Raw genomic sequence first — 288,358 nt, forward strand, 5'->3', positions numbered from 1 at the left:
CTCAACACTGTCCTATCCCCCCTAGTCCAGGAACTCCCCACATATGTTTGAGACACCACCCACGCCCTCCACCTCCTCCAAGATTTCCGTTTCGCCGGCCTCCAATGCCTCATCTTCACCATGGATATCCAATCCATCTACACCTCCATCCGCCATGACCAGGGCCTCCAAGCCCTCTGTTTTTCCCTCTCCAGACATCCCCAAAAGTACCCTTCCACCGACACTCTCATTCGTCTGGCCGAACTGGTCCTCACCCTTAACAATTTCTCCTTTGAATCCTCCCTCTTCCTCCAGACCAAAGGGGTAGCCATGGGCACACGTATGGGCCCCAGCTATGCCTGTCTCTTTGTTGGCTACGTAAAACAGTTGATCTTCCGTAATTACACCGGCACCACTCCCCACCTCTTCCTCTGCTACATTGATGACTGCATTGGCGCCATCTCGTGCTCCTGCAAGGAGGTTGAGCAATTCATCAACTTCACCAACACATTCCACCCTGATCTTAAATTTACCTGGACCATCTCTGACACCTCCCTCCCCTTCCTGGACCTCTCCATCTCCATTAATGATGACCGACTTGACACTGACAATTTTTACAAACCCACCGACTCCCACAGCTACCTGGATTACACCTCTTCCCACCCTATCTCTTTCAAAAATGCCATCCCGTATTCCCAATTCCTCTGCCTCCGCCATATCTGCTCCCAGGAGGACCAGTTCCACCATAGAACACACCAGATGGCCTCCTTCTTCAGAGACCGCAATTTCCCTTCCCACATGGTTAAAGATGCCCTCCAATGCATCTTGTCCACATCCCGCACCTCCGCCCTCAGACCCCACCCCTCCAACCGTAACAAGGACAGAACGCCCCTGGTGCTCACCTTCCACCCTACAAACCTTCGCATAAACCAAATCATCCAACGACATTTCCACCACCTCCAAAAAGACCCCAACCAGGGATATATTTCCCTCCCCACCCCTTTCAGCCTTCCTCAAAGACCGTTCCCTCCATGACTACCTGGTCAGGTCCACGCCTCCCTACAACCCACCCTCCCATCCTGGCACTTTCCCCTGCCACCGCAGGAACTGTAAAACCTGTGCCCACACCTCCTCCCTCACCTCTATCCAAGGCCCTGAAGGAGCCTTCCACATCCACCAAAGTTTTACCTGCACATTCACTAATATCATTTATTGTATCTATTGCCCCCGATGCGGTCTCCTCTACATTGGGGAGACTGGGCGCCTCCTAGCAGAGCGCTTTAGGGAACATCTCCGAGACACCTGCACCAATCAACCACACCACCCCGTGGCCCAACATTTCAACTCCCCCTCCCACTCTGTCGAGGACGTGGAGGTCCTGGGACTCCTTCACCGCCGCTCCCTCACCACCAGACGCCTGGAGGAAGAACGCCTCATCTTCCGCCTCAGAACACTTCAACCCCAGGCCATCAATGTGGACTTCAACAGTTTCCTCATTTCCCCTTCCTGCATCTCACCCTAGTTCCAAACTTCCAGCTCAGCACTGTTCCCATGACTTGTCCGGACTTGTCCGACCTGCCTATATCCTTTTTCACCTATCCACTCCATCCTCTCCTCCCTGACCTATCACCTTCATCCCCTCCCCCACTCATCCATTGTACTCTATGCTACTTTCTCACCATCCCCACCCTCCTCTCAGTCATCTCTCCACCCTTCAGGCACTCTGCCTGTATTCCTGATGAAGGGCTTTTGCCCGAAACGTTGATTTTCCTGCTCCACGGATGCTGCCTGAACTGCTGTGCTCTTCCAGCACCACTAATCCAGAATCTGGTTTCCAGCATCTGCAGCCATTGTTTTTACCCCATATCCCTCAAAACTCTTCCTATTCATATACCATCTAGATGACTTTTTAATGTGTAATTGTACTGCCTCCTGTGGCAATTTGTTCCATATATGCACCATATACGCAGCTGTATTCCTGATGAAGGGTTTTTGCCCGAAACGTAGATTTTACTGCTCCTCGGATGCTGCCTGAACTGCTGTGCTTTTACAGCACCTCTAATCTAGAATCTGGTTTCCAGCATCTGCAGTCATTGTTTTTACCATATACACACCAACCTTTGCACGAAACAGTTACCACTCAGGTCCTTTTCAAATCTGTCTTCTCTCACCTTAAACCTATACCCTCTCATTTTGGACTCCCCCTACCTGAGGGAAAAGACTTTGGGGATTCACTTTATCTCTGCCCCTAATGTTTTGTAGAGATTTACGTCAATAAGATAGCCTCTCAGCTCCAGGTAAAAAGCCCCAGGCTATTTTAGCCTTTCTCTCTGTAACTCAAACCCTTTGGTCAAAGCCACATTGTTTGAAATCTTTTCTGCATCCTCTCAAAGTTTAACAAAATCCACTATAGAATCCAGAAAAATAAAGTCTTCTTAAGCTTCTGAAACTACATGTCATCATGTTTGCATTCTCCTACTCACAACTGGGTGACACTATTTGTATCAATCATCAGCTGGAGTTTCCCATTTGTTGTGATTGATATGGAGGACTTTCAAGCCTGCACCCTTGCTTTGGGTGGACTGCTGACCTCTTGTCATGGGATTCTTCACCAAAAAGAATATTTTTGAAGATGTGACAATTTTCCATCCTGTATGTGTGTCCAAGCCAGTGATGTCTTGCTTGATTAATATTATGTTACTGCATAATTTCCAAACCAGACAGAGTGTTTACCTTTAAGGCAACAGTGATCTTCGAGTATAAAGTCAGGGATGTGAGTGTTGCTGCTGTCATGTTACGAGGCTGCAACATCAGCAAACATAGAACCTAAACTATGTGCATATGGTATCTATCTTCTAGCACTGTAAATCGTTAGTGTTGTTAATAAACATTAAAAAATCTCTTAACAAAAGCTCAGACTTTGTGGTATATATTACGTGGGCTATCATACAGGAAAGCACTAAGGTTGTGTCATGCTGGCAGTGAGGTCTGACCCAAAAAAAACACATTAATTAATGCTAACATATTGGCAAGGACTGTTTTATTGGTGATATGTCAATGATATTTCAGAGGCACCAGAAATGGAAGTGATTGAGTCTTTGTTCTTGGTAGCTACAAATTGTCTATGCATTGTTTCTGTACAGCGATGTGTTGAAGATACAGGTCTTGTAGATAAACATTTTGGTGTTATGAGTCAGTTTTTTTCTTGTCAGTCTCATGACATGAAAGTTTGGACAAGACACTTTTTAATCACTAATATCCCAGTAGTGCAGCTTACAGTGCTAATTTAAGATAGATTTACAAATAATTTTAGTCTCTTTCATCAATTGCTTTTCCCTGAAAAATTATACTTTAATTTTCTTCAGGGAAGGGATCTTGAAATCTATAATATGAAGATTGATTCCAAAGTTACTTCTCGATTTGCTCACAACGTGGTAATCAGCCGGGTAGTGAATCGAGCAAATAAGTCAAAAGAAGCTTTCTTTGAAATGGATCTACCCAAGACAGCCTTCATTACCAATTTCAGCATGTGAGTATCAGCTGCAGTATTAAGCAAATTAGTACAAATGAATTGTTTGCATCTTTGATTATTTTCTTGTATAAACCTGGTAAATTTGTGGAGACTGTAGTTTGAAAATGTCTGTATTCAATATTGATTCCTTGCTGATGGATTTAGAATGTTGCCATTAAAGGGTGTAAACAACACAAACACTAAACTAACATCTTGTTAAACTTGATTTTAAAAAACTCAAGCAAATGGAAGAGATATAAAAAAGGGCAGAAATCCTATGTGGGTACATTCTTTGTTTCCTTGTAGCTTAGGGTTTAATGGAAGATTGTACAAATATTGCACAATAAGCAAACGTAGTCAACCTCTGTGCCGTTTTGTTACAGATTACAGTGCTGCAAACTAATAAATGAAGAATACAGCTTTAAAGCTGAATATTATACAGCAGTATAACCAGTAGATGGAGAGCATAACATTACTGTAGCTCCCAACATCTAGTTCTTTTCTACTGTTTTAATACACAATGTTCAAGATCACTTGCCAATTGAAGTGTAAGAAATTTGAGTAATAGAAAAATACAAAATAAGAAATAAGAATAGGTCTACCAATCCATTGTTCTATTTACACCATCACAGATCCTACTTGTGATGAGGCAGCTCATTCTGGTAAAGTTAGATATTCTTTGATTTTTTTTTCAGTGAGGTAGTAAACAGCCCAGACTCTGAAAGGTCTGAGAGTTTGGATAGATTTTAGGATCCATTTGTTTACAAATAGCAGATACTGCCTCAAGGAGAAGGCTTTCAAGCTTAAAAAAAAAGCTTGTATAATGAAAGAGGAGTGGCCAGTCCTAGCAGCTGAGTTTTTGATTCAGTTCAGTAGCAATTTGTGTGAAGCAAAGCTGCTGAGGGCAAGTTCAGGCTGGACCCTCCCTCCTTCTAACCTCACGCCTGTGAGCCCTTGTTATATTTTGGCTTTTGTGTCAAAGGGTTTTGAATTTGATTTTGGAACAGCATCAGTAAATTGGGATAGCCTATTGTGTTCGGATATGATAAGTTATTTTGGTATTCTATTTTCTGTTCTTTGTGTTTCATTCACTTATATTGTAAATATCTTCTGTTTTTGTTTAAAACTAAGTAGTCTGACCAGTTAATTCTTTCCGGGAATAGCCACTTATACTTGTTTAAATCAAATAGCAAAGTTAGGGTCTGGGCTATCTTCTTAAAATGTTTTGAGGGGTCTGGACTGATCCATAACATACCATACTTACTTAGAAGTTCAGTTTTATCTAAATTTTCAACAGAAAGAAGGCAGGTTGGGAGTTAAAACATGATAGGTTAGTTGCTTCCTTTGACCTTGCCACATTGTTGTCCCTTATAGTCTTAACCTGCAAGGATCTTCAAGCAACTAAGGCACCAGCCTAAAGCAGGCAGAAAAGTTTCATTCATGTATGCAAATTGGAACCAACTACTGACGTAGATTGTAATGGTTCTGAAAGAGTAATGTTGGAGACTGCTTCAACTTCCACCCAAACTGAACGTTATTAGGATTTGGATGGGAAAAGGGTGAACAACTTAGAATCTTCGAAAGTGAGAATTAGGTTCTTAGGTCTCCTCATACTTGTAGCAACTTACAAATGTATCTTGTACCTGCTTTTCACCATGTAAGAAACTACATCTTCATCATACTCATTTGGTCCACTCACAAGTGTAATCATAGAATCTCTACAGTGTGAAAGCAAGCCATTCAACACATCAAGTTCACACTGAGCGCAAATCACCCAGATCCACCCCCACCCCCACCCCTATTTCCCATGGATATTTCACCTAACTTATACATCCCTGAACACTAAAGGTCAACTTAGCACATCCATAGACTGTGGGAGGAAACTCATGCAGACATGGGGAGAATGTGCAAACTCCACACAGACAGTTACCTGAGGGTGGAATCGAACGTGGATTCTTGGCATTGTGAGGCAGCAGTGCTAACCACTGAGCCTCTGTGCCATCCCATCTTGTTGAAGACAATAGCAACTTCCTGTTAAGAAACATTGTTGGTTTACCTCTACCACTGTTGTTCAAGTAAGGCTTTAGTCATAGTCGAGGGAAGAGGATTGTGGCAGTGTTCATACTGGGAGTAGGTAACATCGTAAGGCTTCTTACTTCAAATCTGGTGAAACAAGCACAGAAGTATGAGTTAGTAGACCTGGAGGAGCAATACTGATTAGACAGTCATCAAGAAATAAAACAGGCAAAGACCCACCATACCTTCCCCCTCACCTCCACCCAAGGCTCCAAGAGCCTTCCACATCGATCAGAGATTTACTGCGCTTCCACACATGTCATTTACTGTATCCATTAACCTCAATGTGGTCTCCTCTACATTGGGGAGATAGAACGCCTACTTACAAAACGCTTCAGAGAACATCTCTGGGACACACGCGTGATGCAATCTCACTGCCCCATGGTTGAACACTTTAACTCCCCCTCCCACTGCCAAGGACATGCAGGTGCTGGGCCTCCTCCATTGCCAAACCCAAACCGCCTGACGCCTGGAGGCGTCTTGGGTCCCTCCAAACACACAGGATCAATATGGAATTCACCAGTTTCCTCATTTCCCTTCCCCCCACCTTATCCCAGATTGAACCTTCCAACTCGGCACCTGTCCTACCTGTCCATCTTCCTTCCCACCTATCCGCTCCACCCTCCTCTCCAACCTAAAACCATTACCCCCACCTCCATCCATCTATTGCACTTTCAGCTACTTTCCCCCCAGCTCCACTCCCTCACATTTATCTCCCCCGCCACCCCCCCCCCCCCCCCACCCCCCGAGGCTCCCAACCTCATTTCTGATGAAGGACTTTTGCCAGAAACGTCAATTTTCCTGGTCCTTGGATTCTGCCTGACCTGCTGTGCCTTTCCAGCACCACTCAAACTTGGCTCTGATCTCCAGCATCTGCAGGACTCACTTTCTCCAAAGAACCCCATGAGTATAGGCCAAAATCCCTGTTGGGCAAAGGGGAGGAAACTTTAAATTAATGGCGCAGAATGGGTTGACTGAGCCAGAAGTTAAAAAGGAGTGCTTACTTACCACTTACAATGAGTATTGTGTTGAAGCAAGTTGGTAACATGAGGCATGGCTACGAAAGGGAAAACAGGAACCTTAGAAGGAATTGAAACTGACATTTCTAAGCTGGAGAATGAGACAAGGCCAGAAATATAGTGACAAATAGGCAATTTAACATCCTAAACTGACTGAAGAAAATGATAGAAAGACTTTTGAAGCTGTGATAAAAATGGGAGATATGCCAGCGCACTCAGAGGAAACCCACGCAGACACAGGGAGAATGTGCGAACTTCACACAGACAGTCACCCGAGGCTGGAATCGAATCTGGAACCGTGAGGTGCCACTGAGCCACCATGCCACCCTTTGGCTTTGATATTTGAGTCATCATTGTCTACAGGTTTAGTACCAGAGGACTGGAAGCTTGCATATGTTGTGCCCTTGTTCAAGAAGGGCAGTAGAGATAACCCAGGTAATTATAGACCAGTGAGCCTTACTTCTGTTATAGAAAAGGTTTTGGAAAGGATTGTAAGAGATAAGATTTATAATCATCTAGCAAGCAACAATTTGATTTCAGATAGTCAAATGGTTTCGTCAAGGGCAGGTCATGTCTCACAAACCTCATTGAGTTTTTTGAGTAGGTGACCAATCATGTAGATGAGGGTAGAACAGTTGACGTGGTATACATGGACTTCAGTAAAGCCTTTGATAAGGTTCCACATGGTAGGCTGCTAGAGAAAATGCAGAGCCATGGGAGTGAGGGTGATTTAGCAGTTTGGATTAGAAACTGCCTTTCCGAAAGAAGACAGTGAGTGGTGGTTGTTGGAAAATATTCAGTCTGGAGTCTGGTTACTAGTGTTGTGCCACAAGGATCTGTTTTGGGACCACTTCTGTTTGTCATTTTTATAAATGACTTAGACGCAGGCATAGGTGGATGGATTAGTAAATTTGCAGATGGCACTAAAGTTGTGGAGTAGTGGACAGTTTGGAAGAATGTTTCATGTTGTAGGGGGACTTGGATAAACTGCAGTATTGGGTTGAGAGGTGGCAAATGGAGTTCAATACAGCTAAATATGAGGTGATGCACTTCGGGAAGAATAACTGGGTCAATGGAAAGATTCTTGGTAGTGTGGATGTGCAGAGGGATCTTGGAGTCCATGTACATAGATCACTGAAAGTTGCCACCCAGGTTGATAGTGCTGTTAAGAAAGCATACGGTGTGTTAGGTTTCATTTCATGCTGCAACTATACAAAATGCTAATGCAGCCACACTTGGAATATTGTGTACAGTTCTAGTCACCATATTTTGGGAAGGATGTGGAAACATTGGAAAAGGTGCAGAGGAGATTTACCAGGACGTTGCCTGGTCTGGAGGGAAGATTTTATGAGGAAAGGCTGAGAGTTAGGTCTTTTCTCATTGGAAAGAAGAAGGCTAAGAGGAGATTTGATAGAGACCTACAAGATGATCAGAGGATTAGGTAGGGTGGACAGTGGAAGTAATTTTCTTAGGATGGTGACTTTGGCTTGTATGAGGGGGCATAGCTGCAAATTGAGGGGTGATAGATTTAAGACAGATGTCAGAAGCATGTTCTTTACTCAGAGAGTGGTAAGGGCATGGAATGCCCTACCTGCTAATTTAGTTAACTCAGCTACATTTGGGAGATTTAAACAATCCTTAGATAAGCACATGGATGATGATGAGATAGTGTAGGGGGACGAGCTGAGAATAGTTCACAGGTCGGCGCAACATCAAGGGCCGAAGGGCCTGTCTGCGCTGTATTGTTATATGTTCTATAACTTAAACCAAGGTTCAAGTGGAATAAATTTATTAAGGTCATAGGCACCATGCTATGTTTGGGTAAGTTATGGGAGAGTCTGGCATTGTTGGTAGAGCTGTGAAATATAGGAAACCATCCACTTTATCCATGAAGCAGGAACCATCAACCTTGTCTACAGAAAGGAGAACCTCTATTTTGCTCACAGAAAGTGGGAACCCTGCATTTTGACCACAGAAAGTGGGAACATTTATTTTAACTATAAAGACTTGGGTAATATCTCAATAGCAGTACAGAGGTACACTATAGCTAAATTACAGGGTTTAAAAAGTCTTACAATGCATACAACTACATGTGAGCCAACACTGAGGTGTGATGACTGATGTCCACAGATTTAGGACGCAGTCAAGATGAAACTATGTGGCACAGAGATTCAGATTATTGCAAAAGAGAAAATATTTGTTTCAACAGAGCAACCATCTTCCATGAAGGAAATTCATGAGTTTAAAAAAAACCCCAGATAATGTTATGAGGCAAATTCCGCTGCAAACAAAATCCAGGAAATTAAAAATCCTCCATATAAGACAATGGGCTGACCACCTGTTTTACCATGAATGTCAACCTCGGTGAAGGACATCCAAGGTGTAATAGATCCTTCATGTACAGAAACTTTACAGACCATGCAGAGTCAAGAACCAAATCAAAGTCAACAATCCTCAAAAATATATCAATCTTCCTAGTCCAAAGAGGATGTCTTCCAGAAGAATTGTGAAATCTCCAGACTGCCTGAATTTGGGAAGTATTGAGGCAAGTTGGAGTAGCAGCAAATGAAATTATATACATGAATGTATAAATGTTAAATACAAGAAAAAAGCTGGATTGAAATGTTATACAAGTTAATGATTCCAAAAAGATTCATATTGGAGTCTGTATCAAGGTCTGCCCATCTGTTGATGTCACAAAGACTTGGGTGGGGAAAGACAGAACATCTTAGGATCTTATAGGGTGCAGACGTATACCCTGGGTCTTCTCACTGTTTTGTTATGATGGTTTCATTTTTCATAATTTTTGTGGACTTCAGTTTGCAGAGTTGTGGGGTTACCTAGACTTTTTTTTTAACAGATCAATGAAGAGTCACACTGGAACTTCTTTTAACAAGATATTTCTTGGAAACCATCTGGTTCCAGACAATTTCTGGTCCTGCTAAATTGAACTTACTTCATGCAAAGTAACTAAATTTTTTTTATGGCTTTGTGCTGTGGCTATTCTGTTTGAACAGTGCTTTGCATACTTGGCAATGATTTTGAATTCCAGTTGTGGAAGCCAACCAGAAGGAAGGAACTGCTTAGCTTGAGACATCTGTTTTAAGGCATCGTTGTAGTGAACTCAATGTTAGATCTGATCGCTTTCTTGAAGAGTAACTGGAAGAATCTTAATATTGTGTTTCCTGAGCATGGTATGCCTGCCAGAGATATCTGCCTACGTTAGTCACAACAGTTTTCACATGCCAGAATGCTAGACTGACAGCCATCTGAACATACTGCACCTATCTTTCTTTACTTCAAAAATTAAAGTTATTGACCAAAGTGAAACTCTGCACAGAGAGATCATTTTCTTCCTCTGTTCCTTGTGTAACTGGTTGTGTGTTTGTATGCGTTTTGGGTTATTTAGAGGAGTAAATATTGACATTTATGCATTACAATCTTAAGCAATTCTGTGTCTTGGTGAAATACTTTTTAAAATGTGTTTATTAATGAAAACTGATTGATGAATCTTTAAATTCTATGTCCAATATAGTGAGAGCATGTTCTTACCAAATTGGAAACTGGGTAGAACAAAGTTTAGATTTCCAAATGAATCTTCCAAAACATACAGGAGAAAATGAATTGCTCAATATCTGATGCAATTCAGGCTTTGTTCAAAGCCAGGAAGTTGATTTCCAAATGCAAAACCCATGTGTTATTAATCGACTGGGCACAGTCCATGTTGGTTATAGTTAAGCTTTTTATTACACTGGACACAAGCCAAACTTCCACTTGGAATTCCAGGAAATATATAAAACACTCCAATTCTCTGAATTCAATGTGCTTGGAGCATTCAGTTCAGAGTCAAAAAATTACTAGACTATTTACAAGTAATTTCAATAAATGGGTATAAATTGCAGATAATAAATAGCTTGAGGTGAACTACAAATGAATGGTTCATAAACCATCAAACCCTTTGTACTACATTCCAATTCTTTTTGCATTTCTAATTAATTCCATTTATTTCAGTATTCAGAATCAACACTTGATCATTTGTTGGAATCTGGAAAAGAACAGTTGATTCAATTCACTTCAATCTGAAATATATTTTTTCCTATCTCTCTTTTTTTTCTGTAGATTTGCAATCTATGAGGACTACTGAAAATTCAATGTTCATAGGACTGTCTCTCTGTGGTTATGATTTCTGTCTACTTTATGCCTTCTCTCAGTCCCAGCCTTCAGGATTCTCCAATCCAGTGTCTGACATCCTTTTCCTTGTCTTTTTCTCCCAGAGAAAGGGTTATCCTTATTGCTGTTTCCAAGACAATCATTTGCTCATTTTTCTGCACCCATGTCCATCTGAAGTTGAAGTGGCATTTTAAACTCAGACTGCTAGGTGTACACCAGTGTTTAAGTCTGGTACAGACCTAGATACATACTAAAAATGTGTGTGTTCTTTCTGAACAGCTTACAAGGAATGAAAGGATTTGATTTAAATCTGTTCATTTTGGTTCTTGTAGCAAAAATAGAAAAGCTTTCCAAGATGCCTATGTTAATACAAATTGAATATATTCATTAATAATGGTGCAAAATAGTTTCCCCTGACCTCTATCCAGGCTCTCCAGTCAAAACAGGCATAAATATTTAATCAACACATGTCCTGGCAATTAAAAGATATGTCAAATGCAATGTAATAATTATAAATCTTACTGTGTTTTACAAGAAGACATTTTTTTACCAAAATAAAGAAAATGTGGAAGACTTATGGAGCATATATGAAACAAAATTAAGCAGTCAGGCTCCTGTTATACTGTCCATGTATTTTTTCTCTCTCTCTCTCTCTCTCTCTGCAGGACTCTAGATGGAGTGACTTATGTGGGAGCCGTAAAAGAGAAAGAAGTTGCTCAGCACCAGTACCAACAAGCAGTTTCACAGGGAAAGACTGCAGGACTTGTGAAGTGAGAGTAATTTTATTTCGCTTCAATGATAACTTTGATTTTTCAATAGTTTATTTCCTTTACTATCTGATGAGTGAAAAGCAGTAATAACAGCAAAGAAATGAGAATAAATACATGAAACTTCAGTAAGCAGGGTTCACCATCCCATCCAAAACAGATAAGCCATTGTCCATTTGTCATCACCTCTGGCCAAGCAAGTTTTCAACCCAAATGGCTAAAGTAATCTTAAATCTATGCTCGCTCAAAATTTCAAAATGTGCCAGTGTGATTTGGTGATTCTACTGTTCTGAGCACTCAATAGGAATATAGCTGAGAAGGAGTTATTCTGTGAAAGCTTCATCTCTTGCTTGTTACCTGCATCTGGGAATTCCCTGCCAGTTATGGAACATCACAGAAAAACTAATTTGTATTATATAAACTGAAAAGATTCCATCCAATCTAAAGATGTAACTTGAGCAAACCTAATTGGCAAAGTGGGCTGTTAACCATAATCCATTTCTGATAAAGGGAAAGCATTCACTTAGTCACTCATTCAGCAATTTAGTGACAGCACATCCTGCTCTCCAATGTTTAACATTCTGACATGCAAGAGACAAGGTTGGGGGGGTCATGAAAGCACTCTGAGTAGAGAAAAATAATTTGTAAATTTGTAGGTAGCACCAATAATGCATAAATTAAATAATTAATTTTTGCTGTAGTTCAAATTCAAATATTTCATTGAGAAACTTCAAATAACTAACTGATACCTCATGATGTAATTCTTATGATGGATACAATTGATATGATTGAGCTCAGATTTTATATAGGTCAAAGGAGTAATCATGTGTTTCTGATCAACTCAAGTAATTTAAATGCATTAAAGTAATGCTTGAAATTATGTTCTTCTTTACATCTAAGTTAATTCTATCAAATAACATTTTGTATGGATTATCTAATTATTTTCATTGCTATTTGGTGGGCCTGTTTGTACGCAAATTGACTATCACGTTTCCATATATTAAAATAGTGACTACAATTCAAAAGTAATTTGTCACTGAGATGCATTTTTTAAGATATTCTGAATTTGTTGAAGGCACTTTTAACAAACCATCAATCTTTATGCCACCCTTGTTATTTTTCATATCAACTTTACATTGGCATAACAACTTAATGAGAACTTGCTCCTTACAATATCCATCATCTTACATGTACAAGACTTTAACTGCAGCTTTTTGCTTTCTAATAAACAAAGAGCATCTGGCAGAAAAATGGAGAAGTTTAAAGTGTCAGTAAATATTGGAGCAACCAAAAAAGTCACATTTGAACTAACATATGAAGAATTATTAAAACGTAACTTGGGGAAATATAAGATGAACATCAAAGTAAAACCCCAACAGTTTGTCAAAGAATTCCAGGTACGTTTCTACTACTAGTCAGTAATTACTAACATATTTTAGATGTGGCTGTTCTGATTTTCCGATTTGATAACTAAACATTCTTGCATTTTTATATGCTGTTTCCAGATTGATGTACATATCTTTGAACCACAAGGCATTTCCTTTCTGAATGTTGATGCAAAGTTCTTAAAAAATAATCTGACTTCACTTGTGAAAAAGACACTTACTGCAACAAGGGTAAGTGGCTATGTACATTTTGTTAGGTTAAACAAATTAATAACTATATAAATTAACATTGGGTTACTGTTTCATTCAGGGCCATATTTCTTTCAAACCAACTCTTGAACAACAGCGCAAATGTCCTGATTGTCATGAGACAATTCTGAATGGAGACTTCATCATAGTATATGATGTCAATAGAGACCTGTCTGCTGGTAGTGTTCAGGTAATTGAACATTATATTTAAAATGGAAGTTCCATAGGATTTTTTTATTCTGATTATTTTATTTTATATTTTATATTCTTTAGATTGTAAATGGATATTTTGTGCATCATTTTGCACCTGCTGATTTACCCAGGATCCCTAAAAACGTCATTTTTGTAATAGACCACAGTGGATCTATGAGGGGTACAAAAATGCGTCAGGTAAGGGAAGTTTTTTTGGTGGAGGAGGGAAAATGAAAATTACTTGTTTCTCGCTCTCTTTCCTACCCCGATGTTTGTGTGTCAACAACCATTCCACACATTCACCACCATGAAAAAGATGATACCAACTTAAAAATTGTTTTGTAGCCAGTGAAGTTTCTGTAGAATAGTTGTTGTTTAAACACATTAGTTTTAGAGGTCCTTGATTGCAGTTACTAATATAGACACTTGACTGTCTGTAAGCAATTTTGTACATTAGCTCGCTGAACTTGAAGCTAACTTACAGACTTATCATCAACCTGAGCTAGAAATCCTCTCAAAAATTTAACCTAGTTTATTGAGTTGATAAGAAACAGCAGTTCAGATATATGCATTATTTAATGAAATGAAAAAGATGGGAAATATGTGACTCATGACAGATGAGAATGCTTGACTTATCCCAAAGCCATTCTGGAGAAGAGAGGATTGGGAATACAGACCGCTATAGGTTTGGAATGGTTGAGTGTTTGTCCTTGATATTTTACTGTTCATGGTGGTAGTCTTCGGTGGTAAGAGTCCTCGTTCTTCCTTCTGATTGATTTTAGGGAACTCCTTGATTCCGTTGATAAACCTTATTTTGGGGACTGGCAATCTATGCGGCATCAATCCCCATCTGAACCATCTTGGCCAATGACCATTTGGCAGTTATACATGTCCCTTTGCTCACCTCTATTTGAAATTTAGTTGTCATTCCTTCTCAGACCAAAACATCATTGTCTCCATAACAACAAACTGATAATAAGAAAGTTTAAACCGAATAAATACTTGACATCAATACAATGGAACATCATGACTTTGGTGATTTTGATGACCTTTTCTTTGTTTCCATATGCTCGAGATTTGTTTTATGCTTGGAGAAGGTGTGTTCATACTGCTAAATGAGGTAACATGCTGCACAGGAAATACTAAATATAAGGGTGACCTTATAGAGGTTTACAAAATTATGAGGGGCATGGATAGGATAAATAGGCAAAGTCTTTTCCCTGGGGTTGGGGAGTCCAGAACTAGAGGACATAGGTTTAGGGTGAGGAGGGAAAGATATAAAAGAGACCTATGGGGCAACTTTTTCACACAGAGGGTGGTGCGTGTATGGTGTGAGCTGCCAGAGGAAGTGGTGGAGGCTGATACAATTACAACATTTAAGAGGCATTTGGATGGGTATATGAATGGAAAGGGTTTGGAGGGATATGGGCTGGGTGCTGGCAGGTGGAACTAGATTGGGTGGGGATAGCTGGTCAGCTTGGACAAGTTGGACCGAAGGGTCTGTTTCCATGCTGTACATCTCTATGACTCTATGAGTCTATGACATAGGAACAGAAATTAGGCCATTTAGCCCATCAAGTCTGCCCTGCCATTCAATCATGGCTGATAACCCCATTCTCCCCTTTTCTCCCTTAACCATTGATCCCCTTGATAATCAAGAACCTACTTATCGCAAATATACTCAATGATATGGCCTCCACAGCCTTCTCTGGCAGTGAATTTCATAGGTTCACCACACACTGGCTAAAGAAGTTTCTCCTTATCTGCATTCTAAAAGGTCTTCCCTTTACTCTGAGTCTGTGCCCTCAGGTCCTAGTCTCTCCTACCAATGGAAATATCTTCTGAACATCCACTCTGTTCAGGCCAATCAGTATTCTGTAAGTTTCAATTAGATCCCCCTTTATCCTTCTAAACTCCAATGAGTATTTACCTAGAATCCTCAACCATTTCTCATATGTTAAGCTTTTCATTCCTGAGACCATCTTCATAAGCCTCGTCTGAACCAACTCCAGGGCCAGTACACCCTTCTGGAGATATGGAGCCCAAAACTGTGCACATAAAGTGGTCTGACCAGAGTCTTATAGATCCTGAGAAGTACATCTCTGCTTTTATATTCAAGTCCTCTCAAAATAATTTACCTTCCTAACTACAGACTTAACCTGCAAGTTTACCTTGAGAGAATCCTGGAGTAGAGCCACTTTTCACTTCAGAGTTCTGAATTTTCTCCCCTTTTAGAAAATAATCCATGCTTCTATTCTTACCAAAGTGCATGCCCTCATACTTTCCCTCATTATACTCCATCTGCCACTTCTTTGCCCACTCTCCTAATCTGTCAAAATCCTTCTGCAGTCTCCTGCCTCCTCAATGCTACCTATCCCTCTACCCTTTGTGGGTGGCACGGTGGCACAGTGGTTAGCACTGCTGTCTCACAGCGCCTGAGACCCGGGTTCAATTCCCAACTCAGGCGACTGACTGTGTGGAGTTTGCACGTTCTCCCCATGTCTGCGAGGGTTTCCTCCGGGTGCTCCGGTTTCCTCCCACAGTCCAAAGATATGCAGGTCAGGTGAATTAGCCATGCTAAATTGCTAAAGCAATTTAGGCAACGGCTAAATTGCCCGTAGTGTTAGGTAAGGGGTAAATGTAGGGGTATGGGTGGGTTGCGCTTTGGCGGGTTGGTGTGGACTTGTTGGGCCGAAGGGCCTGTTTCCACACTGTAAGTAATCTAATCTAATCTATTTTTGTATAATCTATAAACTTAGCTGGAATACTTTTATTCCCACTCTTTGCTCTCTGCAGACAGCCAAGCTTCTATCCATGCTAGCACCTTGCCTCTAACACCATGGACCCTTATCTTACTCAGCAGCCTCCTGTGCGGCACTTTGTCAAAGCTCTTCTTGGTAATCTCCATTGACTCTCCTTGGTCTAACCTGTTTGTTACTTCCTCAAAGAATTCTAGCAGCTTTGTCAGGCATGACTTTCCTTGATGAAACCATGCTGACTTTGCCTAGTTTACTATGCACTTCCAAGTATTCAGAAATCCTTCACAATGGACTCCAAAATCTTGCCCATGACTGAGGTTAGACTAAACAGCCTATAATTTTCTGTCTTTTGCCATACACATTTAGCAAACTCCCAGCCCTGAAATAATTCAGTTTTAAAGGGGTCCCCAACTTCCAACAACGCAAATACACAAACAGTCAAGCGATAATAACCAGGTAATCTCCTCTTTTTCTTTGAAGTGGGATGCTGTGGGATGTTTTGCAACTGCCTGAGAGAGACAAGTGGGACTTTATTTTAACATTTCATCTGGAAGGTGGTACTCTCTCAGTATAGCACTGAAGTGTCAATGTAGAGTTTTGTACTTCACTCTCCACTGAAGCAAAGGCAAATGTTTTGACATTGAGCCAGATGGCACCAAAAGGTGTTGAATTGATCAATAAGAAGTATATGGTTGAGGTCCAGTGAAAAGTATCCCTCTGATTATTTCCTGCTTTTATTGTGCTGCACCTTCATCCAATGCTTTGATAGAGCAGCTGATAGAGATGGGTTGAGTTTGTGTGATCACCTCATTGGAATTTAGCTTTGGTGGTTCATGGTACTTGCCCAGCAGTCAGGAAATATTACGCTGTGAAGCATATCCTCAAGTGATCAATGATCAATTAATGCCAGAAACGCTGATTATTTTGGTTCAGTATTTGAGTTTCACTGAATCAAAATGCACAGATGTAGCCTCACATTGGATCAATAAAGAATAATTGATGCATATTCACTTTAATTTAAGAAAGAAGACAATAAAAAGTAAACAGACTACTAGATTAAATCCACACTAGAATATGTTGACACTCTACTTCCTTAATATTGTTAATATTTCAATACTTAATTTATATATTTATTCCACTTCAAATTATTTCATCAAAATTCTCTGTCAGTTCAGCTCTGATTCCCAGGTACCATCGTCACAGGATAGCAACTTGACATGAAAAATGGCATCAAAGCCTGTTATGTACAACAGATAATCTTCTCGATGAAGTTGATGCTCTAAAGTTCAATTTTTAAACTGATGTTTTGTCCCCTCCAGACAAATGAAGCTCTTATAAAAATTTTAGATGATATGGACTCAAAGGATCACTTTGGAATTATTATCTTTGATCATTCTTTTGCAACTTGGAAAAATGCAATTTTTCAAGCAACTCCAAACAACGTGACTGAAGCTAAACGTTTTGTGAAAACAATTTCAGCCAAAGGAGGTAAAGATTACTGTTTATCTCAATTGGAGATGAGACTTTGTTGTACTAAGCTCTTCAAAATTCATGTTCAGAAAACGTAAATACAGGGGAGTACTAATTCTTCAAAGCAAATCCCTAACTTGTCTCTGCAAGAGAATTAGACTCTGAATTAATTCTTTGTATCATCTATAAACTTAGCTGGAATACCCTCAATTCCTTCATCCAGATCATTAATGTCTAAAATGAAAAGTTGCACAACACCACTTGTCACCGACTGCCATCCTGAGAAAAACCCTTTAAAATGTCAATATCTTACAATAGATTGAATCAAGTTCAAACTTTAATACTACATTTTACATTCTCAGGGTATACAAGGCACTTTTCAGCCAATGAATTACTTATGAAGTGTTTATAGTCACTAGTATTATGCCAGTAGACACAGTAAGTAATTTGCTCACAGTAAGATCCCACAAACAGCAATTGGATTAATCATCAGTCACTAGTTTCTAGTGTTGTTGGTTAAAGGTAAATGTTGAGCACTACTCCTCTTCAAAAGGTGTCATGGAATCTGTTACTTGTAGCAAAACAAGAAGATTGTGCTTCAGTTTAGTTGCCATCTGAAAGCTGGCACATCTGCCAATGAAAAACTACTGCACTGAAACATCACCCAAAATTATGCATTCAAACTCTTGCGTAGAATTTGAACATTCTAACTGAGGTAAGGTTACTACTATTAAGCCAGGCTGACAAGATACTGGAAAGCCTTGTCCATGTATTTTAACTAAGACCAGAAACATGATAATGCTGTTTCCATATTACAGGTGCAATAAAGACACCAAATATCCAGTATTGTGCACAGCTTGCAGTTATTTATTATGCACTGGAAGATTGCAGTAGTTGCAAGTGATCTTTCTTAGAATAATTTCTGCCCCAGAATCCTTTTCCAATCCATCAAAACCACCAGTGCTGCACCAAAGGATTTCTTTACTTTCTTTGGAGTTTGGACTGCCTCTTGCAGAATGGGCTTTTGGTCAATTCACTCTTTGCTGATGGACAATGGCAGGGCAACACAACCAGACTGAGTGTAGTCTACAGTTTTCAATGTGGATACACTTATGACCCATTTTGCTGGAATTATATCCCAGAAAGCAGTTTTCAATTCTTAAACATTGGCGGTCATCTACAACTTAGCAGCCAAAAAATGTTTTGGTGGCATCACACAATCAGATTGCAACATTTTAAAATATAATACTGCCTTTTGTTGCAGGAACAAATATAAATGACCCTATGCTAGAAGCAGTGAAACATCTGGATAAGGCCTATCAAGATAAGCTTCTGCCTGAAAGAAGTGTCTCCATGATTATTTTGTTAACTGATGGTGATCCAAATGAAGGTTAGTGAAAATAATTGCCTTCTATATAGGTCTTGTGAGAGTCTAGCTAACAGATCTAAAGCTTAAAACTGAACAGGGTAATGGAATACCTGAGACCAACAATTATAGAATCCTTAAAGTTGCAAGCAGGCCATTCAGTCAACTGAGTCCACACTAACCCTCTGAAGAGCATCCCACCTCGACCCACCCTATCCATACACCATCTCATCCACCCAGTCTGCACATCCCTGGACACGATGGGCAATTTATTATAACCAATCCCCCTAACCTGCACATCTTTTAGAAAGTGGAAGAAAACTAGAGCACCCAGAGGAAACCCATGCTGACATAGAGAGAATGTGCAAACTCCACACACACAGCTGCCCAAGGATAGAATCAAACCAAAGTCCCTGGCAATGTGAGGCAGTAGTGCTAACCATTGAGTCACCATGCCACCCCACCACTGACCCTTGTGTTCTGATGCTTGCTATGCAATTATTTTTAATGTTTAGCTTCTTTGGTAATGGAGAAAATTCAACCATCTATTTCTTAGAAGCTGATTCCACAAGCAGTGGAACCATATATGATGGCTATATACTTTTTTTTATATATGATCAAGACATCGGTAAAAACTATTTTTCTTCAAAATAATGCCATGGAATCTTTTATATCCATTTGATAGTGTTTGATTTCTTGATGAAAATGGCACCTCCAGTAGTGCAGTGTTCCCTCAATACTTCACTGTGGGTCTAAATTCCATGTTCAAGTCTCGAGTGGAACATGATCCACACAACCTTATGGCTGAGAAGTGACGGAGCTGTTCAAGACACAATGTGCCCCTTCCATTTCTCCATACGCAGGTCAAAGAATGCAGGGTGATATTTGAATCACAAGTTGCTTTTTAATATTAGAGATAAAACATACAGAATAATGATTGAGAGTGGATTGATAATATTTCTTCAATAAACATTTATGTAGTATAAAATAGATCAACTGTTTATGGGAAGCTAAGTTATTACTAAAGTATTTGTTGCATGCAATGTAAGGTACATGTAAAGTTGCTATATTCTTACTAGATATCAGGGCTGCTCTCACATTAGGGAGATATGGAATTTAACCAGAAGTTCACCATGCCTCAGGTGAGGGGAGTGGTTGAGAAGGTGAATCCTTCATAGTAGTCTCAGCAGGTGTGGGAATTGATTGATCAATGATTAAAGTATTGTTGGTAGTCATTCTAATTATGGGGCTTCAACTATTAACACAGTGTCAAGTCAATCTACCATTCCTAACAGAGCCCCTTAACAAGTCTGTAAAAACGAATTGTGTTCATTAAATGATTGATACCAAAGTAAATTGTATGTTTACTTTTATTACAGGAGAATCAAACCCAGTAAAAATTCAGCAAAATGTTAAAAAAGCTGTCAATGGCAAATACAATGTGTATTGCCTTGGGTTTGGTTATGATGTTAAATACAGTTTTCTAGAGAAAATGGCACTTGAAAATAATGGTATAGCACGGAGGATTTATGAGGATTCAGATGCTCCCTTACAGCTCCAGGTAAAATGATTATTAAGTATTTGGCTGATTAACTATAGCCCTGAGTTTTCTCAGAGTCGATGCCAAAACCCTATCTGCACTCGTGAATGAAAATACATCCACTCTTCCAGTAAATTTAAACCTTTGCTGTTGGAGCATCTCTCTGGGTAATTGCATGCATTGAACTAAGCTCTGTTTTTTATGTACTTTGTGATATTAAATGGCATGATGGCAGAGAAATTATACCTTGCAAGTATGCTCCTGACCTGCAGTTAAACAATCAGAAACACTACATAGTTAATTCGGTCTTAGTTTCACTTGAAGTGTGGCATGTAAACCAATAAAGAATTTCTATCTGACTGGGAACAACCCATGATGAGTATTTTTTTTACAGATAAAATGAAAGAGCAGTTAAATGCTGAATTTGCTGAGATGGTAGTGAACCAATGACTCATGAAAATGGCTATCACAAAAATGCAATATTATAGGTTTGAGACCTGAAAGGTAAATGTTGAAAATATAGTCCAGAAAGATTGTTGGTGATCATCACTCCTAGGAACTTGATGCTCTTGGTCATCTCTACCTCAGCTCCACTGATGTAGATAGGGGCATGACCTCCTCCTTGCTTCCTGAAGTTGATGATCAGCTCTTCAGTTTTGCTGCAGTTGAGGGAGAGATTGTTATCTTTACACCATGCTGCTAAGCACTGTATCTCCTTCCTGTATCCTATCTCATCATTGTTTGATATCCGGACTACAACAGTGGTGTTGTCAGCAAACTTGTAGATGGAGTTCAGATGAAATATGGCCACATAGTCATGAGTGTACAGGAAATACAGTATGGAGGAGAGTACACATTCCTGTGGGGGACCGGTGTTGATGATTGTCTTGGAGACAATGTTGTTGTTACACAATGCATACATGGTAGAAGTCAGGTACAAGTTACATTGGTGTGATAGACATTAATACGTTGAGAAAGACCTATAAAGTAGGTCCATCTCCTTAGAGAGCCAAAGTAGTTCTCCACCCAAGTCCACATAACATTGAAATATTGAGAAATGCGTACCTTAGCGTTATTATATTTTCAGAGCCAATAGCATAGTAATAATTTGTACATATTCATATATATAATTACATTTACCAATACTGTATCTCTCCCAGGAATCTGACTTCACAAATTTAGGCAATCTGGTAATTTTACTATTCCACCAGAAAATGTTCACTTTGAATATGGAATATTGGTAGGTCTTTAGTTGAACTTGATTCTGTTATTGACAGCATGAATTCTGTAAAGTCCATTAACCTAGAGGACAATTTATCTTTTGAATATCCTTTTTATTTCCTGCTAAAAAGACAACTGCTCTTACACCTCATCTGGTGAACCTTTATGCCAATGAATTTCCTTCACAGACTACAATTTTCCTGCTGAACCAAGCATTTGTTACACTACATGATCTGGAAGACATTTAATCTCATGAATTTTCTTCATAGAAGTTGGTTGTACTTTAGTAACAGGCACTTCTTTTTTGCAGAATCCAAAATTTTTAAAATAAGTGCCTTTCTCTTTTCAAAATAACATGAGCTGAGCAATTTCTTCTTCACCACGTGATGAATCCATGGAGATTTGTCATTTCATCTCAGTAGGGTCTACCATGGAATTATATGCAAACAATCTTCAACCTGTGTGAGCAAATGTTTGTTCATAAATGGCTGACAAAGATGTGCTATATATATAGACTCTGTACTTCAACTTGTTGATTAGTTTGCATGGTTACATTGGCCCACATGGTTGTTTGTCTGGTGAAACGAATATGCTCACTACTGGACGATTGTTCCTTATGAAGCATGATTTCTATCTTATTGACAGTTGTCTTGTGCCAACATAGCTATGATTTTGGTCAAGGCTGGCAATGGAGTAGGACGCTCCAGCCAGAGCTTGTCTGCTCCACCCATTCTTCTTCTTTTCTTCACTTCTTTTCCTCTTAGTGTTTCCTCCTTGTTCTCTCCTGGCGTTTGGTGGCGACCCTGACCTTCAGTGATGACTCCCAGCCTCTGATGACTGGCAACTTCCCAGCCTGGTGTGGTGGCCTCTCAGTGTTGTGTGGCAACCTACCATCCTGGCATTGTGGCCTCCCTGCCTATTGTAGCAGTTTCCCAGCATGGTATTCTCTCGGCCCAGCATGGTCACCTCTCAGTCAAGCATGGCTTTATTGGCAGTCTGAAACGATCTACCAACCTCATGATCTTAAAGGAAAAGCCTGGCGCGATCTGGAGGCTAGGTGCCAATGTGTTCTGGGTTTGAAGACTGTTCTTCTGAATCTTTATTTCTGAAATGCTGGACATTCCATTTCTTTATTTTCTCAGATCTTGTGACTAAAGGAGTTGAACCTAGGTACCTTTGTATCTAAGTGGTGCTGTAAGTGGGGATATATAAACTTTTCACTATACTCATTGAGTATATACAACAATAAAGGCTAGTTCAAATTCTAAAATTCCATTCTCAAGGGCTTCTATATTATTAGGCTCCACAATGATCCTAAGAAGCCTGATGAATTTTTTACCTGTTTGTCCCTTGACTGTCCATTACCTGGCATTTCCTTCACTTGACTGACTGTTCCTTGAAAAGTTCTAACTTGACTGGCTGTTTCTTGGCAGTTATCTATTGTTTAACTAATTCAGTTCCTTTTATAATGTGAAAGACCGAAGGCCAACGCAGGCATTCAAGAATATCTCTTTTTCAAAGTCAGTTCATCTTTGGACTAATAATTCTCTCAAATACTCAGAAGTACTTCCAACAAGAATTCAGTCTTTTATGAAATCTGACTCCAAAGATCCATGGTTACATTTGTCCACTAATTTCTGGAGATTATTATCTATTGGCTCAATTACATTTTCTTTCTTTATTCTTCCTGGATCCTGTTTGTCAATGGAAAGGCAAGTTCACCCATTTTCTCTTGAACTGAGTGATTGACTAGACCACTTCAGGGGACAGTTAAGTGTCAATCACATTGCTATGGGTCTTAAGTCATACTTGGACCAAACCAGATAAGGACGGCATGCATCTTTCCTTAAAAGAAATCTGTGAATCAGATGGATTTTTACAGCAATTGATGACAGTGTCTTGACTATCATTAATGAGATCTGTTTTCAATTGTAGATTTGTAATTTGTTTGCAATTCCACCAACCATCATGGTGAGATTTAAAGACATATTTCACAGACCATTAGCCTGGTCCTCTGTGTTACTAATTCAATGACATTGATGCTGAACTCGCCAATTTAGATTTCTCTTTTCAGATGTTTGTTTGTCCTATGATTACAGTATTGCTCAAAATCTTGCATAAATTTATCAGAAGTATCTATTGCATCTTTTGTGCCTTGTTGAGCTACATCATGATGTGCTATAGTCACAATTGAATGTAAAATTACATTTAACTGATGAGTTTCTGATTTAGTATCTAATTTGAAATTAATTCTTAATCTTGAGAAGTGTTTTCTCCAAGATGTCCCACTCTGTGAACTATTTGGCTCATTTCTGAAATTAACTTTTCTTGGCAATATTAGTTCACTGTCATATCTACTTTATGTAATTATTTATTCACCTTAGTTTAAAGGAGTTTGATTCTGCAGTATCTCATAGAATCATACAGTACAGAAGATACCTTTCATCATATCAAGTCTGTACTACCAAAATATACCACTACCTACACTAGTCCCACTTCCAGCACTTGCTTGTTATGACACTTGCTTGTTATGACACTTCAACTGCTCATCCAAGTGCTTTCGAAAGGTCATGAGGTTTCTCGCTTCATTTCCCTCCCAGGTAGTGTATTCCAGACCCAAGCTACCCACTGGGTGAAAAAGCATTTCCTCAAATCTCCCCTAAACTTCTTACCTTTCATTTTAAACTTATGTACCTTGTTGTTGTGGTTCTGTTCGCCGAGCTGGGAATTTATGTTGCAGACGTTTCGTCCCCTGTCTTGGTGACATCCTCAGTGCTTGGAAGCCTCCTGTGAATCACTTCTGTGATGTTTCCTCTGGCATTTGTAGTGATTTGAATCTGCTGCTTCCGGTTGTCAGTTCCAGCTGTCCGTTGCAGTGGTCGGTATATTGGGTCCAGATCGATGTGCTTATTGATTAAATCTGTGGATGAGTGCCATGCCTCTAGGAATTCCCTGGCTGTTCTCTGTTTGGCTTGTCCTATAATAGTAGTGTTGTCCCAGTCGAATTCATGTTGCTTGTCATCTGTGTGTGTGGCTACTAAGGATAGCTGGTCATGTCGTTTCGTGGCTAGTTGGTGTTCATGGATGCGGATCGTTAGCTGTCTTCCTGTTTATCCTATGTAGTGTTTTGTGCAGTCCTTACATGGGATTTTGTACACTACATTGGTTTTGCTCATGCTGGGTATCGAGTCCTTCGTTCTGGTGAGTTGTTGTCTGAGACTGGCTGTTGGTTTGTGTGCTGTTATGAGTCCTAGTGTTCGCAGTAGTCTGGCTGTCAGTTCGGAAATGCTCTTGATGTATGGTAGTGTGGCTAGTCCTTTGGGTTGCAACATGTCTTTGTTCCATTGACTTTCCCTTAGGCATCTGTTGATGAAATTGCGCAGGTATCCGTTTTTGGCGAATACATTATATAGGTGTTCTCCTTCTTTTTGCAGTTCTGGTGTACTGCAGTGTGTTGTGGCTCTTTTGAATAGTGTCTTGATGCAACTTCTTTTGTGTGTGTTGGGGTGGTTGTCTTATCACAAATTTAACCCAAACTCTGGGTCAGATATGTGGATGACACCTTTGTAATCATTAAAAACACAGAAATAGAGAACACACACCGGATCATCAACGCCACACTCACAGGAATCCGATTCACGAGAGAGGAAGAAAAGGACAACCAACTCCCATTCCTAGACATAATGGTACAGAGAACACCTAACAGAGAATTCACCACAAAGGTATACAGGAAAGCCACACACACAGACCAAGTCCTGAGCTACGAAAGCAACCACCCCAACACACACAAAAGAAGTTGCATCAAGACACTATTCAAAAGGGCCACAACACACTGCAGCATACCAGAACTGCAAAAAGAGGAAGAAGAACACCTATACAATGTATTCGCCAAAAAAGATACGCACGCAATTTCATCAACAGATGCCTAAGGGAAAGACAACAGAATGAGGAAATGCCGCAACCCAAAGGACTAGCCACACTACCATACATCAAGAGCATTTCCGAACTGACAGCCAGACTACTGCGACCACTAGGACTCATAACAGCACACAAACCAACAGCCACTCTCAGACAACAACTCACCAGAATGAAGGACCCAATATCCAGTATAAGCAAAACCAATGTAGTGTACAAAATCCCATGCAAGGAATGCACAAAACACTACATAGGACAAACAGAAAGACAGCTAATGATCCGCATCCATGAACACCAACCAGCCACGAAACGACACGACCAGCTATCCTTAGTAGCCACACACACAGATGACAAGCAACATGAATTCGACTGGGACAACACTACTATTATAGGACATCCAAACAGAGAACAGCCAGGGGATTCCTAGAGGCATGGCACTCATCCACAGATTTAATCAATAAGCACATCGACCTAGACCCAATATACTGACCACTGGAACTGACAACCAGAAGCAGCAGATTCAAACCATTACAAATGCCAGAGGAAAGGTCACAGAAATGCTTCACAGGAGGCTCCCAAGCACTGAGGATGTCACCTAGACAGGGGACGAAATATCTGCAACACAAATTCCCAGCTCGGCGAACAGAATCCACAACATCGAGCACCCGAGCTACAAATCTTCTCCCAAACTTATGTACCTTGTTCTTAACCCTTCAACTAAAGTGAACAGATGCTTTCTATTCCCCCTGGCCATGCCACTCATAATCCCATAGGAGAAAGTGAGAACTGCAGATGCTGGAGATCAGACCTGAAAATGGGTTGCTGGAAAAGCGCAGCAGGTCAGGCAACATCCAAGGAGCAGGAGAATCGACATTTCAGACATGAGCCCTTCTTATTCCTGAAGAAGGGCTCATGCCCGAAACGTCGATTCTCCTGCTCTTTGGATGCTACCTGACCTGCTGCGCTTTTCCAGCAACACATTTTCAACTCATAATCCCATAGACCACTCAACTTTCTTAGCTCCAAAGTAAACAATCTAAGCTTATTCAGCCTCACTTCATAGCTGAAATGCTTTATCCCTGACAACATCCTGGCAAATATCCTTTGCACATCTCCAGCAAAATCACACCCTTTCTATGCTGCAGTGATCAGAACTGTACACAATACTCTGAATGTGGCCTAAGCAAAGTTCTGTACAGCTCCAACATGTTGCCCCCTTCCATCCCCTTATAATGCATGCCTGAGTAAGTATCCCTTTTGCCTTCTTAACTAACTATTAACAGGTCCTGCCGCCTTCGGGGACCCGTGCATATGCACCCCTAAATCCCTCTGTTCCTGAGAACATCCTAGTATCTTGCCATACATTGAGGACTTCCTTATCTTCAGCATCAATCCATTCCAAGTCTTGCACTTTGTGTACAGATAAAAATAAAATACTGCAGAGGGTGGAAATCTGAAACAAGCATGGGGAAAAATGCTGGAGAAACTCAGCAACTGTGGAGAGAGAAATAGAGTTAATATTTCAAATCTGTGTAATTTCTACCCATGGTTCTGCACTACAAAAGAAAAGTCAGAATAGAAACATTTCTGCATTTCTGAAGGCACCCTAAAAAAGTGAGGAGCTGTCGATTTTCATAAAGCAGGAGTTGAGTGGCAAACTCCATGAGATTGTCACTCTTTGTAAAATGCAGTCTATAGTTTCAAGTCAGGATAATGTCAGGGTATTTCACTGTCCTTGTTTGTTACTTTCTGTTTGGTGGTGTGAACAATTATTATTCCTTTGCTGTGAAATTGACAAAAATACTGAAGCCAATCAGTCTGCAGGCTCTCCTCCAAATTGGAATTTTCCCTATTGAATAATACCATTTGAGCTTTACAACTGTCTGAAAAGAGAGATAGAAGAATAGAACACTCAGTGTGGAAACAAGCCATTTGACCCAACAAGCCCATACCAACCCAGACCAATTACATCTTTGTAACCCTGCATTTCTTATGACTAATGCACCTAACCTATATATCCCTGAACACTATGGGTAATTTAGCATGGCCAATCCACCTAGCTTGCACATCTCTGGAGTGTGAGAGGAAACTAGAGCACCCAATGGAAACCCATGCATACACAGGGAGATTAGGCAGTCACCCAAGGCTGGAAATGGACCTTGTTCCCTGGCGCTGTGAGGCAGCATGCTGCCCTTAGCTTCAATTTTACGTCTTATCTGATAGCTGATCCTCCACAAACCTGTCCGACCTGTGAAACGTCAGAGACTGTCCATGTTGCCTGAAGTGTCACTGTGATATGATGCACAAGTCAAGGATGAGCTTGAACAATGACACCGGATTCAAAGGCAGAAATGCGATCTGATATTTGGCCATTGAATTGTGGGAGGGTGGAGAGACTGTTACACATCTCCTTCTGGAATGTGCCTTTGCAAAGGAAGTCTGGAGAAAGACCTAATGGTTTTTGTCAAGGTTCGTCCTAAGCAGCTCCGTGATGCAGGACACACACCAAGACAAACATCAACTGTGTCTGGAGGACTATCACCTTGGAGGAAGATGCTCTTTGATCTGCCTGAAAGTTGTTTGTCTTCCAGAGTAAGGAGTTGACCCCAACTTTTGCAGACTGGCACATTTCAAGGTCCAGGGCTAGGTGCTGAGGAATGCACTAAAGCTTGGGGCAGCTGCCAACGAGGCACGGTGGAGGAAGGCCATTGTCTGAGATCTTTCTGCTGAAGTTAAATGAGGCTCTGTTCAGCTATTGGACTCTCCCACTGTCTCATTATAGATGTAAATATAATATTGTACAAGTAAGAAATGCCTTTGGTTTTGTTTGTTGGATAGAGTCAAACTTCAATGTTTGTTTGTTTTCTTCATCCGCTACTGTACAGAATCAAACTGCTTTAGTGACAATGAATGTACATATATTTTTTATGAATAAAGTACAAGTTTGAAATAAAACAATTTGGCCATTGTAGTACTTCTAAAATGAGGTGTTGTGGTACAAAGTGAGCCAGAGGCTGGAAGTTTAAGGTCCCACTCCGCGACTTCATGCTATGAAATCCAAGTTCATAGCTCAGACAAATAAGTTGATTATCAAATTGTAAATCCTTACAATGTATTTTGGCCACTGATAAGAGTGGGAATGTCTCTTGGTCTGCCATGGGATAGGACCTTTCAAGCCTCTAGTGACAGGCCACCAAACTGTTTCAGGACAAATTAGCTATGGAAACAGACACAACCATGCCTCTGCCTCGTGCATACTATGTGTGGGAAGATAAAAGAAAAATAAATAGTACTTTAAATAATCATCTGGCAAACCAACTATAGTGAGAATTAAAACTAGCTGGAAAATCTTATATGTACCTAATATCAGGAGTAAATCATCCTCCAAATGCATTCTGACCTCAGTTTGTGCTTTGCTATGAATTTCCAAGCTAAAATCAAAAATATTACAATTGTTTTAAAAGTATGCTCAATCTTTAAATTTTTCTTTTTCACAGGGCTTTTATGATGAAGTGGCAAATCCCTTGCTTTTGGATATTGAATTGCAATATCCAGAGAATGCCATTTCAGAGTTAACTCAGGCCAATTTTAGGCAGTATTACGATGGGTCGGAAATTGTAGTGGCTGGCAAGATTTCAGATAATAACCTGGAGTCACTCATTACAGAGGTCTTTGCACAAGCTGTAAGTACTCTCTCAAACCTACTCCAAATCATTTATTTACATTTTAGATTAATTATAGAATACAACATTGTAGCACAGTGGCAAATCATTTAACCCATTTTATCCATGCCTACTATTTGAAATAAAGATCGTAAAATTTCCTAATACTCTTACAAAACAAAAACCCCAAAAATCATAGAGATACATTTGAGAAAGCCATTACGTTTGATAGAGCTAAATAATTGGCCTTACTTCCTTACATTTTCCTTGTAGCCCAGAAGCGTTTTTCTTTATGGTATTTATCGAACTGTCTTTTTAAAATTTATTATCAAATCTGCTTTCATAACTTTTTCAGGCAGTGCATTCTACATCATAATAATTCATTGTGTTAAAAATGTCTCCCATGTGGCTGCATCCATTTGTTTTTCAACAGTTCTCATCACCAGCCCTTTTGCCCCAGCACCAATTTTTCTTTATGTACTCTACCAAAATCCTTCGACATTTAGAGCAAATTTGCTTTGAATATTCAGTGGTATGAAAACAACTTTTGTGTTTCTAAATGATTTAAGTCTTTCTTCCATATTCATGAAGCTCCTGTACATTCTTCCTAACGCCTGAACATCCACCCTGAAATATGGTATCCAGTATGTCCACAACACTCCAGCCCCAGGAACCAAAAAGTTCTATAAAGTTTCGATATACCTTAGTTGTTTTTGTATTCTATGGCTCTACTTATAAAACTAAGAATGGCTTTTTAAATACCCTTGTTACTTGTTCTGTCCCCTCCACAAGTTTGCATACCTACACACCCTGTTTTCTCTATCTAACACAGGCTTTAAAATTTCATTCATACCAGTGGAGAGCCAGACTTCCATTAGTTTGTTTAAATAGATGCCCACATAGGAACTGTTACTTGTTTGACATTATACTTTTCTCTGACCACTTTTTGACTCAATGTTTATTTACACAAGATGAAGTGGTGTCAAGTGCCTATAGTTTCTGCAATTTTTACTTTAATTATCTGATCACAAAATACAGTTATAGCAGCAGTTTTGTTTTTGTTAAAGAAAGCCATGAATGGTTGTTTTAAAATCTTTTTCACATGTACAATTATCACAATTTGGTTCTATATATTGTGTATACAGGGTGTGTGTGCAAGGAAGTGCCATGATTGGCATGGAATATTTGATGAACCACTGGGGCTGGATGGAGGAGCAGAAACTGAATAAGAAATTATGAGAGAACCCTTGGAGGTGACTTGCATGACAAGGCATTCTCTTGGACATGCATGGTCACTTCATCCTACCTTATTCATTTAAATCCTCTCCTTCAGTACTGGTTGCCAGTCTAAGAAAGATTTGCACACAGTTTCATTCATTTGAAGTTCACATATTTGATTACTTAAAATGTAATCATAAAGAAAGAACTTGCAAGTAAAATCTTTCATACACTTCTGAAGTTTAGTCAATGTTACTATGTAGACAGCCAATTTGCACACAGCAAGACACAAAAGCAGACTTTGAGTTCCCCGACTAGTTAGTCTGTTGTCCAACAAATGTTGGCCAAACAGTTGGAAACTTCAAATCAATGCAAAACAATAATAAGATATTGAGGGCTAAAAGTTACATGCCCTACTGGTCTGTGTTTCTGGTGTTAGGCTGTATAAAATAGGGCAGGTGTCCAACCCTCAACCTTCTCACTCAATCTCACCCTATCGTACGTAGGGTAAATGGGTGCCAAAATTGGCAACATGTGTATTCACATAAATAAGATGCAATTGAGCTTAATGAAACCATAGTTTAACCCAATGTTATGCTACTCATGCTGTATAAATAAGCCGGTATTTAAAGAGATTTTAAAGGATGATAAGTAAGTGGACATTATCTTGAGAAGGTGCCATTTGTGCATTCAGGTACCCATCTAGAAGATATAACCTATTCTTTTCTCTCTGCATGGTCATTAAACCCAGCCTCTGTTCAAGTAGGCCAAATCCAGACTAGACGATGGTCCTGACTTATCTGGGTCTGGGCTTCCATCAGGCCTTCCTGGTGGGCCTTCAGTCAGATTGGCCATCAACTCAAAACAGCAAGAATTCCTTCCACTGAGGAGCTGGGGTACCATAACACTGCCCACAACACATTGTTGCTGAGGAGCACGTTTCTTTCAGATTTGTTAGCTGATTTCTGAATTTTCTTCTGGGAGTGGGGTGGGAGAAGCCATACATTTCTGCCCTATCTGCTCACATCATATATATCAAGAATCCTATCAGTTTTTAGTTTTCAGTTGATAGAAATAGTTGTGTCTAACATGTAATAATAATAATATAACAAATTATTGCAATCGTGTAATTAGCTGTAAATTGTGAATTATGTCATATAACAAAGATCAAAATGTAATGTACATTCCCAAGCATTTTACTATCAGGTTCAACCTAACACTTTAATTCTCCAACAGGCTAATGAAAACTTAGCTCTAAAAGCGGAAGTGCAGGTATCAGAAGTTGAAAATGTTACTCAGCAGCAGCAATACATTTTTGGTGACTTCACTGAGCGACTGTGGGCTTATTTGACCATACAACAGCTTTTAGAGAAACGGTAAAATAACAAAAGCTTTTTGTCTCTGAGATGGAAATTTTAAATTTGTAGTTTATGTACAAACAGCAGTTGGTAAATATCATGATTAATATCAAAGATATGTTAATGTTTTGGTTATCAATGCCATGCTATCCTTCCCAGCAGGAGCTGTCACTGTTGCAAAGCAGCTCGTAATCATTATAGTTTAATCTTCCATTTAGATTACATAAGGACAAAAATCACATAAACCATTAAAATGATTGACAGAACATTTGTATAAATGGCAGCAGAAGTATTTACTGAACTGGATTGCAATATGTATTAAAATTATTTAATACAGGATATTAATTGTTTCATTCAGGGTTTCTGCAGAACCAAATGAAAAGGGAAACCTAACCAACAGAATCCTGGAACTGTCACTCAAATACAGCTTTGTAACACCACTAACGTCAATGGTGGTCACAAAACCAGAGAAAAATAAGAATGGCACATTTGTTGCTGACAAACCAACAGAAGATGATGATGGTTGGATAAAATTAACATTGATTTTATCTTGATTTTGCAATTGACATGCACCATATATATTAGTCAGCTATGTGTATGAGCTCAATTTTTTAAAAAACTACATGTTCTGTTTCCATGTATGTCCTTGATTTAATGTTTCATTCAAAATAGAGCAACCTTTGACAGCACCGAATACCCTCAGTACTGCGGTGCAGTGGAAACCAATCATAGAATCCCAACAGTGTGAGAGCAGGCTATTCAGTCCATCAAGTCCACACTGGCCCTCCAAAGAACATCCCACTCAATCCCCATAACCTTGCATTTCCCATGGCTAATCCAAATTACCTGCACATCTTTTGACTAAGGGAGGAAACTGGAGTACCTGGAAGAAACTCACACAGACTCAGGGAGAATGTACAAACTCCACATAGACAGTTGTCTGAGTCTAGAAATGAACCCAGATCCCTAGCATTGAGCCACCATGCCACATGAGATTTCTATTCTCAAATCTTTAGAATGAGATGTGGATCTGTGAACTTTCAAACAGATGAGTCACAATTGACACAATTTTTACTGTACATAGAATGTAGAACATAGAACTTTATTGTGTAGTACAGGCCCCTCGGCCCTCAATGTTGTGCCGACCTGCAAAGTTAATCTGATGCCCATCTAACCTGCATGATTCCATCATTATCCATATGTCTGTCCAATGCCCGATTAAATGCCCTGAATGTCAGCGAGTCTATTACTGTTGCAGGCAATCATTCCATGCCCCTACTACTCTCTGTGTAAAGAAACTACCCCTAATATTTCTCTTAAATCTATAATTCCTCAATTTAAAGCAATGTCCCTTCATGTTAGCCTTCACCATTGGAGGAAAAAGGCTCTCAATGTCCACCCCATCCAACCCTCTGATTATCTTATACAGCTCAATTAAGTCACCTCTCAACCTTCTTCCCTTCAATGAAAACAGCCTGGATTTCCCTCAGACTTTCCTTGTCAGACTTTCCCTCTCTGTTCATCCATGCTACCAAGAATTTTACCATTAGCCTAATACTCTGCATTCCTATTACTTCTGAAGTGAATTACCTCACACTTTTTTGCATTAAACTCCATTTGCCACTTCTTAGCCCAGCTCTGTATCTTATCTATGTCCCTCTGTAACCCATAACATTCTTCAACACTATCCATAACTCTGCCTTCCTTAGTGTCATCTACAAATTTACTAACACATGCTTCTATGCCCACCTCCAGATCATTTATAAAAATGACAACCAGCAGTGGCCCCAAAACAGATCCTTGCAGCACATTGTTTTTACCCAATTTAACTACTGCTAACCTAATGCCCAGCAAAGCATCACCTTTTCCCATTGTTCAATATGGGAATGTCACATGCTGGAAAAACTTCCAACAGCTAAAGATATTCACTTTCATCCAACAGCAGCAAATGCAAAGAGAAGCTGCATTTGCTTCTGGTATCAGCTTTTGGTCAACAACAAATTTATGAATGATTACTACACCCAACTCACATATATTGGAATCCAGTTGTCAATTAAGTCCTCTCTAGTTAGTTGTCAGCATGGGTGAGTTGGATCAAAGGATCTGTTTCCATGCTGTACATCTATATGACTTTATGCTGTTTTGTGCTGAGCAATATTGAGCTCCCTCACAGTCAGAGATTGCCAGGTACCTGCTTTAATTTCCAAGTCAAGAATTCATGACATCTAGCTTGTTTGGTGCATTTAGTAAGAAAGAAAGCTCAATATTAATGAGATGAGTAAGAGCATTATTAAGACATTTAACAAGCTATAATCTCCCTTTAGTTGGCAACTTACCAATGATTAGTGAGAAAGTCACCTTGCCGCTTGGTCAGTTCCTAGAAAATCTAATGAGTTACTCCAGATGTTATAATATGCTATAGCCATGTTTCTCAGGCCAATATAGGGTTCAATCCTTGTTTATATTTCATTTCAGATAATGAGAAGCCATTATCATTTAGAACTCAAACTGCTGGAAGATCTAATAAACGTAAGATATTTTAAATATTTTTACGATTAAAATATTTTTTAATCTTATTTAGCGAAGTTTGTGTGAGATGTGGTAAACTGATATAACAGTGTAGGAGATATTGTGTCACATACAAATACATGAAGAAAGTTATGATTTTAAGCAATTTCCACCTAATTTATCAAATACAGAAAGGATTGCAATTAGAAGTGCTATTAACAGGAGATAAAATAGTTGCCAAAACCACAATGGCTGAGGAATAATGTATGCCAATGAAACAAAATGAGAAGCCCAGCAGAAGCATGGTGGAATGTGAAAAAGAAATGTAAAGCATATCTGCACATTCACAGAAGGTTTTATTGTGTAATGGGAATTGTAATTGATTTCATGAAAGACGGTGAATCATTTGGGATTGGCATTTTATTTTAGGAATGATGAAGAATAAATTGCTCTCGAGCAAATAATTCACCTCCTGACTCCCCTAAGCTTGTCCACCATCCACACAGCACAATTCAGGAGGATGAAGGAATATTTCCCACTAACCTGAATGGGTGCAGCTTCAAAAACCACTCAAGAAGCTTGACACCATCCAGGACAAAGCAACCTTTTGATTGGCACTGCAACCACAAATATTCACTCCCTGTACTGCTGCCATTCAGTAGCAGCAGTGCATCTAAGAAAAAAAAGCTCATCTCTAAACTCAGTGCCCCTCTGTAACAGGATCCTCAACTTGCTGACCTATATACCATAACCAGTAAGAATAGGCAACAACAGCTCTTCCACCATAAACCTCAACATCAGAGCCCCAATTATACTTTTTATACACTTAGGACTATGTGGCCAATTTTCTGCCCCTGCTCCACTTACAAGTTAGCTGACGACACCACAGTTGTAGGTCAGATCTCAAACAATGATGAGAATGCAGAATACAGGAAAGAGATTGAGTGTCTCGCAGCATGGTGTAAAGACGTCTTCATCAATGTCAACAAAACTAAGGAGCTGGTCATTAACTTCAGGAAGCAGAGTAGAGGACACACCCCTGACGGCATCAATGATGCTGAGGTGTAGGTCCTGGTCCACCCACATCGATGTGCTGGTCAAGAAGGCACAACGATGTCTCATCTTTCTCTGGATGCTAAGGAAATTTGGCATGTCCACAAAAACTCTTACAGTTTTTACCATTCCAGCTGGTTGCATTACAGCATGGTATGGCAACTGCTCTTCCCAAGGCCACAAGAAACTACACAGTCATGAGCACAGCTCAGTCCATTATGCAAACCAGCCTTCCATCCATTGACTCCATTTATACTTGCCGACACCTCAGGAAAGCAACCAACATAAGCAAAGACCCCTCTTTGTTATATTGTCTTCCACCCTTTTCTGTCAACATTTGAGTACATGTACAAACAGATTCGAGAACAGCTCTTCCCCGTTGTTATCAGACTTTTGAATGGACCTCTCAAATGTTAATCTTGATCTGTTGGTGCATGTGACAACAATAAATCAAACCAACAAATCTACAAGATGTACTGAAGAAATTCACCAAAGTTCCTTACACAGCATCTTCCAACCCAAGACCGCTTCTATCTAGAAGGATAAGGTTAGCAGATACATGGGAGTGCTATCAGCTACAAGCTCCTCCAAGTTACTCACCATCCTGACTTGGAAATACATAGCCTTTCTTTGAGTGTTGCTGGGTCAAGGGAAATGTGTCCTCCACCACCTTCTCCAGAGTAATTAGGAATGGTCAATCAATGCTTGTCAAGCAGCGATGTCCACATCCTATGAATGAATAAAAGAAATTTGGGAAAGTAGTTTGAAGACAAAGGAAATGTATCATAGCGTCAAAGGAAGAGTGCAAGGTATTATTTGTAGACAAGTTGTTAACATTTTGTAATTATTTTTAATTAATTGTGTAATAGTTTTCCAATATTTTTGTTATAAATTGAATTGTTGGCTATATGTAGTACAGAGAAGCCATTAAAATAAATGATAACTGAGAAAATTTGGCAAGTTGATCAATACATTTTCTGTATCTGCTGCTTATGGATAATTGCATGAGGAGGAAATGATTCCTTAAGATTTCTGCTTTTTACACATTTTGCTATAGTCATTCACCATTACGGAAAGATATAGGAGCAATAGGGTGGTAGTGATAGATTTTAATTTCCCAACATTGACTGGCATTCATTTAGTGTTAGAGTCTAGATGGAGTAGAATTTGTAAGGAGCATCAAGGAGGATTTGAGAGAGCAGTATGTAATTACTGCTTGGGAAGGGGGTCATATTAGACTTGTGTTAGGGAATGAGCCCGGCCAGGTGGTTGAAGTTTCAGGAGGGGATTACTTTAGGAATAGTGATCACAATTCCATAAGTTTTAGAAGACTCATGGACAAAGATGAGAGTGGTCCTAAAGGAAGAGAGCTAAATTGGGAGAAGGCTAACTATACCAAATTTCAGCAGGAGCTGGGGAATGGGGATTGGGAGCAGCTGTTTGAAGGTAAATTCACATTTTATATGTGGGAGACTTTTAAAGAGAGTTTGATTAGAGTGCAGGACAGATATGTCACTGTGAAAATGAAGGATAGAAATGGCAAGAGGGAAATGTGAATGACAGGTGAAATTGTGATACCAGTTAAGAGGAAAAAGGAAGCATACATAAGCTCTAGATGACTGAAGACAGACGAAGCTTTGAAAAAATATCAGGAACGTAGACCCAATCTGAAATGAAGAATTAAGAGATCATAAAGTATCGTTAGCAAACAGGGTTAAGGAAGATTTCAAAGCCTTTTGTCCATATATAATGAGTAAAAGGGTAACTTGAGAAAGAGTTTGCTCACTCAAGGACAAAGGAGGAAAGTTATGCATGGAGTCAGAGAAAATGGGTGAGATTCTTAATGAGTACTTTGCATTGGTATTCGCTGAGGAGAGGGACATGACAGATGTTGAGATTAGGAATGGATGTTTGATTACTCTAGGTCAAGTTGGCATAAGGTGGGATGAAATGTTGGGTATTCTAAAAGGCATTAAGGTGGGCAAGTTCTCAGGTCCAGATGGGATCTATCCCAGGTTACTGAGAGAAATGAGAGAGGTTATAGTTGGGCCATAGCAGATATCTTTGTAGTATCCTGATCCTGGAGAACTGGTGAATTGCTAATTTTTTTTAGATTAGACTTACAGTGTGGAAACAGGCCCTTCGGCCCAACAAGTCCACACCGACCCGCCGAAGCGCAACCCACCCTTACCCCTACATTTACCCCTTACCTAACACTACGGGCAATTTAGCTTGGCCAATTCACCTGACCCGCACATCTTTGGACTGTGGGAGGAAACCGGAGCACCCGGAGGAAACCCACGCAGACACGGGGAGAACGTGCAAACTCCACACAGTCAGTCGCCTGAGTCGGGAATTGAACCCGGGTCTACAGGTGCTGTGAGGCAGCAGTGCTAACCACTGTGCCACCGTGCCGCCCACAATGTTATCCCTTTATTTAGGAAGGGCAACAGGGATAACCCAGGTAATTATAGACTAGTTAGCCTGACGTCAGTGATACAGAAGCTGCTGAAGAAGATTGTGAGGGATAGGATCTATTCCCGTTTGGAAGAAAATGAGCTATTTAGTAATAGGCAGCATGGTTTTGTGCCAGGAAGGCCATGTCTTCTTTGAAGAAGTGGCAAATTGTTTGATGAGGGAAGGGCTTATATGCCTTATACATGACTTCAGTAAGGCATTTGATAAGGTTCCCCATGGTAGGCTGACAGAGAAAGTGAAGTCACATGGGATCCATGGTGTTCCAGCTCAATGGATAAAGAACTGACTGGGCAACAGGAGACTTAGTGAAAGGGAGTTTCTCAAAATGGAGAATTGTGACCAGTGGTGTTCCACAGGGATCTATGCTAGGGCTACTGATGTTTGTGATATACATAAGTGATCTGGAGAAAGGTATAGATGGTCTGATTAGCAAGTTTGCAGATTGGTGGAGTAGCAGATAGTGAAGAGGATTGTCAGATAATACAGCAGAATATAGATGGATTGGAGAGTTGGGTGGAGAAATGGTAGAGGGAGTTCAATCCGGGCAAATGAGTGGTAATGTATTTTGAAAGATCCAATTCAAGAGCAAACTGTACAGTAAATGGAAAAGCCCTGGGTAAAATTGATGTACAGAGAGATCTGGGTGTTCGGGCTCATTGTAGCCTGAAGGTGGCAATGCAGGTCAATAGAGTGGTCAAGAAAGCATATGGCATGCTTTCCTTCATTGGACAGGATATTGAGTACAAGAGTTGGCAGGTCACGTTACAGTTGTACAAGTCTTTGGTCTGGCCATATTTTGAATACTCCAAACAGTTCTGGTTACTATATTATCAAAAGGATGTGGATGCTTTGGTGAGGGTGCAGAGGAGATTCACCAGGATGTTGCCTGGTATGGAGGGCACTAACTATGAAGAGAGGTTGAGTAAATTAGGACTATTTTCATTAGAAAGACAGAGGTTGAGGGGGGACCTGATTGAGGCCCACAAAATCATGAGAAGTATAGACAGTGTGTATAGCAAGAAGTTTTGTTCCCCAGGGTGAGGGATTCAATTACTAAGGGTCATGAGTTCAAGGTGAGAATGGAAAAGTTTAAAGGAGATATGCATGGAAAGTTCTTTATACAGAAGGTGGTGGGTGCCTGGAACGTGTTGCCAGCAGAGGTGTTAGAGGCAAGCATGATAGCATCATTTAAGATGTATCTAGACAGATACATGAATGGGCAGAGAGCAAAGGGATACAGATCCTTAGAAAAGAGATGACAGGTTTAGATATAGAATCTGGATCAGCGCAGGCTTGGAGGCCAAAGGGCCTGTTCATGTGCTGTAATTTTCTTTGTTCTTTGAACCATTTAAATTCATTTACATTTAATCAGGTAGATGTTTGATTGGTTTAATTAGCCATGCCCTTAAGTTGTTCATCAACATGACCTTTTCCACCCCAGACAGATATCACAACCTGAATATATCACACATGTCACCCTTATCCCGAGAGGTATGACAAAATCAATCAAAATGCTCAAATTATTTTTTCAGTTTTTTCCCCCACCTACTGAGCCATATTTAGTTGTGGCATAGTGGAAATGTCTCTGCCTCTGAGCCAGAATTTTCAGGTTCAAATCCCACTTTGCAACTTGGTCCATGAAATCTGCATTTAAAGTAGGACTATGTTTGTTGATTGTGAATTCTTCCAGTACATCTTTAGCAAGTAGTGAAAATGGGAGAATGTTCTAGTCAACTGTGCTTGATGCAGAGTGGCACCCCTCAAGATAGACTCTGATAGCTGACTGGTGACCTTTTGCAGGAAAAAAGTAGCCATGGAAACAAACATAACTACTTGCTTTGTATGCCTCATGTTTCACTAAGAAGCAAGGAATTATATGCATCTAATAATTAAATTTTAAATTTAATAGATAAGTTTACATATCACATAATCCTTTAGAAACGCTGCTAAGTTGATTCCAGCTATCAATGCCTACTAGAACAAAAGAACAGAAGAGAAATTCAGCACAGGAACAGGCCATTCGGCCCTCCAAGCCCTACTAGATACAGATTTTTGGACATAATGGAAATACCACAAAGACTTTATGGGGCTGTGATATATAAAGCAATAAGTGCTTTTAAACCTTTTAAATGAGATGAATCATAATTTGACATGTTTTTGAGAGATTGTTCAGCTTTTATACAAATGAGTCAAATAATTGTTGAGGTGCGCTTCAAGTTTTGACCTGACATGATAGAAGAGCTGAACCTTTGCTGTAGAGCTGGGAGTGACTTGGAGACTTCCCCATTAACATGCAGCATCTCCCAGAAATGTAACATGTGTTTTGGCAGGCAAATTTTTGAATATGTTAGTTAGTCATTGTGAAGCTTAGTGTTTTCTTTAGTTTGATGCAACAGAGGCTTGATAATTGATGTTTGATCTTTAAGGGTTTTGCAAAGGTCTATAGCTTGGGCTGTGGTTAACTTACCAAGCTGCTGGGTTATCATGCAGGCAGTTCATTACCATGCTGGGTAACATCATCAGTATGACTTCTATGAAGCACTGTTGTTCTGTCTCGTTTGGTTTTTATGTGTGTCTGGTCTGTTGGGGTGAGTGTCACCTCCATGTCCTCTCTGCAGCAGTTTGTACACTGGGTCTATCTCAATGTGTTTGTGGATGGCTTTTTTTTTGTTGAAAACCAGACTTCCAAGAACTTTCTAGTATGTATCTGGTTGGCTTGTCCTAGAATGGTTACTTTTTCATGGTCGAATTGGTGGTCCTCTTAGTCTGTGTGTATGTAGATGAGGAAGGGTAGATCATGTCATTTAATTGCCAATTGGTGTTTGTGAAGTCGGTTGACTAGTTTTCTTCCTGTTTGTCTGATATAATGCTTGCTTCCGTTGTTTTGCAAGGAATTTTGTATAGCATATTGGTCCTACATGGGTATTGGGTCCTTTGTCCTAATAAGTAGTTGGTGTAGTGTGGCTATTGTTTGGTGTGTTACCATAATACATCGTGGTTGTAACAGCCTAGTAGTTAAGTCTGACATGTTTTTCACACAGGACAAGGTGGCCAGCAGATTGGTAGATACTGTATCTTTTTGGCATTGCCTGTTGAGCAGGTATTGGTTGAATAAGTTGATGGGGTATCTGTTGTTAGCACAGACTTTGTGTAAGCGTTCTTCCTCTTCCTTGCACAGTTCTGATGTTTTGCAGTGTGTCAAAGCTCTTTTGAATAGTGTCCTGACACAGCTCTGTTTGTGGACATTGGGGTGGTTACTATTGTGGTTGAGGATCTGGTCTGTGGAGTGGGTTTCTTGTATATTTTGGTTGTAAATTCCAACCATTGGTCAACTGTTCTACCATGACATCTGGGAATGGGAGTTGGTGGTTGTTCTCTTCCTCCCTGGTGAACTTGATGCCAGTGAGTATACTGTTAATGCGATGGTGTCTTTCCTTGAGCCTTATACATTTGATGATGATAAATGTGTCATCCACGTAATACATCCATAGTTTTGGTTGGATTGAGGGAAATCTGTGTTTTCAAGTCTTTGCATGATTGCTTCTGCTATTAGTCCTGAGATCAGAGAACCTGTCATTGCACCATTACTGGTATAGGGTAAAAAATGAGGTCTGCAGATGCTGGAGATCACAGCTGCAAATGTGTTGCTGGTCAAAGCACAGCAGGCCAGGCAGCATCTCAGGAATAGGGAATTCGACGTTTTGAGCATAAGCCCTTCATCAGGAATGAGAGAGAGTAGCCAAGCAGGCTAAGATAAAAGGTAGGGAGGAGGGACTTGGGGAGGGGCGATGGAGGTGGGATAGGTGGAAGGAGGTCAAGGTGAGGGTGATAGGCCGGAGTGGGGTGGGGGCGGAGAGGTCAGGAAGGAGATTGCAGGTTAGGAGAGCGGTGCTGAGTTGAGGGAACCGACTGAGACAAGATGGGGGGAGGGGAAATGAGGAAACTGGAGAAATCTGAATTCATACCTTGTGGTTGGAGGGTTCCCAGGCGGAAGATGAGGCGCTCCTCCTCCAGCCGTCGTGTTGTTATGTTCTGCCGGTGGAGGAGTCCAAGGACCTGCATGGCCTCGGTGGAGTGGGAGGGAGAGTTAAAGTGTTGAGCCACGGGGTGGTTGGGTTGGTTGGTCCGGGCGGCCCAGAGGTGTTCTCTGAAGCGTTCCGCAAGTAAGCGGCCTGTCTCCCCAATATATATGTCTGGTTGTTCAAGACAAAGTGTGTGGAGAGAGATAAGTCTAGTAGCTTGAGCATGTTGGCTGTGCTGATGGTATTGCTAGGAGTCATTATCACTGGATCCTCTAGCAGTAAGGCAATTGTTTCCTTGGCTAGTGGTATGTCAATGGAGATGAATAGGGCCATGATATCAAATGAAATCACGATTTCATCCTCATCAATTTTAGCATTCATGAGGCTGTCAATGAGTTCTAGGGCCGGCACTTTGGCAACTTACCTCGCTGGCATCCTACTTACCACAAACCACACCCACCTGGCATCTTATTCTCCCTCGCACCCTTACTTCACACTTAATGTACTTACAGCAACTGTCAAAGTTACTGTCAGGACTTTAACATATCAAAACACTGTTGAAAGGAGCTATGGTTTGTCTTCCCCTGTCACTTCTGCACTACAACAGAACTGTCAGTGTGGAATTTCCACTTCACATTTCTGAAGGAACCCTGTGTGGAACCTCCTGTCAGAAATGGAGAGTTCCTTTCTTTTGTTCATAAAAAGGGCAGAATGGCAAGCTGCATGAAAAAATCCAGAACGATAAATCCAAAGGAAGCATAAACCATTTTGTGAGCAGGAATGGAGAGATGCACATTGTTTACCCATTCTTAGAAGGCCGATTTGTCTGATACCTCATCGGTATTGCAATTACTTACATGACAGAAGGAGTTTTATCCGTGAGTAGTCTGTCACTTAACTTAAGGTAGATGAAGAGGTGGTTTGGATGGGCAGAAATGGTTAGTATTGGGAAGAAGTTGCCTTGGAAACTATAGGAGTGCCATATTATCAATGAAATGGGAAGGAAAGCTTTTGGAGACAGTTTGTGTAAGTTTAGTTACTCTTCTAAAGAATTTTATAATTCTAATGTATCTTCTGATATGGAGTCAATTATCACAGATGTCTAGATAGGTGGTTTGCAATGCAGTGTGACACCAAGAGTGTGGATTCACCATGAAGATCCTGCCTTCTCACACTTTCTTCTTGCCTGAGGTGTGGTGACCCTCAGGTTAAACTCACCACCAGTCGTCACTCTGTAATGAGACAGCAATCTATAGTCCTCTGGTGGTACATGACGACTGCTACTATTCAGTTATATATTAAATTGCTAGCTGTATATATTTTTTTCCCGACCTAATTAAGAAAATAGCTTAGAAATTTGATCAGTCCATTTTGTGATATTTCCTGGTTATGAATACGAAAGGATAAATGCTGCTTGTTCATTTTTACTATTTGTGACTCATCATGAGAACCATCTCAGTTCATTAACAGCTAATCAATCAGATACTTGGTTTAAAAGTCAGCATCTCCACTAAGTTGAAACCACATTTGTTTTTTCTCATCCCATATAAATACTAAGCTTATAGTATTTATGACACTTATAAGTGGAATGTCCTTCAACCAAAACTTACTGAAAAACCGATGAATCAAACTTTCTCATTCCAACTCACTGAACTACACACAGCTAATAATTCAATTTTGAATATAATGTTTACCAATCATGTAATTCCTTTAAAATGTCGCAATGTCCTAGCAATACCATCAGCACTTTTTGACAAAGTAATATAAATTGGTGTATGTTTATATTTCTTTTTTCAGATTCACAAATATATCTAAAACGTCCTGCACTCCGTCCTTCCAATCGTCGGGGCATGCCCGGTTTTCCTGGCCTTTCTCATTCATCATTTCGTGGACTGAGTAAGATTTTTAAAACAAATCTTAATCGTATGCTTTCAAAGCTCCTTTACAAATTTAAGGAACTCTCCGTCAACTTATAAAGATGTGACAACAGCCATGATTTCAGAGACTGCCACTATATTTGGTCTAAGGGATTAGGTGAATTGAATTGAATTGAATTCATTGTCACGCATACCGAGGCACAGTGAAAATCTTTGTCTTGTGGGCAATACAGGCAGATCACAGAGTTAAGTCGCATAGATAAGTAAATAATAGGTAAGCAGCAGCAAAAGCAAAAACACAGGTACAGGCAAATGTTAAGAGTTTGTGAGTCCATTCAGTATTCTAACAACAGTAGGGTGGAAACTGTTACGAAACCGTCCAATGCATGTGTTCAGGCTTCTGTACCTTTTCCCCATGGTAGAGGTTGAAGAAAAGCATTGGCAGGGTGGGATGGATCTTTCCTTGATAGAGGGCCTGGTAGATGGATTCTATAGATGGGAAGTTGGCCTTTGTGATTGTCTGGGCTGAGTTCACCACTCTCTGTAACTGTCTCCGATCTTGAATGGTACAGTTGCCATACCAGATAATGGTACGTCCAAAGAGGATGCTCTTGATGACGCACCTATAAAGGTTGGCAAGGGTATTCGCTGTCATGCCAAATTTCCTCAGCTGCCTGAGGAAGAAGAGACGTTGTTGGGCCTTTGTAACCAGTGCATCCACATGAAGAGTCCAAGAAAGCTTGTTAGGGATGACCACTCCCAGGAGTTGACATTCTCCACTCATCCCACTTCTGTGCTGTTAATGTGTATGGGGGGTATGAGTAACATCCTGCTGAAAGTCAATAATAAGTTCCTTGGTTTTGCCGGCATTGAAAGCTAGCTTGTTCTCAGTGCACCATTTTCCCAGGTCTTCCACCTCCTGTCTGTAGTCTGGTTTGTCGCCATTTGAGATTCAACCGACTATAGTGGTGTCATCAGTGAACTTGTAAATAGCATTAGTCTGGTATTTGATGACACATGCACGGGTATACAGTGAGTACAGTAGGGGGCTGAGTGCGCATCCCTGGGAGGCTCCAGTGTTGAGTGTTAGTGAGGATGAAATATTGTCCCCGATCTTCATCAATGTGGCCTGTGGGTCAGGAGACTGAGGATCCAGTTGCAGAGAGTGGGGCTTAGTCTGAGATCTCTAAGTTTAGTAATCAGTCTCGAGGGGATAATATTGTTGAAGGTTCAACTGTAGTCCATCTGTAGGATTCTTACGTAGCTGTTCTTGGTGTCAAGATGTTCTAGGGAGGAGCGAAGGGCAAGTGATATGGCATCTGACGCGGATCTGTTGGTCCGATAGGCAAATTGGAGTGGGCCAAACGTAGTGGGAAGGCTGGAGTTGATTAATGCCGATGTTAGGGCCACTGGGCAGTAGAGATTGAGACCTGCTGCATGAACCTTCTTAGGTGCAGGGATTATGTTGGCCGTCTTGAAATAGGAGGGTCAGTGGCCAGCTGCAGGGAGAGGTTGAAGATGTCCAAGAAGACCTCTGCCAGTTGATCTGCGCATGTTCTGAGTGCACGGCCTAGTCGTCCGTATGGTCCCATCACTTTCCTGGATTCACATGAAGGAAAACTGATCTGACCTCTGATGCAGTGACTGTTGGGATAGGTGTTAGCTCTCCGGCAAAATTCTATGCAAAGCAAGCATAGAAGGCATTGAGACTATCTGGGAGGGATGTGTCATTGTCTGCTATCTTGCACTGTCTCTTTTTAGAACCTGTGATGTCATTCAGTCCTTGCCATAGTCACTGGGTGTCTGTCTGGATCTCTAGTTTGGATCGGTATTGGTCATTGGCTGTCTTAATGGTTCTGCGAAGGTCATACTTGGATTCCTTATATTTGAGTGGGTTTCCTGATCTAAAGGCCTCACGTCTGGTTTTTAGCAGATTCTGTATATCCTGATTCATCCAGGGTTTCCTGTTGGGGAACACCCGGATTGACTTCTTCAGTGCAGTCCTCCACACACTTGCTGGTAAAGTCTGTGACAGTGGCGGCGGACTTGTCCAAGGTCCTGCGGACTGTTTGGACTTGGCCCAATCAGCCAATTCCAGACAGCACTGGAGTAGATCCTCTGCCTCTTCCAACCAGCACTGGGCCTGTATCTGCGAGGGGGTCTCCTGCTTGAGCTTTTGCCTGTAAGCTGGGAGAAGAAACACGGCATCATGGTCGAAGTTCCGGCGGGGGATGGAGCAGTAGGCATCTTTCACAGTGATGTAGCAGTAGTCGAAAATGTTCGGGCCCCTGGTGGGGCAGGTAATGTTCTGGTGGTACTTGGGCAACACCTTCCTTCATTAGTATAGTAGCTTCATTAACAGGAGATGCAGAAGGAATGCATTCCTGAGCCAGAAAGTTCGAGAAAAAAAATTATGTCAGTGGACTGATATGGAATTGAGAATTCCGGTGGAAGATTAAAGTCTAATTTGAGCAGGAGATGGAGGAAGGTGCATCATTTACAGATTTACCCAAGCCCGAGTTACAGGGTGATGACTTTTCGGAATTGTAATTGGTTGCATGATTGAAGGAGTTTTCAGTATGGGTAATTTATTCTTTCGCAGAGATGGAGGATAAGTTGAATGGATAGAAATTACCAGTACTGGAAGGAGCTTGAAATTGAATGTGGAATGGTGTTGGTGAAAGAGGGGAAGAAAGTACAAGATGGCCAAGATGATGATATTGTGCTAAAATAATTGGTTCTGAAAACAGAATGGGAACAGATATTGAGGAAAATGCTGGCAAAATCTCAGAGGGTGTGAATGAAGTGAACTATGGTGAGGAATTTGCGAGTATTGGATGGGGGCAGGAATCATTCGATGTCAGGAGTATCCTGGTCCATCTTCTATGCTTTTGACAAGTAGCGCAATAAGCTCCTTGCCTGGCAGCAACAAGTTGCCAGTTCACTGGATTATTACTTGTTGAATGCCTTGTTCACAGATCAACTCACCTCATTACTTTTCAGCTTCCAATCTTAGAAAATAGGCTAGATGTCAAGAATTCTCAATATGGAAGTTATGTACCTGGCAAATCCAGCTGGTTGCTTACTTGAAAGGACCTCCATGTTGGATACAAGACACCAACAACTCAGGCAATGCACCATGGATGCCATCCTCTAAGAACACTCATGGCACATCTCCAAAGCACTTACACGACACTGACAGCCATCATTGTAATGTTGCAGCAAGGACACTATGCACTCAGAGACACACACTCAGCTTATGGACTGGAGCAGACTACATCTTAGGGCATTTCACTTGCTGCTGTAGCAATCACTCACTATGAGAATGCTCACAGAATCCATGCCTTGTCTTGCCTTTGGGTGCTTTGCCCCTTTTGTCAGATATTCAAGGATATTACTTGTGCCTTGCCTTCATGATTAGCATAGACACCAAGGAAGGAAAAGTCAAAAAGTGTAGCACTGGAAAAGCACAGCAGGTCAGCCAGCATCTGAAGAACAGGAGAGTTGATGTTTTGGGCATAAGCCCTTCATCAGAAATGTGAAGTGGGAAGGGGTTGAGAGATGAATGGGTGTGTGGAGTTGGGAGAAGGTAGCTGGGAAGGTGATAGGTAGATTTGGTGTGGGTTAATTGTGATAAGTGAGAAGGAAGATGGACAGGTAGGACAGGCCAAGAGGGTGGTGCCAAATTTGACCTGGAATGAGGTGGGGGTGGGGAAGGTTTGAAAACTGGTGAAGTTAATGTTGATGCTGTGTGGTTGTAGGGTCACAAAGGGGAAGGCGAGGCGTTCTTCATCTAGTTGCCGGGTAGCTTTGATTTGGTGATAGAGGAGGCCCAGGATTTGTATGTTCTTGGGGGAGTGGGAGGGAGAGTTGAAGTGGTTGGCCTCAGGGCGGTGGGGTTGTTTGGTGTATGTGTCCCAGAGATTTTCCCTGAACTGCTCTGTGAATTGATGTCCCATCTCCCCAATGTAAAGGAGACCACATTGAGAGCGACAGACCCGGCAGATGAGACCATAAGACATAGGAGTGGATGTAAGGCCATTCGGCCCATCAAGTCCACTCCTCCATTTAATAATGGCTGTTGGGCATTTCAACTCCACCTACCTTCACTCTCTCCGTAGCCCTTAATTCCTTGCAAGGTCAAAAATTTACCAATGTCTGCCTTGAAGACATTTAATATCCCGGCCTCCACTGCACTCCATGGCAATTAATTCCATGGGCCCATCACTCTCTGGATGAAGAAATGTCTCCTTATTTCCATTCTAAAGTGACCCCCTTTAATTCTAAGGCTGTGTCTGCGGGTCCTCGTCTCATCGTCTAATGGAAACAACTTCCTAGCGACCACCCTTTCTAAGCCATGCATTATCTTGTAAGCTTTTATTAAATCTCCCCTCAACCTTCTAAATTCTAATGAATACAATCCCAGGATTCTCAGCCGTTCATCGTATGTTAGGCCTATCATTCTAGGAATCATCCGTGTGAATTGTCGCTGGACATGCATCAGCGCCAGTATGTCCTTCCTGAGGTGTGGAGCCCAAAATTGGACACAGTAATCTAAATGGGGCCTAACTAGAGCTTTATAATGTCTCAGAAGCACATCGCTGCTTTTATATTCCACTCTTGAGGTAAATGACAACATTACATTCACTTTCTTAATCACTGACTCAACCTGCAAGTTAACTTTTAGACAATCCCGGACTAGCATCCCAGATCCCTTTGTACTTCGGCTTGATGAATTTTCTCACCATTTAGAAAATAGTCCATGCCTATATTCTTTTTTACCAAAGTGCAAGACCTGGCATTTGCTCATATTGAATTTCATCAGCCATTTCCTGGACCACTCTCCTAAACTGTCTAAATCTTTCTGCAGCCTCACCACCTCCTTAGTACTACCTGCCTGTCCACCTAATTTCGTATCATCAGCAAACTTCGCCAGAACGCTCCCAGTACTTTCATCTAGATCATTAATACATAAAGTGAACAACTGCGGCCCAACTCTGAATCCCACGGGACAGCACTAGTTACCAGCTGCCATTCTGAAAAAGAGCCACTGGCTCAAAGGTTGAAGACAGAGGGTGGTGCTGGAGGGTTGTTTTTCAGACTGGAGGCCTGTGACCAGTAGTGTGCCACAAGGATCGGTGCTGGATCCTCTACTTTTTGTCATTTACATAAATGGTTTGAATGCGAGCATAAGAGGTACAGTTAGTAAGTTTGCAGATGACACCAGAATTGGAGGTGTAGTGGACAGTGAAGAGGGTTATCTCAATTTACAACAGGATCTTGACTAGATGGACCAATGGGCTGAGAAGTGGCAGATGGAGTTTAATTTAGATAAATGCGAGGTACTGCATTTTGGGAAAGCAAATCTTAGCAGGACTTATACATTTAATGGCAAGTCCTAGGGAGTGTTGCTGAACAAAGAGACCTTGGAGTGCAGGTTCATAGCTCCTTGAAAGTGGAGTCGCAGGTAGATAGGATAGTGAAGAAGGTGTTTGGTATGCTTTCCTTTAATGGTCAGAGGTACAGTTCTGGTCACCGCGTTGTAAGAAGGATGTGGAAGCTTTGGAAAGGGTCTAGAGAAGATTTACTAGGATGTTGCCTAGTATGGAGGGAAGGTCTTACGAGGAAAGGCTGAGGGACTTGAGGCTGTTTTTGTTAGAGAGAAGGAGGTTGAGAGGTGACTCAATAGAGACATACAAGACTATCAGAGGGTTAGATAGGGTGGACAGGGAAAACATTTTTCCAAGAATGGTGATGGCAAGCACGAGGCGGCATAGCTTTAAATTGAGGGGTGATAGATATAGGACAGATGTCAGAGGTAGTTTCTTTACCCAGAGACTAGTAAGGGTATGGAATGCTTTACCTGCAACGGTAGTAGATTTGCCAATTTTAAGTACATTTAAGTCGTCATTGGACAAGCATATGGACGTATGTGGAATAGTGTAGGTTAGATGGGCTTCAGTTTGGTATGACAGGTCAGTGCAACATCGAGGGCCAAAGGGCCTGAACTGTGCTGTAATACTCTATGTTCAATGTTCTATGTAAGAGCATCCTGGTCAGTTGTGCTTGATGCAGAGTGACATCCCTCAAGGTTGACTCTAATAGCAAGTTCTTAATCTATTTTAGGAAAATCTAGTCGTGGAAATAAATATAAGCACTTGGTTTGTCTGCCTCATGGAAGCTAGAACATAGAACATTACAGCACAGTACAGGGCCTTCAGCCCTCAATGTTGGGGCAACCTGTGGAACCAATTTGAAGCCCATCTAAACTACACTATTCCATTCTCATCCATATGCCTATCCAATGACCCTTAAAGTTGGTGAGTCTACTACTGTTGAGGCAGTGTATTCCATGCCCCTAAAGAAACTACCTCTTACATCTGTCCTATATCTATCACCCCTCAATTTAAAGCTATGCCGCCTCGTGCTTGATTATCTTATATGTCTAATGTTTCACTTGGTATAAAAGAGATTCTAGGAAGGAATTACATGAATCTAATAATGAATTTAAAATTCATTGGATAAGTCTACATATCACACAACCGTTTTGAAATCCTATTTAATTTGATTCCAATGACTTTCTCTGAAAGTCTTATAGGTACATATTTTGACTAATGTCACAAAGCATTAGTTTGCATTTATTTTCAGATATAAAAGGATTATCACAAATAGGTTTCTCTGCTGAAGGATTGAAAAAACCTAAGTGGTTTTAAATCAGTCTTACTTAAGAGTAATCTTATTTTGATGCATTTCTGAGAGAAGTGCTAAGCATCTATATAAGTGAAAATTTGGGTGGAGTGGAACAGTTGTTGAGGGACAATGCAAGTTTTGACTTGACATAGCAAGGAGAGATGAACTCTGTTCATAAGGTTGGGAGTGACCTATATATATATATATGTCGAAAGTGTGGCATTAAACAAAAGTGTTTCGGAAAGCATATTTTGGATTATGTTAGTCATTGTGAATATTTTCTTTCTTTAGAGTAGGCTGTTAATTAACGTTTGAACTATGCTGGTTTTAGGTTGTCACAGTAAAAATCTGAAATCATCTGTTTTCATTATTTCCATTGTTTGTTTAAAAAAACTTGTCTGTTTGAAAATGTGTTAGTTGCTATGGAGGATTGCAACAATATGCACTACTTATTAAATTGTCTCTGATGATGCAGGTAAGAACACATAGGTAAAACCCTTAAAAGATGTGAAATTTTAGGGTCTGATGCCCTTGAACAATGAGTTATTACAAAACAGTAAAGTTGTTTCAATTATTTTTCAGAATTTCTTTCCACCAGTACTCTGAATTCTATAAAATGAATTATCAAATTTGTGTGCGATGTTACATTTTAAAATAATTTGCTACATTTGGTTCCAATAACATTATATGAATTTATGTCAGGCACAGAACATTTCACTTTCATCTTTAGAAAATAACTGGGCACAACCAGAAATACCAAAAACATTTATTGATTCGGAACTTTTTTTGAAAATACTCAACATTATTTTAAGTATTTCTAAGAGATGGGCAAGCTGCAATATGTTGAAAATATTTTATCAGAGCAATAATGGTTTCAAAGATATCATTATTGTAAGGCACAGCTGTTTTTATTTACCAGGTTTGGCAACTGTGTACATAAAAAGCAAAAAGAGTGGCTGCCAATATAGTGAAAATAAAAGTTCCAGAGCAAGTGTAAACCAGTGTGCAAGCAGGAATGGATAGATACACATTGTTAGTACATTCTCGGTCGAACCCGTTGTCTGATAGCTCATCCGCAATGCAGTTTATTACTTTACTGAAGGAGTTTTATCCATAGGTAAGCTGTCACTTCAACTTAGGGTCAATGAATATATTGGTTGCATGGGCAGAAAACTTTAGTATTGAGAGGAAGGTTGTCCTTGGAAACTGGCATGGTGTGCCAATGTCAGAGAAAGAAAGCGAGAAAGCATTTGGAGACAGTTTCTATAAGTTTGTGTAATTGTAATGTATCTATCATAATTAATTTGCTTGCGGTGGATAGATTTTTTTTAATCTCAACTAAGAAAGCTGAGCAATTTTTTCAGTCCATTGTGTGAGACTTCCTGGTTTTGAAAAATAAAGAATAAATAGTTGCTTATATATTTTACTGTTTGCCCATTTTCGCCATTTGTCCCTCACCAAGTGAACCATTTCAGTTCATTTACATTTAATCAATCAGGTGTTATGTTAGTTTAAAGGTCAACTTTCTCCTTTAAGTTGGAGATCATTTTTGTTTTTTCTTGTTCCACATAAATATCAAGCTGTGAAATATAACGATTCTGAGGTGGGATGCCCTTCCACCAAAACCTTTTTTTAGATTAGATTACTTACAGTGTGGAAACAGGCCCTTCGGCCCAACAAGTACACACTGACCCTCCGAAGAGCAACCCACCCAGACCCATTCCCGTTTCACCTAACACTACGGGCAACTTAGCATGGCCAATTCACCTGACCTGCACATCTTTGAACTGTATGAGGAAACCAGAGCAAACCCACACAGACACAGGGAGAATGTGCAAAGTCCACACAAACAGTTGCCTGAGGCAGGAATTGAACCCAGGTCTCTGGCACTGTGCCACCGTGCAGTTAACATAGTTGCTGTGCACTTATCACAAACTGATGAATTAAATTAATTTTTCATCAGTCTTTTCCAACTCATTGAACAACATGCAGCTTATAACTAAATTTAGAATACGAATGGCAGAATCTAATAGGGGTCTGAGTAACATGGCAGGGTCAGGCAATGGTGTGGCTTGTTAAACGCACAGCTCACTTCACTTAATATTCAGCCTCCCTAATTACCAAGCTCAATAGGCAAGCTCAAGATAGGAAAACCTTGGCAAGGAAACCAAAGGAAATACCTGGTGGATTCAACTCACCACTTGCTTCAAATGACTTCATGTCACTTATGAACAAACTGTAGCCTGGGCCCAAACATATGAAGAGATGTTTCATGATTAAATACCTTAACCTGATTTATCTAATCCATCCACGGACGCCAACTGCACATATTCTTATCCATGGATTGGCATCTGGCATCAGTCATAGTATTCTGAAACTTCCTGGAACTTTTCCAATGCGCTGGCAATGCACTTTGGCAGCACCAACTTGCATTGCAGAGTACACTGGCACCTCGCATTGAAAGGTTAGAGGAACATACAACCAGCCCACAGATTGGACCAGGCTGCATTTCCATACTGCTCACTTGTTCTCGTACCCCTCACTCACTTAGCACTTACCTAAGTAAGTGACTGAAAGCCCACAGCATCCATTCATTGTCTTGTTGCACCAGTTAACATAGTCAAACAACCAGGTAAATTGTCTTCCTGCTGAGCAACCCTCAGTTTAGGTGGCAAACATCTTGCAGTACAGCAGTGTGCTATGTCAATCTGTCACCTGCTCCATGTGCCAGAACCTTATGCAGCAAACACATTATATGCCCAGTAAGCAGGTAGCCATGTCTCAAAGCCTTAGAGGAATAGTTCTCAATGAAGTCCATTGGAGTAGCCATTACTGAAGGGTCCTTGCACACTTCACAGTAATGTCAGTGAAGGGAATTAGCCATAGTTAGGCATTTATTTGGAGCTTTCTCAGTTAGGGGGGGGCCCATACATCCCCAGTCCATAGGGTGGGTCAAGGGTCAGTCCTTTGGTTCCATAATGGCCAGTCTAGGGTGGTAGATGCTAAGTGAATGAGGACTAAGACAGCAAGTGATCAGTATACGATGACACAGTAGCTCAGTGGATAGCAATAGTGGAGATATATTAGCACCAGTCAGGGGTCTGGGGCACATCTTTCCTGAGGCTGTCAGACCAGGTCAGTCAACGGCATGGGCCACGCTCAGTTCATTGGATTCATCCACAGAAACTATGGGAGGAGGGTTCTTTCAAGTATGACCATTGCTGTGGGCACTGAGCCTCAGAAAGTTATTCGCCAGCACTGGCACCTTCTGTTTCTACAGAATGACAAAGTGTGGATAGCAGAATTTGCAAGGAGGATGATGAATACAGTAAGGCATGGTGGGAAAGCCATGGGATGTCACTAATTGACTGGCTGACACTTGATATATTGATCTGAAATGAACTGCCTGGTCCACCACCCTTATCTGCCATAACAATATTATTAATTTGTTAACTGTTGAGTATAGGAACATCAAAAAAATACAACTAAGATCTTTGCATTTATAATTTTAAATGTCCATTTTGTGATACTTGTTTGATATGAATAGGGCAGTGGAATGCTTCCTTCCATTTCTATTGTTTACACATTCCTCATTTTTGAATAAATCGCAGATCAAGTAATGGGAAGAAATCTCCAATTTGGCCATAGGGTATTTGGCTGGTATCTTAGCAGCTAAGCGATCATTTCTAGAAAACATAACTTTGCTTTTGTCCAGCGGAGAGTCTTTAAAGGTATAACACTTTTGAGCATGTGACACCTCTGAGTTTATATTTTTAAATGCTATGCCCATGAACTAAAATGAATTAGAAACTAAGCGATCAAATTGTTGAAACAATCTTTTCTGTTTCGTCCAAGCCATGGAACTATCTCAGCTAACAATTAAATTTAGAATTAAACAAATACTATAAGACCTACATCTTGCTTTTGAAAATGTACTGATCTTTGGTCTGTGGATACATGTTAAAGAAGTTGTTGTTTATATATTTCTTTTTCTATTACAGGTGATTTAGTAGACAAGCCTGGTAGGTTTTTCTGAAACATCTAATTTCATTTAGAGCTATTTTTAAAAGTGTGCCAAGTTGCTATACACACAGAAGAGTTTCTGAGATACAAATCATCTGACAATTGCAAGCTGTTTTTTGCCGTGTAACCCTTTTAACTACTTGCAAGAATGATGATCCTTCTAATTGGCAAGTCTGAACAATGTACTTCAATTTACTTCCTCTGTTGCAAATGTTATCAACCAGATGAAACTCCCTCAAAATATATTAAGCACAAGTCTAGACTCTAACTTCTTTTTCTTTTAAAGGTAACTGTAAAACGTTGCATTCCAGATACAATTCAATTGGTCAAACAACTCGGCATTAAGCAAAACACACTTTATCTTTTTACTTCAGCTAAAATACAGACAGAATAAAAACAAAATAAAAGAATTGGCTTAACTGTAACTCTATTGAAATGCTTAAAATACTTATATCAATTATTGCTAATTAACTGTTCCAATATAGTAACATCTCATAAACACACCCTGGGCAAAGGCAAATTCAGGAAAATAGATTGACTCACATACAATTTTAGCAGCAGGAAGAGAACCCCAGCTTTTATCTACAACATTGGGAGGAACAAGAGCTTCCACAGCCAGTTTGAAAACCCCAGTAACTGAATAAAAATAAAACTAAAACTCTTGATTCTATGCAAGCTTGAGCCCACCTATTCTATTGTTAAAAAAAAGCCCCAAGGCCTCTCCAGATGTTTACTCTATTGGCTTTGAGCAGACTGCTCTACAGTTCTGTTACAAACTTTCTTTATAAAAAACACCAGGACAAAATACATCCCTAAAGCCATAGTATTGTCAAACCTCGCCTGTGAATCGAAACCATCAATATACAAAGAACTCTTAATTTTTAAAAACCTTTGGCCTTATGCTATTAGAACACTACAATACATATAGATGACATTAACTCTAAGCATGCAAACATTCACTGCTACAGTCCATTTCAGTCTTTATTTCCCACTACCAAACATCTCCATCTTCCTTCCTCAAGTCGCAACAACACATCCGCAATTATGTTCTCTCAACCTGTCACATGTATAATTTTTAAACTGAAATGGCTGCAAAAATGAGCTCCTTCGAAACAGTCTGGAACTTTTGTCCTTAAATTTCTCCAAAAACCTTAACGGGTTATGATCAGCATACTGGCAATATAGATGCTGAAATGTTGCAATGCCAACACCAAATTCAAGATCTCCTTCTCACTTGTAGAATACTTCTATTGACAATTATTCAAGTTTCTGCCAAAATAACCATTAGGTCTTTCTATGTCCTCATCGTCTCCTTGCAAAAGAATAGCACCAAAACTTACATCGATGGCCACCTTGAAATGCTTTGCATAATTGAGTGTAGCTATCACTGGGGCAGTGGTTAACACAGCTTCCAGGCCGTCAAATGCCTTCTGACATTCCTCCATCCACTTCTTCAACAAGTCAGTCGGCGGGCCAACCACACTGCTAAAATGCAGTACAAACTTCTGATTAAAGCACTCAATCCCAGAAATTGTAGTACTTTCCTCTTTGTCAATGATATAGGAAACTCACCAATTATCTTTGTTTTTACATCCTGTGTGGTCATCCCTTCATGTTCAATAACATGGCCCAGGGCCGTGATTGGACTTTTGTGAGCTTACTCTTAGCTAAGTTGATCACCAAGCCTGCCTCCCGAAGTCAATTGAATAATTCCAATAAATGCTGCAAATGTTCCTTCCATATGTGACCAAATATTATCAGATCGTCAATTACTTGGTTAATATTTGAAATGAGGCTGGCACATTCCGAATGACATGATTTTAAACTGGTATAGTCCTTTTGGCATCACAAAAGACAAAATCTCCTTTGTTCTTTCGGATAAAGTTTTCCTCTGAATTAATTCAACTTAGAAATGTAAGTTGTTTGCCCCATCTTCTCAATATACTATCCTTTCAGAGACCCGGGTTCAATTCCCACCTCAAGCAACTGTCTGTGTGGAGTTTGCACATTCTCCCTGTGTTTGCGTGGATTTACTCCGGGTGCTCTGGTTTCCTCCCACAGTCCAAAAATGTGCAGGCTAGGTGAATTGGCCATGCTAAAATTGCCCTAGAGTTAGCTGAAGGGGTAAGTGTAGGGGAATGGGTCTGGGTGGTGTGCTCTTCGGAGGGTCGGTGTGGACTTGTTGGGCCGAAGGGCCGGTTTCCACACTGAAAGTAATCTTACCATTTCTTTTTCCTCTGCTTTTAATCATAATTCAAACTGTCTCATTCCCCTTTCTCTTTCATTCTGTTCTGTCAAGGCTATTTCTTCTTTTTCTGTTTCCCTTGCCATTGCCTCTAATTCAATCTGTGCCATTAACTGTTGAACTTTAAAGATCTCAAATGATTGAGATTGCATTTCTGGCAATGGTAAATGTAGAGCTATTGCTGCAATTACTTCCCTTTCCTCACAGACATGGGTTACTCCAATCTCAAATTGTTTGCCAATTCTAAAAGCTTTGCCTTGATTACTTTTGGTAAAACATCCAAAGTGACTTCTTCCACCCCCAGGAAATTCTTAGTAACTAAAAAAGCCATTACTACGCAAGGTGCAGCAAGGTTTCAAACGACTGAATTAAACACCCAAAATTAAAAGCTGCAACACTCACCACAAACTGTGTTTGAGTCCAATAATCCTAAACCCAGCCTGGAATTAGCAATTTTGAAGAATTGGCTTAACTGTGACTCTATTGAAATGCTTATCAAAATAATAGATTTATTAATTCCTACTAATTAACTGTTCCAATACAGTAGCATTCCATAAACATCATCTGGGCAATAGGAATTTCAGTAAAGTAGATTGTCTCAGCTGTAATTCTAGCAGCAGGAGGGGAACCCCACCTTTGAGCTGTAACAGAGAGAGGAATAAAAGCTTCCACATCCAGCTTCAAGATCCCAACAACTGTAGAAAGCAACAATAAAATTCCTGGTTCTGTGGGAGTTTTGCCCTACCTATTCAGGCAACTTCTATTGTTCCAATTTAAAAAAAACTGAAGGTCTTGCCAGATGTTTACTTTACTAGCTTTAAGCAGACTGCTCAAAACCTCTGCTTCAACCTTGCTTCATAACACTGAATAGGACAAAATACAGCTCTTAAAGCAATAGTATTGTCACATAAATCAAAAACTGTGTTAGGGAACAGAGTCATAGAGACAGAGAGAAGTATAGCACAGAAACAGACCATTCAGTCCAACTCGCCCATGCTGACCAGATGTTCTAACCTAATCTAGTCCCATTTGCCAGCACTTAGCCCATATCCCTCTATACCCTTCCTATTCATATATCCATCCAAATGTCTTCAATTGTACCAGCCTCCACCACATCCTCTGGCAGCTCATTCCATACTTGCACCACAGTCTGCATGAAAATGCTGCCTCTTAGGTCCCTTTTATATCTTTCCCCTCTCACCCTAAATCTATGCCCTCTAGTTCTAGACTCCCCCAACCCAGGGAAAAGACCTTGTCTATTTACCCAATCCATGCCCCTCATGATTTTATTAACCTCTAAAAGGTCACCCCTCAGTCTTCACTGCTCCAGGGAAAAACAGCCCCAACCTATTCAACCTCTCCCTACAGCTCAAATTCTCCAACTATCGCAACATCCTTATAAATCTTTTCTGAACCCTTTCAAGTTTCACAACATCCTTCAAATAGGAAGGAGACCAGAATTGCGTGCAATATTCCAACAGTGGCCTAACCAATGTCCTGTACAGCCACAACATGACCTCCCACCTCCTATAGGAGAATCGACGTTTCGGACATAAGCTCTTCTTCAGGAATGAGGAGGGTGTACCAAGCAGGCTAAGATAAAAGGTAGGGAGGAGGGACTTGGGGGAGCAGCGTTGGGAATGCGATAGGTGGAAGGAGGTTAAGGTGAGGGTGATAGGCCAGAGAGAGGGTGGGGGCGGAGAGGTCGGGAAGAAGATTGCAGGTCAAAAAGGCAGTGTTGAGTCCGAGGGTTGGGACTGAGAAAAGGTGGGAGGAGGGGAAATGAGGAAGCTGGAGAAATCAGCTTTCATCCCTTGTGGTTGGAGGGTTCCTAGGCGGAAGATGATTAGCAAGGTTAGATCTCATGGAATACAGGGAGAACTAGCCATTTGGATACAGAACTGGCTCAAAGGTAGAAGACAGAGGGTGATGCTAGAGGGTTGTCTTTCAGACTGAAGGCCTGTGACCAGTGGAGTGCCACAAGGATTGGTGCTGGGCCCTCTACTTTTTGTCATTTACATAAATGATTTGGATGCGAGCATAAGAGATACAGTTAGTAAGTTTGCAGATGACACCAAAATGGGAGGTGTAGTGGACAGCAAAGAGGGTTACTTCAGATTACAACAGGATCTGGACCAGATGAGCCAATGGGCTGAGAAGTGGCAGATGGAGTTTAATTCAGATAAATGCGAGGTGCTGCATTTTGGGAAAGCAAATCTTAGCAGGACTTATACACTTAATGGTAAGGTTCTAGAGAGTGTTGCTGAACAAAGAGACTTTGGAGTGCAGGTTTATAGGTCCTTGAAAGTGGAGTCGTAGGTAGATAGGATAGTGAAGAAGGTGTTTGGTATGCTTTCCTTTATTGGTCAGAGTATTTAGTACAGGAGTTGGGAGGTCATGTTGCGGCTATACAGGACATTGGCCACCGTTGGAATATTGCGTGCAATTCTGATCTCCTTCCTATCGGAAAGATGTTGTGAAACTTGAAAGGGTTCAGAAAAGATTTACAAGGATGTTGCCAGGGTTGGAGGATTTGAGCTACAGGGAGAGGCTGAATAGGCTGGGGCTGTTTTCCCTGGAGCGTCGGAGACTGAGGTGTGACCTTATAGAGGTTTACAAAATTATGAGGGGCATGGATAGGGTAAATAGACAAAGTCTTTTCCCTGGGGTCGGTGAGTCCAGAACTAGAGGGCATAGGTTTAGGGTGAGAGGGGAAAGATATTAAAGAGACCTAAGGGACAACGTTTTCACACAGAGAGTGGTACGTGTATGGAATGAGCTGCTAGAGGATATTGTGGAGGCTGGTACAACTGCAACATTTAAGAGGCATTCGGATGGGTATATGAATAGGAAGTTTGGATGGATATGGGCCGGGTGCTGGCAGGTGGGACTAGATTGGGTTGGGATATCTGGTTGACATGGACAGGTTGGACCAAAGGGTCTGTTTCCATGCTGTACAGCTATACGACTCTATGACTGTAAGTATCTTAAGCTAATTTACTTAATCTATTATGCATTTTTATCTTTGCATAAATGGCCCCAGATTATAAGTTTTATCATTTATTATTTCATACAATATTTTAATAAGGGACAATTATGGTATAGCTGCAGTGGCACTGGACAAATAAACTCAAGGCCTAGGCAAGCTTGTGTTCAAATCTCATCATGGTAGTTGGTGAACTTTACATTCAGTTTTTAGAATTTCTGAATTTGAAAGCTGGTCTCAGTACTGGTAACCAAGAAACTATCATCAGTTGTCAGAAAAATACTTATGGTTCACTTTATGATAAGAAATGTGCCATTCTTCCCAACTCTGGAGTTGTCAGGCCTATATTTAAGTGATTGATTCTTAACTGCCCCTGAGTGTGATTAGGAATGTGCAATAAATGTTGGCCCTGCCAGTGACATCTATATTGGATGAAGTAATGTAAAAAAACAATATTTCAACCATAGAAGACATACACAGATCTGAATGAAACGTATGCCAGACTGCTGAAGGGCTGAGGGAGGAAATTACAGGGGCCTTGACTCAAAATTTTAATTGCTGTGTGGCCAGAGAGGAGGTGCCTGAGGACTGGAGCACAGCTAATGTGTTCCACATTTCAAAAAGAGTGGTAAGGATAAACCAGGGAATTACAGACCCCTTAGTCTCACATCAGTGGGAGGGAAAAGAGGAACCTCCATTTGGAGAGGCAAGGTTTGATCAGGAATTGTCAGCATCATTTTTTAAGAGGATGATCATGCCTAACAAATTTGATTTAAGTTTTCAAGGCCATGACAGGAGTGTAGACGAGGAGAGTGCAATTGATGTAGTTTTTATGGATTTCAGCAAAGCCTTTCACACAGTCCCACATGGGAGACTGATAAATGAGACAAAACCGCATAGGATCCAGGGTAACTTTGCAAGATGGATTCAAAATTAACTTGATAGTCAGAGACAGATGGTGGTCATTGAAGACTATTTATGCAACTGAAGACCTATGTCTCCTTGTCTCATATATGTATAAATCAACACACAACTGAGGATTGGGAAGTGGGGTTGGTGATAAGTTTGTGGATGATACAAAGACCGGCCAGGTGACTATTAATAAGGAAGATGGTATTTGGTTACAGCAAGATACAGGCAGGTTGGTTAGATGGGTGGATCAGTGGCAGGTGGTATTTAACCCTGAAAACTGTGACATGATTCCTTTGGAAGAAGTAACAAGACAACAAATCCATTGAATGGTAGGGCACATGAAGCTCAGAGAAACAATGGGATCTCGGGGGACTTGTCCAAAAATTAGTGAATGAGGCAGGGCAGGTTAATTGGGGAGACAGGAGCATATGCAACACTTGCTTTCATTAATCATGGAACAGATTAGAAGAGGATATGTTATGATCAAATATCTTAAACTAATTTACTTAACTGATCATACATTTTCTATTTCAGCAGATATCATGCCTATTCGTAAGTTACAATTTGATCATTTATTATTTCATATAATATATGAATAAGGCGCAATGATGGTAACCAGGAAACTAACCTCAATTCTCAGAAAAATACATATGGTTCACTGATATCCTTTAGGATATGAAATATGCTATCCTTACCCAGTCTGGGGTCGCGATGCCCATATTTATATGACTGTTTCTTAATTGCTCTTGAGTGTTATTAGGAATGAACAAAGATACTGGCAATAGATGTAGTTTATATGGATTTCAGCAAAGCTTTTCACAAAGGTGGGAGACTGATAAATAAGATAAAAGCGCATAGGATCCAGGGTAACTTCACAAGATAGATCCAAAATTGACTTACTGGTAGGGAATAGAGGGTGGACAGAGGGCTATTTGCATGATGGGAAACCAACGTCTAGTGGATTCCACAGGGTTCAGTGCTGCGCCTCTTATTGTCCATATATATAAACCAATAAATTGGCAAGAATTTGTAGGGTAAGGTAAGTGATAAGTAAGGTTGGAGATGGCAAAAAGATTGGTCAGGTGATTAATAATGAGGGAGGTGGCATTTGGTTGCAGGAAGATAGAGACAGATGATATATTGTTTAGATGGGTGGATCAGTGGCAGGTGGAATTTGACCCTGAAAACTGTAACATAATATGTTTTGGCAGAAGTAACAAGACAAGATACTCAAGGAATCACAGGACACATAAAGCTTGGAAGAACAGTGGGGTCATGGGGTGCTTTTCCAGAGATCAGTGAATGAGCCAGAACAGGTTAATTGGGTTGTTAAGAAGCATATCCAACACTTGCTTTCATTAATCATGGAACAGATTATAGGAGAACATGTTGTGATCAAATATCTTAAGCTAATTTATTTAATCAATTGTATGTTTTGTATTTCTGCAGGTATCTTTCCCACATTGGTTGACCGTAAGTTATGATTTGATCTTTTAGTGTTTCATTCACTCTATGAATAAGGCATAATAATGGTAAAGCTGTAATGTGTGTGTAGAAATAATCTTGAGGCCCAGGCCAGTTCTCAAAGTATTCAAATATCATCAAGATTGTTGCTGGAGGTTTCAGAAAATCTAAAGGTGGATAAATCTCCAGGACCTGATCTAGTGCATCCTAGAGCATTGTGGAAAGTTAGAGAGCAATTTGTGGGGCCCCTTGCAGAAATATTTGGATCATCTATGGGTGAGATTCCAGATAACGAGAGAGTGACTAATGCTGTGCCTCTGTTTGAGAAGGGGTGTAAGGAGAAGCACAGGAACTTTATATCTCTGGGTGTGACTTCAGTGGAGGTAATTCTGAAAAATAGAATTTATATGAATTTGGAGAGGCAAAGAATGAATAGGAATAGTCAGCATGGTTTTGTGTGAGGGAAATTGTGTCTCACAATTTTAATTGAGCTTTTTGAGGAACCAACCAAAAAGATTTGATTTGATTTAATTTATTATTGTGACATATACCTGGGTACAGTGAAATGTTTTGTTTTGCATGCAGTATAGGCAATCATAACATACAATGATCACAGGATGATCAAACAGAGCGAGGAATATAAAGTAGATACACAAAAAAGAAGATTGATATTACATTTGAAATTTGAGGGGTCCATTCAGAAGTCTAATAACAGCCAAGGAGAAGCTGTCCTTGAACTTTTTGTTACATGTGTTGAAACTTTTGTACTTTCTGCCTGATGGAAGAGGTTGGAAGAGATTATAACCAGGCTGGGAGTGGTCTTTGATGATGTTGGCTGCCTTTCTGAGGCAGCAAGGAGTGTAGATGGAATCCATGGATGGAAAGTTGACTTGTGTGATGGACTGGGCTGTGTTCACAACTATCTAGTTTCTTACGGTTCTGAGCAAGCAGTTGCCATACCAAGCTGTGATGCATCCAGATCGAATGATTTTTATGGTGCATCTGTAAAAGTTGGTGAGAGTCCTTACAGATATGCTAAACTTCCTTAGCCTCCTGAGGAAGAAGAGGCATTGTTATGCTGCCCTGACCATCGCATCAATGTGGGCAGTCCATGACAGGATGTTGGTGAATGTGGGTGATTCAGGACTGATGACGGCAGAACGGTAGATGTTATTTACTCGGTTGTTAGTCAAGCCTGTGACAAGGTTCTGCATAGTAGACTAATTAGTAAAGTTAGATCACATGCGATTTGGCTTAACAGCAATAGACAGACAATGATGGTGGAGACCTGTGACCAGCAATGTTCCACAGGGATCAGTGCTGGGTCCACTTTTGTTTGTCATTTAGATGAGAATATAGAAGGCATGGTTAGTCACTTTACAGATGATACCAACATTGGTGGACAGTGAAGAAGGTTATCTAAAATGACAAAGAAATCTTGATCAATTAAGTCAATCGGTTGAAGAGTAAATGGAGTTTAATTTGGATAAATGCGAAGTATTGCGTTTTGGTAAAACAAACAAGGGCAGAATGTATACAATTAAAAGTAGAGTCTTGAATAGTGCTGTAGAAAAGAGAGAGACCTATGAGTTCAGGTACATAATTCTTTGACATTTTCACCCTATAGAAAGGGTGGTTAAGAAGGTATTTTGCCTTCTTTGCTCAGAGCTTTGTGCATAGGAGTTGGGATGTTATGCTGTGGTTGCACAGGACGTTGGTGAGACCCCTCTGGTGTATTGGGTACAGTTCTGATCGCCCTGTTATGGGAAGGTTATTATAAAAGTGAAGAGGTTGCAGAAAAGATTTGCCAGGATGTTGCTGGGAATGAAGGGTTTGAGTTATATGGAGAAACTAGATAGGCTGGGAATCTTTTTTTTGGAACATTGGAGGTTGAGGGGATATCTTATGAAGGGTTATGAAGTCATGAGGGGTATAGATAAGGTGAATAGCAGGCACCTTTTCCCTCAGGTGGGGGATTTCAAGATTAGGGGGATATTTTTAAGGTGTGAGGATAAAGATTTTAAAAGATATGAGGGGCAATTTTCTTTAACTTAGAGAGTACTTTCTGTGTGGAATGAACTTCCAGAGAATGTGGTGAATGCAGAGACAATTGCAAAGTTTAAAAGACAAAGTTTATAAGCACACAAACAGGAAAGGTTTGGAGGGATATGGGCCAAGTGCAGGCCAGCTGGACTAATTTAGTTTGGAATATTGTCAGTGTGGACTGGTTGGAACGAAGGGTCTGTTTTCGAGCTGTGTGATCTATGATTCTATAAGTTAGTTGATAAACTTTACAGTCAAGTTTTAAAATATTTGGATTTAAAAGCTAGTCTCACTAATGGTGACAAGAAAACTATGCTCAAATGTCAGAAAAACATGTATGGTTCACTATCGTCCTTTAGGATAAGAAAAGTGCCATCCTTACCCAGTCTGAGGTCACGAGGCCCATAATTATGTGGTTGTTTCTGATTGCTCCAGAATGTGATTAGGAGTGGACAATAGGTACTGACAATAGAAGTAATTTACATGGATTTCAGCAAAGCTTTTCACAAGGTCCCACATGGGAGACTGATAAATAAGATGGAAGCACACGGGATCCAGGGTAACTTTACAAGATGTATCCAAAATTGACTTAATGTTAGGGGATTAAGGGTGATTGTAGATGACTATTTGTATGACTTGAAACCAGTGTCTAATTGCATTTCCTATGGTTCATTTATATATATAAGTGAGTGTATTGACCAAGAATTTGGAGGGTGGGGTTGGCAATAAGTAAGTTTGTGGATGGCACAATGATTGGCCAGGTGATTAATAATGGGGAAGATAGCATTTGGTTATAGGAAGATGATATATTGGTTAGATGGGTAGTTCAGTGGCAGGTGGAATTTGACCTGAAAACTGTGACAAGATGCATTTGGTAAAAGTAACAAGACAAGATACTCAATGAATGGCAGGACACTACAAAGTTCTGAGGAACAGTGTGATCTTGGGGTGCTTGTCCAAAGATCACTGAATGTGGTAGGACAGGTTAATTGGGTAGTTAAAAAAGTCTTACACTTGCTTTCATTAATCAAAGAACAGATTATAAACTCATGCTTTGAGATCAATTATCTTAAGTTAATTAACTTAATCAATTATACATTTTTTTAACTTTGCAGGAATCATGCCCACATTTCCTACTGGTAAGACGTGACAATTAAGCAACATATCTGACACTTGTTTTTATTAATCATAGAACATTACAAAAGCATGCTTTGAGATCAAATATCTTAAGCTAATTTACTTTATCGGTTAAACATTTTTTTATCTCTGCAGAAAACGAGCCCACATTTACTACTGGTAAGACATGGCTGTTAAGAAACATATCTGGCACTTGCTTTTATTAATCATAGAACACATTATAAAAACATGCTTTGAGATCAAATATCTTAAGCTAATTTACTTGATGGATTATACATTTTTTATCTCTGCAGATATCATGTCCACATTTGCTCCTGGTAAGACATGGTTTAATCATTTATTGTTTCATGTGGTATATGAATAAAAGACAATGATGGGAGATTATGTTGGAGCTGTACCAAACTTTGGTAAAGCCAAAGAGTTTTACAGCTCCAGCTAGAGTACTGTGCACAGTCCTGGGTACAACATTATAGAAATAATGTGATTGCAGTGCAGGGTATGCAGAGGCCATTTACCAGGATATTGCCTGAGATGGCATGCCTTAGCTATGAAGTATGGCTGGATGTGCTCAGGCTGTTTTCTTTAGAGCAGAGAGAGTTGAACGGGGAGCTGATAAGATGTATAAGATGAAGAGGGCAGGGACAGGGTGGATAGGACACAACTGTTCCCTTTAGTTGAAGGGTCAGTAACAAGGGGACATAAATATAAGGTGAAGGGCAAGCGGTTTAGAAGGGTTTAGAAGAAAAGAAATTTCACTCAGAGAATTTGTGGGTTTCTGGAATGCACAGACTGGGAGTTAATAGAGGTAGGAAACCTCATAACTTTCAAAAGTACTGGGATGAGCATTCCAATAACATTCAAGGCCAGGCATTGGAAAGTATGATTGGTGTAGGGAAGTCAGCACAAATTCATTGGGCTGACGGGCATCTTCTGCACTGTATGGTTCTTTGGCTCTAGGTCATTGCTCAGTTGATAACACTTATGTGTCTGAATTGGAATATTGTGGGTTCAGGCGCTGCTTCAGAGACATGAACACAAAACTCTAGATTGTCTTTCCAGAGTTATATTGAGTGAGCGCTAAACTTTTGGACGTGCTCGTTTTCAGATTAGATTTTGAACCAAAGATCTGTTTGCTCTCTGAGATTAATGAGATAGAACCCACACAATATTTTGAAGAGAAGTGATGGGATTACCCCCAGTATCCTGGTAAATATCTATCCCTCACTCATCATTGTAAAAGCAGATGACCTAGACACATTGCTTCCTACAATCAAACGGTGGCTACAGGAATAACTCATTGAATCTCTACAGTGTGGAAGCAGGCCTCTGGAAAGTATCCCACCCAGATCATACCCTATCCCTGTATTCCTATTTACAATAGCTAATCCACCTAGCCTGCGCATCCTTGGACTATGTAAGGAAACAAGATCACCAGGAGGAAACCCACGCAGACACGTGGAGAATGTGCAAACTCCAAACCGATGGTTGCCTGGAGCTGGAATTGAACCTAGGTCCCTGTTGCTGTGATACAGCAGTGTAGACCACTGAGGCACCGTGCTACCCTCATTAGCTGTAAAGTGCTTTCAAGGTCTTTGCTTCAATTCATTCTGCCATAATTGACTTCAGCCCTGCTACATTTTGGAAGGGAAAGTGAATTACTTCTGGTCACTATGCAAGGGACTTCACTTTTTATTATTCATTCATGGGAAATGGCAGTTGCTGGTTGACCAGCATCTATTACCTGCTTTGTTGCCTTTGAGAAGATGATGATGAGTGTCCTCTTTGAACTGTTGCAAGTCCACATGTGATAGATAGTCACAATGCTCTTAGAGAGGGAATTCCAGGATTTTGACCCAGTGACACTGAAGTTACAGCAATATATTTCCAAGTCAGGATGGTGAGTGGCTTTAAAGGGAACTTGAAGGTGATAGTGTTCCCATGTATCTGCTTCCCTTGTTCTTCTAGGTGGAAGTGGTCATGGGCTTGAAATGTCTGTGGATGGTGCACAGTGCTGCTAATGAGTGTCAGTAGATGTTTGTGGATGTGGTTCCAATCAAGCAGGTTGCTTTGTTCGGATGGTGTCGAACTTCTTTTGTGCTGTTGGAGCTGCCTCCATCCAGGCAAGTGGGGAGCATTCCATCACATTCCTGACTTGCACTTTGTAATTGTGGATAGGCTTTGGCAGTTAAGAGGTGAATTATTCGCTGCAGTATTCCTAGATTCTGACATTCTCTTGTAGGCACTGCGTTCATATGGTGAGTTCATTTGAGTTTCTGGTCAATGGTAACCCCAAGGATGCTAATAGTGGGAGATTCAGTGATGGTAACACTATTGAATATCAAGGGACAGTAGTTAGATCATCTCTTATTGAAGATGATCATTGCCTGGCATTTGTCTGGCACAAATGTTACTTGACGCTTGTCAGTTCAAGCCTGGATGTTGTCCAGGTGTCTTTGCATTTGAACAATGGTAGCTTCAGTATCTGATTGTCCAAACACCAGAAAACATCTCCACTTCTGACCTTATGATGGAGGGAAGGTGATTGATGTAGCGCCCAAAGACGCTTAGGCCTCGGACACTACCCTGAGGAGCTCCTGCAAAGATGTCTTAGAGTTGACATTACAGTCGTCTTCCTGTGTAGCAAGTATAACTCCATTCAGCAGAGAGTTTGCCCCCGATTCCCCCTGATTCCAGTTCTTCTTGAACTCCTTGATGCCACACTTGATCAGCTGTGGCATTAATGTTAAGGGCTGATACTCTCACCTCACCTCTTGAACTCCACTCTTTAATCCATGCTTGAACCAACGCTGTAGTGAATTCAGGAACCAAATGGCCATGGCAGAACCCAAAATGGACCGCACTTAGCAGGTTATGGTCAAAAGTGTGGTGCTGGAAAAAGCACAGCAGATCAGACAGCATCTGAGGAGCGGAAGAGTCAATGTTTCGGGTATAAGCCACCGACTGAAGGACTTACGACCAAAAGCTCGATTCTCCTGCTCCTCGGATGCTGCCTGACCTGCTGTGCTTTTTCCAGCATCACACCTTTTGACTCTGACTTTCCAGCATCTGCAGTCCTCACTTTCTCCAGAGCAGGTTATTGCTGAGCAGGTACTGCTTTATGGCACAATTGATGTCACCTTCCATCACTTGACTGATGATTGAGAGTGGATGGATGGGACATTAATTGGTTGGATTGGATTTGTCCTGCTTTCTGGGAATAAGACAAAATTGGGAAATTTTCTACATTGTCAGGTAGATGCAAATGTTGTAGCTGTACTGGAACAGCTTAGCTAGGGATACGACAAGTTCTGGAGCACAAGTCTTCAGTCATATTGTTGTCAGGGCACATAACCTTTGCAATATCCAGTGCCTCCAATTATTTCTTGATATCATGTGGAGTGAATCAAATTGCTAAAGGCTGGTAACTGTGATACTGGCGACCACTGGAGGAGACAAGATTGATCATCCACTTGGCACTTTTGGCTTCTGACTTCCATTATTGAGAATGGGAATATTTGTGGAGCCTCCTCCTCCAATGAATTGTTTAATTGTCCATGTCCATTCATGACTGGATCTGATTTGTTGACTGTGGGATCTCTTAGCTCTGATTATTATTTGCTTGAAAGTGTTTGAATGTCAATGTCAAATACTCCTATGGAGAAAGTGAGGACTGGAGGTGCAGGGGATCAGAGTTGAGAGTGTAGTGCTGGAAAAGCACAGCAGGTTCAGCTTATGCCCGAAAGATTGATTTTCCTGCCACTCGGATGCTGCCTGACCTGCTGTGCTTTTCCAGCACTACACTCTCGACTCAAATATTCCTGTACAAGCTCTCACAGCATGGACGCTTCACAAACCAACTCCCTTCAGCTCAGGTGACTGGTCTTCCTGAACTGAAAACTTGATTCTTCTGTTCTTCCTTCTGAACTAAACTGCTAATTCTTCTGAACTGAAGTTCAAAGCTAAGGTAATGGTCTTTGGTCAGCTTTTCCCTATCTGTCAATATCTCAGAAACCTAAACAGTTTTTCCTTAAAAGGGGAGGTAATGGTGTAGTGATATTGTCATTGGACTAGAATCCAGACACCCAGCTAATGTTCTGGGGACTGGGGCTGAGGCAGGTGGTGAGATTTGAATTCAATAAAAATCTTGAATTACAACTCTAATGGCGACCATGAAACCACAGTCAATTCTCATTATAATTGGTCCTTATTATAACTGGCCCTTATCAATCTGGCCTATATTTACTCCAGACCACAGCGATGAGGTTGACTCTTAACTGCCAACTGAAATGATATAGCAAGCCATTCAGTTGTATCAATTACTGGAAAGCCTGAAAGAAGGAATGAAACAAGATAGGCATCAACTGAGGTGAAAGAAAAGTCGAAATTAAATTCAGCCCTATTAACCCTGCAATGTTCTCCTTACCAGCCTCTGTGGGCTAGTGCCAAAATTGTCAGGCAACAGTTTTTAAATAGGCATACTCATAGAATCTTACCTTACACACAATGCCCCAAACAATGCCATCACTGTTAATGCCATCTTGGCATTAGGACAAACCAAGGAGAGATCAGCCCAGGCATGAACAAGGAAACACCCTGCTGATTGCCATGCCAAATCCCCTTCTCCATGCCAACCCCACCCATTGACAGATAAATCAGTGCTCCTCCATGTTCAACACCATTTGGAGGAAGTGCTGAGGATGGCAAGAGTGCAGAGTATTTTCCAGATGGGACACTTTAATGTCCACCATCGGAGAGCTCAGCAGCACTAATACTGCCCAGGCTGGTCTAGTCCTAAAGGACACAGCTGCTAACTGGGTCTGCAAAAGGGTGGGGGAACCAACAGGAGGAAGAACATACTTGACCTCATCAATAATAACCTGCTTGCTGCAGATATGTCTGGCCATGACATTATCAGAAGAGTGACCACCTTCCTTAAGTGAAGCCTTGCATTCATATTGAGAATACTCTATATTGTGTTGTGTTGCAGTAAATGGGATAGATCTGTACAGATGGTAAGACTGGCCATCCATGAGGCACTGTGATTCAATAGCAGGAGCACGTTTGTACTCCAACACAACTTCCAAGCTCATTGCCTGGCCTATCCTCCACTCAACCATTACCATCACATCAGGAAATCAACCCTGTTTCAATAAAGAGTGAAGGACAGCATGCCAGGAGCAGCACCAGGCATACCTAAAATTGAGAAAATCTTGTGAAGTCACAACACAGGGCAAACAGTGCAGCAGTGAGTGATAGACAGAGCTAGGACTCCGACAGGGATCAGATTTAACCTCTGCACTCCTGCCACATCCAGTCATGAATGATGCTGGCCAATTAAACAACTCACTGGAGGAGGAGGTGCCACAAATATGCCCATCTTCAGTGATGGGAGAGCCCAGTACATCAGTGCAGATAAGAATGAAGCATTTGCCTTAAACCAGAAGTGTTGATGGATGATCCATCTCAGCCTCCTTCAAACATCCCAGTATCACAAATCCTAGAATTCAGGCAATTCGATTCACCCACATTCTGACAAGAAATGATTGAATGCTGCAGAATAATTGAAAATATTTCAGCAGTTATGCTGAAGACTTGTCATGCAGGACTTGCTGTATCCCTAGCCAAATTGTTTCAGTACAACTACAACACTGCCATTTACCTAACAATGTGGAAAACCACCTTGGTATGTCCTGTCCACAGTTGGAGAAATTCAGCATGTACAATTCCCATTGTATTAGTCTGATCATCAGTAACAGTGACTGAACGAATCATCAGCTGCCTCAACATTTCACTCATGGTGATCGACGTGGCGACGCAGATCACAGCATTGCCTTCTGGTTTGGAAAGCCACGGACATGCATAGACCTCAGGGGATTGCATTGAAGAAAAAAGAGTTGAACTGAACACTGGTCATCAAAGGTGTTATAGAAAAACTATCAAGTAGAAATAAGCCATTGATCAGTCAGGAGATCATCTACACCATGGGGTCAATCTTTTGAAATAAAAAAAGGGCTTAGAAATGTAAGAGGAAGCAACTGGACTGGCCAACCAATCTGCAGACCACACTGCTACAGACGAACTTCTTATAGCTTCTAATACAGAAATATCCTTATATGCAGAGGAGCTGTCATCATTGCTTAGCAATAAGCTTAGCCAAATATATAGAACACCACCATGTACAAGTCCCCCCTCCAAGATTAATGTTAAAGTTGCCATACACTATCTTGAAGTAGAACAGTGTTTACTTTCAATCATCATGACAAAAACAGATGACTTGGTCATTGACACTTTGTCGTTTATGGGAACTGGCTGTGTCTGTATTGACTGCTGTGTTTCCAAAATACGATAATGACTATATTTCAATATCACCTATGGATGTAACAGATCATGATTTTTTTGTGTCATGCAGAGTTGTGGCTCTTTAAAGATTTGATATTTAGAGGTTTGATATGTCTGAGCCACACTTTTAGATGAAATGCCTATGAGTCAAGAGAAGTTACAAAATACTTTCAAAAATATATGGTTATATGGAGAAATGTTTTGAACTTGGCTATACGGATGTATGCTACGCACAATTCTTTTTTTTAAAATATGCATAATTAAAAAGGTTAATGTCATTGAGAAACACCAGTGATAGCCCAAAAGGGTTGCAGAAAGTTTTTGAAATACTTTAATTGGATTTTTTTCTCGGATTTCTGGCAGGATGTTGTACACATATAAGAGTTTCTCTGTCAAATCCAAACTACCCAATAATTATGAACCGTTTCTTTCTACTTAACTACTATAATTACTTGAAAAAGCAATTATCTTTATAATCAGTAGATCTGCTCAAAGTAATTATTCCTGTGTAACCCAGAATATAATACAGGGATGTTCAGTAATGAAATAACCTAAAGCCGATTTACTGACTTGAGTATATTTTATTGCTTTTTTTTCTCTGTAGCTATGATATCCACTTCCACTTCTGGTAAAATACAACTTGATTATTCATTGTTCCATACAGTTGTATTAATAAACCATTCAAGCTTATGCTTTTACAAAGGAGTATGGCTCAGTTGATGGTACACTTGCTTCTGAATCATAGATTCAAGACCCACATGCAATCACATAATTGTTACAACACAGAAGGTGACCATTCAGCCTGTCATGACTTTGCCAGCTCTCCATAGGAACAACTCACCCACTATCACAGTCCTTAGGTGCAGCCTACCCTCTCATCAGTGAAATTTAACAAGTTTTATTACAGAAACATGTTCCAATTCTATATCATCTGACAGTACCACAACATAGTTTGTTTTGCATGCTGAAAGTAAAGACATTATTAACCCTTTATTCTACAACTGTCCCCACAAGTTATTTTATTACATTTCACCACTAACATTTCAGGAGGATGTAAGAGTGTACAGGATGCATGGGCTCCTTTATCATCATCTGGGAGGTCAAATACATGGATGGGATATGATGACATCTCTCCTATGTGTAAGGGTATTTCTGTATCAGAAGCTATAAAAAGTCCCCCTGTCGTAGTGTGGTCTGCAGATTGGTTGGCCAGTCCAGTTGCTTCCTCTTACATTTCTAAGCCCTTTTTTTTCAAAAGATTGACCCCGTGGCATAGGTGATCTCCAGACTGAACAATTGTTTGTTTCTACCTGATAGTTCTGTGAACGTAAAGGAAGACATCTGTTCTTTTCCCCAATAGAGTATTTTTAAACATCAGATCATCACTGTTCAATTGGAGTAGGAAGTTATCCTCAGCTAAAACTTAGCTTGATCTTGAAGAGCTAAACATTTCTGTGAAAGAGAGATGTTTTCTGTAATAAATGTGGCTCTGCAACATGCTACTTATGTAACAAAGCCAGTAGTCTCTGTGAGGAACTTTAGACTTTCAGGTCAACAATATCTACAAGGTAATTATACCACTACAGTTCTTGTGACTTGAAGATGCCGGTATTGGACTGGGGTGGGCAAAGGTAAAAATCACACAACACCAGGTTACAGTCCAACAAAATTCTTGTTGATTTTGATCTGGTTGAGTTTCTTCAGGTGTTCTAATGTAAGCTTTGACAGGGCATTCTCCATCTCTCCAAGATCTACAGCATGATATCCCAGTTGGTGCTTGGAGTACATAGAGTATTGTTCAAACATATTTGTACATTTGGCTGCCAGTTAAGCAGTTCATTAATTCCTCAATTCTGATTATTGACATGGTCCAACTAGAACATGTACTTATCCTTGCATAAAGCTGTGTTAACTGCATGCAATTTTTGAATTTTTTTCTTGATGGGCTGTCTGCAAAGTTTGACGTTTTCACTAAATATGTCAGGATTGTGTTTAATAGTCTCTGTACATGATTGTAAAAATACAATGCCTGTTGAATTAGCTTTAACTGCTACAGACATCCACCATTCTGCCTGAAACTAAATTTGCACTGGAACTGTGAAGTTATTTTCTTACACAAATGAAGATCCATTTCTTAGTTATAAGCTGATACAGCTCAGGCACTTCAGAAGCCATTATTAGTTGCATTATGTGAATCTTCATTTGCTTTCCTTGATTATTTAATTAGTATAAGTTTTGTTCCTGCTTCCTTGTGGTGGTTTGAAATCCTTCACATGGATGAATTTCTTCGTCTAATTCTGGTTGCAGCTTCTGTCTTTGCAACTGTACCTGTTTACCTTCTCCAAGAGAGAGATAATTCTCCTCCTGCGGGGACCTCTGAACCAGTGGTACACAAGGGTTCAAAGTTTCAGGCTGACTAAATGAACAACCTGAATCACTCTAGATTAGATTACTAACAGTGTGGAACAGGCCCTTCGGCCCAACAAGTCCACACCGACCCACCGAAGCGCAACCCACCCATACCCCTACATATACCCCTTACCTAACACTATGGGCAATTTAGCATGGCCAATTCACCTGACCCGCACATCTTTGGGCTGTGGGAGGAAACCGGAGCACCCGGAGGAAACCCACGCAGACACAGGGAGAACGTGCAAACTCCACACAGTCAGTCGCCTGAGGCGGGAACTGTGTCCTGAAAGGGCGATCCAAGGGACTGAATGCACTCTGAAGACTGGTCGCCTCCGACTTTGGTGCCTCTTCCTCCTGGCCATTTGAGCTTGAAAAAAATTGGAAAATGCATTCCATTTTTGTCATCCTGGAATTGCAATGTCTGCCATGCAAAGTGATCCTGTTATTGTGAATTGATTTCAGCACCTCCAGTGTCTATTTATCAAAGAATATTTAAAGCTACACATGCAGCTCCTCAACAAATGGAATTAATAATTAGAAATAACAAACAGGGTCTCTGTGATCTGTCTTCCATTTTGGAAAAGTGTAACTTGTTTTTTGTTCTTTCATGGGATGTGGGTATCACTGGCTGGGTCAATATTTATTACCCATCCCTAGATACCTTTGAGAAGGTGCCTTCTTGAATCACTGCAGTCCATGTGCTGTTAGTAGAACCCACAATGTCATTAAGAGACGGTGTTCCAAGATTTTGACCCAGAGACACTGAAGAAACAGTTGTACATTTCCAAGTTCAGATGGAGATTGGCTTGGAGGAGAGCTTTGCAGGTGGTAGTCTTCCCATGTATTTTTTGCAATTGTCCTTCCAGATTTAAATGGTCATAGTTTTGTTAAAGTATCTTGGATGAATTTCTGCATTGCATCTAGTAGATAGTACCCATTGCTGCTACTGAGCATTTGTGATGGAGGGAGTGAAGTTTTGTGGATGTGGTGTCAATCAACCAGACTGCTTTATTCTGGATGTGACAAGATTCTTGAGTGTTGTTGGCACTGCACTTTTCCAGGCAAGTGGAGAATTTCCATCAGATTCCTGACTTGTGTCTTGTAGATGGTAGACATGTTTTGGGGAGTCAGATGAGTTGCTCGCCATTGTATTCCTAGCCACAGTATCTCTATGACTAGGCAAGTTCTGTTCTGGTCAAGGGTAGCTGCCTAGGATGTTTACAGTGGAGGATTCAGTGATCGTTGCCACCGAATATCAAGAATGATGGTTAAATTTTCTTTTGTTAAAAAAGGCCATTGCCTGTCACCGGTATGACCTAAAATGCTATTTGCCACTCGTCAGCCTAAATCAAGATATTGTCCAGGTCTTGCTGCAGAAGAACATGGACTGCTAATGAGGAGTTGTAAATGATGGAGTTATGATCACTTATGATCAGTGTTCCCTCTAAATTTCTTACCAGTCGCGTGAGTGTCAAAGTTCTGTGCACGGCAGCAATTTTCAGGACAGGATGGAAAGGCCATGATTGGCCTGCCAACACCAATAGCCATGCACAGAATCTTGGAGAGGCTGTGCATTTAGAAGAAATTTGCTGAAGAAGGGTCACTGAACTCTCAGACCTGCTGAGTTTCTCCAACATTTTACTTTCAATAGGAAAGCACAGGGCCAATCACAGACTCTTGCAGAGGGGAATTCCTCTCTGCTCCCCCATTGTCCAACAGATTACATTGGTAAATCAGCGTTACGAAAAGACCGCTCCCTCCGTGACTCCCTCGTTTGGTCCACACCCCCCACCAATCCAACATCCACTCCCGGCACCTTCCCCTGCAACTGCAAGAAATGCAAAACTTGCGCCCACACCTCCTCCCTTACTTCTCTCCAAGGCCCCAAGGGATCCTTCCATATCCGCCACAAATTCACCTGCACCTCCACACACATCATCTATTGCATCTGCTGCACCCGATGTGGCCTCCTCTATATTGAGGAAACAGGCTGCCTACTTGCGGAACGCTTCAGAGAACACCTCTGGGTAACCTGGACCAACCAACCCAACCACCCCATGGCTCAACACTTTAACTCCCCCTCCCACTCCACCAAGGACATGCAGGTCCTTGGACTCCTCCATCGCCAGAACATAACAACACAACGGTTGGAGGAAGAGCGCCTCATCTTCCGCCTGGGAACCCTCCAACCACAAGGGATGAACTCAGATTTCTCCAGTTTCCTCATTTCCCCTCTCCCCACCTTGTCTCAATCGATTCCCTCGAACTCAGCACCGCCCTCCTAACCTGCAATCTTCTTCCTGACCTCTCCGCCCCCACTCCACTCCGGCTTATCACCCTCACCTTGATCTCCTTCCACCTATCACATCTCCATCGCCCCTCCCCCAAGTCCCTCCTCCCTACCTTTTATCTTGGCCTGCTGAACACACTTTCCTCATTCCTGATGAAGGGCTTATGCCCGAAACGTCGAATTTCCTGTTCCTTGGATGCTGCCTGACCTGCTGCGCTTTTCCAGCAACACTTTTTCAGCTCTGATCTCCAGCATCTGCAGACCTCACTTTCTCCTTAAATATTGTATTGTACCAACCTTTCTCTGGCAGCTCATTCCATGCACACATCACCCTCTTTTTGAAAACGTTACCCCTCAGCTACTTTTTAAAATCTTTCCCCTCTCACCTTAAACCTATTCCCTCTAGTTTTAGACTCCCTGATCCTACAGATGCCGTCCAGCCCTCTGCTTATTGAACAGGCCATTTTCAGATCATCTTTAAGGCTACACTACTTTACATTAATTGGGCCAAGATCATTCTGTTTATCTCAGTAGCTGGTTTCTTTGAGTTAGGAATCATTTTGTAGCTCTCCTCCAGACCTTTTCTTTATTTGTCTAAATAATTGCACAACGAAGCAACATAAAACTAGAGATCTCAGCTTCAACCCATAATGTTATAATCCTGTGCAGTACTGCTGCAGTGAGGAAGGGAAAATGAATCAGCCTTGATCATTATACAGCGTATTTCACATGAATGAGCTTGCATACACTTCTAAAATGGAACTGTGCCCCTTTAAGGACAACAAGTCAAATGAATATAAATATGCGTGGCCCCAGGAGACCAATTTCATAATTATTTCATGCGATTGAGTACAGTAATTGTTTTAAAACCTAACATCCTGTCAAATTAAGAACACGCAGAAGGAAATGCCTGGCTTTTATATCTCTAATACTGGGTTGAATATTTTAGAGGAGGGGAAAATTGTTTAAAACCCAGGAAAAATAATACTTGAACATTTGTGACTGACTTTATAAGAAGTTACCTTGCCGTGATCAAATACTGAGACAGCCATAGTAACCTGAGAATGGGACTTCTGCCCCTTAAGGAAAGGAGGTTGTCCCTTGAGAGCTGAGCCCAGCAGCACCAAAATGAAGTACTGTAATGGATGCTGCTGCTGCTTATTCAAACATACCCAGCTAACTGCAGCATTTTTGAGTGGCTGAGATCAGGAATGCGATGGACTCGAGGGAAACATTATGAGTTCATGGATTGGCTGATTTTGGAGGTGCGCCGTTAACAAAGCAGCCTCTTTCCTGTCTGCCTTTTCAGCACTGTTAGTCACCTCGATAGGCTTAAGGAGACCTCAGGGGTGAGCAGGAACCCAGTGGGGGAACCTTAAATGGAAATGAAAATTGTGATTATTACGGACCTCAATTTTGAAGTTTACATGACAAGTCATACCAGTGTGTCTCACTCACTAGTTTTAATGGGTTTTCCTTCTCAAAAGGTAGTGAACTGGCTACCCATCCTGTGTTACAAAGATACCTTCCATTCACGGGGTGGAGGTTGCAAAAATCTCCCCCCCCCCACCCCCCGCAGTGTGTAAAGATGAATGTCAGAAACGCAAAATTTGTTGTGTAAAGAAGTGGCAATGTATTAAATGTTTTAACCTGGTATCTTTTCAAGTTGACAGCGATCCTCACTTTATCATTTCAATAAATGGTCACAATGATGCCATTTGTTTCAACACTGATGGGAAACCAGGGGCAATTCTCAGTCTGGTCACAGATCCAGTTACAGGTACGTGCAACTTGTGCTAAATGCTTTCACAAGAAAAGAAAAATAACAATGCATTGTGACCAAATGTAAAGGGACTTTCATTTAGAGGATCATACAACAGCACATTGGCCATTCTGGAATTCAACTATTTGACCTTCCTACATTCCTTACTAATAAAAGATCTGATAGCAAAAGAGAAAATACAAGGAAATAACAGCAGTCATTATTTGGAGTGAATGTTGCAAAAAATTCAAGACTCAGATTTATCCAGGTGCATTTCCACATTTCAAAATAACTATCACCTTTAGCAGGATTTGAACTTGTCATCTTTTGAACTGACAGTCTAGTGTAAGGTCTTACTAACTTTGTAAGATTTGTATGAAATAAAAGTGCATTTGGTGGCCAGAATATGTTGGAGACAGCAGAAATACTGCCACTGGGGTCAAAGGTGGGGAGTTATGAATATCTCTGTTTTGATTATAAGTTGGCATATAAAAAGAAACAAGAGAGGCATCAATGTTTTGTTATGTAAGCCTTCATTAGACCTTACCTATGTGATTCCAACATTTGTAGTTAGTTTCTGTTATGTGTTATCATATAATTTTTGTCAACTCAGTTAATGATCCTCAATTTAATTTATATATAAATCAAAGGAAGCTTTTTCTAGAAACGTCACATCAACAGACAAAGATTGATCATGATGAACAATTTCCTTTCCTGGCACTTTCTGCTTTTTCTCAGATATCAACAGTCTGTCAATTCCATATAGTCACTTGTTTCCTCTCTTTAACCAGTCTCTGCACTCATCATTCACTTCTATGAAGAATTTCTCCAGATTTTAATTTAGCATTGTCACAATTTATTAACAGAAATTCATGTGCTTTTAAATTTACATGCAGGTCTTACAATAAACGGAAAGTTGAATGGAGAGAAAAAAATAGAAGCTAACAAGAAAACAAACTTATACTTCAGAAAGTTTGGAATCGTGAACATGAAAGTGAATGTAAAAATTGAAGTGTCAACAAAGATGATTAAAGTCTTTCAAGGAGAAGACATGTTTAATCTCCCCTGGTCAGCAACAGCGTCTTTAATAAAACAGAGGTACAGTTTATACAGTGATACAGCAACATTGTATTTGTGTTTCAAAACCCAGTTGATAGCAATAGGAATGAAAATAAAGTCAAATAAAGAATTCATTCTCACAAATTTGCCTTGCAATGGTAATGTCCCTATATAGGCATTATTATATCTTTGTAATTGTATTAGTTACAATATGTAATGGAATAAAGATTATAAAATTACAAATAAGAACAGTGGCTCAGTGGTTAACACTCCTGCCTCACAGCACCAAGGATCCGGGTTCAATTCCAGCCTCAGGTGGCTGTCTGTGTGGAGTTTGCACATTCTCTCCATGTCTGCATGGGTTTCTTCCAGGTGCTCCATTTTCCTCCCACAGCCCAAAGATGTGCAGATTAGGTGCATTGGCCATGCTAAATTGTCAATAGTGTTGAGGGGTGTGTAGGTTAGGTGCATTAATCAAGGGCAAATATTGGGTAGGGGAACAGGTTCAGGTGGGTTACTCTTCAGAGGGCCAGAGTGGACTTGTTGAGCCGAAGGGCCTGTTTCCACATGTAGAAATTCTAACTGAGAATTCACCATCTTGCATACTAAGCAGAACTGTGATAATACTGCAAGGACAAACTGAATTGAAAATTCAAAAAGCAGGCAGATACTGAAGTAATATTAACCTGATTGATACGTGTTAATTAAAAAAAAACTTGAATGAATAGTATAAAAGAAGACTTGCATTAGTGCCTTTCATTTTTTTTTTTAGCTCCCAAACCATTTAGCTTACAGCAAAGTATTACATCAGGCAGAGTTTTGACTGCCCGAAGATGTATGTCCCAGTATTTGCCATACTTGGTTAATATTGATAAGAAAAGCAGGAATAGTCCTCCCTCCTTAAAGGTTGTTACGCCTTCTTCCAATTCGCAATTTCCCATTCCCTCCATGCATCTGCTCCAATTGCCAGCTACTCTTTCACATTATGTTCTATTGCAGAGCCAGAGTCCAACACAAAGTGCATTTTGTTTTATTTTAAATATTCAAACAAATATTAAATTGGAGGAATGTAGGCTGCAGTAAGAAAAGATGACTTGAAGGAATCAGGAGCATGGGAATGGAGTCTCAGACCAAGATATTTTTTGAGCTTACAGCCGTGCGAAGGTCAGGCACACAGTCAGCATCTATTTGTTAAATTATTATCAGTACAATAATCATCACAAATCAATTGAATGGGACTTAATGGAAATGGATTCTTAAAACAGACAACTTTGAGACCTTTATTTATGTTTATTCAATATTGAAGACATTTATGTTTTTAAAATAGGTATTTATCATCTCTAATATTTTTGCCCTAGTTTCTCAATCTCAATTATAGAAGAAAGGAATCTCACACTAACAATGGGAGATGATGCAACATTTGTTATTGTGCTGCATCAGACCCAGAAAAACCACCCTCTGCACAGAGACTTTCTGGGACTTCATATACTTGATAGCCACAGGCTTTCAAATATGACCCATGGATTATTTGGTATGTAGCAAGTTCACTTTATTATTTGCAAAGTCACAGTTAAACACTAAACAACTGTAAAAGAGTTATAACTCTTGTGGAATGAAGTGTTTTTACAAATACCTTTGCATCAAAAATGTTGTTCTACTTGAGTACCATATTTAGTGAAGACTCTGCAACATAAATTCCAAGGGCACTAATTTTCATTCTTCACTAAAATTGACAATGAATTTCACACAAAAAGGGAAGTAAACATTCAGACTAGCTTTCTCACTCAATCATGAAAAACGTGAAAAGAATAGTTAAAGAGATTTCGGTTTGTGAAGTATGTTATTATTTGGAAACTTGAGTCTTAAAATAAATGGAACCATGTATAGGTTTAAGGGTGAATTATATTTCTATATTGTGTATTTTAAGAAGGATATTTTAGCTTCATTCTGAGACTGTTAATGAGTTATGTGGATTTTGTTTACATGCATTTAGATGTAGCTTTTAAAAAAAATTGAGATAAATAGTTTGATGCTCTCAAAAGCAAAAATAGAAGTGAGAAAGATAATGTCACTTGTTGCCTAGCAACAAGTTATCCTATTCGTTAGGGAGATAGAGGTAGAAACAGTTCCCTTGAGGGAAAGAACCATCCGGAAGTTTAGTAAACATGAACAAGATTTCTTTCAGAGAATGTGCAGGTTTATTTTCAGAGAGGGGGAAGACCTGTACCCAGCAATTCGGTTTAGCAGTCTCAAGAATAGCCCAGGGAGGAGAAATAAATCCTGAGAAGGTACAAAAACAGAAGACTGTGGAGAAGAAGTTTAAGGAACTCATCAAGAAATGAGTAAGCTGTGTTAGCAGTTTGCTTTAGGGTCTTATGAGGACATAATAATGAAAGCAGCTAGCATCAAGTGCATGTAGACATTTTCGAGAAAGAAACCAATTATAGCCATGCCAACTGCACAAGGAACTTTAAAGTGGGAAAGGGTGACTCTTCATTTAGGGATGAGTGTCTGTAAAGTTGTTTTTGCAGGAGGAAAAGTTGATTCTTTATTTCTGATACTTTCCGCTAAAACGATTTCAAATAATTATTATATAGTATAAAATATTTGTTTTTTCCTTTTGTCACAGTAACCCTTGGTGTTGCTTTATTTGAACATGATTTTGTTATATTATCAAATTAAATATTAAATTAATTTTACACTAAACCAAAGAATCACCAACACTCTTAGACAAGGAAAAGCAATTCACAGTGAAAAACCTAAAAATTTCAGTTTAATAATGAAATATAGCAACAGCTTCTAAACTCAATCAGTCATTTTGGTTCATTAGGTATTCTTCACCGGTAAAATAAAATCATTGTTCTTTTTCTCCTTGGACATCCTGCACTCAATGGACTGTATTGCATTTTCAGTTAAATTAATTTACCTTCTTTCACACAGGTCAGTTTTACCATGAAGTAAGTGCTGAGGTACAGAACATTCACCCCGGATTAGATGAAAGCAAAGCTGATGCAACGATGATGGTAAAAGGTCACAAACTCAGAGTAACAAGGTAATGTGACTAAGATAGTCTTAATCTTTTTGACTAGGTGTAATCTGTCTATATATTTCTAACATGAATTTTATTGATTATTTTGATTTCAGGGGGTACCAGAAAGATTACAATATCCCATGCTGGCACGTTCACTACGATGACAAAGAATTTATTGACGGAAGCCCCACTGACTATGTTCTTGCTTCTTTATTTGACTCCCAATATTCATAACCTGAGACCGGATGATGAAAGTTTATTCCTTTCGTATTGTTGGCATGTCCTTATTATTCAGTGACTTACATGTCAAATATGTATTGATTAAAGGTTGTAAATCTATGTATCTTCAAATATAAATTCCTCTGTTCATTTACCGTTAAAACTGCTTCTTTAAGATGATCAGATTTATTCTGAGTAGCTGTCCAGAGATGAAGAGCTAAAGATGGTGAGTTTGAGAAAAACACTGTAATTATGCAATTCAATATATTGGATGTAACAATATTCACAAAATATATCAATAATAAATTCATCACATTCATTTGAAACAATTTTTTACTTATCACTTCTGTTCTAACATTATTTCATACTGCTACTCTTTTCTCCTGTGTTGAGTCTCATGTGCTTTGGATCGTTAGATATCCGCACTTAATTTGTCTGCAGGTTCACCTGCATTTTAAGTCTCCAAAACATTCAGTTTGTTGGCATTATACAGTTGGTCATAATGTATTATATTGCCATGTGTTTTATGATAACTGAATTCTATAAGATGTAATGTCATAGAGTCATGCAGCACATAAACAGACCCTTTTAACCAAACCAACTTTCCGAAACTAGTCTCATTTGCCTGCATTTAGCCCATATCTCTTTAAAGCTTTCCTGTTTATGTACCAATCTAAATGCCTTTTAAATATTATAATTGTAATATAATAACCTTTGTAATATAATTGTAATATGTAACCTTTACCACTTCCTCTGGCAGCTTATTCCATACATGCACCATTCTTATTTGAAAACGGTGCACTTCAGGTCCCTCTGAAATCTTTCCCCCCTACCTTAAAGCTATGTCCTCTAGTTTTAGACTCCTCTACCCTGGGAAAAGGACCTTAGCTATTTACCCTATTCATGCCTGTTGTGATTTTATAAACCTTTGTAAAACTAACTCTCAGCTTCCAATGCTCTAGGGAAATAGTCCCAGCCTATTCAGCCTCTCCCTTTCGCTCAAACCCTCCAATCCCGGCAACATCCTTATAATTTTTTCCAAACCCTTTCAAGTTTGACAACATCCTTCCTATAGCAGGTTGACCAGTATTGTATGCAGTTTTCCAAAAGTGGCAGCTGCAACACGATATCCCAACTGTTATACTCAGTGCTCTGATCAATCAAGACAAGTGTGCCAAATGCCTTCTTTACCACCATGTCCGCACCTCAGCAGCTACAGGAGATGGTCGAGCTTGTGGGCCAATGGGCCGTCAGTTTGGTCGGGGGACAACGATAACTGTGCCTCCGGCCTGGGTATCCTGTTGCGAGGAGGCAACTTCATCATCTCCGAGGTTAAGGAGGTGGTGGGCGGGCGCCTCCTCGTCACTGACGTCATGTACAGGAATGCTCCCCTGAGACTGATCAATGTGTACGCCCCAGTGGGTAAGAGGGAACGGTTGGCCGTCCTGCAGCAGCTTCCACTGTTGCTGGCTACGTACAGGCCGGTCATTCTGGCCGGAAACTTCAACTGTATCATTGATGCAGATGGACGATCCGGCAGGGGGGACAGTAAACTGGAGGCAGCGTAGATACGCCTCGTCACAGGCAGACGCTCAAGGGTAGATTACCTGTTTGTGTCCCGAACGCTCTCGGTCAGATCCACCGACGTCAAGCCGGTGTTCTTCTCTGACCACTGCGTCCTGCTGGCCGACTGTCACCTGCAGGACAAGCAGCGGGCTGGTAAGGGAACGTGGAAGCTGAACACAAAGTTGTTGACCCTGAGAAAAACTGAGGAGCTCAAGAGGGACTATGCAGGTTGGAGAACTGTGAAGCCCCTGTTTGAGTACCCAGCGAACTGGTGGGAAACAGTAAAAGGGAACATCAAGAGGTTCTTCATCCTCAAAGGTGTTCAGGAGGCGAGAGAGAGGCGGGGAAAACTGTCCCAGCTCCAGGAAAGTATGCAGAACCTGCTCCTGCTGCAGACGATGGGGTCGATGTCACGGAGGACCTCAAGGAGGTGAAGGGCCAGCAAGCCTCGCTCTTTGCCTCGGAGGCCTCCAAGATAACCTTCCGGTCCAGGGTCCGCTCTGTGGAGCAGGATGAGACATGCCCACGTTTCTTCTTCCAGAAGGTGCACAAAGAGAGCTCCATGCTCAGCAGCCTGAAGGAAGATGATGGCTCGGTAACGTCATCGCAGGCTGACATCATGAGGATCAGCAAATCCTTCTCTGCCAGTCTGTATGACGCGAAGCCGACCGACAGTGTGACCTCCCAGTCATTCCTGTCCTCTATCACGGAGGTCTTAGATGACAGAACACATGAGAGGCTGGACCAGCCGCTATTTCTGGACGAGCTGACCAAGGCCCTTGAGTCCTTCGAAAAGAATAAAACTCCCGGAAGCGACGGGTTACCGGTCGAGCTCTATTCCGCTCTGTGGGACTTGATTGGCCAGGATCTGCTGGAGGTGTATGTCAGTATGCTTCGGGCAGGTACCATGAGTGAATCCATGAGGAAAGGCATCATCACCCTCATCTACAAGCGGAAGGGGAAGAGGGAAGATCTCAAAAATTGGAGACCAATCTCACTGTTGAATGCGGATTACAAAATTCTGTCAAAAATAATCGCCAACCAGGTTAGGTCTGCCCTGGGGTCGGTGATTCACCCTGACCAAACCTGTGCTGTGTCGGGCAGAAAGATCGCTGAGAGTCTCGCACTCCTCAGGGATACAATCGCCTATGTGCAGGACAGGGGGGTGGACACCTGCCTGATCAGCCTGGACCAGGAGAAAGCCTTTGACAGGATATCACACACATATATGAGAGATGTTCTCTCCAAAATGGGCTTTGGGGAGGGAATCTGCAATTGGATCAGACTGCTCTACGCCAACATTGTCAGTGCAGTCTCAATCAATGGGTGGGAATCAGATAGCTTCCCAGTCAGATCTGGAGTCAGGCAGGGCTGCCCACTCTCTCCTGCCTTGTTTGTGTGCTGCATAGACCCATTTGCTGAGTCCATCAGGAAGGATGCGAGCCTGAGAGGGGTGACTATTCCTGGCAGCAGGGGCCTGCAGGTTAAGGCCTCCCTGTACATGGATGATGTTGCCGTTTTCTGCTCGGATCTGCTGTCTGTGCACAGACTCATGCATCTGTGACCAGTTCGAATGGCCTAGGGGGCCAAGGTAAACCGAGGCAAGAGCGAGGCCATGCTCTTCGGGAACTGGGCCGACCAATCCTCAATCCCCTTCACCGTCAGGACCGACCACTTGAAGATGCTGGGTATTTGGTTTGGTGGGGGGGGCTGGGGCATGCGCCAAGTCTTGGGAGGAGCATAACAGCAAAGTGAGGCAGAAACTGGGCAGATGGAAGCTATGGTCGCTCTCCATCGCGGGAAAAAAACCTGGTCATCAGGTATAAGGCACTGTCATTGCTTTTATACGTGGCACAGTCTGGCCTACTCCCAGAATGTGTGCTGTTGCAGTCACCCGAGCCATCTTCTAGTTTACATGGAGGACAAAGATGGACTGGGTTCAAAGGGACTCGCTATACAAAGATCTGGGCAACGGGGGAAAAAATACACCCAATGCCACCCTTACCCTGATGGCCACCTTTGTGTGGCCATCAGGGTAAGGGTGCATCAAGCTGTGCCTGGATCCCCGGTATGCAAACACCAAGTGTCACTACGTACTGAGGTTTTCCCTAGAAGGATGGGCCTAGCCTCGCTGCCACGGAACGCTCTGAGTAGTTGGACCGTTCCGTATCATCTGTCCTTCATGGAGAAGTTTATGAAGAAAAACACCTTTGACCGCAAGTCCATCAGGAAGTGGTCAGCATGTAGTGTACTTGAGACCCTTCGGGAAAAGGAGAGGGCGGATCCTATCGAGCGGTTCCCTGAGCAGACTGTCAAAGCCATTTGGCAAAATGCCTCATCGCCAGAACTTTCCAACAAGCACCAAGACATGGCTTAGCTGGTGGTGAGAAGGGCTCTGCCTGTGAGATCCTTTATGCACGCCCGGACTCTCAGCCGCACCACACGCTGCTCTCGAAGCGCCTGCGGTGGGGGAACGAGACTGTCACACACCTCCTTCTGGAATGTGCCTATGCAGAGTATTCCTGATGAAGGGCTCATGCTCGAAACGTCGAATTCTCTATTCCTGAGATGCTGCCTGGCCTGCTGTGCTTTGACCAGCAACACATTTGCAGCTGTGATCTCCAGCATCTGCAGACCTCATTTTTTACCCTATGCAGAGGAAGTCTGGAGAGGAACGCATTGGCGTTTGTAGAGGTTCGTCACGAGCAGTGCCGTGACGCGGGACTCTGTGTTCTACGGCCTGTTCCCCGGGACGCACACCGAGACGAACATCAACTGCGCCTGGAGGATCATCAACTCGGTGAAGGACGCTCTCTGGGCGGTCCGAAACCTGTTGATCTTCCAGCTGAAGAAGTTGACCCCGACTGAGTGTTGCAGACTGGCACATTCCAAGGTGCAGGACTACGCATTGAGGGACGCGCTGAAGCTTGGGGCAGCTGCCGCCAAGGCGCGGTGGGGAAAGACCACTGTGTAACATCTGCCTGCCGAAAAAAGAGCAGGGGGCCCATGCAATTATTTGGGCACTGCTGACACCTCAGCTAAAAATGTAATCATACAGACCTGTAAATAGGAATGATTACTCTATTTCGGTATGCAAACAAATGGAATGTTTACATATGTATGGCATGTCCAGTTGTATAGATCATCAAAGTATTTTATGAATAAAGTTTATTTTTGAAATAAAAAAAACATGTCTATATGTAATGCCACTATCAATGAACTAAGTACCACACCCCGAGGTCTCTCTGTTCAGCAACACTCTCTAGGGCCCCAAACTAGGTAAGTGCTGCCCTGGATTGTTTTATTAAAATGCAACACCTTACATTTATTTAAATTAAACTCCACCTGCCACTCCTTGGCCCATTGGTCCATCTGGTTAAGATCCCGTTGTATTCTTAGATAATCATCTTCACTATCTGTAACACTACCGATTTTGGTGTCATCTGCAAACTTACTAACCATTCCCCTACGTTTACATTCAAATCATCAGAACTTTAGTATGCCAATAACTCAATATAATTCTTACTGGGGTGCACGGGGACTATGATTGGTCAGAGGTACCTCGACAGTCAGCCAAGGAGCTTGTCCACTTGTAACAAAGGGAGTTGCCACAATCAGATATGAAGGTCAAATGTAGATTGATCAGTCATTCAGCAATAGAGGTGTCAGTCCAGGAGAGTAGGGCAGATTATCCTCTAGTAAGATAAGAAGAGGGATTGAGTATGACGGAGAAAAAGGCAATTTAAGGTGGTGCACACAAGCAGGAGAAGTGGGGCGACATGGTGGCTCAGTGGTTAGCACTGCTGCCTCCCAGTGCCAGGGACCTGGGTTCGATCCCAGCCTCAGACAACTGTCTGTGTGGAGTTTGCATATTTTCTCTGTGTCTGTGTGGGTTTCCTCTGAATGCTTTGGTTTCCTCCCACAATCCAAAGGTCTGCAGGTTAAGTCAATTGACCATGCTACATTGCCCATAACATTCAGGCATGTGCTAGGGGTAAAAGTAGAGTATCAGGGTAGAGGAATGGTTTGGGTGGGATACTCTTTGGAGAATCAGTGTGGACTTGTTGGGCCAAAGGGCCTGTTTCCACACTGTAGAGATTCTATGATTCCAAGTGGTGAAATGTCCCCAGTGAGTGAGGAGGAATCAAGAGTGTAGGAGCGAATCATAGTTTGGAAGGATGAGGTGGGTAACAGCCATTGAGCTGGCATGATAGTGCAATAGTGCTTGTGGTCAGCCATGAGTCCTGATATGATGCACGCACAGTTGAAGAGTTAAAATGATTGGTGGTTCTGTGAGTGTGAGATAGCAGACAGAAGATGGTCCCGCAGAATACAGAAGATCATTGACCTTCTTCTGTCCCTGCTGGTCATGCGTTTCAATTCGGGGCACAATACTGACCTAAGCTGCAATTTCTGTCCAGTCCAGCTGGGACTGTTAGTGTAGTCACTTTTGATGGTCAGCAGGCAAAAGTTCTGTCCTCCTCTGCACCGCCCCTTCCAGTAGCCCCTTTAGATCCCTGCCTATAAAGCTAGGAACTAGCTCACATTTCTTCTGAAACCCAAGCTTCTAGGAGCTGCAGCTGGAGACATGTCCCACACATATGCTAGCCCTGGACCTTAGAAATATGCACAGACTCCCACGTAGAGCAAAAGGAACAAACCATGGCATTGAGCTCTCCTGTCATGACCCACCTTTTTGGATTAAACCTTTAAAAGGCTCTTAAAGTCAAATAATATATATTCCTTTTGGGCCCCTCTTCCCTTGATCTCATTAAAACAGAATAAAGCCTTCACAAACCATAAACTCAACCAATTCCTGCTTGGCTAGAATGTCCTTTTGCAGTCCCCACAAGACCTCCAGGTTTTATACCAGCTGACAAGCTCATGACAGTTTGGGAGATCGTTCTTAGCTTTCGGTGTCTGACATAGTGTGCAGTATAGCTTTAATTCAGGCACCAACACATCAACCGGGACTTGCCAGTGACAAACATTTCAACATCTCTAGCCAAGTTGTTCACTGGGAAACACACCCAACAGCTCAGTTACATAATTAGTGGGTGAAAGGTGGAAGATTGTCTGAGAAAAACATGCCCTGGACCCATGATGAACTGAATGCCATGAGATTCATTCGGCACCATACTTCACCAATGGGAAAACTCACTTTTCTCACTTTTCTCTCCCTGTGGATTCTATTATACCAGTAAACTTTCAGTTTCTTTGCAATATTCACTTTAGTCCAGAGAAGGAATGTAAGCTCTCGATTTGTCATGCTCTGTTTTTGTTAGATTTGTCCCTTCAACCAAATAATGATGTGACACTGATGGGGCCTCTGTCCAATCTTCACTAGGTATGGGAATGTACTCAATCCCTTTTACGCCAACTCCAATTACATACTTCCCCTTATCTCCTCAGTGGCTTCTCACCATGGTCTTCCAACCAGCACCAAACTCTCTAACTTTCATGTGTACTACATCGTGGCTTACCTTCACTTCATGTCACTCTTTTCTTTGTTATTGGCATCAGGTTTAAGAAAACCAAACCTTGTTTTATGACCTTATTTCAATACTGACTCAGAAGATGAGAAACCTGTTGCACACTGTTGTGTTATTCTGTAAGATAACAGAAAGTCTTTGTCAAGAAGAATCATGCAAATTAATCCCAAATTAGCAAATAACTAGTAAACATTTCTGTATATACCTCTCCATAATCTGAACACTTCTTCCTGTAGCATCTTTCAATAAGGCTCATTCTCCATTCTTACGCAGAAATATTTCAAACTCTTCTGGCATAAATTGTCGCCCATTAACTTACACCCTCGGTTTTAGAAATACAGAAATTGCAAACCACTTTCTCAGAATCTCAATAGTTTTGATGTTTGCGGTATTGAGTATAGAGTCAACATTTATTCACTTGCTATTATTACCAACCTGTTTCCTCTACTTCGTAGGGACAATATGTAATTATTCCCTAGGTACTCACGTGTTTGATTTGACCAAGGAATGTCTCTGGGATCACTTTGCATTCTGAGACACACCTTGGAACTTTTCACCAACTCCTCAATATTTTGTCCAACTTTCTTGAATTGCCATTGTTCTTTCTAATTAATCCAACCGTTTACTTGCTGCTTTTAACTGTTGAGCCTTGCAAAATTGTCAGTGCTTTAACTTGATTTAGACTTTGTGATGGCTACTTTTATCACTTTGCTCAAGTATTACTTATGCACTCCCTCAATGTGTTCTGTCTGATCTCTATTATAAATAACCTGGTCCAGTTTAACCATATAACCTTAAGCCAATTCATTCTTCTCTCCTATTATAGCCAATGACAAGATTTAGGAATTATCATGATTTTCCAATCTAATACTAACTCTAACACAGGAATACAATAATTAGACTCACGTGTCAGTTTCACACCAGTTTTGGGAGAAGGGAATGTGACTTAGGGACTTTTTGTACTTCTTGTTCAATACCATCAACCTATGTTTTTATTTATTTTACAAGTGCGTTCAAGGAATGCCAAACTCCTCAGCTAGTATGAGGTCTACCATAGTTTAGACTATTACTGCTTCCACAGCCTCCACCTGCTGATGTGTATGGCCAGCTATCCACCACATGGGACCTTCACTGGAAGAGGGACATTTAGATATTTGGTGATCAGCAACAGTGATATTGAAATTTATGACTCTGATTCTATGGCCTGGATCTCACTGAAATCTGGTGGACCTCCTTTAGTAGGTCAGGAAAAGCATTCCCTTGTAATTTACAGCTGCTCATCCTGCTCCTCCATTAAACCATATCTCTGTAACAGCAATGATATCTGATCCCCATGTTTTAATCAGTACCCTCAATGCTTATTTACAAGACTGCTTTCAAATAAATGGTATCCAAACTCCCTTGGGTCTTAACTTGACTATATACACGCTACCTTCTGGATTGACTTGGTTTTTCTTCTATATTTGTCTGTGCATCACCCAATATTGTACGTCCATGCCCTATCCTATTCCTCTGCTAAATAAGCTTAAATCCCCACTAGCAATTGTCCCTGCAAAGATGTTGGTCCCATTCAGCAGCAACCTGTTGGAGTTGTACAAGTCTTACCAGAAACAGACCCAGTGATCCAGGAATCTAAAGCTCTAACTCTTCAGCCACATTTTAATTTGTTCTATCCATCTACTCCTATTCTCACTAGCACACGGCAGTGTGGGTAATCCCAAGATTACAGCTTTCCAGGTCCTGCTTTTCAATTTGTGACCTACCTTCTTAAATTCTTCTTCATCCCTCTTTCTCCCAATGATGTTGGTCCCTGTGTGAACTACAATCTCTGATTGTTTAGCCTCCCTCTTCAGAATGTTATTGTGTAGTGACATCCTTGAGCATATATCTAGAGCAGGTCTGCAGCTGCCCTGTGTGTACCCCTCACTATTGTGCCTGCTACCTTGATAGCTCTCCCTGTCTGCTCCCTCTGGTTGTGGAGCAGGGCTCTGACTGCACTCCCTAAATGCACTGTCACTCAAATCGATTTACAACACAGAAAAACTGCTCTGCAGTGACTTGCACTTTGGAGCTTTCTGGACTTCCTGCCTATCTCCCTACTTCTGACTGACGGTCACCCAATTCCTTCTCTGATTGTACTTCCCTAATCTGTCGGGTGACCACGTCTTAAAACATGCAATAGTCAGCCTTGTAGATGCACTGCTGTATCACCAGCCAATGCTCATGTTCCAAAACCCAGTGCTCAAATTGATCAAACCAGTGACATTTCCTGCAGATGTGGACGACCGGACTGCCAGGAGCATCTAAAATTTCCCAAATACACCAGGCTGGCAATATATGGGACTGAGATCCCCTGTCATACCATTAACTAAAAAACTCGTACACTAAAATAAGCCAAGTAGAAAATTAATTAACATTTCTTTTTTAAAGAATCTAGAATATTTCCTTAGTGCGGTTTTAAAGACCTTCCCATTACCTACCATCTGCTTTTCACTGATGCACTTTCACCAGCCTTTTCAAATTCTGGCAGGATTCCTGTTGCTTTTCAGCTACTGGTCTGACTGAGCCTGATCTGGGCCACATCACTCAGGCTTTTGTGGGGAAGGTTTGCTGCTACCATTCATCCCCAGTTTGCTCCACTCCACTCAAACTGGTGCATGTTTTTTTTTGCAAAAATATACTTTATTCATGAATTATCCACAAGTACATTAAAAAGCAATTCACATTGGACATTATAGAAGATTAATGAAAAATTATATTTCTTAGTTCAGCACTTTACATTCTTAGATACACAATCCAAATGCAAAATGAGAAGATTTACTAAATCTGGCTAGATTAACTTCAGCTGTGCTTGGAAGACCAACAACTTGATGAAAGATGCTCTATGGTGTGCCTGAAACATGTTGGTAGTCCAGTGCAAAGAGGTGACATCAACCGATTATTGCAGACAGCCACAGTCCAAAATCCAGGACTCATTGCTGAGGGACACACCAAAGTTTGGGGCAACTGCTACCAAGGTGCAGTGTAGATAGGTCACCATCAGGGAACTTTCTATCATAAAGTACATCTTTTGGCCTCTGCTAGAACACATATATCTTGATCTGCATCCCAAGAAACAGCCTTTAGACTACAGCAGGCCAGAGGACAGAGTGCAGTGCCGTAGAGAATCCAGGCATGCATGAAAGATGTGATGAGAATTGCCCTTCTCACCATCAGCCAAGTTACATCTTGTTAAAAAGTTCTGGCCATTGGCGTCCAACAGGATCAATTTCTTACTTTCCCAGCAGGGTCTCAAGGACGTTACGCGCTGACCACTGCCTGGTGGAAGTCTTTGTTAGAATTAGAATCCCTACAGTGTGGAAATAGGTCCTTCAGCCCAAGTCCACACCAACCCTCCAAAGAGTAACCCACTCTTACCTAGTGCACCTAACCTACACATCCCTGAACACTTTGGGCAATTTGGCATGGCCAATTCACTTAAGCTACATATCTTTGGATTGTGGGAGGAAACCAGAACATCCGAAGGAAACCCATAAAGACATGGAAAATGTGCAAACTCCACACAGACAGTTGCCCGAGGCAGGAATTGAACCTGGGTCACTGGCACTGTGAGGCAGCAGTGCTAAGCACTGAGCACTGTGCCCCCTGTGGTCTTATGGTCAAAGGTGTACAAACTTTTCCATAAGGGTTATGTGGCACTTGGTACAAACTCCTAGCTACTTGGAGCATCCCATAACAATATGGCCAGACACATCCTTCACAACACTAGGGTCAGGTGGAACCTCAGTACATAGTGACATAGTTGGTTGCGTCCCAAGACTCTACGTTTACAAAATAAACTGATGTTGTACACAGTGGTGGCCATTAGGATGAGGCTCTGGTGCTGCTTTAACTGACTTCTCTTTGAGTCTGAGTGGACTATCGGACTCATCCTTCTCTCAGTAAAAAATGAGGTCTGCAGATGCTGGAGATCACAGCTGAAAATGTGTTGCTAGTCAAAGCACAGCAGGCCAGGCAGCATCTCAGGAATAGAGAATTCGACGTTTCGAGCATAAGCCCTTCATCAGGAATGAGAGAGAGTAGCCAAGCAGGCTAAGATAAAAGGTAGGGAGGAGGGACTTGGGGGAGGGGCGATGGAGGTGGGCTAGGTGGAAGGAGGTCAAGGTGAGGGTGATAGGCCGGAGTGGGGTGGGGGCGGAGAGGTCAGAGGAGATGACCTGGGGGGTGCAGTGAGACAGAGACTCACTGAAATCCTTGTAGAGGGAATTCCTCCCTCTACAAGGATTTCAGTGAGTCTCTGTCTCACTGCACCCCCCAGGTCATCTCCTCTGACCTCTCCGCCCTCACCCCACTCCGGCCTATCACCCTCACCTTGACCTCCTTCCACCTATCCCACCTCCATCGCCCCTCCCCCAAGTCCCTCCTCCCTACCTTTTATCTTAGCCTGCTTGGCTACTCTCTCTCATTCCTGATGAAGGGCTTATGCTCGAAACGTCGAATTCTCTATTCCTGAGATGCTGCCTGGCCTGCTGTGCTTTGACCAGCAACACATTTTCAGCTCTCATCCTTCTCTCAGTCTGCTTCACAGAGATCCTAATCTGTTGCATACTTCTCCTCATTCCAGTGGTCAATTGCTGCTCTCTGGTTGGCCACCTGGTGGCGCCACGGGCCGTGATTTCTGCAGTTCCCCGTTCGGCCACTTGGTGGCACCAGGAACTGTTATCCGCTGTCATCCCGACGTCGGATCGGCAATCTGCTGCTATTCTCAGATCAGCCAATTGGGGACGCCAGGAGCCGCGATTTGCTGTAGTTCCCAGATTGGCCATCTCATGGCGCCAGGGGCCACGACCACTGTAGTTCTTGGATTGGCCATTTAGTGGCGCCAGAGGCTGTGATCTGCAGTTCTTCCCAGATAGTGGGTGAATTTGTACTTGCAGAGTTACAGTATACTTTGCTCAAAAACTGCATGAATTCATGTAAGACACTGTTAACTCACTTTTTAGATTAAAATCAGTCTAAACATTATTATTTCTAAACTTATTATCTGGCAAACACCAACTGTTACAGTTAACCTGAGAATGTAACTTTTAAAAAAGGTTTTGTGATTTACATGTTGAAAGAAGTGAAACTGTCATGGTATTCGAACAGATGAAAGACTCAACAATCAAGGTATTTTTCAATGTATAATTTCAGTTACATCACACTGTAAACTTTTGCTATAAATTATGTGTCCACAACCACCTGATGAAGGAGCGTGGCTCCGAAAGCTAGTGCTTCCAATTAAACCTGTTGGACTATAACCTGGTGTGTGATTTTTAACTTTGTACAACCCAGTCCAACACCAACACCTCCAAATCAGATCCCAGATTGGCCACTTCGTGGCGCCAGGATCCACGACCGCTGTAGTTCTCAGGTCGGCCACTTCGTGGCGTCAAAGGCCGCTATCCGCTGTAATTCTCAGATCAGCCACTTTGTGGCGTCAGAGGCCGCTATCCGCTGAAGTTCTCAGGTCGGTCACTTTGTGGCGTCAGAGGCCGCTATCCGTTGTAGTTCCCAGGTCGGCCACTTTGTGGCGTCAGAGGCCGCTATCCGCTGTAGTTCTCAGGTCGGCCACTTTGTGGCGTCAGAGACCGTTATTCGTTGTAGTTCCCAGGTCGGCCACTTTGTGGCGTCAGAGGCCGCTATCCGCTGTAGTTCTCAGGTCGGCCACTTTGTGGCGTCAGAGGCCGCTATCCGTTGTAGTTCCCAGGCCCGCCACTTTGTGGCGTCAGAGGCCGCTATCCGCTGTAGTTCCCAGGTCGGCCACTTTGTGGCGTCAGAGGTCGCTATCCGCTGTAGTTCCCAGGTCGGCCACTTTGTGGCGTCAGAGGCCGCTATCCGCTGTAGTTCCCAGGTCGGCCACATGGCGGTGCTTCTTCCTTGTTCCCCCTCCCTCGGTGCCGGTTGCCTGGTGATGGGGAAGCGGTGCTGGGCCTGCGGAAGGCGCTGCTCCAGGACATTGCCAGGAATTCGAGTCTTCCCGCAGCCCCCGAGCGGCACGGAGCAGCCATGGAGCGGTACCTGGTCATCAGGATTGTGGGCAAAGGCAGCTACGGGGAGGTGCAGCTGGTCAGGCACGGCAGCGAAGGGAAACAGGTACCGGGGCCGGAGGGGGGCGAGAGAGACCCCGGGGCCGGGCCGGGGAGAGACCGCGGGGGGAGGGAGGGAGGCCCCGGGGGGGAGGGGGGACGGAGGCCCCGGGGGGGAGGGGGGACGGAGGCCCCGGGGAGACGGGGGACGGGGGACGGTTCCTTATCCCAAAATCACTGTCTGTGAATATTGAAGGGTATTTTGCTAAATAAGGTTTTTGTGTGGATGCACATTAAAGTGAAATGTCGATTTGCTTTGTTAGTGAGTTGTAATGTTGAGTGTTTATCTCACATTGTGAAATAATATTTGGTTGTCTGGTGGGGTTTGATGAAGTTTGAAATATAAAAGACTTGTCAGGGATTAATTTCATTTAATTTCTTGCAGAATGGGAGTGGATAAGGAACCTAATCTTCTAAAAAGTAGCATAAACAAAATGCCAAACAGTGGTAATTTTGGTTACATTTCAGTTTCAGATCCACTCCATCTCTTTCTTAATGATCCTTGATCTGGATTCTGGTCCCAAGATCATTTCTGAATTTCTGTAAGGAGGGCTAAACTGGGGGGAAAGAACAAAAGTGGTTTTCTTCTAACATACTAAATACTTGCTCAAACAGTTGTAAAGCTACATTTGTAGTAATAGATATTCTTAGATGGAGTGACTTGGGTGAAATTTGGGGACAGTATCAGACCAGGGTAAATAACAACAGCTGTGGATCCAGTACTGATCCCTGTGGAACACCACTGGTCACAGGCCTCCAGTCCAAAAACCAACCCACTATCACCACCTTCTCTGTTGGTGGGGTGGTAGGTGAGTATACAGAGGTTGGTGGGGTGGTAGGTGAGTATACGGAGGTTGGTGCCCAACCTCCGTATACAGCGTATCATCCGCCGTCATTTCCGCCACCTCAAACGGACCCCACCACCAGGGATATATTTCCCTCCCCTCCCCTATCAGCGTTCCGCAAAGACCACTCCCTTCATGACTCCCTCGTCAGGTCCACACCCCCCACCAACCCAACCTCCACTCCCGGCACCTTCCCCTGCAACCGCAGGAAATGTAAAACTTGCGCCCACACCTCCTCCCTCACTTCCCTTCAAGGCCCCAAGGGATCCTTCCATATCCGCCACAAGTTCACCTGTACCTCCACACTCATCATCTATTGCATCCGCTGCACCCGATGTGGCCTCCTCTACATTGGGGAGACGGGCCGCTTACTTGCGGAACGCTTCAGAGAACACCTCAGGGACGCCCGGACCAACCAACCCAACCACCCCGTGGCTCAACACTTTAACTCTCCCTCCCACTCCACCGAGGACATGCAGGTCCTTGGACTCCTCCACCGGCAAAACATAACAACACGACGGTTGGAGGAAGAACGCCTCATCTTCCGCCTGGGAACCCTCCAACCACAAGGGATGAACTCAGATTTCTCCAGTTTCCTCATTTCCCCTCCCCCCACCTTGTCTCAGTCGGTTCCCTCAACTCAGCACCGCCCTCCTAACCTGCAATCTTCTTCCTAACCTCTCCGGCCTATCACCCTCACCTTGACCTCCTTCCACCTATCACATCTCCATCGCCCCTCCCCCAAGTCCCTCCTCCCTACCTTTTATCTTAGCCTGCCTGGCACCCTCTCCTCATTCCTGATGAAGGGCTTATGCCCGAAACGTTGAATTTCCTATTCCTTGGATGCTGCCTAACCTGCTGTGCTTTAACCAGCAACACATTTCCCCAAATTCCATCAGCTTCCATGTCATATATCCCCTTTAGTGGGCGGCATGGTGGCACAGTGGTTAGCACTGCTGCCTCACAGCGCCTGAGACCCGGGTTCAATTCCCGACTCAGGCGACTGTGTGGAGTTTGCACGTTCTCCCCGTGTCTGCGTGGGTTTCCTCCGGGTGCTCCGGTTTCCTCCCACAGTCCAAAGATGTGCGGGTCAGATGAATTGGCCATGTTAAATTGCCCGTAGTGTTAGGTAAGGGGTAAATGTAGGGGTATGGGTGGGTTTCGCTTCGGCGGGTCGGTTTGGACTTGTTGGGCCGAAGGGCCTGTTTCCACACTGTAAATCTAATCTAATCTAATCTTTATGTCCTTACTCCCCTTACACTCCTCGAAGAATTTGCTTGATCCTAGTTGTCTACACTTGACATATGACTCCTTTCTTTCTTGACCATAGCCTCTGTATCTCTAGTCATCCATTGTTCTCTACTCTTACCAGTCTTGCCCTTCATTCTAATGGAAATATACTGTCTCTGAACTCTTGTTATCTCACTTTCGGAAGTCTCCCATTGCCAACTGTCCCTTCACCTGCAATAGTCTGTCCCAATCAACTTTTGAATGTTTCTGTCTACTAATGTCATTTAAGGACCATTCCAAAGGGAAAGACAGGTAATTAGTTTTAACACCACATCTGAAAGATGGAATCTTTAACAATACAGGACACCCTCTGAGTGTTGAGGAGCAATGCAACATTTAAATTGTGTGCTCCAGGGGACCTTGATTCACTTAAACCTTCTGACTCTGAAGGCAGAATGGTATCACGGAACTTTTCTACTGCTACTAGCCTTCCATATTTATTAAAGGTATTATACGTTTTCAAATTGATGGATGAAAAAGTATTTACACACTTCAATTAACTCAGCAACTGCACCACCATCAAAGAGCCATCGGACCTCAGGTGAGATGTATGATTAAATAGGGAATTCAGTGGTACAGTGAATTACACTACTGTGCCATTTACTATACTTTCCAGAAATAGCATTTCACCGCCTCCCCATTGATCTGCATTAAATGTCATGATATTGCTGTATTTGTGCGTTGGATACAAACTTAACCAATTACAAAATTTAGGACATAAATACCCCACTAATGATGTGTTAGTAGTTGCAGTCAATCATTTGGCATTGAAAAAAAATTACAAGTATGGAGGCCCATTCTTGCAAGTTTTGAACTTTTTGGGTAAAAAATCTAAATTTTTAACTCAGTTTACTGTGAAAGGAAGTGAAAATATCTTTCTTTCTTGGTCTTCTTTTGCTGTGATTTGACAATGAATTCTTCTTTTTGTTTTTCCTGTTTTTATTTCTCAACCATAAATCATATTGGTTCAGGAGATGCATTGTTATTCTATCAGGTCTTCGATGTCTTGTTTCACTCTACTTTGTAGGCCAACACTTCTTAAACTGAAGGAGAGAGATTGTTATGTTAGATTCTGTGCTATGACAAAATCTGGGCCATTGTGTTTTTGTAAGTTTGGAAATGTTACATTGCATTTGCAGACATTAAATATACATGATTCAACTGCAGTGCAATACGACTGAGAATCGTTGAATGGAATTACTTAAAACACTATTAAGTAAACTGTTTTAACAGGAGAAGGGAAAATAACAGAATTAGAAATTCCTGTGCACTGCCAGGAATTGAGTTAGTACTTCTATTATACAAGAAGTACAGTATACTACTTCTGTTTGGTGTTGCCACAGTTTGCTGAGTAAAGTAACATTAACAGCAATGTCTCTTCAAACACACAGTGTGCTGTTCATATGGGGTTGTTTGACATATATTGAAAATTACTCTATACCTCTAGGGTAGTACCAATTTAGGATTAGTCATTAAAGAGGGTTACATTCTAGGGAAAGTACACATGCATTGAACATCAGTTTGTATTCAAACTTGTGGGAATAATTCATTTTAATTGTTTGTTTTGGTGCTTATCTTTTGTGTAAATTGACCACTATTCTTTTCATAACCAATAGAGTAGCTTTATGATAGCTTTGAACAATCATACTTTAATACTTGCTCAATATTTGCTCTAAACTGGAGAAGATTTTGCTGCTGTCTTAAATACATTAAATGCCGTTTGTTCATCCGTTATGTGAGAGAACAGTGCTCAATTGTTAAGTGTTTTTATATCTGCTTTAGGCGTAATTGACTAAAAGCATGGATAAATAAATCAAAACTGGGTCATTGCATGATGAAGGAGAACATTTATGCAGATTGTTTATTTATTAAACTAGCAGAGGTGTCTGCAATGAATCAGCCAAGTATTAAAAGAAAGATCGCCACATTCTTGAAGACTAGTATCAATGAATCAAATCAAATTCTAGCACTTTAACTTGCATGCTCCTACATGATTCAATTGCAGTGCAATACGACTGAGAATCGTTGAATAGAATTACTTAAAACACTATTAAGTAAACTGTTTTAACAGGAGAAAGGAAAATAACAGAATTAGAAATTCCTGTGCACTGCCAGGAATTGAGTTAGTAAATTATAGTGTATTCCAAGTGCATGAGGTGCTGATATGCCTTCGTGTCCCACTATTGTTGGTCCAATTCCATTGAACAAAGTGGATAAGTTAGTTTTAGTGGGATGTAATTGTCACTCTCTGTGTGGTAAATGTCTTCCCTCTACCATACAAAAGTATGCAGTACACTTGCATCCAATTAAAATGTCATACTTGTAGAATTACACTGAACTGGTATGAAACTATCAATGCCCAAGTAATGTTTTAAGAAGTTGCAGCTTACCTTAATGTTCAGTGTTTTAGAGCAATGTTGAAAGTAACAGCAAACCTCAAATGTCAGATTTCTACCACGACCCAAGACAACAGACCACATTCATCACAGATTTGTTCAAGATAGTTCATTTGCAACAATTAAGAATGGGCTATTGAAATATGCTCCTAAACCGGTTACAGTATTGTATAATTTACACTTATAAAACATCGTACACCTTCTGATTTGCTGCACTTTTAACTTTTCATTTCTGTAGCTACTTCTTATGATAGAACCCAGATTGCTTGTTTGAAAGCAGGAGTTCAGAAATTCTCAAGCTTTTAGAGGAGTAACAGAGACACAGTTATAGAGTTTTACATAGAACACACAGAACCAAAGCAGGCCTAACAGGTTGGTGCAGGTATTCAGACTCCACTTGAACCTCCTGCTGTCTGACGATAGCAAAGAAATATGATAACTGTTCATTTGTATTCAGAGCATTGGACTAGTAAATATCTACATTGATATTTTATTTGTTCCTTGTGGTATTTCTTACTAAATGTAGTTTTAAGAAAAATTTGATTTCATACAGCTGAAAGCATTGTGTACATACTGAGTATGTGATTAGCTGAAGACCTTTTATTAGAACTTAATAAATAGCACAAAAACAGTTTCATTAAATGCAGCATGTTAAATAATTCATGGAGTTGATTTCAAAGCAAGTTGAATCAGGCAAGAAATTTATCTTACTTTTTATTCCGTAATTGTCCATCCACACCTTTGTTCAGAAGAATGTGAGTTCTCTATTATTAGTCATGTGACAAGAAACAATGGAATAATTCATAGAATGATAGATCATACCATGCAGAAGAGGCCCTTCGGCCCATTGAGTCCATACCAGCAAAATTATGCAAAATCTACACTTTCAAGCACTTGGCCCGAAGTCTTAAATATTATGACCTTTCAAGTGTTCATGCAAGTACGTTTTAAAAGTTGAGAGGTTATCTACCTTTACTACTCTCCCAAGTAGCACGTTCCAGACTTCCACCACACTCTGGGTGAAAACATTTTTCCTCAACTTTCCTCTAAACATGTTGCCTTTCACCTTAAAAGTGTGGCTTCCAGTTATTGACCTTTTCAAGTAAGGGGGACAGCTGCTCTTTATCCACCCTGTTGATGTCCCTCATAACTTATACAGCTCAATCAGGTCCTCAGTCAACCTTCTGTGCTCTAAAGAAACCAAACTGAGCTTATCCAGCTCCTCTTCATAGCTGAAGTATGCCATCCCAGGCAACATCCTTTTGAATGTCCTTTGCACCCCGCCCAGTGCACTTCCTTCCTATCATATAATGAGCAGAACTACATGCCACACTCCCTTAGTTGCCTAAACAAAGTTGTATACAGCTCTAACATACCTTCCTTCCTGTTATAATCTGTGCCTTAACTGAAAAAGGCAAGTGTCCCATATGCCGCCTTAAGTACTTTTATTATACTGCCCTGCCATTTCCTGGGGTTTGTGGGCCAGTAGCCCAAGATCCCTCTGTTCCTCTGAGCTTCCTAGTGTCCTACTCCTTTATAATGAGATAGTGGACCCGGTTTTCCAATCCAGATAGATAACATATTTCCAATCATGAGTGCAAATAAAAATACACATTTTCCTTCATAGGAGTTATCATGTGAACATCTGGATCAGAAATCTCCCCAGCTGAAGCAGTTTAGTGTATTGTGTTCCAGGATTTAATCGTGTCAAGTCGAAATGGGATAGTTGAGAGTCAGATAAAGTCAGATCCAGTGAGGGCAGGGGTAAGACATGGCTGGGTATCAAAGTGGGTGGTATCAGTGGTGGCTTCAGGGCCAATTTAATAGCTGTCCTCAAGTTAGTTAAATTATAACCTGCTGTAACTGCACCATGACCTGGGTGCAGCAGTTGCTGAAAGTAAGCATGCAGGCACAGCAAGTGATGAAGAAGATACATTGTATGTTGGCCTTCAAAATGAGAGGATTCTAGTACAGGAGCATAGGTAGAGTCATAGAGATCTGTATCACAGAAAAAGACCCGTTCAGCGCATTGCATCTGTGCCAGTCAAAAACAACCACCTAACACTATTCTAATCTTGCTCCCAATTGTACAGGGACTTGATGAGATCTCACCTGGAGTCAAGGGTGTGGTACTGGAAAAGCACAGCAGGTCAGGCAGCATCGGAGGAGCAGGAGAATCGACGTTTTGAACATAAGATCTTCATCAGGAATGAAACATCGATTCTCCTGCTCCTCGGATGCTGCCTGACCTGCTGTACTTTTCCAGCACCACACTCTCGATTCTGGTCTCCAGCATCTGCAGTCCTTTACTTTCTCTAGAGATCTCACCTGGAATATTGTGTGCTGATTTGGTCGCCGTATCTGAGGAATGATGTTTAGGTTATCAAGGGGGAATAATGATGATTTACCAGGCTAATTCCTGAAATGCCAACACTGACATGTAAAGGGAGAGTTAGGACTGTATTCATTGGAGTTTTGCAGAATGAGGGAGATCTCATGGAAACTAAAGTTGCAACACAACTAGACAGGATGAACACAAGAATGATGTTTCCAGTGACTGGAGAGTCAAGAAACTGCAGTCATTGTGTCTGGATAGGCCATTTAGGACTGAATTGAGAGAAATTTCTTCACCCAGAGAGTGGTGAAACCTGTGGAATTCTCTGCCACAGAAAGTGGTTGAAGCTACAATAATGAGTGCTTTCAAGGGAATTAGATAGTAACTTTTAAGTCTAAACGGATCAAAGGTTATGGGGAGAAGGCAGTGCAGGAGTACTGAGTTGGATTACCAGCTGTGATCATATTGAACAGTGGGGCTGGCTCAGAGAACTCAATGGCCTACCCTTCCCCTGTTTTCTTTATTTCTATCAGCTATTGAAGAGCTGCTGGGTTGGCCTAATTTTCAAATACTCCTGACTCTGTGATGGGTGTCCAAAAGTGCTGATTAATAGTGGGTTTGCAAAGGATTCTGATGCTTAAAGTTGTTCGTGACGTTGGTTTGTTCAAATCGCAGAAGTGTACAGTACAGAGTGTACAGTAGAAGGCCTTGGCTGAGCGAGTCTGCATAAATTTAAAAAACAACTTGTTCTGCTTTCTAGCACTTGGCTTTGAATATTCTGACATTTGAAGCATTCATTCCTGTACTTTTTTAAGGTTGAGAGTTTTTTTTTTGGCCTAACTACCCTCCCAAGCAGTGTATTCTTGATTCCTAACAACTCCTGAGTGATTTTTTTCCCTCTCAAATCCCCTCTAAACCTTCTGCGTTTCACCTTAAAATGATGCTCTTTTGTTATTGACCATTCAAACTAAGAGCTGTTTTCTATCCTCTTTGTCCGTGTTGTTTATAACCTTTCATTCCTGAATCAGATCCACTCAGTCTTATCTACTCTCAAGAAAACAACCCAAGCTTTTCCAGCCTCTGTTTGTAGCTAAACTGCTCCAGCCTTGGCAACATTCTGCTGAATCTCCTCTGCACCCCTTCCAGTAAAATCGCATCCTTCCTATAGTGCAGTGACTAGAACTGCACACAGTAGTCCAGCTGTGGCCTAACCAAAGTTTTGTAGAACTCCAACATGACCTTCCTGCTCTCATAATCTCTTTCATGACTGACAATTAATTGTGTCCTGTATGCCTTTTTAACTTACCTTATTAACCTGCCCTGCAGCCTTTGAGCACCTCAAAATCCCTCTGTTCCGCTGAAGGCATTGAGTACTCCCTTAACGTGTTGCATCTTCCAAAATCCATCACCTCGCATTTATCACAGTTAAATTCCATCTAACACTGATCTCCCCATCTGACCAATCCATTTAAATCCTCCTCTAACCTTTTTCCTCTCTGTCAGCTACCTGGCTCAACTTTGTGTCATCTGCAAACTTATTCATTGTTCCCCTCTCCCATTTCTTAAAAAAAATTAAACATATCATATAGAAAACAAACAAAAGGGGATGGAAATAACTGGGGCTGCTGTAAATCGGAAACAAAACAGAAATTGTTGGAAAAGTTCAGCAGGTCTGGCAGCATCTGTGAAGAGAAATTAGAGTAAATGTCTCAGGTCTGGTGCTCCTTCCTCAGTTCTGACAACAAGGGACTGAGCACTAATCCTTGTGATCTGCCACTAGACACTGGCCTCCAGTCACACAAATAGCCTTCCAACGCTACCCTGTGTATCCTGCCACTAAGTCAATCTTATTCTTTTAATTGATCTTGCAACCAGATATATGCTTTGGATTTTATTTTCTCCTAGAAAAGAGAGCTGTGGCCTACAGGAAACAGGTCTACAGCAGCAGATGAAAATAATTCATTCATACCTCAGAATACCACAGCTTAATGTTCCAGGGTATTGATACTACAAGAAGGATAGAACCTGGTCTTCCAGCATTTGGATCTTTCCTCCCGAAACCTTCCGTCGCGGTCCTCTCCTCCACTGCCCCTATTCTGCGGTCCAACAGTTGAATTGGATGTAGTGGATGAGTGGGCAAGTGGATGGACAGATAAGATTAGATTAGATTAGATTACTTACAGTGTGGAAACAGGCCCTTCGGCCCAACAAGTCCACACCGACCCGCCGAAGCGCAACCCACCCAGACCCCTACATTTACCCCATTATCTAATGCTACGGGCAATTTAGCATGGCCAATTGACCTGACCTGCACATCTTTGGACTGTGGGAGGAAACCGGAGCACCCGGAGGAAACTCACGCAGACACGGGGAGAATGTGCAAACTCCACACAGTCAGTCGCCTGAGTCGGGAATTGAACCCGGGTCTCAGGCGCTGTGAGGCAGCAGTGCTAACCACTGTGCCACCGTGCCGCCCACTATGCCACCGTGCCGCCCACAAAATGTCATCAAAATTGGTAGTGTAGTGAACAGCCAAGAAATTTATCTCAGAGTACAATGGGCAGATGGGCAGGTGGGCTGTGGAGTGGCAGATGAAGTTTAATTTAGATAAATCTGAGATGCTTCACTTTGAAAAGGCAAATCAGGGCAGGACTAATGCACTTAATGATAAGGTCTTGAGGGGTGTTCCTGAACAAAGAGACCTTGGAGTGCAAGTTCATAGTCCTTGAGAGTAGAGTCGAAGATAGGCAGGATAATGAAGGTGGCCTTTATTGGTCAGTTCATTGAGTATAAGAGTTGGGAGGTCATGTTGTGGTTGTACAGGACGTTGTACAGGTTAGGCCACTTTTGGAATACTGCATTGAATTCTGGTCTCCCTGCTACAGGAAACACGTTGTGAAACTTGAAAGGGTTCAGAAAAGATTTACAAGGATGTTTCCAGGGTTGGAAAGTTTGAGCTATTAGAGAGAGGCTGATGGGCTTGAGCTATTTTCCCGAGAGCATCGGAGGCTGAGGGGTGACCTTATAGAAGTTTATGTAATCATGTGGGGGCATGGTTAGTGTGAATCACCAAGATTTTTTCTCCAGGGTAGGAGAGTCCAAAGCTAGAGGGCATAATTTAAGATGAAAGGAGAAAGATGTAAAAGGGATCTGAGGGGTAACTTTTTCATACAGAGGGTGGTGTGTGTATGGAATGAACTGTCAGAGAAAGTGGTGGAGGCTAGTACAATTATAACATTTAAAAGGCATCAGGGAGAATAGGAAGAGTTTAGGGGGATATGGACCAAATGCTGGCAAATGGAATGAGATTACTTTCTGATCAGCATGGTCAAGTTGAACTGAAGGGTCTGGTCTATGCTGTACGGCTCTATGACTCTGGGTCAATGCTGGTAAGTGGAGATTGAACTTGTGTATTTTTACTGACCAACTGATTAGTAAACTGGAGGCTTCTTTGCAATTTTATATGGCTTCCATATTAGATCTTCAACCATCTAAAAAGATGGCAGCAGTCTGAGTCATATCCTCTGGCAAGGTGGACCTTTATCCCGCCTCGTTAACCACCCCAGGAGAAAAAATTGCTAATATACACTTACTGAACATCTGGAGCTGCTAAAATTGTGGTGTGACAGCTTTAAGACTAGAAAGAAAACAAATAAAGGAAAAGGGTCGAAAGGAGTGCAGCAGACAGGGCATTCCCCTACTGCATCAGGGGTGCCTGCAGCCATTGCTCAAACCCCTGGGGCAGCAACAGTTACTCTCAGAGTTTGCCAAACTCCGAGAGAAGATTGAAGCAGCAGTGGAACCTCTATCTGCCACGCTGAAAAAGCACGAGCAGGAAATTCAACTGTTGGACCGCAGAATAGGGGCAGTGGAGGAGAGGACCGCGACGGAAGGTTTCGGGAGGAAAGATCCAAATGCTGGAAGACCAGGTTTGAATCCTTTGGGAGCAAGACCTGGAAAATAAAAATAGAAGAAAAAACTTATGGTTGTGGGTCTTCTGGAAAGCGAGGAAGGTGAAGACCTTGTTGCTTTCCCTGGAGAAGTGGCTCCTGAAGTTCCTGAGGCTGGAGTTGGAGTTGGGCCTGTTGAGTGTGGAGCGCGCCCACACTATTAATCGGCTTATAGATCCCAAGGTTGACAGAGTGCCAAGGGGCCCGGCGGGTACGGCTGCGCAATTTGAGCAGTTGGTGGGCATGTGTGAGGAGTTGGGATTAACAAATGTGTGGAGGCATTTCCACTCTAATGGAAGAGACTTTACTTTCTATTTCAACTCTCACAAGTGCCATACCATGAGTTGACATGATCTCTATGCCATCAGATTGTTTGGACAGGACATTAGATTGCAAAGTTGGGAATATAGCTGTCTCGGTCCATGCGCCAGTGTATTTAGATGTTAAAATCAAGGGTTGTGGAATAGATGCACGGCACTGGCGCTTGGACGCATTCCTTTTAAGAGATAGCAAATCCATTGAGTACATCCACGAGAGGGCTCAGGGTCTTCTGGGATATCAACTTTGGTACAATAATCCAGAAATACTTTGGGAGGCCCCAAGGCATATTTACGAGGCCTGGTGATTTTGTTTTCAACGACTAGAAGAAGGCAGAGGTAGGAGCAACAATGGATGCTGAAGACCCGGCTGCAGATGGCTGAGGAAGTATATTATAATAGGCCCTCTTTGGTCAAGCTGCAGGGGGACACGGCCCTCCGGGCTGCTCTTCACTCATTGTACACACAGGTGGCAAAAAAGAGGTCTCCTTTGCTAAACAAAGACTTTGAATTTGGAGATAAACCAGATAGATATCAGGCATATCTTGCTAGAAAGAAAGATGCTTCCCAATCCATTGTGTCTGTTGGCGAGAAGGCTGGCACACTTTCCCATGAGTTGAAGAAGATCAATTTTAGATTTAGGGAATACTTTGCAGATTTATGCTGGTCGGAGGGCGTCAAAGATGGTGCAGCGAGAATGCAGTCCTTTTTTGAGAACCTGGATCTCTGAGTATAAACATGGAACAAGTCTCCCTGTTAAATGTATCTATGATGATACAAGATGTGCAGGAAGCAATAAAGCATCTCCAGGGTGGCAAAGCACCTGGGCCAGATAGATTCTCAAGTGAATTCTATAAGGAGTTCATAAATGTGATGGTGGACCCACTTTGGGGATGTATAGGTATTCATATACACAGGATTGTCTTCTGGCCTCTCTTAAGGATCTAAGTTCAAAAGAGGTTTGTCTCCAGGGTGTCCCAAGTGTAAAATTAGTAAAGGCGCTCACACTGCTACTGGTCATGTTGTAAGATCCAGAGATACTGGATTGCGAGAGTAAGGGAGTTGAAGGACATCCTGGGGATTGAACTTAAGGTGGATTCAGTATTTCTTCTTCTGGGGTTGCCAAATTTGCCCCCTCTGAGGGAACATGGGAAGAGATTGTGTAACATTCTTACCCATTGTGCGAGGAAGAGCATTTTAATGAATTGGCTGTTGGAAAAACCAGCAGGTCTTATGGGGTGGTGCAGGTTGGTGATGGATCATCTCCCCCAAGACTACCTCATAAATATGGTGCACCACAAAATGGAGCAGTTTTACAAGACATGGCTGCCCTTTCTAAATTATATTGATGCAGACTTATCAGCAATATTAATTAAGGCCGTGATATAGCTGTAGGAATCTGTCTGGGTGCCCGTAGGGCCCTGGGAGAAAATAATACAGGTACAATGACTGGTACTCCCAGGAATGGGAGCCTCAGTGGAGGTGTGGTGAGTGCAATAGAATAAAGCAGTGTGATACAATTTAATTTAAGTTCATTTGAATTAATTTTAATTTAGTTTTTATTTAATTTGTTTGTAGTTTAGTTTAAGTTAAGTAGATATATTTGTTCTGGTAAAATAGTAGGTAGTTCATTATTAGTTGTATCGTGATATGACGTTGTACTGCCTCTATCTTTCTGTATTTTGGTATTACTCTTGTTTGTATATAGATGTTCTGTAAAAATTTTTAAAAGTTTCTAACAAAATGATGACAATATCTTGGTACATTTGGGATAGGAACATAGAACAAGAATAGGCCATTTAGCTCCTGAAGCCTAAACCATCATTTAAAGAGTTTATGGGTATCTGTCTCAGACTTAAATTAGCAATTTAATATTCACTGCTGTTTAGCAGTCACAGCATCTAGTATCCTTTCCTGTATGGTCTGGCCCTAATTCTCAGACTGTGCTCACTAATTCTAGAACTCCCAACTTGTCGATATAATTTATTAACCCCACCTTTTCTTGTTAATGTCTTGAAGACTTCAATCAGGCCGAACTTTCAACTTCTAAATTCTATAGAAAATAAGATCTAATTTGTGTAAGCTCCTCATAACTTATCCAGTGAAATCTAGGTATCATTCTTGTAAACCTACATGTACTGTCTCCAAAGCCAATATATCTTCCTCAAGGTATGGTGACTGATATGCTTTCAGTGTTACAAGAGAGGTCTCACCAGGGTTTTATACCAACTGCAGCACAGCCCCTGTATTCTTGTACTCCAGTCCTCTAGTTACGAAGACCAGCATTCCATTAGCTTTCTTTGTCATTTTCTGCAACTGTTTGTGATATTCTAAAGGTCTATACACCTGAACTCCCTAAGTCTCTTAGAATATCCACTATATTTAACTTCATACTGTCTAGAAATTATCTGATTTAATCTTTCTCAGTCCAGAATGAATAGCCTCACACTTATTTCATCATGTTGCTATCATATTTCAATTTCATAGAAAGCTAACACTAAACTACTAGAGTGTCTCGTTGTTACGAATAACTTGAATTGATGGACAATATTGGTAACATTAGCAGCATTTTAAATCTGTTTAGCCGATTTTCATTTTATCATCTAATTTTCACTAAGGAGACTAAAACAAACAAAAACCTCTTTACTTAGGGGCATGTTTATCAGCACTGTTGAAAGAAGTCTGTTCATACTTCTTCAGTCGCCTGTCATATGGTTCGAAAGTGAAGAATTGTGCTGTAGATTATATGATAGTATATTGTGATTGCACGTACGCAATGTCTTATATAAACTGTTTGTATTGCACAGTAATTCAGAGGGCACAGCAAAGAGATGTGGAAGCCCTTTGTCTTTCTAAATTACATAGGTCCATATCTTGGATTATCAGGTACTGCAAATGAAGTACAGATTCAAATTCTGTTTCTCATGTTTTTAATTCGAATCAGTCTTAATGTTTCAATTTAGTAGATTAGGTGCCAAGGACAGATCGAGCTGAACAGTACAGGACAGATAAATATGAAGTACGGGGTGGCATGGTGACTCAGTGGTTAGTACTGCTGCCTCACAGCACCAGGGTCCCAGGTTCAACTCCAGCCTTGGATGATTGTCTGTGTGGAGTTTGCACGTTTTCCCTGTGTCTGCGTGGGTTTCCTCCGGGTACTCCGGTTTTCTCCCACATTCCAAAGATGTGCAGGTCAGGTGAATTGGCCATGCTAAATTGTCCATAGTTGTTAGGTGCATTAGTCAGTGGGGTGGGTTATTCTTCGGAGGGTCGGTGTGGACTTGTTGGGCCGAAGGGCCTGTTTCCACACTGTAGGGAATCTAATCTAATCAAAGTAACTTTAGGCTTCAAGGACTGGATTGGGTCACAGGTTGCAGTATGTTCTCTTTGAATATAAAGGACTTCTATTTTCAAACCCTTTAATTCCACAGCAGTGTGCTATAAAGAACCAGCATTTGAAACATTTGGAAAGCATCTCATGGTGTATATTTAGAAAAGTTTTTAAAATTATTTTGAATTTAACTTGACAGCCTTCGTTATATGGATATATTGATCTGTCGTCCCAATGCTCCCCCCCACCCCCCTCAGTCAAAGCAAAGCGCTCAGAGAATCAGTATGACTTTATCTCCTTCATCTTTATTCCAGGCTCTGGAAGGAGAGAGAACAGTCACCCATGTGTGCAGTGACATGAGTTCACTGTTTTCTCTGGAACAACAGTTTCTTAATGAACTATACAGTCATTTTACAGGAAGGAGCATCCAGATAAGACAACGTACATATTGATTGGGTGACCGTTATGATCAGTGAACATCAACAGTAAAGATTAATCCATCTGCTGTTACACAATGCATGTTCTTAACCTTAACTGGCTTTACATAATGGATACTTTTCACCTTGTTAAACTGACCTTAGATACTGAATGCCTCCTATATTTTAAATGGCTCTCCATAATGAATGCTTTTCCACCTTGTTAACCCATTGCCCTTGCCTCCAGCACCTCATTGTTAACTGCAAGTCATGCTCAGCTGAACCTTGTTTCACAAAACTCAAAACTTAACTCTTTCCCTACACACATTCTCAGATCTTTCCTGACGAAGGGCTATTGCCCGAAATGTCGATTTTCCTGCTCCTTTAATGCTCCCTGACCTGCTGTGCTTTTCCAGCACAACGCTCTCGACTCTAATCCCCGGTATCTGCAGTCCTCACTTTCGTTCTCAGATCTGTCACTCCACCTTGAAAAATTCAATTGATCTTTATTAGCATGATTGCTCTGAGGATATAAAGATCCACACTGTTGCCACTGTGATCATTGTGTGATCAAAATGGATCTTAGGAGCAGGAATTTGTTGGTATAGTTATTTCTGATAGTAGCACTTATTTATTTCTTGCTATTTCCTGCCCTATAATTGCTTTGATGTCATCTCATCGACTGCTGTTAACCTGTTGAGATCAATGAAAATCCAGCTCAGAGGGCAGAACGTCTTTGCTTTTCGTTTTTCTTTGACCTCCTATTTACTATCACTGTCCCAGTACAAATAAAGAACCAAGTCCCCTCTCCCTATTAGGGAAGGTTCCAACCTTCAGGCTCTCTGGAAACTGAGTAGTCCAAGGCCAGCTCAAAACCTTGCCATCAATTCTGTAGGAGATCCACAAGTAGCTGGGTTTATGATGGCACCTCCGCTTTCCAAATCATTGCAACTTTAATCTTCACTTAAGTCCCTCAAATAAAAAAAATGCTACAAATAAATGTGTGATCCATTTTAGGAAACTAATATAGTATTTCTAATTAATAGCTATGCTTACAGTTGAATTTTATTGAATTTTCAGTATGTTGTGAAGAAGTTGAATCTAAGAAATGTTTCCAGTCGTGAGCGCAAGGCAGCAGAACAAGAAGCCCAGCTTTTATCCCAATTGCGACATCCCAACATTGTTACTTACAGAGAGTCATGGGAAGGAGATGATGGACTTCTGTACATTGTGATGGGTTACTGTGAAGGTGGAGATTTGTACCACAAACTGAAGGAACAGAAGGGCAAATTGCTTCCAGAAAGCCAGATCGTGGAGTGGTTTGTCCAGATTGCTATGGCTTTACAGGTAAAATTCTATATTGGAACAAAGAAATAAAGCAAGTTGAGAACATAAAAATATAATGCTGCACTGCAGTAGGCATTTGCATTTTAATACCTTAGTGTTGGCCAATTCACAATCTCTGTAAAAACTGAAATGATGAATTATTCATTCAGCAGCTGTCCCAGAGCACATTGAAAAAGTCATAGAATCATAGAGATGTACAGCATGGAAACAGACCAACTGTACTGTCTCCCAAAACATTATGGGTTTGTGAATAAGTCAGTCAGTGAGAATGTAAATCAACCATTCAAATAACTTACTATAATTGTAAATATGAAAACATCCAATTGTTATGGACCAGGCCAGCCCCCCTCAAAACATTTCAAGGAAGTATCCTAGACTCTAATTTTGTTAGTTGTTTTTAAGCAAGTGTAAAGTGAAATGATGCAGCTGGCCAGTTTAAACTTAGTTTTAAACAAAACAGAATTTATTTGCAAGATTACCAAATGAAACACAAACAAAAGAGAACAGAATATAGAATAACTTTACCTATCCGAAAACCCAACAGATTACCCCAACTTAATTGTGCTGTTTCAAATACTTGCAACAACTCTCAAACGCTACTTGGCTAAAAAGGAAAAATCAAATACAGGGTCTTACAGGAGATAGAGAGAGAGAGGGAGAGAGCGCAAGACAGCAGAGAGATTAACATGGAACACCTTCTTCCATGAATCTGTTTCTTTGACCAGCAGCTTGAAAGCTGACTGCTTGTTGTGAACAGCCAGACTGCTGAAAACCCAAACCAAATCAAAGAAAAGCTGACTAAGAGAACTGGTCACTCCTCTTTCATTGTACAAGTGTTTTTTTAACATGAAAGCCTTTTTCCTGAGGTAGTATATAATCAAATTATCCTGAAACCCATCAAAACTAAACACCCCAGAATCTGTGTCTTCACTACTGCTCTGAAAAAAACCAAGGACAACGTAACCTTAATAAAGGAGCAGGATTGTCACACCTCCCCCCCCCCCCCCCCCCCCCCCCCCCACTTAAAAGATTATCAACATCCAAGATGGCTTCATTTTAGAACCCCTTAATATTAAATTGTTAATACACTCTAATACCCATATACAGTACAGATTGTAAAAATGCAAGCATGCACTACTGTATTCTGTTTCAGTCCATTTTCTCTGCCACTGAAGTCTCAGTTTCTCATCCAAGTCGCGACAATGTAATCGTGTTTCCCATCTTGCCGCATGTACAGTTTTCAAATTGAATGACGGAAATAACAAGCTCCACCTAAACCATTTGGAATTTTTGTCCTTCAATTTCTCCACAGACTTCACTGGGTTATGATCAGAGTAAATGATCGTCTCAGGCACGTTCCTGGTAACACAAACATTGAAATGTTGTAACACCAATTCCAAGCTCTAAGTCTACTCTTCAACTGTCGAATATGATGAAGAGCTTATGCTTGAAACATCAACTGTCCTGCTCCTCGGAAGCTGTCTGACTTGCTGTGCCTTTCCAGCACCGAACGTTTTGATTCTGATCTGCAGTCCTCACTTTCTCCCTGTCAGATATTTCTGCTGATGGATGTTCAGTTTCCTGGAGAAATGCCCAATAAGTCTTTCTGTTTTTTTGTCAACTTGCTGTAAGAGCACAGCACCGACACCCACATCACTCATATCGATAGCCACCTTGAATGGCTTTGTGTAATTAGGTGAGGCTAACACTGGGGGAGTGGTTAACACAGTTTTCAGGCTGTGAAATGCCTTTTGACAGTCCACTGTCCACTGAAACCTCTTTCCTTTCTTTAGCAATTCAGTAAGTGGAGCAGCCACATTGCTAAGATTTGGTACAAATTTTTGATAAAATCCACTCAATCTCAGGAATCCTAATACTGCTCTTCTGATCGATGGCATGGGTAACCTGCCAATTACTTTTGTTTTTGCATTCCGTAGGGCCGTTTGTCCATGTCCCATAATATACCCTAGGAAGGTAACTTGGGCATTGGCAAATTCACTTTTAGCCAAGTTTATCACCAAGCCTGCCTCCCGAAGTCATTTGAACAATTCCGATAAATGTTGCGAATCCTTCTTCCATGTGTGACTAAACAATCACCAGGTCATCTATACATACAATACAATTGGGTAATCCGGAAATGACCTTATTGGTTAGTCTTTGAAATGTGGCTGGGGCATTTTTTGTATGAAACGGCATGGCTTTAAATTGATACAGTTCATTCGGCGTTACGAAAACCGAAATTGACTTTGCTCTTTTGGACAAAGGTACCTGTCGCTATCCTCTGAGCAAGTCCAACTTAGAATTATGTTGCTTGTTTCACCTTTTCAACAGAGTCTTCTAAACATGGAATTGGATATGCATCAGTCTTTGTTAATGACTTTGCGATAGTCCACACATAATTGTTGGGTACCATCTGGTTTTGGCTCCATTGCTATTGGCGAGCTCCACTTACTGTAACTCACTTCATTTATGGTGTTTTGGAGCATGCATTCAATCTTCTTTTGAACCTGTGCCAATCTTCGAGGGTTACGCTATAAGTATGTTGCTTAATCAGAACAGCATCTCCTATATCTACATTATGCATAATTAGGTTAGTACTTCCCAGCTGATTTCCACATATCTTCCCATTCAATAGTAATAACTCTTTCAGGTCATTTTGATTTTGCTCTGGAAGGTAACTGAATAATTTATTCCAATTTTTGACAACTTCCTCATTGTCCAGTTTAATTTGAGGAATATCCAATTCAGAATCCTCTGAACTTAGTTCTTCGCTTAGTATTGTAACCAATAACAGTCTCCTCTTGCTTTCCTTCCCCATCAAAATACTTTTTGAGCATATTCAGGTGACACACTGAGATTTCTTTCTGTCTGAAGTCCTTATCAAATATTTCACACCCATAATTCAATTTCCTTTCGACTTGACAAGGTCCACTAAACCTTGCTTTTAAAGATTCACATATCACTGGAAGTAACACTAACACTGTATCCTCAATACCCAAAATTGTGTGGTTTTGATTTCTTGTCTGCTTCTTGTATGCTGTGATACTTTTAAATACTGTGTAGCCAACTTCCCCCACTCTATTTGACGATTCCCTACAATTTGACACACAGTCCAAATATGTGGTCTGTCAATCTTGACTTACCAATTTCTCCTGAATCAATTTTAGTGCTCCTCTCACTTCATGTCCAAAAACTAATTCAAATGGACTGAATTTGGTCAATTCATTTGGTGCATCTTTGAACACAAAAAGTACAAACAGAATCTCCTTATCCCATTCATCTGGGTAGTCTTGACTATAAGCCCTCAACATGGTTTTTAATGTCTGATGCCACCTTTCCAGCACTCCCTGAAATTCTGGAAGGTATGCATTAGATTTGAATTGATTTATTCCTAAACTGACCATAACTTACTTGAATAATTTTGATGTGAAGTTTGATCTTGATCTGTTTGTATCTCTGTGGATAGTCCATACCTAGTGAAAATTTTGAGTAACTCCTCTACAACCCCTTTTAGCTGTGATATAACGTAATGGAATCGCCTCTAGAAATCTCATGAACATATCCATTATTGTTGACAAGTACTGATTCCCACTTTTTGTTTTAGGTAGGGTCTGACGCAATCAATTAGGACTCTTGTAAACGGTTCCTCAAATGCAGGACTAGGTATTAAAGGTGCAGGTTTTATTACTTCCTGTGGTTTTCCATTTACCTGACATGTCTGACAAAATTCAGCTACATCCTTATGCTGTCCAGGCCAGTAAAAATGTTTTTGTATTTTACCTTGAGTTTTTCTCACCTCTAAATGACATTGTTCATGTGCCACTCATAACACCACATTTCTATAACCCACAGGCAATACAACTTGATGAACTTGTGCCCATTTGGCATCTACCTGAATATGTGATGGTCTCCATTTCCTCGTTAAGACATCATTTGTAAGATAGCAGCACACAGCAATACATCTAGATTCTTCTTCCATGTATGCTTTTTGAAATAATTGGTTTAGTTTCTCAGCTTTCTGCTGTAACTCACGTTAATTTCTCTGAACTAAAGAAGTCTGCTATCTATCAGCTCCTGGTTTGTCTCAACCATTTGACCAAATAGTGTCTCTGCCAATTCCATTTCAAATTTCTTATCTATACTCTTTGATGTCTCTTGTTTCAACTGGTGACTTTGTGACCTTGTTACCACACAGTCTGGAAAAGTCCACGGATATGTATCTTCTAATGGTTGAGTCGCGTGGGTTTCCACTGGCTTTTCAACCATGTTTGGCAGTACTCCTACCTGTGAACCAGCTATACCATTAGCAAGGACAAATTGTATTCCTGGAGCTGAGAGTTTGTCCAGTACTCGAACCATGACTTATCCACTCATCACTGGACACTCTAACCTCACTCTATGGATTTGAATGCTTCTTGCCTCACCGTGAATTCTTGTTAATAGTACCTTCACTGGTAATAGTCCTCAGAGGTACCTATTTCCTCATCTTTTAACGTCAAAAATTGCGATGATACTGTATCTCTTAATATTATAACCTCTTTACCTGCTGCTCCTGGCTTATGCGAGTAAACTTTACCTTCGCAGGTACATGGTTTATGATCTGCTTCTTCCTCCTTAACCAACCTCCGACCAGTTTGTACATTCTGGTGCAGCTTTCTAGCTTCCACTGTGCTTTCTGTTACCACTCCAATAAAATTCACTGGCCTATCCTGTTTTCCTACACCTGGCTTCTCAGTGCTTTTCCTAACCCACCAACCGTGTGTTTTCATGTGGCTACTTTTATTGCAGTGAAAACACTGGACCTTTTTAACTTCTCTTTCCCCTTCAAGGGTTTCCTTTTTACCCTGTGGTAATTTATCCTTCTGATCTTCACCAAGGCCTACCTTTCCCTTCTATGTGAGGATTTCTCTTTTCCCCAATTTCTGTCCCTCACTGATTGAAATTGATGTTGGAAGCCAAACTTTCATTATTGACCAACTCATAGACATGAGCTGCTAATCTTGCGATTTTAACTCTTCCTCACTAAGCTGACCTATAGCCTTCATTTCCATCCTTTCAAACTGACTTTCCTGTCTAATAGTCAATTTCTGAAATTAAAACTCCCTTTCTTTCTTCTTTTGCTCTCCTTTTCTCTTTCTTTTTCTTTTTGTTTTGCTGAAATGATCTGTTCTTTTTCTCTTTCCTCCGCTTTAATTGTATTTCAAACAGTTTCATTTCTTTTACCCTTTCTTTTTCTGTTACCTCACTAAGTTTACCTTTAGTCTCCATTGTTTCAAGCTGACATTTCTGTTTAAGTGCCAATTTCTGAAGTTCACACTCCGTCTCTTTCTTCCTTTTTCTCTCTTTTTCTCTGTCTTTTCTCTCTCTCCTTTCTCTCTCTTCTCTTCTTTCTCTCTCATTTTCTTTTTGTGCCACTAAAGTGATTCGTTCTTCTTCTTCTCTTTCCTCCACTTTTAATCGTAATTCAAACAGTTTCATTTCTTTTGCCCTTTCCTTTTCTCTTGCCTCTAACTTAAGCTGTTTCGTTTTCTATTGAATTTTAGCCATCTCCAAAGATTGTGATAACGTTTCTAGTAAAGTTAAATGCTGAGCTATTGTTGTAATTATCTCTCCTTTCCTCATGGAAGGAGGAAGCTCCAACTTCGGATTGTCTGCTACATCCAGCAGCTTGGCCTTATCATCTTTTGGAAAACTCCCAAAGTGACTTGTTCCACCCCCAGAAATATCCCAGTGATTGAAAGAGCCATCACTACATCAAGTACTGTTTAAACCAACTGAATTCAACATCCAGAACAAAAGACGCTAACATCTACACTCGCTGACTTTGAGTCCAGCAACCCTAATCCTAAATTGGAACTAAAGAATAAATCCCGGATGAGCCCCGATCTATTCTGGACCAGGCCAGACCCCTTCAGAACATTTCAAGAACGTAGCTCGGACCCTAACTTTGCTAGTTGCTTTAAGCAGATGTAGAGTGGATATTCCAGGAGTGATGCAGCTGGCCCAACCATTTAGTTTTAAGCAAAGCAAAATTTATTTGGAAGAGTACCGAATGAAACACAAACTAAAGATAGAATAACTTAACCTATCTGAAAACCCCACAAACTGTCCCAATGTAATGGTGCCAAATACCTGCAAAATCCTACAACACCCCTTGGCAAGAGAAGGAAAACTCAAACAGAGGGTCTTAAGGAGAGGGACAGATTCAGCATAGAACACCTTCTTCCATGGAATGTTTTCTTTGACCAGCAGCCTCAAAACTGACTACCTGCTTGCTCTGAACAGCCAGACTGTTCAAAACCAAACCAAACCAAACCCCACAAAAGCTGAGCTGGGTGAACTGGCCGCTACCCTTTCGTTGTGCAAATTTTTTTTTAACTTGAAAGCCTTTTGCCTGAGACAGTATCTGTTAGCTATAATCAAAACCCCTAAAACTTATCAAAACTAGATACCCTGGCTTTATGACAAGTACAATAACCTTGTTAAAGGAGCAGTATCATCACACAATTTATCATGTTGAGTTAGATATCGATATTAATCTACCATTTTAGGATTGTTCTGTATGCTTTTTTCAGATGGGATATTATGGTTTTTGTGTCTGTATGTTCTGTGCCTGATTAATTGCACAGCAGGTATTTTGTGCAGTGTTCAGGTAAATCATAAAGACTTATGTTTTAGATACTTGTGGCTTGATCAAAGCAATTGAAATTGAAGATATTATACAGTGCGTCAATTGTATACTTAGCACGTTCTGTCTTTTTTTAATAGTATTTACATGAAAAACATATCCTACACAGAGATCTCAAAACTCAAAACATCTTCCTAACAAAAACAAATATCATTAAAGTTGGAGACCTGGGCATAGCCAGAGTGTTGGAGAGCCAGCATGATATGGCCAGTACTTTGATTGGGACACCTTATTACATGAGTCCTGAACTTTTCTGTAATAAACCATACAATCATAAGGTACAGTACTGCTGGATAATTTTATTGTGCAACTTTATTGTGCTTTTGGTTCGATCAGCTTTTCATTATAGGTTAAATATACTTTTTATCCTTTCTACATTCTTTTGCTTCACTTAATGGGTGCTTGCTTTGGCTCAGGCAGAAGCTGTTTTGTTATACATTGTCTATATACAATATTTGTATATGAACTTGAGCAGGAACAAGAAGCAACACATTTCCAACTCATGATTACCCCAACTCTATTCTTACGAACATACATATTTGGACCAGAAGTTGGCCATGCAACCCCTTGAATATGTTCGCCATTCAATTAGAACTTGGGTGATCTGATTACTGCACATCCTGCCAACCTCTCCATCCTTTTAGTTTTGTGCAAATTATGATTCTATCCACCTATACCTTACAAAATATTCAAAGAATCTAAACATTGACACCTCTGGATCTAGATTCTGGTCACTGGTCATATAACTGAAGCATAACCTCGATACTTTGTCTCAGTTTCCCTCACAATAAACAATAACTTATACCTGCATACTAAGCTATTGTGATTCATGCATGATGACACCCAAATCCCTTTGTGTCTTATAACCTGGGCAATCTCTCTCAATTTAGATAATTTGCTGCTTTTTCATTCTTCCTGCTGAAGTAGGGAATTACCTGTTTTCTGACACTATATTTGCTAGATTTTTGTTCACTCACTTATTTATATCCCTTTGTATTCCTTACATCCTCTTCACAACTTATTTTCCTACCTATCTGTGTCATCAACAGATTTACAATCGACAATAGGTGCAGGAGTAGGCCATTCTGCCCTTCGAGCCTGCACCACCATTCACTATGATCATGGCTGATCATCCTTAATCAGTATCCTGTTCCTGCCTTATCTCCATAACCCTTGATTTCACAATCTTTGAGAGCTCCATCCAATTCTTTCTTAAATAAAAGACTGGGCCTCCACTGCCTTCTGGAGCAGAGCATACCATACAGCCACCACTCTCTGGGTGAAGAAGTTTCTCCTCATCTCTGTCCTACCCCTTAAGTCTACCCCTTATTTTTAAACTGTGTCCTCTGGTTTGGCACTCACCCATCAGCGGAAACATGTTTCCTGCCTCCAGAGTGTCCAATCCTTTAATGATCTTATATGTCTCAATTATATCCCTTCTCAGTCTTCTAAACTCAAGGGGATACAAGCCCAGTCGCTTCAGTCTTTCAGTGTAAGGTAATCCTGCCATTCCAGGAACTGCCCTCGTGAACCTACACTACACTCCCTCAATAGCCAGAATGTCTTTCCTCAAATTTGGAGACCAGAACTGCACACAGTACTCCAGGTGTGGTCTCACCAGTGCCCTGTACAGCTGCAGAAGAACCTCTTTGCTTCTATACTCAATCCCTCTTGTTATGAAGGCCAGCATGCTATTAGCCTTCTTCACTACCTGCTGCACCTGCATGCTTACCTTCATTGACTGGTGTACAAGAACACCCAGATCTCTGTGTATTGCCCCTTTACCTAAATTGATTCTATTTAGGTAGTAATCTGCCTTCTTGTTCTTGCCACCAAAGTGGATAACCATACATTTATCCACATTAAACTGCGTCTGACCACTCACCTAACTTGTCCAGGTCACCCTGTAATCTCCTAACATCCTCATCACATTTCACCCTGCCACCCAGCTTACTATCATCAGCAAGTTTGCTAATATTATTGCTAATACCATCTTCTATATCATTAACATATATTGTAAAAAGCTGCAATCCCAGTACTGATCCCTGCGGTACCCCACTGGTCACTGCCTGCCATTCCGAAATGGAGCCGTTTATCACTGCTCGTTGTTTCCTATCAGCCAACCAACTTTCAATCCAAGTTAGTACTTTGTCCCCAATACCATGCACCCTAACTTTGCTCACTAACCTCCTGTGTGGGACTTTATCAAAAGCTTTCTGAAAGTCCAGGTACACTACATCTACTGGATCTCCCTCGTCCATCTTCAGAGTTGCATCCTCAAAGAATTCCAGAAGATTAGTCAAGCATGATTTCCCCTTCATAAATCCGTGCTGACTCTAACCTATCCTGTTACTACTATCCAGATGTGTCGTAATTTCACCCTTATAATACTCTTCAGCATCTTTCCCACCACTGAGGTCAGACTAACTGGTCTATAATTTCCTGCTTTTTCCCTCCCACCTTTCTTGAAAAGTGGTATAACATTAGTCACCCTCCAATCCGCAGGAACTGATCCCGAATCAATTGAACTCTGGAAAATAATCACCAATGTATCCACGATTTCTCGAGCCACCTTCTTCAGTACCCTGGGATGTAGACCATCAGGCTCCGGGGACTTATTAACCTTTAGACCTAACAGTCTCTCCAACACCAATTCCTGGCAAATATAAATTCCCTTCAGTTCAGGTCCTTCAGCCACTGTTACCTCAGGGAGATTGCTTGTGTCTTCCCCAGTGAACACAGATCTGAAGTACCAATTCAATTCTTCTGCCATTTCTTTGTTCCCCATAATATATTCCCCTGTTTCTGTCTTCAAGGGCCCAATTTTAGTCCTAACCATTTTTTTGCCTTTCAGATACCTAAAAAAACTTTTACTATCCTCCTTTATATTATTGGCCAGTTTACCTTCATACCTCATTTTTTGTCTGCGTATTTCCTTCTTAGTAATCCTCTGTCATTCTTTAAAAGCTTCCCAGTCCTAAGTTTTCCCACTTTGCTATGTTATACTTTTTCTCTTTTAAGTTTATATGTTTCTTAACTTCCCTCGTCAGCCACGGCTACCCATGCCTCCTCCTAGGATCTTTCTTCCTTTTTGGAATGAACTGATCCTGCAACTTCTGCATTATACACAGAAATATCCGCCATTGTTCCTCCACTGTCATCCCTGCTAAGGTATTGCCCATTGAACTTTGGCCAGCTCCTCCCTCATAGCTCCATAGTTCCCTTTATTCACCTGAAATATTGTCACTTCCAATTGTACCCTCTCCCTCTCAAATTGCAGATTGAAGCTGATTGTATTATGGTCACTACTTCCCAATGGCTCCTTCACTTCGAGGTCCCTGACCAATCCTGGTTCGTTGCACAATACCAGATCCAGAATTGCCTTCTCCCTGGTCGGCTCCAGCACCAGCTGTTCTAAGAATCCATCTCTGAGGCACTCCACAGAGTGTCTTTCTTGAGGTCCAATACCATCCTGATTCTCCCAGTCTATCTGCATGTTGAAATCCCCCATAACAACTATAGTAACATCTTTGCGACAGGCCAATTTCAGCTCCTGATTTAACCTACATCCGACTTCCAGACTATTGTTTGGGGGCCTGTAGATAATTCCCAAGAGGGTCTTTTTTCCCTTAGTATTTCTCAGCTCTATCCACACTGACTCTACATCCCCTGATTCTAGGTCCCCCCGCGCAAGGAACTAAATATCATCCCTTACCAACATGGCCACCCCGCCCCCTCTGCCCGTCAGTCTGTCTTTACGATAGCACATATAGCCTTGAATATTCATTTCCCAGGCCCTGTCCAGTTGAAGCCACATCTCAGTTATCCCCACAATATCGTATCTGCCAATTTCCAAAAGAGCCTCAAGCTCATCCATCTTATTTCTAATGCTTCGTGCATTCATATATAGTATTTTTAATTTGTTACTGCCCTCACCCTTCCCATCAACTCCTATTTCACTCAACCTTACAGCATGATCCCTTTCTGAGTTTTCTGCCTCATTGATACATTTGTCTTTCTTGACTTCCCTTGTTCTAACTTTCCCTCCAATTTCCTTCTAAAACATCCAGTTTGTCCCCTCCCCCCCGCTACTTAGTTTAAACATAGCTGTGTTGCAGTAGCAAACCTGCCTGCCAGAATGCTGGTCCCTAACCTATTAAGGTGCAAACCGTCTCTCTTGTAGAATTTATGCTTACCACAAAACATACCCCAGTGATCCAAGAATTTAAATCCTTGCTTCCTGCGCCAGTTCCCCAGCCACACGTTCAAGTCCATTATCTCCCTGTTTCTGGCCTCACCATCCCAAGGAACTGGAAGCAAACCGGCGATAACCACCTTGGACGTCCTGCTTTTCAGCCTTCTTCCTAGTTGTCCGAAGTCCCGCTGTAGAATGTTCCTCCTCTTCTTCCCGACATCATTTAGCATGAGTACTGTCGGTCATGTTGTCCAAGTCCTTTATGTAAATTGTAAAGCTTGAGGCCTCAGTAGTGACCCTGGTGACGCACCATCCTGAAAATTGCCCATTTATGTATACTGTCTGTTTTTTTTTGTTAGCTAGCCAGTATTCTCTCCATGCAATCCATTTTACTCCCAGTACTATGACCATTTTTGTTTGCAGTCAACTTTGATATAAGTGATTATTAAATGCCTTTTGGAAATCCAAGTGCATCGCATCCACAGTTTTCCCTTTTAGCCACAGCATATATTACTTCCACAAAGAATTCTAATAAATTGATTAAGTATAATTTTCCTTTCAAAAAACCATGGTGATGCTACTTGATTATCTTGAACTTTTCTGGACTGCCATGAAATCTTTAGTAATAACTTCAAACATCTTCCTTTCAATAAATATTAAGCTAACTGGTCTGTAAATTTCTGTTTTTTCGCCTCCCTCCCTTTTTGAATAAGAAGTTTTATTCACTAGTTCCCATATTAATGAAACTTTCCCAAAATCAAAGGAATTAAAACCAATGCATCATCTATCTCAATTATCACTTCTTTTAAGACACTACATGACGTCCATCAGGAGCTGGGGACTTGTTAACTTGCAGCTCCACCAGTTTGTTCATTACTACTTCCGTGATGGTTGTAATGCTCTTGAGTTCCTCCCTTCCTTCAATTTCTAAGCATCGGCAGCCAAGCGCATGAATTTGCAGTTAACATTGCTGGATAGAGAATAGGAAGCTTGGTCTCTTATCTTGCCATTTTTGAGTGGGTGTTGAAACTGATTGTAACTCCATTCCAATCAATCTCTTAGCTATCATGGTATAGATTAGGTAATAACTTTGGAACTTTCAAGTGACTCATTGGCTGCAATATTTAATGAAGCAGGATTTCCAGGTGGATAATTGGATTTCTTCTGGGAATTTATCTGATTGCTGCTGATCTTTAAGCCATAGAGTGACTGTTTTTAAACATGTGTACTGCCCAGAAGCCACTGTGTTTAATAGTTCTCTGCTGCAGCAGATTTGCAACTCGGGAGTAGCTCAGATCCCTATTGCGGGTGGGAAGTGGTTTGAGGGGTATGCAGTTTAGCGGGTAGGGGGTAATAGTAGTAAGAGTTGTTGATAAGAAATTAGTGCAAAAATAACTTACTCTGGAGAGCAGCTTGAGGTCTATTTATTGATGGGTTTTGGATTAACTGGGCATTTGTACATTTAAAGTGGGAACAGATTCGCTTGGGAAGCCAGGGAAGTACATCCCTGGCTCCTAACCCACAACAGCGCTGAAAACCATATACCATTTCCGTCACTTCCCTTTAACTGCCAGATTTCTTAAAACCTCAAAAACTCGGCGAGTAAGCGTTCAAACTGAAAGAGAGGTTATTCTTCCCTACCTCCCAGGGACAAGTCGATTTTGCTGACTTTACTCAGTGTACTTTAAAGAGAAGCTTTAATGAACTGTGGGGCTATTGCAAAATTTTTGTAGAGAAGCTGTGAAAATAATAATAAAAATATTGTCTGTCTGACGCTTTTCTTTCTTCATTTTCTGTGTAGTCTGACATTTGGGCCCTTGGCTGCTGTGTATTTGAAATGGCAACCTTGAAACATGCCTTTAATGCCAAGGATATGAACTCCTTAGTTTTCAAGATTATTGAAGGAAAGGTAATGTGCATTCCATAATATTTTTCTGTTAACTTTATCAAATACTTTACCTGGTTTACCAATATTGAAAAGTTCAAGAAGTCCTCAATGTAAAGAAGAATGAGCAATAAATGCTGGTTTTTCCAGCTGCTGTCCTATCTTGAGAATCAATGCTAATAATATGAAAGAACGAACCTGCACATCGATTCATCACTGATAAATGTCACAAATATAGATGAACATTGAGAAACAAATTTAAAAGTCAAGAAGTTACCACATATTTAAGCAATGCAAAATTAGATTAAGGTAATTTAGTATTAATAATATCCAGAGAAGTGAGCCAAACATCCCAACAATTGGCTGGTTGAAGCAAACAACGGGTTTTTTTGATTTTCCCTAATGACAGAGTATATACTATACTCAACCAGCCTAGGTTTGCAAAATCCAAAACAAAATGTCTGCTGTTAGGTATGATTTTACACATAGTCACTGCTTACTGAACAATCCTGAGTGTAATAAGAATCAACTAAGGGTAATCAGTTGATTTGTAACGTAGAGGATTTATGCTTGTAAGGAGCAAATACATTCATATACAAGGATCTGTTCTTTGCAAAATAAAGGAATATGTTCAACCCTTGTGCCTTTTTCGAATTACTAGGGAAATTGTGGAGCTCAGGCTTTGTGAGCCGGCATACATTGCTAGAGAAGTGGAGGTGCTGAGGCAGGCTGGTTAGAACGTCAATGTTGACTTCTGGGACAGCATTATTCTTGGCCTCTAAATGTCACCCCTTAGTTCCCACCCAACCCTCATAACTTTTATTCCCTTGCCTCAACCCTCTCCATGGTAATTCATGTCTTCATATTTCCTCTTAGCCCAATGATGTCCCATGCCGTTTTATTCCATGTTCCCAAATATGTTTGCTGCCTTCTTGCCCCCATATTTTTATATCCTCGGATACTCCCCATGCTGCCACTCCCATCTATGTTTCACAACCATTCTCTAGTCGCTACAGGGAGAAATAAGAATACCTCTGAAATTGGCATTACAAGATAAATGAAGAGTTCAATAAAACTGTTATTCAAACATACTGCAATGCATGTATTCACAAAAGCTTTCATAAAAATGTTCTCAAGTGGTCAATCAAGTTGTAAAAACAAAACATTTATTCACTTACCAAATCAATTTAATAATCTCTTGAAACTGTTCATCAAAACATGAACACAGATCCTTCCTGAGAGAAATGGCTCTATACCATAGTTCAGTCTATGACAGCAGTTTTCTCAGCACATTTTCAATGATTTTGAGTTTATTGTAACATTTAGTGTAAAAATTAATCTCAACACTTAACTAATGTTGGTCACTGTAATAGTGGAATTACCTTTGCAGGTTACAGCCCCTATAATGAATCACTATGGTTAAAATACAGCTGCACTAGTGGGTTACTCTTCAGAGGGTCGCTGTGGACTTGCGGGACCTGTTTCCATACTGTAGGGAATCTAATCTAATCTAACCTAAAATTTGAAGTTATCAAATTATTTAACATTTACCTGTCAATGTTTTGAATTTCTCAGCAGATTCACCCTGTACCCAGTATTCAGAACTTCTCATTACAAAACCTATGCAAGCATGCATAAAGTAGGAGAGGAGGCTAAAATTCAAATTGTCAAGAAATCAAAACTTCAAAAGAATTTTCAATATCATGATCTAAAACCTTCCCAACCCACAAAAAGACTACACAAGTATAATGCAGGGTTGAGAAAGTACTTCAAGTACTGTTGTCAAAATCTATCGTTCCTGATTCCATTTATTTCTCCATCACTAAACAAAAATTCAACCTAATATATTTAGAATAGAAGTAATAATGGAGACTTATACAGAATATTGTTTACTTGATCAATATCTGTTGTGTAGCTTCCACCTATACCAATGGAATACAGTGAACAGCTGGGAGTGCTGATACATAGCATGTTGAGCAAAAAGCCTGAGGAACGACCAGATGTCAAAGCTGTTCTCAGGAAGTCGTACATCAAGAGTCATATCGCTTTGTTCCTGGAAGCCACAAAAGTGTAGGTATATTTGATAACTAATGTGAAATTAAAATTGTTGAATTAAATCTTTAAACATATTTGCCATGCAGATACATGTTCAGCAAATGCAGAGTAACAGTGAGCAAAGCACTGGAATATTGAATTACATAATTAAAGCAGTAGAATATCTATCAGAGGAAGTTATTAACAAGCCGCTTATTCACTCGGAACTTGAAGACAGTGTCACTTCTGTTTTGCTGACATGCAGATGAGGCATTCAAGTTCTGGAGGCAGTTTGAGAGACTGAACATTAGTACTGTAGATGTGAGTTATGAGGAAAGGTTGGAGAAACCTTGTAATTGTCTGCGACGTGCTTTCAGAGAACCAGGCAAGATAGCTTAAAAGACTGAAATATGAAGGTAGTTTAGTACTTTAACTTGTGAGAGTACAGGAAGATAATACATATTCAAACTGTTAAAAATAAATTGAAGACTTGTAACTATGATTGTTTGTAATTTTTTTATGTATTGTAGGAGAGCTATGAAAACACGTAAGAAAACCTCTTTAGAATCTAAACCCATTAATTCCTCTACTGTGACATTGAAGCGCAATTCACAATGTGAATCTGACGTCCCTTTGGACATGGATCCCACCAAGAAATATATCAAGGTAAGAATTCTAAGCTCAGAGTACTGCCCCAGTGAAGATTTATGAAGGTTTTTCAATTGAATATTTCAAGTAGTTTAATGATACTCTGCATTGCCTGTAGAAATCGTTGTCAGTTTTCATTCATAAGATAATACATTTGCTTTCTCCACACTAGCCCTTCCTTTCTTCATTTTGAGGTATGCTGGAATGTCTTATTTTCTCTCTACCAAACAACTTCCAACCTAATGTCAATGTTACTGCAGACCAGCCAGCAGGGAATAGGAAGAATTAAGCCACAGGAAAAGCCTGATTTGGACTCCTTTAACCTCATTTTCATATCAGGCACCTGACTAGGTAATGGAGAACTACTCCATCGGTAGCTTCCCAAAATCATGTGTTTTGAAGGTAGACTAGCACTGAACAAAATGGGATTAACGCTGTGTGCCGATCCACAGTAGACCATTTTGATGTGCCTACAGATTTGCATTACCATAGTAAATGGTATGTTATGAAGAAAAACCTCCAAGCTTTGCAGCTTCATATCCAGATGATTGATGGCAACAGGAGCAAGGTGCATCATAGTTCCCTTCCAATCCAAATGACATCTTGAACATTTCACCCTCCATCGCTGTTGCTGGGGCAAAACAATACAATACATAAGGAGCAACTTCACCACACCAATTTCAGCAATTTGAGTAGAAAAACAGTATGTAGGTACAGCAGGTAATAAAGAAGGCAAATTGAATTTTGGCATTTATTGGGGAAGGAATAGAGTATAAAAAGTAGGAAGCTTCACTGTAACTGTACAAGGCAAAGTGAGACCTCACCTAGAGTACTGTGGACAATTTTGGTTCCTTTACTTGAGGAGGGATATAGTTGTTTTGGAGGCAGTTCAGAAGAGGTTCACTAGATTGATGAGAGTTTTGCCTAATGATGTGATTGAATAATTTAGGCTTATTCTCTCTGGAGTCGAGAAGAAAGAGAGATCTAATTGAGGTATATAAGGTTCTAAAGGGGATTGGCAAAGAAGATGTAGAAAGGATGGTTCCTCATGTGGGGCATTATCAAATGAAAGGTCAGAATTTTAGGATGAGGAGTAGCAGATTTAAAGCAGTTGAGGAGAAATGACTTCTGTCAAGGAATAGTGAGTCTGTGGAAATCATTATCCTAAAGTGCATTGGATGCTGGGGCATTAATTAAATTTAAGGAGGAGATAGACGATTTTTTAATTAGTAATCGGCTTAAGGGTTATGGAGACTGGTCAGGAAAGTGGAATTGAGGCTGATTTGAGATCAGAGCTGAAAAATGTGTTGCTGGAAAAGAGCAGCAGGTCAGGCAGCATCCAAGGAGCAGGAGAATCGACGTTTCCGGCATAAGCCCTTCTTCAGGAATGAGGAAGTTGTGCCAAGCAGGCTAAGATAAAAGGTAGGGAGGAGGGACTTGGGGGAGGGGCATTGGGAATGCGATAGGTGGAAGGAGGTTAAGGTGAGGGTGATAAGCCGGAGATGTCAGGAAGAAGATTGCAGGTCAAGAAGAAGGCGGTGCTGAGTCCGAGGATTGGGACTGAGATAAGGTGGGGGGAGGGGAAATGAGGAAGCTGGACAAATCTGCATTCATCCCTTGTGGTTGGAGGGTTCCTAGGCAGAAGATGAGACGCTCTTCCTCCAGGCGTCGTGTTGCCATGGTATGGCGGTAGAGAAGGCAAAGGACCTGCATGTCCTTGGCGGAGTGGGAGGGGGAGTTAAAGTGTTCAGCCACAGGGCGGTTGGGTTGGTTGGTTGGTGTGGGTGTCCCAGAGGTGTTTTCTGAAACATTCCACAAGTAGGCAGCCTGACTCCCCAATGTAGAGGGGGCCACATCGGGTGCAGCGGATGCAGTAAATGGTGTGTGTGGAGGTGCAGGTGAATTTGTGACAGATATGGAAGGATCCCTTGGGGCCTTGGAGGGAAGTGAGGAGGGAGGTGTGGGCGCAAGTTTTGCATTTCTTGCAGTTGCAAGCGTGGTGGTTGGGTTAGTGGGGGGTGTGGACCTGACAAGGGAGTCGCGGAGGAAGTGGTCGTTGCGGAACGCTGATAGGGGAGGGGATGGAAATATACCCTTGGTGGTGGGGTCTGTTTGGAGGTGGTGGAAATGACGAAGGATGATACGATGTATCTGGAGATTGGTGGGGTGTTAGGTGAGGACCAGTGGGGTTCTGTCCTAGTGGCGATTGGAGGGGCGGGGCTCAAGGGCAGAGGAGCGGGAAGTGGAGGAGATGCGATGGAGAGCATCGTCAACCACGTCTGAGAGGAAATTGTGGTCTTTGAAGTAGGAGGCCATCTGGGTTGTTCAGTATTGAAATTGGTCCTCCTGGGAGCAGATGCGGCGGAGACGAAGGAATTGGGAATATGGGATGGCGTTTTTATAGGGGGCAGGGTGGGAGGAGGTGTAATCTAGGTAGCTGTGGGAATCAGTCGGTTTATAGTGAATGTCCGTGTTGGGTCGGTCGCCCAAAATAGAAATGGAGAGGTCTAGGAAGGGGAGGGAGGAATCTGAGACGGTCCAGGTAAATTTGAGGTCTGGGTGGAAGGTGTTAGTAAAGTGGATGAACTGTTCAACCTCCTCGTGGGAGCACGAGGCAGCGCCGATACAGTCATCGATGAAGCGGGGGAAAGGTGGGGGGTGGTGCCTGTTTAGCTGAGGAAGATGGACTGTTCCACATATCCGACGAAGAGGCAGGCATATCTCGGCCCCCCACCAACCCAACCTCCACTCCTGGCACCTTCCCCTGCAACCACAAGAAATGCAAAACCTGCACCCACATCTCCCCCCTCACTTCCCTCCAAGGCCCCAAGGGATCCTTCCATATCCATCACAAATTCACCTGCACCTCCACTCACACCATTTACTGCATCTGCTGCACCCGATGTGGCCTCCTGTACACTGGGGAGACAGGCCGCCTACTTGCGGGATGTTTCTGAGAACATCTCTGGGACACCCGCACCAACCAACCCAACTGCCCTGTGGCTGAACACTTTAACTCCCCCTCCCACTTCGCCAAGGACATGCAGGTCCTTTGCCTCCTCCATCGCCAGACCATGGCAACACGACGCCTGGAGGAAGAGCGACTCGTCTTCCGCCTAGGAACCCTCCAACCACAAGGAATGAATGCAGATCTCTCCAGCTTCCTCATTTCCCCTCTCCCCACCTTATCTCAGTCCCAACCCTCGGACTCAGCAATGCCTTCTTGACCTGCAATCTTCTTCCTGATCTCTCTGCCCCCACCCTCTCTCTGGCCTATTGCCCTCACCTTAACCTCCTTCCACCTTCGCATTCCCAATACCCCTCCCCCAAGTCCCTCCTCCCTACCTTTTATCTTAGCCTGCTTGGCACACCCTCCTCATTCCTGAAGATGGGCTTATGCCCGAAACGTTGATTCTCCTGCTCCTTGGATGCTGCCTGACCTGCGCTTTTCCAGCAACACATTTTTCAGCTCTGATCCTCAGCATCTGCAGTCCTCACTTTCTCTTAGCTGATTTGAGATCAGCCATGATTGTACCAAATGACAGAGTATGGTTGACGGGCTGAATTGCCTATTCCTGCTCAGGTTATTGTATTTTTATGCATCCAGTCCTTCACAGGCACAACGAGAGATGGGCAATAAAACCACGTTCTGAGAATGAAAAAGAATTAAGAACTTAAGAGAATTAACTTGTGCACTTAATCTGTAATTAAATATGTAAATATTTGATAAAGTGTCCAAAAAATGAAAGTTAAGGTTGTGTAATTTTAAGAATTATTTTTGTCATCTTGATTAAGGAAGAAAAAACAGTTTTGAAAAGCAAGCCATATGATAAGACTTGTGACCATCAAGAAAAAGAAAAATATTCAGATATTTCTCACCAGACTTTGAACAGTACTGCAAACTCGGTAGCTTCAATAAGCAAATTGGATATTAATATTGTGCATGGAAGTGAAGGAAAGAACACTAATTCTGATGGTACAGTTGTGGCTGAACCTTTATCCAATTTAAAAGGCTGCCTTAATGAAGGAGCCAAAATACCTGTCGGCTGTGCTCAGGCTGATTATACTGAACTACATAATGGTGTAATGCTGAAAGAAAAATCTGATAACCAAACCTTATCTGAATTCTCTGATGGAAAGAATGACACTATTGAACTGATTCAGCCTGCCTTACGGGAAGAACAGTCATCTGAGATGCAGGTATGAAGTTGCTACGTTTTAAAAATCCTGTAGCTTTTCACTTTGTCGATGATATTGGAGGCAGAATTTAATGAGATCGGCAGAAATCTCTGGTGACACCCTGTTAACATGATCTTCAGGATACCTAAGGAAATTAGGCCCTAATTGACAGCTGGCATCCTGCTGTGATGAATAAAGCTATATGGAACATTAAATTCCTCCAGAAGAGCAGAAATCCCACCTTCAAGATTGACCAGTTGTCCCTCAATATCACCAGAATCCCCGGAGCAGTAGCCATTGTCAATAATACACTTCTGCCTTTACCTAGGTTCAAAAGGTAACTGATGGCAGAATAGGGTTTACAGGGAGATCAGTAGCAAAGAATGATTTGATGAAAGGGCAGAGGGTGCCGCTCATGGGAATCCAATGTCTGATGGCATATTCTTCAGTGAATAGGACTGAATTGGACTGGTTGGTCTCCTGGCATGACAAATATCCATCCACCACTAGGTTATTACTAATGGTGGCAGGATGAGCCCTCTATGTGGACATTAATTACTTATTTAAGAGTCTCAATTAGCATTTGGAGAGAAGGCTACCCCAAGCTTTCCCAACAAGGAAAGAGGCAGAAAAGAGACTGGGTCCTCACCATACACTTTTCTGGCTGATCCAACAGCTCTCCCTTATCATGGAACTCCGTTCCAGATAGAAAGGCATTGAATTCCATCCTGTGTATGCAATTTTATCAATAAGCTTTATCCTTGAATATTCAGTTCTTTTTCTTTTGTTTCTACAAATCGTTGGGTTAACACATATGCTTAAGCAAAATCATAGCTAAAGCAGCAAAGATTTACCAATAATTGTGGATCTGAAAAGTGTTGCAAGTAAAAGATCTTGCAAAATTTTTGTTGCAAATATTTTGCTAGACATGATTCATAGTCTATTGACTTTTGAGTTTAAAGAGAATTAATAAATTGAATGCACTACTATTCTTAAGAAGAGCCAAAATCCTAATGTTGGTGCTACTGCTTAGTTAGACACATTTTGAAGTTATCGCTGATAAATGCACCAGTCTCCATCAAAGGTTCAGATGGCAATCTCAGTATGATTTCAGATAGATCTGATGGGACTATCTGCATACTAAGAGATCAGTGATTGTAATAAACAGCAGTATCTGGACATATAAGGTGCAACGACTATAGTGGGCTTTAATGTAACGTCGGAAAGACTTAACAGGTATTTTTGTTGTGACAGGAGATTTTTGACTCGACAGAAAAATTGCTGCAACCATTTGTGCCAGTTAGAGTAACAGTAAGTATAATGTATTTGTTTCTGATTAAAATATAATTTCAAACAAACATTTCATCCAATCGTATCAGCATTGTAATTGTAAGACCTTACTTTTTTTTTGTTAATTACTTGCTGTCACGTAATTACCAAGCAGAGCATATTTTCATCAATGGACAAGTCACAGCTATCTTGATCTGCTTAAATAAAAGGTTGTGAATTGAAAAGACTTCAAAGCCACATTATGAAAAAGATGACTAAGGTGTTGAAAATCCATTGATTTGTGTTTTTAATAAGGTATAACAAATGAAAATCACTGTAGTGCTGGATTATTTGCAACATTGGGTTTACAGAAACTTACAAAATTTCACCCATGAAAATTTCCCGAGGTGGTTGGCATCTATCAATTAGTGGAAGAGCAGTAGGGAAAGTTATTTGTGTATACTTAACAAACCGTAAGGATTTTCTTTAGAAATTCTAAAATGAATATTATGTAGTTTTTAAAAATCATTTAATTGGGTTTTACAGCTTTGATATATGGTTTTGTCATATCTAGATTGACAGTTTTGTATTCTCCAGAATGAATTGGTAACCTTGTTAAATATGCAGTTCCTGAAGCTTTATTGGTAACTAAACATCTGAAGATCATATTTCTGTGTTTTTAATGCTCAAAGTAGAACTTGGGGAATGTACAGATTTATGAATATATAATAATTGCATGCTAATATGCATGGACATTGAATTGTTGAATATGGCATTCCAATCAAATAATGTCATCCACTGGTTTACTATACCACCCTATACTAACTGCATGTTGTTTCTTATGCTGATCCATGAAAGAAATCTTCTATTCTTCCTTTGGAGTTGTAAATGTATTAAGTTGCAGCAGACAAATTACCTAAACGAAAAAGACCCTTAGCATTTGTAAAAGTAGGTTAATATTTGAAGCGAAAATGCTCCTTCAGAAACTATCGGGCGAATTTAATGGTTTTTCCAATGAGCCTGGACGTTGCAGGAGAGCTGAGGGCAATGCTGCCAGTGTTATTTCTAGAAGCAGCTTTGAATTGACACCCCAATTAGGAAGTGCTCTGCTTGCCATCAAATTTCCTGGCTTCACTGGTGGTAATTTTCTGCCACACATTCCACTGTTGAGCAGATGTCCCATCAATGATAACAAATCTCCAAATGGAGGCTCGCAATTCTTCTGTAGCATGTCACTGCTGGTATGGCAGGACAAGGATCACTGCTCTCATCCCCAGTTGGACATGAGTAGGGTGATATAACTGGGAACAGTCAAAGTAGTCTTGAAGAAGAGGAGGAGGAAGTGAGGATTGCAGAGTCGAGAGTGTGGTGCTGGAAAAGCACAGCAGGTCAGGCAGCATCCGAGGAGCAGGAGAATCGACGTTTCGGGCATAAGCCCTTCATCAGGAATGAAGAAGACAAGGCTGAATGCCATTATCAAGTGCAAGGAGGTATCTTTCTGCTGGGGTAATTTTTGCCTCTGATATGAGTTTCCATTGGGCACAGATTCCATGAGTTTATAAGCATACATACATGGCATGCCCCATCCATTGCTGCTGCAATGCGTGATGGTGAAGTGAGTTTCCTAAAGTCATGTCCTCAGGGCTTCAATTAGCCTTGGAGTAGAAAGGCTGCCCACTCCATATTTAATGCAGGAGATGAAAGGTTTGCAACAAAAACTCCCAGCCCGGCGAACAGAACCACAACAACGAGCTCCCGAGCTACAAATCTTCTCACAGACTTTAATGCAGGAGAGTTGGGAAAGTGATGGGGTCTCCTGGGTGCCTTCCTGCTCTCTTAAACAAACCTTCCACCTCCAGACTCACTTGTCAGAGAGTCATAAAGATGCACAGCATGGAAACAGACCCTTTGGTCCAACCCTCCACGCCAACCAGATATCCCAACCCAGTCTAGTCCCATCTGCCAGCATCCGGCCCATATCCCTCCAAACCCTTCCTATTTATATACCCATCCAAATGCTTCTTAAATATTGCAATTGTACCAGCCTCCACCACTTCCTCTGACAGCTCAATCCATACACATACTACCCTCTGTGTGAAACAGTTGCCCCCTAGGTCTCTTTTATATCTTTCCCCTCTCACTCTAAACCTATGCCCACTAGTTCTGGACTCCCCGACCCCATGGAAAAGACTTTGTCTATTTACCCTATCCATGTCCCTCATGATTTTGTAAATCTCTATAAGGTCACCCCTCAGCCTCTGACGCTCCAGGGAAAATAGCCCCAGCCTATTCAGCCTCTCTCTATAGCTCAAATCCTCCAACCCTGGCAACATCCTTGTAAATCTTTTCTGAACTCTTTCAAGTTTCACAACATCTTTCCGATAGGAAGGAGACCAGAATTGCACGCAATATTCCAACAGTGGCCTAACCAATGTCCTGTACAGCCGCAACATGACCTCCCAACTACTGTACTCAGTACTCTGACCAATAAAGGAGAGCATACCAAACGCCGCCTTCACTATCCTATCTATCTGCGCCTCCACTTTCAAGGAGCTCTGAACCTGCACTCCAATGTCTCTTTGTTCAGCAACACTCCCTAGGACTTTACCATTAAGTGTAAAAGTCCTACTAAGATTTGCTTTCCCAAAATACAGCACGTCGCAGTTATCTGAATTAAACTTCATCTGCCACTACATGTGATAACAGCATTAAATTCTACCCTACGTTTGTAGATGTGGGCATCAGCCAACACAGATTTATTGTGAAGTTCTGTACACTGAGCACAAAAGCATGAACAATTTGATTTTAAGAATGTTAACAGTCTATCTTAACAGACATATTTTGTATTGGAGCTACTTGGTATTAGATATAATGAACTAACAAATTTTGTATTCACTTTAGGATGACCCTTCAGAGAAGGTCACAAAACAATCTCTAAGGGATCCAGTGCCTTACCTGCCACATTGTTCTTCATCTGAGCCCTCAATCTCACGACAGTGTAGACAGAAGAACAATGAACTAGCAAAGAAGACTGAAAAGGTAAGTAGCTGAATATATGCACTGTTATGATTCTAGCTAATGGTAATATTGGACACGTCAAATTCCAGAGTGAAACTTATCTTGACAGATAATTTATTTGATTTTTGCAGGTGGTCACTATGGTGTTAGTCATTGAAACATATGCACAAGAGGCACTGATGTTCTTTAATGCCAGAAAATTTGTTTATTTCACAAAAGATATAAAAGACAGTTAGAAAGATCTTAACCACAAACAGCAAAAAACAAAATTCCATTCTGTTTCCCAATACTATCCTTTTATAGCTACTCACTTTAAGAGGAATTTACTCTTATCTAAACTGTTCAAGTTTTTTCTTAGCTTACTCTTTCCAATTTATTTTCCTTGGATAATTGACATAGGTTTTGGTCTCGTTCATAGTATGCTGGCATGAATCTTTCACAGTTCTGGTAACCTAAACTATTGTCAATTTTAACGATTTGAAGATTTCCATACAAGGTCTCCTGGATTAGACAAACTAAAACACTTGAGCTATAATGACTGATTTCTGTGAACTAAAAGTTTGATTCTTCTAGTAAGAGAGACTGTTCCCCATCTGTACTGAACTCCTGATTCTTCTGAACTGAACTCAAAAGCCAAAACTAATAGCTTTCAGATCTATTGTAAATTCAGCAGGATAAATGTTCCATCATTTTAACACCACTAGGTTTATTTTCATTTAACATGTTTTCTTAAAGCTATTCTGACGTGTGAAGCAGGTAGGACCTAAATCTGGGCCTCCTTTTTCAGGGATAGGGCCACTACTGCTGCACCACAAACGCTACTAGGATTCTGCTAGGCACTTGACTGCAGTCAGCTGCTTACTTAGAATTGATGCACTTAAATCACTGCTCCAGTAATATGTCTGATCCGTTTGAAGGCAGAATTTCTATAGAACTGACCCGCATTCACCTGCCTCTTCGTTGAAGTTTCAAATCCCAAAATACAGTATGTAGATGTATCGTTACGATATATTTAACAAAAAAGCTAATAGGCTTTCTTCAAAACTATGATAAATAATGTTACGTTCCAATTTTCTTTGGAGCACAAATGAATTAGTGTTCCCTGTTCTTTGTGAAGCTCATTGTTCTCCAACTGCTTATATGCCAGACCTGGTTCCTATATTTCAGGGTTGTCCAACCTTTTTTGTTTGACAGGGTGAGCAACATTTCATCTTTTCTCTCACTCTGGGGACCAGTGAGCAAATTTCAAAGAGATGAGGTTTACTAGCCCAGTAAAATAAATTTTAAAATATCCAAAGCATTAAGTTGTCCATATAATAAAAATGGAGAAAGTGAGGACTGCAGATGCTGGAGATCAGAGCTGAAAAACGTGTTGCTGGAAAAACGCAGCAGGTCAGGCAGCATCCAAGGAACAGGAGAATCAACGTTTCAGGCATTAGCCCTTCTTCAGGAATCCTAAAATAAATCCTATAATAAAAATAACCATTAAAAAGTGCAAAACAGCAGAGCTAACTAATAAAACCCTTTTTTTAACCTCTTTGGCTAAAAGCAGAGTTAGACAGAGAAAAAAATCTAGACCATAAGCCATGTTGACTATCCCTAATCAGCCCTTGCCTTTCCAAATACATGTACATCCTGTCCCTCAGGATTCCCTCCAACAACTTGCCCACCACTGATGTCAGGCTCACTGGTCAATAGTTCCCTGACTTGTCCTTACCATCTTTCTTAAACAGTGGCATCACGTTAGCCAACCTCCAGTCTTCCGGCACCCGTAACTATCGCTGATAGAAATATCTCAGCCTCTGTCTCACAAACTTGATTGAGTTTTTTGAGGAAGTAACAAAGAGGATTGATGAGGACAGAGCGGTAGATGTGATCCATATGGACTTCAGTAAGGCGTGCGACAAAGTTCTCCACGGGAGACTGGTTAGCAAAGTTAGATCTCACGGAATACAGGGAGAACTAGTCATTTGGATACAGAACTGGCTCAAAAATAGAAGACAGAGGGTGGTGGTGGAGGGTTTTTCAGACTGGAGGCCTGTGACCAGCGGAGTGCCGCAAGGATCAGTGCAGGGTCCTCTACTTTTTGTCATTTACATAAATGCGTTGGATGTGAGCATAAGAGGTACAGTTAGTAAGTTTGCAGATGACACCAAAATTGGAGGTGTAGTGGACAACGAAGAAGGTTACCTCAGATTACAACAGAATCTTGACCAGATGCACCAATGAGCTGAGAAGTGGCAGATAGAGTTTAATTCAGACAAATGCAAGGTGCTGCATTTTGGGAAAGCAAATCTTAGCAGGACTTATACACTTAAAGTCCAAGGAAATGTTGCTGAACAAGGAGACCTTGGAGTGCAGGTTCAGAGCTCCTTGAAAGTGGAGTCGCACGTGCATAGGATAGTGAAGAAGGCGTTTGATATGCTTTATTGGTCAGAGTATTGAGTACAGGAGTTGCGAGGTCACCTTGCGGCTGTACAGGACATTGGTTAGGCCACTATTGGAATATTGCATGCAATTCTGGTCTCCTTCCTATCGGAAAGATGTTGTGAAACTTGAAAGGGTTCAGAAAAGACTTACAAGGATATTGCCAGGGTTGGAGGATTTGAGCTACAGGGAGAGGCTGAACAGGCTTGGGGCTGTTTTTCCTGGAGCGTCAGAGTCTCAGAGGTGACCTTTATAGAGGTTTACAAAATCATGAGGGACATGGATAGGATAAATAGACAATGTCTTTTCCCTGGGTCGGGGAGTCCAGAAGTAGAGGGCATAGGTTTAGGGTGAGAGGGGAAAGATATAAAAGCAACCTAAGGGGCAACCTTTTCCACAGAGGATGGTACATGTATGGAATGGGGAGAAAGTGAGGTCTGCAGATGCTGGAGATCAGTGCTGAAGAAGGGCTTATGTTCCTTGGATGCTGCCTGACCTGCTGCGCTTTTCCAGCAACACATTTTCAGCACATGTATGGAATGAGCTGCCAGAGGAAGTGGTGGAGGCTGGTACAATTGCAACATTTAAAAGGCATTTGGATGGGTATATGAATAGGAAGGGTTTGGAGGGATATGGGCCAGATGCTGACAGGTGGGACTGGTTTGGGTCGGGATATCTGGTCAGCATGGATGGGTTGGACCCAAGGGTCTGTTTCCATGCTGTACATCTCTATGACTCTATAACTTCCAATCGCCAAGGAAGAGCCTGGGAACCAGGGGTGAGCTAAAGAGCTTATTAAGTATCACTCGCTGTGATCTCTCTGGTGGACACATTCCAAGTTGGCCTCAGCTGATGTAAGTGGGGGTTGATAATAGCTTGCCCTTTAGCCAGGGATTTCCTCTACTCTCTACTTTGGATTTTATTTTATAGCTAGTATTGCCTTCCTTTCAGTTTGTAGAATTAACAAAATGCAGAGAGTAGGAATAAATCTGTCATTCTCACATTAGCAGGCTGATCAGTGTGATACTGAAAGGGTCAATATTTAGGTCCCAGCTGTTCACCACATAGATCAATGACTTGGATATGGGGACCAAATATAATATGTCGAAGTTCTGAGAAAGGGTTACCGAGCTTGAAATGTTAACTTTTATTTCTCTTCACAGATGCTGCCAGACATGCTGAGCTTTTCCAGCAACTCCTGTTTTTGCTTCTGATTTACAACATCCACAATTCCTTCAGTTTTTGTACGTCTAAATTTGATACAAAGCTAAGTAGGAATGTGAGTTATGAGGAAGATGCAAAATGTTTCAGGAAGATTTGGACAGGCTTAGTGATTGGGCAGGAACATGACAGATGGAATATGACGTGTAAAAATGTGAGGTTATCCACTTTAGGAGGAAAACTAGGTGTGCAGAGTATTTCTTAAGCAGTGAGAGGCTGAAAGATGTGAATGTGCAAAGGGACTTGATGTCCTTGTTAATAAGTCACTGAAGGCCAACAGACAGATTGAACAATCTATTAGGAGGGCGAGTCAAATGTTAGCTTTTATTGCAAGAGAATTTGCATACAGGGATAGTGAAGTCTTCTTTCAACTGTATAGGAGCTTGGTTAGACTGCATCTGGAGTACTGTTTTAGTCTCCTTATCCCAGGAAAAATATTATCACAGACAGAGTGCAATAAAGGTTCACCAGGCTTTGTTAACTGGACTATCCTAAGAAGAGATTGGGCAAACTGGGCCTGTATTCTCCATAGTTTTGAAGAATAAGATGTGATCCTATTGAAACCTAAAAGCTATTTAGGATGGCAAATACAGTTATCTAGAACCAGGGAATGCCATTTAGGACTGAAATGAGAAATATGTTTTACTCAGAGGAGGGTGAATCTTTGGACTTCTTTACCCAAAATGGCTTTGGAAGCTCAGTCTTTGAGTATGTTTAAAGTTTATAAATTTCTGATTACCAGTGGTGCAAATGGTTACGGAGATAATACGTGTAAGAGCCGTTGGCGTGCTTGATCATATTAAATGGCAGACCAGACTCAACAAGCAAATTGGTCTACAACTGTTCCGATGTTCCTATTCACTCACTCATCCAGTCGGCCACCTACCCAGCTTGTCATTTGTTCACTCACCCACTCAGGATCCCAGTCATTCTCCAATCTAATCCACCTCTGCCCCAGCCACTCATTCATCCACCCACTCCTCTCCATGTCTATGCTAGTCACGCATACAATCAGCAAGATTTAATGATTAATGTTGCTGAGTTTACTAGTAAGTCCATCAGAACTAAATTTGGGAGGGGGGGCAGCCCTTGACTGGAGAATCTTCTTTCAATGTCTCTAGTTACAGCTTCTTTCACAGTCTTCCAGCTATGCTTAAAGTACCTATATCTTAAAACAAGATTTGGCAAGTAGAAATTAATCTGTCTTCACGGCACAATATAATCATAGTTCCATGTTGGTTGTCTGCATGTTACCTGTTGCATAAGCCTGCAATGTATAGTATCAAGGGTAATCAGGAATAGGCACAAAGCTCTGGCCCAGCCAGCATTTATCACGTCCCATGAAAAAATTAAAAATTCCCTTACTTACCATCATCTCATTTCTAGAATCCACACAGTGGTTTGAACAGGTGGAGGCGATTTTTATCATTTTAAATGATGTTTTTAAATCTTCAGGTGAAAGCATCAGCTCCTAGACAATTACCTGCTCTACCACATGATGAGCCTAATGTTTACATAAAGAAACTGCAGAATAATCCCGATAAAATTGTTACATCAGTGGCCAACTCAAAGAGTAATGAAATTGGAGCCTCACAGGTTTGTATGTTGATGATTCTCTTCTAATATATTGAGAGCTTTATCACCATTTTCACAAAGACTCATTACTCTTTCCATTGTGCTGTATCTCACTTAGGCTAATTCGATTATTCTTGGATGCATGGCATTAAGATTAACTTTCTGAGGAGTGCAGCAGTCAGGAGGGTAGGAAAAATTCATCTTGCCTAGAGAAGGACCACATGTGACTTTGACTCTCTGTTACCATCCATCAGGGAGAAAAAAATCAACTATCAGGAGTTCCAAAGAATTTCTAGTCATTGTTTGCATACGATATATTAATGTTGCATAATCATTGATGGAGGATTTCTACTTGACACTTATTTTGGATTGAGCATCACCAACCACTCCTATATGTAAACTTGTTGCGCTCTAAGGGTGGATATTTTCTGGGAGAGCATATAACCCACTGCCCCACTACTGTACTGAGAAAACTTGCTATATTGCCCACCAGCTAGCTCATTAAGAGTTAATTGGCTAGTTTCTCAGCAAGTTGCAGGCCTTGACACTGGTTTCCTGGGTTGTCAGAAGCTGCCAGCCAATCAGACGCAGGAGCTTGCGATCCTCAAATCTGCCAGTCAAATCCCACTCTACAGAAGATCCAGCATTATCAAGGCATGTACTTCTTGTAATCATCTTTGGGGGTGGGGAGTCTGATGAAAGAGCAAGGGAGTCATGCCACCATGACTCTTGCCCCATTACCCCACACCTGTTCCCCGATTAACCCCCAGACCCACCAAGAACGCAGATGATTGGAGAGGTCCGAGGAGTGTTGCTGAACAAAGAGACCTTGGAGTGCAGGTTCATAGCTCCTTTAAAGTAGAGTCGCAGGTGGGTAGGATAGTGAAGAAGGCATTTTGTATGTTTTCCTTTATCGGTCAGAGTATTGAGTACAGGAGTTGGGAGGTCATGTTGCGGCTGTACAGGACATTGGTTAGACTACTGTTGGAATATTGCGTGCAGTTCTGGTCTCCTTCCTATCGGAAAGATGTTGTGAAACTTGAAAGGGTTCAGAAAAGATTTACAAGAATGTTGCCAGGGTTGAAGGATTTGAGCTATAGGGAGAGGCTGAACAGGCAGGGACTGTTTTCCCTGGAGCGTCGGAGGTTGAGGGGTGACCTTATAGAGGTTTACAAAAGTATGAGGGGCATGGATAGGATAAATAGACAAAGTTGTTTCACTGGGATGAGGGAGTCCAGAACTAGAGGGCATAGGTTTAGGTGAGAGAGAAAAGATATGAGAGAGACCTAAGGGGCAACTTTTTCATGCAGAGGGTGGCACGTGTATGGAATGAGCTGCCAGAGGAAGTGGTGGAGGCTGGTACAATTGCAACATTTCAAAGGCATTTGGCTGGGTATATGAATAGGAAGGGTTTGGAGGGATATGGGCCACATGCTGGCAGGTGGGACGAGATTGGGTTGGGATGTCTGGTCAGCATGGGTTGGACAGAAGGGTCAGTTTCCATGCTGTACATCTCTATGACTCTATAACTGGCAAGTTAAAGCCCTTAAGTGACCATTAATTAGCAACTTAAGGGCCTAAATAGTTGCTGGTCAAAAGGGCCGGCCTTTCTCTTTACCCTTCTCACCCTTTTCTCTTGCAAGCAGCAGAATCAGTGTTTCATAAAACTACGGATTGAGCTTTAAATTGCCAAACTGATTTACTAAACCGTAAAACAAAAATAAAATGGTTTGGATGCTGCAAATACTCTGCAGACTGTTTATGACCTTTACAACTCCTCATTGAATTCAGTGATTTCAGATCATGATCCCTTATTCCACTAATTTGCTCCAGTTTTGATAACAGGTGATCAACCTGAAACATTGATTCAGGGATTCCAATGATTCAATACTTGTTTCAGCAGTATAGACTGGAATTTCACATTGGGAACATGCAGAATTCCTGATTCAGCTGATTCTGAAGGAATTGTACAGGAAGTTGAAAATTTCAATGTACAGCACCCTCTGCATCTGGAACTCTTGAAGAATTTCAAGGGTTTCCACTCACTTAAGCTTAATAGTTACTCAGGTAAAGTTAGAGCATTAAAATTCTTCTCCAGCCTCCAGGCAAAGATTAATCTGAACCAACTGATTTCCTTCTATCTCAACTACGAATGCTGACCCCAACGCAAATCAAGACTGGACATCCATAAATGCTATGGACAATCAGTAGCAGCAGCAGATTGTGACATTCTTTGTGACTGTGACAAAGATAAACTATCCTTTTCACTATTCTTGACTTAGTCCCATCCTTCGGCGTGGTTGACCGCAGCATCCTCCTCTCCGCTGACGCATCCAGTTAGATGGACTACGCTTGACTGGTTTTATTCTTAGCTATTCAACTGTAACCAGACTAAATCTTGCACTGATTTTTCTTCCCATTTCTGCACTGTTGTCTGTAGTGTCCCACTTTCATTCTTGTCTTTGTTACTTGTAGACTTGATTATTCCAGTGCACTCTAATAGGCCCTAAACTCTGAAATTATCTTTCTATTTCTTTCCACTTGTCTATGTCACTTCTTTCTTTTAATACTCTCCTTCTAGCCTCCATCTTTGATTAAACGTTTGTTCATTTGACATAATACCTCATGTGGCTGGATTAAGTTTTAAAATGCTCCTGTTAAATATCTTGGGACATCCAATGGACAAGTGAACAAAGTAATAATGGCATTCTATAGAATTAAATTGAATTAAAATTTCACTTTAAAATTGTTTTGTTTTACAATAGGATCGTCCATTATCTGCCAGAGAACGAAGGAGATTAAAACAATCTAAGGAAAATTTCCCTCATTCAGGTATCCACTAAATGGTTTATTTTCTCTCTTGGAGGTATTGACTCTTTATGTGGCACATTTCTACAGATGTCACAACCCTCATGATATTAGCTCATATAACAGTTATTCAAGTTTAAACTTTTACAGTAATTGTTGATAGTCCAACCCTGACCTTAATTGATGTCATAGGTGAATCACTGCACAATTTCTGATTTTTGGTTTTCATAGTCAAGGATTCCAGAGGGCAACTTCAGAACTCCTGCCTCTGCATGAATTGAGGATTAACTCCAGGATAACCAAACTGAAAACTTGAGCCAATCAGTAGAAAAGAATCCTAAGTAGCCACAGTGTGTGACTCTTTCTCTATTTTCTCCATTATAGGTGTCTGATCTGAAAAACTGGTATAAAGGTTTTCCACCTGGATTGACATCATAAGATTTCTACTAGTACCAGTCCATGTCCTTTTTCAAAGATTTCATATTTGACTCAAATGTTGAATCTGGAGAGATAAACACAGATGTTGCCAGAGCTGCTGGGTTTCTCCAGCTCTTTCAATTTTTATTTCAGATTTCCAGCATTAGCAGTGCTTAATTTTATTGCTTAATCCATTCTGGTGTCTGGATAGCAACATTCCAAGTATGTTTCTACGGTTGAGTTGCCTTCCCCCACTTATATGAACAGGAAGAGTTTAGAGGGAAATGAGTCAAATGATGGCAAATGGAGCTAGGTTAGATTGGGATGTCTGGTCAAGTGTGGACGAGTTGGACCAAAGGATCTGTTTCATAATGTATGAATCTATAATTCTATGATTCTGGTTGTAAAATTACACTAATTCCAATTGTTTACATTTGCTCAACAGTTTCCACTTCAAGAAGGAGTTCACATTGTGGAGCTTTAGAAGCAAACTCTTACACAGAGAACCAAATGGTGAAAGTCAGCCAATCCTTATCAGATATCACCACCTATCATGGAAAGGTGATGTTATGATCATTAGAATTTATTGTATTCTGTGCCATTTACATTACAGTAAGTCACATTAAGTAAAACCTTTTGCACATGAGTGCATGATCTCCTCCTGGAAAACATTGAAGAAAATAATTTTTCGTTAACTATTACGACAAACTGATTTTTAATTAGTAAGGGACTCGAAGATTATAGAGGAAAGACAGAAAAGCAACATTGAGGCCTATCAGTTCAGCCATGATCTCATTGATTGGCAGAGCAGAGTTGACAGGTTGAATGGCCTACTTCTGTTCCTATGTCATATGGTCTTATGAATTTAAAGTTTAATTGCTTTCCATCATTCTGGGAATTTGGAGCCTTCTCTATCTCTGCTGGTTAAACTTTAAAATAATTTTTTTCTGTTTATTTTATAGTGAATCATAGCATGTTATGCTGAGGTTTTTTTTAAAATAGCAAGTTTTAATAAGATATTTCTGTAGCAAGCAACATTTGGAATATTATTTAAATCGTTTAAGGTCTTTACAATGCAGTCTCCTTTTAATTGCAAATTAGTTGATTCTAATTCTCCATTAATTTTTTTGGTTTTTTTTTGAGTCTCTGAATTTGAAATTCTGGATAATTCATTTTAATGCAGAAAATGACTAATATATATCTTGTATATGAGCACACTCTCTCATTTTTATATAAAAACAAATTGTTGTAGTATTCAATCCCCTAAATGGTGATCAAAAATACTACAATGCTATGTTTAAACAAAATAGTTCTTTACTCCTCTAAACATTAGCTGTGGTAGCACATTTTCCAGATGAAGGGCTTATGCTCGAAACGTCGAATTCTCTATTCCTGAGATGCTGCCTAACCTGCTGTGCTTTGACCAGCAACACATTTGCAGCTGTAACTGAATAACCTGCAATTCATAGCAAGAATTACCATGAGAGATTGAATCTGTACGAAACTCTTCCAGCTATTGTGTATCTGTTATTTTCTGGTGCCCCGGATTTTAATACATGCAGATAACACTAATTCAACATGAAATCACAACTGAATGAATGGAAAACCATTAAACAATTTGGAATGAAAAGTACCAATTAAGGTGAACCAAGCAACTATAATAGAAACCAATCAAAAGTGGTGCGCACAATAAGATGCAGTGACTGAACATGCACAGAAGTGAAGGGGCAGCCAGTAATGTCTTTCAGAATTTTCTTTTGGAATAATCTTTCAACCATCATCTATTCCTCACTCTGGGAAACAGATAATATTTTCAAGGTCTAAAAGTTTTGATTTTAAAATTTTGTGCCTTAATACTGTGACAGTATAAATGAGATATTGTAAAACCTGAATTGATGTATGCTTATCCTCAAGTTTAAAAGTGAGGCTGTTCTGTACTTCAGTATTTTCAGTATAAATCTGAATGACTGTAAATAAGTATTATTTGGTGATTTTTCATTTTAGATAAATAATTGTAAGGATGTGGTGAAAAATATCCTAAATAATTGCAATATTTTTGAAAATAACAACATTGTTCACGCAGTTCTTCCTCCATCGTTTTGAGGAAGTCTTTGGACACAAATTTAACTCTTGTTTCTGTCTGGACAGATGCTGAGTTTCTCCAGCATTTTCTGTTTTTATTTCAGATATCCAGCAGCCACTGTATTTGCTTTTACTTCCTACATAGTCACTGTACAATCTCAAATTTTAAAAGTTACACCCTTTTCAAAACAAAATACTGAAGCAAATTGTACATTTTGTTGCAGATTTTGAATTAATTTATTAATTGTTTTATCTTCATTTTAACAGGTCATGAGTGAGTCATCCCCTCACCTTTCAGATGATGATGAATATTGCTCTTCAACCAGCTCAACTGATAAATCAGAGGGGGATTGCAAAGAAGTGTAAATACTTAAACTTTTTGTTATATGGTGATATTCCCAGTTTGGGACTCAAGGAAACCACACTTATGTCCTAAAGATAGACGTTGTTTGAGTTTCCTTCACTAGTAATAGAAGACAATGGTTAATCCATTTAGAAACAGTGAAGTGAGTCAGTATATCATTAAAAATAAAATATTGCAGATGCTGGAAATCTGAAATTAAAGCAGAAAGTGCTGGAGGAACACAACAACAGGTTTGGCAGCGTCCATGGAGAAAGAAGCAGTGTCAGTGTTCCAAGTGCAATAGTACTGATGAAGAGTCCTATCAGACTTAAAATTTGGACTCTCTTTCTCTCTTTATGGAGGCTGCAAGATCTGAGTTTCTCGAGCACTTTCTGTTTGTTTGTGTTTGAGTGTCGATTTTTACCAATAATGCATTGATGCTTCATCACTACAATGATTAGTATCATACGATTGACATTGGACACAATTTTAATCATGATGCAATTTTAAAAGAATTGTGCAAAGTAGACAAAATATCTGCATTCTAAAGGCAATTGATGCAATTTCAATGATGGAAACAGCCAGGGCAGCTTCAACCTATTAAGTTTTGATGAAAGAAAAGAGAAACTGGAGTTAATTAATCTTGAGTGACTGAGATGATCTTACGCAGAAAAGAACCTCCCCAACGAAGGCATGGACACCAAAATTTAACAGGGTTTCCAGTGTGTCAGTAAGCCTTTAGCCAATTAAGGAAACCAGGGCCAGTAACTCATTTCTGAGACTAATCTAATGGTTTAATAGCCAACATTGATCTCTGCATAATATTTAGTTTGGAAACTTGGGACAATGTACAGTAAATACCTCAAAGCACTTGAGAAGTACCACCTAACTATGAGTTCATGAAACCTTGAAAAGTGGGTGACAAGAAAGGTAGTCTAACAGCTCCATTATCTCCCAAACCAACATACCCAGCACTGAGGCGCTAAAGACTTAAAATTCAGCTGAGCAGATCATGTGATTTGTATCTCCAGTACTTGTATGGGCAAGTGTCCTACTCTGAATTCATTGCATGAGACTCCCTGCTTTAGTGATGTCATCAAAGCATCTTTGAAGAGGTAAGACATCAACGAAAGTAGAGTTCTGTTTAGGAGAGCACTGAACACAGCAAGAATCAAACATTTTAAACATTGGCAAGAACACACAAACCAAGCACTATCTGTAACACGTGGCAAAGTCTGCAGATCATGCATTGAACTTACTTTCACTCTGATTTGATGAGTTCGGAGATCATAAGTATGTCTTCCTCTATCTGAAAGAACTGCCTAAGAAAGACAACCACTTTCCCATCCAATATGTATAATCAACAAACCTGGAGGCATGTCATTAGTCCCTTTAACTAATATAGATTGTTAAAAGCTCAGTGCTGATACTTGTGGCGCACGATTTGTAACAGCTTAAAACATTTAGCCATGTTTTCTTTTCCATTGTCATTTTCAGTCAGGTTTCTTGAATGTGTAAAAATCTGTGATTTTCATAAAATTGCATACTGCTGTTTTCTAAACCTTTGCTATTTATTTTCTAGTAAATCTGATTCCAATGAAATGCATGATCTGGTAAAATTGATGACGCAGACATTAAGCATGGATTCAAAAGATATGTATAGAGAAAATCTAATGCCTGCTCCAAAACCAGAATTCCGATTACAGCGGAGGTATAGAGATACCCTGATTCTTCACGGGAAAGCTAAGGAAGATCTGGAGGATTTTTGCTTCAATGATTTTCCAACTGGTGTGTAACAGTCAGAAATATTATCACATGTTTAAAGTATTGTTTATTATATAAATTAATTGATTGAATCATTCATTTAAAATTTAGTTTTTCCAGTTGAAGCAGCTGAGACATAAGTAAAATTATAAGTTAGCCTAAGTTTAACATTGCTGTAACCTTCTCAAGGGCAATTGGGGATAAGCAATAAATGTTGGCCTAGCCAGAAAAGCCTACATCCATGAATGAATTTAAACAAAATGGACTATTAAGCCATTTCCTGTTCCTTATTTTGTTTAGAAGTTTTATCTGTACCAGAGAAGATCAAAAGAACAATTCAGGCTCTAAGAACTGATGTTGTAAAAGGACTAGGAGTAAAACTTTTGGAAAAAGTATATAACATTATGGAAGATGCTGATGAAAAGAGGAGAGAGGTAGGCTCCTTCATCTTCTATGTTCATTTAATCTTCTGAGGAGTTCTTAAGTTGCCTTCAGGATCAGTAGCTGGTTACTTAACACTGATCTGATTTATGTAACCATTTCAGGAATGCCTGCAGGAGCACATGGGTGAAGAATTATATCAGAATTACAGTATGAAGGTCCAACAACTAAAGTTCTTTGAAGATCATTCAAACTTTTGACTCCATGGTATTGAAAATTACTTAATTGTTCGATTTAAAAAGTGCCTTTTTATGAGCATTGGTCAGTTGCAATATGTGTCCATCACACCTGGAAAACTCAGTTGTCTAAATGCAAGCAGACTTGACTTGGATTTTTTTTAAACTTTTGCACCATGCAATGGACAACATAGAAACGAGACAAAGGATCATGAAGCATTGGACTCCATGTTCACCTAGCCATGTTGTTTTCGGTTTGTGAATTAAAATGGCTTTTGTATCATATCTTCACATCAACTTACTGTGTTGTGAAATACTGGATGATCAGTTGAATATGTACTACAGTTTTGTTGAAATACAGTTGATGTTTTCTCTCAGAGTTATTTTGCATATAGATAAGTACTGTCCATCACAGAATTTACTACAGGTATGTCAGCAACATGCTTAAATGATCCAAATATGTTGTAAAATGCTAAGTTCACTCATAGGTCAATTTGAAATCTTTGCAGTTAGTTAATTCATAACCACAAATTGTTTGTTTTTACAATTTGCCCAAACACCACAGGATATACTTTAAGAGAACATTTTACAAGAAACTCCATAGGAGCAGTCCTAGTTTTTCGGCGGTTATCCGCTGAGTGGCAAGTTACCTGGTTTTTTTGTCCTATACTTTTCCAACTTTCTCTCTAAGTTTCTGCTGCAAAACCGTTTCAGCTGACCGTTACCTCTCAGTTGTCAGTACTTGGTAGATTTAGAAAATGAACAGCCAAAATGTCCTAAAATAAAATACACATTCATTTTCATAATTAACTGCCAATTCTAGATTACGTTCTTTTTCTAGTCCAGAGGGCCAAAGTCACTTTAGTGCTTTTTGACACCATCCAACTGAGATGAAGTATCTATCATTGACTAGATTAAATCTTGTACACTTCTTATCCATATTGTTCCAGGTGGCCAAGTGGTACTTGGATTAGTAATGCACAGGTCCAGGTTAATGCGCTGAGGACATTCAAATCTCACAGCAGCACCTGGTGGAACTTAATTAATGAACCTAAAATATAATGCTTCTTATTAGTGGTGAGCATGAAACCTACCTGGTTTACTAATGCTTTTTAAGGAACTGAATCTGCTGTCCTTACCTAATCTAGACTAAGTATGACCCTGGATCTAGCACAATGAGATTAAATCTTTAATAGCGTCTGAAAGGGCCTAGTAAGCCATTTAGTTCATGGGTAATTAGAACCTGAGACCAAATGCTGACCTGAACAGTAACACCCACATTCGACAAAAGAATAAAAATGCCATGCTAAACAATATATTTTCACAATCTACAAGTTAGCATTCTAACAAGAGTATAATTTTAAGTTCTATGCACAAACAAAAGCAGAATATCTTGTGTGTCTGAAAAAGTTGATCATCTGAATAAATGTAAATTATACTCTACAGGTTCAAGAATTTAGAAAAAAATGATGTGTGCAGAAAAAGAAGGCATGAGAATATAAATATGCATTTCAGTGCAAATATTAGCCAAATCAGACTTGTACTTGCAATGAGGAGGGAAACAAGTCAGAGTCATAGAGTCACAGAGCTGTACAGCATGGAAACAGAAGTGAGTAGAAGTTCATAAGCATTTTCCATATGCAGGATTTACTTGGTGTAAGGATTTGTTCTATTCTTTCATCCATTGGCTTGTACTTGAAGTAATTTCCCACAATAATAGTTTCACCTCTAACCAGACCAATATTATACCTAGAAAGATCATGTGATCTGTGTACATTCTGCATTGAAGCACAGCTTTCAAACATAACTGAAAATATCTACATTTTCAATTAGGTTTATTGTATTTATTTTTAATTGTACTTTGTAGGATTTGTGAACTTGCAAAGTTGTACTACAAAATTTGTTTTAAAATAAAAATAATGTATAGTTTCAAAAGTAAACTATGTCGCAATTTCACCTGAGTTTCCTATGTGTTATGACAATGCATACCTCTGAAGTTATTTATCTAATTGATTTATTTTACTATTACAGTTCAGTCACTTAGAAACAGAATAATGTACCTTTCAAACATAGAACTCTCAACTAGAAAAGATTGGGTTCATGTGACAATTTTACCTAACTTCAACCTCTGGTTGTAATTTTGCCTCTCCCACAGATGTTAAAAGTTTGAAAAAAAAAGTTGGAAAGTATTTTTCAACAAAGGTAGCATAAAGTGTTAGTATCCGTCCATGTTCAAACAGGATATGTTTATTATTCCATTTTCAAATATTATTGAAGTTATATAACTTTTGTTTCTCATCGTAATTGTATAATATTTATTTGGAACACTGACATATCAATTTTATACAGTAACAATTCTTACAGCTCCCACTGATTATATTGTTTGAGAGTCAGTTGTTAATTTGAATTTAGTTGAACTGAATCTAATAAATTCAGTTAAATTAAGTGCGTTTGTACAAATGATTTTTCTTTATTGTTTATAACAAGTTTTTGTACTTGAATCCTTTGAATGTAAGTATTTGACAATTTAAGAAAAGTGGTATTTGCCAAGAGCAATAAAGTATACTTCATTTTAATTTTTATTATGTTCAGTCAGAATGTATGAATAAAAGGTAAGTAAAGAGCATTTTGCAATTTTTTTAGTTATTTATAATATTTTAAAGCTTTATATAACTCTTGAATTATACCAAACAATCACACTAATTCATTATTCAGGTTTGAAGGTTGTACCAGTCATTCTATAAGTTAAATGCAAATTTTAATATGGTATGGTATAGTATTGGTGTACTTTGTGCCACATTTTAAAATCAATCTTCAGTAAAAATCCTAAATTATTTTTTGTAATAATATGGTGATAATTGCTTAATCATACTTATCAATACGATAATCCTATATAAACAAACACGACAGAAAGTCATTTGGTCCATTGAGTTTGAGTTGGTTTCCTGGAAAAGCAATGAAGTTAATTCTATTTCCCTACCTTTTCCCCATAGCTAAGCAAAATGTTTTGCCTTCAACTATTTCTTTTTGAAAACCACAACTTGAATTGCTTATACCACCCTTTCATAAGACCATAATAAATAGGAGTTAGGAGTAAGCCTTTCAACTACTCAAGCCTGCATGCCATTCTATAATCTCATAACTGATCTGCCCCAGAGCTCATCTCATCTTCTGTGGCCTCTCAGCCCTCAACTTCTCAATACTTCAAAATTCCACCATATATACTCGATCTCATGTAAAAGTCTACCCCCAATTTTTGGCCAAATAACCTGGAATTTTCCATATATTTTGTGTAAAAGTTGACCCTAGTTCTTCACAGATAACAGATCAACGTTTATGAGTCAGTGTGCTGGCTGTCATGTCCTGATCCAGCTTACCAATCTGCTCCCGGTGTTCCATTCCCTGGCTGCTGGGTTCCCCTCCGGGTTTTCAGAATTGCCATAATTTGTTTTTCTCTCTGCATTTGTTTCAAGATTAGTTGGGCTTTTGCCAATGATACGGTATGAATTTTGACAGGCATGAATTTCAGTCTCTCATCAGTAGTATCCGTGTAATAGTCAACCCCATAAATTTAACTTTAAAAAGTCATCCAAAATTTGACTACTACTCAAGTATATAATGTATCTGCAGCTTATTTAAATATTCAGTGATTCAGCTTCCAGAACTCCTTGGGACACAGGCATCCAGGCATTTACTATCCTCTGAGAGAAATTTCTTCGCATCTCAGTTCTAATTGGAGTTCCGTTATTCTGTAATTATTTTCCCTAATTTGAGATTCTCCACTAGTGGAAATATCTTTTCAACATCTATCCTGTTTAAGGCCCCTCAGAATTTTGAATGTTTCAATGAGATCACCCCTCAATTTTCTAAATTCTAGTGAATTGTTTAGCTGTTCTTCAGTTAACACCTTCATCCCAGGAATCAGAGTTGAAATGTATAGCATTGGAAAAGCACAGCAGGCCAGGCAGCATCTATGGAATAGGAGAGTCAACGTTTCAGGCAGGTGGGGGGAGGAGATATTAGGAGACTAATGAAGTCGATATTGATGCCATGTGGTTGAAAGGACCCAGTGCACAAGATGAGGTGTTCTACTGCAGTCGTCAGGTGGCTTGTATTTGGCAGTGCAGGAGGCCCAGGACTTGCATATCTATTGCAGAGTGGGGGGGGAGGGGGAAGGGAAGGTGGTGGAGGTGGGGACTAAAAGTGGTCGGCCATGGGGAGGTTGGGTTGTTTAGTGCCTGTGTCCCAGAGGTGTTCCCTGACATGTTCCAGGAGTTGCATCCTGTAAGTGCAATGTACACAATAGATGAGGTGTTTAAATGTGCAGGAAAATCTCTGCTGGATGAGAAAAGCTCCTTTGAGGCCTTGGATGGAGGTAAGGGAGGAGGTGTGGATGCAAGTTTTACCCCTCTCATGGCAGCAAGGGAGGTTGCCCAGTGTGGTGGGTAGGTTGGTGAAGGATGTGGACCTGAAGAGGGAGTCACTGAGTGAATGGTCTCTGTAGAATGCAGATAGGGGTACGGAGAGAAATATATCTCTGGTGGTGGGGTCTTGATTGGAGGTGGCTGAAATGGCAGAGGATGAAGCACTATATACAGAGATTAGGGGGTGGAAGGTGAGGACCAAGGGATTCTATCCTTGTTGCGGTTGGAGGGGTGGGTTTCAAGGGCGGAGGTGTGGGACATGGAAGAAATGCACTGGAGGGCATTGTTGATCACATGGGAGGGGAAATTATGGTCCTGGAAATCAGAGCCATCAAGGACGTCCTGGAAAGGAATTACTCCTGGGAGGAAATACGGAGGAGGCAGAGGAATTGGGAGTAAGGGATTGCATTTTTACAGGTGGAAGGGGTAAGGGTGGGAGTGAGTGGTGTCTCGAACATATGGGGGGAGTTCCTGGACAAGGAGAGGGTGAGATGGCGTTGAGGTACGAGGAGATAAGATCAAGAGCAGGTGGAGACAATAGGTCAACTGGGTTAGGTTTGTGGATTTTGGGTATGAGGTAAAATTGGACGGGTGTATTTAGAGGAGGTGTCTATGAGTTGGCGCCTGGCAGAAGCCCCCTCAACCAAGATCCCACCTCCCAGATCATCCACAACCTCATCAGCTCAAAGGATCTCCCATCCACAGCTTTCAACCTCAGTTCCACAACCCCACAAGCCCGGTTCTACCTCTTATCCAAAATCCATAAACCTGACTGCCCTGGTCAACCTATTCTCTCCGCCCATTCCTGCTCCACCAAACCTATCTCCTCATATCTCACTTCCATCCTGTCCCCCTTGGTCCAGGAGCTCCCCACATACATCGAGACACCACCCATGCCCTCCACGAGTTTTGCTTCCCCAGCCTCATCATCATCATGGACATCCAGTCCCTTTACACGTCTATCCACCATGGTGAAGGCCTCCAAGTCCCCTCAGTATACTGCAAGTCATAATGGGATCAGTGCATGGATCTCAACTGCTTATAACTTACTTAAATGCAGGTTGCAAGGTATGGTTACCACATTCTGTAATAACCTTTGTGCTACCGTATCAAATTATTTCTTAATATCTAAATACAGTACATCTAATCATTCACCTTTACCCATGGTGTTACCTAGAGTCATGCAGCATGGATACAGACCCTTTGGTCGAAATCATCCATGCCAAGTAGAAATTCTAAACTGATTTAGTCCCATTTGGCAATATCCCTTTCAACTCTTCCTATTCATGCACTTATTTTATCTGGCTCCACCACTTCCTCTAGTTTGAGCTCCCCTACCCTGGGGAAAAAAAAGACCTTGGCTAACTGTGCCCTTCATGATTTTATAACCCTCCATTAGGTCACCCCTCAGCCACTGATGCTCCAGGGAAAATAGCTCCAGCCTATTCAGCTCCCTAGAGCTCAAACCCTCCAATTCTGGGAACATTCTTGTAATTCTTTTCTGAGCCCTTTCAAGTTTAACAACATCTTTGTTATTGCAGTATTCTAAAAGGGGCCTCACCAATGTCCTACACAGCCTCAACATGCTAACTCCTATACTCAATGAACTGGCAAGTGAAGGCAAGCATGCCAAACACCACCTTCACCACCATGTCTACCTGCAACTCCACATTTATGGAACTATGCACTTGCACCCCAGGACATTACCAGTAATATAAACCCCACCCTGGATTGCCTGACCAAAATGTAACACCTCACATTTATCTATATAAAACTCCATCTGCCACTCTTTGGCTCATTGGCCTATTTGGTAAAAGTCCTGTTGTACTCTGAGATAACTTCCTTCACTGTCCACTACACCACTACCTGTGATGTTATCAAATGTATGAACCATACCTCTTAGATTCACATCAAAGTAATTTATATAAATGACGAAAAACAGTAGACTTCACTCTGATTCTTGTGGATAAATAACCCACTACCACCACCCTCTCCTACCGTCAAGCCAATTTTGTATTCAATTAGCTAGCTCCCCTGAAACTCATGTGATCTAACCTTGCTACCAGACTATCAAATGGAACCTTGTTGAATGTCTCTTCAAACAACTTCATGAGATTGGTTAAACATGATTTCCCTTTCAAAATACCATTTGATTCTTCTGGATCACCTTGAATTTATCTAAGCATCTTTCTATAATTCCCCTTTTTTGTCCTATAACAGTTATTAAGCTAACTAGCCTTGTTTTCGGTTTTTGGTCTCCATCTTTTGACTAAGAGTTACGTTCGCTTTCTTCCAATCTAAATGAACTATCCCTGTATCAAGGAAACTTTAGAAAATTAAAATCAGCACGTTGACTATCTCATTTACCACTTCTTTTAAAACGCTGGGATGAAGTCTGTCAGGGCCCGGGCACTTGTCAGTAATGACTCATCAGTGATAACTGATTTCCCAAAGTTCCTCCTTCCATTCTATTTCCTGATTCATTGCTGCTTCTGAGATGTTGCTTTTAACCTCAATACTGAAACTAATGCAAAATATCTGTTTAGTTCATTTACTATCTTGATATTTTCCATTATTAATTCTCCAGCCTCATCTTCTACAGGACCAATGCTCACTTCATTAACTCTATTCTTCCTTGAGTGTTTGGAGTAATGCTTTGATAACTCATTATATTTTTGGCTAGCTTTCTTGTACTGAGGTTTCTCCTTTGTCAATTTTATTTCAATTATAATTGTCCTTTCTTAATTTTTAAAAATACTCTTTGACCCACTTCTCTCTCCCTCAAACTGAATGCAAAATTCAATCATATAACATTATTGCTATGGTCACTGGGAACATAGGTTCAAATCCCACAATGGCAGATGGTGAAATGTGAATTCATAAAAAGCCATAATAAAAGCTTGCTCAGTGACAACCATACAAATACACTTGGTTTACGTGGAATGCTGAAATATCTAAATGTGAAGAATTAACATATTCAAAGATGGTTAGTGCCTGGATCAAAGAAAATTATTATTTGTAAGGATGATTGCTAAGACTTGAGAAGATAGAATGTTACATGTACTTTGTTTTGAGAAATAATTTAGAAATTAAAAAACTTCTAGTTGGAAGCAGTTTAAAAGAGATACAATTGATTTTATAGTTGAAGCATATGTGACTGAGTGATAGTAATTAAGAATTAGCAATAATTTTGTTAGAAAATATTATTGAGCAAGGTAATCTATAAGTGGACACTATCATAGATAGATAGTGACCCTCCTCATCATCTGGTGTGGTGAAGGAGAAAATATTGGAGCTTTGAAAACAAATTGAAATGCTAGCTACAGATTTAACTACTTGTGTGATAATATATACCATCAGCTAGTACCCATTATTCTAAAAATCTCCAATATTAGTTTACTTGATTAGTGTTTGGGTCAGACTTGTACTGTATAATAGTAGACCAAAAGATTTAGATGTTTGGTTCTCAAACTTATGGAAATCTGGTAAACGGTGAGCAGAAGATCTGACATAGGTAATTCAGAGCTTGGCCAAAATACTACTGTCATACCTGATCTAATCGGAAATTAATCAATGTGTAAGGAAAAACTCTCCAATGATGTAATCAGAAGTTATGTCTGTAGGTTCTATGGATCATTGATACTTGAATTGATGAGGGAAAAATCTGAAATAAATTTGCAAGGGGAAGGTACCCTGTACCAGTTGCCAACTTTGTCTCTGGTGATCTCCCCTCCACTGCCTCCAATCTCATGGTCCCCCAGCCCCAGACTGCCCAGTTCTACCTGCTTCCCAAGATCCATAAGTCCATCTACCATGGCCGACTCATTGTCCCTGCACGTTATTCCACCTAAATCATCTTGTCCTATCTAAACTCCATCCTCTCCTCACTATGGATATGCAGTCCTTACACGCGTCCTTACCCCACAAGGATGGCCTCCAAGCCTTCAGATTCTTCCTCTCCAACATACCCATCAAGTCCCCCCCCCCCCCCCCCCCCCCACCAATACTCTTCTCAGCCTCACCAAACTAATATTCACCCTCAACTTTTCCTCTAACTCTTCCCATCTCCTCCAAATCCAGGGAGTGGCCATGGGCACGTGGATGGGCTCAGCTACACCTGTCTCTGTCAGCTATGTTAAACAGTTAGTCTTCAGTACCTACACAGACATTATGCCCTAACTCTTCCGCTGTTAAATTGATGGCTGCATTGGTGGAGCATCCTGCACCTAGGCTGAACTGAAGCAGTTCATTGACTTTGCCCACAACTTCCACCCTACCCTCAAATTCACTTGGTCCGTCTCAGATGCCTTCATCCCCTTTCTTGACCTCTCCATTTCCATCTCCAGCGACAGTCTCCAGACGGACATTTACTATAAACCCACAGACTTTCACAAATACCTGGACTACACCTCCTCCCATCCAGTATCCTGCAAAACCTCCATCCTGTTCTCCCAATTCCTTTGCCTCCACCACATCTGGTGAGCTGACATCTACTCCTAAGCATCCCAAATGCCCACCTATTTTGAACATTTTCCTCCCCAGCCTGTCAACCAGACAGCCCTCCATTCCCTGTTCCACTGCTCTAAATAGCCCCCCCCCCAAACGCAATAAATACAGGGTTCCCCTTGTCCTCACCTACCACCCCACCAGTCTCCACTTCCAACGCATCATCATTAAACACTTCTATCTCCAACTAAACCCCACCTCCAAGAACATCTTCCTCTCCCCAATCTTCTTTGCGTTCCAGAAGGATCATTTCCTCCACCAATCCTTGGTTTGCGCCATTCTCCCCACCAACCCACCCAAACCCCACAGATGCAAAACCTGCCAGTACACCACCTCCCTCACCTCCATCCAGGGCCCCAAACAGTCCTTCCAGGTGAGACACAGTTCACTTGCCTCTGCTCCAACCTAGTTTACTGGATCCTGATGTGATCTTCTCCACAGTGGGGAAGACTAAACATAAACTAAGGGAATGTTTTGCTGAGCATTTCAGCTGTGCCCACAGGAGCTGACCTGATCTCCCAGTCACCATCTATTTTAATTCCACTTCCCACTCCCTTTCCGACATGACCATCCTTGGCCTCCTCCATTGCTACAATAAATCAGACCATAAATTGGAAGAACAACACATCTTCTGCCAGGGCAGCCTACGACCTAGAAGACTCAACATTAAGTTCTCCAATTTCAAATAATCTCCCCTCCCTTCACATCCCCTCCCCCTCTCTTCCATTCCTTTTATCGACCCTTCTTTCTAGCCACCAACCGGATTCATTCCTCCCATCGACCAACCACATCGTACCATCAACCTCTGTTCACCTATCACCACCCTGTTCCCACCCCCCTCCCCCCAACCCTCTTTATCTGCAGCTCCCCTTACACCCAGTCCAGTCCCGAACAAAGGTGACACCCGAAATGCTGACTTCTCCATCTGATGCTGTTTGGGTTTGACACCTGTATAAGATCAATGTGGAATGTGTTATACATATAGCCGGAACAATGCCAATTAACATACATCAGTTATACCAGAGTCAATACTCATTAAAAACAATAAGGTAGAGAATTATTGGAGTAATTATTACATAAAGTATCATAATATACGATCATTAGAGAAAAACTGGGGGAAATGTTATAAGTATGGTTTAGATATAGTGTAGAAACTTCTTCACTCATACACTGTACTAAAAAAAACAGCAAAATATATGAAGCAAGCATGAAAACCTAATGCAATATGTAGACCCATTTTCCTACGTTATCCCGCTATTGACTGAATATCTCACCCTAACCAGGTGAAACAGTGCACTTATAGGATACACTCTATCAAAAAAGTCCAAGGCTTATCAGACAGCTCTACCACTTAGTGAGAGAAACTGTAGAACTCAGGAACAAATATACAGGTACACCAATGGATTTGAATCACTTTTGTTCTAATTATTGCACAATGTATTTATTTTGTATCTAACATGCCTGAGTTAATGCACCAGGCGGTCACATACAAGAAGTAGGCATTCAAAAATGGGGACAGATTGTCAAGGTGAAGGACCTTGACCAGAGGATCAAACAGTACAACAGGTTTGACCCAATGTGTTTGCAATTCTAAACTGGATACTTGGCCAGTAACAATGGGTAGCATAGCGTAATGAAAAAGGACCACGCTAGGCCAAAGGCCTAAAAGGGAAGAGGGGAAGGAGTTAAATTAGTAAGGATTAAAGCTTTAGCCAAATAGTTGGTAATTAGCAAAGCTAAAACTAACAAACAAGGTATCTAGATTATCAAGGTTAGTCACTATCCAAGGGCCTAGGGTGAAACAGAAACGTTTCTCACATTCTTTATAGGTGAAGAATATGGGACAAATTGATACCAAATGTGTGAATTGTAATATGAATGCTTCAATGTGTATAAAACTTGAAGGAATTCTGTAATTCAGTGAGCAAGTTTTATTCCGTGTTAAAGTTTCTCTCTATCCAGAGATGAAATAAACTATTTTTATCTGTTTTCATGGACTCCTCTATCAATTTAAGAATCTTTACAACATACATAATGCAATGAGTGGAACACAGCAAAGTCTCAAATAATGAGAAGCGGATTAACTGTTCCAGCGATATTGCTTGACAGATTACTAGAACTCTGGCTCTTATTCCAAATAGTGACACCAAATCCATTTTCTCTCATTCTTGTGTTGGGAATCTTTACACCCAAAATCATTACTGCATAAACTAATATTACTGAACACAATACATTCTCATTCAGCAATATTTATTAAGTCATGAAATAAAAATCAGGACGTATGGCTGTACACAGTAATTAGACGTTATTTATGCTTTTTTGGCTTTTTGACACACTCAGTTGGCTTTTTCTCCTCAGTCTGCATCTCTGGTTGCCAATTCAGTGGGTGGTTACGATACATAGGCCATGGAGGGAGGGTTAGCTGAAAAATGTAATATCAAAATACAGTTAAAGACAAGCTATTATTGCAAGAATTATTAAAATATTCAACTAGAATTGTCACAAAACATAAAAAAAAGACATTAAACTTCTAAATTTATCTTAAGGAGATTAACCAGGGCAGACAACAGTACAATAGTTCTGAGAAAGGGTCACTAGACCAGATACGTTAACTTTGATTTCTCTTCTCAGATGCTGCCAGATTTGCTGAGCTTTTCCAGCAACTTCTGTTTTTGTTTAAGATGGAACACAAGCTAAAACTTTGTAAAGAATCTCAATCTGAACAAATCTCAGAATAAAAGCATTAGTGTGTTAAGGTTTATCCATATTCAAAAATACTAAAATTGAAAATTTCTAAATGTAAAAGGAGACAGGAGCCAAGTTGAAGTTTATTTTTCTCTGCTTCAATTATACTTTCCTTAAAGTAGCCACTGCATTCATCCACAAATCAAAATTAGTTTTTTTTAAGCTTAAGCAATATTTAATTGAGTATTTGATCATTATTGATTTTTTTAAAACTAAAAATTGTTACTTTCAGCAAAGAACTATAAAACTAGTATTAATACCATCAAGATCCATGATTTTAACTTCCTGATTAACTCTACGGAGAGTTAAAACCAAAACAACTGCGGATACTGTAAATCAGAAACAAAAACAGAAATTGCTGGAAAAGCTCAGGTCAGGCATCATTTGTGAAGAGAAATCAGAGTTAACATTTCAGGTCCGAGTTCTGAGGAAGGGTCACCAGATCCAAAATGTTAACTCCGATTTCTCTTCATAGATCCTGCCAGACCTCCTGAGCTTTTCCAGCGACTTCTGTTTTTGCCTATGGACAGTTAATTTATTAATTTTTATATTCATTTTTTTACAAGGATGGAGAAAAAGGGAATACATGTAAGCTCCTAAGTTCATGTGCATGTAAGGAGAGAGTTATAGTTAGACCTAAGTACATAAAATAGTAAGTTGTCAGGTCATTGTGAAGAGCAGATGGAATTAAGGGCTTAAGTTCAGAAGAACATAAAAATGCTTCAATAAGGGCATTGAAAAGTTGAACAAATGTTGTATTTTGTAGCAAATGGCAGAGTTCATGCCATTCATGTACAATGTAATGAATTTATATATAGTCGCAGAAAATTCCCACTTGGGAGTACTGTGTTCAGTCCTATTATGGAAAAGATATTGAAGCCAAGAAGAGAGTGCACTGCATACTCGCTAGGATGTTGATTGAAGTGAAGAAATGCAAAAGAATAATGTGAAAAATCCAGAGTTTTTGTTTAAAAGTAGGAACAAGAGGAAATTATAGAGCACTTTGATAGTTAAAGGATTTTCAGTAAATAAAGTTAGTAGTAGTGCATGCTGTCTCAAACAAGGTTGAGAGGCTGTGAAATGCACAATTGGATAAATAATTGAAGCAGAGGTCATGTCAACATTTACAACTGGGTTAAAAATGTTAATAAAAAAAAAGAGGGAGAGATAGGAGACAAGATAGGGCAAACAAGACTGCATGTGGTCAGAAAAATATCACCCTGAACTGGTTAATCCAAATGGCCTGTATTCGTGTTATCTATTCTAAAATAATGTCATGTAGCTATGTGCTCCACTTTCTTGAAGTTGGTGTTTTGAAATAACTCCTTACTGCTATCGAGCTGAAAGCTTAGTTAAAAGCATAGAACACAATCCCATCAGAAATGATTTAGTCTAAAGAAAAGCTGCATGCTGCTTTTATTAATGGCAGTCAGGTAGCTTTAAATTATTCGAAACAGATCCTGAATATGTAACTAAACACAGAATTGCCAATTAAATCATTATATTAAGTAACTGCACATAGAAAGTACAGTCCACAAGAGTTATAAATTATGAAACATGTTTGATTTCAATTTTGTCTAAAATGAGTCCAGATAAAATTAGCATTTTTGTTGGGTACAATGAACTGAAAATCAAACCTGGATTTTTGCTTTGAGGCAGAGTAATTTGCTTATTACACAAGATGTTAATACATAAGAAGCACTGCAATTACAACAGTAAATCTAAAGATTGTTTATATAACTTACCAAGCATGAAATAGCAAAACCTGCCAGAACAATGTAAACAGTCCATCCAAATTGTTCAATTATGTAACCATAAATGAAGCCAATAATCTATTGAAGAAAATAAATATTGTAATTTCAAACTGCAGACCAAATTGTCTTCAATTTAAGAAAAAAAAATGTACTTACAGCAGATGCAACAATGATCCGTTGGAAAGTCTGCTCTGCTAGTTGTTGTCCCTTGTAGTCCTGCAATCAAAAAAAACAACTTAAGTGGTTTGAGAAAATTAACAAGTTGCATTACGGCACTGAAAGAAATGCCATTGTTTAACATTTTTCATTTTCTGACTGGGGATTAATTTTAACCATCTAGTTAGGGAACACTAACTAGAAACAGAAAACCTAACACATTGTTTAACTAACAGATCTATGCTACTAGATTTCACTTTTAAAAAAAAACTTTACTGTATGTAGAACAAAGCAAATATGACTAAATTAACACTTATTATACAGTACACTCAATTACTTTCTTCCTTCACCAATTCTCTTAAGACTGTTATGGAGAACATTTATGTTTAATATTGCTTAGAGGATGTGGGTTTGAAAGAATGTAAGGAGAAAAGAATAGATTTATTTTAAATTTATGGAAATACCTAGTGTGCCTCGAGAGCATTGAAAAGGTCAGTGTGGACAGTGGAGATTTTCAAATGAGGTTTCTTAAAAACCCCCAAGTGATAACTGCTGCTTTGCTGTACACCCCTGAAGGTGTTTGCTAAACAGTGACTGGCTTGGAGAATTTCAGGTTTTTAAATCTGATCTTCAGTTGGCAGGTTGGAAGGGACAAGAAAATCTGCGATAATGACTGCTCAGCTGATTTCTTCTATTTCTGAATCTTTTTGTTGAGTTCAGGGTAAATAGTTGTTTGCTCTTTTCAGAGTAATTGCAGGATTTCTCAATATTGTATTTCCTGAGTAAGCTCTATCTGCAGAGACAACCATGTTACTTGATCATACATGCCAGAACATCAAAGCAGCAGATTTCAGAACATTCTACACTTTACTCTTTCGCGTTCAAGAGTAAACCATTGGCCAAAAGTATTTGTTTACAAAGCCAAAGCCAATCTTCTCAGAGAAATTAGATTTTCCCCAATTTCATGAATACTGTGTGTATATTTGGATATTTGTTTTGCAGTGTATGTTAAGCATTTATACTAATATTGTTGACAGTGTATGTTAACCAATTGTTGCACATTCATCGAAGTTGCTATTTGATAAAGCCATTTCACTTGAAAAGACAACCAAGGGCTTTGCTTCTGTCAGAAACAAGGATCATCTTCCCATCTGACGAGATCAAGATTAATCCTGTGCTACCATATTTAGCAGACTGATATCCATATGTTGAATGAAGCAACATGAGAGATTCACAAGGGTCTTATTGTAAATTTATAGTGGAGCACAAACATCAGATTCTACTTCTTTCTCAATCCAAATCCCTACTACGGAAGAACCCAACTTTAAAAGTCAACTCGCGCACTCATGGTACGACACACCTCTAGAGCAAGAACTTGAACCCAGGCCTTCTGCTTCAGGGGTAGGAACAGTACCACTATACCAGACAGTCCCACAAGCCTTGAACCCAGGTCTCTTCACTCAGCGGTAGGGACAGTTGTGGTACAGCATGACCAAGTTAAAACACTCGAAAAATTGAGAAACAGCTTGAAACTAGTCAGTTAATTAGGTGAACTTACACTTCTGTCGTGGATTCCTTCCATGTACAGACAGACAGTCAGGGACAAAGGTTATTTACAAGCAAAGCTGGTTGGTTCTCAGCTGAGGTTAGAACTGTTGCAGAAAGAGCGAGAAAAAAAAGCACACAGAAACATTGTCTTCCCAGCAGAAGTTGGCTGTTCTCTGCAGTAAGAAAATCAGTTGCCCTTCTCCAACAGTTGCTGTGAGCTGTAACTTCTGAATTGATAAATCAGAGGTATTTTCCAAAGTAAATCAATTTCTCTGTACTTCTTATGAACCAGTGGAAGGACACAGAAAGACAACTAAACACCAAGGGCCTGGCTACCCAAAGAAGGAGCTTCTCAACAGTGGAACAGGGCATCAAAAAGCCACTGAACTTACCTTCCAGCTTTTCATACCTCTGCCTATAAACTATTTTGGTGATTTGTTTGTGCACGAGAGAAACATATGTGGGGAGCTTATGTAGGGGATTGGAACTTTAGTTAGTAGTGTTATTGCCAATTGTTTATATCAGTAATTACAGTCTAATTACTATGATGAATAATAATCCTTATTTAGTATAGAAACCGGTCTGTGCTTTCTATCAACCTTGGACTAAAGGTCAGGTAAATTAGAGTACTGTGTGTAATTTTAAAAACTTCAACAATTGGTACAACTCCCGGTATAGTGGGGCTTATGCTACACAAGTAGGTCGTAACAGAATGCATAGCAATGACACCATCTAGCATCAAAGGGAACTCAATTTACAAAATATTCCTGAATAGGAGCATCATGGAAGATTTATTCAAATATAAAATTATCAGAGGCAGCCTTTTGTACATATCTGCTTACATGGCATTGTGAATTTTAACCAGCAACGACCTGAAAATAGTTTTTTAAAAAAGCCTGTTCACACATGTTATGACACACCATAGTAGCCTACAGGCAGGGAACTACTACTATGCCATAAGAGGCCTAATTAACCTCTGTTCCTTGACAAGGAATCAAGCTTATGCTGCAAGGTAAGAACATCAAATTCTAACCACTAGACCACCAGGATGTTAACATTTCTTTTAAAAATCAACAGATTTAAATGTGTTATGACACACCTCATGAAGCAAGTGGGGCTTGAACCTTCTGGCAGAGAGAAAGGGACCCCTGTGCCAGAAGAGTGCCACAATAGAAATAATATAAGTACCAACATTCATGTTTACAGCTTAAGGACAGAAAATTAAAATGAATTGGAGTATCTTCCATCATAGACATGATGATATACTTACCTTTTTATACACTTCTAATCCTGGCTACAGCACATTAGACTATGAAAAAGACTGGGGAAGTGGAGTGATAACTAGGGCACACCTCTTTAAATAATCAGTTTTTAAAAGATTCCAATCTTTAGTGGGATGTAGTGGATGAGTGGGCAAGTGGATGGACAGATAAGTGGGGCAAGAGGTCAGGTATATGGCTAGTTAAACCATTAGAGCCAGATATTTGGGTCTGGGCTGAGTAATGAGTTGGTTTGCACTGCTAATCACTCAGCTACACCAGAAATTAAACATCTTAATATTCCTGAGGAACGTATTTGGATAAGTAGCATAAGATTAGTCCCAAGTCTCCAGCACCAAGATCAGCATAAGAAACATTTGCAGAAGTTCCCGGGCTGCAAAGTACAAGTTTAAATTTCCTATGAAATTACGGCAGCAGTGTATATTAGGATATTTTTGAAGTCCTGATGCACAGCAGGCCCTTAAGTTTAATGTTCCACTGTTTACTATACACGAAGACTGGAACCATGGTTTTCAATTTCCAGTTATACAATTTATGTACAGTATACTATTTCTCTTTCCAACAGTTCAGTTCCTAACATTTCTCATTATGGTCAAAACATGTTTAAAACTGATGCCACAGTGTTATATACTAAGAAACTTAGTAATAGTTTTAAAACTTTGTTTCAATAGACAAGCAAAGCAATAGACTTGATTTTCTTATAAAAAAATGGGGTTGCATCAGAATGGAATTACCACGTTATAGCAGAACTGATTGTAAATGTTAATTGCTGCATTTTGGAAAGACAAATCAGGGCAGGACTTAAGATACTTAGCGGAAAGATCCTGGGGAGTATTGCTGAACGAGGAGATCTTGGAGTGCAGTTTCATAGTTCCTTGAAATTGGAGTCACAGGTAAATAGGTTAGCGAAGAAGGTGCTTGGTACGTTTGCCGTTATTGGTCAGTGCATTGAATATAGGAGTTTGTAGGTCATGCTGCAGCTTTACAGAACCTTGGTTAGGCCATTATTGGAATACTGCGTGCAATTCTGCTCTCACTTCGATAGGAAGAATGTTGTGAAACTTGAAAGGGTTCAGAAAAGATTTACAAGCATTTTGCTAAGGTTGAAGGGTTTGAGCTTTAGGGATAGGCTGAGGCTATTTTCCCTGGAGTGTCAGGGGCTGAAAGGTAACCTTATAGAGATATATAAGTTCATGAGGGGCATGGATAGGGTAAGTCTTTTCTTCAGGGCAAATGAGTCCAAAACGAGAGGTCATAGGTTTAAGGCAGATGGGGCAAGATTTAGAAGAGACCCAAGGGCAACTTTTTCCACAGAGGTTGGTGCATGTATGGAATGAGCTGCCAGAGGAAGTGGTGGAGGCTGGTACAATTACAGCATTTAAAAGGCATTTGGATGAGTATATGAACATGACGGGTTTAGAAGGATATGAGCCAAATTCTGGCAAATGGGACTAGATTTATCTCCGATATCTGTTGGCATGGATGAGTTAGACCAAAGAGTCTGTTTCCAAGCTGCACATCACTAAGTCTATTCACATCTTTAACTGCAAGTTATTGGTCTACACAAAGATCATAACCTCTTAACACTCCTTGAGCTGAGTCACGTGAGCTAAATGGAGAAAGATCACATCCCTGATAACAGAGCCATAGAGCTGTACAGCATGGAAATAGACGCTTGGGTCCAACTCTTCCATGCCGACCAGATATCCCAACCCAATCTAGTCCCACCTGCCAGCACCCAGCCCATATCCCTCCAAACCCTTCCTATTCATATACCCATCCAAATGCCTCTTAAATGTTGCAATTGTAACAGCCTCCACCACATCCTCTGGCAGCTCATTCCATACACGTACCACCTTCTGCGTGAAAAAGTTGCCCCTTAGGTCTCTTTTATATCTTTCCCCTCTCACCCTAAACCTATGCCCTCTAGTTCTGGACTCCCCCACCCCAGGGAAAAGACTTTGTCTATTTACCCTATCCATGCCCCTCATAATTTTGTAAACCTCTATAAGGTCACCCCTCAGCCTCCGACTCTCCAGGGTAAACAGCCCCAGCCTGTTCAGCCTCTCCCTATAGCTCAAATCCTCCAATCCTGGCAATGTGTGAGTTTGCTATCAACAAGACAAAAAGGTCACCCAAATCTGAGATAAAAGGATGTCAAGAGCAAGTTATGAAGAGGTCATACTGAACTTAAAATGTTAACTGTTTCATCAACAGATGCTGCCAGACCAGAGCTTTTCCAGCATCACCTTTTTTATTTTGTATCTCTGGCATCCACAGTAATTTGTTTTAAGTTTTTGCATGCAATACCTCAAGTTGACTAAGATCAGAGTTGATGGATAGATGTCTCACTGGTGCTTGCAGACAAGCAACCAGGAAAGGCACAGAAAAAGAACATGACAAAGAAATGACCAGATGGCAGAAAGTGCCCTCCAAAGAAAAGTTGTGCACAGGCCAATGCCATCATCTGTTCCAGTTGCAGACAGGCACAACTGATGTTCAATCCAGCCTACAGATCTCCCACAGACCATAGTCTCCAGAGACAGATAGATTCCATCAATTTTCTGTTTTTTCAGCCCAATTGACCATAAGAATTCTACATGTCAACCTCCTCCTGCTTAATTTCAAGGGCAGAAATGGCTGTCACAAGGGGTCATAATTTAAACTGATTGGAAGAAGGTTTTGGGGAGATGTCAGATGTGGGTTCTTTACGTAGAGAGTGATGGGTGCATAAAATGCAATGCCAGCAGGGATCATAGAGTCAGAGACATTAGGGACATTTAAGTAACTGTTAGACAAGCACATGGTCAGCAGTAAAATGAGGGGTATGTAAGTTGGGTTGCTCTTGGATTACAGTACAACATCGTGGGCCATAGGGCCTGTACTGTGCTGTATTATTCAATGGTCTATGTTGTTTCACTCTCCCTCAGCACCTTATTCAGCTTCCCTTTAAATGAAATACAGACATTTTATACCCATTATGATCAGCAAACATCCCAAAGTTTACAAACTTTTCTGAGTATTCATTATTGTTCATGTAGGAAACGCAGCCACTAATTTCTCACACAGCAAACTCACAAAAAAAAGCAATGTGATAACAACGTAAAATAATCTGTTTCTGCGATGTTAATGAGGACTAGGTCTAACTCTCCAACTCCTCTTTGAAATGATGTCGTGAGATTTTTTACATCCTCCCCAGAAGGCAGATGGGCTCTTGTCATAATGGCTTATGTAAAAGACAGCACCTCCAACTGGGGATCTCCCTCAGTACTACACTGGAGCGTCAACGCCGATTTCTGTGCTAAACCAAGAGACAGGGTCTTAAAAACAACAACTTCAGACAACAAAGGGCTAGCCATTCCTCAAAAAAAACGGAGAAGGTACATAATGCAACCGACTGGGTTTAAGAGAGCTGATCTCTGTCTTCACATCGCCAAGGGACAAGCCCAGAACTTGAGCTTTCCAAAGGCAAATATCGGGCAGAGGAGGATGGACGAGGAGCCGATCAATCTCCGAAAGCAAAATGTGCTCACACCCACTGTAACCGCTTACCATATGGGTAGGAAACGACTTCAAGTAGGAAAGCATCTTTCAAACTTCAACCTGTCGTCCCTAACCAGCCAGAACCCTCAACCCCTACCCGAATGTACCGCGCTTTCGTGAAGCTGCGGCCTCTCGCCTGAAAGATACGTAATCACTTTTCCTAGGACCCCACACCTTAGCAACCAGTGAGCCACCTCACAACTGCCGGTACAGAATCGCACAGACAGGTGGTTTTAAATATATATATATTTATCAAAAACTCTTTGTAAATGATATATCCAAAGTGGTATTCTATCTTATGGAGCGTGCTTTGTTTTTTTGAGGTAAAGGATTCGGGCAGTAAGTTAGACATCCTACTCTCGTGTTGAGTTGGCAGTTGGCTTGTTAAAGTTCGTGCTTTCGAGGTGATATCGGTAAGGATTCTCAACAATGAATGTTTGTTGTTAGAATCCAACTTTATGGAGTTTCTCATTCTTTCTGTATTGTCGCTTTCCAAACTCAGCAAATGGATCTTTTTTCCCTCGCCCTTTTCAATTCACTGTAAACGTGTGGAGTTTCTTCCTGAAGGTATTCAGTTATCCAGTGTGTGTGTTTTCCTCGCAAAATAACTAGAAAGCAAAGACAAATCCTTTGTTCTAAGTTGATTTTAAATATTTCCTGTGTGGGAACAGACTGTAAACTCACTTATAATTGTCCCTAATAACTAAATTATTACATTGAGTTTGCGGTTTGTCTCAAAGGGCTTCGTACATGTATGCTGCTGTCCACTGTGTCGAGGATGTTCACACGTTATGCGATGTTTTGCATTCACGTCGCTGACTTGTGGATGAAATGAAATTTTCGAGTAAAAAATGAGGTCTGCAGATGCTGGAGATCACAGCTGCAAATGTGTTGCTGGTCAAAGCACAGCAGGTTAGGCAGCATCTCTATTCCTGAGATGCTGCCTAACCTGCTGTGCTTTGACCAGCAACACATTTGCAGATGAAATGAAATTCTCTCACTCTTGCAATGTGTTATTTTCGACATGGTTCAGTTTAGTGTACAACTCGTAATTAGAATCTGGGCTACTATCTTACCATCTATTCCCAGTATCATGTTTGAAGATTCTAAATTACATTATGTTCTCCCGCATTACTCATCATAAGCAATCCACTTGCACTTTGTCATTGCAATCTTTCGACAATGAGAAGACTTGTAACAAGTGTAGAAGGTGTCAGTGGTGTGCAATAAGAAATGCTGAAGGATTGTGGTGTTGAGTTGGCTGTTCATCTCCAACTGCATCTCCCTCCTCCACTTAATCTCCTTTCTTTCCTCTTAAATTATATGTTAAAATAGAATATTTTAAACACGCTCTTTACGTTTGTGTATTTTTTCAATTAAAATGATTTTCTGTTTGCGTCATCGCTTAAATGTCACAAATGCATTTTCTGGAGAATAGCCAATGTTATTCCCTTCCTAGAAGGGCACCTGGGATAATCTGGGAAATTACAGACCAGTGAGCCTTATTTTGGTGGTGGGGAATTTATTGGAGAAGATTATTAGGGACAGGATTTAATCCCATTTGGAAAAATATGACTTATTAGTGATAAACTGCATGGCTTTTTACAGGGGAGATTGCGTCTCACAACTTGATTAAGTTTTTCGAGGAAATGACAAAGATGATTGAGGGCAGGATGATGGACGTTGTCTACATAGACTCTAGAAAGGTTTTTGTCAAGGTGCCCCATGGCAGGTTGATACAGAAGGTGAGGTGGGGAGATGGATGCAGAACTGTCTTGGTCATAAAAGATAGAGAATAGAGGTGAAAAGTGTCTTTCTGACTGGACCACTGGTGTTCCACAGGGATCAGTGTTGGAACCCCTGGTGTTTGTAATGCATATAAATGAATTGATTTATTTTTGTCATGTACCAAAATATAATGAAAAGTATTCTTGTGTGTGCAACCCAGCAGATCATACCATACATTAGTACATCAGGATAATAAAACCAAGTGCAGAATACAATGTTACAGCTACAAAGAAGATGCAGAGAGAGATCAACTCTAATATATGAGAGATCTGTTCGGGAGTCTAATAACAGAGGGGAAGAAACTGTTGAATTCTTGAATCAGTTGGTATATGTTTTCAAACTTCTGTATCTTCTGCCCAATGGATGGAAGGCTGGTTTGTGTGATGGATTGGGCTTTGTTCACGACTCTCTGTAATTTGTTGCAGTCTTGGACAGACAGTTGCCATGCCAAGCTGCGTTGTATTCGGATAGGATGCTTTCTATGGTGCATCTCTAAAAATTGGTAAGAGTCATTTTGGACATGCCGAATTTCCTTAGCCTTCTTAGGAGATGGAGGCGTTGTTTTGCTTTTTTAACGGTGGTGTCGATGTGGATGGACCCAGACTGTTGGTGATCATTACTTCTAGGAAGTTTATGCTCTCAGCTAAATCTACGTCAGCACCATTGATACAGACAGGGGCGTGTTCTCCACTCCGCTCCCTGAAATGGATGACCAGCTCCTTCATTTTTCTGATGTTCATGAGAGATTATTGCTTTTGTGCCACGCCACTAACCAGTTGACTCTTTCCTGTACTCTGTCTCATTGTTTTTCAGGTCCAACCCACTACGGTGGACTTAGTGAAATTTGGTTGAATAGTTATAAGTGTATAAGGAGTACAATAAGAGGCTGAGTTCGCAGCCATATGGGGCATTGGTGTTGAGGATTATCATGAAGGAGGTGTTATTACCTCTCCTTACTGTTTCCTGTCTGTGGGTCAGGAAGTTGAGGATCTAATTGCAGAATAGGGAAGCAGAGTCCTAGATGTCAGAATTTAGAGATGACTTTGGTTGGAATTATGGTGTTGAAGGCAGGGCCATAGTCAATAAGTAGGAAACTGACATTGTCCAGATGTTCAAGGATACATGTAGCATCTGCCATGGACCTATTGTGCCAATAGGCAAATTGTAGAGGATCAAGCAGTCTGGGAGGCTGGAGCTAAATATGTGCCATGACTAATGTCTTGAATCACTTCAGGACTATACATGTCACAGTGAGAAGCGATAGTCATTGAGGGACACTACTTGATATTTCTTTGGCACAGGGATGACTATGGTCTTCTTGAAGCAGGTAGGAACTTCAGACTATAGAAAAGAGAAATTAAAGTTGTCTGCAAATACTCCCACCATAGGATCTGCATAGGATCGGAGTGCACAGCTGGAGACTCCATCTGGGCTGGTCGCTTTCCATGAGTTCACTCGCAAGAGGCCAATTTGATGTCTGCAGCGGTGACTGTGGGTTCTGGGGAACCCGAGGCTGAAGGAGAATGTTGCTGGTCTGGTTAGTAAATTTGCGGATGTTGCAAAGATTGCCAGAGGATACAGCAGGATAAAGCTGTGCTGGGGACCTGGGCAGGAAAATGGCAGATGAAATTTAATTCAGACAAATGCAAGGTGATGCATTTTAGAAGGTTTAGTGCAGGAGGGAAGTATACAATCCTTAAAAGTATTGACACAAGGAGGGATTTAGGCATACATGTCCACATTCCCTGAAAGGGGCAACATGTGGATAAGGTAGTCAAGAAGACGTATGGCATGCTTGCGTTTGGTTGGGGTATAAACTTGGCTAAGTCAGGTTGCAGGTGTATTGAACTTTAGGTCACATTTGGAATATTGTGTACAGTTCTGGTCACCCCCATGACTAAAAGGATGTGGAGGCTTTGGAGTAGGTGCAGAAAAGGTTTACCAGGATATTGCCTGATCTGGAAGGTATTGGCTGTCTAGAGAGATTGGACAAAATTGGGTCGTTTTCACTTGAACCATGGGAGCTGAGGGGTGACCTGACAGAAGCTCTCAAAATTATGAAAAGCATGGAAAGAGTAGATAGTTGGCGTCATCTTTCCAGCATAAAAATGTCAGTTATGAGAGCACATAGATTTAAGGTAAAAGAAGAAAAGTTTTTAAATGAGATGTGAGAGGCATGTTTTGACAAGGGTATGGAATGTACTGCTAGACAAGTTGGTAGAGCCAGATCCAACAGCAACATATAAGGGGCATCTTAATAGATATATCAATAGGCAAGGAATAGAGAGATATGGTCCAGGTAGAGGCAAATGATTTTTAGTTTAGAAAGACATCATGTGGTAGTGGAGGCTTGGTGGGAGAGGTGTCAGTTCCTATGCTGTACTGTTCTTTGTTCTTCTGTAGGACAAGGAGCATGTTCTACAGGGGATGTGTACAGGTTGTAAGTTGGCTCGCTGAGCTAGCAGGTTTGTCACCATGTTAGGTAACATCATCAGTGAGCCTCCGGTGAATCTATGGTGTTTTATCCCACTTTATATTTATGTGTCTTGGTCTATTAGGATGGGTAGTTTAATTTCCAGTTCTTTTTCTCAGAGGTTGGTAAATGGGGTCTAAATTGATGTATTTATTGATGGCATTCCAGTTTGAATGCCAGGCCTTTAGGAATTCCTGTGTGTGTCTCTGATTAGTCTGTCCTTGGATGGATGTGTTATCCCAGTCGAAGTGGTGTCCTTCTTCATCTGAATGTAAGGACACTAGTGATAGTGGGTCATGGTGGCTAGTCGGTGTTTGTGTCTCCTGGTGGCTAGTTTTCTGCCAGTCTGTCCGATGTAGCGTTTGTAACAGTCCTTGCATGGTATTTTGTAAATGACATTTGTTTAGCTGGTTGTTGGTATAGGGTCCTTTAAGTTCGTCAGTAGTTGGTTTAATGTGTTGGTAGGTTTGTGGGCTACCATGATACCAAGGGGTCGGAGTAGTCTGGTGGTCATCTCCGAGATGTTTTTGACTTATGGTGGTGTGCCTAGGGTTTCTGGGCGTGTTATGTCAACTTGTTTGGGTTTGTTGTTTAAGAATTGGTGGACTGTGTTTATCAGCCTTATTCCTGATGAAGGGTGTTTGCCTGAAATGTTGATTTTCCTGCTCCTTGGATGCTGCCAACCCCCGTCCCCCTCTGCTGAGGGCATGCAGGTCCTGGGCATCCTCCATCGCCACTCCCTCACCACCCGACACCTGAAGGAAGAATGCCTCATCTTCCACCTTGGGACCTTTCAATCCCAAGGCATCAATATGGACTTTTAGGAGAAAGTGAGGACTGCAGATGCTGGAGATCAGAGCTGAAAATGTTTTACTGGAAAAGCGCAGCAGGTCAGGCAGCATCCAAGGAGCAGGAGAGTCGCGTTTCGGGCCTGGGCCCTTCTTCAGGAATGAGGAAAGTGTGTCCAGCAGGCTAAGATAAAAGGTAGGGAGGAGGGACTTGGGGGAGGGGCGTTGGAAATGCGATAGGTGGAAGGAGGTCAAGGTGAGGGTGATAGGACAGAGTGGGGGTGGGGACGGAGAGGTCAGGAAGAAGATTGCAGGTTAGGAAGGCAGTGCTGAGTTCGAGGGATTAGACTGAGACAAGGTGGGGGGAGGGGAAATGAGGAAACTGGAGAAATCTGAGTTCACCCTTTGTGGTGGATGGAGGGTTCCTAGGCGGAAGATGAGGCGCTCTTCCTCCAGGTGTCGTGTTGCTATTGTCTGGCGATGGAGGAGTCCAAGGACCTACATGTCCTTGGTGGAGTGGGAGGGGGAGTTGAAGTGTTGAGCCACGGGATGGTTGGGTTGGTTCGTCCGGGTGTCCCAGATGTGTTCTCTGAAACGTTCCGCAAGTAGGCAGCCTGTCTCCCCAAAATAGAGGAGGCCACATCGGGTGCAACAGATGCAGTAAATGATGTGTTGGAGGTGCAGGTGAATTTGTGGTGGATATGGAAGGATCCTTTGGGGACTTAGGGGGAAGGTGTGGGCGCAAGTTTTGCATTTCTTGTGGTTGCAGGGAAAGGTGCTGGGAGTGGAGAGTGGGTTGGTGGGGGGTGTGGACCTGACGAGGGAGTCACGGAGGGAGTGGTCTTTTTGGAACGCTGATAGGGAGGGGAGGGAAATATACCTCTGGTGGTGAGGTCCGTTTGGAGGTGGCAGAAATGACGGTTGATATGATGTATATGGAGGTTGGAGGGATGGTAGGTGAGGACCAGTGGGGTTCTGTCCTGGTGGCGCTTGGAGGGGCGGGGCTCAACGGCAGAGGAGTGGGAAGTGGAGGAGATGTGGTGGAGGGCATCGTCGATCATGTCTGGGGGGATATTGCGGTCTTTGAAGAAGGAGACCATCGGTAGTGGAACTGATCCTCCTGGGAGCAGATGCGGCGGAGACGAAGGAATTGGGAATATGGGATGGTGTTTTTACAGGGGGCGGGGTGGGAGGTGTAGTCTAGGTAGCTGTGGGAGTCGGTTGGTTTATAGTAAACGTCCGTGTTGATTCGGTCGCCCGAGATAGAAATGGAAAGGTCTAAGAAGGGGAGGGAGGAGTCTGAGACGGTCCAGGTAAATTTGAGGTCGGGGTTGGTAAAGTGGATGAACTGTTCAACCGCCTCATGGGAGCACGAGGCAGCGCCGATACAGTCATCGATGTAGCAGAAGAAAAGGTGGGGGGTGGTGCCAGTGTAGCTGAGGAAGATGGACTGTTCCACATATCCTACGAAGGGGCAGGCATAGCTGGGGCCCATGCGGGTGCCCATGGCTACTCCTTTGGTTTGGAGGAAGTGGGAGGATTGGAAAGAGAAGTTGTTCAGGGTGAGGACCAGGTCAGTCAGTCGAAGGAGGGTGTCAGTGGAAGGGTACTGGTTTGTACGACGGGAAAGGAAGAAGCGGCGGGCTTTGAGTCCTTCGTGATGGGGGATGGAGTGTTCAACACGCGGCGTGACATTGAACAATTCTTCCGCCGCCTTCGCCTCTGTGCTTCAACCAGGATTCTCGCCCACCCTCTGACGACCCCTTCTCCCACCTCCAACACACCTTATCCACCTGGACATCCCCTGCTGGCCTCTTACCCGCCCTCGATCTCTTCATAACCAACTGCCGTCGCGACATTAACCACCTCAACCTGTCCACCCCTCTCACCCACTCCAACCTCACACCCTCGGAACGTGCAGCCCTCCACTCCCTCCGCTCCAACCCCAACCTCACTATCAAACCTGCAGACAAAGGAGGCGCGGTCGTAGTTTGGCACACAGACCTTTACACCGCTGAGGCTAAATGCTATCTCGCGGACACCTCCTACTGCCCCCTTGACCATGACCACACCTCCCACCACCAAACCATCATCTCCCAGACCATCCATAACCTCATCACCTCAGGGGATCTCCCATCCACCGCCGCCAACCGCATAGTCCCACAACCCCACACCGCCCATTTCTACCTCCTGCCCAAAATCCACAAACCTGACTGCCCCTGCCGACCCATTGTCTCAGCCTGCTCCTGCCCCACCAAACTCATCTCTGCATACCTCAACACGGTCCTGCCCCTCTAAGTCCAAGAACTCCCCACCTATGTTCGGGACACCACCCATGCCCTCCACCTCCTCCATGATTTTCGCTTCCCTGGTCCCCAATGCCTTATCTTCACCATGGGCATCCAGTCCCTGTACACCTCCATCCCCCATCATGAAGGACTCAAAGCCCTCTGCTTCTTCCTTTCCCACCATACCAACCAGTACCCTTCCACTGACACCCTCCTTCGACTAACTGAACTGGTCCTCACCCTGATCAACTTCTCTTTCCAATCCTCCCACTTCCTCCAAACCAAAGGAGTAGCCATGGGCACCCGCATGGGCCCCAGCTATGCCTGCCTCTTCGTAGGATATGTGGAACAGTCCCATCTTCCGCAGCTACACTGGCACCACCCCCCACCTTTTCCTCTGCTACATTGATGACTGTATCTGCGCTGCCTCGTGCTCCCACGAGGTGGTTGAACAGTTCATCCACTTTACCAACACCTTCAACCCCGACCTCAAATTTACCTGGACCGTCTCAGACTCCTCCCTCCCCTTCCTAGACCTTTCCATTTCTATCTCGGGCGACCGAATCAACATGGACATTTACTATAATCCGACCGACTCCCACAGCTACCTAGACTACACCTCCTCCCACCCCGCCCCCTGTAAAAACACCATCCCATATTCCCAATTCCTTCGTCTCTGCCGCATCTGGTCCCAGGAGGACCAGTTCCAATACCGTACAACCCAGATGGTCTCCTTCTTCAAAGACCGCAATATCCCCCAGACGTGATCGACGATACCCTCCACCACATCTCCTCCAATTCCCACTCCTCTGCCCTTGAACCCCGCCCCTCCAATCGCCACCAGGACAGAACCCCACTGGTCCTCACCTACCACCCCACTAACCTCCATATACATCGTATCTTCCGTCGTCATTTCCGCCACCTCCAAACAGAACCCACCACCAGAGATCTATTTCCCTCCCCTCCCCTACCAGCGTTCCGAAAAGACCACTCCCTCCTTGACTCCCTCGTCAGGTCCACACCCCCCACCAACCCAACCTCCACTCCCGGCACCTTCCCCTGCAACCACAAGAAATGCAAAACTTGCGCCCACACCTCCCCCCTTACTTCCCTCCAAGGCCCCAAGGGATCCTTCCATATCTACCACAAGTTCAACTGCACCTCCACACACATCATTTACTGCATCCGCTGCACCCAATGTGGCCTCCTTTATATTGGGGAGACAGGCCGCCTACTTGCAGAACGTTTCAGAGAACACCTCTGGGACACCCGGACCAACCAATCCAACCACCCCGTGGCTCAACACTTCAACTCCCCCTCCCACGCCACCAAGGACATGTAGGTCCTTGGACTCCTCCATCGCCAGACAATAGCAACACGATGGCTGGAGGAAGAGCGCCTCATCTTCCGCCTAGGAACCCTCCATCCACCACAAGGGGTGAACTCATATTTCTCCAGTTTCCTCATTTCCCCTCCTCCCACCTTGTCTCAGTCTAATCCCTCCAACTCAGCACTGCCTTCCTAACCTGCAATCTTCTTCCTGACCTCTCCGCCCCCACCCCCACCTCCACTCCGGCCTATCACCCTCACCTTGACCTCCTTCCACCTATCGCATTTTCAACGCGCCCCCCCCCCTCCAAGTCCCTCCTCCCTACTTTTTATCTTAGCCTGCTGGACACACTTCCCTCATTCCTGAAGAAGGGCTCATGCCCAAAACGTCGACTCTCCTACTCCCTGGATGCTACCTGAACTGCTGTGCTCTTCCAGCACCACTAATCCAGAATCTGGTTTCCAGCCTCTGAAGTCATTGTTTTTACCTACCTTCTCCCCAGGCCTACCCCCCCTCCCATTTATCTCTCCACCCCCCAGGCTCCCGGTCTCATTCCTGATTAAGGGCTTTTGCCCGAAACGTCAGTTTTCCTGTGTCTCAGATGCCGCCTGACCTGCTGTGCTTTTCCAGCACCACGCTAATCTCCAGTATCTGCAGTACCCACTTCTGCTTGTGTTTATCGGGTACCCATTCTTTTTGAATATGCTGTATAGGTATTTTTCTTCTTCTGCTCGTAATTCCTGGACATGCAAGGACTGTAACAAACACTATATCGGACAGACAGGCAGAAAAGTAGCCACCAGGATACAAGAACACCAACTAGCCACCAAAAGTCATGATCCACTATCACTAGTATCCTTACATACAGACGAAGAAGGGCACCACTTCGACTGGGATAACACATCCATCCTAGGACAGGCAGGGGAATTACTAGAGGCCTGGCATTCAAACTGAAACTCCGTCAACAAACACATCAATTTGGACCCTATTTATCAACCTGTGAGAGAAAGAACCGGAAATGATATCACCCACCGCAACAGACCAAGACACACAAATGCCAGCGGAACAGAACACCAGCGCTTCACCAGAGGCTTACTGATGATGTTACCTTGCATGATGACAAAACATCTGAAAATAAACCTGCCAGCTCAGTGAGCAAATTTACAACCTGAACTTCAACCTAGGCTATAAATCTTCTCAAAAATCACAGAAGATGTGTACATTCTGTTGTACAGTATAATGTGTGTTTAGTACATATTTTGAGATTTGAAACACAGCATTACAGTTACTGCCTTTTATCATAGTGCCCACTTGTCTGCCCTCCTCAGAATACTGCAATACTCCAGCAAATCACTGCGAAAACTGGAGGAGCAACATCTCATCTTCAGACTAAGCACTTTCCAACCTTCTGGGCACAATGTTCTGTTCAAAACCTTCAGACTTTGTGTCCACTTGCATTACTTCCCTTTCTTTGAGCTTTACATTCACTGTCACCATGTCCTCTCTCTCCCCTCCCCCACTCGTGTGACTGTCTTTCCAACCTTGCAGTTAGACATGACATTGTTCTGCCATTCTCACATTCCGATCACTTCATCTGAACCGTTAATATCCTTTCTCCCCATCCTTTCTCTCCTGCCTGAAGCACTAGGGTCTCCAGCACTTTTCAGTTTGATTACCATTATAGTCCCAGCCTGTACCTTATTCCATTGTTTCTTGTGGGAGAAATAGCCCTGATGTGAGTTGCATAGACAACTTCAATGTTTTTACCGTCCCTTTCCCATATTACTATCGGAAAAATTCCTCAATATAAGTCATTTTGATATAAATTGCACTGGAAAAAAGCTTTGAGATTTACAAAAGAACACCTGTGGTCTTGCTTGGCATGCTTTGGAATGAAAGCATGAAAGGAGCAGTCTGTCAAACAACTTCTGTCATATGTTTATTTTAAAAATCGTTGTTTCGTGTTCAGTCCTTTAGGGAATTTTTTTTTTCTAGAACATCTGAGGCTGAGGGGTGACCTTTATAGATGTTTAGAAAATCATGAGGGGTATGGCTATCGGAAATAGGCAAAGTTAAAAATCACATAACACCAGGTTATAGTCCAACAGGTTTAATTGGAAGCACACTAGCTTTCGGAGCGACGCTCCTTTGTCAGGTGATTGTGTACATCTCTATGACTCTATAGAGTCATAGAGATGTACAGCATGTTTACAAACAATTTATATTGAGGATTTGGTTAAGAAAAAGAAGGAGCCATGTGTCAGATATAGCCAGGATGGATTGAGTGAATCCTTAGATTATAAAGGCAATAGGAGTACATTTAACAGGAAAATCAGGAGGGCAAAAAAGGGGACATGAGATAGATTTGGCAAATACAGTTAAGGAGAAACCAAAGGGTTTTTACAAATACATTAAGGACAAACAGATAACCAGGGAGAGAATAGAGGCCCTCAAAGATCAGCAGCCTTTGTGTGGAGCCGCAGGAGATGGGGCAGATATTAAACAAGTATTTTGCATCAGTACTTACTGTGGAAAAGGACATGGAAGATATAGAATGCAGGGAAATAGATGGTGACATCTTGAAAAATGTCCATATTACAGAGGAGGAAGTGCTGGATGTCTTGAAATACATAAAAGTGGATAAATCTCCAGGACCTGATCAGGTGTACCCTAGAACTCTGGAGGAAGGTAGAGAAGTGATTGCTGGGCCTCTTGATGAGATAGGCAGAAGTGGGTTCTACAGATGCTAGAGATTAAAGTCAAGATTAGAGTGATCATGGAAAAGCACAGCAGGTCAGGCAGCATCCGAGGAGCAGAAAAAATCAACGTTTTGGGATTCCTGATGAAGTACCTGCTGTGCTTTTCCAGCATCACTCTACTCTTGCTGAGATACTTATATCATCGATAGTCACAGGTGAGATGCTGGAAGACTGGAGGTTGGCTAACATGGTGTCACAATTTTAAAAAGATGATAAGAACAAGCCAGGGAACTACAGACCAGTGAGCCTGATGTCGGTGTTAAACAAATTATTGGAGGGAATTCTGTGGGACAGGATGTACATGTATTTGGAAAGGCAAGATCTGATTAGGGATAGTCAACATGGCTTTGTTCATGGGGAATCATGTCTCAGAAACTTGATTGAGTTTTTTGAAGAAGTCACAAAGAGGTAGACGTGATCCACATGGACTTCAGTAAGGCGTTCGGCAAGGTTCCCTGTGGGAGACTGGTTGGCAAAGTTAGATCTCATGGAATACGGGCAGAACTAGCCATTTGAATACAGAACTGGCTCAAAGGTAGAAGACAGAGGGTGATGCTGGAGGGTTATTTTTCAGACTGGAGGCCTGTGACCAGTGGAGTGCCACAAGGATCGGTGCTCAGTCCACAATTTTTTGTCATTTTTATAAATGATTTGGATGTGAGCATAAGAGGTATAGTCAGTAAGTTTGCAGATGACACCAAAATTGGAGGTGTAGTGGTCAGTGAAGAAGGTTACCTCCGATTACAATGGGATATCGATCAGATGGGCCAATGGGCTGAGGAGTGGCAAATGGAGTTTAATTTGGATAAATGTGAGGTGCTACATTTTGGGAAAGCAAATCTTAGCAGGACTTATATACTGAATAGTAAGGTCCTGGGGAGTGTTGCTGAACAAAGAGACCTTGGAGTGTTGGTTCATAGCTCCTTTGAAAGTGGAGTCGCAGGTGGATATGATAGTGAAGAAGGCATTTGGTATGCTTTCTTTTATTGTTCAGAGTATTGAGTACAGGAGTTGGGAGGTCATGCTGTGGCTGTACAGGACATTGGTTAGACCATTTTTGGAATATTGTGTGCAATTCTGGTCTCCTTCTTAGCAGAAGGATGTTGTGAAACTTGTAAGGGGTCAGAAAAGATTTATAAGTATGTTGCCAGGGTTGGTGGATTTAAGCTATAGGAAGAAGCTGAATAGGCTGGGGCTGTTTTCCCTGAGCATCGGAGGCTGAGGGGTGACCTCATAGAGGTTTATAAAATCGTGAGGGGCATGGATAGGGTACATAGTCAATGTCTTTTCCCTCGGGTAGCAGAGTCCAAAACTAGAGGGCATAGGTTTAGGGTGAGAGGGGAAAGATATAAAAGAGACCTAAGGGGTTAGTTTTTCACGCAGAGGGTGATACGTGTGTGGAATGGGCTACCAGAGGAAGTGGTGGAGGCTAGTACAATTGCAACATTTAAAAGGCATCTGGATGGGTACTGAACAGGAAGAGTTTGAAGGCATATGGGCCGGTTGCTGGCAGGTGGGACTAGATTAGAGTTGGATATCTAGTTGGCATGGACACATTGGACCGAAGGGTCTGTTTTTGTGCTGTACATCTCTATGACTCTATGACATTATCATTATAAATAATGTGGGAATATATTGACGAGCCCATGCAGTCTTTTAAGCATGCTGAAAGAAAATCTTTTTATAAAAACGTTAACTGTTATAGAGTCCTCAGACCGTATTTCACAATATGTTAATAAATAATACGTATTGGTATGGCTTAAAGGATCTTAAAATTTCCAAAGATCAGAATTCTTATTTTTAGCAATTTCTGAAGCAGACACCCATTATAATGTTTCTCTGTAAAAATGCACAACAAAATTGCTTACCAATTTTGGATTCTGATTGCAAAATGCAAAACACTATTCATGGCAATTTTAAAAGACAGTAAGACAAAAAATTAACTTGGTTTTGAAAATAAAAGTTACTGTAAGCAAAACCTGTGTTTTCTCTAATACAGATTGATAGGCAGAGTCTGGAAATCAAATATCAAAGCTAGAGAGTCCATTGATTATTGCGTATTACTTCCCATTATGGGTTTTCATATCAATTGGAAATTGATTTTAAGTAAAAATGCACTACTGGTGTACAGAGTTTGAGAATGAGTAAGAGGGAAACAGTCATACAAATCATAATCATTTGAATGAAAATGTAATTAGAAACCATGAATTTTAGAGTGAGATAGATGTGGACATAACATGCTGTAGCTAGAAGAAATTCCCAGGCTGGTGCTGATGGCAATTTGGTACAGTACATACATTGCTGAAAAGTATACAAAGCAAACTTTGGAACTTGCGTCTTTTTCTTTTGAAGAGGTTTTAAGCCACGGGTGCAGAGCTGTTTCCTCCAAGCTAATGAAATAAATATCTTGTGAGGCATTGCATTTTTTTTCTCTCTTTGCCACAGCTAAAAGCTGGACTACCTTGCCAGAATTGCAAGTGAGACAATCTGTTTCACTGAATTTGTCTTTGCCAAGAGTGTGTTTTTGGTGGTTAGTATATTGGAGCTGTTGCTGTTTAGAAGTTAAATAATCCCTATTATTCTGTTAAGTTTTCCAAGAGAGTTAGGTTATTTCATTTCTTCTTTCTTGTTTGTATTTTAATTATAGAATAAAAATAAAGTGTGTTTTGCTTAAAGCTGAATAGTGTAAACAGTCGAATTACATCTGGACTACAGCACCTTACACTTGCCTTTAAATAAGAAAAAGTTAGGGTCTAGCTACTTCTTGATATATTTGAAGGGGGTTAGGTCTGGTCCATAGCAGGGACCTGTCTCTACTTTCAAAAAAAACATTTGATATTTGTAGCACTGAAACTTGACTGTTATTTCCTTTGGAATAGTTCAAATTCGGTTTTTCAAACTAACTAAAATTTTTCCTCACATATTGCATATCTTGTATATTTCAATAGGTACACCTCTCATTCTTCTAAATTCTAAATGAGTACAGGCCTAACTTACTCAGCCATTCTCACAGGACAGTTCCTCCATACATGGTATCAATCTGGTGAATTTTCTCTGGACTGCCTCCAATGCCAGAATATCTTTACGTAGATAAAGGACCCAAAACTGTTCAGGTGTGGTTTGACTAATACCTTGTATAATTTTAGCAAAACCTCACCATGTTTATAATCTGTTCCTTTTGAAAAGAAGGCCAGCATTCCATTTGCCTTTCTTATTACCTGCTGAACTGGGATGCTAGCTTTTTGTGACTCATGGATGAAGTCTCCCAAAGTCCCTCTATGCTTTAGTTTTCTGTAGTCTTTCTTAATTTATATAATATTCAGCACCTTTCTTCTTCCTGCCAAAGTGCAAATCTCACATTCTTCCATCACTTCTGCCTCCGGCTTACTTTTACAATCAGGACACCCGCCCACCTTCTGAGGACCCCCTTCACTTGCCTCCAACACGTTCCTTCCACCTGGACACCCCGCGCTGGCCTATTGCCCACCCTGGACCTCTTCATTTCCAACTGCCGGTGAGACATTAACCGCCTCAAACTGTCTAACCCCCTCCCCCACTCCAACCTCTCACCCTCACAATGCACAATCCTCCACTCCCTCTGCTCCAATCCCAACCTCACCATCAAACCAGCAGATAAAGGGGGTGCACTGCTAATCTGGCGCACTGACCTCTACACCGTTGAAGCCAGATGCCACCTCGAAGACACCTCCTCCTACCGCCCCCTCGACCGTGACACCACCTTCCATCACCAAACCATCATCTCCCAGACCATACAGAACCTTATCACCTCAGGAGATCTCCCATTCACAGCTTTCAACCTCATAGGCTGGGAACCCCGCACCACCCAATTCTACCTCCTTTCCAAGATCCACAAGTCTGAACACCTTGACCAACCCATTGTCTCAGCCTGCTCCTGCCCCACCGACCTCATCTCTACCTACCTTGATACTGTCATATCCCCCCAGTCCAGGAACTCCCCACATACGTTCGAGACACCACCCACGTCCTCCACCTCCTCCAAGACTTCTGTTTCCCCGGCCCCCAACGCCGCATCTTCACCATGGACATCCAATCCCTCCACACCTCCATCCGCCATGACGAGGGCCTCCAAGACCTCCTCTTCTTCCTCTCCTGAAGTCCCCAACAGTACCCTTCCACTGACACACTCTCATTTGTTTGGCTGAACTGGTCCTCACCGTTAACAATTTCTCCTTGGAATCCTCCCACTTCCTCCAGACCAAAGAGGTAGCCATGGGTACCCGTATGGGCCCCAGCTATGCCTGTGTCTTTGTCGACTATGTAGAACAGTCCATCTTCCGAAATTACACCGGCGCCACTCCCCACCTCTTCTTCCACTACATTGATGACTGCATCGGCTCCACTTCGCGCTCCTGCGAGGATGTTGAGCAGTTCATCAACTTTACCAACACATTCCACCCCAACCTTAAATTCACGTGGACCATCTCTGACACCTCCCTCCTCTTTCTGGATCTCTCCATCTCCATTAATGACGACTGACTTGACACTGACATTTTTTACAAACCCACCAACTCCCACAGCTACCCAGATTACACCTCTTCCTACCCTACCTCCTGCAAAAATGCCATCCCGTATTCCCAATTCCTCCGCCTCCGCCGTATCTGCTCCCAGGAGGACCAATTCCACCACAGAACACACCAGATGGCCTCCTTCTTTAGAGATCGCAATTTCCCTTCTCACATGGTTGAAGATGCCCTCCAACGCATCTCATCCACATCCTGCACCTCCACCATCAAACCCCACCTCCAACCGTAACAAGGACAGAACTCACCGGTCCTCACTTTCCACCTTATCAACCTTCGCATTAACCACATCATCCACCAACATTTCCGCCACCTCCAAACGGACCCCACCACCAGAGATATATTTCCCTTCCACCCCTTTCCGCAAAGACCGTTCCCTCTGTGACTACCTGGTCAGGTCCACGCCCCCCCCAACAAACCACCCTCCTGTCCTGGCACACTCCCCTGCGCCCACACCTCCTCCCCACCACCATCCAAGGCCCCAAAGGAGCCTTCCACATCCATCAAATTTCACCTGCATATCCACCAATGTCATTTCTTGAATCCATTGCTCCCGATGCAGTCTCTTCTACATTGGGGAGATTGGAGCCCTCCTTGCGGAGCGCTTCAGGGAACATCTCCGGGACACCCACACCATTCAACCCCATTGCCCTGTGGCCCAACATTTCAGTTCCCTCTCCCACTCTGCTGAGGACATGCAGGTCCTGGGCCTCCTCCAACGCTGCACCCTAACCACCCAACGCCAGGAGGAAGAATGCCTCATTCTCTGCCTCGGAACACTTCAACCCAAGGCATATATGTGGACTTGTTTCCTCATTTCCCCTCTTTCCCCCCCACCCCCACCTTATCCCAATTCCAACCTTCCAGTTCAGCACTGTCCTCATGACCTGTCCTACCTGCCGATCTCCCCTCCCACCTATCCGCTCCACCCTCCCCTCTGACCTATCACCTCCATCCCCACCCCCATTCACCTATTGTACTCTTTGCTACCTTCTCCCCATCCTCCATTTTTCTCTCCATCGTGGAGGTTTCCTGCCTCTATTCCTGATGAAGGGCTTTTGCCCAAAACGTCGATTTTCCTGCTCCTCGGATGCTGCCTATGCTTGTTGACTTACTCTGGACCTCCTCTAATGATAGCAGGTCACGCAGCATCCGAGGAGCAGGCCTGCTCTTCGGATGCTGCCTATCCTGCTGTGCTTTTCCAGCACCACTCTAATCTAAACTCTGGTTTCCAGCATCTGCAGTCCTCACTTCTGCCTATTAAATTTTATCTGTTAGTTTTTGCCCACTTGTTTAATTTGTCTATATCTCACTGCAGTCTTTTTGTGTCACCATCACCACTTGCCACCTCGCCTTTTGTTGTGTTCTCTGCAAACTTGGTTATAATACAGTAATATAGTGTAATCTGTAGTCTAGTAATTGGTTTAATTTTCCATCACCATTCATGACCAAATGTGGCAGGACAGCAGAGTTTTGATCTGATCCACTGATTGTGTGAGCATTTTGCTCTGCATGCTACTTCTGCTGTTTAGCAGCTTCACCAGATCAGCCATTCATTTTCGTATATGCCTGGTGCTCTTGGCATGCTAACCTGCTTGAAAACACAAAAAAGATTGGAAAAACCTTCACTGTATTGTGGAAAGAGACACAAATAAAGATTCAGATCTGTTTCAAGCATCTACACTATTTTGCTTTTATGTGCTGGCCTGCATCTCCTCATTGAATCTAGCTTGGTAGGCAGATTGAGGGACATGCTAAATCTTTAGCTTATAGATTGTGGTTAAATATAAGTCTGCTGCAGACAATGGCCATAGCTTTGAGTCATCATGCTCAATTTTGAGCTCTAGGTTTGTCCTGAGTCCAATTTATCATGTTAGTGGTGCCACATATCACAATGAAGATGATGTTTAGACTAAGGTTGAAATCTTGTTCCCTCCTAAGGCACGTAATTTTTAGTTCTGCTCATTTGGCATTCTTTCCCTCTCTCTCTTTTTCTCTCATGGCCACTCTTTGTCCTTTACTTATTTTATTGTTTATTCTGTTAATGAGGTATTGTCTGAAACGTGAGCAGTCAACAGTATAACAGTATAACCAGGAGTTAAACTGGTTTCAGGAAACTTTGTGTTTTATCGCCTAATTGTGCATGTCATCGAATCATATTATTTCCATTCAATATTCACTCATTGCAAGCCTTTCTGCAGATGGAATTTGTGTAGTAAAATGCCTATTTAGATTATATACACCATAAGATGTTACAAGCAAGACACAAGCAACACTGCTTTAAGAAACTTAAAAATAACAATACATTTTAAATTTTCTGAAAAAGAAGCAGAGGTCTCCATGTGCTGAAAATATAAAACAAAGTTAGGAAACACTGAAATTTTCTCATTCTCTGAATCTGCACTTTATGGACCAAACAAACAAGTTCTATTCTCCCCAGTGAATAATAATTGATCAAATTAATATATTCTCTATTTTATTTCAATTTCTGTACAATTTTGAAGAATTATCTTCACAGAAAATTAGCTGGTCTAAAGAATATAGTTTTGTAGCCTGAAACGTCGATTTTCCTGCTCCTCAGATGCTGCCTGACTTGCTGTGCTTTTCCAACACCACTCCAATCTAGATTCTCATCTCATTCAACAAGCCAAGCAATTACTCTTCTTTTTTTGTATGTGATTATTTGTGTTGTATACTTTCCATTGTAATATGTAGTTTCTGGATATATGACTTCGATAGAGTAGTGCTAGTAAATTAAGCAACTAGATAAATAATGTAGGTGAGTCCATTTAATCATTTAATTTTATTTCAAGTTTACATTTGATTGTTTGCTTCATTTTCTAGATCTAAACGATGTGAACTGAAGTTGTGGCAGGAAGTCAAAATGCCTTTCAGGAAAGGTATGCAAGGGTCTTTATTAATAACTATCTTCTTAAGACTTGAGGGGTGGATTATTTCCCTTCTTTTTTTCCTACTTCTCATTTGATTGTAATAGAGATTTCAAATTTAGAAGGATGTACTGCCAATTAGTTGTATACCGGTTTGTGTGAAGACATACATATATATAGCTCAGCAGGTTTTCTCGAATTAAACAAGAGCTTAATTTGACTGTGCTAAAACCCACCCAGGTAAAAATATGGAAAATGTGAAAATCCTTTTCAGCTTTCACAACTTGCGTACTGACACTCAAACCAAACATGTAAGAAGTACAAATAACGGAGTAAGAGGTAGTCTTTGGCTACGTTATGATTCAATACGAATTAAAAAGATAAATAAGAGCTCATTGGTTATAGTTGGCTGTCTGGTCTGGTATAGCTACCTAAGGCCTTTTGGTCCTTAGCTGGACAGTTTAAGATTGAAGTTGATGTCTTCTTCTGGAAGTACTTCTGTGGAAACTGAAATCTATTCAAAGTTTTCCCTCTCCTTGTAGGAATATAGGTGAAATCAAACTCAGCATACATGGTGACAAACTAGATTAACATAAATAGAGAGAAATCTTCCTCACTGCTGCTGGTACATTCTGGAAGCTCAACTCCAAATATACAGTCAGAGCTTGGGGTTGGTCATGTGATTTATCTCTAATTGCCATCAGATATTCAAATAGCCATTGTATATTCCAAAAGATAACTGTAATTCATTCACATCTACACAGTCATCTTTAGATCAAGATATTTTACCTAAGTATTTACATTTGGATTAAACTGTTGTTCTGTAGAAATATATTATGAATTTCCATTTTTGATGAGATAGGAAGAAAGCTGTCCAAATATTTATTGTCTCAGCTATCCCAGAAGTGTGGAATGTGGTTGATATAGTAATGAAAATTGTCAGCCATTTATTAGGTCCAGTGTCCTTGTCTCAGTTAAAAACTATTTATTGTGACGATAATCTGCCATTAAGAGATATGTTCTGTCCTGTTTCTTGTGCAGAAGGATTTTGTCAGAGCTGAAAATGTGTTGCTGGAAAGGCACAGCAGGTCAGGCACCATCCAAGGAGCAGGAGAATCGACATTTCAGGCATGAGCCCTTCTTTAGGCTCATGCCCGAAACATCGATTCTCCTGCTCCTTGGATGCTGCCTGACCTACTGCGCCTTTCCAGCAACACATTTTCAGCTCTGATCTCCAGCATCTGCAGTCCTCACTTTCTCCTAGAAGGATTTTATCACAGTGGTACTGAGATGTCTTCTCCCAACAGGAAATTTGGAAATAGATTTAGATTTCTTTCTGGGTGATTTTTGTTTGAATAAGACAAAAGAATCATGAGTGGGTGGGATCAGGCTCACACAGACGCTGAGGACTATGGTTTTGCTTTCAATGAGTTGTTTTATTAGTTAGCTGCTGGAGCAGACAGCTAGCGTTCTCTTTGCTGCTAGATAGAAGACTTAGAGGATTTTCTTCTGGGAAATCAAAAGGGGGAGATTGTTTCTACTGAGAGAGACAGTATGTGATAATAATAACTGTTTTGCTGTATTGCACTTTACCAAAGGGTGTGTTTAAGGGATGCTGCATATATTAAAACAGTTGATGATTAGTGGCTAAATAATACACTGTCTTGTAAAGTATGTTAATAGTATAAAGGTATACTGATTCTTTATTCTTACAATGCAATTAAAATGCAACAAAACAAAGTGTAGTTGATTAAAGCTTAGGGGTGGCTCTATCGAATCCTATCTTGAATGTAGCACCTTCTACTTGCCTTTAAAATAAAATGAAAGTTGTGGTCCAGGCCATCATCTATAATATGTTCTGGGGGAGGCTGGTCTGGTCCTAAATCTATTTTAAAAAGTCAATGTCTGTCTACCACTAATTAATCAAAAATTAATATTTGACATGAGCATAACTTTTACTTAACTAAATAACAAATAAACAATCCCTTATACAAAGTTGGTTTAGTCTCCACACAGTGACATGTGAGCAAACACATCGGTGTATTTACATCATATATGGTTGGCGAGACCCCAAATGTTAACAGCTTGGATCATGATGAGTTATTCATCATACTACAGTGGTTTGTAATTGGATTCACCACTCCTTTACAATGGTGAAATATTGTTTGATAGAGTTTTTAATCCTGATCACATTATCTGTTATCTTGTCACTGAAGAGAGCACTGTATGTAGGAGTATGGGAAGAATTTGATTGACAATGATGATGTCACAATTTAAAATCTCATTGTCACTCACTGTCTAGACTAATCAATGAATCATGGAACTGCATCATAATACAACTCCTGCAGAATGAAAGTGAAATTTATAGAGGAGAAATATGTAATAAGTGAAATTTATTTTTAATACTTTAATCTATTAATCTTTTATTCTTTTCCAGCTCATATCCTCATTATTCTACTTGTTGCAATTGTGCTTTTGATAGTTATGCACCATAATCTATTCAATGCTAATGACCTATTGAGGAAGGAGAATTCAGGTAAGCAGCAATATTTAGCAATCTATGTTCCAGCTCATTCACACAGCTAAGTTTTGTAAGCATCAATGCCCTATTTGCCTTTGGAGTTCTGTTTTTATTTGGAGTCTTCATCTGTTTATTTGTTTTCCTGTTTCAAAAATGGATGTTTGATTATGAATACGTAATGAATATTGTAAGTGAAACAAATGAATGGTTGTTGCAAAAAATATGATATTTACTTTGTGTTACTGTCTAATTTAATTTGACAAGCATACATATTAATAGTAGATATATTATAGAAGTGGTGTTGGCTATTCTTGCATTTTTTTATTCATTTGCAGGGTGTGGGTGTCACAGGCTAGGTTAGCATTTACTGTCCATCCCTAATTGCCCACAGAGCAGTTAAGAGTCAACCACATTGCTGTGGGATGGGAGTCAAATCCCAGCTAAGGATGGCTGTTTCCTTTCCTAAAGGACATTGTGGGTTTTTTTTTCTGACAGTCAACCATGGTTTCATGGTTTGCTATTAGCCATTTAATTACAGATTTTGTTTTTGACTTCAACTTCCACCAACTGTGGGATTCAAATCCGGATTCTCCAGAATATTACTTGGGTCTCTGGATTAATAATTTTGCAACGATACCACTAAGCCATCACCTCCCTATTTAACATCAGATCGGTAGGCTTTTGCCAAGTACAAGTTAAAATACTCATGAATAATTTTAACTGCTGTAAAGTGGTAATAAATGCCGATTTTTATCTTTTAATATCTTATACATTGACAAATTATGCTATCAGAATCAGTTTTGTTCATATTAGTTTCTTGCCTGGCTTCCGCAGCAAAGGGAAAAACAAGTTTGTATTCATTTGATCATAACAAATGCAGGAACAATGGTATTGTACTAATGTCACTGAATTAGTAATTCAGATACCCATAGAAATTGGTAGAATTTGAATTTATTTAATAAATCTGGAATTTATGAATCAATTAATAAGCCTAGTCTCCATAATAGTGACCATGACACCTACTGCAAGTTGTCATAAAAACGCATTTGCTTCACTAATGTTCTTTCAGGAGGGAACTCTGCCATCCTTACTTGGTCTGATCTATGTGTGAGTCCAGACCAACAGTAATGTGGTTGACTCATATTTACTGTCTGAAGTGAACTGGTAAGCCCCTCAGTTCAAGGGCAACAATCATCTTTTATATAAAAGCAAATAAAACAAGTGTACTGTTACTTACCTGCTGAACATCTGTTAAATGACTAAATCTAGCATTTATTCATTAATGGTTATTTTATGTTTAAATCTCTAGAAAATGAAACAGTAATTATAGTCCTGGCACAATCAAATAGAAAGTTGTCGTGGTTGTGAGTATGTATGACAAGCTGGGATGTTGATTTGCAGATGTTTTGTCCCCGTCTGGGTGACATCTTCAGTGCTATGGAGTTTCCCGTGAAGCGCTGCTGTACAGCATCGTCTGGAATTTATTTGGTTCTGTTTCTGCTGCTTCCGGTTGCCAGTTCCGGTTGTTCATTGTAGTGGCCAGTATATTGGGTCCAGGTCACTGAGCTTGTTGATAAGAATCCATGAATGAGTGCTATGCTCCGAGCTACGAATCTTTACACAAACCTTGAATATAAAGTTGTGTTTATAATCAAATTCCTGACATTTTTTAAAGGATCATAATTGACTAGATTCTCATTCTGAACATCCAGTTCTTGTGGTAGTCACAATTAAGTTTTTAAGAAACCAGAAGTATCCATTTTTAGGGTGTGGGTTTGCTCGCTGAGCTGTAGGTTTGATATCCTGATGTTTCATTACCTGGCTAGGTAACATCATCAGTGGCAACCTCCTAGTGAAGCGAAGCTGTTGTCTCCTGCTTTCTATTTATATGTTTGTCCTGGATGGGGTTTGTGGTGATGTCATTTCTTGTTCGTTTTCTGACGGATTGATAGATGATATCTAGATCTATGTGTTTGTTTATGGTTTTGGGGTTGGAGTGCCAGGCCTCTGGGAATTCTCTGGCATGTCTTTGCTTAGCTTGTCCCAGGATAGAAAGCAGGAGAAAACAGCTTCGCTTCACTAGGAGTTCGCCACTGATGATGTTACCTAGCCAGGTAATGAAACGTCTGGATATCAAACCTACAGCTCAGCGAGCAAACCTACACCCTAAACCACAACCTGAGCTACAAACCATGCAGTATCCGCTTTTGCCTTCTGTCAGCTAATTGAAGAAATTTAACACCGCTCGTAAACTTGTAAATAGCTTTCTTTTGTACTTCAATTTTTACATTTTAGATTCAAAATATAATGGAGTACGGAGGATTGCACAAGAGAGAACTGGTGAAGAGATTCCAATTCTGATCCCAGCTGTGGAGGAGCGACTTGGAGGCGTAATAGCAGCTATAAATAGTATATATAGTAACACCAGGTCAAATGTGATCTTTTATGTAGTTACGACAAATGACACCATTGATCATTTAAGGTAGGCTTGTGTCATTGTTAATTTTTGCAAAAAAATCCAATCTGTTTATGTTCTATACTTGATTTAATATGAGATTAAAATGAAATCATTGTAATTAATCTTGAATTTTGGTTTAGAGCTTGGCTTCAGAAGGAAGAACTGATGGGTATAAAGCATAAAATTCTTAGATTTGATCCTCGTGTTCTGAAAGGCAAGGTACAAGATGAGGGTGATTCAACTGAAATAAAACCAGTGAGTATCTGCATTGCATTTGTACCAATAAATAGATTATATAAAATGTAGGAGGAGGTCCTTTTTTTTGAATTTACTCGTGAGATGTGGACATCACTGGCTGGGCCAGCATTTTATTGCCCATCCCTAGTTGCCCTTGAGAAAGTGATGGTAAGCTGCTTCCTTGAATTACTGCAATCCACAATGGCTGACCCACAATGCCCTTTGGGAGGTAATTCCAGGAGTTTGATGCAGCAACGGTGAAGGAACACCAATATATTTGTAACTCAGGATGGTAAGTGGCTTGGAGGGGAATTTGCAGGTGGTGATGTTCCCATATATCTGGTATTCATGTTCTCCTAGATAGAATTGATTGTGGGTTTGTTTGGTGCTGTTCAAGGATCTTTGGTGAATTTCTGCAGTATGTCTTGTAGATAGTACACATTGCTGCTCCTGAGTGTCAGTAGTGGAGGGAGTGAATGCTTGTGGATGTAGGCTGCTTTGTCCAGCTCCTTGAGTGTTGTTGGAGCTGCTAGTGAGTGAGGAGTATTCTATCACACTCCTAACTTGTGCTTTGTAGATGGTGGACAGGCTTTGGAGAATCAGGAGATGCATTACTGGGCCAAGAAGTCCAAGCCTATGACCTGCTCTTGAGCCACTATGACACAAGTCCAGTTGAGTTTCTGGTCAATGATAACCCCAAGGATGTACATAGTCGGGGAATTCACTGATGGTAACACCATTAAGTGTCAAGGAGCAGTGATTAGATTGTCTCTTTTTGGAGATGTCATTGCCTGGTATTTCTGTGGCACAAATGTTATTTGCCCCTTGCGGATACAGATCCAGTGCTGGTTGGAGGAGGCAAGAATCAACTCCGGTGCTGTCTGGAATTGGGTGAGTGGGTCATGTTCAAACAGTCTGCGGTTACCTTGGACGGGTACGCCACCACCGTCACAGACTTTTATCAGCAAGTATGTGAAGGGCTGCATAATGAGGAAGTCAATCCAAGTATCCCCCAGCAGGAAACCCTGGATGAATCAGAACATACAGAACCTGCTAAAAACTAGGCATTAGGCCTTCAGATCAAGAGTGAAGATTAGAGTGGTGCTGGAAAAGCACATCAGGTTAGGCAGCATCTGAGGAGCAGGAGAATCAACATTTTGGGCAGGAGCCCTTCATCCTGATGCTGCCTGACTTGCTGTGCTTTTCCAGCACCACTCTAATCTTGACTCTGATCTCCAGCATCTGCAGTCCCCACTTTTGCCTGCAGATCAGGAGACTCATTCAAATATATGGAATCCAAGTATGGTCTTCGCAGAGCCATTAGGACAGCCAAGGACCAATACAGACCCAAACTAGAGACCTAGACAGAGCGACCCCGTGCCTATGGCAAGGAGTGAATGACATCACAGATTCTAAAAAGAGTGCAAGATAGCAATGACACATCCCTCCTAGATCGTCTCAACGCCTTCTATGCTCGTTTTGAGCATAATTTCAGCAGAGAGGTAGCACCTATTTTGACAAGTCCTGACTAACATATCCCAACAGTCACAGCATCAGAGGTCAGATCAATTTTCCTTCATGTGAATCCAAGGAAAACGATGAGACCATACAGACTACCAGGCTGTGCATTCAGAGCATGCACAGATCAATTGGCAGAGGTCTCCTCGGACATCTTCAACCTCTCCTGCAGCAGGCCACCCTCTCTGTCTGTTTCAAGAGGGCCAACATCATCCCTGTGACTACCGCCCAGAGGCCCTAACTTCGGTGTCATGAAGTGCTTTAAAAGGCTGGTCATGGCATTAATCAACTCCTGCCTCCCCACTATTCTTGAGCCTTTCCAATTTGCCTATCGAACCAACAAGTCCACGTCAGATGCCATATCACTTGCCCTTCACTCCACCTAGATCATCATGATACCAGGAATAGCTATGTAAGATTCCTACTCATTGACTACACTTCAGCCTTCGATACTACTATCCCCTCAAGACTGATTACTAAACTTAGTGATCTCAGACTAAGCCCCACTCTCTGCTTCTGGATCCTCAGATTCCTGACCCACAGGCCACAACCACTGAAGATTGGGGACAATATTTCATCCTCACTAACACTCAACACTGGAGCCTCCCAGGGGTGCATACTTAGCCCCCTACTGTACTCACTGTATACCCATGACTGCATCACCAAATACCAAATTAATGCCATTTACAAGTTCGCTAATGACAGCACCATAGTCGATCAAATCTCAGATGGCAACGAAACAGACTACAGACGGGAGGTGGAAGATCTGGAAAAATGGTGCACTGAGAACAACCTAGCTCTCAATGCCAGCCAAACCAAGGAACTTATTATTGACGTTTGGCAGGATGTTACTCATGCCCCCCCTACACACTAACAGCAAAGAGGTGGAACGAGTGGAGCATGTCATGCTCTTGGGAGTGGTCATCCACAACAAGCTTTCTTGGACTCTTCATTGGATGCACTTGTTACAAAGGCCCAACAACGTCTCTTCTTCCTCAGGCAGCTGAGGAAATCTGGCATGATGGCGAATATCCTTGCCAACTTTTATAGGTCCGCCATCGAGAGCATTCTGTCTGGATGTATCACTACCTGGTATGGCACCTGTACCATTCAAGATCGGAGACGGTTACAGAGTGTGATGAACTCAGCCCGGGCAATCACAACGGCCAACCTCCCATCTATAGAATCTGTTTACCAGGCCCGCGGTCGAGGAAAGGCTGCCAGCATTCTGAAAGATCCATGCCATCCTGGCAATGTTTTTCTACAACCTCTACCATTGGGAAGAAGGCACAGAAGCCTGAACACACTGACCAGACGGTTTTGCAACAGTTTCTACCATACTGTTAGAATACTGAATGGACTCACAAACTCTTAATATTCGCCTGTAGCTGTGTTTTTGTTTTTGCCGCTGATTACCTATTATTTAATATCTGTGCTACTTAACTATGTGATCTTCCTGTATTGCCCGCAAGACAAAGCTTTTCACTGTGCCTCTGTACACGTGACAATAAATTCAATTCAACTCAGCTTGTCAGTCCAAGTTTGGATACTGTCCAGGTCTTGTTGCATTTGAATGTGAACTGCTTCAGTATGAGGAGTCACAAATAGTGCTGAACATGGTGCAATCATCGGTGAACATGCTCACCTCTGATCTTATGATGAAGGGAAGGTCCTTAATGAAGCAGCTGAAGATTGAATCTAGAATACTACCCTGAGAAACTCCTCCAGAGATGTCCTGAAGCGCCCCCCCCCCCATCCATACCTATGGATTCTAGTTTTGCTAGGGCTCCTTGATCATAGGGTAGAATTCCAACAGTGAAGCAGACCATTTGGCTCATCAAGTTCACACTGACCTCCCAAAGAGCATCCCACCCAATCAGTGCCATGTATAGGACTCTTGTTACACACACCTGCCCCTCTGAGAGGCATGACGTAGTCAATTATTTGACAGCACTTAGAATAAGCAGGCATCCAAGATGCTTTGAGGCAATATGAGAGGTTAAAATCTATTCTGAGTTTTCCCAGCTGCCGAACAACACTGACAATGGCAATTCAGTTGGGAACATACAATGAGATTGGTAATATGGCCACAAGAGAAAGTTATTTAGCCCCTCCAGCCTATTCCATCATTGGATGAGATCATGACTGATCTACGGCCTAACTCTGTATATCTGCCTTTGGTCCATACTCTTTAATACCTTTGCTTAATGAAACAAAAGTGTGTCTCGCAGATTTTAAATTTACAGCTGAGCCAGCATCCATTGCCATTTGTGGAAGACAGTACCAAGCAGCAGATATGGACTTACTGGAAGTTATAGTTCACAAATCTGCACACAGCTGCCAGACATGCAAACCAGGGATATGACTCAAGTTTGCTGATATTGTTACTCCTTATGGATATGAGTCTTTGAGTGATACCTACTGTATAACTGGCATTCTACTTGATATTTCCTCACTTGTGTTTTCCAGTCTTCCATCTCATGGGCACATTGGATAATTATGCATGTAGTCAGTGCAAATTTAATATTAGAATAGTAATCAAGATTAGATTGTATCTATACTTGCCAGGAAATTAATTGTAAAAGAAAACATTTCATCTTGCTAGTATTTAGTTAAACTTAGATCAATTTACTAACTAAAGTAGAACCAAATATTAAATCCCATATCTTGATCAGTTATCTATCATTGTTTTCCAGTTGACTTTTGCAAGGTTTTATCTACCTATTTTGATTTCTGGCACAGAGAAAGTCATTTACCTGGATGATGATGTGATTGTGCAAGGTAAGCTTTTGCTTTGCTTCTATTGTATACATCTGAACATAGCTTAAAAATGTCAACAGACAGATCACTGCATAGATAAATTGTGTTTTAATTATAATTCATTTTATTTTGTTATGATTTAGTGAAATGGCTAATACCATGCATTGGATTTCTAATATGAGAATTTTTCAAAATGTTTTAATTTTCAACCACTACATTTCCTTATTTTAGGCAACTAAATTATAGCAACTGCATTTCCATCAATTACATCAATGTATGGTGGTAGTTTACTCAAGTAATTTTTTTCATAAAATGTCTTTTCATAGTCATAACACAAACTAAAACTTCTAAATTTACTTGTTACAAATGAAGCAGCATTCCAAAATTAATTTATTTCTTGGAATACTTTGAAACATTTCAACTTAATGAAACACAATACAAATGTGAGCTGTACTTATTTTTCTCTTACACCTGGTGCATTAGGAGATATCCGTGAACTTTATGACACTGAGCTGAAGGCAGGTCATGCTGCAGCATTTTCTGAAGATTGCGATTCTGTATCTTCAAAGGTGTTGGTTAGAGGTGCTGGAAGTCAGGTATTTAACATACAGTGTAGAATTTACTCTTTGGAACATTGATCATCTGTTGTATCATATGTGATGCATTAAATTTGACTGGAATCTATTAAGAATTATATTTCATTGTTTTGATTTAATTTCAAGACACAGGTAGTGAAGGTCAGACATTCTCAATGATATGATGTGTGGAACAAGGAATCTGATTATTCAATCTGGAATATTGATACCACCCTAATATTTGAGCCATTATAATGTTGTATTTATTTTCCCCATTCTTAGCCAATCAACTTTCCTACAACTTGGAAAAGTGGATAGGTGCACAGCAACCATGCAAATGAGGTTCCTTAAATAGGTCAGAGCTTATTGCACTGCTAAGCCTCACATGCAGGTTTTCTAGATATGGCAGATAGCGAGGATTCTGTGGGTAGTTTGGGAAAATGGTGTTGAAGTGGATCAGCTATTATCATATTAAATGGGAGAGCGGTCTCAATGAGCTAAATGGCCTACTGCTTCTATTTCACATGTTCCTATGTTCAGTCCTTATGCTTTAAATTTTCATTATTAGTTAAGACTAAACTGAACAAGTATATTCACATCAGCACTACTACAGTCACAGAGATAAACAGCATGGAAACACATCCTTCAGTCTAACTTGTACAAGCTGAGCGGATAACCTAAATCTAGAACCGTTTGCAGCAATGGACCAAATCCCTCTAAACTCTTCCTACTCACGTACCCATCCAAATGCCCTTTAAATGTAGTAATTGTACCTGCCTCCACCATTTCCTCTGATAGCTCATTCCACACACGCACCACCCTCTACGTGAAAATGTTTCCCTTTAGATCCCTTTTAAATTCTTCCCTTCTCATCTTAAACCTATGCCTTCTAGTATTGAACTCCCCCACCCCAGGGAAAAGACTTTGTCTATTTATCCTATTCATGCTCCTCATGATCTTACAAACCTCTATAAGATCACCTCTCAACCTCTGACGCTCCAGGGAAAACAGCCCCAGCCTATTCAACCTCTCCCTAAACCTCAAGTATGCCAGCCCTGGCAACATCTTTGTAAATCTTTTCTGAACCGTTTCAACTTTCACAACATCCTCCCCATAGCAGGGAGACCAGAATTGAATGCCCATTTGACCAAGATCCCATTGTACTTGGAGGTAACCTTCGCTGTCCACTACACCTCCGGTTTTGCTGTCATCTGCAAACCTCCTTACCATACCTCCTATGTTCACATGCAAATCATTTATATAAATGACGAAATATAGTGGACCCAGCACCGATCCTTATGGCACACCATTGGTCACAGGACTCCAGTCTGAAAAGCAATCCTCCATCATCTCCTGTCTTCTATCTTGGAGCAAGTTCTGTACCCAAATAGAAACACGTTTCTGGAAAAGCTCATGAGGTCTGGCACCATCTGTGAAGAAATGTTAACTATGATTTCTCTTCAAGATGCTGCCAGACGTGCTGAGCTTTTCCAGCAACTTCTGTTTCTATTTCAAATTTATAGCACCTGCAGTTCTGTTGGTTTTTATTCTGTATCCAAATAGCTAGTTCTCCCTGTATTCCATGAGATCTAACCTTGCTAACCAGTCTACCATGAGAAACCTTGTTGAACGCTCTACTGAAGTTCATATAAATCACGTCCACCTCATTACCCTCATCAATCTTCTTTGTTACCTCTTCCAAAACCTCAATCAAGTTCATTTTACGATTTCCCACATACAAAGCCATGTTGACCATCCCTTACCAGTCCTTGCCTTCCCAAATACATGTAAATCCTGTCCCTCGGGATTCCCTCTAACAAGTTGGCCACCACCAATGTCAGGCTCACTGGTCTATTGTTCCCTGACTTTTCCTTACCACCATTCTTCAATAGTGGCACCATGTTGTCCAACCTCCAGTCTTCCGGCACCTCACCTGTGGCTATCAGTGATACAAATATCTCAGCAAAGGGCCCAGCAATCACTTCCCTAACTTTCCACAGAGTTCTATGGTACACCTGATCAGGTCCTGGGGATTTATACACCTTTATGCATTTTAAGACATCCAGCACCACCTCCTGTGTCATATGAACATTTTACAAGATGTCAGTATTTATTTCCTCTATGTTCTCTATCTTCCATATCCTTCTCCACAGTAAACACTGATGCAAAATACTCCTTTAGTATCTCTCCACTCCCTCTCCTCCCCCAACCTCTCCACGGTTCTACAAATAGGCAGCCTTGCTGAACTTTAAGGGGCCCTCTTCTCTCCCAAGTTATCTTTTTGTTCTTAATGTATTTGTGGAATTCCTTTGGATTCTACTTAACCCTATTTTCCAAACTTATCTTTTTTGCCCTCCTGACTTCCCTGGAAGTATTTCCACGAATATCCTAACTAAGTACAGCTGTAATACTATTCCTTATCAAAAGTGCCAAACACCACTCCCCCTCCTCTCTTGCCTGCTTTTCTGTCCTTCCTGTAGCATTTGTATCCTGGAACATTAAGCTGCCAGCCCTGTCCATCCCTGAGCCACATTTCTGTAATTGCTATGATATCCCAGTCCCATGTTCCTAACCATGCCTAAGTTCATCTACCATCTCTGTTAGGCCTCTTGCATTAAAATGAATGCAGTTTAACTTATCAGTCCTATCTTGTTCTCTGCTTTGTCCCTGCCTGCCCTGACTGTTTGACTCGCTTCTTTTATCAACTGTACCAATCTCAGATTGATTCTTTCCTCACTATCTTCCTGGGTCCTACCCCTCCACCTTATTAGTTTAAATCCTCCTGAGCAGCTCTAGCAAATCTCCCTGCTAGTATATTAGTCCCCTTCCAATTTAGGTGCAATCTGTCTTTCTTGTATGGGTCAATTCACCCCCAGAAGAGATTCCAATGATCCAAAAATGTGAATCCTTCTCTCATACACCAGTTCTTCAGCTCTATCCTCCTATTCCTACCCTCACTAGCTCACAGCACTGGGAGTAATCCAGATATTACCACTCTCACGGATCTCCTTTTTAAGTTCCTGCTGAACTCTCTATATTCTCCCTTCGGAATCTCATCCTTTTCGCTTCCTAAGTCATTGGTTCCAATGTCTCCTGCTGGTCCCTCTTCCCCTTGAGAACATTCTGCACCCTCTCTATGGTACCCTTGATCTTGGCACCAGAGAGACAACACACCATTCTGATTTTTTGCTGCTGGGCACAGAAACATCTGTCTGTGCCTCAGACTAGGAAGTCCCGTAATACAATTATTTCTTGGAACCCGACGTGCCCCTCATTGCATTAGAGCCAGTCTCATTACCAGAAACTTGGCTGCACGTGCTACATTCCCCTGAGAATCTGTCACCCCTGGTTTTTCCAAAACAGCATACATTTGAGTATGCTTCCTTCTTTTTCATAACCAAAACTCCAACACCTGAAATACCTCAAAAACGAGCAACTCTTACAGCCACAACTTTTTCCAGTCCCCTATCTTGGATTACCCAGAATCCTTCTTATTTACAATTTATAAGGGATGTTTTGGGATTAAAGAGATTATATTCAGTGCTCAAAAATCTTTCGAATTTCTGTTATATGTAGATACTTCAGTTTATTTCATTTTATCTTAATTTTTTTTATAAACCTCTTTTATTTTTGAAACAAAATCTGCAGTATTGCATGTATATGTTTAAGCTTTTGTTGAAGTCAAAACAAATTTAAAAATGATCTTTAAAGCCAGGTTTCAGTCTGGGATCTGATCTGACCAGTAATAACATCAGCTGGGATCATAATATTTGTAATGTTATGTTTGATAAATAAACCGAACCAAGTAAAAGATTAAGACACTGGATGTTATCTGCCCTTCTATCTAAATATTTGTAATGTTGAAATGTGTAAATTTATTCTAAAATGAAGGACGCAATTGGCATCCGATTCTCACTTCACCATTGGCTGTTGGAAATTTACCATAAAGGTCCCAACACATTTCGTAAGAGTATTTATAAATAGCATTTGACATTGCACATGTATGGAGATATTATGACAGCTAAATTTTATCAAGTGCCATAAAATAAAGAAAGTGGTAGAGACGGCCAGAGAGATATGTCCAGGCAACAATCACCAATAATGGTTTATCTTCTATATTTATAAACTATGAATGAATTTTATACATATGTTTATCCTGTATCCTATCCATTACAAACAATTCAATATGGTATGAATGTATACTCTAATACACATTTTTCTTTTTTAATCACCATCTACTTGATTGGTTAAAATGCAAATATATTATTTATGATTAGAATTTCAATTGTAAATCAAATTGTATTAAGAAGAAATAATGGGCAGAATCATTTCATGATCTGAGCAATGGGAGCTATGGCAGGATGAGCAGTAAAATCAGGATGACAAGTGCTGTGAGGCCCATCTCAACATGAAGAATAACTCATGCTATCTTTTAAGCTTTTCACAAATGGCATGGTGATTACTGCAGCAAGTTGTCAATTCAGTTGAGGGTGCTGTAGAATTCTGGTATATCGGTGAGTGCAGAGATGATTCTGAGAACAGTGCATGGTAACATGGAGTAGAAATTGACCATTGGGGTGTCATATGCAATTAAAGAGGTGAGTTTGGTACAATACAGTAAGAGAATCAGCTATGCCTCACTTTGACAAAACCTCCAGAAAACTTGACACAGCCAGAAAAACATAAGATTCAGCCCAATATAGTTTATGGAGCACACTACAACTTCACTGTGTGTGCATGGTATTCTTGAAATATCAGCCCCTTTGTGCATAATAAGGTTCAGCAAAAAGCAAAATGATAAATCCCCAGATAATTTGTTTCAGTGGTATTGGTTCAGACATATTTATTGAGGCATAAACGCCAATGAAAAGAAGATAAACTGAACCTTGGAACAAGAGACCATTCACAAATTAACCTTGTCCTGCTATGCATTGAAATGTCTGATCTGTGACCTAATTCCAAATAGCTGCTCTTGTCCCATATAAAAGATATTCTTTTATATCTTTGGCAAACATACCTCTGTCAAATTTAATTTTGGAATGAATAGTCTGATTAGCATCAGAACATTTAGAAATTACTTTTGACTGCCACTTTATTTCTCAATCAGCGAATTACTGTTCAAACTAAGGTTGGGTTACTAAAATAGTACTGTTAAAGAAAAATCACGATAATTCATTAATTGTATTTTCATATTTTCTAGAACACTTATTTGGGATTCCTTGATTATAAAAAAGAAACCATTAGGAAACTTGGTATGAAGGCAAGCACATGCTCCTTTAATCCTGGTGTTTTTGTAGCTAACCTCACCGAGTGGAAGCAGCAGAACATCACAGAGCAGCTTGAAAGGTGGATGGAAATCAATGTAGTGTAAGTTGATACAGATATCTGCTTGCATTGTGCATTTTGCATGAGGCAAACAGTAGTTGACCCTTCAAAATGTGACATTGGTTATCAGCAGCAGATGTTCCCCAGGTCAGAATGAGTCTGCACCTGGGTGATCAGTGTCACTACCTAACGTTGATAATTTTTGTGCATGCATAGTTGGCCTTACCGAAATTGGACTTATGTATGTCTAGGGGAAGCCCGGGACTTAAAATGCAAGAGGGGGGAACAAAGGCCAGTTAAGTAGCACCCACAATTGAACAGTGCAGGCAGGCAGCTCCTTATGGTGGGTCAGAGATAGCAATTCCATTTTGAATTTGGGCATGAACGGAGCTGTGGGAAAAGCTGACAGCTCTAAAGGCTTTCCTTTGCCGAGCACTCCACGGCAAAAACCCTGAATGTAGAAATTTTTAGAACTGTTAATTAACTCAATTTGAAATTTCATTCAAGTCATCTTGGATTTATTTCTCAAACAAGAACAAATGTAAATTCAATATTTACTAACTTAGAAATGTTACTTGTGGTGTCATGAAGAAATTGTTGGATTTGTCTAAGAGTATCTCTGCTAAGTATTTGTTTACACTTCTTGCATCTCCAAAGATAACCTGGAGTTGATAGATACATATCTCATACTCTTTACAGGGAGAACTTGTATGGTGGTGCTCTGGCTGGCAGTGTTACAACACCCCCCATGCTCTTGGTGTTCTATAAACAATACTCTTCCATTGATCCATTATGGCATGTGAGGCATCTTGGTAAGTTTTCAGCTTTATTTCATAAATAAATATAGTCTAATGTAGCTGAAACTGCTTGAATCATTATCATACATGCTATTATTTTCCTTTTTTGTTAAACAAAGCTTAGATTAGCCCCCGTTCCGGCATCATAGCTGAGCACCCCTATATAATCCAATCATTGTGTTTGTCATCTATGAAATAAATCTTGTCCAAGGGAAACCATTTGCAAATGCTATGAGGAAATTTTAATTTCATCTTGATTTTAACTTGATAAAGCTGGCTGATACAGGCAACAATTTTGTAACTGACAATAGAGACTGAAAGACCAAATTGACAATCTGATAGCCTTTTTTACTCTTTGGCTGATATCCACTAGTTTTGAAGGTTTCTGTACACCTGTCTCTAGATCATTTTGCTTCTTCACAGTTCCTAGCACTTTACAGTTTATAAACTACTCTGATATATCATGGGTCCAAGTTAAATATTCTTGCACTTCTCACACATTGAGCTAGTCACTTAATTTATCAACTTTCCTTGCCGCTGCCATCTACAGTACTTATTGCACTTCCAAAAGCTAGTGCTGTCAATTAAATTCCTTCATCTAATTATTTCATAAACATGTATTGACTGAAAAACTGAGATCCAGTGCAGGTCCCAAAGGACATGCTAGTCACATCTTAACAGTTCCATATATATTTCTTTTGTTCCTACTCTATATTTCACCCAAATAATAACAAACCCATGTCAAAATATTTCCAGTTCCTCATGCTTCCATTTTTCTGAACCTCTTATTCTCTTTGAAGAGCTTCTAAAACTGTCATATTTTTGTTCAAATAGTTGTGGCAGTTTATCATGTTCAGACTTTGACATTATACAGATTGCTGTTTGAGTTGGAATGAGCAGAGCACAATTTATTTTATATTCAATGATAAAACATTAACATGAGCCACACTAGAAGAGGAAAGACAAGAAAAGGATTAAGGGCGGCATGATGGCTCAGTGGTTAGCACCGCAGCCTCACAGCACCAGGGACCGGGTCAATTGCCGCCTCAGGCAACTGTCTGTGTGGACTTTGCATATTCTCCCCGTGTCTGCGTGGGTTTCCTCCAGGTGCTCCGGTTTTCTCCCAAAGTCCATAGATGTGCAGGTCAGGTGAATTGGCTGTGCTAAATTGCCCGGGGAATGGGTCTGGATGGGTTGTTCTTCCGATGGTCATTGTGGACTTCATGGGCCAAAGGGCCTGTTTCCACACTGTAGGGAATCTAATTTTTAAAAATCTAAAAATCTCTATGTTATACAATTTATCAAGTATGAAGACAACATTCAATTCTTACCAGTTGGCAGCATTTGTGAGAATGGTATGTAAGGTTTTGAAACTCAGTTTGGAATCAGATTGGATGAATGTTCTGTTTCAAGACAAGACAGCAGCTAGAGATGGTGACATAATTAATGGCAAAAATACAAAGTCTTTTGCAGTCCTTAACAGAGGATACTGCAGATCATCCAAGCCTGTACGTTTGACAGCAAGACAGTGGACAGATTGGGAGTCTCATCTGAATGCATGAGCAGCTTGAACCTTTCCAATTTTTAGGGAACAACCTATAAATGATGAATAGTATCCAACGGTTTATCTGGTAAACATTGCTTGCTCACTGCCAAATTTACATTAGGAAACAAATAAGATGCACATATGGAATATTTCACATCTTGCAAGTACCCTATATTCTCCAATGTACTTGCATTTTGTCTGTTGCTTTATCATTCAATCTTACCATTGTGAATTAATTTCACTTAGATGTTTTTAATGGACCCAAATATTGAGTTACTTCAACTTTCTTGCAGTATATTTTACATTGTAGTACAATGCTTAATGTATCAGTTTAGATATCCAACTGCTACGGTGGGCCTCCAAAGTGTAACCACACATAAAAACTGTAAATTTGACTGCATTTTCCAACTACAAAAAGGCACTTGTGTAATGTCTAGACCAAATTTGACTGCATTTTCTAACTACTAAAGTGCACATAATGTCCAGACCAAGCATGGTATTGACAAGAGACTTGGGGAATAATTCGATGACATTCTTGAAGGTCCAGCGGAGTGGAAACTTGTAGAGGATGAGTTTTTGGGGGAAAAAATGCAAGCTAATTTTTAAATTAAAAAAACCTATGTAAGGATCAGCATAAAGATTAATGTTTACAATTAGCTGAGATGTTTTACCATTTTTTATTGGAGTTTACAAAATGTATAAACCATGCAGGAGATTTTTTTTATTATTGGAAGAAAGAAATTATTGTTTTATGCTTGACTCTAGGAATTTTTTTATATTTAGATACTACAATTTTGATTTCAAAAATATATCATTTTGTTATGTAGGGTCTAATGCTGGTACCAGATATTCATCGCATTTTATTAAAGCTGCCAAGTTGCTTCATTGGAATGGACGTTTCAAACCATGGGGGCGTACCTCTTCTTACAGTGACATTTGGGACAGATGGTACATTCCAGACCCCACTGGACAATTCCACCCAGTACGTAGACATGCAGAGGATGAAGAAGCTCATTAGAAGAAAACAACAAATGTGACTTTTTAATCATTAGCTTAGTTTGTACAAAAGTACCACCACTCAGGAAATTGAGATTCAATTCATTCTAATTGTGCATTCAGATTGTTTCATTTTTTAGGCTGTATTTAAATGCACAACAAACGAGACCACAGATTTTACCGCTATGGAGAAAACTGAGGACTTTTAGTCATTCCTGATCCTCGTAAAATAAGATGTTCAAATCCTGTGTAAGCCTGGATGAAATAATACGTGTGGTCTTACCTGAGCCCAGGTAAGACCACACGTATTATTAAATATTTTAATATTGATCATTGATTCATTCGGTCTCGATTAAATCACTTTTACTTATATAAATTTGCATGCTTGCAGTTGTTTCATTCCAAAATAACTGCAACATCATGAAACAATTATAAAGCAAATGAAAACTTAACCAGGAACTGAAATTTCTTCAAACTTGTATTAATACCCCATACCATATTAAGTATTTGATGTCATTAAAGTTTGCACATTAAGACACTTAAACCGAAACAAATGTGAATTTAATTATTGGTCTTGGAATAGTTATCACAAACATTAATATTGCTGAAAGACATTTTTTTGAAGCTTTTGACTTCCACATAGGTTAATTTGCAAGAAGTACCAAAATGAAAACAACGTTTAACTTGCACAAGAAGTGGTAAATGTGTTGCCGCAGAGAATGTAAGTTAATGATAACTGACAGTTCACTGTGTTTAAATTTTGAACCAGGCAAGGTACAGTTGTAAAGAATGAACAAGCATGTCATTTATTTTAAGTTGAAGTAGGTATGTACATATTCTGTGTCAGCCAAGAACAGGGCCCTGTGCAAATGTGCTGCATTGCCGATCCGACATAATACAAAGCAACTGCCATTTCTGCGATTTCAGTAACTTGCAACCCAAACATATTACATGGAACATTCTAGAACCAGGGACCAGGGACTGTTGGGGTGAATGGGTTCGCTACTACCTGTGTTCGGGTTTCTGCAGTATGTCATAGAGCTGTACAGCATGGAAACAGACCCTTCGGTCCTACCCATCCATGCCCAACCAGATATCCCAACCCAATCTAGTCCCACCTGCCAGCACCCAGCCCATATCCCTCCAAACCCTTCCTATTCATATACCCATCCAAATGCCTCTTAAATGTTGCAATTGTACCAGCCTCCACCACTTCCTCCGGCAGCTCATTCCATACACGCACCACCCTCTGCATAAAAAAGTTGCCCCTTGGGTCTCTTTTATATCTTTCCCCTCTCACCCTCTATGCCCTCTAGTTCTGGACTCCCCGATCCCAGGGAAAAGACATTGCCTATTTACCCTATCCATGCCCCTCATAATTTTGTAAACCTCTATAAGGTCACCCCTCAACCTCCGACACTTCAGGGAAAACAGCCCCAACTTGTTCAGCCTCTCCCTGTAGCTCAAATCCTCCAACCCTGGCAACATGCTTGTAAATCCTTTCTAAACCCTTTCAAGTTTCACAACATCTTTCCAATAGGAAGGAGACCAAAACTGCACACAATATTCCAACAGTGGCCTAACCAATGTCCTGTACAGCCACAACATGACCTCTCAGCTCCTGGACTCAATACTCTGACCAATAAAGGAAAGCATACCAAACGCCTTCTTCATCTACCTGCGACTCCACTTTCAAGGAGCTATGAACCTGCACTCCAAGGTCTCTTTGTTCAGTAACACTCCCTAGGACCTTACCATTAAGTGTATAAGTCCTGCTAAGATTTGCTTTCTCAAAATGCAGCACCTCGCATTTATCTGAATTAAACTCCATCTGCCACTTCTCAGCCCATTAGCCCATCTGGTCCAGATCCTGTTGTAATCTGAGGTAACCCTCTTCGCTGTCCATTACACCTCCAATTTTGGTGTCATCTGCAAACTTACTAACTGTACCTCTTATGTTCACATCCAACGCATTTATGTAAATGACAAAAAGTAGAGGACCCAGCACTGATCCTTGTGGCACTCCACTGGTCACAGGCCTCCAGTCTGAAAAACAACGCTCCTTTTGAGCCAGTTCTGTATCCAAATGGCTAATTCTCCCTGTATTCCGTGAGATCTAACCTTGCTAATCAGTCTCCCATGGGGAACCTTGTCGAATGCCTTACTGAAGTCCATATAGATCACATCTACTGCTCTGCCCTCATCAATCGTCTTTGTTACTTCTTCAAAAAACTCAATCAAGTTTGTGAGACATGATTTCTCACGCACAAAGCCATGTTGACTATCCCTAATCAGTCCTTGCCTTTCCAAATATATTACATCCTGTCCCTCAGGATTCCCTCCAACAACTTGCCCACCACCAAGGTCAGGCTCACTGGTCTATAGTTCCCTGGCTTGTCTTTACCGCCCTTCTTAAACAGTGGCACCATGTTTGCCAACCTCAAGTCTTCCGGCACCTCACCTGTGACTATCGATGATACAAATATCTCAGCAAGAGGCCCAGCAATCACTTCTCTGACTTCCCACAGAGTTCTCAGGTACAGCTGATCAGGTCCTGGGGATTTATCCACCTTTACCCGTTTCAAGACATCCAGCACTTCCTCCTCTGTAATCTGGACATTTTTGCAAGATGTCACCATCTATTTCCCTACAGTCTATATCTTCCATATCCTTTTCCACAGTATGATGCAAAATATTCATTTAGCTCCATTTTCTGTGGCTCCCCACAAAAGCCGCCTTGCTGATCTTTGAGGGGCCCTATTCTCTCCCTAGTTACCCTTTTGTCCTTAACATATTTGTAAAAACCCTTTGGATTCTCCTTCATTCTATTTGCCAAAGCTATCTCATGTCCCCTTTTTGCCCTCCTGATTTTCCTCTTAAATATACTCCTACTTCCTTTATCCTCTTCTAAGGATTCACTCGACCTATCCTGTCTATACCTAACATATGCTTCCTTCTTTTTCTTAACCAAACCCTCTATTTCTTTAGTCATCCAGCATTCCCTATACCTACCAGCCTTCCCTTTCACCCTGACAGGAATATACTTCCTCTGGATTCTTGTTATCTCATTTCTTAAGGCATCCCACTTTCCATCCGTCCCTTTACCTGCGAACATCTGCCCCCAATCAACTTTCGTAAGTTCTTGCCTAATACAGTCAAAATTGGCCTTTCTCCAATTTAGAACTTCAACTTTTAGATCTGGTCTTTCCTTTTCCATCACCATTTTAAAATGAATTGAATTATGGTCACTGGCCCCAAAGTGCTTCCCCACTGACACCTCAGTCACCTGCCCTCCCTTATTTTCGAAGAGTAGGTCAAGTTTTGCACCTTCTCTAGTAGGTACATCCACATACTGAATCAGAAAATTGTCTTGTAAGCACTTAACAAATTCCTCTCCATCTAAACTTTTAATACTATGGCAGTCTCAGTCAATATTTGGAAAGTTAAAATCCCCTACTGTAACTATCCTATTATTCTTACAGATAGCTGAGATCTTACAAGCTTGTTTCTCAATTTCCCTCTATTCAGGGGTCTATAATACAATCCCAGTAAGGTGATCATCCCTTTCTTATTTCTCAGTTCCATCCAAATAACTTCCTTGGATATATTTCCGGGAATATCCTCCCTCAGCACAGCTGTAATGCTATCCCTTATCAAAATTGCCAATCCCCTCCTCTCTTGCCTCCCTTTCTATCCTTCCTGTAGCATTTGTATCCTGGAATATTCAGCTGTCAGTCCTGCCCATTCCTGAGCCATGTTTCTGTAATTGCTATGATATCCCAGTCCCATGTTCCTAACCATACCCTGAGTTCATCTGTCTTCCCTTGAAATAAATGCAGTTTAATATATTAGTCCCATCTTGTCCCTGCCTGCTCTGACTGTTTGACTCGCTTCTGTTCTCAACTGTACCAGTCTCAGATTGATCTCTTTCCTCACTACTTCCCAGGTTCCCCGCCCCTCCAACTTACTAGTTTAAATCCTCCCGAGCAGTTCTAGCAAATTTCCCTGCCAATTATATTAGCCCCCTTCCAATTTAGGTGCAATCTGTCTTTCTTGTACAGGTCACTTCTACCCCAAGAGATTCCAGTGTTCCAAAAATTACCAGCTCCTCAGCTGTGCATTCATCTGCTCTATCCTCCTATTCTTGCCCTCACTAGCTCTAGCACTAGGAGTAATCTAGATATTACTACCCTTGAGGACCTCCTTTTTAAATTTCTGCCTAACTCTCTGTAATCTCCCTTCAGAATCTCAACCTTTTCTCTTCCTATATCGTTGGTTCCAATGTGGACAATGGCCTCTTGCTGGCCCTCTCCCCCAAGAGAAAATTCTGCACCCTCACTGAGACATCCTTGATCCTGGCACCAGGGAAACAACACACCATTCTGCTTTTTCTCTACTGGCCGCAGAAACGTCTGTCTGTTCCTCGGACTACAGAATCCCCAACACAATTGATCTCTTGGAAGCCGACGTACCCCTCGATGCATTAGAGACAGTCTCAATACCAGAAACTTGGCTGTTCGTGCTATGTTTCCCTGAGAATCCTTTACGCCTTAAATTTTCTAAAACAACATACCTGTTTGAAATGGGTATATCCACAAAAGACTCCTGCCCTAGGTGCCTACCTCTCTTACCCTTCCTGGAATTAACCCATCTACGTGACTGTATCTGAGACTTTCCCCTCGTCCAATTCTTGAAACGTATCGCCTATGTACAGGGTGGGGGAAACTACTGTACTACATTTGTTGCACACTCCATTATGTAACAAATGCCGTTCAGTCACAGAAAGACACCTAATGTTGGACGTTGCATATGGCAGTACTTAGCTAGGTACTAGTCTTTGGGACATAAAATCAATGCACCTAACATCATACTCACCCTGAAATTTATACACCTTATTACTCATTTGTTTAATAGCAAAGAGTATTCTAACTCACAGGGAGCTACATGTTGAATTACCTGTGCGTTTCTAAATTATGGGTCAGCTCATGAAGTTGAGCAAGGTCCCGGTTGATGAGTTAGTGTTTCAAGAGGCTTTTAAAGATATATCTTGCCCCGAAAATATGTTGAATTGCACTGTTTCTTGGAACATCTGAGATTTGGATTTGGTAAGTTTTGCCTTGCTCCTAATTCTACTACAGTTTTCACCTAGACAATATACTTACAGCTTGTGTAACTTACAGACACAAAACACTCCAGATATAGAAATTTGAAAAAAAACACAAAATGCTGGAAATATTTGGTTCAATGGCCACCATATGTGGAGAGAAAAAGTTAACATTTCAAGTCTGTGACTTTTCTTACAAAGTTCCTACAAGATTATAGACCTCAATACTATGAGCAAACTGTGCTGTAGAACGATGCTTTGTAAGAAAATTAAACTAGGCTTTCAGGTCTTGCAGCTCTCAAAGTATATCTGTTTAATCTCAGATACCATTTTTGAACCCTAAGTGAATCTTTGTCCCTCAGTTTGTATATATGTAACTGATAAAATACCTGAATGTACAAGAATTCTCAACTGAAAAATGTTAGATTAGGAATTATCAATACATGGCAGGGGACTAATTGAAAATCTATGACATGCCATTACTGGTCAGCTAGCTCAAAACCAGTGTGGCTGCCAGATTATGCATGCACAAATGGTGTGGATGACATCATTCATCTGTAACAGGAGTCTTTTGTGCCAGGAAACAGAAATAAATAAAGTCACCGTAGTCTGATCAGACCATAGGGCTGCTCCTTTAAGATTGGTTCATGATAACCTCAGCCAATGCAGGAATTGAACCTATACTGGTGTCCCTTTGCATCACCAAAGCCCAAGACAAAGAATAAAACATGTAAATATCTCAGCCAAAAAGCTTTTCTCAAATCTGTGATGCCTCTCTAAACAGAGCTGAACCTTCAATAAACTTATTATCCTGTTGCTATTAACATTTGTTAAATTGCTTTTTATATCTGGTGAACTCAGTGACATGGTAACACTTGAAGTCCACTTTTACACCTTCAGTCTTGAGACACGAGACCAGGTTATAGCCCAACAGGTTTATTTGCTATAAGGGGTGGCACTGCAGTTAGCACTGCTGCCTCACAGCACCAAGGACACTGGTTTGCCTCCAGCCTTGGACAACTGTCTGTGTGGAGTTTGCATTCTCCTTGTCTGCATGGGTTTCCTCCCATAGTCCAAAGATGTGCACATTGGGCAATTTAACATAGCAATTCACCTATAGTGTTCAGGGATGTGTAGCTTAAGTGCATTAGTCAGGGCTAAATGTAGAGCAATGGGGATTGGATTTGGATGGGATGGGATACTCTTTGGCAGATCAGTGTGGACTTGTTGGGTCAAAGGGCTTGTTTCCACATTGTAGAGATTCTAAGAACTGATATGATGTATTAAACAATATATTGCATGACACTATGATCTTTTGTTAATAAATTTTGTGTCCTATGATCCTGCTCCAGTGGCTACCTAACAAAGGAGCAATGTTCTGAAAGCCTGTACTTCCAAATAAACCTGTTGGACTAAACCTAGTATTGTGTAATTTTTAACTTTGTCCTTCCCAACACTTTCACATCATGAGTTGTCTGAATAGATGGACAGTATCATCTTTCTAACAGGTAGCTTCCATATAATGACTGCTGAGTTTCTGCATGTGTATATCTGTTTCTTGGTTTAATTGTTTTTTTTTTAAGAGAGGATGAAGATACAAGAAGTCATCAACATTTAGTGCAGAGATGAAGTAAAGGACCTACACTTTGGATCACAATTATTCAGAAGTCTAGAAATGTGTGGATTTTTGCATGCTTTTGACATTCTTCCCCATTTCTGCTATAGACCTGTCAGTTACTGTCCAGTGTCATTTTAATTTTTTTCACTGTGCTACAGTGAGATTTTGATATCAACTTATTTACCAAGCCCAAATTCTTTATAACCATTAACTAGTTTTCTCTCCACTAGTGCGACTTAAGTATTTGGAATATATTATTCCAGTTCCAAGTCTATTTGGTGTAGAAATTGAAATATACAGCACACTTCCAATATCTGGGTAAGATAGTCAAAGTAAAGGGCTTTGACTTAATTTGAGATTTTGACTAAAGATAAACTTCACTTTTGCTACTTGAGTAAACGATTCAAAATATTAGTTGTCAGAAAGTCAAATGTACATTGTTTTGAACAAAGTACAAACTGAAAGAGAACGTTGTGTGTCATTTTTGATATTGCAAAGCATGTTAAAGTGATGACTAGGACAGTCTTTACTATGAACAGGGAGTCAAATATTTAAAGTTTCTGGAACTCTTATTTAAAAGGGACGCTGAACTTTCATGGATCAGGGAACTTTGGTCTGAAAAAATCAATGCTGAAAATGTGTTGCTGGAAAAGTGCAGCAGGTCAGGCAGCATCCAAGGAACAGGAAATTTGACGTTTCGGGCATAAGCCCTTCATCAATCTCAGGTTATTATTGAATGAAGTGTCAGGGGTCTCTCCTGAACATACAAAGACAAACATTAGCTGTGGGATTCACATCTGTAATTCATCCAAACCTTAAGTCAATACACCTGAAGACCACTAGAGAGAAAACAAAATTTGAATCCAGTGACCTTTGTCAGAGCTGAAGGTGGATAGGGATAGAAAAAAAATGCTGAGAATGAGATGGGTTTGTAGGAAGTGAATAGGGTACATGGAGAAAATGCCCAGACAGAGAAAAAGGATTGATAAACATATTGCTTATGATAAGCCAAGAAAATAATATTTGCTAGGTGGGATGCTGATGAGAAATAAACATTTCAAGATGGGTGGCTCTGCTGGAAACAGCTCAAAACAGGAGCAATGGTAGGGAGAAAGAAAACAAGGAAAAGAGAGTGTTCATTCTGAAATTGTCAAATGGAGTCCTGAAGGCCATGGGGTTCCTACGCAGAAGATAATGTTCCTCCAGCTTGCGCTGAGCTTTGCTGAACACTTACAGGCCTGACACCGCAATGTGGTCATGGAGCATATTAAAGTGACAGGCAACTGGAAGCAGAGGGTCATTTTTAGAGCATAGGCCATGTACAGGAGACCCCATTATGAGCAATTAAAGTAAACTAAATTGAATCAAGTGCAGTTAAGTTTCACCTGAGGGTAGAAGTAACTTGTCAAGTGTTCCTTTTTACTGGGCCTGCAGTGACTGCTCTATAATAAACAAACCCTGTTTGAGTTATCCTGTAGGTACTACTATAACATACAAGGCGTTCACCAAGTATGATCTTGGTAAAATTCCCCTGATTAACAATCTCCATGATTTAGGAACCTGCTGTAACTTAACTCTTCTGATCTAAGGTGCCATATTTTTAAAGGGAGGGATCAATACCAAGTTTCACTGAATTATATCATGTTTAGGAGTTTTTTTTTAAAAAATAGAATCCCTATGCAGTGTGGAAACTGGCGAAATCACATTTTAAAGTTCATTGAAGGGTTAATAGGGAGGGTTAAGTTTCATCTATATGAATACTATATCAAAAGCTATAATCCACACAGTTATTTAATGTCTTAAATCCAATATATATTTTACAAGTTATAATACAATTTGCTTTTTTACACTTAAATCTCCACAGTTAAAAAATTGTAGAAGTTATTGTTTTAGATTTAAACTGTACAGTCCCAATGTTCTGTTACTTCAGCCATTAGGCATCCTGGCCTTAACTAATTGGCACTGGTGACAAATCCTCAACATAATCTGTGTTGAAGTCATAGGCATCCTCCACTGGTGTTTCACAAGATGGATCTACATAGATAGGTGTTTGGATAGGGTCAGCTATTTTCTCTGAAAAAAGGTAAGAAAAAAATTGCTATTAAAATGGAGCCATCTTACCTGATTATAACTTGGACAATGCATTATTATTTATTTAAAAGTTACCTCTGTCATGCAAACAATTTCAAAGTTTAAGATACATTTACACCTCAAAAGGAAATGTACAATAGGTTCAATACACACAATCACTTGTGTAAAATAAAGGTAAAACAAACATTTTATTAACTAACACCTGTGGGTTCAGGAGTTCGCTGGTTGATCAAGATCTCTAAACCCCACACTAAGTAATAGAAAGGAGGCTGGGATGTGCACTTCACTATTATACTTTATTTGCAGCATAAATCACTTAAGTAATATACTACACTGCCTTAAGTAAAAAACTTGTCAGTCTTCTCAATCACCTGGACTACTTGGATAGCAGTTAGTAATTGCATGCAATTATCAATTTAAAAAAAAAAATTGAATAACCAACCTGATTCCAGTTTATTTTTCATTCGCTTTATTTGCAACGTTTTGGCTGTTGTGTATCCCTCTGCTTTCGCCTTTTCATTTTTATCTTTTTCAAAATGTGCTGCCTAGGAAGATATTTGAAATATCTAATACTGCTTAAAGTGCAATAGAATTTAATATTCCATTTTCACTAGTTGTTCTTGTATATCATTACATTTAGTTCAGTTAGTACCTGTAGCAAGTTTGATCTTTTTCTGCAGTTGTGATTTTCCCCCTATTTAAGCAGGCATACCTATGAACAAGATCTGAACTCAGCATATCCTGCTGCTGTCAGAAACAATAATAATCCAGAAAAGATCTGTGCTATCTGCTTTGTCCTTCCTCCCATCACAAGTGCAACCTGAAACATGTAATATCTGATGTTAGAGTAACAGCCCTTCACAAGCCCCAAATCAGTGGCAGTGGTTCAGCAGTTAGCACAGGATTGATTCCACTCTTGGACAACTATGTGGAGTTTGTACACACTGTCTGCGTGGGTGGTCTGGTTTTCTCTCGCAGTCCAAAGATGTGGGGGTTAGGTGGATTGGGCAAACTAAATTTCCCGTGGTGTTCAGGGTATGCAGGTTAGGTGGATTAGCCATGGTAAATACAGGGTTAAAGGGATAGGGTAGGGATGGCACGGCATTCATGACTGAATGTTCTGCTTCCACACTCTAGGATTTCTAAGAAGTATTCTTCAAGCCCAAAATCCTGGAACTGCCATCCCAGGAAATCTAATCAAATTCAAACAAAATTTGGAATATCATTCTACCTCATCCAGTATTCTGTGCAACATGTTTTCAATCATGCAGAAATCATGGAAATGGTTAAGAGTATGCTGGAAGATGGTAGACTGGATGACTTTTTTTTTGTTAAATTACTATCACAACTACAGAGATTGCAATTCACCAATAGATAAAATCAGACAGATACTTTATCTAAAAGGAACAGTGAACTGAATGGCGTATTCCCATTACAGATATTCTTTAAAAATGTCCACAGTCAAGATAACATTGCAAGATAACTGCAAGACTCAATAATATAAGAAGCCAAACAACATTCCAAGCATTTGAACTATGTTTTATTATTTTAACCACCTGAATTGGAAGGGGACTAAATATCCTGGCAGGGGGATTTGCTAGAGCTGCTCAGGAGAATTTAAATAGTGTGGGACCCAGGAATTAGGAAGGAAAGAGATCAATCTGAGACTGGTACAATTGGTAAAGGGAGCGAGTCAAACAGTCAGGGTAAAGAGGAATAAAGTAGAAGACGGGTATATGAATAGGAAAGGTTTAGAGGGATATGGGCCACGTGCTGGCAAATGGACTAGATTAAGTTAGGAAAACTGGTCAGCATGGACAAATTGGACCAAAGGATCTGTTTCCATGCTGTACATCTGAATGACTACTCTAAATCCATATCAGAGTACTTTGAACTTTGTGCCAAATATAAACATGCACTAGTGGAAATAATTTTCTTGTATTCTTGCACCTGTATCAAACACTTCAAGCTTTTTCTTAAGGAGTAATATCATCAGGTATCAGTTTCAAACTCTGGTATGCTATAGAGGTGTTCACAAAAAAAAATCAATGATTCATCCCACGTAAACATACATAACTCATGTAGGGATCTCAAAGGGCAATTAAATAATTCTAGACTTCCAAAAGACTACCGCTTGAAATAGCAGTTAGCTTACCTCCGAATTTTCTTGGTCCACAGAATGGTTACCCTCATTCCTTTCCTGATTTTGCAATTTTTCTTCCACATTAGCCCCTGTAATTAGTCCATTGGTCGATCCTGTAGATTGGAATAATATACTGCTGGCCATATTAGGGCATCTAACACCTGGACAGAAGGGGATGAGAAAGATACAGATTATTTGAGAGCCGGAAATCAACAACAGATAGAAACAGATCTGCATTATGTTTACTGACATTACGCTTTAATTCCAAATGCCTCTCTGATTAAAGTTCCTGCTTCAATTATCAACTCTAATCCCTCGGTCAGCAAGTTTCTTTTGCCTTGTATAAATATCAAACTTTTATATCTTTTAAACAATCATTGAAAATCAATGTAACATGGTGCATCCCATAAATTTAATCTGTACATCAATGAACTTGTCCAAGTAATTAATTCATACTGAACCAAATTTAACATTAAAGCTAATGCATTAATTTAGACAAATTCATTAATTACCTTTGAGTGCATTTTCATTGTGATTATTTAGTTCTCCAGAATTAAAGCCTCGTTTTGCTTCTTCCACAAGTTTTGGAGTGATGTAATTGGGTAGCTTATGTTTTTCTGGTGGAACTGTATGGTAACTGACTTTAGCTCTTAAGAGGAATAGAAAGAAAGCTTCCAATTTGTACATTATCCAAAGGCATCCACTATACACTTTGTTGCAGAGCATTAAATAAAAAGTAATTCTATCACAGAAAATTTGCATTTGTTTGAATTATTAATACAAATACAATCATTCCCCCTGTACTCTCGGGGGGATGCGTTGTAAAACCTACCACAGAAGCCCAAAACCACGGACAGGTGCAAACCCATTCATTTAAATGGGAAATGTACCTTCCCGGCAGCTTCCTGGTCCCTGGTTTTGGAACGTAAGCCGCAGGTAACAAACCGCGGAAACTGGACCCATGGATAGGGGGTCACCCTGAAATAGGCAATCTTCAATCTTACACAATAGTTCAAAAATAGGAACTGAATTTTAATTACCCACTCCAATCATAAAGGATCAACTTGGCTGTTTTCTCAATGTCAGGGATCCCTCCTTTCTTCAATATGCTTCGTTTCTGAGCCAGCAATGTTAAAAATTCCAGAGATGTTCGGAAATTTGGGACATTATACTGCAACATGACCTATTGTGGTGATATGATATACACATGTTAGCTAAAACTTTATTACACAATAATTCCAACACTTAAGTGACCCAAGAAGCCATATCACAGTGAGATCAGAGTTGGATCTTTAGCAGTCAAACATACACTTTCTGACCATTTAAATTATCCTCATTTCTCACTCAAATATAAATTTGGATTTCAGACAGAAAAACATGATTCATTTAATATGGAACTTCAAAAAAAAATGCAAGACAACCCAGGGAAAGCAGGATTCAGTACCTGCTGTTTATTGCAATTCTTCAGAATGGGCTCCACAACAGATGTGGGATTTTCCAGTGCTTCAATATCCACGATGTTCCTCAAGGACAAGGCAACAGCAGAATTTGATGCAGAAGCAATAATACTTGGACTGTCCAATATTTTGATCTGCTTATCAATAAGTACCTCCTGTATGCACCTGCAAGATTATGCAATTATTAACACCTACCATGACACAGTCACTAGTCAAAAACAGATTTTTATCCAAAGACAATAAGGGAGGTCATATGCCACTGAGTGAAATCAGAGTTGGATCTTTTACAGTCATGGACATCAGGCAATGAAAGTTGTCCTCATTTTTCACTCATTCCTTCCTTAACACAAATAACCTTAAATTGTTTGCTGATCAAATATTCTAGTTTTTCCAATGGCCATCTGGCAATTTTTTTCCCCAATTGGAATATTGATATTTCAATATTGTTCGAAGTGAATAGGTTAATGGTTTGTGTTAAACCAATCCTTCTCTGGTAAATGGCTGAGATTAATTCAAAATCATAACATGCCTGGAACAAAATCACTGAAATCTCCCAAATTATACTAAACAAAAACAGTTCCTTTTTTAAAAAAATCTTTAAATATAATAAAGGAATAGCTCAAGAATAAGCGTGCAAGTTAGTCACACATTATCGGTCAGCAGTTTTATCTAAACATGTTACTATCCCAACTTTAGCCTTCTTACTTTGTAAGACCTCTTACTTGTCCCACGTTGCAAGCTCTCAATTTTTTCAAACTATTAATAATACTGCTTTTCCCTACATTTGGAAAACCTGAAAGAAAAAGATATAATTCATAAAGAACAAAGATATTGATTTTACTGGCATGTATATAAGATTGCTGAATCAATTAATCTATTTTGAACATCATTGGATAGGCAAGGAATGGAAGAATATTTTGTAATTGGTAATTTTGCAAAGCCAAATGCATTAGCGGCTCATTTTGCAGGAGTTTCACTTGGAAACATTCAAATTCAATATCAGACTACAGCTTATAAACAAAAGTATAATGCAAGCACTCACCTACTACACCAACTTTAATGCTTGTTAGATTTCGCTTTTTGCAGTAGCCGAGAAGCAATTTTATAAAACTTTCATCACCAGCACAGGTATTTCCATGTGATATCTCTATATTGGTATTCAGTTTAGAATTTCTTTTCTGTGCCTGTTTAAAATAATTTTAAAAAAGTTTAATTTTGAAAAAATTGATCTAGAATTGACAAATAAATTTCTAACTATGTCGTTTACTGCACTGATGTTAGTAAACATTTCTCAGTGGCACAAAGTAGAAGTTTACACCATTTTGTCAAGAGGTGGGCTGTTCCCTAAAATGTCCATATGTTAGCTTCCTAACTTCAACTGAAATATCTAGGTGACTTGGGAGTGCAAGCAAGCCACTTTTCCATAATATGGGTTCTGGAGAAAGGTGCACAGATGTGTGCTAACCTAAGGCTGCAGATAACTTGGATGTACAAACACAAAGCTATGAATAAATAACAAACATAACATGTACAGGGATGCCAGAGAATATGCAAATGACGTAAAGGTAACCTTTGCTACACAAATTACACAACTGAACAAGTACTGTCAAGATATTTCATCAAAACTTTAATACTCTTATTGCAATATGGTTGTGGATTATCCACATGTTAATCTTTATGAAGCAGCAATATTTTGACAATTTACAAAATTCTTCAAAACATGGACATTTAAGAACTGGTTAGAAGAAAATGCGATGAAAAACAATTGTATGAAATCAGAGTCGGATCTTCTACCTCAAATACATTAGCGTTAAACCAACTCAATCAGCTAGTTAACATTTAATTGGATTTATTGCATTCGTTTTGGGAAACATACCATTGTTCTGTCTTGCAACTGTGCAGATGATTTAAAAACGACAACAGGAAATTCATTTTCCAAATATCTTAGCCATTTCTCTGTATTCTCCTTAGGCACCAAATCTAAACAATAAAGAACAGGAATTTCTACTTGGTAAATGATATGGTTTTGAAGACATTATGACCCCTCCAGATTTCAATTTGCAGTCATTATTATTAAGTCGCCTTACCTATCTTGTTTAAAACAAGGACAAGTTGCTTCTTCCCCTCTGATTGTAAGACTGCCTGCTCCACTTGAGGACATCTATAACCAAGAGGATCCCTGGCATCTAGCACTTCCAGAACCACATCTGAGGTATCGAGCACCTAATGAAATAGGAAGCACACCAAAACCAACATTTCAGCGATGAAACTAAAGGACAGTTCTCCAGTGCTTAAATCACTGCTTTATTATTAGAAATCTAGAAACCAACAGGAGTAGCTGTTTGACCCCCATCAAGCCCACTCCATTACTCAACAACTGTGGATTGAGATAGAGGATCAATACCACAATACTGATGTCTCCCCATACAGAATTATACAGTACAGATGTAGTCCATCAAGTCCTCACTGACAATGAACTACTCTAAATCTACATTAGTCTTGAATGTTATGACACTTCAAGTGCTCACCCAAGTATTTTTTTTTCAAGAGGTTGAGAGGTTTCCCACCTCATCTACTCTCCCAGACAGTGCATTCCACATTCCCACCAGACTCTAGGAGAAATAATTTTTCCTCAAATCCCCTCTACATCTTTGGCTTTTCACTTTAAAATTACGCCCCCTCATTGACACTCAGCTTTCTCTGCTCTAAATAAAACAACCAAAGCTCATCCAGACTGTTTTCACAGCCACACGGTTCCAGTGCAAACATCTTTCCATAGTGTAGTGAGTAGGACTGCACACTGTACTCCAGCTTTGCCCTAACCAAAGTGTTAAATAGCTCCAACAACTTTCCTGCTCTTATAATCCAAGCCACGACTGATAATGGTAATTGTTCCATATGCCTTAACTGCTCTAAAAACCTGTCCTTCTGAGATTTCTTTGTGGAGATGGATACCAAAATTCCTCAGAGCTCCCTAGTGTCCTGACATTCATGAGGACTCCCTTGTCATGTTACTTCTTCCAAAGTGCATTGTTTTACACAGTCACCTGTTATATTCCATCTGCCCAGCTGACCCAACCAAATGAAATCCCCTGCAACCTTTGTATCATTCATAAATTTACCACCACCCATCCCACTCATAACATAAGGGACCCACCACTGATCCTACAATACACCAGCCTTAGTCATACAAAAAACTTTATATCCCTTTGTCACCTAACACTAAGCCAATTTTGGACGCAATTTGCTGAAGCACACTTCATCCCATGTGTTTTTAACTTCTTTAGAAATCTCCCATGTGGGATCTGTCAAAGGCTTTGCTGAAATCCATATCAACTAGCTGGTCACCTCCTCGAAAAATTCTTATTTGTTAGGCATGACTTCCCTCTGATAAAGCCCAATCAGCCCAATATCTCATGCAACAAACCTGCCACCTGACATGACCATCAGTTTAAAACCATAACCACCCATGGATATATTGCATTTTTATTCCAATCTGAATTTTTTTCAAAACAGCACCAAATGATTGAATTAGCAAATTCAACAGCATTCTGAAGAGTGAAATGACATACCGGAGAAGGTGCCACAGAATCTTCAAAGAATTAGGCTTCAACAAGGGGAAAATGCCCTAGAAATGGAACTGTAATTTCCTGGGAGTTTTCAGACTGAATATGAGAGGAGAAATGACACCAGTCTGGCCAAGAGATGTGTTTTGTGCCTTTCCCTTTCTAGTTTACTTAAAGAAAATGGGTTAAAAGCTAGTTCACTCTGCTCGATGGGTTAGTGAGCTGAGGTACTTACTGTAGTAACTTGGATTTGAGAGCTGGCATGAAGCCTTAAAAGAACTAGACAAAAACATTTTTAACTAACCTACAACACCAATACTCCCGAAATCGAATCTTCCAGTATCAGCATCTCACCGTCTATTATAAGTGACGAAGAACATAAAACATAAGAGCAGAAGACACTCAGCCCACAGCTTGCTCTGCCATTCAATGGGATCATAACATTCTGATAATTCTCAACTTCACTTTCCTGCCTTTCCCCCAAAACCCTTGATTCACTTTGTGATTAAAAATCTGTCTCAGCCTTGGATACACTTAATGGCCCAGCCTCAAAAGCCCACTGTGGTAGAGTAATTTCACAGATTTACAACATCCAGAGAATAAATTCCTCCTCATATCCATCGTGAGTGCGTGACCCCCCCAATTCTGAGATTATGGTTCTCAAGTAATCCACAAGCAGGTGGAAAACCTTTACATGCCTACCCTACTAAGTCCTCTTAGCATCTTGTATAAGGTTGCCTTGACTGGTCTTTTACAACTCACTTTTTTTAACCCATTTCTAATTTATTTACTATTGTAATACTATTTTAGTCACTTATAACCTCAATCTTTGTAATTCAAAAAGGCCTGATTAAATCAATTCAACCATGTATTCACTCAAAAAGCACAGACTGACCTTATTCAACTCGCTGCATGGAGATTTTCCTGAGCTTTTATTCTCCAAATTGGCCAACTTTTTCTGTTTAAAAAGTAGAATTTTCAAAAAGTAGCATATTAAAATTCATGAAGTTTATATATACTCAACACTACAAGCTTAAGCATTTGGACAAGTGTATACCTTCTGTTGCTTTTCATTTATTTCTGGGTCTTTTTTAGCTTCAAGTTTCCTTTTCTTTGCAACTTCCTCTTGTCTGGCAAGCTTCTGCTTTTGCTTCAGTTCTTCAAGCTAAAGTAGTAAGTCTAAGAAGTCAACATGGTTGTAAAGGCATCTAAAACAGTTGAGTTACCTATCTTATGTTTTAGTAACTTAATTCAAATTTGCTGCTTAATTGTGTTTGTGGATTTATCTTCCATTTCTAAAATCAGCATTCACATTTAGAAAATCACAACTACATTACATATAAAATACTTGTTATACGAAAAGCATATTATTCTTAACACTAAATTAACATCGGACACACCCAACAGTAGTCTGTTTTTCCTTTTACTATTGCTTCGTACAAGATACTCAACGGTTCGTTATATAAAAAAAATCTAATACTGTCCACGACAAACTAAAAAGCAAAAACACAAGCTCTCTGCATATTCAAATACCCTCTCTTTTCCCAGCTTTCTGCAAATACACTAGACAGCAGACCAGATAACTTCAGGTTAGATACTCGATCACATTTTGAGTTTGAAGAATTTACATAATATTTCGAACTGTCAGCCATCTCAAATTATGCTACAGAAAATGCAAAAGTCACTCAGTGAAAGTGGAACAGAAGCTTGTTGTGTGCATATAAAGTACCATTGAATACCAACAATTTGTACATAAGCAGAGCCCTCTTACACTTTGTTTCCTTTGTTCAGCCTCTCGAAGAACTGCTTCTTTAAATGGAGCACTATTAGGCACACCAGGATCCTTGCGAGATTTTTTACTTTTATTTCCCCGTTTCTTTGCTTCTTTTCGTACTTTCCGCTTATGTTCACGAATCTATGATTAAATTGAAATATTAACAATGCTGCTGAAACCAGAATCCAGTTAAATGGGTCGTTCAATTCAGAGAAAATACAAACAACATATAATGATTTCTGAATGTAACCAGTGAATCTGCACTGCACTCCTCAGTTGGATTGATCATTTCCAAGCTCCAAAATCTATCATTGTACAAAGTGCTCCAGGTACAGACTAAACTAGGCCTAAACGGAGTTATCTACAGGCCCCAAACAGTAGTCTGGATGTAGGGTGTAAGTTGAATCAGGAGTTGAAATTGGCTTGTTGCAAAGGTATTACTACAGTTGTCATGGGGGTTTTCAACATGAAGGTAGATTGGGAGAATCAGGATGGTACTGGACCCCAAGAAAGGGAGTTTGTGGAGTGCGTCAGAGATGGATTCCTAGAACAGCTTGTACTGGAGCCTATCAGGGAGAAGGCAATTCTGGGTCTGATGTTGTATAACGAACTGGATTTGTTCAGGGACCTTGAAGTAAAGAAGCCATTAGGAGATAGTGACCATAATATGATAAGTTTTAATCTGCAATTTGAGAGGGACAAGGGAGAATTGGAAGTGTCAGTATTGCAGTTGAACAAAGGGAACTATTGAGCTATGAGGAAGGAGCTGGCCAACATTCAATGGTTCAATACCCTAGCAAGAATGACAATGGAACAACAATAGCAGGTATTTCTGGATATAATGCAGAAGGTGCAGGATCAGTTCATTCCAAAGAGGAAGGTCCTAAGGGTAGGCAGGGGCGGCCGTGGCTGACTAGGGAAGTTAAGGAGTGTATGAAGATAAAAGAGGAAGTATAACATAAAGATGAGCGGGAAGCTGGAGGACTAGGAAACCTTTAAAGAGCAACAGAGGATAACTAAAAAGGCAAAACGCAGAGAAAAGAGGAACAAAGCCAAACTGGCCAAAAATATAATGGAGGATAGTGATAGTTTTAGATTATGTGAAAAGGAAAAAAAAGGTCAAGATTAAAATTGGGCCCTTTAAGACAGAAACAGGTGAATTTATTATGGTGAACAAGGAAATGGCAAAAGAGTTGAATAGGTACTTTGGATCTGTCTTCACTGGGGAAGACACCAGCAAACTCCCAGATGTAATAGTGGCTGAAGGACCTAGAGTATGGGTGAACTGAAGGATATTTATATTAGGCAGGAAATGGTTTTGGATAGACTGTTAGGTCTAATGGCTGATGTCCCTAGGACCTGATATTCTGCATCCCAAGGTACTTAAGAAGGTGGCTCTAGAAATCATGGATGCATTGGTTAACATTTCCCAATGTTCTATTGATTCAAGATCAGCTCCTGCGGATTGGAGGGTGGCTAATGTTGTCCCACTTTTCAAGAAGGGAGGGAGAGAGAAAACAGGGAATTATAAACCAGTTAGCCTGACGTCAGTGGTGGGAAGGATGCTGGAATCAATCATAAAACATGAAATTACGACTCATTTAGATAGCAATAACTGGACAGGTCAGAGTCAGCATGGATTTACGAAAGGGAAATCGTGCTTGACCAACCTTCTGGAATCTTTTTGAGGAGATAACTATGAAGATGGACAAGGGAGAGCCAGTGGATGTAGTGTACCTGGACTTTCAGAACACCTTTGATAAAGTACCACATAGGAGATTATTGAGCAAAATTAGGGCATATGGTACTGGGGGCAAAATACTGACTTGGATTGAAAATTGGCTGACTGACAGCAAGCAGAGTAGTGATAAACGGGTCCCTTTTGGAATGGCAGACGGTGACCAGTGGCACAAGGTTTGGTGCTGGGTCCGCAGCTGTTTACAATAATAATTAATGATATAGATGATGGCATTAAGAGTAATATTAGCAAATTTGCTGATGACACAAAGCTGGGTGGCAGGGTGAAATGTAAGGAGGATGTTATGAGAATACAGGGTGACTTGGACAGCTAGGTGAGTGGACGAATGCAGGGCAGATTCAGTTTAATGTGGATAAGTGTGTGGTTATCCACTTTGGTGGCAAGAACAGGAAGGCAGATTACTATCTAAATGGAGTCAAGTTAGGTAAAGGGGAAGTACAATGAGATCTAGGTGTTTGTACACCAGTCAACGAAAGCAAACATGCAGGTACAGCAGACAGTGAAAAAAACTAAGCATGCTGGCCTTCACAACAAGAGGAATGGAGTATAGGAGCAAAGAGGTATTTCTGCAGCTGTACAGGGCCCTGGTGAGACTGCATCTGGAGTACTGTGTACAGTTTTGGTCTCCAAATTTGAGGAAGGACATTCTGGCTATTGAGGGAATGCAGTGGAGGTTCAGGAGGTCAATTCTCAGAATGGCAGGACTATCATATGTTGAAAGATTGGAGCGACTGGGCTTGTATACCCTTGAGTTTAGAAGGATGAGAGGGGATCTGATTGAGACGTATAAGATTATTAAAGGATTGGACACTCTGGAGGCAGGAAGCATGTTTTCGCCGATGGGTAAGTCCAGAACCCGAGGACACAGTTCAAAAATAAGGGGTAGGCCATTTAGAACAGAGTTGAGGAGAAATGTCTTCACCCAGAGAGTGGTGGATATATGGAATGCTCTGCCTCAGAATGCAGAGGAGGCCAAGTCTCTGGATACTTTCAAGAAAGAGATGGATAGAGCTCTTAAAGATAGTGGAATCAAAGGTTATGGGGATAAAGCAGAAACAGGATACTGATTGTGGATGATCAGCCATGATCATAACAAATGGCGGTGCTGACTCAAAGGGCCGATTAGCCTACTCCTGCACCCATTGTCTATTGTATATCCATTGTTGCAATTTCCTCTGGATGAGAGTATTTTTCATGGTGCATCACAGGCTGACAGGTGACCTTATGGAGGCTTATAAAATCATGAAGGGCATGGATAGGGTGAAGTGTGTGTATACGAATCGCAAATTGAAGAGCATAAGTATAGGGTCGGGGGGAAATAATTTAAAAAGGGACCTAATGGGCAATTTCTTCGCTCAGAGGGTGATGCATGCAAGGAATGAACTGCCAGAGGAAGTGGTTGAGGCTGCTACAATTACAGCATTTAAAAGGGTTTAGATGGATATGAGCCAAATGCTGGCAAATGGGACTACATTCATTTAGGATATCTGGTTGCTATGGACGAGTTGGACTGAAGGGTCTGATCCCATGCTGTATGTCTCTATGACTTTTTGCAATTAAAATAGTATTTTTAAAATTCCAAGATGAATGGTCTCACACTTACCTACAATGCATGTAGCAGTTTTGTCAACAGCTCTCTCAACACCTCTAAAAAGGTTCAGATTTCACATGGAACAGTTTTGCACATGCACACTTTGTGAAACACCCAACCAGTAAAAATCACAGCACCCAAATAAGCCCAATAAATGCAAACTGGATAGGATGATGTCATCGACAGTACTGGCAGAGGTACTATGCATGCACATTTTTACATCCGTGTGCAGAACATTCTGGTGGAGTCAGTAAATATACTGTCCACTTACAACTTCTCCATTCTATAATTTTGCACTTTTTCTAACCTAATTAGAATGCCAATCATTCACAAACGTGATATGTTGCCATCAATTTTTATAAAATCATTAATAGAATGAACTGTTGAAGACCCAAGCACTGATATTTGTTGGCCTCGGTCATTTCCTTTCCAATCAAGCTTACAACTTCTATCTAGACATTTTCCAAAAGACTGTAGTTACTTGCTCAAAAGAATTAATTAGGCACAACCTATCCTTTAAAAATCGCACAGGTTTCCTCCGGGTGCTCCGGTTTACTCCCACAGTCCAAAAAATGTGCAGTTTAGGTGAATTGGCCATGCTAAATTGCCCGCAGTGTTAGGTGAAGGGGTAAATGTAGGGGAATGGGTCTGGGTGGGTCGCTCTTCAGAGGGTCGGTGTGGACTTGTTGGGCCGAAGGGCCTGTTTCTACACTAAGTAATCTAATATGCTGCTTAAATTGAGATAGATTACAGAACTGGGTGATACAGAGGGATATAGGTGTTTTGGTATATTAAATACACATTAAGCATATAGGTTATTAGGAAGGCAAATGGCATGTTGGTGGTCATTGCAAGGGGAATGAAACAAAAAGAGAATGTTTTGTTGCAGCTGTACATAACATTGGTGAGACCTCACTGGGAAAGCTGTACAATCTTGCTCTCCTTAGTTGAAAAAGTTGTTAGAAGCAGTTCAGTCACTATCCTTTCAGCAAAGCAGAGCCTGTCCTCATGGAGCTTAGAAGGACAAGGGATAATGTTACTGAAATATACAAGATACTGAGACAAACAAAGTGGAGAAACTCAGATCTGGTAGCACCTGTAGAGAGCAAAGCAGAGTCAGCATTTCAGATCCAGTGATCATTTGTCAGAACAAGGGTCAATGAACTTGAACATTGACTGCTTCTCTCTCTACAAATGCTGCCAGACCTGCTGGGTTTCTTCAGCATTTTGTGCGCACGCGTTTCAAATTTCCAAACTCCAGTTCTTTGTTTTTAAAATATTGCGGCTTCCCGATAGGGTGGATACTGAGTGGATGCATCATCCTGTGGAGAGGATCAGCAAGACAGACATAGTATAAGTCTAAGAGGTTCTTTTAAGTTAGATCTTTTTTCTGAGGGTGATTAGTGGGTGAAATCTCTTCCACTGGAGGTTGTGCCATTGAATTTATCCAAGGATGAATTAGAAAGATTGACATACAAGATTTATGGAGGCAGCCAAAGAAGTGGGGTTGAGACCCCCCAACATCAGTCATCGCTCTGCTGAATGGTAGAATAGCCTCAAAGGGGCCAAATAGCCTAGTCCTATTTCCTAGTCTTATGTTTCTTTAACACATTATTAAAAGTGGCCAAATTAGGGTGATTTTCTTCAAAAAGGCTGTAAATTCCTTGAAATATCAAATATGAGGTATAACTGCACAAAAAGAAATCATGCAGTGAATTACAAAGATGTTTCTGTTGTAATTTCAGTATACATGTGTTGATATTTAGTGGGCAAGGAACAGAAGTCTTACATATGTGAACTATATTCTTTTTATCAGCCTATCAACTTAACATAATGAAAAAGTTTTCCAGTACTCCAGCTTAAATCTGTATCCTTGACTTCTCAATCGTCATAAAATGAATTTTATTTGCTATCTTTTCATAGTCTAATCATCCAATATTCTTCTCTGGTCATTGAAAATTCTAAATAGTGTGATGTAAAAAACTGCAAAGTACTCAAGTTGTAGACTAGCAGCTTATAATAAATTGCTCTTGACTATATTATGTACTGTTCGCCATAAAGCCACGTGCTCCTATAAGTACTAACTTTGGTGATTGTGAAAGGGATTAGCACAGTTCAGAGTAGTTATATAAATACTTGCTGTTTGTTTAGCCACTTTCAATACCTCACGATCATGGTTACTATATCTCACAAGCTTTCCCAGAGGGAACCATGTGCCCAATGCTGGGGCCTCCACAACTCGTGGATTCCACCCTGACTCACCTTTCGCTGGATCTTAAATCGCTTGTGGCAGGTCAGACGCTTGCTCGCCTTTTTCAGCTCTGTGAGAAAAGCAACAAGAAGGACAATGAATCAAAACAAACTCCCGCGGATAAAATAAATAAGTATAACGAATTATAAAGGCCATAGCTCCACGTCAGGGCACTCACTGGGGCGCTTCATGCTGCCGGCTGAGAAAGGGGCAAGCCACGTGACAAAGTCCCAACCAACCCATAGCCTGCCGTAAACTCATCGTCTGGGAGCACGTCAATGTCGTCAATGCACTGTCGAATCCGCTTTACGGCCGTACTGCTGATGCTAACGTTAGTTGGGGACAGAACCGGAGTTGTGGATTGCTGTTGTTATTATTGTTTTATTATATATTCTTTCGGATCAGCCGAGTTGGGTAAGGACGGCCTTGGTTGCGGAGCTGTACTGGGATGAGTGATGTGTGGAAGTTGTATGTGCAGGCTCTTTCCCGCTTGTTTTTGTGTGGCTGCCAAAGGTGTTTTTGAGGTTGAGGCCGCTGCTTCTTTTGTTGTCAGTCAGCTTTCCGGACTCCAGATTTCACCCGCGCGATGACTTGTGTCCACCTCTCAGTCAGTTCATTCAGCGTCTAAATAGGTTGTTTTTGTTTATGCGCAAAAAGAAAGGAAGCAAAGATTTTAACTTTTTCCTGTTCCAAAGATATGAATGAAATTTACTCTGCTGACAACATCCAGATATCATTGCAGGATATTCAAACGCGTATTTAAAATGCTTATTCCTACAAGACAATTAATTACTATTGTCAATGGATTTTTTAAAAAATGAAACGACCCTGTGTACAATCGGGGAATAAAACCTGCCGGTGATCCTAGGAATAGAACACTTCCTGATTGGAGGAACAAACTACATTTTTGTGATTGCTGTCATAACACCACTTTAAACATATTTACATTTCTAAGAGGGCAGTTCACTTCAGAAAAAGTTGTCCAATTAAATCAAAACTTAGAAAATTTGTTTGAGGATTTTGGTGATTGGGAAATTTTTGAAAATGTTATATTAAATTCATTTAGACTTAATACATATTGAATTGTTAAATTTTCCACTTAGTTGCAGTTTACCAAGATCCACTGGGCAAAAACATTAGGCCAAAAGTTGCTGAGAAAGTAACAGAGAGTTGTGTTAAATTATATGTTTGTAAGTAGCCCAACAATTCATGGCATCTTTGAGATAACTTGATTAGTTGCACATTATTGCAAAATTTGCTTTGTGATAGCAAGAGCTGGCAGACGGCTGATCTGTGAGTTTTAAGACATTGCTCCATTTGCTCTGTTAAAATTAATTTTGACTCATTACAGAAAAGTAGAACTTGTACTTAATGTAAGAACTGTTTTGATTAACTTTTAACGTTCTCACGAAGTCACCTAATATCTGTCTTCAAAAGGAAATAATTAAAGCAGTTGAATCCCTTCATCAGATTATATATTGTGTTTTGTTTTGCTTTTACTTTTTGACTCTCTCCTTTAAGATTAAATTTCTCTTGCTTTCTTTTTTAAAACTTAGTTCTGATCCATTCCATTTCTCTGAACATTGTTTTTCTTTTCTTTATCCTTAAATCTCATTAATCTGTGAGATAGACTGTTAGTCCTGTCATTCACTCAGATGGTCTGCTATCTTTACAGTGTGTCTGTCAATTGCAGTTCCAGTAATTTATGACAAAAAATATCTGACTAATGTGACATACTTTGAAATGCCTCTCACCAGAAAATTCCAAACCAAGTAATGCATTCACTGGTAAAAATCTGTTGAGATCTTACAGACAAGAGTGATCATGAAGCTATGAGAGAAAGAAAATTGACAGCTCACGTTTATTAAAAATATTAAATTCTCAGTACTGAAATAACTTAATCAACAAATTGAAAGATTGATATTTATTTTGACACATCAAAATTAATTTTGTATTCAGGTGATGAACACTATACTGCTTCCATCTATAAATTACTATCTTTCTGAGAAACTTCTTCGCAAAAATTCCAGGAATTTTAAGTACTGAGGCAGTCTCCATTGGAACCCATGGAAAATTTAACTTTTTCTTCGAAATGAACGCCATTATTAAATTATGTGATCATTACTTCTGTAAACTCTGGTGATACCCGATTAAAGATGCCTGGACAATTATTTTGTTCTTGGTTCTAAAATAAAAAATCATTTTTCCTATTTGAATTTCATTGACTTGTTAGTTTGGAAAGTACTGTTAACCCTGAATAGTTAGAATAATTCAGACTATAAAGGGCTCTTTTGCCCATCGGATTGACCAAACCTAAATCATTACACCTAAGCCTGATACTACGTTTTAACTTTAGTACAGTATCTGATAGTATAAATTCTAAATATGAGGCTGTCTGATACAAATCAAAACACTTTGTTACTCCTGCGAGCCAACAGAAAGCAAAGGAAAAAATCTGCATGAAGGTTTGTTGCAAGCATAGAATATTGACTTGATAACTACAAACTCAATAGATGTGTGGCTAGAAGTGTGCCAGTGCAGTAATTATTATTTCTACAGTTTAAGCATTATGATTGTTTGGGGGGTGTTGGGGTGGAGGTGATATCAGGAGTATTGAGTTCTGATGAAGAGTCATTGAACAAAAAGTATTGACTCTGCTTTCACTGCACAGATGGTGCCAGATCTGCTGAGTTTCTCCAGCAATTTCTGTTTTTGTTTCAGATATCAAGAGTGCATAGATATCCCTAGTTTATCACTGAAAATTTTAGAAAGAAAAGGGAAAGGATTTTTTTTGGACAAAACTAGGAGTCTCAGCAGAACAAAGCTTTGCATAATAGCATGCAAACTTTCTTCAAATGCAATCAATCAGCATAAAATTTGATTGTAGGATATTGCTGTCTAAGTTTCCTTTTCCCTCTATGAAAAAAGTATCCTATGGTTAACCAGTGTATTTGTTTATCCAATTTAATAGCCAAAGTCACTTACGATTTTTTTTAAAATGTCTATAAAGTAACAGTTTCATGAATGAGAATGTACTGTAAAGGTACGTGCTTTACTAGACCTGTGTTACTTTCCCATGTACTCTTTCTGTTCCCCATCTAGTACCATATTTATTGTGCAAGTACTGACTGAAGAATGCAAAAGAATGCAAATGTGAAAAAAGATTGGGAGAGGGTGGTAGCGGGAAACTGCCTGACTATTGTAGGAATGAGTATTGTTTTTAAGTGCACAAGATTCAGGTATCATTTTTGTGTATATATTTTCCCCACATGCTTTCAACTTGGTCCAGGCCTCAGAGGTTGGAAGTTTGCTCTATTGGACTAGACGGACTTTGCATATGAATCGGATGACCTTTTGTCCTAATGTGGTGTTTCCAAGTGAGCACTTTATGTTCTGTTAGACTACATTTTTACAATACCCTACTGTATGTTTGTCTATGACATAACCTTAAGTTGCTTAATACTGCTATTTTATGTTGTTAATTTGAAATCAATTGTTGTTTGTGCCTTGAAAATTCTAGAGAAAAGTTTCAGGGTTTTCCTCAGATAAAAAGGAGGGAAAAGTAAGACAATACAAATGTTTGAAATTTATGATAGAAACAAAAAAAAATCCAGAAGTAGATAACTTCAGATTCAGCAGCATGTGCAGAGAGAGAAAGAAAGTTTGTTTTAGCTTAATGACATTTCATCAGAATGAAATTTCATTGACCCTGTTCTCTCTTCTTCGATGCTACCTGACCAACTGAACATTTCAAGTATTTTCTCTTTTATTTTCAGAAATAAGAAATTATGTTTGCCAATAACAGATTGTAGATTTATGAAGGAATGGCCATCCTTTCTTCAAAAATATCCCACAATAAAAACCACAGTTGCAATCAGTTGCTTAGAAACTATAATGTAGGTGTTGAATCTATGTGGCAAAGATCCCATACTCCAAATGTCTTCCTTTTTTTTAACCAATGAGGAATAGTCTAAAATTAAAAAAAGACAGCTTACTTTGCCTATTCAGTTGCTGAAAGGAACCCTTTATTCTGGAAATCAAACTTCACTCGAAGTTTACATAAATTGTATTTACTACTTGCTGATTGATGTTTGAGTTTTTTACATTAAACTACTGTAACTAAACTTGTAGCTAAACTTGATATTCGTAATCATGTTAGATGTAATTGTAACAATTCTACTTTATGTATTGCATAAACAAAACTATTTTTCACTCTTTATCCTCAGGATGTTAGCTATGCTGGTATAATGGCACTTTTGAAGATGCTTCTTTGAAACCCTTATGTTGACACTTCTATAGTGGTCTCATCAAATCTGATAAAAGAAGGAAGCAGTTGAGTTACTTAGTGAAAACCTATGCATATTTATGTTTGATTCCAAATATTGTTTGAGGAATACAAATGAATGCTCTTTATTTTACACATGCGTGATTTCATTGCTTATGATGTTGGACTCCACCATGCATTATTAGCAGAAATAGGAGTCCACTACCTCAATTGGCTGGATTTAATTCCCGCACCAGTTGAGGTTGCCATAAAGACTGTCCTTGTTAACCTGAGATGTGGTGTCCTTTAGGTTAAACCACCACCAGTTGCCACTCTGTAATGAGAAAACAGCCCTATGGTCCTGTAGACCAATGGCAATTTTGCTTTTACTTGTTATACAAATGAAGACTTTTCCAGTGGGTGTTTTGACACTTCTTCCAGCTTCCATCAATTTAGCAGAGATCTATGGTGCACTGCATCAAAAACACCAATTAGTACCCAGCAAGTGGCAATTGTCTATTTTTACAGATAGGCTTAAATTTATATACTCCAAGAATGCTTTAATGAAGCATTTCACTTTTATAGTCAGGGTGCTTACATTAATGGTTCATGAAAGTTTGAATATAAATGTGGCATAAGGCTGGCAATAATGTATAGGCATCTTTCCACCCTTCAGGCACTCTGCCTGTATTCCTGATGAAGGGCTTTTGCCTGAAATGTTGATTTTACTGCTCCTCAGATGCTGCCTGAACTGCTGTGCTTTTCCAGCACCACTCTAATCTAAACTCTGACAATAATGTATACAAATCAAAAGAATCAACAGTGACTCGAGCTTAAAAACTTCATAAGAAGAACTAGTGTGCCTGTGGTACTCAAACTAATACTGGTCTCAGACCATTAGGTGCTTAAATGATTTTAAATATATCTGATGTTTTGCCTCTATTTCCTTTTTTGGTGCACCATTCTAAACTTTATTTTGCACTCTTTGGGCAAAGAGGTCTTAATATCTTTTCTAAATTTACTCCTCTCATTTTCATTTTATTCTATTCTCCTGGTAGTAATAATCTGTTTGCCTTATTGACGCTGTTAAATATTTGATATATTTCAATGTATATGTTCCTAGAATGATTTTGATTCAGTCGCAAAACTTATAAATTGTAAATGAGTTTCAATGTGCAATCTCAATTTTTGGTACAGTATATGTGAGCTTGTTTAGCTTTGAGTTCCATGTTCACAATAAAATGTCAAAACTATTTCTTTTCTATCATTCTGAAGAAAGCAAGTCAAAGTATATAAAGGGGGCATCTGCAAAATGACACTAATCAGTCATGGGACTAAAGCCCTGTACTAGTTGTACTAGTGCTCTTTATAGTTAGGAAATTGGAATGATAAAGTAAGGAAGTATCAGTGTGGGAAAGTTGAATTGTTTCATTGCCCTAGAGTCCCTGTTATTTGTAGCACCTCAAAGTTGTGTTTAAAAAAATATTCTGGTATAGCTTTCATAGTTTGAATTGTGTCAACTTCTGTTTACAGATTCACAATATAAATTCTAAACAGTGTTTACCCTTAGAAGCATAAATTATATCAAGAAGTAGATTTTAAAATCCAAGAAATAGAATGGTATAAATTATGTTTTCTGATAGTGTTTTCTTAGGATGTGAGCAATACTGGCAAGGCCAGCATTTGTTGCTCATCTCTAACTTACTTTGAGATCAGTGGTTTGCTATACCATTTTTAACCTATGCCTCCAGAGTATTAGCTTGCCCTCTGGATTGATAGTTGAATGACATTATAACCTCACCGCCACCATCATCTCTAGCCCCCTTCTGAATGATAATCGTAGTGATATGATGATAGTGTTAATGAAAACTATGAATAAACATTTAATTTTTTTTGAGTCAACTCATCATTGAATGCCTTATGTTTAAAGATATTACCAAAATTCCTATGGGTTCAAAAAGAAAGAGAGCCACTTCTCCTTCAAGCAGTATTAGTGGAGGGGACTGTGATGACGGACACCCTGTTTCTGGAAGCAATGCAGGATCAAGTAGAAAAAGAAGAAAACTTTCCAACATTCCAACTGTAGATCCTGTAAGTTTGACTACAGTGTCTTTCTGTATTCCTATTACTGTAGTTTCTATAAATAAGTATCCAGACTTGTTGAGTATATTGGAAATTTACACTCTTGTCATTAGAAGATAGTTAGCATCATTTCAATGATAAATGAAATGCTGAAGTTTAGTTTTTGTCCACACTTCATTCACCATTGAATCATAAAAACAACCAATTGATTAATGTAGTCTGAATGATTTGTCTTGAATTTTATGATTTTATGTTGCCTGTTTAAAGGAAGAAGTGTTAAGTGATGTAAATACTTAATTGGTAGACCAGTAAGTTACATTAAAACAAAGATTTGGGAGATACAACTTCTGTATTCTAGAAATATCTGTTGAAATTTAATTTGGGGTATGTATGGTTCATTGAAAATTCATTGGCCCTTGTCTCTTTGCCACTGACTTCAAAATACTTGTTGCCACTGACCTTGAAGACAGCTGCTGTGTGAGTTCCACTAATCTTTACCTTTATCTTTTACTTTTCTCAACTTGCAACTGACTGTTATAATTATTATTGGGGATTCCCTTTGTCAAGCTGCAGTAATGTCATGGGATGTTTAAATAATTTTCATCAAAAATAAATGAGGAAATGAAACAATTGCTTGTTAAAAGATTTGCAAAGAGCAAAATAAATATTGGGATGCAAATGTGGGTTAAGGTAGATATTAAAATTTCAAGAACAGACTTTTAAAAAGTTCAATTGAAATGCATTCATGGCTGCGACATATGGCAGTTTCTGGATGTTAGTAAATCCAGAGCAAACACATCTGCAGTAAGTATTTACAGGTTGAGCAGATTCAGCTTAGAGTTTGAGCTGGAAGACCAATTACAGGCTCCAGAACACCATCGTGTGCATATTTTGTACAAGGAAGCAATCACACTCTTGTGATGGGATTTTTCAATTTGCCCACTGCTTAGGGAAAGATATGAATGTAAGTTAGACATGTAAGGAGATCCAGAGGGCAAATTGCAGGATCCTCACCCTCAGTGATTAACTCGCTGAGTTTGGAGTATTTCTGCAGGTTTGGTTGAGAGTGAGGGTTGCAGGGTGGATGAACTACTGAATGTTACACCTTAGTGCAAGAAGTACCTTCAAGTGGGGGAAGCAAAAGGGAATTTAGTAGTGGTAGTAGACAGAAATTAAGGGAGTTGACATTGTTTTCTGCAATAAAGAACAAGAATCCAGAAGACTGTATTGCCTGCCTGGTCCCAGAGTTCAGGACATCTGCTCAGGGCCAGAGAGGGGAAGGTGAGGATCCCATCATCATGGTTAATGTAGATGCCAATAACATAGTCAGGATGAGGATGAAGGTTCTTCATAATCAGTATGGGGTACAAGGGACCAAATTTAAGAAGCAGATCTTCGAGGGTAATAATGACTGGATTATTACCTGAGCCATGTGCAAATTTAGCTTTGGGCATATAGATTTGAGGAATTAATGTAAGGCAATGGAATGAATGAAATAATAATTCACTTGAATATCTGGAATTTTTTTTACCTTGCTCAAATGAAATTGATTACTGAGTTCTTCACTTATTTTATAGCATTAGAAACCACATAAGGTCACCATGAAGGACACTTCTTCTCAACCTCTCCCCTCACCTGGAACATGGTGACCCTCAGGTTAAACCACCACTAGCTGTCTCCTTATGAGAGAGCAGCCCTATGGTGTTCTGCAAATATGACAACTTTACTTACACATATTTCATTCACATTAATTGCTTGACTTTTTTATGTTTTAATTTTATGGACTATATATATTTCATCTATATTAATATATTTCATATTTATAGTATATACCTATTTCTTCCATAGTAATTACTTAATATGTTTTCATCTTTTAATTTTATGGACTTTTTACATAATATGTATATATATATAAATATTTCATCTAAAGTAATTTAAATATATAACTAATTACTGCACTTCACATTGAAATCCTGCAAACTATTTGAGTTTTGATCCCTGAAAAATTAGAGCTGACCTTTTTATGAGGTATATAAGTTTATCTTTTTTTGTCTAAACTATATGGAGTCAGCTTCTTAATGAGATCGACTTTGACATAAATATGTCCAGTAAGTTCATATTTCAAAAAATAAGATTTTTTGAATTTGAGACAAATCTACCTGACCACCATGTTGACAGGTAGAAGTATAAATATTTTAGAATACTGTCAAATTTTGCTATTCTTTAATTCATCTTTAAATGTATCTTTTGAGGTATAAATTTTGTCTTTCTGGTTTACATACATTATAATAGTTAAAGACATAAAAATAAGAGTAATCAGTCCTACAAGCCTGTTTGACTAGACTGGGAGATCGTGGCTCATTTTTACCTCAACTCATTTTATCCTGGTTTGTTCCATACCTGTCAAAATTGTAAATTTAAAATGATAAAACATATTCCTGGGCTTTTAAATCTCTTGCCTAACTTCAATGCTGAATGACTGAGCTCTATTTTAAGATTGTGCCCCATAGTCTAGATTTCCCTTCCAGAGGAAATCATTTGCTATCAAATTGTTTCATTTTAAGTACCTCAAATATTTCACTCTTCTAAGCAACTTGCACCAAGTTGATGCAATATGTTTTCACAATGTAACCCTTTAAATGCTTGGTAGCTTTCTAAATCTGTGCTGTAGTCTCACCAAGGAGGGAAGTGGTGACATGGTAGTAATGTCACTGAACTGGTGATCTGGGACCTTGGGGTCATAAGTTTGAAGTCCATCAGAGATGATGGTGAAATTTGAATTTAGTAATAGAAATTTGATATTAACTATGATCAATTGTAGTCAAGCCAATCTGGTTCACGAACGTCCATTAATCTGCCATCCTTACCTGGTTCGGTCTACATGCATCTCCAGGCCGACATCAATGTATTTGACTCTTAACTGTCTATTTGGCAATTGTGGTTGAGCAATAAATGCTGGATTATCCAGCACCATTCACATCCCATAAAGGATAAACTAAAAACAAAAGAATCCTGAGGTATGATGCCCAAAATTAAACACTACTCCGTATAAGATCTGCTAAGGTTCTGTACAACTAAACATTTGCTCATATATATGATGTAAAAAATTTTTCTTAACAGATTGCAGTTTGCCATGAGCTGTACAATACCATTAGAGATTACAAGGATGATCATGGAAGACTGCTGTGTGAGCTCTTCATCAGAGCCCCAAAACGAAGGTAGCATTTTGGAAATCCTTGACTTTGGAGGTTTTTCAGAATTTATTGTTTAAGAAAAATCAAGTTCTTGATCTTTAGCTAGCCAATATTTTTCATGTTTAGGTCTAAAACCGGTTAGAGTCTAACTTTGCTAACTCTTAAAAACTGACTGAATTCAAACAGATCCATTGATGCATAAGTGTACTGACTTTTATAAGTTCAGTATAATGAGTTGAGGATGTTTAAGCAGCCAGTGAAATAATGCTAATTGAGGAAAATGTTTTAATACTTTAAATAATCCTGCATAGTTGAAAAATATTGCATTCCTTCTTAGAGACCCTTACTGATGTTTTTGTATCTCCTTTTCCAATACTGAACACCATTCTCCAATGTTGCAAATAAGCAGATAACATATTCCAATGCTTCTACCAGTGATACACCAAAGTCAGGCATGAAAAGGCGGCCCATGCCAACTCAGTCTAATTCAGATCAAGGAATCAATAATTTGGATATTATAAATGTGATCACATTGTGGTGAGCATCACATTGTTATTTTAACCCATAACAGGAAATTTCAAGAGGGTGAATTGGAAAACGTGATTATTTCATGAATTTAACATTGTCATTGAGTATGAGAAGAGAGATTAGGATAAGTTCCTTTTAACAGTGTTGTTAAAGGATAAAATGTCTGCCAGAAAGTAATTGAGGCAACACCTTTCCACCTTTTAAGGAAAAGTGAATAAATATTTGAAGAGAGAAAAATATGAATAAATACCAAAGGGCAGGAAGCAATGTAATGGGGTTAGTTTTGGATTGCCTTACTAATAAGCTAGTATATGTATGAAGAATGACTAGCTTCCTCCTTTTCTGTAGTGTTCTCATATTTATGTGTTTCTAAGATACCAAACAACAATTGAGCAACTTTCCCAAGGAGCAACATTCATACAAATTTCCACTCAACTCCTTTTTTCACACAAAGAAAGAGCTTGGCGTTTCTGACAGGAGATTCCAAATTAGGGCTCCTTCAGTAGGGGCTTCCTCAGTGTCAGGATGTCAGGAGGTGGGGAAGGTGTTGGGTTCTAGTGATATAGGGAGGGTGTTGGTTCAGGGCGTGTAAGAGGTCTCAGGGAGGTGTAGTAGAGAGTGTGGTCATCAGTTGAAAAGTTGCTTAGGAATTAAGCTTTTTAATAATCCAACTTTTCCTAAGGAACAATTTATCACAGCAGAACCCTCTCAATTTTCTAATTTAAATGAATACTTTCCAAGAGTTCCAGGCATGGAGGAAATGCCCAGAGGAATCTTCAATTTTCCATGTAATTCCATCAGTCTGCTATATTGGGGATACTGTAGGGTCCCCATGCATACATAGCTCATATCTACATTGCAGATTATCAGGCCATTGGAAAATCCAAGCCTTGTTCTAAATGTTGTCATTATGTACTTATGACAATGGGAACAAGTTGCTTGGCCACTGATTACATTCTACAAATAGTAAAGTTGTGGATTTCTTTACAGCTGAAAGGCAATGATTTTCTGAGTTTCAACAATATTGAATGCACGATTGTCAGCAAAAATGCAAGAGCTATAATGATTGTGGTACTATTGGTTAACTGTGGGTTAGTTTATTTTGGCAGGAAGCTTATCAAAAAAAATTCTGCATTGTGCAACTTTGCAACTAATGCTACAATTCAAAGTTAACTTTATGAATGGAATTCAGCAGGTTTGTTTTTTAAACTTCAGCTGACAATTTTGTAATGTTGAAATTTAAAATTAAGTGAGCTTATCAATGTGTTGATTGTAAGGTTATTAATGATTTCCAAAATGGAAGTTATAAGCCGTCACTAATAGCAAACAATATGTTTCACTGGTCCATTTCAGTCTTCCTGTTAAATTTAAGAAAATCAAAATATGTTAGTTCTTCAAGAGCAGCCAGATTGGCCACAGGGCAATTAAAGCTGGTTCTGTGCACAAGTACCCTAAGCCCAGCAATGTTCAGTTGCTTCATGAATAACACACTATCCAAAGTATGGTCGGTCAGAACTGGGGTGTTTCCTGATGACTCCAAGGTATTCATTTTAGTTTTCATAACTCCTCAAAAATGAAGTCAGACGTGCCCATGTGAGGCGAGAAATGACAATATTTAAACATGGTGTAATAAATAGAAAGTAACATTTGTGCCACAGAAGTGCCTGGTAATGACTTCTCCAACAAGGGAGAGTCTAACCATCTTCCTAGATATTCAATAATATTACAACCATTGAATTGCATACCATTAACATCCTGAAGGATTCCAGGATGTTAACTGTATCAGTTGGATGAATCTTTGGGTGCATGAACAGGTATTGGCTATGGTATTCCATGGCAAGTGGCTCACCACCCGAGTGACCAAAGCTTTCACAACCTCGAAGACACAGGTCAGGAGAGTGACAAAATACTCACCATATAGATGAAAGAAGGCAGCTGTAATAACACTGGAGAGATTCAACACAATCCAGCACAAATCAGCCCCACCACCTTAAAACATTCATTTCCTCCTCCAATACAAAAGCATTGTGGCTGTGGTATGTATCATCTACAAGATGTATCCCAGAAACTGACTAAAATATTTTCTGCTCTGCTACTTGCAATGAGGACATCAACACCTTTGAATGATACACCATCTTGAAGGATGTATATCACAGTTCTTTCATTCTCACTTGATCAAAATTGTTTTACTTCCTCTCTGACATCATGTCATCATACAGACTGCAACAATTCAAGAAGGCAGCTCATCATCATTTTTTCAAAAACAATTAGGGATGGGCAACAAATACTGGCTTTGTCAGCAATGCCTACATTCCAGAATGAATTTCAAAAATTGACCCTTTTAAACATCTCTGTTATATTTCTCATTTCCATCTTTTTTGTAAAAAGTAGTTGAAAATCTTATTAAAATTCTGAAAAAGATTCTTTTTATTCATTTTTTGTATATTATATCTAATATTCCTTTGATGATAGGAGTTATGATCTATGCTACATATTTGTGAACTGCCTTTTGTTCATTGATAAGGTGTGAACATTTCAAACAGCATTGACTGAACATCAGCATGCTGGCTATTAGTAAATGCAGCTTAATGACAGTGTTGATGACCTCTTCCATAATTTTGCTAATGATTGAGGGTGGGCTGAGCGGGCTCTTATATGCTAGATTGGATTTGTTTTAAGTTATTTTTGGTAATGTTGAAGAGTGTGGTTAAAAAAATGAAATGTACTTTCATGAGTTTGTAACAGTGTGAAATAAATTGCTGTAAATTGGAGGTATGCTAATTAGTAACTACTGTCTTTAAATTTTAATTGTTATAAGCATTTGAAATGTGTACATAATTTATGTATAAATATCTTGCAAAACAGGAACCAACCTGATTACTATGATGTGGTCTCCCATCCCATTGATCTTTTGAAGATCCAGCAGAAACTGAAGATGGAAGAATATGATGATGTTGATCAATTGACTTCTGATTTTCAGCTTATGGTTAATAATGCAAAAGCCTACTATAAGGTAATGTGTCCTTGATTGGTTTGATACTAATTTAATTTTGTTCATACATTCATGAAGTGTCATTGACCATGTTTTAAAGTTAATGTATAACTGAAAGTTATTTGAAATGAATGGTATTTTACCTTACATTAAAACGGATCCATCAACTTTTGATGGGTTAGATATATGTTTGAATTTTTGTCAGAACAATAAGGAAGCTCCTCAGCCAAAATCTTGACTTAGCTTTTCTTTTTTCAGATGTCAGAATCATGTAAAAATTTCTGTTCTTATTTGAAATTATCAGCATTTGAAGTTTTTCCTGTCTTTCTAGTTTTATCACAAAGGAATTCATCTATCATTTGGTTTGTTCCACAGATAGTAATGCTTCATTGGGAAAATATTTAGAAGTATTTTGTGTTATGGGAATTTTCTAATTATTTTTTACATTAATTATTTATGTTTTAATGTATTTATATGAATGGTATTACTTTCATAAAGGATAATTTTACAAATGATGATTGAATTTCAGGATGAGCCCGGGTGGAGATTTAAGTACAGTAGCTTCAAATTATATTTTAAATTATGTTTATCCTGGAAGTGAAGTTTCTGTAAACAGCCTTAAAATAATGATATTCATTTAGCACTTGGTGGATGTTAAGGTCTAATTAAAAGAGAGGGAGGTGCCCGCAAACAAACAATCAGCACCGATTCTTCGGTTATACAAAATTGTCTGTTTCTTGCCTCATAGTTTTGATGAAAAGCTTCAATTTATGGTGTAACTTTAGCAATGTTTAATGCTCTGTACTACCAAGCATTTGTTTAAATCTAGTTTTGTTTATAGCTGGCATTTTACTGAAATCTGCAGTTCCTAGCCTTTAACAGGACTTTTAACAAGGCCACCAGTTGAACAGCAGTTGGGTTTAATTAAGAAGCAGCTACAATCAATTTCTCATCAAAGGTGTCAGATAGCTTTTTATATAGTAAATTAACTATGAAACACAGTGCAACTGAGAACTTGAGTGCAGCTAACAATACAGTTCTCTACCCTTGTGCCACAAACTCCAGATACTTGCCCTGTAGAATCTTAGATTCTGGGCAATACCAAAAGAGGTCATTCGACCTATCAAGTCTTCCAAAGAGCATCCCACCAAGACCCAGTCCCCCAACTATATACCCGTAAGCTCACATTTACCATGGCTAATCCATCTAACCTGCACATCACTGAACTCTACGGGACAATTTAGCATTGCCAAGCCACCTACTCTGATCGGCTAATCCAGTAGAAACCCACACAAGCATGGGGTGATTGTGCAAACTCTGCACAGACATTCACCCAAGGATGATGTGGAACCCTGGTCCCTGGCACTGTGGGCCAGTAGTCCTAGCCTCTGGGCGGCGATGCCATCCTCCAGAGGTGTGTCACAACATGTCTGAACAACCTGACTAAACATACGGCATTAGCATGCCCTACGGCCCTGCGTCTATGCCAGAAGGTCCGGCTTCATGTTTCCACCTGTCACCTTATCCATCTGGTAAGTGAATAAAATTATTTCAGTTCCTGAAGTTCAACAGAATTTACCAACTGGTGATAAGGTTAATAAAATATATAAAATTATATTTAATGCAATTATATGTTTGCATAGCTAAGTAATCAATTGGAATGCATTAAGGACTGCAGAACCAGTGATGTGCCAAGGCTACAGGAAATGGATGAGCATTCCTGATGCCAAATTGCACCAGAGCAAAACAAATGAAGTAAGTTATGGTAAGGGATAGTATTACAGCTGTGCTGAGGGAGGATATTCCTGGAAATACATCCAGGGAGGTTATTTGGGTGGAACTGAGAAATAAGAAAGGGATGATCACCTTATTGGGATTGTATCATAGACCCCCGAATAATCAGAGGGAAATTGAGAAACAAATTTGTAAGGAGTTCTCAGCTATCTGTAAGAAGAATAGAGTGGTTATGGTAGGGGATTTTAACTTTCCAAACATAGACTGGGACTGCCACAGTGTTTAGATGGAGAGGAATTTGTTAATTGTGTACAAGAAAAATTTCTGATTCAGTATGTGGATGCACCTACTCGAGAAGGTGCTAAACTTGACCTACTCTTGGGAAATAAGGCAGGACAGGTGACTGAGGTGTCAGTGGGGGAGCACTTTCAGGCCAGTGACCATAATTCTGTTAGATTTAAAATAGTGATGGAAAAGGATAGACCAGATCTATAAGTTGAAGTTCTAAATTAGAGAAAGGCCAATTTTGAAGGTATTAGGCAAGAATTTTCAAAAGCTGACTGGGGGCAGATGGTTGCAGGTAAAGGGATGGCTGGAAAATGGGAAACCTTCAGAAATTAGATAACGAAAATCCAGAGAAAGTATATTCCTGTTAGAGTGAAAGGAATGGCTGGTAGGTATAGGGAATGCTGGATGACTAAAGAAATTGAGGGTTTGATTAAGAAAAAGAAGGAAACATATGTCAGGTATAGACAGGATAGATCGAGTGAATCCTCAGAAGAGTATAAAGATAGTAAGAGTGTACTTAAGAGGGAAATCAGGCAGGCAAAAAGGGGATATGTGATAGCTTTGGCAAATAGAATTCAAGAGAATCCAAAGTGTTTTTACAAATACATTAAGGACAAACAGATAACTAGGGAGGGAATAGGGCCCCTCTGTGTGGAGCCACAGAAAATGGGGGGGATACTAAATGAGTATTTTGCATCAGCATTTATCGTGGAAAAGGATATGGAGGATATAGATTGTAGGGAAATAGATGGTGACACCTTGCGTGTCCATATTAAAGAGGAGGAAGTGCTGGATGTCTTGAAACGCATAAAGGTGGATAAATCCCCAGCACCTGATCAGGTGTACCTTAGAACTCCATGAGAAGCTAGGGAAGTGATTGTCTGACCTCTTGCTGAGATATTTGTATCATCGGTAGTCACAGGTGAGGTGCTGGAAGACTGGAGGTTAGCTAATGTGGTGTTACTGTTTAAGAAGAGTGGTAAGGACAAGCCAGGGAACTATAGACCAGTGAGCCTGACGTCGGTGGTGGGCGAGTTGTTGGAGGGACAGAATGTACATGTATTTGGAAAGGCAAGCACTGATTAGGGATAGGAGTCTAGTTTAGAGTGGTGCTGGAAAAGCACAGCAGGTCAGGCAGCATGCGAGGAGCAGGAAAGTCGACGTTTCGGGCAAAAGCCCTTCATTGGAATAGAGCTGGGGTTGCAGTGAGAGAGAGAGACTCCCAAAGATTCTTGTAGAGAGAGGAGGAAAACTTCTTCAAGGCAGGCATCCTTGCAAGAGGATTTGCAGTAAGGTTAAAATCAGCAGATGCTGGAAACCGGAGTCGAGATTAGAGTGGTGCTGGAAATGCACAGCAAGTCAGGCAGCATCTCGAGGAGCAGGAAAATCGATGTTTCGGGCAAAAGCCCTTCATCAGGAATAGGGATTAGGGATAGTCAACATGGCTTTGTGCGTGAGAAATCATGTCTCACAAACTTGATTGAGTTTTTTGAAGAAGTAACAAAGAGGATTGATGAGGGCAGAGCAGTAGATGTGGTCTGTATGTACTTCAGTAAGGCGTTCAACAAGGTTCCCCATGAGAGACTGGTTAGCAAGGTTAGATCTCACAGAATACAGGGAGAACTAGCCATTTGGATACAGAACTGGCTCAAAGGTAGAAGACAGAGGGTGGTGGTGGAGGGTTGTTTTGCAGACGGGAGGCCTGTGACCACTGGAGTGCCACAAGGATCAGTGCTGGATCCTCTACTTTTTGTCATTTACGTAAATGATTTGGATGCGAGCCTAAGAGGTACAGTTAGTAAGTTTGCAGATGACACCAAAACTGGAGGTGTAATGGACAGCGAAGAGGTTACCTCAGATTACAACAGGATCTTGACCAGATGGGCCAGTGGGCTGAGAAGTGGCAGATGGAGTTTAATTCAGCCAGGTGCTGGCAGGCAGGACTAGATTGGGTTGGGATAGCTGGTCGGCATGGACGGGTAAGACCAAAGGGTCTGTTTTCCATGCTGTACATCTCTATGCCTGTAAGTGTTTAAAGTTAAAGCAAATTGGCCCAGAGTTTAAACGTTGGGTGCTGAGCAATAGATACTGAGATGCATCAAGGAGTCAGAAAGTTACCTGAACTAGCACAATCTCGTACCCATTACAGAGACATGGATTATGACCTGAATCCTGAAGTGTACAGGATGTTTACGAATAATACTGTTAGTTAATGACAGTGTTAGCATACTAGAGAAGGATGACCTAAGTTTTGGAAACGGATGTGGAAACAGTTTGGATAGAGATAAGAAATTATCAATATAGACAAGAGTGGTGTACAAGCACGCTGAAAGTAACTGTTGCAGTTAGCGCAAAACAAAAGAAGTAATATAGGTTGTCAGAACGATACAGCAATAGGAGATTTTAATCTATCTATCAACTGGAAAAGTCAAAATTAACCTACATGGAGAAAGTAGGACTGCAGACACTGGAGAGTCAGAGTCGAATGGTGTGGCATTGGAAGGCTCAGCTGGGGGTTCAGGCAGCATCCAATGAGAAGGAGTGTCGATGTTTCGGGTATAACCTATATGAGGAGTTCATAAAATATTTCAGGAAAGTTTCTTAGAATAACATATTTTCGAGCAAACCAGAGAGCAGACTAGACTAGACCTGGCATTGTGCAATGAGATGGGATTAATTAATGATCTCAAGGCATCCATAGATATTGTTTGCCTGGCATGTGGAGCTAACATTACAGCTGGTAACATTTTAGTAAGTGGCAATGCCTGGGATGTTGATAATGCCGGAGACAGAAATGATAATGCCATTGAATGTCAAGGTGTGGTAATTGGATTCTCTCTTGTCAGGGATATTGTTTGCCAACATTACAGTCTCCAAAGTCTGGATATTGTCCAAGACTTTCTGCATTTGGACCCAGATAGCTTCATTATCTGAGGAGCAGGTAAAAGGTACAATATGCGTGTGAATGGTACTGAGTATTGTCCAGTCATCACTGAACATCTCCACTTCTGTCTTATGATGGAGAGGATGTCTTTGATGTTGTAGCTGATGATAGTGGGACCTAGAGTCATAGACTAACCTGAGAAGCTCCCGCAGAGATATCCTGGAGCTGATGTAACTAACATCCAATGACAACAACCATCTTACTTTGCGCGGGGTATGAATCTAACCAGTGGAGAGTTTTCACCTTGATTCCCATTGAATTTAGCTTTGTTAGTGCCCCTTGATTGCACACTTATTCAAATGCAGCCTTGAGATCGATGAATTACTCCCTCTGAGGATTACCTGCTATGTCCATCTTTGAACCAAAGTTATACAAAGGAACCTCAATTGTCCGAACGAGGTGAGCAGGCACTATTGTGTTCGGATAATTGATTATTCGTCTGGGACTCGGAAGTCTGTGAAGTCTGCTTCTCATTCAGGAGACTATGTAGTAGCACACCGCACGAGCCCCCACCTTCCCAACCCGGTCTACCCCCAACCCCATCTGCGCCCCCGCCCCACAACCCTATCCACCCTAACCCCGCACCCCGTCCACCCCCACCCATCATCCATGCTCCAGTCAAAACTCCCCACCCAGGCAGCCAGACTGGACACCAACAGTAAGATTGCTCTTGCCTTTGTGGAGTAAGTCTCCAAGCATGCGTGCACACACGCACACAATGTTTTACTGCAATGTTCTGACAGATTCCACCTCTGCTCTGTGTAGAGGGAGAGAGGGCGAGAGGTCAGTCATTTAGTGATGGTGCCTTGACTGTCCAGGACTGTTCTCGGCAGCCTTTCAGTGGGGGGAGTTCGTTTTTAATCATTGTACCTGTAAACAAAAGACGCGATCAGAGTTGAAACAGCACTTTAACGTAATGTTTCTATTGGGATCTTAGGATCCCCTTCGGATAATCCAAAATTCGAATAATTGATATTCGGATAATCGAGGTTCCTCTGTAATCTGTTCAAGAGTCAACTGGCCCAAGCAGAAGTCAAATCTAGCATCAGTGAACAGGTTATTTATCTCAAGTGCTGCTTGATAGAACTATTGATGACCCCTTCCATCACTTTAACTGAAAATCAAGAATAAATTAGTGAGATGGTAATTGGCCAGGTTGGATTTGTCTCCTTTTTGTGTATTGGACATACCAAGACAATTTACCACAATGTCAAATACATTCCATTTGTAGTTATCCATGAACAGCTTGGCCAGGGGAGCAGCAAATTCTGGAGCACAAGCTTTAAATATTATTGCTGGAATGTTGTCAGAGCCCAGAACCTTTGTAGTATCCATTGCCTTTAGCCATTTCTTGATAGCACATGGAAGGAATAGAATTGCCTGAAGTCAAGGATCTGTAATGATTGGGATCTCGGAATAAGCTGAGAAGGGTCTTCCAGTTCTGGCTGAAAATTATTGCAAATTCTTCATCCTTATCTTTTGTACTGATGTGTTGGGATCCCCCATCATATGAGTGCGGGCATACTTATGGAACCTTTTTCTCCGATGAATCATTTTAATAGTCCACCCCTAATGATGCCTGAATGTGGCAGGACTGCAAAGCTTAGACCTGATCTGTTGAATGTACACTCACTTAGTATTGCCTATCACTTGCTGCTTATATTGTTTTTCATGCACGTAGTGCTGTTTTGCAACTCCATCAGTTGACAACTCATTTTTAAGGATTCTTGCTGCTGATCCTGGCATGCCTTCCTGCACACTTCGTTGAAAATTTGGAGCACCATGTGTGGTATTGGTTGGTATTACTTCTTTAAGAAAGGATGTAAATGCATTAGAAGCAGTTCAGACTACGTTTCCCAGAATAACATCAAGAATGAGGTCATTTCATGAAGAAAGGCTGGACAAGCTACTGTTGTATCCACAGGAGTTTAGAAAACCAGGAGGTGACTTGATTGAAACATGTAGATCCTGAGGGGTCTTGACAGCATAGATGTGAATGGAGAAGATGTTTCCTCTTACAGGAGATTCTAAAATCTGAGGCAATTATTTAAAAGAATGAGAGGCGCACATTTAAAATAGAGATGAAGCACATGTCTTCTCTCAGAGGATTGAGAGTCTTTGAAACTCTCTTCCTGAAAAGTTGGTGGAATCAGAGTCCATAAATACTTTTAAGGCTATAGTATATAGATTCTGATTAAGCATGGGATTGAATGGTTATCAGGGGTATGCAGGAATGTGAATTGTTCATATGTTCACAATCGTATGCCACATTACTCAGCGTTTTCTCTGCTTTATTTTGTTGTATTGAATTAGTTTATTTTAGTGTGTGGTACCTTTTATGTTTTTGCCCAGCTGTGTGCATGTACTTTGGGGCTTCTCAGAAGCCCTGTCGCAAGGCCTTTGTAGGAATTGCCCATAAGGTTGAACTTCCAGTGAGCATCTCCCTTGCCTGCCAGGAACCTTGAGCTTTAAAGTTAGAGTTGGAGACTTTGAACAGTCCTTTTTACAGTACCTATCTGAATGGTTGTGCAGAAAATGTTAGCTGGATTAAAACCTGTTGTAACAGTTCGGTAACAGTATAACTGCCCCTCTCGTCATCACATGCATTGCTTCTCTCCACAACTCCCTCTCATACCACTTGTTGCTTTCCCCATTACCAAGCCTCTCCCAACTGCACCAAACCTCTCACCTCGACTACCCCAAATCAATCTGACCAAACCCCAACTAACTGACTTTTCTGTGATGCTCAAGTACCCCACCCAATCTAACCAGCTGCTAACCCAACCTGATTAACTCCAACCCACATATTCCCTTATACCCACCATTTATGTTTTTGCAACCCTGTGTACTTGCTATCTTACCCATCCAACACCCTGTCACCTGACACTCAACTCCCTTACTTAGCCTTTCTCTTCCCCACGATACCCTTGCCCTCTCTACATAACTTTGCTGGAAGCTTTAGAATATTTAGGATTCAGTTAATAGAATACAGCAGTTAGTGCTGTAAAAAAGTGGTGTGGCTTCTCTTAGCTCTCTCTAAGGTTTGCTGCAATGAGATGGTTCTGATGGATCCTCCAACAGAAGATCACTCAGAAGAATTGTGAAAGGTAAATATATAAGTTTTTATTGATCAGAGTCAGAATTAGACTGTCCATTCCTGATCAGAAAATCTGGACTATGACTTTAAACATGGCTACTTGTGAACCACCTGTTCAGTTTGATCTGAGTTGCTGTGCATCCACATACAAATGCACTTTAGAGAAAATACTGCTCACTACATTATCAAAACTTAAGTTTTATTATACTTTGAATTATTATAATTACTGTGTGAAGTAGAACATATTTCCTTGGTTAAAATACAAGCTTAATTTCTGTCTTGTAATGTAGAACTAACTTCTTTGAGTCTGTGACTCTATTGTATTCCTGTTTATTCGTTTGACTGCACACATGGATTACAGTAAACATATTCATGCAAATTATGATTAGAAAATATATAACATGCGATATTTATATATTTGAAACAATTTTTATGCTAACCACTGAACCACAGTGGCTCAGTGGTTAACACTGCTGTCTCACAGCACCAGGGTTCTGGGTTCGATTCCAACCTCGGGCAACTGGCTGTATGGAGTTTGCACATTCTCCCCTTGTTTGCGTGGGTTTCCTCCGGGTGCTCCGATTTCCTCCTATAATCCAAAGATGTTCAGGTCAGGTGAATTGGCCTTACTAAATTGCCCATAGTGTTTGGTGCATTAGTCAGAGGTAAATATAGGATAGGGGAATGGCTCTGGATAGGTTACTCTTCAGAGGGTCGGTGTGGGCTTGTTGGGCTGATAGGAAATACTGTAGGGAATCTAATCTAATTCAATCTTTTATCATTTACAGGAAGATTCTGCTGAATGCAAAGCTGCAAGTAAATTGTGGGATTTGTATACAAGAACAAGAAATGAGTTTGTCCAGAGGGGAGATTATGAAGATGAAGAAGAAGAGGATGATTATGATGGTCAGGATAATCCTGGTACAACTGGTGACGAAGATGTGAGGGCAGTTTTAATTGTCTAGGGAAAGCTTGCAACCATGTATATCAGTCAGCTTTGGTTCAATTGTTAGCAAAGTTGTCTGTTAGTCAGAAGGTTGTGGGTTCACTCACTGCAGGTTGCAGCACAACCATCTAGTCTTATGTTCCACTGCAGTACTGAGGATGTACTGTATAGTTTGAGGTGCAGAGTTTCAGACGTACTGTATTGTTTGAGGTACAGAGTTTCCATTAAGTGCTCTTAGGTTGGATTCCACAATACTATTTCAAAGAAAGGCAGGGGAGATATCCCATGTCGTAGCCAATTTGTGTTCTTCAGTAGCTTCATAATCATAAAATAGATAATCTGGTCTTCGGCTTATTGCTGTTTATAACAGATGGATCTGTGCACAAATGGACTGCTATGTTTCATACAGTACAGTGCACTTCAAAAATATTTAATTGGTCATAATGCATTTTCAGACATTGGTTGATTCCCGAAAGATATAATGTAAATCATAAGGTTTCTTTATCAGTCTTATTTCAGTGTCTCTCTAGTATTTGCCATTTTTTTTCAAATTTGCCTACTTTATTCCTTTAGGTAAGGAATTTGTTCAAATTCGTAAATGTGTCACGCTAGTCAGATAACTGGTATAAAGTTCAACTTGTGTCAACTAAATATTGTATTGTGGGAATTATTCATATTGCAGATCAAGGTGACACACCAATTCTTTCTGGTGGCACCTTCCAAACTCCTGATCTCTTCCAATCAAGAAAGACAAAGGCAGTGTTTCCATGAGAACCCCAGCACCTACAAGTTTTTTTATTTCAAAAATATAGTTTATTCATAACATTATTTGGATCTCTATATAATTGGTCGTGCCATTTTTGTGCACACTTTACTTTGCTTTACATACAGACATCAAAATTTATTTTTCCTATATACAAGTCTGTGCATTTACTATCCAGCTCTTCTGCTGAGGCATCAGTGGAGCCCAAATGACTGGGTGGGCCCCCTGTTCTTCTTAGGCAGGCAGATATTACATAGTGGACTTTCTCCGCTGCGCCTTGGCAGCAGCTGCCACAAGCTTCAGCGCGTCCCTCAACACGTAGTCCTGGACCTTGGAATGTGCCAGTCTGTAACACTCAGTCGGGGTCAACTCCTTCAGCTGGAAGATCAACAGGTTTCGGAGCGCTCAAAAAGAACGTCTTTCACTGAGTTGATGATCCTACAGGCACAGTTGATGTTCATCTCGGTGTGCATCCAGGGAACAGACCATAGAGCACGGAATCCCGTGTCACGGCACTGCTCTGGACGAACCTTGACAAACACCACTGCATTCCTCTCCAGACTTCTTCTGCATAGGCACATTCCAGAAGGAGGTGTGTGACAGTCTCCTCCTCTCCGCAGCTGCTTCGAGGGCAGCATGCAGTGCAGCAGAGACTCCAGGCATGCATAAAGGATCTCACAGGCAGAGCCCTTCTCACCATCAGCTAAGCTGTGTCTTGGTACTTGTTGGAAAGTTCTGGCAATGAGGCATTCTGCCAAATGACTTTGACAGTCTGCTCAAGGAACCGCTCGACATGATCTGCCCTCTCCTTTTCCTGAAGGGTCTCAAGGACACTGCGTGCTGACCACTTCCTGATGGACTTGTGGTCAAAGGTGTTTTTCTTCATAAACTTCTCCACAAAGGACAGGTGATACGGAACGGTCCAAATAGAGTCATAGAGATGTACAGCATGGAAACAGACTCTTCGGTCCAACCTGTCCACGCCGACCAGATATCGCAACCCAATCTAGTCCCACCTGCCAGCACCCGGCCCATATCTCTCCAAATCCTTCCTATTCATATACCCATCCAAATGCCTCTTAAATGTTGTAATTGTACCAGCCTCCATGACATCCTCTGGCAGCTCATTCCATACACATACCACCCTCTGCCTGAAAAAGTTGCCCCTTGGGTCTCTTTTATATCTTTCCCCTCTCACCCTAAACCTATGCCCTCTAGTTCTGGACTCCCCAATCCCAGGGAAAAGAATTTGTCTATTTATCCTATCCATACCCCTCATAATTTTGTAAACCTCTATAAGGTCACCCCTCAGCCTCTGACACTCCAGGGAAAACAGTCCCAGCCTGTTCAGCCTCTCCCTCTAGCTCAAATCCTCCAACCCTGGCAACATCCTTGTAAATCTTTTCTGAACCCCTTCAAGTTTCACAACATCCTTCTAATAGGAAGGAGACCAGCAACAGCGAGGCCAGGCCCATCCTTCACAACACCGGGGACAGGTAGAACCACAGTACGTAGTGACACTTGGTGTTTGCGTACCAGGGATCCATGCACAGCTTGATGCAGCCACACACAAAGGTGGCCATCAGGGTGAGGGTGGCATTGGGTGTGTTTTCCCCCCCGTTGCCCAGATCTTTATACATCGAGTCCCTTCGGATTCGGTCCATCTTTGATCTCCATACATAATGGAAGATGGCTCAGGAGACTGCAATGGCACAGGTTCTGGGAATAGGCCAGACCTGTACCACGTATAACAGCAATGACTGTGCCTCACGCCTGATGACCAGGTTTTTTTCCACGATGGAGAGTGACCGTAGCTTCCATCTGCCCAGTTTCTGCCTCACTTTGCTGATATGCTCCTCTCAAGACTTGGCACATACCCCAGCCCCCCCCCCCCCCCCCCCCCCCCCCCCCCCCCCCCCGCCCCGTACCAAATACCCAGCACCTTCAGTTGGTCGGTCCTGACGGTGAAGGGGATCAAGAATTAGTCGGCCCAGTTCCCGAAGAGCATGGCCTCGCTCTTGTCTTGGTTTACCTTGGCCCCCAAAGCCCAGATGAACTGGTCACATATGCACATGAGTCTGTGCATGGACAGCGGATCCGAGCAGAAAACAGCGATATCATCCATGCACGGGGAGGCCTTCACCTGTAGGCCCCTACTGCCAGGAATAGTCACCCCTCCCAGGCTCGCATCATTCCTGGTGGACTCGGCAAATGGCTCTACGCAGCACACAAACAAGGCAGGAGAGAGAGGGCAGCCCTGCCTGACTCCAGATCTGACTGGGAAGCTATCTGATTCCCACCCATTGATTTAGACCACACCTACAAGTTCCCTCCAACCTTTACAATACCTGACCTTGAAACTCTTTTGTTGTTCCTTCAGTATTCTTGGCACAAAAATTCAAATTCCCTTCTACAGTAGTTGCACCTGTAGGATTGCAGTGAACTGCAGTGATTCAAAAACACAAAACACCACTACCTCTTCAATGATAATTTGGAATGGGCAACAAATATGTCTTCTTATAATTTACATATTTTTGGGTGTTGAGATTTTCAGAATCATTTTAATCAAAATAAATCAGAATTGAAATGTTAATTTTGTTTTCTGTTTGATGAGTTGAATTCATATATTAACAGAGTTACGGTCAAAGGGTGTTTTTGTGTCCAGTGCGGTTCCGCAGGGATCAGTTTTGGTGCCTTACAGAAATGAATTAGTCTTGAATGCAGGAGGGTTGATTAGTATGTTTGAAGTTGATGGGGTAGCTAATAGGAGGCTAGTTGTGCACTACAGGAGTACATAGGTGGACTGATCAGTGTCAGATGAAATCCAGTCAGATAGGTGTAAGGTGATGGACAGGATAAACATAATAACTGAGAAGCACTGAGAATCAGAGGGACCTTGGTGTGCATATCCACTGATTCCTTAAAGTAGATAAAATGGTTAAGAAATTATATGGGATACTTCCTTTTAATGGTCGAAGCCTAGAGTTGAAGAGCAGGAAGGTAGTACTGGAACTGTATTAAAAAAATTAAGCCACATCTAGAGTATTGTGTGCAGTTCTGGAATTCACATTACAGGTGGAATGTGATTGTGCTGGAGAGGGTTCAGAGATTTACCAGGATGTTGGCTGACTGAAGAGTTTTAGTTATGAAGAGTGATTGGATTGACTAAGAGAAGACTTAGCCGGGGGTGGGGGAGGGCGGGGTGTCACATGATTAAGATATAAAATTATGAGAGACATGGATATAGGAGACAGGAAGAACCTTTCCCCTTGGTAGAAGGATCAATGACTAGTAGGTATAGATTTCAATTAAGGTGCAGGAAGATTATTGAAGATGTGAGGAAATATTGCTTCACCAGAGCATCATGGGAGTCAGGAACTCACTTTATTAGAAGTTAAATGCTCATAACATTTAAGAAATACTTAGATGTGTATTTGCAATGCCAAAGTATACAAGGCTATGGGCTAGTAGATAGAAAGTTGGATTATAATAGTTAGATCCTTGTTTTTGAGCGGTGCAGACTTAGAGAAGGGCCTTTTTCTGTACTACAGACCTTTATGACTGTACTCTAAAATTATGGCAATGGATAAAATTGATGAGTTTTATTTTCATTTTCTTTAGAGTGCAACACATTATAATAATCTGAAGGAACAATTAGAGCACCTTTTTGAAGCTGTTGCCACATATGTTGACCCAACAGGTCATCTCATTAGTGAGCTTTTTCAAAAGTTGCCTTCTAAAGTGGTGAGTAGTTCTATTCCAGCTCAATAAACTGATACATTTCAGTAATTTCATTGTGAAAAATGTCTTTGACAATCTATTGTTGTTAACACCTCATGACATAGGATCAGAAGCAGTCCTTGGTCCACCAGGTCTGCTGTCCCATTCAATGAGATCATGGCTGATTGGATAAATCTTAACTCCACTTTCCTGCTTTTTTCCATAATCCTAGATGGCAGAACAGACTCAATGGGCCAAATGGCTTACTCAGTTACTATGTCTTATGGTCTCTGTGAAGAAATGCATTTCAATGTTGAGAGTTCTAAATAAACACAATTTCTAGCCTGCAAAGTTGAGATCGAAAGGAGGTGCATTTGAGCAATCACACTGCTAGTTACGATTGATTTATTATGGTTGTTATTACATCTTATTAACTTCTCAAATTTAAAATCTTGGATTCAGTGGACATTGTTAGCTAAGTTCTAACAAACAGTAAAAGTGAAGTTTATATTGAATCAATCTTGTCACATTCTGGAAAACATGACAATGTTTTAATATATGAATTATTGTTTATACTTGCAGCAATATCCTGACTACTACGAAATTATTAAAGAACCAATTGACCTGAAGACAATTGCCCAGAGGATTCAGGTTTTACAGTTTTGTCTTTCTATTTTCCTTTTCAATTTACAACTGAAATCATGAACAGTTCTTTAGACAATTTATTGTCATCCCTAATTGCCCAGAAGGGAGTTAAGAATCAATCATGTTGCTGTCAGTCTGGAATCGCATGCAGGCCAGACCAGATAAGGATGGCAGCTTCATTCCCTGAAGAACATTAGTCAGGTGGTTGACAATCGCCAATGGTTTCACTGTCATCATTAGAATTTTAATTTTTATTAAATGCAAGTTTCACCATCTGCTATGGCAGGATTTGAACCTGAGTCCCCAAAAAAATTACCTGAGTTTCTGCATTAATAGTTCAGCAACAATAAAATAGGTAATTGCCTCACTTGAATGAGGAGTTATTCTCTGCCACTGTTGCTTCATCTGAATATTTTCTAAATATGTAAATTTAACTTTTTAAAGTGAATACTTTTTGTATGAACATACCAATTTAATTTTACAGAATGGCTTTTATAAAAGTGTCAATGCGATGGCTAGAGATATTGAACTTTTAGTAAGGAATGCAAAAACCTACAATGAGCCAGGGTCTCCAATCTTCAAGGTAAGGGTGAGAAAAATTGAAGTCCAACCTATTCTCTTAAACTAAACACAAATATACTTCATATACTATCAAGAATTAGGACTTCTAGTGATCATGAATGATGCAATATAAATGCAAATCTTTAAATTCTTTCTCATAAGATTTAAGTAACTTAAGATTTAAGTGTTGTTAAGACACTTGTATTATTGAGTTTTTGCATTAATAACTTTGTTGTTTAACTCAGGAGTAGAGCATTATACCAGATGATAACATATCCATGTCCACAATTTGGGAACTGGCAAAGATAACTTATTGATCTTTTTGATGATGAAAATATCTTTTCCAACTCTGTAGGATGCAAATACCATTAAGAAAGTATTCAATCAGAAGAGAGCTGAACTCGAGCATAATTTGGAGCCTACTAAATCTAGTCTCCGAATCAGGTACATTAAAAAAAATGACATTTGAACATAATGTTTACAGCTGATTTGTTTCTTTAAACTGTAAACACTGTAAGCTGTACATTTTTGCAAAATAAGATTTTCGGGAAAACGTGAAAACAAAAAAAGGAAAAAACATTGTTATAGTTTGCATTCGTTTTAATTAATACCTTGTATGTAGAAAATGTCTGTCATACATCAGACATGATGCATGCAAAGTCAACATCTCTGATTGGCTCACAAAACAAGAACAATTCATAACTGAATACGTAGGGAGAACATTGATGACCTAGTGGCAAAACAACAATTCAGATAGCAGCAAACAGTTATCAGTTTAACTGATTATGATGAAAAGAGAAAGCCAATTCAATCACACAAAGTGTCCTTAAAATTCCTTTTGGCCTGATATTTTAGTTTCACTCTTTGGTCCCAAACTTATAGCTATGTTTTAACAACAAAATAGTTACAAATAATTACATTAGGCTCTGCAATAAAGTATCTTTGACATTTCTAGTAACATCTCAAATCAGGAGTTGCCTGCAACTTTCACTATGAGAAAGTGAGGACTGCAGATGCTGGAGATCAGAGCTGAAAATGTGGTGCTGGAAAAGTGCAGCAGGTCAGGCAGCATCCAAGGAGCAGGAGAATTGACGTTTTGAGCATGAGCCCTTCTTCAGGAATGAAGAGTGTGTGCCAAGCAGGCTAAGATAAAAGGTGGGGAGAAGGGACTTGGGGGAGGGGCGTTGAAAATGCGATACTATCCTCACACTCTCCTCATTCCTGAAGAAGGGCTCATGCCCGAAACATCAATTCTCCTGCTCCTTGGATGCTGCCTGACCTGCTGCACTTTTCCAGCACCACATTTTCAGCTCTGCAACTATCACTATGTCAGCTATTCTACAAAAAGTCTTTAACCGAGTGATTTGTAGTTGCACTTTTGTAGGAAAAGATGTGCTAACTCATGATAGGCCCACAAAAGCAAAATTGGCCAAAATGTACCTCAGAACACCCAGAATTCCCAAGCAGGCTCACAATCCAAATCAGACACCCCACGCAGACAAGAGGATAGACTTCAAGCTCGTTAACAATGACAGAGCACCACAGATATCTCAAAGCCCCAAGGGCAGTTTCACAACTCAGCAATACCAAAGAGCACATCAGACAGAGAGTCACCAGTAAGGACATGCTCCAGGAACAGGACAATGGAATCACCTCACCACTTCAGAGGAGGCATTAACACCTACCTGTGAAGCGGAATGGAACCATCAATACTGTCAGGGTGTTGCATTGTGTGAAGGAACAGGACATTCATCCGATAACTGTTTTCCAATTAGCATCCTTGTAATTAGATTACTCCATCTCCAGATACATTGTAGTTTTCCATTTCTTAACCAGCCTCATTGTGCACATTACTATAAAACTGGTCTCATCCTCAGCTCTGGGAAGAGAAATTTAATCTACCTGTACAGACTGTAGGTTCTGTAGATGAAGGGCTTATGCTCGAAACGTCGAATTCTCTATTCCTGAGATGCTGCCTGGCCTGCTGTGCTTTGACCAGCAACACATTTGCAGCTGTGATCTCCAGCATCTGCAGACCTCATTTTTTACTCTGTATCAGCCTAGGCAATTTCTCTTTCAGCGATATCACTTGCAATAAACTGTTTGTCAATTTCACTTCGCGCTGTGTTTTGTGATCTCTAACCTCTTGGGCAAATTTCTCCGACAACTTTAAATTCTATTATCACTGTAGACTGAGCAACTTCCAGACTGCCTATCTACCTGCTCTGCTCTTACCCGGTGATTCACCCATATCGATTTCCTGAACTAATACTGAACAACACGCATGAGAATAGATACAGCATAATTAAAACATGTAAAGTTAACAATTGAGCAAAAGATGTTTTTTAATTCCAAAAGGTTATTTTGAAATTCTGCATTCACAGAAACCGAAGGTCAGCTCAAGGGGATCGTTTATCGGCAATTACCATGGCCTTGCAGTATGGATCTGAGAGTGAAGAAGAAAGTGGTTTAGGTGGTAAGACACTATGGTAGTATATTTGATTAAAATGTTTTAGAAGTGGCTATTTTGGCTTTTCTACACACATCCTTTTGATTCTACAGCAGTCACTCGTTATGAAGATGGTGATTCTGAAGGAGAAAGCATTGGTTCGTCTGTTGATGTTACAAGCCCTCTTTACCAGCTGTATGAAGTAGTTAGAAGTTACAGGAACAGTCAGGGTCAACTTCTGGCTGAACCTTTCCTTCGCCTGCCTTCCAAGAAAGATTATCCTGACTATTACCAACAAATCAAAAATCCCATGTCACTGCAACAAATTAGGTGAGGAATGTAATTTTAGCCTTTGGAAAATAATGTTATTGATCAAGATCATTTGAAAAATTATGGATTAATAAAAAAAGCATGTATGTATTTTTCAGTGGTACTTTTAATCAAAATAATGCTGAATTTTGTATTTTGGACAAGAGGAAGGTTTATTTCTTTCTTGAATTATTTGATTACACAATTAAGCATGTGGATTAAACATTTCCGTCGGAGAGTGGTGGGTGTGTGAAATGCACTGCTAGCGGCGGTGGTAGAGGCTGAGACATTAGGGACATTGCATATGGACAGCAGCAAATTGAGAGGTGTGTAGCTTAGATTGGTCTTAGATTAAGATAAATGCTCGGCACAACATCGTGGGTTTATGGGCTTGTACAGTGCTGTTATGTTCTATGTTCTGTAACTGCATCTTGAAGCAAATCAATTATTTTTTACATTTGAAAGTTTGACATTTGTGATCCATGATGTGTGCTTAGTCCTTCTAATAAAAGAGACTAAATGTCACTTTGTTCAGCAGCATGGTTTTAAAATTGCTACTGGTTGACTATTTCAATTGGCAATAGATAGGTCATTATAAAAGGGAGACAGTGAGGTCTGCAGATGCTGGAGATCAGAGTTAAGGTTAGAGTGGTGCTGGAAAAGCATAGCTGATCAGACAGCATCTGAGGAGCAAGAAAATCAAAGTTTCAGGCTGGAGCCCTTCATTAGGAATGAGGCTGAGAGCCTAGGGGAGATGGAGAGATAAATGGGAGGGGCTGGGGAGAAGGTAGCTGAGAGTGCAGTAGGTGGATGGTGATTGGCGGTAAAGGTAATAGTTCGGAGAGGAGGGCGGAGCGGATAAGTAGGAAGGAAGATTGATAGATGGAACAGGTCATGAGAGCGGTGCTGAGCTGGAAGGTTGGAACTGGGGTAAGATTGGGGGAGGGGAAATGAGGAAACTAGTGAAATTCAAATTGATGCCCTGGGGTTGAAGGGTGTCAAGGCGGAAGATGAGGCGTTCTTCCTCCAGGCGAAAGGTGGTGAGGGAGTGACACTGGAGGAAGCCCTGGACCTACATGTCCTCAGCAGAGTGGGAGGGGAAGTTGAAATGTTCAGCCATGGGGTGATGGGTTTGATTGGTGCAGGTGTTCCCAAGATGTTCTCTAAAGCACTCTGCAAAAAGGCGTTCAGTCTCCCCAATGTAGAGGAGACTGCATCGGGACCATAGGATACAATAAATGATGTATGGAAGTGCAGATGAAACTTTGATGGATGGGGAAGGCTCCTTTGGGGCCTTGGATGGAGGTAAAGGGGGAGGTGTGGGCACAGGTTTTGCAAAGACCGTTCCTTCCACGACTAACTGGTCAGGTCCACGCCCCCTAACAAACCACCCTCCCCTCCTTGCACCTGCCTCTGCCACTTCAGGAATTGCAAAACCTGCACCCACACCTCCCCCCTTACCTCCGTCCAAGGCCACAAAGGAGCCTTCCAGTGATTGTTCTTCCCCAGAACTCAAAATGTTAATTCTGTTTTCTCTCCACAGATGTTGCCAGACCTGCTGAGTTTCTCCAGCATTTTCTCTTTTGTTTCAGATTTCTAGTATGTACAGTTCTTCATTTTATCTAATTCGGAATTGTTTTCTCCAGCATTGAAAAGGCAGGTTTAAATGCAAGGGGCTTATTGTTATTGGAGGACTGTGTGTTCTACTTCCTTGCAAGAAATCAGTTAAAATTTCAGGAACTATCAGATAAAAAAAACTGCTTCCAAAATACCAGTCTTATTCCAGGACAAATTTCTTAATTAGGATTCAAGTTTCGTAGCAATATTGACCCAGATCTTTCAGGATCTGGAAAGTTGGAGATCAGATGTATCCTGAAAGATGTGTGTTGAGACCTTTCGGAAGTTCTACAAATGAATACATGGTAATTTGCCAGGAAGCAAAGTACCTGTGGGCAATTATCTTATGTCGCATTTCTCTGAAAAAGTCTCAACTCTAGGTTAGAATTAGAGACAATTGCTAGATTTGCAAATGAGACTTTGCAAATTCTGTTCTAAAGGATATGTCACAGAAAGCAACAGTACTAAATGCGTTAGATTCCAGGTTTATAGTTATTATAAATAGACAAATTCCTCATCTGGTTATTGCACCCGGGAGAATAGAAAGATTGGAGGGTTCAAGGGATTGGGGCGATCATATCTAGTCATTTTCCTGCACCCAAAGTCATACTATTAAAGAAAACCATGAACCAATATGTTGATGAGTTCAGAAAAGTCATTTCTCTTAAAATATTAAGTCTTGTTTCTCCCTTCAGAGATGCTGCCAGACCTACTGCGTTCCTTCAGCACTTTGTTTTTATTTCAGATGCGCAGTCTCTGAAGTATTTTCCCAGTATTATGATGTTGATTAGGCAGCCTGCGTTTTCTATTCAGCAGAGAGTGGCACGTAGTGCAGAGAAATGGTATTTGTTGATATGAGAGAGGTGTTAGGTGGGTGAGACACAGACAGAATTTTGAGAATTGGAAACACATTGATGAAATCTGTTGAAAATAAATTTCAGACTTATTTTAAAAAATGGAGCCCAAGTAAATAGTTGTAGGCATTGAATAAACACAGTCCTAAAATGATAGAAGATATCAGCTTGGACCATACAAGTATTATACTTTTACGTTTGCGTTTACCTTTACCTGTTTAAACAACACTGACCAGCATTCTGCACAGACTCTACTTGTTATACATGAATTTGCTCCCCGTCGATCTGAAACTTGCAAGATTGGCCCTACACATAATTCTTTTCCCCTAATTCACTGGTCACAGTGGGTCACACAGATCTTCACTGTCGATAGGGGAAACAGAGTCATAGAGATGTACAGCACAGAAACAGACCCTTCAGTCCAACTCGTCCATGCCAACCAGATATCCCAACCCAATATTGTTTCATCTGCCATCACCAGGGCCATTACCTTCCAAATCCTTCCTATTCATATACCCATCAAGATGCCTTTTAAAAGTTGCAATTGTAGTAGTCTTCACCACTTCCTCTGGCAACTCATTTCATACATTTACCATACATGAAAAAGTTGTCCCTTAGATCTCTTTTATATCTTTCCCCTCTCACCCAAAACCTGTACCCTCTAGCTCTGGACTCCCCCATCCCAGGGAAAAGACTTTGTCTATTTATCCTTTCCATTCCCCTCATGATTTTATCAACCTCTTTAAGGTCGCTCCTCAGCTTCTAATGCTCCAGGGAAACCAGCCCCAGTCTGTTCAGCCCCTCCCTATAGCTCAAATCCTCCAGCCTTGGCAACATACTTGTAAATATTTTCTGAACCCGTTCAAGTTTCACGACATCTTTCCAAAAGGAAGGAGACCAGAATTGCACACAATATTCCAACAGTGGCCTAACCAATGTCCTGTACAGCCGCAATATGACCTCCCAACTCCTGTACTCAATACTCTGACCAATAAAGGAAAGCATACTAAACGTCTTCTTCACTATTCTATCTACCTGCAATTCCACTTTCAAGGAACTATGAACCTGCACTCCAAGGTCTCTTTGTTCAGCAACACTCCCAAGGATCTTACCATGAAGTGTATGAGTCCTGCTAAGATTTGTTTTCCCAAAATGCAGCACCTTGCATTTATCTGAATTAAACTCCATCTGCCACTTCTCAGCCCATTGGCCCACCTGGTGTAATCTGAGGTAACCTTCTTTGCTGTCCACTACACCTCCAATTTTGGTATCATCTGCAAACTTTCTCTTATGCTCACATCCAAATCATTGATATAAATGATGAAAAGTAGTGGACCCAGCACTGATCCTTGTGGCACTCCACTGGTCAAAGGCCTCCAGTCTGAAAACAACTCTTCATCACCACCCTCTATTTTCTCCCTTTGAGCCAGTTCTGTATCCAAATGGCTAGTTCTCCCTGTATTCCATGAGATCTAACCTTGCTAACCAGACTCCCATTAGGAACCTTGTTGAACGCCTTACTGAAATCCATATAGATCACATTTACCACTCTTCCCTCATCAATCCTCTTTGTTAGTTCTTCAAAAAACTCAATCAAGTTTGTGAGACATGTTTTCCCACGCACAAAGCCATGTTGACTATCCCTAATCAGTCCTTGCCTTTCCAAATACATTTCTGTAAGACCAATGTCTACCATTTTTGTTTTGTGTGCAGGAGGTCTGTGGCCCTATCCACCTCAGATAATACAAAATTTGCTGTCTGTTAATTATTGCATAAATTAATAAATACGAATCTAAATCGAGGTGAAGGAACCCCGAAGGCACTGACCACAATATGATCGAATTTAGTTTGAGGCAAGAGCTAGTCAGAGTTGATTGGAAGGGGAGCTGAGTAGAAAAAATGGTGAAGCAGGAATGTCTGGGGATAATTTGAGAAGCTCAGCAGAAATACATCTCGAGGAAGAAGGAACATACTAAGGGAAGAATGACAGGACAGCATAAAAGCAAAAGAAAAAGCGTACAATGTGGTGAAGATTAGTGGGAAGCCAAAGGATTAGGAAGCCTTTAAAAACCAGCAAAGGACAATGAAAGAAGTAATTAGGAGGGAAGAAGTTGATATGAGGGTAAGCTAGCTCGTAAAATGAAGGAAGATGGCAAGAGGTTTTTTAAAATATATTGAAAGGTAAGAGAGAGGCAAGAGTGAATATTGGACTGCTGGAAAATGTGGCTAGAGAGGTAGGAATGGGGGACAAAGAAATGGAAGAGGAACTAAATAGCTACTGTGCATCGGTCTTCATAGTGGAAGCACCAGTGGCATACCAGAACTTAAGGGGAGTCGGGGCAGAGGTGAGAGTAGAGCTCATCACTAAAAAGATGGTGCTGGGAAGACTGAAAGATCTGAAGATGGATAAATCATCCAGACTGGGTGGACTTGTAATTACAAATAATTGTAAACCTGGAGTTTAATGCATTTACTACTGTTGCATGCTGTAACATATTCTTTATAATTCAATTTGTGTTGAGATTGCGCTGTGTATATACCTATTGAAATTCTGCATTCATTGCACATTATAGTTTTCATTTAACTGAACATTGGGCAAGCCTGCTTGGGTGTAACAAAGCTTCATGTTTCCCAATGATTTTGGAAACTAAGATTCCTCAGGATACTGAAGAGGAATGTCGCTGTTGTAATGTAAAATTTTACATGTGTAGTAAATCTGATACTATATTCTATTCTTTTAATTAGACAAAAATTGAAGAACAATGAATTTGAAAATCTGGACCAAATGGAGGCTGATATGAACCTGATGTTTGAAAATGCCAAGCGCTATAATATTCCTAATTCTGCAATCTTTAAACGAGTGCTGAAGCTGCAGCAAATCATGCAGGTACAAAAATAGCAATGTGATATGTTTTAATATTTATATATTCTTAAATTTTATCTGCGGTACATTACTGAGAATTGTTCCTTCAGGCAAAGAGAAAGGAGCTGGCTAGAAGAGAGTACACTGAAGATGGTGACAGTATGGTATCTTCCGTAACATCTGATACAGGCAGTGCAAAGAGAAAGAGGTAAAACATGAAAATTTTATAGCAATAAGATATTTAAAATTAAATAATTTTATAAATCTAATATATAGGCTATGAGAAAGGCTGAACATTATTCCAAATTGTTCATAACTATTTTTATTTATGCCTTGTATAGTGGAAAACTGAAAAATGCAATGTTAATTTAACCCTTTCTGTATTTAACCTTCAGATCTTACCGTAAATTTTTAAAACAATAGATTAAAATGACCTCTTTCTGTGTCATAAAGACCATAACTCCATAATCTTTAACTGTTTTGCTAGTTATCCAATCTTATACATTAGTGAATTCTATTTATTTTTTCACATCATGATATATGATTTGAATAGCTTTCTTTATTGCTATAATGAGAAAAAGAACATTCTAGATAGCTTTGAGTGTTCCAAAACCTCTAGCTCTTGAGATATTGGAGCCCAGTTTGTGCATGACATATAGTGTCATTTTTATATTTGTCATAATATTTGTCAAATTAGAATCTAATAATTTATGTTCATCAGATCCTGATGCTGTAAATGTCAGTTGTTACAACATATTGATTTAACTACTTTGTTTCAATATGTTTGAAATTCTCAAATTTTCCTGTAAGTAAAATCATTGAATCCCTACAGTGCAGAAAGAGGCCATTCAGCCCATTGCATCTCTGAAGACCATCACACCAGACCCACCTCACCAGGCTATTTCCACATTTACCATGGCTAGTCCACTAGTATGTACATGCCTGGATACTATGGGGCAACTTTGCATGGCCAATCCACTTATCTGCACAGCTTCTGACTGTGGGAGGAAACTCTCACACCTGGTGGAATGAGCAATCTCCACACATAGTCACACAAGACTAGAATCAAACCCAGACCTCTGGCACTGTGAGACAGCAGTATGAACCACTGTGCCACTGTGCTGCCTGAAAGTTATCTGTGAAATGTGGCGTGTCATGGACACGTAACAAAATTTTAGTTGACTACATGCCCAGAAAGTGTCACCAGCTGCAAAACTTGAGTTTCAGATTTTTAGCAACTGCTGGAAACATCATACTACATTTGTGAGGTTGAGAACTATGTAGATGCAGGTGCAGGACAAGAGAATGTGAGCTGAGACAAGAACAGTGACCGCCACACAATCTCTAAGGAGACAGGTAGTGTAGGCATTCTGAGTCGATCTTGCTCAAGTTGATGGTTCCTCATTGGAATGCAGCCAGAGCCACATCAATGCACCATAGGTAGCTCAACTGCAGAGGAGGGAAGGAGGAAGAGTGGAAGAACAATATTAGAGGTGTTAACGTGGTTATAAATATTACTCCAGGATGGAATATCGTCTCCTAGATGTTAGTAACAAGGATATTGCCAGTCTACTGCAGGATATTCTTATAGGGGAGTATGAATATTCAATATCATTCTCTGTCAGTTCTAAGTATACAGGTAGAAAAAGAACGAGTTCCTCAAAGGAGACTTTGGAGAGTTAGAAAAGAAGTTAAAAAGTACTTCAAAGGCAGTAATCTCAGTGTTGCAGTCCGTCCACATGCTAGTGTGGACAGAAAGTGGAATATTTTGCTGGAGAGAGAATGCAGGAGGAGGACTTTAGATTTCAGGAGCATTATGATCAGTTCTGGGACAGGTGAGACCAGTTCAAGGAGGACAGGTTACGCTATCAGGACCGTGACTAATAACTTCAGGGACAGGTTTGCAAAGGCTGTTGTTGAGGATTTAAACCATCTTAGTTAGGGGATGGATACTGAAAGTGAATTCAAACAGGGAAGAAAGAAAGCTGATAATGGTCGGAAGAAAAGAAGTATGAAAAATTATAATGCGGGAGAAACTTTGGCCACCATAAAATAGTCAAAAAATGTTTAAAATGCAAAATTAAAGGCAATCTGTCTGAATGCGCATAGTATTTACAATAAGTTGAATTAATTGACCGCACAAATAGAAGTTAACTGGTTTTGATCTAATTGCCATAAAATGTGACTGCAAAGTGACCAAGACTGGCAGCTGAAACTACAGAGGGTTCATCTATGACTTCATCGATACTTCCCGCTGCAGTGGGAAAGCAGCGAATCAAAGATCCCTCTCACCACTGTTATACTGTCTCCCATCCTCTTTCATCAGGCAGAAGATATGAGTTTGTATGAACAGATTCAAGAACAGCTTTTTCCCTGCAGTGATCAGAACGGTCCTGTTTCATGTTAATGTTGATCTCTCTGCACCTTCTTAGCAGCTATAACACTATCCTATCCTGTAACCTTTAAAGCACTTATAAAGCATGTGAAAAACATACTTCTCAATGTACTTCAGTACACATGGCAGTAATAAATAAAATCAAGTCAAAACATGCAAATTTTTTGATATTTAAGAATTGGCAAAGGGGGAAAGGAAGTGTCATAGTGCTGTTATCAAAAGATGAGATCAGTACCTTCATGGGAGAGAATCTTAGATTAGATCAACAAGATGTAAAATTAGTTTGGACAGAGCTAAGAAACAGCATGGTGCTGCAAAAGTTAGTAGAAAATGTTCATTGACTTCCAGACAGTAATGGTAAAATAGGGTATGACATAAATCAGGAAGTTTAGATGCACATGTGACAAAAGTAATACAGTAATCATCGAAAACTTTAATCCACACACAGATTTGGGTAAACTAATTAGCAGTAATAGTGTGGTTGACAAATTCCTGAAACGTATATGAAATGGTTTTGAGAACTGTATCTTGAGGAACCAATTACTGCACTGGCTTTTTGGTTCTGATATTGTGCAATGGGAAAGAATTAATTAGTAATCCCATTACAAAAGACCCTTCATTAGTTTTGTATCCATTGGCTAGCCTTTCCTGGATCCCATGTGACTTAACCTTACTAATCAGACATGTACCTTGGAGATGGTGGACAGGATTTGGGGGTCAGTAAATGAGTTACTTGCTGCAGTATTCCTAGCCTTTGACCTGCTCCTGGAGTCACTGGCAAGTCCAGTTGAATTTCTAATGAATAGTAACCCTCAGGATGTTGATAATGGAGATTCGGTAATGGTAACACCAATGAATGATAAGAGATGTTACTGCAAGTATTAGTGATTGGGGCCCAGTTTCACAGTCTGAATCAGTGATTAGTTATGGAGACTAAATATAATATCTCCAAGTTTGCTGATGACGCAAAATTAGGTGGGAATTTAAAGTTATGTACAGTATGCAAAGAGGCTTCAAAAGGAATTAAACTAGTTGTGAATGGTCCAGAACGTGGCAGTTGGAATATAATATAGAAAAATGTGAATTTATTCAATTTGTTAAGGAAAACAGAAAAGTAAGAGTTTGTCCAAAATGATGAGAGGTTGTGAAGTGATTGCATCTACCAGATTGTCGTCATTTATGAACCACTAAATGCCAACTTTGGTGCAGCAAGCAATCAGGAGAACAGATTGTATGTTTTCCTTTTATTTCTAAAAATAAATCCCCAGTACCTGATCAGGTGTACCCTAGAACTCTGTTGGAAGCCAGGGAAGTGATTGCTGAGCCCCTTGCTGAGATATTTGTATCATCGATAGTCACGGATGAGATGCCAGAACACTAGAGGTTGGCTAACATGGTGCCATTATTTAAGAAAGGTGGTAAGGAAAAACCTGGGAACTATAGACCAGTGAGCCTGACATTGGTGGTGGGCAAGTTGTTGGAAGGAATATTGAAAGACAGGATTTACATGTATTTGGAAAAGCAAGGACTGATTAGAGATAGTCAGCATGGCTTTGTGCGTGGGAAATCATGTCTCACGAACTTAATTTGAGTTTTTTGAAGAAGTAACAAAGAGGATTGATGAGGGTAGAGTGGTAGACATGAACGATATGGACTTCAGTAAGGCGTTCGACAAGGTTCCTAATGGGAGACTGGTTAACAAGGTTACATCTCATGGAATACAGGGAGAACTAGCCATTTGGATTCAGAACTGGCTCAAAGGGAGAAGACAGAAGGCGGTGGTGGAGGGTTGCTTTTCAGACTGGGAGCCTGTGACTATTGGTGTGCCACAAGGATCAATGCTGGGTCCACTACGTTTTGTCATTTTTATAAATGATTTCGATGTGAACATAGGATGTATAGTTAGTAAGTGTGCAGATGAGGTGTAGTGGACAGCGAAGAACGTTACCTCAGATTACAATGGAATCTTGATCAGGTGGGCCAATGGGCTGAGGAGTGGCAGATGGAGTTTAATTTAGATAAATGTGAAATGCTGCATTTTGGAAAGGTAAATCAGAGCATAATGTTAAGTCCTGGAGTGTGTTGCTGAACAAAGCGACCTTGGAGTGCAGGTTCATCGTTCCTTGAAAGTGGAGTTGCAGATAGATAAAATAGTGAAGATGATGTTTAGTATGCTTTCTTTTATTGGTCAGACCATTGAGTATAGCAGTCGAGAGTGCGGTGCTGGAAAGCACAGCAGGTCAGGCAGCATCCGAGGAGCATGGGAATTGACATTTAGGGCAAGAGTCCTTCATTAGGAAAAAGGCTTGTGAGCCGAGTGGGTGCAGAGGTAATTGGGAGCGGGATGGGGCTGGTTGGGAGGTAGCTGAGAGTGCAATAGGTAGATGGAGATAGGGGTAATGGTGATAAGTCAGAGAAGAGGGAGGAACAAATAGGTGGTGGAAGGAAGATGGACAGGTAGGACAGGTCATCAGGGCAGTGCTGAGTTGGAAGGTTGGAACTGGGATAAGGTGGGAGGAGGGAAAATGAGGAAACTAGTGAAGTCCACATTGATGTTGTTTGATTGGAAGATCCCAAAGGCGGAAGATGAGACATTCTTCCTCCAGGCATTGGGTGGTTAGGGTGGGGTGATCGAGGAGGCCCACGTCCTGCATGTCCTTGGCGGAGTGGAAGGAGGAGATGAAGTGTTCGGACATGAGACAGTGGGGTTGGTTCGTGCGGGTGTCGGAGTTGAGAGGTCACGTTGTGGCTGTACAGGACATTGGTTAAGCTGCTTTTGTGCGCAATTCTGCTCTACTGTTGTGCTGACCTTATAGAGGTTTATAAAATTATGAGGGGCATGGATAGGACAAAGTCTTTTTCATTGGGTGGGGGAGTCCAAAACTAGATGATATGAGTTTAGTGTGGGGGTGGGGTGGGGGGTATAAAAGTGACCTAATGGACATCTTTTTCATGCAGAGGGTGGAGCGTGTATGGTGTATGGAATGAGCTGCCAGAGGAAGTGGTGAAGGCTGGTACAATTACAGCATTTAAAAGATATCTGGTTGGGTCTATGAATAGGAAGGATTTAGAGAGATATGGTCTAAATGCTGGGAAATGGGACTAGATTAGGATCAGATATCTCGTCAGCATGGACAAGCTGGACCGAAGGGTCTGTTTCCATCTTTTATGTCTCTATGACTCTATGACTGTATGTCTTCTTGCAATTATATGGAGCATTGGTGAGGCTGCAGTTATTATTTTAGTCTCTTTATCTAAGGAAGGAATTAGTGTTGTTAAGAGTGCAACAAAAATTGTTATATTTCACTGAATATCTGTGTTTTTAATCTTGAAAAATTTGAGAATCTAAAAAGTAAAATGAAACCAGCACAACATTGTGTGACATTTGCAGCATTTGCCTTTCACTGAGAAAGGCATATGTTACAAATATCACATATGAAATGTATGAAGATATGTCAACACCTTGAAATTGAATGCAATACTATATGTATCAGCAGGGATCTGGCTATCATCAATAAAGAATTTGCCAAATGAAGTAATAGTCAGCTATTACTTACGTGAATTATTCATGAATGAAAGGTGGGAACATAATAAATAGGAGGAGGAGTACGCCATTTGGCCCACAAGCTGCTCTACTATTCACCTGGAACATGGCTGATCTGAGTCATAACTCACATCCTGTCTCCCCAGCGTTTGTCCACAGGTCATGAATGTGATAAAATGCTCTCCATTTTCATGGATGAGTGCATTTTCAGTAACATTTAGGAAGCTTGACACCACCCAGGACAAAGAAGTCCATTTGATTGGTCACCACCAGTGCACAGTGGCAGCAATGCATAACATCTACGTGGTGCACTGTAGTAACTCACTATAGCTGTTCCAACACCATCTTCCAAGCCCATAACAACTTGCATTCAGAAGAATAAGGGCAGTAGGTGAATGGGAACAAAACTACATGCAGTTTCCCCTTCAAGCCACATGCCATTCTGACTTGAAACTCTATTATTGTTCCTTCACTATCACTGGAACTCCCTTCCTAACATTTTTGCAAGTGTACCCACACCTAAGGATTGCAGCAGTTTTAGAACGCAACTCATAAGCATTGGTTCAAGGAGAGTTAAGGATGGGAAGTAAATGCTGGCGTAAGCAACAACATCCACATTGTACGAATGAACAAAAATAATTTTTTAATTTACTCGTGGGACGTGCGCATTATTGGCTGGGTAGCATTTATTGCTCATCCCTAATCGGCTTTGAGAAGGTGGTGATGAGTTGACTTCTTGATCTGATGCAGTCCATGTGCTATAGGAAGACCCACAATGTCATTTTTAACCTAACAACAGTAATATGGAATATTTTGAAGTCAGGATGTCCTAGAGCTGAGATGACCTCCAACAACCTCAACCATCTTCCTATGTATGGGGTATGACTCCAACCAACAGAGAGATTGTCTCCTGATTCCCTTTGATTCTGGTTTTGGTTGGGGGGCCTTGATGTCAAGAGGAGTCAATCTCTGGAATTCAGCTCTTTTGTCCATGTTTTGAACCAAGGCTGTAATGAGGTCAGGAACTGAGTGGCCTTTCAGAACTCAAACCTGGCCACCATGCTGAGCAAATGCTGCTTGATTGCATTGTTGACACTTTTCGTCACCTTGTTGATGTTTGACAGTAAACGGATGGATTGGTAACTGCTATTTTGGATCTGTCCTACTATGTGTACAGGACATACCTGGGCAATTTTCCAAATTGTGTGATAGATAATACTGTTGTAGCTGGGCTAAAATAGCTTGGCTAGGGATGAGGCAAGTTCTGGAGCACAAGTGTTCAGTACTATTGCAGGACATTGTCAGGACCCATATCCCTTGCGGAATCTGCTGTCTCCGGTTGTTGCTGATATCAGATGGAGTGAATCAGATTGGCTGAAGAGTGGCATCTATGGTGCTAGCGACCTTTGGAGAAAACCAAAGGTCTAGCAGATATTACTTTATTCACAAGCATTAATATGCCAGCATAAAATATGGATTTTTGTAGGATCTGGGAGTGGTGTAAGGCAGACTCAGATGTAGTAAATAGTCATTTAAAATTTATAAAATGCAGCCATGGACATTGAACACACAATTTACTGTATTCCATAAAGCTGTTATGGAAGTGGATATTTTGTCTTGCAATTTGGCCTCTGTAAGTGTAAGCCTTAACTTCTCATTTAGGATAATAGAAATGATTTCTATACAAGCATGTTAAATTATTTTGACTTGTTCTTGCGATTTGGGGGCTGTTGGCAAGTCCAGCATTGGCTGCCCATCCTTAATTATGCCTGACAAGACATGAGCTGAAAGGACACTGAAGAACACAGCAGAATATATTGTCATGAAGCAGCTTATGAATCTACAATTGCAAAAAAGTTGGGTCTTTGACAGTAGCTTTCCTGCTTATGTCTGATCATCTGTCCACACAGATTAAATGATAATTTACTTGTTAGTTCTTCCTGCTACATGTTAGAATAATGTTTGAAGTCAAGAATTAGCAACAGGATCCAGAAGGATATTGATCAGTGACCACAATGTAAGCTAGAGTGTGAGAAGTCACATAGGAGACATAAAGTGACAACTTGAAAGTGGGGTAATAAAAGTAATTTGCCTACCATATACCACTGTACTGTTTTCAGTTAGACAGTTGATATCCTGATATACTTTCACATATAGTGCAACTCCACAGCAGGGCAGGAGGACAGTAAGTCACAGACATGCACCTTTCTTGATTCTGTAAACAGGTGGGAAGCTATTTATTCTGTTGACTGCTGCTGTTTTATAGTTTGCCATGTATTTGACCTTCATAAAATGACCTTAATTTTTTTTGAAATGATAAATGCTAAGCAGAGAATAAGCTTGTTGCAAATTGAAAGATAAAAATTGTGTTCTCCTGGAATAAAAATTAATTACTTCATTTTGGTGCAGAATGGAAAGCAGAAATGCCCTGAATTTTATTGGTTTTGTATTTTGTTTCCCTTTTCTTTTGTTTTTACTGCTTTATTTTTGAAGACTCATGATTAAGTATACACACAGATTTTTAAATTCCAGCATAAAGAAGCTAGAAAAGAATCGAAGGAAAACGGAATCCCAATTAAAACACAGATTAAAAGTACTATACAATACAATTGTCGAGTCCTGTGATCCAACAACAGGACGAAGATACTGTGAGCTATTTTTGGTTAAGCCATCAAAAAAAGACTATCCAGATTACTATAAAGTCATCCTGGAGCCTATTGACCTGAAGATGCTCGAACATAACATACGCAGTGAAAAATACACAAGTGAGGAGGCATTTATAGATGACTTGAAATTAATGTTTCGAAATGCAAGACATTATAATGAAGAAGGCTCACAGGTATGTAGGCTAATTACGATAATATTCTGAATTACATCTTCTGAATTATAAGGTAACTCCTTGTTAATTTAAGCAAAAACAATATATGCTGTACATGATTAACCATGTACCATTAATCAGGATGTAATCCCATACCTTCAGAAAGTAAAGGATTAGAGAACAATTAATTCACAATTAAAAGTAAGCTGTGATATTCTACTACTCTCCCCATTGAGGTGCTGGACTAAGAATTTGCATTTATGATTTGTTGTGGAGTGAATCCAACTTCAGCTTTAACATTTTGCAAAAGAGGCAAATTCTACAAGTCAAACTTTATTTTATCATATACCTCCTTGCAATTGGTTAATGAAGGGCATGAATGGAGACACTGAAGTAGGTTTCCAGGTTATCTATCTTAGTTAAGAAATATGATTCATAACTTGAAAAGAGGTACAAAGCAAGAAGAAGAAAACAGTTTTGAGATAAAATAAAGGAAAAATATAAAAATTAAACTAAGAAAAAACTGTAGCGATCTTATTCATTGGTATGTATATGTCTATGCATATAAAGAGAGAACGATGTACATTGTGGAACATTAATTTAACTTCTTTTTCATGGTGACACCTCCAATGCGCTTTAAATGATAATTATGAAAATGAAGTATTTTATTGGTTGGCTAACATGCCACTGTTTAAGAAGGGTGGTAAGGACAAGCCAGGGAACTTCAGACCAGCGAGCCTAATGTTGGTGGTGAGCAAGTTGTTGGAGGGAATCCTGAGGGACAGGATGTACATGTATTTGAAAAGGCAAGGACAGATTAGGGATAGTCAGCATGGCTTTTTATGTGGGAAATCATGTCTCACAAACTTGATTGAGTTTTTTGAAGAAGTAACAAAAAGGATTGATGAGGGCAGAGCAGTAGATGTGATCTATATGGACTTCAGTACAGCGTTCGACAAAGTTCCCCATGGGAGACTGGTGAGCAATGTTAGATCTCACAAACTACAGGGAGAACTAGCCATTTGGATACAGAACTGGCTCAAAGGTAGAAGACAGAGGATGGTGGTGGAGGGTTGTTTTTCAGACTGGAGGCCTGTGACCAGTGGAGTGCCAAAAGGATTGGTGCTCAGTCCTCTACATTTTGTCATTTACATAAATGATTTGGATGTGAGCATAAGAGGTACAGTTAGTAAGTTTGCAAATGACACCAAAATTGGAGGTGTACTGGACAACGAAGAGGTTTACCTCAGATTACAACAGGAACTGGACCAGATGGGCCAATGGGCTGAGAAGTGGCAGATGGAGTTTAATTCAGATAAATGCGAGGTGCTGCATTTTGGGAAAGCAAATCTTAGCACGATGTATACACTTAATGGTAAGGTCCTCAGGAGTGTTACTGAACAAAGAGACCTTGGAGTGCAGGTTCATAGCTCCTTGAAAGTGGAGTCGCAGGTAGATAGGATAGTGAAGAAGGGATTTGGTATGCTTTCCTTTATTGGTCAGAGTATTGAGTACAGGAGTTGGGAGGTCATGTTGCGGCTGTACAGGACATTGGTTAGGCCACTATTGGAATATTGCATGCAATTCTGGTCTCCTTCCTTTTGGAAAGATGTTACGAAACTTGAAAGGTTTCAGAAAAGAATAACAAGGATGTTGCCAGGGTTGGAGGATTTGAGCTATAAGGTGAGGCTGAACAGGCTGGGGTTGTTTTCACTGGAGATTTGGAGGCTGAGGGGTAACCTTATAGAGGTTTACAAAATTATATGAGGCATGAACAGGGTAAATAGGCAAAGTCTTTTCCCTGGGGTCAGGGAGACCAGAACAGGAGGGCATAGGTTAGGGTGAGAAGGGAAAGATATAAAAGAGACCTACGAAGCAACGTTTTCACACAGAGGGTGGTGCGTGTACGCAGTGAACTGTCAGAAGAAGTGGCAGAGGCTGGTACAATTGCGACATTTGGATGGGTATATGAATAGGAAGGGTTTGGAGGGTTATGGGCCAGGACTAGATTGGGTTGGGATATCTGGTTGGCATGGAGAGGTTGGACCGAAGGGTCTGTTTCCATGCTGTACATCTCTATGACTCTATTTCACAGTAATCGTTCCTTAAGCATTTTAGTGTCTTGATATAATTTCAATGCAAGTCAGTTAAGATAACTGTTGAATTATTGCGCAGGTATACAATGATGCCACCATCCTAGAGAAAATTCTGAAAGAAAAAAGGAAAGAGTTAGGTCCATTACTTGATGATGATACAGCTTCACCTAAGTTGAAACTAAGTAAGTCATTTAAAATTGATCCAGCTGCTCCTGTGGTAAACTTTCATTCTCAGTTTATTAATGCTAAAAAACAAAGGCTTAATTTTTTGAGTATGAGAATATACTGTTGTATATTCAATTTTTTTTATTGTTTAGTGTCTTGTGCTTCCCCACCCTCACAGGGTGCATACTACTTATGCTTGTGCCTTTTGAATAATACAAATTATTCATTTCTGACAAAAACATTGATGTCCCTCAGTAGTGATATACATTCTCAACATTTGTCATGTTTGTTTACTTGATATTATAGATTAGTAGAAAATATAAAGCAAAATAATGAATGGTGGGGAAAATAGAGAAATTTGAGCTGACCAACTAAGGGACTGTTTAAGCTTTAATTTAATGTTCTTATTATGTTGCTTTTCAAGCAAACCAAGATACCAAATTGATATGTAAGCAAAGTGTGCAAGGTCTGCAGACACTAGCCTCCCTATGATGACTTAATCAAAAAAAAAACTTGATCCCTGATTGTTGTACTTCAAAAAAGAAGAATATTACTCATTACTAGCCAGATGTATACTAGGTAAAAACAACCACAGATGATCAGTGAAGTAGTTGCCTAATTGCTGCAAATAGACTGCCAATTATTCAAATAATTATTTTGAGTTAGAGTGTTATTCCCTATGAAGTAGGCATTGAACATTTTTTGACTTTTGTTTTCAGGCAGGAAGAGTGGTATTTCCCCTAAAAAATCCAAGTACTTGACCCCACTACAACAAAAATTAAATGAGTTGTATGAAGCTGTTAAAAACTACACAGACAACAGGGGTCGAAGATTGAGTGCCATCTTTCTCAGACTACCTACTCGATCAGAACTCCCGGATTATTATCTGACAATTAAAAAACCAATTGATATGGAGAAAGTGAAAAGTCACATGATGTCTAATAAGTACCAGGATGTTGATTCATTGGTTGATGAATTTGTCTTGATGTTTAATAATGCTTGCACTTACAATGAACCAGAATCTCTTATTTATAAAGACGCACTTGTTCTTCATAAAGTCCTTCTAGAAGCTAAAAAAGATTTGGATGGCGATGATGATGCACACATTCCCAACGTAAAGTTACTCATACAAGAGTTGATACACAACCTGTTTGTCTCCGTTCTTAGTCATCAGGACGATGAAGGACGTTGTTATAGTGACTCTTTAGCAGAGATTCCAGCCACTGATCCAAGTATCCCTAACAAGCCACCTTTGACCTTTGATATTATTAGGAAAAATATTGAAACTAATCGGTATGGAAGACTTGATGTTTTTCAGGAGCACATGTTTGAGGTATTAGAAAGAGCAAGACGGTTAAACAGGTGAGCACATAGAAAAATGCAGACTTTAAATTTGTTTTGATTAACCTTCCACTAGTTTCTAAATATATTCTAATAGCATAGATGTGTACCATCATTTGATTCCATTTCTAGAAAATGTGCTCTGTGGACTGAGAGCATCAAGTTTTCAGTAGATTGGTAATTTATTTATCTTTTCCATTATTAATAAACCCCATCTTAAAATAGCAATGAAAGTAAATACATTTTAAGCTAATTAAGATGAAGACTGCTGGTACAGGGTAAGGTTTCATATTTGGGCATCTTGGTTTGTTATCAGCAAGCTCCCTGAAAATGGCAATACACATGAATAAGGTGGTAAAGAAGGTCTATGGCATACTTGCCTTCATCAGTTCAGGCATTGAGGATAAAAGTTGTCAAGTCATATAGCAGCTGTATAAGACTTTAATTAGGCCACATTTGCAGTATGGTGTGCAGTTCTGGTTCCTACACAACAAGAAAGATGTGGAAGCTTTGGAAAGTGTGTAAAAGAGATTTATTAGAATGTTGCCTGGATTGGAGTATATTAGCTATGAGGAGAGGTTAGACAAACTTCAGTTTCTTTTGTGAGACCAGCTAAGGCTCAGGGAAACCTGACAGAAGTATATAAAATTATGGAAGGCATGGATAAGGTGATTAGTCAAAGTCTTTTCCCAAATCTTTGTCAAATATTAGGGCGCATACAACAAAAAACAGTTAAGCACAGAAACTGCCCTTCGGCTCAGCAAGACTGCCAACACATCATGCCTTTCCAAACTAAAACTCTTTGCCTGATACATCCCTTATTGCCCGAAAAGTCAATTCTCCTGCTTCTTGGATGCTGCCAGACCTGCTGTACTTTTCAAGCGCCACACTCTCGATACTGATCTCCAGCATCTGCAGTCCTCACTTTCTCCTATTTGTATGTCTGTCAAAGTGCTTCTTAAACATTGTTATTGTGTCCATCTCCAGTACCTCATCTGGCAGTAGATTACAGGCACTTACCACCCTATGTGTAAACAAACTTGCCTGTCACATCTCCTTTAAACTTTTTCCCTTTTACCTTAAACCTATGTTTCATAGCAATTGACATTTCTAACGTGGTAAAAGACTTTAACTATCGATTCTATCCATGCCTTGCTTAATTTTGTAAAGTTCTATCAGGTCACTCCTTATCCTCTGACTTGAAAACAAATCAAGTTTGTCCAATCTCTCCTTATAGCTAATACTCTCCAAACCAGGTAACATCTCGGTAAACCATTTCTGTACCCTCTACACCACCCTTCTAGTAGTGTGGTAACTAGAACTGTATCTAATATTGCAAATGTGGCTGAAGTTTTGATACAGCTGGAACATGACTTGCCAATATTTGTACTCTGTGCCCCGACCGATAAAGGCAAGAATGCCATTTGTCTTCTTGACCATCTTATTCGTTTATGTTGCCACTGTCAGGAAACTGTGGGCCTGTACACCTAAATCTGTCTGTATGTTGATGCTACTAAGTGTTCTGCTATTTACTGTATAGGTTTATGGTGAGAGGGAAAATGTTTAAGGGAAATGTGCAAGGAAAGTTATTAACACAGAGGGTGGTAATTGCCTGGAACTCGCTGACAGGGGAAGTGGTAGAAGCAGATACCTTAGCAAAGTTTAAGAGTCATTTAGACAGACTGACACCTGAACAGGCAGAGAATAGAGGGACACGGAATGGCATCATGTTCGGTACATACATGGTGAGTCAAAGGCCCTGTTCCTGTGCTGTACTGTTTTATGTTCTATAGGATACAGAGTATATAGAAATCCTAAATAAGACAGCGACTGCCATATTAAAATACAGAGAGTGTCTGCTGCTCTAGTGTTTCCCATTTCACCAACAAGACATCCTTTGATTTCTGCCAATAACCTACAGAGAGCAGTCATATATTGTTTAGGTACCAGCAAGCAACTTTGAATTTTGAGTTCATTTCTCACAATAACAAGTTGTGAAATTCAATTTAATAATTCTGGAAGCTGGTTAGAAAACATGAATTCCCACTGGCTCACAAATGTCCCTCAAAGGACTTCACACCGTTACTTGGTGTGGCAGGCTCCTTCACTAAATGTTGTTTTAATATACTCCTGAAATAATCTAGAGTACCAGTCGAAGTAACCTAAATCACAGATCAGTTGTAAAATCAATTAATACAAAATAAATGGGCCTATCATCTACTCATTAAATATAGTCATAGCAGTGTCACTCAAATTTCAATCAACAATTGTTTTTGAATTGTCATTCACGCAAAAATTGTATTGTTGACCATCTTGTAACTGGGTTCAGAAATCCTTGAATTCTTTTATGTATGAAGTACACCAGTAAATAAAATTTCAGTATCATTAGTTTAGCATGAATTCAAATAGAAAAGTAAGTGTATTTGTTAATCTGCTCAGTTGCTACACATGAGAACTAGAAGAATGTGTGACCTGTATTCCACCCCCTGCCAAAAATTACTTCCAGATTTTCTAAAGTTAGTGTATAATGCATTTAGCCAATGTGCTACTCAACCACTTGGATCAAGGATTCAATTCATGGTGGTAATTATATACCAATTTTGGGCAGGATAACAACAGTCTCTATGGCTTACTTCTTGTTTGCTGGCTTAGAAAGGGAATAATCATATAATTCCCACTCCTGCTTACTATACAATGATTTGTGTACATGTGCATATTGATTAAGAAAGGATTCAGCCTTGGCTTTTGTTGCCTTTCCTTCTCCACATACAGAGCAGAATGATGTATTGATACTGTTTGGTCTGATGCATGAATGAGTGATTTACAGAAAGGCAGTTCACATCTTGAACTGATACAACATCCTATTACCATTTGCTGATAAACGAAATGTAGAAAATTCAAAAAATAAATGGAAACTACAGGATAAATGCACTGAATTGTGTAGCATGTATGACACTAACAAATACTTTGTGGCCTACTTAGAACTGATTCTGAAATATATGAAGATGCAGTGGAACTTCAGCATTTTTTCATTAAGATTCGTGATGAACTGTGCAAAAATGGAGAGATTCTACTTTCACCAGCTCTGAGCTATACGATGAAACACTTGCAACATGACTTGGAAAAAGAAAAAAAGGAAAAATTGCCAAAAGAGATAGAGGAGGATAAGCAGAAGAGAGAGGAGGAAAAAAAGGAGTTATCGGGTACTATTTATTTATATTTTATATTTAGATGTAATGTTATGTATATAAAAATACAGTGAAAAGTGTTTTTTCACATTGTATATGCAATGTTGCCACACTCTGGTGGCATTTGGATAAAAAGTTAATACTTAAAATTGCATTGCTGACTAATCTTATGACAAAGTAAGCTGCCTTACAGGCATTACATTAAAATTGTCAAGAAAATTAATTTTATTAGAGATATAGAATACAAATTCTTACTAAACCCAATTAAGCAACAGGAAACCATTTGTGATGTCATCAATGTACAAAAGTGACATTGCATCCTTTGATTTATTGCCTATTTTTATTCTGGTACAATGTGTTTATTTGTTCATTAAAATATCATTTACAAGGAAATACAAAAATACAGCTGCAGAGGTATATCCATTTGAAAATTACACATATACTGTTCCAAATACAATTGCCAGTACTCCATTGAAAAAAAGGGCATCTTTCGGTAACTTTGTTTTCCTTTTGTAATACTGTAAGGGGGCAAAAGCATTTTGGATCAGTTAATTGCAAGCTTTCCTTTTTGTTTTGGAGTTTCATATTTCCTTAACTTCTTTTGCTGAAATGTTTCTCCATGGCTGCAAATTGCCTTCCAGTAACTTTTCTTCATGTGTGACCCTTGACTGGGTGTCAGCAAACTGGGTGTTAAGGTGTCCCATTGGATTCCAATCCTGACCTCATCAGATGCTTCTTCCATCTGCCCATTTAAGATCGACTGATTCGGCTGAGATCAAGGATTGAATCTTTGCAGTTTACTGTCTGCATGATTCAGTTATTCACTAAGCAATCAAGCACCGTAAAAGATGACTTAAAATATAACTCAACTTAGAATATTGCAATTAGGGAAACTGTGTTCTTTTGAAATATAAAGGATTTGTATTTATAGAAATCTGTATTTTTTCAATATTTGTTTTAATCATGAAACTAATTCAGTAATCTAATAAACAGAGTCAGAGAAAAATATGAGTGATGATCACTCCGGGAGCCATGGTACTTATGGGATCCAGCGAACTTACAGCCAAGACTGCAGCTTTAAAGATAATATGTACCATGTTGGAGACTACGTGTACGTTGAACCAGCTGAACCAAACCTCCTCCCTCACATTGTCTGCATTGAGAGGCTCTGGGAAGATGACACCGGTAATGCATTCAAGCTGAATTTTTTTTTTCTGAGGCCTAAATATAAATATGAAAATAGTTAAAATTTAATTCCGTTATCTTAGAAAATAACATTTTAGACATTTTATGGGCGGCACGGTGGCACAGTGGTTAGCACTGCTGCCTCACAGCGCCTGAGACCCGGGTTCAATTCCCAACTCAGGCGACTGACTGTGTGGAGTTTGCACGTTCTCCCCGTGTCTGCGTGGGTTTCCTCCGGGTGCTCCGGTTTCCTCCCACAGTCCAAAGACGTGCGGGTCAGGTGAATTGGCCATGCTAAATTGCCCGTAGTGTTAGGTAAGGGGTAAGTGTAGTGGTATGGATGGGTTGCGCTTCAGTGGGTCGGTGTGGACTTGTTGGGCCGAAGGGCCTGTTTCCACACTGTAAATAATCTAATCTAATAATGAAATCACCCATACATTCAGCCTTCACAAACATGAACAGGCTACTTTGAAAACATATTTATTGTTTTTAACTTTCTAACTGGAGGTTTGCTTTATTTAAATGGAGATTTATTCTACAGAATATCTCTTGGCTTTAGTCAACATGTTCTCAGTTACTTTCAGTGTCTGCTTCTATGTTTCTTGTTGCTGCATCTGACTGAAAAACCTATATGTTATGTCCTGATGATTCTTGATATCAAAACTGTACAGTCCATGCTGAATTCAGCAATAGAATCCTTTGGGAGTACAGGTTTGTTGTAAGACATCTTTGAAGCCATGCATCATCTGATCAGATCAGACAGCTGCAGCTTACCTGAAGAACCAAATTTGTCAGCTATTCTTAAGGAATTATCCAAAACAGGAGCACTAGTGGAGTTGTGTCCAGCCTTAAAACAGGCTGGAAGTGTTCCCAATAGCAGGGTAAATGCAACAATGTTCCAACAACTAGATGTTGGTGCAGTCAGTAGTATTTTTCTGAAGTTTGTAAACTACAATATCAAGTTGTCTTGAACCTAACCTGGGATTATTTAGCTATTTAAATGCCTAAAATGTGTCTGTATTACATTCTTGACATCGATTCATTTTAATCTATACAACAATAATAAAATAGATTATTTAGGTACATTGTTGGTGATTCTCAATATCTAGTTGTCTTGAACCTAACCTGGGATTATTTAGCTATTTAAATGCCTAAAATGTGTCTGTATTACATTCTTGGCATCGATTCATTTTAATCTATACAACAATAATAAAATAGATTATTTAGGTACATTGTTGGTGATTGTTTATTTAAAATGATTTGGATGAGAATATAGGAGGCATAGTTAGTAAGTTTGCGGATGACATGAAAATTGATGGTATCATGGACAGTAAAGAAGATTATCTAAGAATACAATGAGATCTTGACCAAGTGGGCCAGTGGGCCAAGGAATAGCAGATGGAGTTTAACTCGGATAAATGAGAGGTGTTGCATTTTTGTAAGACAAACCAGGGCAGGACTTGCATGGATAATGGTAGAGCCATGGGAATGTTGTCGAACAAATCTAAGGATGCAGGTACAAAGTTCTTTGAATGTGGCATCACAGATAGACAGGGTGATGAAAAAGGCATTTGGCACACTTCCCTTCATTGGTCAGAGCATTGATTATAGGAGTTGAGACGTCGTGTTACGGCTGTACATAATATTGTAAGGCCACATTGCGTATGGTTCTGGTAGCTCTGCTACAGGAAGGATACTATTAAACTGGAGAGGGTGCATAAATGATTTACAAAATTGATATAAAGACTGGAATGTTTGAGTTATAACGAGAGGCTGAATATACTGGGACTTTTTGCCTGGAGCATAGTAGGCTGAGGGATGACCTTACAGAGATTTATAAAATCACAAGGAGGAGAGATAAGATGAATAGCCAAGATTTTTTTTCCCCAGGGTAGGAGAGCCCAAAACTAGAGGGCATAGGTTTAAGTTGAAAGGGGCAAGATTTAAAAGGGACCTGAGGGGCAATCTTTTTCTCACAAAGGGTGGTGTATACATGGAACAAGCTGCCATAAAAAGTGGCAGAGGTGAGTACAATTACAACATTTAAAAGACAGGTGCATGAATAGGAAAAGTTAGGAGGTTAATGGGCCAAATGAAGGGAAATAGGACTAGTTCAGTTTAGAAAACTTGGTTGGCATGGATGAATTGAGTAGAAGGGCCTGTTTCTGTACAACTCTAAGATTTTATTTAAACTTTAAGATTAATATAATCTGATAGAACTGCTGTGGTCAGAGTGTTAATGTGATAAACTTTCAAACTAACAAAATTCACTCCAAGTGTTACATGACTACAATGGCCCTTGTAATGTGTCAAGCTCTTCAAAAGGTCTATGTCCTAGTAATCTCTTGGAAAATCAGTTCATTTATATGGTGGAGGTTAAATTGCATTCAGAGAAGAAAAGCTACTCCTTTAGTGGACTGGTATCCATCACCGTGCATTATCACCTAAACCACTGTACCACTCAACTTGGGTGTCTCATTGTATAACTATGGCACAATCAATAGTGCAACATTCATACTTCACTTCTGAGCAGGAAACTAATATGGTCTTGTGCAGCGCATTAAGATGTTTTATGTTATACTTTTTTGCTGAAAAATTGCTGCTAAAATCAATCTTTTACTTATTATGATTCACATTTTTCTAAACTCTTAAGTAGATGACTGAGTTGTAATATGCACATTCTATTCTGTAGGTGAAAAATGGCTGTATGGTTGCTGGTTTTATCGGCCAAATGAAACTTTCCACTTGGCTACACGGAAATTCCTTGAAAAGGAAGTTTTCAAAAGTGACTATTATAATAAAGTTCTGGTCAGCAAAATTTTAGGAAAATGTGTAGTAATGTTTGTAAAGGTAAGTGTATATTTTCTAGTTTCTCCATTCCTGCATTTACTGAAAAATGAAAAAGAACTGTTCTCAGAATTCACAGCAGGTTTGCAATACAATAGATTTTGTACCGCAATAACAGAATGATAGAACACTATTGAGACTAATGATTTTCTGAACAAGACATTCAGTTACATCAGAAATGCAGCAATGAGAAAGTGCATAGAAAATTAGATATCTTCCCATAAAGGGAATGAGTAAGATTCTCTCAGGTTGTAGCCACTTATTGTCTTAAAGCTAGACTCAGGCTAGGAGCTATAGCAATCACAATCTGAATTCCAGTTTTTTCCTCCCAAGGTAGAAGCTTTTAAATCATTAGTAACGAAGCTATTGCTGCCAGTATAAATTACTGAATTTAGCATAAGTTTAAGTATGTATCTATGTTCTTGGAATGACCTTTGTCTGACTTCTTTATCCTGTGGGCTCATTGAAAAGTTCATGTGTTTAGATGACTGACTGAACGAATTTCTTTGTCTGTCCTATAAATGTGAGGTGCTGCATTTTGGGAAAGCAAGTCTTAGCAGGACTTATACACTTAATGGTAAGGTCCTAGGGAGTGTTGCTGAACAAAGAGACCTTGGAGTGCAGGTTCATAGCTCCTTGAAAGTGGAGTCGCAGGTAGATAGGATATTGAAGAAGGCATTTGGTATGCTTTCCTTTATTGGTCAGAGTATTGAGTACAGGAGTTGGGAGGTCATGTTGTGGCTGTACAAGACATTGGTTAGGCCACTGTTGGAATATTGCATGCAGTTCTGGTCTCCTTCCTGTCGGAAAGATGTTGTGAAACTTGAAAGGGTTCAGAAAAGATTTACAACGATGTTGCCAGGGTTGGAGGATTTGAGCTATAGAGAGAGGCTGAACAGGCTGGGGTTGTTTTCCCTGGAGTGTCGGAGGCTGAGGGGTGACCTTATAGAGGTTTACAAAATTATGAGGGGCATGGATAGGATAAACAGGCAAAGTCTTTTCCCTGGGGTCGGGGAGTCCAGAACTAGAGGGCATAGGTTTAGGGTGAGAGGGGAAAGATATAAAAGAGACCTAAGGGTCTCTTTTTCACACAGAGGGTGTAAAGTGTATGGAATGAGCTACCAGATGATGTGGTGGAGGCTGGTATAATTGCAACATTTTAAGAGGCATTTGGATGGATATATGAATAGGAAGGGTTTGGAGGGATATGGGCTGGGTGTTGGCAGGTGGGACTAGATTGGGTTGGGATATCTGGTCAGCATGGACAGGTTGGACCGAAGGGTCTGTTTCCATGCTGCACATCTCTATGACTCTATGATTGAATTTCTTTTTCTGTCCTTACTTGAAGTTAATTCATGTCCTCATTTTTAAGTTAATTCATGTCCTCATTTTTAAGTTAATTCTTTCTGAGTGACTCATGTTTTCATTACAAATGGTTCAAACTCGGTCTTTGTGGAATAAAAATTCAACTTAGGCAGTGGTGCAAACTGGTAAGTATCAATTTGGTTGTTTGTTTGCATCAGCACTTGATTTGGTTCAATTGGAACTGGACATCAACTACTGTTATAACAGGGTTTATCTGACACCATTGATCCTATAGACCCTTGTGGCATGGTGGTTGTGTTCATAGCTCTGAGCAGGGGATCCTCGGTTCAAGTTGCACCTGTTCCAGAAATGTGTAATAACATCTCTGAACAGGTTGATGAAAATATTGACATCATCGGTTCTTCATCGGTTCTGCATCGCCATCCAAAATGAATTTTTACCACTAAATCTTTCACCCAATTTTGTTAATCCTCATGATTGAATTAAGTTGTTTCTCATTAATTTTTAGATTATTAAAGGCATGTTTATTTTACTTGAACAATTTAGTTGACAGAAGTAAGAACAATTTTACATGGATTTAATGAGTTTTAACCTTTCCTTCCTCTGCCTAACAACAAATGTAGGAATACTTTAAAATACGACCTGAGGGTTTCGGAGATGAAGATGTTTTTGTCTGTGAATCTCGATATTCTGCAAAAACTAAATCTTTCAAGAAGATTAAATTATGGACTATGCCTCTAAGTGCAGTGAAATTTGTTCCAAGAAACACTCCATTGCCTGTTGTTCGTGTTGCTTCTGTATTTGCTAATGCAGACAAAACCGAAAACAAAGAATCTGTTGAACCAATGGCTGAAGAAAGCAAAGGTGATGAGAATAACACCATTATTGATAAGGTATAAACATCTGTGTTATATAAAAATTTATCATGCATATTATTTGGTATGGACAAAGGGAATTATGAGTTTTGCTACTATATAGTCAGATGAAATGTATGTGTTTGGATTTTGTTGTCCACCAGAGGTGGCAACTCTGGCAGAAACATTTTTCAAATGATTGTGTTATTATATACTTCCTCATTAATAAGAAAAGTTTGTATCACTATTAAAGTTGTAGTATGTCTAAGTTAGTGATCTGACTGTCATTGGTATTAAATTCAAATAGCATAATTCCACCTCTTGGAAATAGCATTATCCAGATTTGCAGTTGGTGTCGATGTCAATCAGGAAAATGCAAACCGGAACAATTTTTAAAAATCCAGTTGATAATTGATGACTTAATCATTAGATTACATAACATCATGTGCCAAGGAAAGCAAAAGCTCTTTCTCCACAGACACTGCTCGACCTGCAGAGTTTCTTCAGCATCTTCTGTTTCTTTATCATCTGCCAAGTATCACTTTGGTTAAAGTGTAAATGCAAAGTTGCCATAGTCTTACCAAACCATAGGGCTGTTCTTTCATTATAGAGAGATAGTTAGTAGTGGTTTGTAGAGAGACAACTGAGGGTCACCATGCCTCAGAGGTGTGGTTGAGAAGGAGAGTTCTTCATGATAGCCTCAGCCTGTCAGGGAATTCAAACCACACAGTTGGCTTCACTCTGTATTGCAAACCAACCTTCCATCCAACTGAGCAAAGTGTACTGGCTAGTCAAAAGTTTTTGGATTCTGGTCTCATCATTGATCTAAATCCAGAACCT

At 40.4% G+C, this 288,358-nt stretch overlaps 6 protein-coding genes and 2 non-coding genes across 17 annotated transcripts in view; 4 read left to right on the top strand and 4 right to left on the bottom strand.

Annotated features, from left to right (window-relative positions):
• Positions 1-3,353: 3,353 nt before the first annotated feature.
• LOC132822097 (inter-alpha-trypsin inhibitor heavy chain H3-like) lies at positions 3,354-82,667 on the top strand. Its single transcript, XM_060835128.1, has 25 exons — positions 3,354-3,508; positions 11,421-11,525; positions 12,757-12,919; positions 13,028-13,138; positions 13,218-13,340; positions 13,430-13,546; positions 17,427-17,595; positions 18,842-18,967; positions 20,323-20,504; positions 29,117-29,302; positions 31,736-31,875; positions 32,216-32,379; positions 34,333-34,386; positions 43,716-43,814; positions 54,487-54,507; positions 61,186-61,203; positions 62,101-62,124; positions 65,274-65,297; positions 65,431-65,454; positions 65,589-65,612; positions 78,003-78,116; positions 78,995-79,196; positions 80,516-80,688; positions 82,098-82,209; positions 82,302-82,667. Exons 1-25 carry the CDS (start codon positions 3,369-3,371, stop codon positions 82,420-82,422), a joined length of 2,736 nt encoding a protein of 911 aa, XP_060691111.1. The 5' UTR covers positions 3,354-3,368; the 3' UTR covers positions 82,423-82,667.
• Positions 82,668-95,397: 12,730 nt separating this feature from the next.
• Positions 95,398-150,793, top strand: nek4 (NIMA-related kinase 4). Of its 3 annotated transcripts, XM_060835130.1 has the most exons (17): positions 95,398-95,600; positions 111,554-111,820; positions 118,589-118,786; positions 124,505-124,612; positions 126,504-126,658; positions 127,153-127,288; positions 131,066-131,470; positions 132,704-132,760; positions 135,620-135,757; positions 140,840-140,980; positions 143,725-143,791; positions 144,630-144,745; positions 146,534-146,628; positions 148,192-148,397; positions 148,674-148,807; positions 148,919-149,021; positions 150,437-150,793. In XM_060835130.1, exons 1-16 carry the CDS (start codon positions 95,514-95,516, stop codon positions 149,012-149,014), a joined length of 2,406 nt encoding a protein of 801 aa, XP_060691113.1. In that variant the 5' UTR covers positions 95,398-95,513; the 3' UTR covers positions 149,015-149,021; positions 150,437-150,793. The 3 variants fall into 3 exon arrangements, with proteins under 3 accessions (XP_060691113.1, XP_060691112.1, XP_060691114.1); XM_060835129.1 differs by having other exon boundaries at positions 148,919-150,793; XM_060835131.1 differs by having other exon boundaries at positions 95,398-95,564; positions 148,919-150,793.
• Positions 150,794-160,153: 9,360 nt separating this feature from the next.
• On the bottom strand, positions 160,154-169,110 carry spcs1 (signal peptidase complex subunit 1). The gene is made up of 4 exons (XM_060835463.1): positions 168,956-169,110; positions 162,576-162,635; positions 162,411-162,497; positions 160,154-160,342 (listed from the first exon to the last, which is right to left on the bottom strand). Exons 1-4 carry the CDS (start codon positions 168,989-168,991, stop codon positions 160,226-160,228), a joined length of 300 nt encoding a protein of 99 aa, XP_060691446.1. The 5' UTR covers positions 168,992-169,110; the 3' UTR covers positions 160,154-160,225.
• Positions 169,111-169,303: 193 nt separating this feature from the next.
• Positions 169,304-207,040, top strand: glt8d1 (glycosyltransferase 8 domain containing 1). Of its 2 annotated transcripts, none has more exons than XM_060835132.1 (10): positions 169,304-169,359; positions 187,779-187,834; positions 190,260-190,358; positions 192,639-192,825; positions 192,942-193,056; positions 197,253-197,337; positions 197,800-197,912; positions 203,092-203,258; positions 203,916-204,028; positions 206,387-207,040. In XM_060835132.1, exons 2-10 carry the CDS (start codon positions 187,819-187,821, stop codon positions 206,575-206,577), a joined length of 1,086 nt encoding a protein of 361 aa, XP_060691115.1. In that variant the 5' UTR covers positions 169,304-169,359; positions 187,779-187,818; the 3' UTR covers positions 206,578-207,040. The 2 variants fall into 2 exon arrangements, with proteins under 2 accessions (XP_060691115.1, XP_060691117.1); XM_060835134.1 differs by lacking the exon at positions 169,304-169,359 and adding an exon at positions 172,237-172,271.
• An 8,012-nt stretch (positions 207,041-215,052) lies between these two features.
• Positions 215,053-230,146, bottom strand: gnl3 (G protein nucleolar 3). Its single transcript, XM_060835135.1, has 15 exons — positions 230,088-230,146; positions 229,921-229,979; positions 224,306-224,449; positions 223,592-223,699; positions 223,430-223,492; positions 221,056-221,191; positions 220,845-220,948; positions 220,011-220,152; positions 219,674-219,761; positions 218,956-219,133; positions 218,552-218,694; positions 218,024-218,160; positions 217,524-217,672; positions 215,811-215,913; positions 215,053-215,350 (listed from the first exon to the last, which is right to left on the bottom strand). The coding sequence occupies exons 1-15, from the start codon at positions 230,098-230,100 to the stop codon at positions 215,226-215,228; spliced, it is 1,692 nt and encodes a 563-aa protein (XP_060691118.1). The 5' UTR covers positions 230,101-230,146; the 3' UTR covers positions 215,053-215,225.
• On the bottom strand, positions 218,777-218,853 carry LOC132822506 (small nucleolar RNA SNORD19). Its single transcript, XR_009645459.1, has one exon. It is a non-coding gene; the product is annotated as a small nucleolar RNA SNORD19 (small nucleolar RNA).
• Positions 219,225-219,296, bottom strand: LOC132822507 (small nucleolar RNA SNORD19). The gene has a single exon (XR_009645460.1). It is a non-coding gene; the product is annotated as a small nucleolar RNA SNORD19 (small nucleolar RNA).
• An 87-nt stretch (positions 230,147-230,233) lies between the features above and the next one.
• pbrm1 (polybromo 1) overlaps positions 230,234-288,358 on the top strand; it is a 98,619-nt gene continuing 40,494 nt past the window's right edge. For 3 of the 7 annotated variants that reach the window (XM_060835466.1, XM_060835471.1, XM_060835472.1), the window contains exons 1-21: positions 230,234-230,323; positions 233,199-233,286; positions 236,104-236,264; positions 239,376-239,473; positions 242,843-242,990; positions 251,821-251,973; positions 256,363-256,485; positions 257,044-257,112; positions 257,591-257,689; positions 258,023-258,111; positions 260,052-260,143; positions 260,230-260,446; positions 265,642-265,783; positions 265,870-265,967; positions 274,192-274,537; positions 276,692-276,794; positions 277,497-278,139; positions 281,101-281,321; positions 282,300-282,491; positions 285,184-285,341; positions 287,288-287,557. In XM_060835466.1, the coding sequence (XP_060691449.1) occupies positions 233,247-233,286; positions 236,104-236,264; positions 239,376-239,473; positions 242,843-242,990; positions 251,821-251,973; positions 256,363-256,485; positions 257,044-257,112; positions 257,591-257,689; positions 258,023-258,111; positions 260,052-260,143; positions 260,230-260,446; positions 265,642-265,783; positions 265,870-265,967; positions 274,192-274,537; positions 276,692-276,794; positions 277,497-278,139; positions 281,101-281,321; positions 282,300-282,491; positions 285,184-285,341; positions 287,288-287,557 (3,462 nt within the window). In that variant the 5' untranslated portion in view covers positions 230,234-230,323; positions 233,199-233,246. Of the gene's footprint in view, positions 230,324-233,198; positions 233,287-234,135; positions 234,242-236,103; positions 236,265-239,375; positions 239,474-242,842; positions 242,991-251,820; positions 251,974-256,362; positions 256,486-257,043; positions 257,113-257,590; positions 257,690-258,022; positions 258,112-260,051; positions 260,144-260,229; positions 260,447-265,641; positions 265,784-265,869; positions 265,968-274,191; positions 274,538-276,691; positions 276,795-277,496; positions 278,140-281,100; positions 281,322-282,299; positions 282,492-285,183; positions 285,342-287,287; positions 287,558-288,358 lie in introns of those variants that run through there. The other 4 variants (XM_060835467.1, XM_060835468.1, XM_060835470.1 and 1 more) reach the window with 4 other exon arrangements.

Source organism: Hemiscyllium ocellatum, chromosome 14, assembly GCF_020745735.1.
Source record: "Hemiscyllium ocellatum isolate sHemOce1 chromosome 14, sHemOce1.pat.X.cur, whole genome shotgun sequence".
NCBI lineage: Eukaryota > Metazoa > Chordata > Chondrichthyes > Orectolobiformes > Hemiscylliidae > Hemiscyllium > Hemiscyllium ocellatum.

Bases quoted from the DNA above. Each gene is read 5' to 3' on its own strand.
- LOC132822097 (XM_060835128.1), top strand. From the start codon at position 3,369: ATGAAGATTGATTCCAAAGTTACTTCTCGATTTGCTCACAACGTGGTA. The intron at 13,139-13,217 runs GTAAGTGGCTAT...TGTTTCATTCAG, and splicing joins AGACACTTACTGCAACAAGG to GGCCATATTTCTTTCAAACC. The intron at 18,968-20,322 runs GTTAGTGAAAAT...CTTTTATTACAG, and splicing joins TGATGGTGATCCAAATGAAG to GAGAATCAAACCCAGTAAAA.
- nek4 (XM_060835129.1), top strand. From the start codon at position 95,514: ATGGAGCGGTACCTGGTCATCAGGATTGTGGGCAAAGGCAGCTACGGG. The intron at 144,746-146,533 runs GTGATGTTATGA...TCATTTTAACAG, and splicing joins TCACCACCTATCATGGAAAG to GTCATGAGTGAGTCATCCCC. The intron at 148,808-148,918 runs GTAGGCTCCTTC...TAACCATTTCAG, and splicing joins CTGATGAAAAGAGGAGAGAG to GAATGCCTGCAGGAGCACAT.
- spcs1 (XM_060835463.1), bottom strand. From the start codon at position 168,991: ATGCTTTCCTACTTGAAGTCGTTTCCTACCCATATG. The intron at 162,498-162,575 runs GTAAGTACATTT...TTTCTTCAATAG, and splicing joins GGATCATTGTTGCATCTGCT to ATTATTGGCTTCATTTATGG. The intron at 160,343-162,410 runs GTAAGTTATATA...TACATTTTTCAG, and splicing joins GTTTTGCTATTTCATGCTTG to CTAACCCTCCCTCCATGGCC.
- glt8d1 (XM_060835132.1), top strand. The intron at 190,359-192,638 runs GTAAGCAGCAAT...TTTACATTTTAG, and splicing joins ATTGAGGAAGGAGAATTCAG to ATTCAAAATATAATGGAGTA. The intron at 204,029-206,386 runs GTAAGTTTTCAG...TTTGTTATGTAG, and splicing joins ATGGCATGTGAGGCATCTTG to GGTCTAATGCTGGTACCAGA.
- gnl3 (XM_060835135.1), bottom strand. The intron at 218,695-218,955 runs GTACTGAATCCT...TCACCACAATAG, and splicing joins AGAATTGCAATAAACAGCAG to GTCATGTTGCAGTATAATGT. The intron at 215,914-217,523 runs GTAAGCTAACTG...ATATCTTCCTAG, and splicing joins TGGACCAAGAAAATTCGGAG to GCAGCACATTTTGAAAAAGA.